The sequence below is a fragment of the Solanum verrucosum genome, unplaced genomic scaffold (genome assembly GCF_900185275.1).
Source record: "Solanum verrucosum unplaced genomic scaffold, falcon-dt-bn FXZP01000165.1, whole genome shotgun sequence".
NCBI lineage: Eukaryota > Viridiplantae > Streptophyta > Magnoliopsida > Solanales > Solanaceae > Solanum > Solanum verrucosum.
The window spans coordinates 1,184,577-1,468,114 of NW_026020340.1; the positions used below are offsets into that span (position 1 = coordinate 1,184,577).

The 283,538-nt window shown below is 32.9% G+C and overlaps 28 protein-coding genes, 1 non-coding gene and 2 pseudogenes across 41 annotated transcripts in view; 14 read left to right on the forward strand and 17 right to left on the reverse strand.

The window, feature by feature from the left end:
* The window catches only part of LOC125837025 (probable pectate lyase 13), a 7,238-nt gene extending 6,593 nt beyond the window's left edge, over positions 1-645 (forward strand). The window contains exon 5 of the mRNA XM_049516161.1: positions 402-645. Coding sequence (XP_049372118.1) covers positions 402-627 — 226 coding nt within the window. The 3' untranslated portion in view covers positions 628-645. The remainder of the gene's footprint in view (positions 1-401) is intronic.
* Positions 646-2,210: 1,565 nt separating this feature from the next.
* LOC125837011 (protein RNA-directed DNA methylation 3) lies at positions 2,211-14,322 on the reverse strand. Its single transcript, XM_049516144.1, has 16 exons — positions 14,017-14,322; positions 11,630-11,880; positions 11,340-11,495; positions 11,023-11,181; positions 10,763-10,846; positions 9,217-9,284; positions 8,791-9,138; positions 8,651-8,702; positions 8,415-8,573; positions 7,984-8,127; positions 7,806-7,908; positions 7,548-7,697; positions 7,420-7,474; positions 7,267-7,325; positions 2,820-5,683; positions 2,211-2,473 (listed from the first exon to the last, which is right to left on the reverse strand). Exons 1-15 carry the CDS (start codon positions 14,255-14,257, stop codon positions 2,832-2,834), a joined length of 4,881 nt encoding a protein of 1,626 aa, XP_049372101.1. The 5' UTR covers positions 14,258-14,322; the 3' UTR covers positions 2,211-2,473; positions 2,820-2,831.
* On the forward strand, positions 10,388-152,479 carry LOC125837043 (uncharacterized). 6 transcript variants are annotated; one of them, XM_049516180.1, is made up of 3 exons: positions 10,388-10,399; positions 148,373-148,426; positions 151,248-152,479. In XM_049516180.1, the coding sequence occupies exons 2-3, from the start codon at positions 148,419-148,421 to the stop codon at positions 152,041-152,043; spliced, it is 804 nt and encodes a 267-aa protein (XP_049372137.1). In that variant the 5' UTR covers positions 10,388-10,399; positions 148,373-148,418; the 3' UTR covers positions 152,044-152,479. The 6 variants fall into 6 exon arrangements, with proteins under 6 accessions (XP_049372137.1, XP_049372140.1, XP_049372138.1 ...); XM_049516183.1 differs by having other exon boundaries at positions 151,251-152,479; XM_049516181.1 differs by lacking the exon at positions 10,388-10,399 and adding an exon at positions 130,908-130,919.
* Positions 19,919-21,652, reverse strand: LOC125836973 (protein NUCLEAR FUSION DEFECTIVE 4-like). Its single transcript, XM_049516115.1, has one exon. The coding sequence runs from the start codon at positions 21,650-21,652 to the stop codon at positions 19,919-19,921; it is 1,734 nt and encodes a 577-aa protein (XP_049372072.1).
* Positions 24,454-26,333, reverse strand: LOC125837015 (protein NUCLEAR FUSION DEFECTIVE 4-like). The gene has a single exon (XM_049516153.1). The coding sequence runs from the start codon at positions 26,313-26,315 to the stop codon at positions 24,516-24,518; it is 1,800 nt and encodes a 599-aa protein (XP_049372110.1). The 5' UTR covers positions 26,316-26,333; the 3' UTR covers positions 24,454-24,515.
* Positions 34,562-40,064, reverse strand: LOC125837038 (glycine-rich RNA-binding protein RZ1C). Of its 2 annotated transcripts, none has more exons than XM_049516173.1 (3): positions 39,878-40,064; positions 35,067-35,680; positions 34,562-34,979 (listed from the first exon to the last, which is right to left on the reverse strand). In XM_049516173.1, exons 1-3 carry the CDS (start codon positions 39,989-39,991, stop codon positions 34,739-34,741), a joined length of 969 nt encoding a protein of 322 aa, XP_049372130.1. In that variant the 5' UTR covers positions 39,992-40,064; the 3' UTR covers positions 34,562-34,738. The 2 variants fall into 2 exon arrangements, with proteins under 2 accessions (XP_049372130.1, XP_049372131.1); XM_049516174.1 differs by lacking the exon at positions 39,878-40,064 and adding an exon at positions 36,842-37,072.
* LOC125837045 (SKP1-like protein 11) lies at positions 48,468-48,944 on the forward strand. Its single transcript, XM_049516185.1, has one exon. The coding sequence runs from the start codon at positions 48,468-48,470 to the stop codon at positions 48,942-48,944; it is 477 nt and encodes a 158-aa protein (XP_049372142.1).
* LOC125836974 (uncharacterized) lies at positions 57,445-58,275 on the forward strand. The gene has a single exon (XM_049516116.1). The coding sequence runs from the start codon at positions 57,445-57,447 to the stop codon at positions 58,273-58,275; it is 831 nt and encodes a 276-aa protein (XP_049372073.1).
* LOC125837047 (SKP1-like protein 12) lies at positions 61,085-61,561 on the forward strand. The gene has a single exon (XM_049516187.1). The coding sequence runs from the start codon at positions 61,085-61,087 to the stop codon at positions 61,559-61,561; it is 477 nt and encodes a 158-aa protein (XP_049372144.1).
* Positions 62,367-62,843, forward strand: LOC125837046 (SKP1-like protein 11). Its single transcript, XM_049516186.1, has one exon. The coding sequence runs from the start codon at positions 62,367-62,369 to the stop codon at positions 62,841-62,843; it is 477 nt and encodes a 158-aa protein (XP_049372143.1).
* Positions 72,195-77,185, reverse strand: LOC125837014 (protein SEEDLING PLASTID DEVELOPMENT 1). The gene is made up of 9 exons (XM_049516152.1): positions 76,455-77,185; positions 75,689-75,903; positions 75,053-75,203; positions 74,765-74,956; positions 74,423-74,585; positions 73,862-74,307; positions 73,362-73,538; positions 73,016-73,171; positions 72,195-72,762 (listed from the first exon to the last, which is right to left on the reverse strand). Exons 1-9 carry the CDS (start codon positions 76,941-76,943, stop codon positions 72,463-72,465), a joined length of 2,289 nt encoding a protein of 762 aa, XP_049372109.1. The 5' UTR covers positions 76,944-77,185; the 3' UTR covers positions 72,195-72,462.
* On the forward strand, positions 90,270-93,045 carry LOC125837031 (probable cysteine protease RD19D). Its single transcript, XM_049516165.1, has 4 exons — positions 90,270-90,798; positions 92,099-92,218; positions 92,325-92,568; positions 92,654-93,045. The coding sequence occupies exons 1-4, from the start codon at positions 90,274-90,276 to the stop codon at positions 92,923-92,925; spliced, it is 1,161 nt and encodes a 386-aa protein (XP_049372122.1). The 5' UTR covers positions 90,270-90,273; the 3' UTR covers positions 92,926-93,045.
* LOC125837049 (uncharacterized) lies at positions 97,142-102,010 on the forward strand. 2 transcript variants are annotated; one of them, XM_049516188.1, is made up of 6 exons: positions 97,155-97,186; positions 98,079-98,150; positions 99,009-99,187; positions 99,869-99,956; positions 101,465-101,531; positions 101,645-102,010. In XM_049516188.1, the coding sequence occupies exons 3-6, from the start codon at positions 99,064-99,066 to the stop codon at positions 101,696-101,698; spliced, it is 333 nt and encodes a 110-aa protein (XP_049372145.1). In that variant the 5' UTR covers positions 97,155-97,186; positions 98,079-98,150; positions 99,009-99,063; the 3' UTR covers positions 101,699-102,010. The 2 variants fall into 2 exon arrangements, with proteins under 2 accessions (XP_049372146.1, XP_049372145.1); XM_049516189.1 differs by lacking the exon at positions 98,079-98,150 and having other exon boundaries at positions 97,142-97,186.
* Positions 102,168-102,270, forward strand: LOC125837297 (U6 spliceosomal RNA). Its single transcript, XR_007443516.1, has one exon. It is a non-coding gene; the product is annotated as a U6 spliceosomal RNA (small nuclear RNA).
* On the forward strand, positions 106,109-112,547 carry LOC125837022 (serine carboxypeptidase-like). Its single transcript, XM_049516159.1, has 9 exons — positions 106,109-106,539; positions 107,796-107,964; positions 108,933-109,052; positions 110,626-110,769; positions 110,846-110,996; positions 111,188-111,279; positions 111,695-111,953; positions 112,061-112,194; positions 112,299-112,547. Exons 1-9 carry the CDS (start codon positions 106,223-106,225, stop codon positions 112,425-112,427), a joined length of 1,515 nt encoding a protein of 504 aa, XP_049372116.1. The 5' UTR covers positions 106,109-106,222; the 3' UTR covers positions 112,428-112,547.
* On the forward strand, positions 113,306-114,187 carry LOC125837042 (U11/U12 small nuclear ribonucleoprotein 31 kDa protein). The gene has a single exon (XM_049516178.1). The coding sequence runs from the start codon at positions 113,335-113,337 to the stop codon at positions 114,157-114,159; it is 825 nt and encodes a 274-aa protein (XP_049372135.1). The 5' UTR covers positions 113,306-113,334; the 3' UTR covers positions 114,160-114,187.
* Positions 123,477-124,476, reverse strand: LOC125837048 (putative F-box protein At1g47790; annotated as a pseudogene).
* A 400-nt stretch (positions 152,480-152,879) lies between the features above and the next one.
* LOC125837063 (protein FLOWERING LOCUS D) lies at positions 152,880-158,344 on the reverse strand. 2 transcript variants are annotated; one of them, XM_049516205.1, is made up of 6 exons: positions 158,018-158,344; positions 156,462-157,956; positions 154,444-155,193; positions 154,189-154,234; positions 153,674-154,083; positions 152,880-153,410 (listed from the first exon to the last, which is right to left on the reverse strand). In XM_049516205.1, the coding sequence occupies exons 1-6, from the start codon at positions 158,282-158,284 to the stop codon at positions 153,361-153,363; spliced, it is 3,018 nt and encodes a 1,005-aa protein (XP_049372162.1). In that variant the 5' UTR covers positions 158,285-158,344; the 3' UTR covers positions 152,880-153,360. The 2 variants fall into 2 exon arrangements, with proteins under 2 accessions (XP_049372162.1, XP_049372163.1); XM_049516206.1 differs by having other exon boundaries at positions 153,084-153,410; positions 156,462-157,941; positions 158,018-158,343.
* Positions 158,345-161,936: 3,592 nt separating this feature from the next.
* LOC125837252 (uncharacterized) lies at positions 161,937-163,593 on the forward strand. The gene is made up of 5 exons (XM_049516415.1): positions 161,937-162,058; positions 162,269-162,382; positions 163,042-163,121; positions 163,275-163,399; positions 163,522-163,593. The coding sequence occupies exons 1-5, from the start codon at positions 162,006-162,008 to the stop codon at positions 163,591-163,593; spliced, it is 444 nt and encodes a 147-aa protein (XP_049372372.1). The 5' UTR covers positions 161,937-162,005.
* A 1,830-nt stretch (positions 163,594-165,423) lies between these two features.
* LOC125837007 (exocyst complex component SEC8) lies at positions 165,424-188,369 on the forward strand. 2 transcript variants are annotated; one of them, XM_049516141.1, is made up of 27 exons: positions 165,424-165,558; positions 165,680-165,735; positions 166,531-166,743; positions 169,393-169,566; positions 171,672-171,776; positions 172,134-172,243; positions 172,700-172,879; positions 173,528-173,690; positions 173,837-173,943; positions 174,525-174,823; positions 174,960-175,123; positions 175,272-175,387; positions 181,324-181,394; positions 181,588-181,718; positions 181,795-181,844; positions 183,018-183,118; positions 183,417-183,529; positions 183,875-183,982; positions 184,353-184,550; positions 184,907-184,992; positions 185,718-185,913; positions 186,002-186,079; positions 187,118-187,219; positions 187,312-187,386; positions 187,598-187,693; positions 187,792-187,841; positions 187,932-188,369. In XM_049516141.1, the coding sequence occupies exons 2-27, from the start codon at positions 165,694-165,696 to the stop codon at positions 188,017-188,019; spliced, it is 3,216 nt and encodes a 1,071-aa protein (XP_049372098.1). In that variant the 5' UTR covers positions 165,424-165,558; positions 165,680-165,693; the 3' UTR covers positions 188,020-188,369. The 2 variants fall into 2 exon arrangements, 1 of the variants encoding a protein (XP_049372098.1); XR_007443495.1 differs by lacking the exons at positions 187,312-187,386; positions 187,598-187,693; positions 187,792-187,841; positions 187,932-188,369 and having other exon boundaries at positions 165,457-165,558; positions 185,982-186,079; positions 187,118-187,220.
* A 496-nt stretch (positions 188,370-188,865) lies between these two features.
* On the reverse strand, positions 188,866-206,784 carry LOC125837163 (kinesin-like protein KIN-UC). 2 transcript variants are annotated; one of them, XM_049516305.1, is made up of 22 exons: positions 206,482-206,784; positions 204,488-204,585; positions 204,256-204,378; positions 202,784-202,969; positions 200,421-200,642; positions 199,242-199,401; positions 198,899-199,048; positions 197,657-197,745; positions 196,726-196,938; positions 196,395-196,529; positions 196,128-196,262; positions 195,055-195,234; positions 194,584-194,763; positions 192,231-192,356; positions 191,864-191,992; positions 191,675-191,795; positions 191,456-191,548; positions 190,598-190,723; positions 190,093-190,218; positions 189,705-189,848; positions 189,500-189,628; positions 188,866-189,219 (listed from the first exon to the last, which is right to left on the reverse strand). In XM_049516305.1, the coding sequence occupies exons 1-22, from the start codon at positions 206,723-206,725 to the stop codon at positions 189,074-189,076; spliced, it is 3,255 nt and encodes a 1,084-aa protein (XP_049372262.1). In that variant the 5' UTR covers positions 206,726-206,784; the 3' UTR covers positions 188,866-189,073. The 2 variants fall into 2 exon arrangements, with proteins under 2 accessions (XP_049372262.1, XP_049372263.1); XM_049516306.1 differs by lacking the exons at positions 204,488-204,585; positions 206,482-206,784 and having other exon boundaries at positions 202,784-202,920; positions 204,256-204,376.
* A 2,887-nt stretch (positions 206,785-209,671) lies between these two features.
* Positions 209,672-214,775, reverse strand: LOC125837160 (putative ribosomal large subunit pseudouridine synthase SVR1, chloroplastic). 2 transcript variants are annotated; one of them, XM_049516301.1, is made up of 10 exons: positions 214,177-214,775; positions 213,343-213,422; positions 213,132-213,232; positions 212,958-213,030; positions 212,639-212,732; positions 212,452-212,500; positions 212,069-212,219; positions 211,198-211,254; positions 210,745-210,800; positions 209,672-210,068 (listed from the first exon to the last, which is right to left on the reverse strand). In XM_049516301.1, the coding sequence occupies exons 1-10, from the start codon at positions 214,688-214,690 to the stop codon at positions 210,008-210,010; spliced, it is 1,236 nt and encodes a 411-aa protein (XP_049372258.1). In that variant the 5' UTR covers positions 214,691-214,775; the 3' UTR covers positions 209,672-210,007. The 2 variants fall into 2 exon arrangements, with proteins under 2 accessions (XP_049372258.1, XP_049372259.1); XM_049516302.1 differs by lacking the exon at positions 211,198-211,254 and having other exon boundaries at positions 214,177-214,751.
* A 5,497-nt stretch (positions 214,776-220,272) lies between these two features.
* LOC125836975 (F-box protein CPR1-like) lies at positions 220,273-221,564 on the reverse strand. The gene is made up of 2 exons (XM_049516117.1): positions 221,556-221,564; positions 220,273-221,373 (listed from the first exon to the last, which is right to left on the reverse strand). Exons 1-2 carry the CDS (start codon positions 221,562-221,564, stop codon positions 220,273-220,275), a joined length of 1,110 nt encoding a protein of 369 aa, XP_049372074.1.
* Positions 221,565-224,778: 3,214 nt separating this feature from the next.
* LOC125836977 (F-box/kelch-repeat protein At3g23880-like) lies at positions 224,779-226,328 on the reverse strand. Its single transcript, XM_049516118.1, has 3 exons — positions 226,274-226,328; positions 226,126-226,187; positions 224,779-225,873 (listed from the first exon to the last, which is right to left on the reverse strand). The coding sequence occupies exons 1-3, from the start codon at positions 226,326-226,328 to the stop codon at positions 224,779-224,781; spliced, it is 1,212 nt and encodes a 403-aa protein (XP_049372075.1).
* Positions 226,329-231,832: 5,504 nt separating this feature from the next.
* Positions 231,833-241,919, reverse strand: LOC125837228 (glycerol-3-phosphate dehydrogenase SDP6, mitochondrial). 2 transcript variants are annotated; one of them, XM_049516383.1, is made up of 7 exons: positions 241,498-241,919; positions 237,638-238,111; positions 236,369-236,700; positions 234,626-234,786; positions 233,665-233,923; positions 232,221-232,516; positions 231,833-232,138 (listed from the first exon to the last, which is right to left on the reverse strand). In XM_049516383.1, coding segments are annotated over exons 1-7 (1,887 nt in total). In that variant the 5' UTR covers positions 241,862-241,919; the 3' UTR covers positions 231,833-232,137. The 2 variants fall into 2 exon arrangements, with proteins under 2 accessions (XP_049372340.1, XP_049372339.1); XM_049516382.1 differs by having other exon boundaries at positions 232,105-232,516.
* Positions 241,920-245,019: 3,100 nt separating this feature from the next.
* Positions 245,020-248,418, reverse strand: LOC125837113 (U-box domain-containing protein 14). The gene is made up of 4 exons (XM_049516257.1): positions 247,773-248,418; positions 247,071-247,187; positions 246,570-246,983; positions 245,020-246,463 (listed from the first exon to the last, which is right to left on the reverse strand). Exons 1-4 carry the CDS (start codon positions 248,043-248,045, stop codon positions 245,384-245,386), a joined length of 1,884 nt encoding a protein of 627 aa, XP_049372214.1. The 5' UTR covers positions 248,046-248,418; the 3' UTR covers positions 245,020-245,383.
* Positions 248,419-259,150: 10,732 nt separating this feature from the next.
* LOC125837167 (SKP1-like protein 1) lies at positions 259,151-260,624 on the forward strand. Its single transcript, XM_049516309.1, has 2 exons — positions 259,151-259,420; positions 260,291-260,624. Exons 1-2 carry the CDS (start codon positions 259,156-259,158, stop codon positions 260,566-260,568), a joined length of 543 nt encoding a protein of 180 aa, XP_049372266.1. The 5' UTR covers positions 259,151-259,155; the 3' UTR covers positions 260,569-260,624.
* Positions 260,625-261,968: 1,344 nt separating this feature from the next.
* LOC125836978 (heat stress transcription factor A-6b-like) lies at positions 261,969-262,805 on the reverse strand. The gene is made up of 2 exons (XM_049516119.1): positions 262,539-262,805; positions 261,969-262,442 (listed from the first exon to the last, which is right to left on the reverse strand). Exons 1-2 carry the CDS (start codon positions 262,803-262,805, stop codon positions 261,969-261,971), a joined length of 741 nt encoding a protein of 246 aa, XP_049372076.1.
* A 2,241-nt stretch (positions 262,806-265,046) lies between these two features.
* LOC125837168 (SKP1-like protein 11) lies at positions 265,047-265,755 on the reverse strand. Its single transcript, XM_049516311.1, has one exon. It carries the CDS (start codon positions 265,727-265,729, stop codon positions 265,160-265,162), a length of 570 nt encoding a protein of 189 aa, XP_049372268.1. The 5' UTR covers positions 265,730-265,755; the 3' UTR covers positions 265,047-265,159.
* A 1,763-nt stretch (positions 265,756-267,518) lies between these two features.
* On the reverse strand, positions 267,519-268,003 carry LOC125836979 (SKP1-like protein 11; annotated as a pseudogene).
* A 1,519-nt stretch (positions 268,004-269,522) lies between these two features.
* Positions 269,523-276,578, reverse strand: LOC125837060 (ras-related protein RABF1). The gene is made up of 8 exons (XM_049516200.1): positions 276,381-276,578; positions 275,585-275,661; positions 273,363-273,446; positions 273,076-273,170; positions 272,785-272,890; positions 270,570-270,659; positions 270,396-270,482; positions 269,523-269,789 (listed from the first exon to the last, which is right to left on the reverse strand). Exons 1-8 carry the CDS (start codon positions 276,403-276,405, stop codon positions 269,751-269,753), a joined length of 603 nt encoding a protein of 200 aa, XP_049372157.1. The 5' UTR covers positions 276,406-276,578; the 3' UTR covers positions 269,523-269,750.
* Between the last annotated feature and the right edge of the window lie 6,960 nt (positions 276,579-283,538).

Here is a 283,538-nt window from a genome sequence, read left to right on the forward strand (position 1 = left end):
AAATAATGATTCGACCTCAGAAGAGATTGGAAAATTTGATTAAAAAATCTAAATAATTGTAGAAAAGAACTAGAGATACTTTATTATATACGAGAAACTCATGAAAAATGAAGAGACGTTATTATCTGTGAATTTCGAAGGGTGCATTTGATCCTTAGGATTGGCCAGACAAATTTTAGCAATAACACACGCACATATACAAAGTTTTCAAACGATGTATTTGTTATAATAATTTTTATTAATAGATACAAAATGGTCCAATCTTAAATTCATTTATATGTATATATGTTATATCATTACTCATTAGTAACTCATTCTTTCACATCTATATATATTTCATATCGAAAATATTAGGATTCAATCTCTAATAATATATTTTATTATTTTAAAAAAAAAAACAGGGATAAAAGTATTAGTATATCATATGGAGGAGGGACCACCACCGGAGCTAGCGGGAGCGGTGGTGGCGGGTCCACTGGCGCCGGCGATGATGGTGACTTTTTTGGAATGATGTTTGGGAGCGGCGCACCACAAAAATTATCATCAACCACTTATTATACTATCTTATTATCTCTTTTAATTATTTTATTTTTGTACACCAACCAATTATTTTTAATCTTACTATAGCATTTACTTATATTGTTATATTTATTCAAGAAAGAATCAAAAGATATAAGAAAATATATTGCAACTTGATAATCTCAAGGGTCCCAATTTTTCTTTGTATATAATAATTGATTGATAGGAATGTGAAAGAGAGGAATTTATGGGTTGTTAGATATTGTGTCACACTCTTAGGTTTCACTTTTTTTTTATGTCTTGTTCCAATTTATTTAAAAAGAATAATGGTGTTCTATTTTTAAAAATAGTTTAAAATTTAAATCTCAATCCATCACTCAACAATATGATCTAGATATATTATTGTCACCTATTCTTACTTAAAAACTTAAAAAGAAGCTATAAAAATAGAGAAATGGTGGATAGTAAAGAAAGTAAAGTAGAAATAGAATCTGCTTACGAAATGAAGTAGTCTAAATAAGAACGAGAAGTATCCACCAAAAAAAGCTGGCTTTTTGAGAAGTCCATTGTCACCGTGCTTACATTCATGGAAATTCTCCTCTTTTTTTTATCAAAGACTTGATTGAATACAAAATCTATTTCACAAGAATTACATAAAGATCTAAAATTGTTTGAGAAATGCATAATTGATTGATAAGAATGTCAAAGAGGTATTTATGGGTTGTTAACTATTGGACGTCACCACTTTGTTTTCCCTTATTTTTTTAAAAAACATTTTCTTCTTGTGGGGTGCTTGAGTATGACTTAGAATTGGTGGCTAATGGAATTTTTTGACTTTTTGCGATAAATGATGATGAATTAAAGTGTTGAAAATTGTATAATTATTAAATTTTAGAAAGATAAGAGTATGATTGGCCAAGGGTCCTTTTTCGGATCATACATCAATTTCAGAGCCTATTATGACTTTTTAGCCTTTTTCAACTAAACCAAACACTTTGATACAATGTGTTCTTTTGTTTTCTACGCATAATAATCTCCATGTGCGAGTGATTTGAGGAATTCTAAACATCCTTTTCACTTAATAATAATAATTCAACATTTCAAGTTTAATAATGCAAAATAGCATTTTACTAGTGGCTCCACGATCAACAACATACTCAATGTATTCCCATATAATGCAACTGGAAAAGATAGAATGTACACAAACCTTACCTGTTAGAGGTGAGGTAACGAGACTATTTCCGAAAAACCCTCAACTCAAGACACAAACAGATTAAAAAAGAAGTAATGAAAGTACAAGAGACGATAGATAGTAAACAAAGCAGCAGATAATAAGTAGCATAGCAGTACTAGAACCAACTAATACTACCATCAAACTATAATTCACTGACCATATTATTATCTTGCGAGTTTTCTTCGTGAACTTTAGATTCCAAGACACAGTTATTCTTCATTTATAAGAACACAGTGACATAACCTATTGAAGAGGCAAAGATACAAGAGGTAATACTTCCCTTACCAATAAGTAAACCACCTCAAAACATCAACACGATGTCTCATCTAAAGACTCCAAATTTACGTAGACATATCACATCCAAGGAACTCCCATTCATGAAGACACCCCAAGAATAAGTATCAAACAGAAGTAAATAACACAACTGGAGGAGAAAGTAATTTGGCCAAACACAATCCATGCCAAAGGCTACATGTTAAAGTCATCGCGAAAGCAAGCACCGCGATAATTATCAGTCTCGAAATTGAAAATGAAGAGTCTTATCGAACATCCAACATTCCAAAAGTTTTATGTCCGGCAATTCAAGAGTAATAACTTACGCTACATCTAAAGCATCTAAAGTCCCAATCCATGCGTCCCCCAAGACCTAGTCCGTCATTTGTTCTTTTTACAAACCATAATTACATGGATGGCCCAATCGACCCTCCATAGCAAAATAACCTGCATAAATTAAGGACAAAATTATTACTACAATGTTCAACAAGGAAACTGGCAAATACAAAATGACCTGTACATCAAACATTTTAGCCAGTTCCAAATTAAACAGATCAATTTGGAAGAGCATCAAAATATTTACACAACAATCTCAACCGAGCAAGTATATTAAGCATTGTATAGCGACAGCTAATGAAGTTTCAAATAGTTCATCTTTTAATGGTAAAAAAAACGTTGAGATTATCATCCCAAATATCTGCAAGTAGAATCTGTGCATCATATGGGGCAAAGATTTAGATTATAAAGACCTAAATAAGAAGAATATAAACCAAGTTTATGTACATATAATTACCGTCCAAAGTTGTCACCAGCCTCCCTGACCGCCAGAGCTGTTTCCTTTGCCCCAAGAGCTGGTTGATTTACCCCATGCATCACTCGGTCCGTCGCTTGTTTCTTTTGGTTTGTTCACATTGTCCGTGTTGGATTTGTTTGCAGTCCAAGCTGTGCTCGCGTTTCCTGAACCAGTTCCCTGGTTCCAACTTGTTCCCTTGTCATTCTGAACCTCCTTTTCACCAACAGTTGTCTGCTGACCCCACCCTGACGAAGTACCTCCTGTAGTAGCAGTAGATGTTTTCCAACTATTTCCTTCAGTCTTCCAACTGCCACCACTTCCACTCGCATTCTTTTCGGAGTCGAATCCTTTCTTCCATCCACCATCATCAGCATTACCTCCTGTAGTAGTAGTTGATGCTTTCCAACTATTTCCTTGACTATTCCAACTGGTAGTACTAGCACCACTTCCACTCACATTCTTTTCAGAGTCGAATCCTTTCTTCCATCCACCATCATCAGCATTACCTGTACTATCAGCACTCTTCCAGCTGCCTTTGTTATTGTTATCTTGGCTCCAACTGCCCTTATTAGATTTCCATCCCTCAGCATCACTTCCAGAGCCTTTGCTCCAACTGTAGGGTTTATCTTCCTGCGAATCATTTCTATTCTGCCATTCACCACTTTCATCCCTCCTTCCACGCCCTCTACCACGAAATCCTCCCCCATCTGATCCTCTACCTCTAAAACTTCCTCTGTCCCCTCTACCTCGAAAACCTCCCCGACCTCCAAAGCCGCCACCATCTGAATCACCCCTACCTCCAAAGCCACCACCATCTGAACCACCCCTACCTCCATATCCACCCCTATCTGATCTACCACGGCCTCCCCTCCAACTACCACCTCTTCCCCTGTCACTGTAAGAATCAGATTGCTGGTTGTTGCCACCGAAGCCACTTCCAGAATTCCAGTTACTTTTGCTGCTCCAAGAATCTTGAGTTCCACCCGCATCATTAGTTCCACTCTTCCACGAATTACTTTGACCCCATCCGGTAGATGAACCTCCATCAGAAGTCTTTTTCCATGTATCATTTTGATTTTTTCCATTTCCATCTTGTTCGACTGCAGATTTGCTATTCCATGCAGAGTTGTTACCTTCTGACGCTTTCTGGGTAATCTTGTTGTCCCAACCAGCAGCTCCACCCACTTCACCAGATTTTTTGTCCCAATCAGACTGGTTTCCACCAGAACCTCCTACCTCCGTTGTGGCTGAATTTTTATTCCAACCAGAAGACCATCCATCGTTTGATGGTTTGGAAGCAGTCCAACCACCAGTGCTCTGGAAATCAGACGTTTGATTATTAGGACCACTGGCGTCTTCATTAAGATTTTTACCATGTTCCTGTGAATTACTCCAACTAGACTGGTTACCCTTAAATGCTACATTATTAGAATTATTATTATTATCTTCACCATCAGTAGTCCGGCTACTAGACCGTCCTTGATTAAAGGATCCTCCTCTACCACTTTGATCTCGACCTCCTCGCCAACCACCTCGTCCTCTCCTACCACCTGATCCACGACCTCCATCAAATTCTCTTGGCCTTCCCCAGCTTCCTCCTTCTTGGTCCGTACCACCACTATTCCCACTCTCACCTTCTTTCCAACCCCCTGCAGCTTCTTTACCCCAAGAAGATCCACCATCCTGTTTGCCCCAAGTAGATCTGGTATCTTCTCCCCCACCAGATCCAGCTTCCTTCTTATTCCAAGTAGATCCACCACTTCCTTTGTCCCAAGAAGTACCTCCAGCTGGCTTGGAGAAAGATCCATCGTCCTTTTTGTTCCAAGAAGAACCATCATCCTGCTTGCTCCAAGAGGTTTTGCTGTCATCAGCCTTGCTCCAACTAGATCCACCATCTTGTTTTTCCCCGACAGTCTCTGCATTTGCATCAGATTGCTTACCCCAAGAAGATCCACCGTTGCTTTTATTCCAAGAAGATCCAGAACCCTGCTGGTTAAAAGAGGTTTTGCTGTCTGGCTTACTCCAGCTAGATCCACCATCTTGCTTTTTCCAGTCATTATCTGCCTTTGCATCAGATTGCTTACCCCCCCAAGAGGATCCACCTTCACCTTCACTCTTCTTCCAAGAAGATCCAGCATCCTGCTGGCTCCACGAGGTTTTGCTATCTGGCTTATTTGATCCACCATCTTGCTTTTTCCATCCAGTTTCAGCATTTACATCCGATTGCTGACCCCAAGAAGATCCACCCGCTTGCTTACTTGAAGACGATCCACCATCACTTTTATTCCAAGAAGATCCGGCACCCTGCTGACTCCACGAGGTTTTGCTATCTGGCTTATTTGATCCACCATCTTGCTTTTTCCATCCAGTTTCAGCATTTGCATCCGATTGCTGACCCCAAGAAGATCCACCCACTTGCTTACTTGAAGGCGATCCACCATCACTTTTATTCCAAGAAGATCCGGCACCCTGCTGACTCCACGAGGTTTTGCTATCTGTCTTGTCCAATCCACCATCTTGTTTTTTCCAGTCAGTCTCTGCATTTGCATCAGATTGCTTACCCCAAGAAGATCCACCGTCCTGCTTGCCCCATGAGGTTTTGCCAGAATCATCATTATTCCCTTGTTTTTGCACAGAACTTCCCCAGGAATTATCTGTAATCTTCTCAGTGCTCTCTTGATGTGATTCAACCTTTTTGCCCCAGCCATCAGACGCACCACTAGTGGCACCAACAGCAGAAGTAGCTTTCGCCCAACCATCATCTTTCCCGGCGTCAGCAACAGTTCTATCACTACCTCCAGATGCACCCCATGATGCATTCCCGGTGTTACCCTCGGTGGCTGTAGCCCCTTGAGCCATCCAATCTGCCAGAAAGATAAAAGAAATAGGTGGTAAGTTCATACACAATTAAGTTAGAAACCTCAATAAATTTGTTAACTATGCTGAATCTCATCAACTGCACTACTCGACGCTAACCATTCAATAGTGCAGTAGATAGGTACTCTGTCTTCTAAATACAGAGTAAGTGCAACAAAGTGAAGAAAAGGATAAAAGTACAGACTCTACTTGTCAAAGGAAAAGTACAGATCTACAGAAAATTTGACATTAACTAACAATAGAGAAGAAAACTGAAAGCTAAACAAAATATAAGGCAAAAGAAGCCTCTGCAGTCGGATACATCCATGTAGAAGGGTATGTTCAAAAGCAGTAATAAATTTTGCATGCAGAAGAAGGTTATAATTGCCAGACATGGGTAGAACAGTTTGTCCTGTAAACCTGTCACAGGACCTCATGGAGTGGACTTGTTGAAGAGCATCTGAAAACTCAGAGACGATTACTTCAAAATATACACTTCTTAATGGGTAGTGGCATGCACAGATAAATTTGGGCAGGAGATACCCATCCCAATATAATTTGGAAGTAAATGCTAAAGCAAGGCACAACGTCACAAAGATGACAGGGATTATCTTTTAGGAGAAACTGTGAAGACTGGGAAATTAGGGGAGTCGCTAAGCTGCTGGAAAATCAGGAGGGAACAGAACATAAAAAAGATAGGAAGTACACTGTCAAGTATGGGTACAAAACTTTGTGCAACATGCAGAGTACTGTTACACAGTGACCTTGGAAGATACTCTGGAAGCCAAAGCACTAGTTAAGGTGAGTAGTTCTTGTTGGATAACTGCAAATGAAGCGTGTTTGACACAAACAGAACAACAAAGGGTGGGAATGGTGTTGTGCAGCAGAGGTTCCATGTGTGAGGAAAAGGCAAACTGCCAGAAAACTGTGGTGCATGATTTTCAGCTTATACAACCTAAAATGGGTAATGCAATCGATATGTGACGAACTGCTATGTCGCAGGAAGGAAGAGAATGCATAACAGAATAGGAAGACATGGATGACCATCCCTGCATGCATTTTTTTGGACTAGTTGGGTGGAAAAGGAACAGAAGATGCTTTGAAGGCTTAGTTAACTCAACACACAAACTTAGTCATGCTTATATCTTTTGGCTTTTGGTATAGAATGACAGATGTATGATGTTCCAACTCTTTACTTGAATTCGTCTGTGCTCACTAGGCTTTTGTTTTTGTATGTAACTGCACCTATTTGGTGCTTTTACTCTGAAATAAAAAGTACTACTCTCTATGCCCCAACGTATGTGGCACACTTTCCTTTTTAGTCCATCCCAGGAAAAATGTCACCTTTCTTTATTTGGCAATTATTTAATGGCACCATCCTTGCCTTTATTGGGTCCCACTTAACACTTTATTGTGAAGAAAAGTCAAAATTAAAAGTAAGCACTAAAGTGACTTTACGAAGGGAAATCTGGTAAATATAACAAAGTCTTCCCTTATTGTTTAAACTTCATGCCCGGTCAAACGGCGCCACATAAATTGGGATGGAGGGAGTACTACTCATTCAAGAAATGGAGCAAAATGCTCTTCTTACCGTCAGAACCATCCTGTGTTCCAAGCAGGTCAAAAGGTTTTGATGAATCACCATCAACCCTATAGTAATAAGTAACGAGTGTTAAAAGAAATCAAAATGTCAAAAAGTAATTGAAAGTTTCTCCTCGAATTTGTCCAGGTAAAGAAATTGTACCCAAGAGATACGACGGAACTCTTTGCATGAACTTCCGCAAGATGTTCAGATTTGACTACAAAGACAGACTCTTTTTAGTGACAATTTCCCATATAACATTAGAAGTCAAAGCAAGGAAATGTATGAACCTGTAAGAATTTTTTGCTGGGAATCAAGCTTTACTGTAACATCAGAACGTCGTATGGCTATTACACGACAAAGATATCCCTTCAAAGGCCCCACACGGATTCTCAGTGACTGCCCAACTGAAAACATTTCATTGTCATCCCCGCGCTTGACTGTGGAGAGAATAAAAACAGAAGTTAAAGGAATCAATATTTTAATTGTACGCAGTGTCTTGATCCGAGGCATCAATTAGAAAAAGAGCAGACTCCTAAAAAACATACAGCTGCTATTATCATCCTTCACTCTCCAAGATTTCTCAGGCGAAAGAGGGGATTTAGGTGATGATGAGAAATCTGCTAAACCTGAGGGACCAGGTTCACTTCCCTGGTTAAATAAAATATGCACAAAAATATTAGCGCAACAAATATGATTAGTTTAAAAAAAAACAAAAGTACAGACCTTCCCGTTCGATACACCACCACTGCTTGCAATTCTTTCACACATCTGACCTTTGACACAGAGATAACCATTATTATCCTGTTCACTTTGGTCATATAGGAAGACGACACCTCTGTAAATCTGCTTCACAGTTCCTTGTTTATCCTGCATTTATTAATCCCCCATTACATCATTTCAGAAGACTAATGAAAAATAAAATGATGTTACTCCATCCCTGAATAACAGTCCACCTTCCCAGGGGATAACCTAGTGGGGAAACAACCTTGGGAATCAAGGTTTGGGCCAGGAGAAGCATTAGTGAATTATTCTCATCTACCTAACCTTTGGTGGGCAGTGGTGGGAGATAGCAAGTCACTGGTGGATTAGATAAGTTGCGTGCGCACAAGTTGACTACACAACCATAATCATCCCAAAATAAAAAAAGGTCGAACCTTCAAGGAACCATCCAAAACTCTAACCACATCACCGATTGAAATGACATTAGTTAGCTGGTCTTTCACAGTGAATAGCTTCTTATCAAAAGATGCACGCTTCAATTCACGCAGTTGAATGCTCACTACCACAGGTCTCTCTGATCCATATTTCATGATCTGAGAAATAATCACTTTAAAATAAGATATCATTCACCCAAAGCAAAATAAAGCCGATAGATACGAATCGAATATACCTTAAAGCTATCATCTTTCTCCTTGCCAATAATAATGCCAAAATCATTCCTACTGTAAAAGCACATAAGAACTTTTAAGCAAAAACGGCAAATACCGGGGGGGGATTCCAAATTGGTGAACAGTAAGAGACGAAACCTACCCAAAAAATACAAGATCATCTACTTCAAAATTGTTTTCCATACTAGAGCTTGAAGAACTCTCCCCTTTCTCACCTCCTTTCTGACCAACCTTAAAATCATTTGTATTTCTCTTTTTCTTCCGATCACCATAAAGCTGGGTAAGCCAGTCTACATCCTGGGGTTCATCATTACTAGAAGGTTCAAACTTCAGGAGTTCAGCTTCAGTAGGCATTACACCCCAATAGCTCAATGAATCAGTCCCCACTTTTTTGTATAAATAACCATCCTTCAGCATCTTTCCATCAAGAATTTCAAACATTAGGTTTGTATCCCGATCTTTACGGTACTGGATTAGAGGCCGAAAGTCTCTGCAGTTAAATTACGGCAAAACATCAATACTTGCAACCTATTATATTGGAATAGTAACAAATGGAGTATGGTATTACTCGAGCTCTGTAGAGCTAATTAGTCTTGGTGCTGGAATAACTCCCTTCTTGGCAGCAACTCCTCCACCCTATAAATTTTAAAAACTCAGCTATCTGAGTAAGCTGAAAGTAAAAAATGAAAAGGTATGGAAACATAAATATGCTACATACTTTGAACAGTCTCAAACAAAACAAATGTACAATATTAGAAGTCTATGAATACTAAAGTATAGAGATGTTTTACGATCAACTTAAACCGTGACTTAAAATTAGGAATTAAAATCTCCACCAGTCAAATAAAAACCATAAACCCAGGTGAAAATGTACTTATAACAATTCCCAGTTAGAGAAAACAACAGTGATAACAACCAATAATTCCCTGCATTTTTGCACTCTCATTTGAGACCTTCACATGGACAGCTCTCAGAAGAGCCTGTCTAACTCAAGACAACCTTTCTACAAGGAAATTCCAGCTAGTATAGATGTTACATGTGCCAGCACAGCTCAAAACCATTCAATCACCAGTCCTTCACTACCCAGTAGCTGCGGGCATGATATGCCTGCATGCATCTTTTGGTGTCTTTGGCAAGAGAGGAATCACAATGTTTTGATGACATTTCAACCCTTACCCACTTTTTGAAGTCAAAAGCATACTATACCTCTTTAGTTGGAGAAATCTCACCCCTGTACATAATCTTGGCTCCTACCTTAAGATTTTTATCAGTTTACTAACTTTAGCTCAACCCCATATGTTTTAGGTTTTTTTCTTTAGCTCCCTGTCCTTAGAAACGCACTGTACAGAAGCTAACATATGCTTCTTCTGTAATTTTGCATCTCCTTGATGCAACTAATGAAATACCTTACTTCCATCAAAAAGATGTTCAGCTCTTGCAAAGAGGAAATCCAAAGCCCTTAAAAATGTATTCTAAGAAGACTAGTCAAATTATAATTTATAGGTGTATTGATGATAACCAGCATTTTTTTATCAGCGAGGATGATAACCAGCTTTTATGTAGCGGACTGCAGACGATATATATAAGCCTAAGCTAAATGAAAGTAGATTAATAAGATGTAAATCTGGATTGCTAAGTGCATAATTAGCTAAAAACTTATAAGTGCTTAGTCAAAATCAAGCATATATACTAATAGAGCATAGGAGCAAACATTAAAACAAAGAGAAGAGGAAGTACATTACTTTGATCTAAAATCGTAATATAATACAAAAAAATTAGAAGTATCTTCATCGTGCAGTGCAGGAAATACTCAAATCAGAACCACCAATTAAGTACAAATGCACAAGACTAACAGCTCCAACAAGATGTGCATTTCTTAGAAAGTTGAGGTCAAATAACCAAAGCACAATTACCCAGAATACACGGGCAGCACCGTCCCTCCCTCCCCAGGTTTTTTCTCTTCCTTTTACTTCTGTTTCTTTTTGGGATGGGTAAGTGAAGAGAAGAAGGGAGTAGCATGTTATGGGAAGTAGCATGTTATGCATCATATTGAAAGAGTTATTAACATTAACAAAAACATAAAATAATTCTGAAAATCGAATATAAATTATTACAAATTTGTCAGCAATGGCTTGTAAGTCTACTCTTGGAATCAGCTTCACTGTCACTTTCTTCCGCGAATCATTCACTGCCACAACCTACAGACCACGATGAAACAGTTAGCAAGCACATAAAAGAAGGTGATTCATTATTGTTGCACTTGCATAACTTCTTAGACAAGTAAACTGAGGCCAATAAGCAGCATACATCATATTGCATTTACATGTACAATAAGAGAGATTAAATAGCAGCCAGCAGATGAAATTAATAGTACCTGTGCTAGATCACCCTTGTATATTCCACTTTTGACACGTGCCCACATGCCCTCAGAAATCCCACTAGACTTCTTCCGGACAGCAATCAAATGAGAAACTTCATTCAGTGGAACAGGTGCCACTCTAGTTGAATATATACTACAAAGGCCTTTACATGCCTATACAAGCAGCTCGGTTTAGTCAGTTTAGAATGTCATTAAAGAATACTTTATCAAAAAGAACAAAAAATCAGTAACGAATGATCAGACTTCCACAGAAGCATCAAGGCCAGTTCAAGACCTAAGAATGTCATGATAAAGAAAAAAAAAAGTAGGACCTCGTAAATGTCACATTGTTTGTCAGACTCGATATAAATATATCCCTTCACATGATCAAGTGCAAAAGCGGATATTATCTGCAGCTTTGTTCCTAAAGCAAGCAAGTCTATATACTTCTGCATAAGACAGAAAGCTGAGTGCCTCTCTCTTCCAACCTATTGAACAACGCAAATACAAAAAATAAAGTAACATAAGCTGTAAAACTAGAATGACAGTAGGAAAGAACTAAATGACAACAATCTGACAAATATGTATGACTGGCTTTTCACTTCGATGTCAATTACTATACCGTGCATTTAACTTTCCATATAGTTGGATCCTTGAGAGAAGGCACAAGTGTCTCCTGCTCAGACTGTCTCTTCCTCTCATCAGTATCTTCTGCATAGGTAACAAAACTAGAACCTGGTTTATAACGCTCCCTTAACATCCGCTCTAGCTCTTCTCCATCCATCTCCTCCTCTTTGATCACTGGGGGTTGGGGTGTTCTCACAGGTTCATTCTTGATTTCAACATTACTTCCAAATTCTTCTTCAAGCAAATCTGTTTTTTACACCAAAGGGAGAACCACATTGATAAGATAAACAAACTCAAAATAGTTCTGGCACAGTGTACCTACCAAAAATAATAGTAACTCACTCCCCCCTTCCCTGATCACCCTGTGCAAATAAAAAAATGTTAAGCTCAGGTGCCGTGCTTATCTTGCCGCATTTATTAGGCCTAAACTGCTTATAGTTTAATCTAGAAGGAAGGTACGTTGGCTTATAAGCTCTCTTATTCTTCTTTTTTGCAACTTAGGCAATGCTGTTATTGTTAGAACAAGAAGCACATGATTCTATCATGTTTTGATTACACTTCTTTTGAGCAGAGGGTCTATTGGAAACAAGACTCTCTACCCCCACATCCACAAAGGTAGGGGTAAGGTCTGCATACATCCTACTCTCCCCAGACCCTACTTGTGGGATTACATCGGGCACGTTGTTGTTGTTGATCAGTAAGAGTTGAATCTATAGAGATAATATAAAAAATAAAAAATAAAAAGTAAAAAGTAAAAATCGAGAGGCAGCATTGACCAGCGTACAATTTGAAAATGGATAATCAGAGAGGTAATACACAACAAGCACCTGTACAGAGAAGATTGAGATAAATCAAGCTAGCAGCAATGAATATGAGCTGCTTATAAGTATGAAGCTTAATATAAGAAAGAATAATATATTAATTGTTCTAGGCCAAGAGAATTATGGTATTGGGGAGCTGTTGCTTAAAATACGCTCCTGTTTCCCTTTTATATAAATAATACACACAAAAGATGTCAATCAAAAGAAAACAGATAATCAACCACGCCTTGGACCGTGCATCTTCAAGGAATGTAAAATATAAATAGATTTGTCAAATATAATTTTTTTCCTTGTACGTACTATGTAGGGTACTGTCTAAACAACAGTCACTGAGAAACATAAAATGATTTACAATCAAAAATACAAATTAAAAAGGAAAAAAACCAGAATCAGTACAAGACTGTGGTTTTGCTTAACATCGGCTTTTAGAACCCAAGTTTACTACAGAAAAGTGAATCCCGTTCAAACAAATAACTTCCAAGATCGCATAATGAAACCTACATATATTCCTTTTCTCTTTGTTCATTTGCTATAAGGCAACAAAATCAGTAAATTTTAAACAAGACCTCCATGCTAAGTTAATTGGTGAAACCAAACAAAGAATGAACAAAAATATTACACCAATGGGTGCAATTTCAGAATAATTTTTCAACAGCAAATTTTAGCTTTAAAAGCCTAAGTTCTCAAAAAGCTCATAAGAACCTCAAACATGCAAAAAAAACACAAGTACGTGAAAACACATACTAGCATAGCCTATTACACAAACAGATTCACCAAAATCCCTAATTTCTCAGTCATTTTTCTGAATTATCCAAAACACAAACATACAGAACAAAGCAAAAAAGGAATTAGGTTACTGATATGCTGTCTCGTATACCTTCAAGCAACTTTTTACAGCTAATCCTTCAAAATGCTCAAATCCTAAAACCTTTGTCTTACCTCAAACATGCATAAGAAAACCACAAGTGTGTAAACATGCATACGAAGCCTACTACATAAATAGATTCGCCAAAATCCCTAATTTCTCATCAGATTTTTGTGTTATCCAAGACGCGATTACATAGAACAAATCAAAGAGGAACAAGGTCACTGCTATGCTATCTCGTATACTTACAAACAACTTTTTACAGGTAATCCTTCAAAAGCTTAAAGTCTTAAAACCTTTATTTAAACCTCAAACATGCAAATGAGCAGTCAAAAAAATCTATGACAATGCAGACCGGTTACACAAACAGATTTACCAAAAATCCCTAATTTCTCAGACAGTTGTCTGAATTATCCAATACGCGAATATACAGAACAAAGCAAAAAGGAACTAGATCACTGCTATGCCGTCTTATATACCTTCAAACAATATTTTACAGCTAATCCTTCAAAATCCTCGACTCTGAAAACCTTTATCTAACCACAAACATGCAAACAAATAGTCAAAAAAATCTACAGCAATGCAGACCAGTATAGCTTTAAACCAACCGATTTACTGAAAATCCCTAATTTCTCAGTCATTTCCGCTAGACATTCAAAATCTGAAAAGGAGTTGAGTGTCAGCTGTAACGTATACCTTCGTCGAAGAAATCAGAGTCACTGAAATCAAAATCAGAGTCGTCGTCGTCGTCGTCATCGACCTCGTAAGCAACGTCGTCGACGAACTGAAGAACACTGCGATCTTTTCTTTTCCGGCCACCGGTTTTATCGTCATCGAAGTCGTCGCTGGAGTTACGCTTTCGTTTTCCGGCCGACGACGAGGCTTTGCCGTCGGTGACTTTTTCCTTACCCTTTTGTAAGACCGATTTTCTCCCCATTTTTGCTTCTACAGCATCACAGAGAGAGTGTGAGAAAGAAAGTGAAACGATGAAATCACTGAAATGACACGTCTAATATTTCCCAAAACACTTTTATATTAGGGGTTAATTTTTTGATAAATTATGAATTATTTTTATTTTGTATTTGGCAATAAAAAAAACGACAGTCCGATATACTAATTTCTTGTTTGTAAAGGGATCGGATGCCAAGGATTTGTTGTCTGACAGCTCGATGTATTAGGGTTTTGTTATATGCGGTGGATTTGAAAAACAATCAAATTGTAAAGGTTTATTGTTTGACAGCTCGATGCACTAAGTTTTGTCATAGAACGGATTTGAAAAAGAATCGAACTGCAAAGATTTATTGTGTTACAACCCATGCGGCCCGTGTGAATCAAATATTGTATTGATGATTCACACGGTTTTCTACCATATATAGTTCAATTTCATTGTTTTTACTTAATTCTTAAGTTAAGAGAAGATCAGAAATTGTTGAAAAAACAACAAAAACTTGATAATTACGTATTTATAAAATACCGTCTCTAATGCACAATTCAATACTAAGTTATTGTTATGGATTGAATTTGAAAAAGGACCGAACTATAAAAATTTATTGAATAACGGCCCGATGCACTAAGTTCTTATTATGCGTTAAATTTGAGAAAGGACAACAAGAATTTATTGTATTTGCATTTCAGCAAACTTAGCTTAAGATTTTTTATTTGAAATTAATCTATATCTAAAAAATACATATTATATTGTATTACATGTGGGATAATAATATAGAGATTAGTAAGTATGAGATAAGAATAAGAAAAATATTTTTTTCTCTTTACCTAAAGTTTTTAGGGAATAATATTATTAGCATTCAAAAATAAGAGTTTATTCTAATTTTGTTCTGTTTAATTCAAATGTGTAGTTCTTATTACTTATACATTCATTTTTAGTTCAATGAATCGTAAAAATCTATCCATTAAATAACCTCGTCATTATTTAATATTAGTGAAATAGACCGCGCTTCGCGCGGTCATAAAATATCTTATTAGATACATAAATTTTTTTAATACCTAAATATAGAAAAAGGTTTGATAAATTAAAAATCATGATTCTATGTTTGATAAAATAAAAATCATGATTCTATGTCTTTATTTAAGCATATTTAATGTTTTAAATGCTAATAAAGACTATTATAAAAAATAAAAATAAAAACTTGTAAAAGTCACTACAAAGAAATTATCAGAAATTTTAGATATTGTTTCCAACTTGAACTTTCACACTTAAGTGACAATTTTCTTTCATCACATGCAACAAAATTTATCTTATTCTCTTCAATATATATAGTGGAGGAATATTGTCTAGCATTTCTAAAAAAAATTGGGGTTCACATTCTCTTAATTTCAAAAAATATAACTCAATTTACATTTAAAAATTTAAACCTTTGAATTCTCACCCAAATGCATTATGCATATTTATGTGTAGAGTTGTAACTACTAATGGACGAAAACACATTAAATCAACAAACATTACTTCCATAGCTCCATGTCACTTCTCAATAAACATTCGCTTCCTAATAATATATGTAATATCAACAACATAAATCATTGATAATCGTCATAAGTAAGTTAACATCTAATTTAACGTGTGTGATAATTTTTTTTAAAAATAAAATGTAAATCTTGATCCTATATATATATATATATATAGATTGATATTGTAATCTCATTATTAACTTATTACCAAATTATTTGAATTTTGATTTGGCAAGCCAAATTTCAGACACAAGCTTTTAATTTAAAGCAACTAAACTTGCACAAGAAATAATAAATTAGGGGAACTTTCACAAATAGTCATTAAAATAATTTTAATTATAATGACTATAGTTATAGTTTGCTAATTACAATTTGTAACTACATGTTAGAGGGAGGAGAGAGACGAGCGAGAGAGTGGAGAGAAGTGAGTTGTATATGTATATATGTCGAATTGTATATGTATATTTGCCAGATAATTGTATATATGTAACTGGTATACATATATATTTATATAACTGGCGAGCGATATTGGGAGAGGAAGGAGAGAGGCGAGCGAGATAGGGAGAGAGTAGAGAGAGGGGAGAGAATGGAGAGAGGCAATTGCATATTTATATATGTCATATAATTGTATATGTATAATTTGTTTTTGTATATGTATAAGCGGGGAGAGAGGCGAGAGGCGCGCATAATTACAAAAATTGAGTTGCGAGCCGTAATTATTTCAAACTATAACTATGTTAGCTAATTAACTAATATATATTTACTTATCCACGTAATTTTCCCTAAATTATTTGACTATGATTTAAACAAGAGTTTTGAAATAGGCTATACGCGCACTTTACCCTTATTCCCAAGAATTAAATAAACAACACTAAATAATTGGGTATGAAAAAGGGGCAATGGATAAATAGTAGGATCATTATTTTAAGAAGTTAAAGTTACTATAAGTTACTTAAAATTTAGCCATTTTTAGAATCAACATTAAATATACGGGATTGGAGTTTAAAATTATAGGCATGAACTTTCAAGTTCAGCCCTTCGTGTCTAAAGTTAAAATTAGGGATCACAATGGGGCAGGACGGATGCAGGGCGGAGTGGATTTAAGGCTATGCGAGGCGGGGCTGATTTAAGGTTGTGTGGGGCGGGTGAGATGTGGAGCGGATTGAGGTGGATTTTTTAAAACTAATGCAAGGCGGGGCATGTTGTGGGTATATGTGACTTTATGTGGGTTCAAACTTAATTTTAACTTTTTTATATGTTATAAGAGTGATAAAATATTATTTATTAAGATAATCTCTTTTAAAGCTACTAAAATATTCAAGATAGTAAATTAAAATGGTTCAATAAAAAATAATGCAATTTCTTACATGTTTCCCAATTGACCTCTAAAAAATAAAATTTTAAGTCACTATCTTATTAAACTAATACAACTTAATGAAAAAAGAACTATTTTATGAATTTTATTTTTAATATCAAATTTAACTAGAAAAAAAATATTTAAAAAATTATGCAGGGTGGGGGGGGGGAGGTTGAAGATGAAAAAAGTTGTTATGTGGGCGGGGCAAATTAAAAATTTTGTGGGTTAAGCTCAATCCTCCCCGCCCCCACCCCGCACCGCCTCATTGCCATCCTTGGTTAAAATTGTCAAAGTTAGATCAAAATCTAGTTGAAATTATCTAAGTCAAAATCAAAATTCAGTTAAAATTGTCAAACTTTAGATCTGATAACTTGACAACTGAAGTTAAGTATTTGAAAATTTCATTTTAGATGAAAAATTGAAGTTCGAAACTTCTAAATCAAAACTTTGATATTAAAAATTTACAATTCTAAACTGAAATTTCTGAGTATAAATTATTTCATATCAATCACTATTCATATCTTACGAAATTCAAATATATTTTTTCCCAAACTAAAGTTCGTTTTTCTTTGCATTTTTTTTAAAAACTTTCTTCATCTATAATTGCTAGTAGGCTAAGCTTATATATGTTGTACATAAAAAAGGGAGACAAATAGAATTGTTTGTCACATTGCTAGTTCTTAAGCACATCACCATTCACCATTTCACCAAGGAAGACAAGAGCAACAAAAGGTTTTGTATCAAATTGACCTCTTTAGGCTATAATTTAAATACTTTCTGAAAATTGACTAGACTTTAAATAATACATACATGAGTACAATTCATAAATAGTTATTTTTCAGATAATGTAATTAAAAGATAATAATTATGAACAAATATAATTGAAACATCAATTCTATTAAAATTGACCCACATTTTAGAATGCTACCAAAATTATCTATATTGACAACTCGTTTTTCCTAAGCGTTTTGAAAAGAAAAACGTTAAAGATTTTAGGGAAAATTTTGCATTAAACTATTAGTTCAAAATAAATGTCATAGCAATAGTTTCAATTAATTCTAATTCATAGCAAACACTTTGCCATTCAGAGAATCTCGCTCGCCATGCTGAAATCTCGCTCGCCTCTCTAACTTTATACAAACACAAATGTATAAAATGTGTTTGTGTTTGTATAAAGCAAGAGAGAATTGTATATACAAATACAAATACATATCTTTTCGTCCTATACACTTATAATTATACAAATACAGATCTTCTCCTGCCCAGTTCTCTTTTGTCTTTCTTTCTTTCTCGTTTTATACAACACAATGTATAATTTGTGTTGTCTAAAACGAGAGAGATTTGGTATACAAATACTTTATTCGATTCAATTGTATACAAATTTAAATTTTATGCAAATGTACAAACATAATCATTGATACATATACATAGTAGTTACATATATACAATTATCTAACTAATATACATATACAATGTTGTGCTTTTATACAAACGAGATGTCTGCCTGCGATTTTACAAATCAGATACTCCATAACAAACTATGTTTGCTATGGAGCACAAATAACAACATTGTAGCTATAGACCACTAATATGATTTTTATGCTTGCTATTCCTAAAATTTTGCACAAGATTTTATCATGAACATTGCCGTTGGTGTTGGGCTGTTGTTGTAGCCCATACTAGTCCAATGAGATTGTCCACAACATGTTACAAGGTTTAGAAGAGTTCAAAAACTTAAACGTGAAGTAAATTGGAGTTAAATTTCAAATCATGAATTTTCGATATTATTAGCTATTTGGATTGAATGATTACTACTCATTCACATTGAATGTTTACGCTAAATACGTAGTCAGAAATTAAATGAGATACATATTACAAATTAATCAAATTAAGTGAATAATATATGTATACACATTATATATATCGTGTATTCATTGATTTTATATAAACTTTAAATGTGTATAAATTAATGTTTACAGTGTAATATCGAATACCATGAGAAATTTCAACAGTCTCTATTAATGAAACGATTGATAAAAACTTCACAAATTATTGAAATCAAGATTAAAACATTGGTAGTGATAGTTTAAAGTTAAAAAGGAAAAGAAAAAGAAAGTATACGTATGAAGAAAATCCAAATAATTTGGACTCTTCAAAATTAAGTAATATATTGACAGAAGCTATTTTGAGGTATTTCCAGAAAAAGAAAATAACCCAATAACACTTTTTATCAAAAAGATTATTTTTGACCTACTCCATTTTCTTTTGAAACTTTTCATCTTTACACAAATTTGCCAATCGGATTCACCGCTTACTTTTTCATAGTTTGTATACATAATTTATATATTGATTATATATGGATATACACATAATATATATAGAGATTATACATTTGATTGTAAAAGCAAAACAAAAATTTGAAGCTTATGAGTTCATGATCCTAAGCTAATAATTCCTACTAAATAAATTTCTGAAAATATATATAATGTTTGAACCACACAATTATTGTAATTTAATCAAGTAGTTATATGAACGATTATCAAGATTAATAATTAATTATAAAATACAATATAAGAAAGAGTAAGAGTTGCACTAGGAGAAGGTAAATTCCAATGGGTCAATAAAATATGCACCAATAAATATTTCACATATAGTTTTACCATATGAAATCATACAAAATAAAACTAAAAATTAAGTTGAGAAAAAAAACTAGTTTTTTTTTTTTTTGGAATAATTTCCAAACTATAACTCAGTTTTTGAATTCACAATATATACTTATTTTTCAGCAGGAGAAATCATCTTCATCTCCTTTTCATTTGCTTCCATTTGATCTCTAAACCTTTTATAAATATCACTCTTGTAATACTCCATAGTTCTCTTAACCAAAATCAAAGAAACAAGAGCTCCAAATAAATTAACACAAGCTAATATGATAAAAGAATTTCTGTAACATTGTTTACCAATGCAAGTCAATTCTTTCACCATTAATCTTGTCAACCCTTTACTTTGTAGTTGCTTCAATGCTTCTTTATCATATAGTCTCCCTACAACTTGCACATTCAATATGTACGATCCAAGTGGACTAGCCAATTGACCACAATTGAACAACGTTGAGTAATACTTCAGTCCAAAGAGCTCTGATATTATGATGAAAAGAAGAGTCAATTGGACACCAAAAGAGAAGCCTATAAGTAATGATGCCACGTAGACTGAACCGGAGAATGGGAATGCAATGATGAGATCGCCTATAGTGGGCAAGATGAGAGCTAAGGTCATCATTAGTGTGCGAGGGACTTTCCACTTTAAGAGAAGTTTTTCTGAGATGAATCCTGAGCAAACCCTACCAAAATAGTTCCATATACTCATTAGGGACACAAATGTGCTAATGGTATGTTGTGGATACCCTAAGGACTCACCAATTTGTCCTAAATTATCTATTGATGTTAAACTACACCCTAGTCCACAAAAAGTTGCCACAAATAAAATCAACATGTCTATACTCAATAAGGCTTGTAATATGGTATAATCCTCACCCCTTTTTGGCTTCTTGAATATGTCACTAAAACATCCAACCTCCTCCTTCTCTTGTATTTTCACCATGGAAGAATATTCCGGCAACTCGATTTCCGACACCGGCAAAGGAGGTTCTTCAACAATAACCCTAGAAGGTACACTTTCCAATTCTTTCTTTTTCAACTTCCAACTTGTATACTCCTCCCTTATTGCAACAAAAAATGGACAAAATAACACCACACAAACTATAGTGGCACATGCAACATAACCAATGTGTGAGAAATCAATGTACTTTTGTGCAATTGTCATCCCCATCAATAACAAAGCCAATATAATTGATATTACAAGAGTCACATTAAATACTTTCACCTCATTAGGATGTCTAGAAAATTTCTTCTCCCTAATACTAAATATGAAAATCATCGATAAGAGTGCAGGTAGCCAAGCAATTAAAAGTATCAACGACTTCGAATCATTACCATAAATAGCCAAATAAAGTTGTGTAAATATTGCACCACTTAACCCTACAAAACCCTTCATTAATCCCAACATCATCCCTCGACTATGTGGGAAATTTTTAACACATGTAACAAGTGAACCAGTATTAGCAAAATTTTGTGAATTTGCACCTATACATATGTACATACACATATGCCATATTTTAGGTGTTGCAATTTTTTTGGTCACGGCTAGCCATATTAAAAAATATCCACTTAAATTCATTAGTGATCCGATTAAAAGAACGAACCAAGTAGGCGTTACCTCGGCTAAAAGACCAGAAAGGACACCAACATTAGCACCCAAATCTTTGAATGTACTAAGAAGATTGAGGGTAGTTTGGTCATATCCAAGGGTCGATTTTATAGTTTTCGAATAAACACCAAATAAATATGTTGCACCTGCACCAGCCATGATCAAGTATGAAGCAAACATCATGAACCATCGTCCACGAAGAAATTGCAAAGTAAAATTGCATAATTTAAAATCATGAGACATATTTTTGATAATTTTTTATTTTTTTTGAAGTGTTTAAACTATGGTGTTATGAGTTATATAGAGGTTTTATTTATGGGAATTTTGTGTATATAGGATGTTACTTGTTAGTTCTATTAAGGATAAAATACTTATAAGCGTTATGTAGTGTAATTTGGTTAGAAGAGGGAAATAATTAAAGAGTCATTATATATTTATGTTAATTCTATTATTGGATAAAAGGTTAAAGTTGATATAGTTTTTGAGTTTATGGAGTCTTTGGTATAAATAAGATATTATTTGATTTGGAAAAGATATCAATTATTCATGTTTGACATGAAGTGTTATTGGATATTTACGTAAAATAATCATAATTATATTAATTTGTTGATTTTACGTCGAATTATATTAATTATTAATTTAAGTCTATTAAAAATTAACAGTCGATTTCCTACAAAACCTTATAAATATAAGAATAAGGTCTGATATATTATACTTTGTCGATAAGTATTTACATATTCATGAAGTATATGTATATAAATATTTTAATATGGTTAAATAATTTATCTTTTTATTTTATTTCTTAATTAGTAAATTAAATTACTTGATTTGGTATTTAATTAACGGGGGTAAATAAATATTTTTTCTATGAATAGTGTCGTACACATGCACAAATTGCTTAGAAGGACTAATTATTCATGGAGTATAACTCCTTTTTTCCTCTAAAAATTAGGGATTGCTATAGTTTTGGACCAGTATCCTTTAAATTAGGGAATTTAATATTCAACAAATTTACTACCATGAAAGAATAAGAAGTGTGCCATAAGAATTTAAAATTTATGAGTTCAATATATTTTAATTTATTTTTTAAAAATTATATGTGATGCTTATCATAAATTTTTTATTGATAATTATCTTACAAGTGATAAAATACTATACATATAGTCATAAATTAAAAATATATCGCTTAATCATATGATTAAATGATAAAAAATTCATTTGCTACATCACAAAGAATGAAGATAAACAAATCAGGGCCGGATGAGCCCAGGATTCATCTAAATCTATAATTTTTGATACATAATATAATTAAATATTTTATATAAAATTTAATAAATATTAAATATGAATCCATAATTTTAACGGTACAAGAAGTTCTACTGTTTTTTTTTTAAAGATCAAATAGATGGAATAAGGCTACGCTATAACAAAAAAGACATTAAGTGGTAATAGAGATTAATATTTATTATCGCAAAAATATTTAGCGGTAATTGAGTTAATATCATTGCAGTCAGAGTCGCTAAAATTTTAAGCGGCAATTATATATAGAAAGTGTTAATATCGTTCCATTCAGAGTCGCTAAAATTTTTAGCAATATTTATATATAAAGTGATAGTTATAAATTGCACATTATATTATTGTCACAAAATATATAATAACGACAATTATATTATTGTCCTTAATTAAGTTATAGTGGTACCTAATGAAATGCAAAGTTATTGGTGATCCTCTTGAAGGGAGGGGACCTCGTTCCTAAAAAAGAAACTTCCTACTTGCCCCCGCTCCCTTAATAAAGACGGATAAGAAAAAGTTCGAATTAGGGCTACTTCAAAAAAAAAAATACTTAGAAGGGTTGTATTAAAAAAAATTATTTAAAAAAAAAATTAAATTTAAAACTTCTGATTACGACGAAAAACAGAATATTCATCACCTATCAAAGTTGATTAGTTATTTATGAGTCACATTTATTGCACCTGAAAGTTGGCATGCCTAAATGCTACGTACTCATAATTAATTATACTTGTCCAGCACTTGAAAGTGAGAGCCTCCAAAAATGAATGGTGAAATATCAAAATTGATATATCAATACAATACATTGAATTTGATTTCTTTGTCATACAACTCAAGTTTTCAGAGCTTGAAATTGAGATAGATCCGCCTTTCATAATATAAAAAAAAAATAGAACGAAGGGCGAATTTCTCAATTTGACTGAATTTAATTTCTTTATCATACCATTCAAGTTTTCAGAGCTTGAAATTGAGATCTTTTCATCTGTCTCACTGTATTTCTTTAGTAATAGACACAATTTTAATATGTGTGCTTCATGTAAAGATCAATATATTATTATGGGGCACACTTGATCTCCATTATTATTGGATTCTCATTTTTTTTAAAATTAAATTATTAATTACTAGATCAAACAAATAATTGCTTTAAAAAAATACCACTTGCTACTGTTTTCGAATATTTCAACACCACATATTTTGGTCAAACAAAACAGCTATCCTTTCCACACAAATTTCAACAAGTCAAACTATAATACTCCAATTATTAAGGATTATAACTAGTTACGATATTTATCACTGATCTCATGAAATAATAGCTCGTAAATAATAAATCATTATTTATAATTCGTTACTAAATAAAATTGGCAATGAAATAAAGGGGTTAGCTTGCACTTCACTTTCATTTTATTTATATATATACTGTCTTTTCTTTTTAATTGGACCCTACTTACAAATTTTACTTTATTTTTCTTTATTTCGCTCGCTAACAATATCTTCAAATTCTGAATTGTCAACCTTTCTTTTTTCTTGGAAAAAAAAAGGTAAAGAATAGATGTTGTTTGAAATAGTTTTTAACTTAAACTAACTCCGTATGTCTATAATAATAACAATGATATTATTGAAACATGTTTGAACGTGAGACTCCATAACAATATAACATACACAAAATTAAGTAAAGGAAAGTACATGTGAGAGAAAATATAAAAAATATAGTTCATACATGTACTATATTACAAAAAGATACCAAAAACTATCTAAAAAACTTTAATTTCTTTTTCTTCTATTCAACATTTTTGTCTTCTTACAATTCATTCCTAATCTACCCCTTACTAGTACCATTTTGTGCCAATGTCATTTCCATCTCATCATTCTTAGCTTCTTCTCTAAATTTCTTATAAATATCACTCTTATAAAACTTCCTAGTCCTAATCACTAAAATAATTGAAACAAAAGCCCCAAAAATAGTAACTAATGTTATAATAATAAAAGCTAATTTGAAACACTCAACTCCATCACAATTCAAATCTTCACCGTCCCCTCTTCTCCTTCCCAATACCTTCAATTGTTTTTCTGCCTCTCTATCATATAAATAACCAGCCACTCTTACATTAAGCACATATGAACCAATTGGACTTGCTACTGACCCAAAATTATATAATGTTGAGTAGTATTTTAGTCCAAAAAGTTCAGAAATTATTGCAAAAAGTAATGGCCATTGTGCACCAAAACAAAATCCAATAATTATGGATGCAATGTATAGTCCACTAGGCACATTAAATGCAATTAAAATGTGGCCTATGCAAGAGACTACTAGTGTTATGGTTAGGGCTAAAGGTCTTGGAAATTTGTATTTTTTCAAAAAATATTCTGATAAGAAACCAGCCACTACCCTTCCTAAATAATTCCATATACTTACTAAGGACACAAATGTACTAATACTTTTTTTAGGGTACCCTAGTGATGTCCCAATTTGTCCTAAGTTGTCTATAGCTGTTAATGTCCCACCAACTCCACAAATTGTAGCAACAAATAGTATCAACATGTCTGGACTGAATAGAGCTTGGAGTATAGTAAAGTCTTCACCCCGGGCGGGCGGTTGAAAAACTGTCTTCCAACAAGAAACTGAAACCTCTGGATCTTTTAAGTCAACATCACTATTTTTTGACTTTTCTTGAACAATACCATCCAAACTTTTTTTCTCGAAAGTAGTATCAGTGGTCACAACTGCTGATGATGGTGGTGATGGTAATTGAGGAGCCTCACTTTTAGGGTTTTCAGTTACAACTTTGACCTTGGAAATACTATCCAAGGCGAGTTTCTTTGCATTCCATGAATTGATTTCCTCCTTTATAACCAAACCAAGTGGTAAGAAAAGCAAGCATACTACAAGAGCTGCACTCAGACCATACTCCACCCTCGTGAAATCGAATTTCTTTTGAAGTATGATAATCACCATGAGATATCCAGCCAGAATAAGTGACATGTACAAAAACTTATAGAACACTTTAAGTTCATGTGCGATTCTAACAACTTGTATAATCCTAATTGTACGTAAAAAAACAAAAGAAATAGCAGCTGGTAACCAGCCAATAAGTAAAATTAAAGACTTAGAATCATTACCATAAAGTGCATGAAAAATTTGTGTTAAAATTGCACCACTTAAACCAACAAAACCTTTGAGTAATCCAAGAACAGCACCACGTGACTCTGGAAAATTTTTAACACATGTCACAAGTGCACCAGTATTAGCAAAAGATTGTGAATTTCCACCAATACAAATATATAAACACATTAACCAAACTTTTGTTGGCATTTTTTTGGTCACGGCCATCCATATCATAAAATAACCAAAAAAATTTAATATAGCTCCAATTGAAAGAACAACCCATGGTGGTGAAATTTCATTGATTAGACCTGATAAAATACCAACATTTGACCCTAAATCTTTGAAAAAACTTAGTAGATTGAGGGTAGTTTGGTCATATCCTAAGGAAGATTTTATGTCACTAGAATATAAACCGAACATGTAGGTGGCACCCGCGGCTGATAGGATCAACATGGTTCCAAACACCATGAACCATCGGCTCACGAGGACTCGGATAGGTAGGTTCATCGTCATGTTGTAATATGATCGATGATCGATTGAGGTGATAAATATCTTATCGAATTGATTTAAGTGAAGAAAAAGTTGTTAGGATGATATTTCATTTGTAGTTGTATACATGAAATGTGCATATTTATATAGACCTCATCTTAACACACCTACCATAGTCATGCAACCCCCCCCCCCCCCAACCTAAAAAAAATAAAAATCCAACACTACCTTATTAAGGGTGGGGGTGGGGGTAGGGGGTAGTCTAAAACATAGAGTTTATAGTTGACTTGAGCAAGTTTCTTGGAAAGAAGGGTGGACAAAGAAAGATATATTTTAGAAAAAATCTATCAAATTGAAGACTAAAATTGTAGTAATATTTTATTGGTCTGAAAAAATAATTGAAGCAATCATATTTTATACGAGATATTTGATATTGTAATTCATTACAAGTATAATTTTATCTATATTATAGGATCTTTTGCCATATATGGAAGATCAACACAATAACTAATTTTTTATATCGTTATTTTTACTGATCATTGTAAGTTAGTACAAGATTTCATTTTCTAATAGTATATTTTTATTTGAATTGAGTATTACAAAATCGTTATCTTTTATTGTTCAAATTGTAAATTATTAGCACGAGATTTTATTTTCTAATAGTATATTTTTATTTGAATGAGTATATTACAAAATATTTTAGCTATATTATAGGAACTTTTTTTATATATGGAAGATCAACACAATAAATAACTTTTTATATCGTTATTTTTTACTGTTCAAATTATAAGTTGACAGGGATCTCATTTTATATATATTTTTATTTGGATGAGTCATGAAATACGTGACATTAATAGTGTGGGGTAATTAATTATACTCATCGACCAATGAATACTATATATGCCCTACAAGTGCAACTTGTAGTTCGAGTCATTATTATAAATCTTGAATTTAATATGACAAAATAAATTGTTTTCTGATTAATTTACCTTTCATTTTCCTTATTTATATTCTTAAAAGAAAGTATGAAAAATTAGAATTTATTAATAGTTCGAGGAATTAGAAGTGTTAATTTTTACGATTTTACCCTCATGAAAGCAAATGTAAAACAATTTTTTTATGAGGGGTATATTGTTAATTTGTTGCAGCAAACTTACAACGTGGAATATTTTTTTCTTTAAAAAGATTGATTTCTTTTCAATTTAATTTTATCTGTTATATACAACATTTTATTATATAATGTCCATTATTGATCGAGCATGTGGCCATAAAAAAACAATAAAAAATATCTAAGGGTCAGTCAACTTGATACGTTTTCTCATTTAATTTACACGTCGAAAATTAACCTCTAAAAAAGGTGAAGAAAACGACTAATTATTAGTACCTCATTTGCACGCAATGTGTTTTCCAGCTATAACAAAAATAATTTTTAGTGACGATAAATATGTATTTAACAAATAGAGTTAGAACTTTACTGGATTAGTTAATTGATATTAGATCCAATGTTGTTATAAGTTTTAGAGTATTAAAATGTATTTGACACCAGTGGCGAAGCCAGAAATTTTAATAAGGGGATTCAAAATCTGAGAAGTAAACACATGAACTAGTGGAAGGGGGTTCGACATCTATTATACATACCTAAAAAATAATTTTAACCATGTATAAATAGTAATATTTTTTGCCGAGGGAACCCCCTCATTATATGCTGCCTCCGCCCCTATTTGTCACCAGTATTGCTTCTAAAAATATATATATTTAGTAGCAATTAAGCTATTGTCATTAATTAATTATCGCTAAAATTTATTTTTGGTACAATGTCTACAAATAAACAAATAAATGATACATATAAAGTATGAGATCAAATAATTATTAGGAAGCACTTTATTTGTTAGTATGAATTCAAATTTAATCAACTTTAGTATAAATATCAAATACGAAATAAAAAGAGAAAAATAATAATAAAATTAATCAAACCTTAGTCGGTAGCTAATGTCCAATTTTAGACAACTTGGATGAAGTGGTACAAAGTACAAAATAACTCATAATTACAATTTGATAAAAGACGTTATCACTTTTTTGTATTTTATATTATCGATCTCTTATGTTTGTCTTAATATAAAGATCCTTTTTTAAAATTCCGTACATATTATCTTCTTTATATATCACTCGGACAATTACATTAGTATATTGTTATTATGCTATTTTTTTTCTTTATTTGATTTATTCATTTAAAATCTCTAAGTTACGTTTGACATATTAGAATCCATATTCTACTTTTGTTATTGTGAAAGTGTATATAGTTAAACCAAATATACATATATAAAAAGTAATAGTAGGGGACGATATATCGTATAATCAACTGACTTAACTAATTATATCATTTTTAGATTTTAACACAAAGTAGGATATATATGTGGAAATCATTAAAATTAATTTTAAAAATTTATCGTGAACCTATATTTGTTTAGGCAAAAAAAGTTAACAATAAGAATCTAAAAGTTAAATTATGAAAGTTTTAAAATTGCCTTTTTATAATAATATCCATTCTTTTAAAATTGTGAATCCGCCTCTGCACCTAACACGTCCTCCTCTAGACTTCGATTGACAAGTAAAACACATATTCAATACGTATCATTACTTATATTTTTTGTGGTGTAGAGTTCTTATCAATAATTCAAGATTTGTATTATTTGACTAAGTAAAGATTAAGTTTATGAACCATACACGTGATTTTGAATTGGTCCTTGCAATAACCAATCATAAAATAGTCAATAATTAGGAAACAATTTTAGACTTAAAATACCCTAATAAAGTAGATATTTTCAAATTATTTTTGATATGATAAACGATAGTAACTAAAAACATAAAAGAATTATCACTGGCGTATTGAAAATGACCTACATTTATCTTATTTACATATTGGACCTCGATTATCCTTAACAATAAGTTTCGGATAAGAATATCTATTTGTAACCTATTAAACACCAATCGTCCTTTACCATTAAAAATGTCACTATTAAGGTGGTTTTCTAAGAATTCATCATTATTAAAGGATAAAGAAATTGCGCTAAATCCAGATTTTATTTTCATTTTTATTGGCTCTTTTTCGATTTTTTTAAAATCCATGCTATTAGCTATATTCTTGCAAACTTTTAACATATTTTAAAAGTTCTGATTTATTTTATTTGTCTAATTCAAATTTTGATGTGATGTTTTTAATGACTATACAAACTATTAATGTATGATTTTTTCCAAAAAAATTATATGACTGTATTGTTAATTGAATGATACTCATAATTATCCCAAAAAATCTGGGATACGGCACTTAGATAAAGACATAATATTAATTCTCTGTGTAATTGGTTGGCATAATCACACCTAATTAATTAAATTGATTAGAATATGATTATTTTTATACATTTAATTTGATCTTAATTATGAGTTTATGACTGTTGGTCACGTTCATATATGTTGTCATGTGAATCCTTCTTCAAATTAGGTTGTAATATTCATACCATAATTATATAATACCACAATTATATCGTACCTAATACCTCCATAAATAAGTTATTTTTCACTATTTAATTATTGATTCCGTTTACATAAGTCGTGTTAAAATAATTTTGAAATCATAGGTGAGAGTTCAATTTTTGACAGATCGTCTAAGACTTGCCTTTGTCTCCACTCATGAATGATAATTAGTAGTAATTTTTATGAATGAACTTGCCACAAATTCTGCTTGATTATTAGGATTTTCGTATAAATTATTTCGTAAATATGAATTAAATTGTCCACAAATTTTGACAGATTATTAAGTGTTTTAAAAAAATTTCACAGATCAAATTGATCTAAATCAACTTCAAATTTGATATTTATATCTATGATGAATCACGTTATGTTTCATTAATTTATAGCCACTTATTTAAAATTCTACTATGACCTACATGTAGACTATTATTAGCAAGGAATCAAAATATTAAATTCTATAATTGGTTAGAATCTCTAATAAATATAATACCACGTATAATTTTTTTTCCTATACATATTGTCAATGCCCTAATAGTTACGTAATAGTAGTCAAAGGAAGTAAAAGAACAAACACAAAGATGACGTATGTAATAATAATTGAGATTTAAATTTCATATTTATAGATATTTAATTTTTTAAAACATAAATATGTTATATTTAGCTCTAATAAATATGCACATTAAGAAAGATGTGCTAAAGCCTTACCGGTATTAATTAATTGTTATTATATTTAATGTCGCTATAAGCTTTATGGACATTTATAAAAAGTGTTAATTGCTCTTTAAAAAATAACAATTAAGCTATTATTATGAATTAGTTACGATTAAAAATTATTTTTAATATAATGCTAATTCAATTGAACTCATATTCAAACTTGTCCACCTGACCTTCATAGCTTTCTTGATAATCTCAATGGTTTATGTTATATTTAAGATAAAAAATTTTTTGTAATGTACCCTCTATGTAATTGTATTAATACAGTCATGCTATGTGATACACTTGAAGATTATTGTTTATTTATTTATTTATTATAGTAATAAAATTTAAAACTAAAGGGTGTATATTAAATGGGTTCCATAATTTTGATAAAAAATGTAATTTTTTTTTAAAAAATACTCTTGTTAAAGCAGATACGTGAAAGTGTCTGCTTCAGTCTCAAACTCTCTCTTGTATAATAGGAGAAATTTAGTTTCTTGACCTTTCAATATTTCTACTATTTTAATATAATTTTACAACATTTCTTTTATTTTTCCATTAAATTCCCCTTTTTTTAATTAAGTTGCTACATTGCTGGAAAACAGTTGTCAATTTGTCATTTAGCTTCGATACCCAATGGTCGGTCAAGTAAATTAATTATTTAACATTTTTCCTATTTTGTTGGGGGAAAACAAATTTCTATTTTAAAATACAATCATTTAATTAATTAATTAATTTCTCTTGGAGAAGTTAACTACTTTTCCTAATCAAGTTGTTTAGTTTACTAATTCCAATTGTTGGGTCAAATTGATCTTATCCTATGTCTACATGTGACTATAATTAGTGACGTTTTAATAAGTTGAAAACACATAGGGTGTGTTTGGCGAGGAAAATATTTTTCAATTTTTCAATATTTGATTTATCAGAATATTTTTATAAAATATTTTTTCTAAATAAGTTCTTTAAAATTAAGGAGATTGACTTTTCTAACAAAAGTATGGAAAATAAGTTTCATAACCACGTTGATATTATCCTCCACCATCAAACAAATGTGACTTCACCTTCACATCGATAACCAATAAATCGAATCGATAAACTTTAAAATCAATTCGAACCGAATCGATACATAGCCCTATTTTGGCAGTTTGGCCCAATATAATATAGAACCTGCCCAACTCAATACTGACACCCCGCTTATGAAAAATCATGCGTACACCACTGCTCATACCGCTTCCTCCACCCTTAATTGATCAGTAATTACTATAATTAATCAAGTTAAGGATTAGGTTACATCTGTTCAAACCTTGAGTAGTAGTTTCGTTATGTTTAATTAAAATTAGCAGCCACATATTTTAAATTCCACTATATGACCTATATGTTGTAGACTATTAGTTAGTAGCAAGGAATCCAAATTTTTAAATATTTTATTGAATTAGTTTATTTGAGCAATTACTTAGAATCTCTAAAAAAAACAAAAATACTATAATGTATGTATAATTTTTCTTCTACATTAGTCAATGCCCTAGTAGTTACGCAATTATATATATAGTAGTCCAAGGAAGTGAAAGAACATACAAAAAGATGATGTTATTATAGCATCATCATATCAATAAAAATAAAAATAACAAATAAGATAATTAAAAAGAATAATTTATTTAGTAAATGATTTTTAAAAAAAATCATGAACCTTTTAAATTTTACATCTCTTTTGAGCCGATTGGAAATTTTACACTTGAAAAAACGTTAGACTTCACTCTAAATTTTTGCAAGTTACGTTATAGCAAAGCTTAAATGTTAAGTCTAATATTTTATCTGTAAAATTGAGTAATATATGAACAAACTTTAGACTTGAGTTTAACGTAGTCCGAATGAGTATATTTTAAAAATATATATTTGCATAACATTTAAAAATAGAGCTATATGACCCTAATTACCACCCCATCCGGAAAAATCGAGCACACTGCATTTCATGTGAACCATCCTACTAAGGTTTTTTGAAGTCAACGCATATACGTTCACAACTAGCTAGGGATCATGTTCAGTCCATGCCAATAAAAATATAACAAAAAATCGCGATCTATCTTGAAAGGCTACACAATGGCGATGGAATCACCCACCACACTAACATATAAAGGACACTAGGATAAATACAAGGAATATAAGGATAAATACAAAAAAAGAGTGGCAATGTCTCATTATCCAATGTAGAAGCAAAAAAAAGGAACAAATATGATTTGGTGGGGGTGGGGTGGGGGGCGGGGGGGGATATAAAGACAAAGAAAGAAAGTAAACAATAAATTGAGTCAAAACATATATACAATTGGAAGTGCAAATATGTCAACAAGCTGAAAATATTGTAGAAAATAAAGTGGTACTAGTGATATCCTTTTTGAATTTGATATATACACACTACTTTTGCAGCAATTTTAGAAAATATTCCTAGCTTTTTATTCATATATTTTCCATTTTTGAAAGAGAAAATGATGTGCTCCAAGAATAATAATGTGGTACTAGTTGTATCCTTTTTGAATTTGACATTTCAAAAGTGGTAGGAACTAAGAACTTATAAGCTTTTATATAGATCAAAAGCAAATATATATGTTAGGAATATATTGCCTACTTGCATCAACAATCAGTGATGGAGCTAGCATTTCGATTACGAAATCTGCATGATCCAGTAATTTTGATGTTTGTTAAAAAATCCACGTTTCGATTACAAAATTTACATAATTCAGTAATTATGATGTTTGTTAAAAAAAATCATGTAATAAATATAAATAATTAATCAAGAACCAAATAATTATCTTTTTTTTGCTCCGCCTCTCTCCCTCTATTTATCTATCACTATATATATATATATATATATATAGACTTGTCAACTTGTTCAGACTTTGAGAGTGACTAGTTCACACTTTAATACATAGTTTACTAGGCATCCATGTGCATCATACTTCTATTTTTTTATATTAAACATTTTTTTGTTCCTCATCTCACTCGGTGTTATTACCTATTTTGAAGTCCAATTAATTTAAATTTATGCTGAAAATTTTACCCAAGAGATAAATATTTTAAAAAAAATCAAAGACCTCTGGTTAAACATGATCAAAGGCTCTTAAAAAAAATTTGGAACTCTTTATGTAAGTGGTACTTAGGTCAAATTACAACTCCAATCTTGATGTATCAGTCAAATGTTAAGTATTAAAAGTCTTCTAATATTTATTTTTTCTTTCACGTAATCTTTTACTGCACGTAACACCTAATTTTTATCTAATCAAATTTTATTCAATAAGAAATACAAGTATTTAATAGACTAAGCAAAATGTCTAGAAGTGACTACTAAATACACTAATATTTAGTAGTTTCTAATCAATTTACCCAAGATTAAATAGTGATAATATAGTATCTATATGTTCCTGAACACTAGTATGCATTTGAACATTATTTGGTTGAAGTTTACAACAATTATATATCTAGTAAAATTCTACGAATGAAATTTGCGGAGGATAAAGTGTATGGAGATCTTATCAACTTATCCCTATCTCGTGGAGTAGTTATTGAAGTCTCTCAACTATCTCATAGCTATCCAATATTTTGCATTCAACGGAAAGAGTGCTCTCTAAACCGAATGTGATAGTAATTTTCCATCAGACGAACAAGAAAAAAGGCATACCAATGTAATCCCACAAGTGGAGAGTTAATATATCAAATAGTCACTCAACTATGCACTCTTTCCTCAGAAAGTCACACAACTTTCAATTTTAACTCAAAAATCACTCAACTCTACATTTTTCTCTAAAAAAGTTACTCAACTTTGAATTTTAACTCAAAAGTCACTCAACTATCTACTCTTTTCTCAGAAAGTCACTAAATAGTCAAGTGAGTTCCGAGTTAAAATTGAAAGTTGAGTGACTTTCTGAGAGAAGAATGCATAGTTGAGTGACCATCTGAGACGATAAAACATACACAGACCTTACCCCTACTTTTGTGATATAGAGAGGCTGTTTTCGATAGACAATGAAAGAGCTATTTTTGTTAACAGTAAAAACTAAAATGCAGAAGGTTTTTCTAGCAATATAAAACCAAGATATAGTTTTCCCCTACAACAGTTTATACAATTCAACATCTTTACATCTTAAGAGATTACTTAACCAAAAGTGCAAGATACTAAAAAGGACGGCTAAAATTCAAACATGGATAGTCTAACACATCACAGATTTAGCACTTCAATAACGGTCAAAGGCAGCGGCAGGTGGACGTCCTCCCCTACGAGGACGATCATATGGTCCTGCTCTGTCTCTGACGCTTTTCCCCTCGTAACGTGCTGGTCCTCCACTGGAGTACCTGTCACCATCTCGTGGACCTACATCCCTGTCGAAACCCCTCTCTTTGCCTGAACCGTTCTGACCATATCGGTCAGAAACCCCATACTTGTTGTCCGCAAAACGATCACCGCCCGCAGGGTGCCTAAATATCATAAGAAGTCATTTTTGGTAAGATAGGGGAAAAAAATTAGATCTGTAACACCAAGCAAGAATAGGGAAAATATCACACCTGTCATTGGCAAATCGATCACGGCTTCCATATCTATCATCTTTGCTATCATAGCGCTCCTTGTCAGCATAATGGCCTCTGTCGTATTGATCATCCGTATACCGACGGTCACTGCCATAACGATCCTCACGTGCACTACCTCCACCAAACCTTGATCGAGGAGGGGGGGATAATGCATGTGAACCACGGCCACCACCTTCTTGTTGGCAGTCTCTAGCCCAATGGCCTGGGCGGCCACACTTGAAGCAATTGTCTTGCCCTGCTGACCTATCACCACCACCGTAGCTTCCACGGCCACCACCACCATAGCTACCCCTGTCACTGCCACCATAGCTACCCCTGTCACCGCCACCATAGCTACCCCTGTCACCGCCACCATAGCTACCCCTGTCACTGCCTCTGTAGCTACCCCTGCCACCGCCTCCGTAGCCACCGCCATAGCCATGGTCAGAATCCTCACCACCCATCTTTGGTTGGGCCTTGTTCACAGAGATCACCTTATCACCAATCTCCCTACCATGCATTTCTCTGATTGCATCTTCCATGGAGCGACGGTCTGCAAACGTTAAAAACCCAAATCCACGAGGACGGCCTGTATCCCTTTCCAGCATAACCTACAGTGCTAACAGTTTAGAAACTAGCACAAGACAAACACATCAAGCTAAAGATTTACTCTCTTAGAAGCCTGTAATAATATATCAGGAACAAAATCAAATTGATAACGAGGACAAGACCTTCAGATATAACACACAATAAAGGAGGAGTTGCATTTACCTTTACTCTTTCACATGCAAATTCTGAAGAATTAAACAGTGAAAACTACATGACCAGAATTATTGATGATTTCTCAATTAGCAAAATAATAGCAAATCAAAGTAGCATTCTTTGACATGATCTAACCCTTGCTAGAGCAATAGTTTAAATTGAGTAGCCAATAATTCAACTCAAAATTAAGTCCAAAACACGCAAAAATACACATAAAACTCCAAAAGTCATAGAAAGGTTCAATCTGGAGCTCCTCAAAACAGTATCAAAAGTCGATTCTGAAAACAAAATGGAAGGTACATTCCTTTCCTTAATGCTTAAGACCATTTCAAGGGCACTCTCTTAAAACCCTTCACTTTCAACTTGATGATCTACATTTAATGCAGTGAAGTGCGAATGGAGAAAGTGGTTGGTTTTGGTCATGCATGACAAGGTAGGCTAGAACTTCAAAGTAACAAACTATCATCATTGCTACATAAATATATCATCTAGAGGTAGTTTCATATCAATACATTATCACAATATCATGACATTCTAGCGATTCACATGGCATCATCAAATTATGTCGTTTTTTATATTTTTAACCAAAAAAGAATGTCATCATATTGTGATGTAGTGTTGAAATTATCACATGAAATCTTCCTCTAGATGATATATTTATCGTGTATATATATAAGGAACACCACACATCTTATTAATGCATCATTCTGCCCACTTAGTGGCTAGAGTGACGTCATTAGACAACACTTCCAGTTCTTGGTTTCTTGTGAACTCGGCATTCAACTTCGAATATTTTACTTTACTCAATATATACTTCAATTCCCCAGTTAATCCCAACTATACAACTATGCATGCAACTGCGCAAAGCATAGGTAAGTAAATGAAAAGTAGTAAACCTGGACTGCTGTAAGTTTCTTAATCACTTCATTAGTATGAAAAGGAGAGAAGTTAAATCATATTTTTAAACAAGATCTAGGAATATAAAGTTACTTTGACGGAGGAAGTCTTACTTGGGCAGCAGAAATCTGCAGGTCTGCAGATTATTTGACTCAGACCACATGTATCCAGTGTAATCAATACCATTAACAGCTAAAACAACAAAACCAAACAAGAAGGCTTCCTAACCTCTTGGATAAATCTTAACTATGCCAATTGGAACTTATGTTGGATCCATAAACTTCTTTCATATACTTCAACCAGACTAACGAGTAACGAGCAAAAGTATCGCAGACGTATGTCTAAGAACATGTGGTTAACCATACAAACACAGCTTACCACTCGAAGAGTTGACCATACTGACAAAGCATACTGCGATAGTTTCCTGGTAAAACTTCTCATGAACATCATTTGGTTTTTTGTTCAGTAACTGTTCAAAATACTGATCTTCATTCAGCTATCTTTTCCAACACAAGCTTCAACTAATCCTGATTAACGGAAACCCCAACTAGAAACTTTTCAACTTACCACTTACGCCATCTGCTAGCAAGGCATCAAAGCAGATAAAGTTAACTCAAAAGAACTAATCGACTTTGAGCCTTTGAAATGCAATTCAGAGGTAACAGGGCAAAATCTCAATAAACTAATCTATAGCAATAATCCATGAAACTTAACACTCTGAAGCTGCTAACTTGGCTGAGCAACGCAACTCCTGAGTCTACAGAGGCATCTCATTATCTGGTGGTCCACGATATGGAAGACAATGCAATTGCTCAAGAGAAGAACATCTCACAAGAGCGAAACGATCATTCAACAACCAAGTAAAACAACAGAATGATCTATCTAAATGGAGAATGAAACAAAAGTGCATCCAGACTCTGCACGCAACAGCACAGCTTCTAAAGTCTTCAAGAAGGTTAAGAAATCAAGAATCACATTCAATCTTGACAGTGGCAAACCACCAATTGAAACGGAATGAGTGACCAAGAGGGAGAATGAGAGAGAAGTGCATCAAGATTCTGTGTACACCAGCTTCTAAAGGTCTTCAAAAGGTCAGAGAATCAAGTTCAATCTTGAAAGTGGCCCGCGTGAAGGCAGGAGATCAGCTAAGTACCACATAGCTCTCAACCTCTTTCCCTGAAACTTCTTTAGAGCAAAGAACAGGTACCGCCAGATGTCGTCTCATACCAATCCATCATAGTTATAAATGGTAAAGTAAAAGTTTAACATCCCCGTAATTTTACAGGAAACGCAAGAAAGTTGTTATGTTTCTCTCATAAGTTCCAGTACCCAAGCTCTTACCTCATGTGTGCCACTGACCATTCAAAAGAACTTCTCTCACTGTTACACATACACCTTACAGATCACGAATTAGAAACAATGTAGCAAACCGTAGTTGGCACTTGGCAGATTGACTAAAAAAAATAGTGATGCAACCATGCAAAGGCACTTAGGGACTCATATATCTGGTGTACACTCCACATAACAATAACACCCAAATTCTAGTAAGAGAAATGTCAATAACCTTCAATCAGATTGGTCCTGCTAGCTTTAAAGAACAACATGCACCATTCACAGAAACTGTCAACCAATTTAACTTGAAGAATTATGGAAACTAGACTCTGAGCTAAATTGCGTATTCAAAATTCATCTCTTAGTTGAACCTCTTATTAGCAGGAATTCCACCATTGCTTGCAACTGATATGTGTCAAGAGCTAACTTACCTCTTATAATTTAAGCACCTTACATCAAGAGCTAACTTACCTCCTCTATTCCCCCATTTGACATGTGTCACAAAATTAAACATATTTACGGGATAGTTACTGCCACTTGACTGCTATGCCTTTATGTTTAACTTTGATTGAGGAAAAAGTCTTAAAATTAATGGCGATTCCACCAAACAGACCACCTATGATGCACTCAGTCCACATATTCCAATCATTTTCCATTAAGTCCAAAGTCCAAACACAAATGCCCCTTGAAATTACTACACCATACTATTAGCTAATGGTCGAACCAGAGCAGAATTGTGAATCAGCTGCAATCAACATAGAGATGCATTTCTGAGCAAATCGCTGCTGCAATAGAAACCGATAGTGCTTCACATTGTTAACATGCAGCTGATCTAAGCTTTTTCAGATAGTCTAGCAAGTGAAACCTCAAAATCAAGCTGCTGAAGGAATCAAGTATTTATGTCCAGCAACTTCACATTCCAATGAACAAAAATCCTTCCTCATACAATTCCATCTAAGGCACCTCAAATCCATTAACTGGCATAACCAGATCCAGAAATATTAAAGGAAAAAACTAATTAATAAATGATTAAAATGAAATGAAAAGTTGGAAATAGACATGAGCTAAACATCAACTTGAAGCAATACAATTGATTTGCAAAGTTGAAGATTAACCCAACAAACTCCCCCATAAAGCATAGCACCACAAAGCATATGAAGAGAGAAAAACACAAAACTATTTCCAGTGCTTAAGTTCATGTATACATCAGAGTTCAGACAAACAAAGTTTGCAATCATTCCACAAATACCTGTTCAGGACTCCTAAAATATTGCATACAAATTATTTTCTTTTAGATAAACTAGTAAGATTTTATTATCTTAACATCATTCGGTCCAAGCTTTACGAAAAAGGAGTTCTTTTCCGGAAAAATTATGTTTGAAGTTCTTTTTAAGGAAAAATAACCCCTGCATACTTGGACCAAAAGGTCATAAGCTTCATAGAAAAACCCAAAGGTAATTTATTTTCCCAAACTTGCTCAAAATGCATAAAAATGTTCAACATCAACATAACCAATGAAATTAAACAACGTTGTGCCTAGGGAAGGACGTGTGTACACAAACTTACCCCAACTTATAAAGGTAGAAAGGCCGTTTCCGACAGAAATGATTTTTTTTTTTAAAATGCAGGAAACAGTACTAAAATAATTTGAAAAAAATGTGTAGACATAAAAATCATTCTCCAAAAACATCATCAAATGATCTAAATCAGTATAAGAACACACAGCACACACACATACATACACTAAAAATCCTTAAAAATTGCATTTTTTTCCGCATAAATTACAACGAAAACTGAATCTTACGAAAACTACGAACCTGACAATCGATGATTTTACCGTAACGGCCAAAAGCTCCTTCGAGTTGACGGTCTGTGACATCCCAAGCTAAACCTCCAACAAATATACGATAATCATGGTCCTTTCCTGACATTTTTCTGAAATTGAACAAAAAATACCATTTTTTAACAGAAAAATTAAAACCCTAGAAATCAATTGAGCTGAAATTGAACTAAAATCGAACTTCGGTTGAGCACGAAGAGATATATATATATACCTGGGTTCCGTACTGCGAATGAACTGCTTGAATTTTTTCGCTGTGGGGTTCTTCACAAAACCCTATTCTCACTTTGTTTTTTCCCTTTTAACCTTTTTGAGGGTCCGATGCGGGTACCGCATACCGGATACCGGTTGGAAAATTAAAATATATGTATATATTAGATACAACCTAACATGTTATTACGAGCTCAATATATGTTAGTATTTTTTCGTTCTAATTTATATGATACATTTTGAATTTCAAGATTTAAGCAAGTCTATATTTGATCATAAAATTTTTATATAATTTTGGAAAAGGATCTGAAAAATACTTCAACTTTGGCCGAAATTGTTGTTACGATACCAAACTTTATGGAGGACCTTTTACCCCCTGCACTATTTAATAGTGTATTTTAAAAGTATATATCTGCCCACGTGGACATGTTATTATTTATAATGTCCACGTGGACACATATATACCTTTAAAATACACTATTAAATAGTGCAGGGGGTAAAAGGTTCTTTCCAAAGTTTGGTATCGTTACAACAATTGCAGTCAAAGTTCGGATATATTTCAGACATTTTTCCCTATAATTTTCATTAAAAAAAAAAGAGATTTCTTGCGCAAATTCTGGTCAAACTTAAACTATTTGACTCTTGAAAAATGAAATGTGTCGCATAAATTGGGACAAAGAGAGTACTTATTACTTTGTTTATTTTAATTTATGTGACACGAATAAAATTTTGTAAGTTATCTAAATATTTATATAATTTTTTTAAATATTTTAAATTATTAATTATTGTGATTTTATAGGACTCTTTACATAGTTTTCAAAAAATATGTTGTTTGTTTGTTTCAATTTATGTGGTGCTAATAGAATTTCGAGAGTCAATCGTATTTCTTTTGTTTGTGATTTATAGAATATAGTTTTTTACGTAATTTTCAAATAATATGTGTTTTTTTTTTCAATTTATGTGACATTTGATTGATTTTCGAGAGACACTTATTATTTTTATATGTCTTTTAAATATCTTAAGTTGTTCATTGTAGTGACTTATGGTACTTTTAGCGTTATTTTGAAATAATCTATGTTATTTTTTCTGTCCCAATTTATATGATACCGATATAACTTGAGAGTCAATCATATTATTTATATGTCTTTAAATATTTTAAATTGTTGATTATTATTGTGATTTATGACATTTTTTATGTAACTTAAATATATAATAAAAATAAAAAGTAAATTGATAAACAAATTAAAAATAAAAAAAGTACAGAAATTTCGTAAATTTTCCTTAGCTAGAAGCAGCTACATCGACAAAGTAATATGCTAGAGCCATCGAAATAGATTTGATTAGACTCAATTTAACCCCTACTTATCAAAAAAAATTCGAGTCTATTTTAAAATATAAAGAATTTTACTTAGGTATATGATTGTGAAAGCTTAATTATCACAATTATAAATATTTATATACCTAATTACCTTACATAGTGTCACACCTTAAATTTATGTTATTGGCACCCAAAGCTCTAATCCAATTTGAGCACATTAATCCATATAATAAAACTCATCTATCTATATGCCTAATGTATACATGTTGAAGTTTTTCTAAATAACATATCATTATTTCAAAATAATCGTACGTCACCACAAATTGGTTCTAGTAATATACCAATAAAATTCTTGCTCAATATTTTTTAATACATTTTTTCAAATACCTATCGTAGAAAGATTAATCAGTTATTTTTTTCATTGTTCCCAACATGCCAATATTAACACTAATGATACGTAAATGTAACTCGTTATTCGAACAACTATTTAGAATTCCTAAAACTCCTCATAAGGCTGGTTAGAAAACTCGTTAACGAACTTGATTAATCGCCCTTTTCTGTTCAAACTGAATCAATATAAATACAAAATCTCCTTATAAAAAATTAATGAATATTGAAAACTACATCCACTAATAAATAAGAAGACAACAATAGCATGATGATACCTAGTTGTAAATTAAATAATAATAGAGTCATTTTGACCATAGAACATCAACCTTATAATATGATAAGTTTAATAACATTTTGTTGAATTAATTTACTTCAAAGTAACTTTTAACATTTATAGGCACAAATACAAACAGAACCACCTCCCATACAAGATCTAGGATATAATGCATCATGAAAATTCTTGTTGCAAATAGGCACACAATCATTGGTGTTCTTGCATCTTATCTTAAAAACTGGAGCAACACATTCTCTAGCTTCTTTCTGAACTTGGCCAATAGTAGGGTTGACAACTACAAAATAAAAAAAGTCATAATACAAAAATATATCGTTTAACTTCGTATGATATTTATAATTTTCAATTCTGGGTGTGCATAACAAACACTTAAACATGCAGAAAGTTGAATAAGTAGACATACATCTTATCTATGACATCCAGCTTTAGTTTTTTCAAAAAGCTATCAATTTATATAAGCTCGTTTGGCTACGGATAGTTTTTACCTTTTTCCAATTTTTTGTTCTGAAAAATTGTTTGGATATAGAATTGTAAGTTTTCAAATTTTTTTGAAAGGTTGAAAAACTCCAAAGAATTTGTTTCCACGATCCAAATCACTCGCTAAAATTCAAAAGTAATTTCAATTTGTATTCATGTTCAAAACACTACTCTAATTTTTCAATATCATTTTCAACTTGAAAACAAATATATCGGGGTACTTTTTTCTTCAGATTTTACAATTTTTATATCCAAACGCCCATTAAATTGTGATTGTATTACATAAGTAGTATTACAAATAAAATTTATCAAATAAGATATTCTAAAATCACATTAATAATAAAATAGATAAAATATAAACATACAGTAATTTAAATTTAAAACTTATAGAAAGGAGATTTTTGATGAACAAACCAGAGAAGTATGTGATGATAAGAAGGAGACAGTAGTATATTGAAACTTTTGCCATTTCTACTTGATTATTATTATTTAGAGAAAATGTTGTGTGAATTGTCTAGCCATGGTTGCAATATATATATATATATATATATATATATATATATATATATATATATATATATAGGAGTAAAAAAATTATTATGATAATCCAGTCAATATTACATTATTTTATGAGATAAGAAAACAAACTTCTATTAAATAAGAAAATATCTAGTAAATTTCTAATTAAATGGGTGTTAATTACATATATATGACCGGTAGACATTGAAATTTTATTGGATAAATCTACATTAAATTATGAATTTATGACATATCCATCAAGTCAAATTATTGGTGTTTGAATTAATATTTAAATTAAAATTATATGACTTAAATTAAGTTTAATTACGTTTGGATCAATTTGTTTAGTTGATAAGATGAGTCCAACCCATTTTTTTCAAATCCAAGATTTCTAGAATTACTTGGAGATCAAAATACCCTAAAATCATATATATAACGTGCTTATATAAAAGGATATTCACAAGATAAAAAAAGAAGAAGAGAGAAATACATAAAGAAGCTCTATTTTTTCATTTATAACTTTATGTCATAGAAAAATGAAAGTCTCTGTCTCCTTATTGATTTCTTAGTTAACTTGTCATATCATATTAATTAAAAATTAAATTGATATATAGCCCGAATTAATTCATATTTTTTATGATCCGTTTTTTAACTCTTTCTGTATAACTTGAAAGAACTAGTGACATGAACATACATCTCTCATTTAGAATTGGCATATTTTTAATCCAATATTTTATTTAACTTAAAAATAAAGGCAGTCTTTAACCATATTTGTATCCAAAGTATGAAAATAAAAAAATGATAACAATAATAGGGGAGTCCCCACTCCCCTTCCCTCCATCCTAAAATCACATCTATTTGACATTATTAAATATATTAACATATCATTAACAAAGTAATATTAAAAATAGACAAATAGTTTGTTCAAAGAAGAAGTGTACACCCTCAAATTAAATTATGCTATTACACCATTATGATTAAGTATATTTATTTTCTCTCATTTGCAGTGGTTATATTGTATCAACATTTTACTTTTTTGGATATGTATCTAATGCAAACCTCGCTCACCTATTTCCCTATTTTAATATATCTAGTAGCATAATATATATATATATATATATATATATATATAGATGTATTTGACTATTGAAAGCTGTTATAAAATTATTAATTAGTGAGATAAAATGTAATTATTTCAAACTATAGGGAGAATTATTAAATATGATAAAAATATTTGTGTGATTAGATAATATCTCCTAATTTCTAAGATGAGACAATGACTGGCCAATTATTAATAACTCAATATATTTTGATAATACCAAGACCATTTGCAAATTAGTAATGTACTTCATTTTGACCCTCAAACAAATGACAAGTCTTAACATTTTGATGAAAGAAACTTTTATTACATTTATGGTTCTTTCATATACCTTTCCTTTAATTGAATGAACATTTTGATTCTTAATTTCTCAAAAGACTTCAACAATAGTAGCCACAAAGACAAATACGATCAGGTTTATCTGGACTTAGTATACAACCTGCACTAATTAATCTATCTTTATATTTATCCTTGCAACTAGGCGTACAATCTTCATCCACCTTGCATTTTATGTTGTAAATTGGAGCAGCACATTGCAAATCTTTAACTTGATGGTCTTGAGCAATCGTCGCATCAAGGACTATAACAAAACAAAATATTTATTAAAATCAATTAAAGAATACAATAACAACAAGAAATCTAATTTTGAAATATTCGACTTAAAATAGCTAAAATGTAAATAATAAAATATTTATTTTTAAAAAAAAATGAGAGAGTTAATGAACAAACCTAACAAAAACATGATGATAAGAAGAAGAGAGTAGTAGACTGAAACTTTTGCCATATTTTATGCTTTGATTAATTGTGTTTTTGCTTTTGAGAGAATGTTATGAATTATTTGGCCATGGTTCTAATATAAACTATTTATATAGTGAAAAATTAGTCAAATTGTTATAATCCAGTCAATGTCACATTGTTTTACTAGATATCAAACTTTAACTGTTTAAGACAATATTGAAGTTTTTCTTTAATTGTGCAAAAATATTGAAGTTTTTCTTTAATTGTGCAATAAATATTGAAGTTTTTCTTTAATTGTAAAAGAGAATATTGAAGTTTTTCTAATTGTGCCAAAAAATTTTTTGAAGTTTTTCTTTAATTGTGCAAGAAAATATAGAAGTTTTTCCACGGATTGACCCAATATTGGGTGGTGTTTAATATTTTTCCTTAAATATCATATTCTTTAATTTTTGTATCTATTGCTTATTTTATAAATATTTGTGAACTAAAATATTTTTATCTATGACTCTAATTTGCTCAGCACAAGTTTAGGTAGTTTTAACATTGCTCATTATAATTTTAGAGAACTTTATAAGTTCTATAGTTAAGTTATGTCTCTTATAATGATAAAACTTCTTAGTTCTACAAGAATTAAATTATTGCATAATTTGTTGTGCTTTATATATACACAAATATAACATTTAATACATATGTTATGACACAAAAATATAAATTCGTGTCAAAGTGTCTTTTTTTTTCTAGGACCTATTGAGAACATAATCTCTTACCCATAAAGATAAAAATAAAATATACATATATCTTGTCCTTTATAAACTCATCATGTTGAATCATTTTGAATATTTTAATATTGTTGTCTAATAACAATAAAATTGAGAGGCTTAAATTAATTAAGCAAAGTAGTATAGTACTAAAGGGTAAGTAAGAGCAAATATAATTATTTACATTAACAATAAATAAATTAAAAGATTTTTTTTTGTTTTTTCTTTAATTTCCATTAAATTTAGTAAATAGAGTTTCTTTAATTGTTAATGGAAAATATATTTTATGATTTCTTAATATAAATACAAAATCTACTAAAAAATTACTGAATTCCCAAAAATTCGCACCCAATACACCACATCCATTAATTAATAAGAAGATAACAATAGTATGATAACTTGTTGTAAATTAAATAATAATGAACTCATTGTGATCATAAAACATTAACCTTATAATTTATTAAATCAAATAAATGATAAGTCTTGTAACATTTTGATAAATTCATCCACTTCAAATAAGCCTTTTAACAATTATAGGCACAAATACAAACAGAACCACCCCCCATACAAGACTTGGGAAACAAAGCATTAGGAAATTTCTCATTGCAAATAGGCACACAATCATAGGTGTCCTTGCATTGTATGTTAGAAATTGCAGCATCACATTCCTTAGCAATTGTAGGGTTGAAAACTACAAAAACAAAAAAAAAGTCAAAATACATAAATATATCATTTAACGTCGTCTGAAATTTATGACCTTTAGTTTTGGGCGTGAATAAATAGCGGGGACACATGCATTCTATCTATGAAGACAATAAATCTATACTAAATTGTGATTGTATTACACAAGTAGTATTACCAATAAAATTTATCAAATAAGATATTCTAACATCACATAAATAATAAAATAAATAGGGGAGTTTTGATGAACAAACCAGAGAAATATGTGATGATAAGAAGAAAACAGCAGTAGACTGAAACTTTTGCCATATTTTTTACTTTGATTAATTGTGCTTTTGAATGTTATGAATTATTTAATTAGCCATGGTTCTAATATGTACTTATTTATATAGTGAAAAATTAATCAAATTGTTATAATCCAGTCAATGTCACATTGTTTTACTAGATATCAAACTTTAATTGTGCAAGAAAATATTGAAGTTTTTCCATGGGTTGACCAAATTTTGGAGTGGTCTTTAATATTTTTCCTTAAATATCATGATTTTTAATTATTGTATTTACTGTTTATTTAATAAAAATTGTAAAATAAAATATTGTTTATCTTTGACCCCAATTTGCTCGGTATAAGTTTAGAGAACTTTAGTCTTGATTGGCATAAGTTCTGTAAATTTATATGCAACATGAGTTGTGTGGTATTTCTATACAACTTAATTCACTTGACATAAGTTTAGAGCACTTTATAAGTTTTGTAATGATTATGTTATGCCTCTTACGATATAATTTGTGAATTTTAAAATTAAGCGTTTGCCTCTTGTGGCATAAGTTTTATAGGAATCGAATTATTTCATAACTTCTTGTGCGTTATACAATGTCACATATGGTATGTTATGACACAAAAATATAAATTTATGTTGATAAAAAATTATTTGATTTTTGGTATTAAAGATATTTTTATCACTTGTTAGACACTTACTTAGACATTGTAAGTGTCTTTTCTAGGTAAGGGTCTATTAAAAACATGATCTCTATCTCATAAAAATAAAAATAAAAATAAAGTCCTTGTAAAATCATTCTGGACATATTAATCTTGTTATCTAAGAATAATAAAATGAGAGACTTAAATTAGTTTTTCTATTAGTAGTAATGGGTAAACAAGTGGAAATATAATAATTTACATAAATATGCTAATTTCTTAGTGTCTGTCATCGATGTGGTACAAAAAGTACCAAAAAAAAAATTACACTAATTTTGGTGATCTTCTCCGATTTGAGTGCGTCCAATCGGATTGTAACCATGTATTGGTCTGGCGCGTTCAGATACGTCCATTTCAGATACATGGAGTCAAAATACATTGTATTCATGTAAATGCGCATGCATATGATTGTCTCACCCTCCTCTCTCCTATCTCACTCGTCACTCTCCTCTCATACCCACCTCTCTCCCCGTATCTCGTATTTCTATTTAGTGTGATTTCATATATTAGGAGATGATTCACATGTATCTAGAGATCTCGTTCGCCTCCCACTATAACAAAAACAACTTTTAGTGGCAATATATAAACTCATTAACAAAGAGTACTAAAACATTAACATTAGTTAATTGTCATTTAATCCAATGTCACTATAAGCTTTAGAGACATTTCCAACGAGTGTTAATTGCCTCTAAAAGTCAATTCTGATGTTGTGTCCCTCCTATCTCACTCGTCTTTCTCCCTATTTTACTGTGTCCGGTTGCAAAAATATATGTTCCTAAATGTATCTGACTTGAAATTTGGTATAAAATTATTAATTAATGAGATGATATGTAATTATTTCAACCTATAAGGAAAATTAATAAATATGATAAATATATAATTAGGTAGTTTTTCCTAAACCAAATTGAATAACTACCCGTAAAATTTTACTCTACCGCCTAAGTTTAACTAATACCAATTCTATAAGGATTCCTTTTTTATAAACCAATTAAAAAAAGGAAAGTGGTAAACCAAAAAAAATAAAATTGCCCCTATAAATACACTACTTTTCTTAACACATTCTATTATTCTCTTCTACACAATTTAATTTATATTTATTCTCCAAAATATCAATGGCTTCAAAAAAGTTGATCTTGAAATCATCTGATGGTGATGAATTTGAGATTGAAGAATCGATTGCGGTTCAGTCTGGAACGATAAAAAATATGGTTGATGACGATTATACCCTCATCCCATTGCCTAATGTGAATACTCAAAAACTAATTCTAATTATTGAGTACATGAATAAGCATGCGGAGAAGACGGATTCAAACGAAGAAGAAATTAAGGAATTTGATAAGGAATTTTTGAAGGATAAGAACTATCAAAACATGTTTGAACTTGTAGTTGCGGCAAATTATCTTCACATTAGCGATTTGATCAATTTGTTGTGTCAGACGATAGCTGATAGAATTAAGAACAAGTCTGTGAAGGCTATTAGGGAGATATTTGGTGTTATTAATGATTATACGCCAGAAGAAGAAGAAAGGGTTCGTGAAGAACATAAGTGGGCTCATGAAGGAGAAGAAATTGATGAATCTCTTGATTAGATTTTTTAGGTTTGATTTAATTTAGTGGTTTTAATTTATTTTTATTTTTTTGGTCTAGGGTTTTGAGTTTTAAGCAATTGTTGATTTTTATTAATTATTTTGTGTTTAAATTTAGAGTTTTATATACGTAATTTCTGATTTGAAAATAAAAAAAGTTATATGATACTGTCCCATTAACAATTTAAAAAAATATATCAACTTTGCTCATGCTTCGTTAATTAATGATATTCTTGTTTTATGGATATTGATTAATCACTTCCTTGTTTTATATGTGCATGTTTTATACGTGCATAAATATGTGAGTTGGAATGCAATTAAGCACCTAAATTAAGGTAGACATTGCAAATCATTAAGAATTTAATTCAAGTACATACGTTTTAAAAATTCAATTCAAGAATATTAAGTTAAAAATTCAACTCAAGAATATACATACGTTTAAGAATTTAACGTAGGGGTATGTACTATTCGGATTAAATCAAAAAATAAAATCAAATTTTTATTTGGATTAGTTTTTTAATTTGATTTTGAATTAATAATTTACCTTGTTTGGTTTGGTTTCGGATTTTAAAAAATAAAAACCGAAAAAATCGAATTATATATATGTGGGTGTAAAATGTTTAGATTCGAAATTAAGTTGGAGTTAATCATTTTTGTCTCTTTTATGTTTGGACATCTATAATTGGTATACTTATAAGTATTGTGTTTTAAGTTTTACTTATGATTTATATTAGGAAGTATATTTAAGAGATTCATAGCTATAATTTGCTAATTACGTTCTATAGCTATAGCTTGCTAATTATATTACGATTCTTAGTTACATGTTAGAGAGAGGAGAGAGGCGAGCGAGAGAGGGCAAAGAGTGAAGAGAGGTGAATTTAATATGTATATCTGTCAAAATAATTGTATATATGTAATTAATATACATATATTCATTGTTCTTAATAATGATAATAATAAGAAGAATAATAAGTTGATTAGATTTCCTTTTCTAACATTATGATATTGTTGTTTTTAGCGATTACACATATCTTTTTTTTTCGAAAGATTATTAGGTGGCTGAGTGCATTGACAGTGCCGGATCTAGCTAATTAGTAGCCTAATACCAAAGTTTTTTTAAAAAAAATGCAAAGTTATTTATGAAAAAAAAAACTTATTTTTATGGTCTTCAACACACACACTCTCTCTATATATATATATAGCCACTAAAAAATAACTTAATTATGCTCCATAGCTATAATTTGCTAATTATGATTCGTATCTACATGTTAGAGAGAGGAGAGAGGCGAGCGAGATTGGGAGAGGGAGGAGAGAGACGAGCGAGAGAGGTTAATTGTATATGTATGTATGTCGAATTGTATATGTATATCTTTCAAATAATTGTATATATATAACTGATATACATAGGTATTCTATATCTGACAAGCGAGATTGGGAGAGGGAGGAGAGAGGCGCACGAGATTGGGAGAGAGAGAGGAAAGAGGCGAGCGAGAGAGGGTAAAGAGTGGGGAGAGGCGAATTATATATGTATATCTGTTAGATAATTGTATATATGTAACAAATATACATATGTATTTTCATTCAAGAATTTTATCTTTTTATTTTTATATAATAAAATTTTGATTTTATTTATGTTTTATATTGTTATTTATATATTATATTGTATATATTACTTTACGTATTATATTACAGAATTAGAAATAAAAGTAACAACAATATTTTTGTAGGATTAAAGAAAAAGTAACATTTAAAGATTTAGACCCTTCCAAAAAGGTAAGAAATAAGATTTTTTTTTCTTAATTTACGATTTATTTATTTATTTTTATTTTTTAAAAACTTTAGAGAATTATAACAAAAAAAGAAAGATTAGCTAAGATTGAATCCAAAAAAATAGGAAACAAATAACAAATAGATTCTTCTTTTTAATAATTTTCAACAATATTAATCTATGTACAATATTGATTGAAAATCTGAATATGTACATTTTAAATAATTAAATTAAAAATGTAATTAAAGTTTTTGTATTAGATGTTTAAAATAGTTTCTCTCTATAAAAATAATCTTAATATTAAAAGCACATTGATACTTGTCATTTTTCGTAATTTGACTCTCAAAAGTTTTTTTTTTAAAAAAAATTAGTCAAATACACATTGCATATCAATAACACTTTTCAAATGAATTTGCCAAACACAAATTGCTTTTTTTGAAAATCACTTTTCTGAAAAGCTATTTTATAAAAGCGCTTCTGAAAAATAAGCAGTTTTTAGCAGCAATGTCAAAAGTTTTTTTTTTTTAAAAATAAAATATTTTAGTCAAACACACATTGCTTATCAAAAGCACTTTTCAAATGAATTTGCCAAACACAAATTATTTTTTTTGAAAATCACTTTTCTGAAAAGCTATTTTATAAAAGCACTTTTAAAAATAAGTAGTTTTAATTTTAGGTGCAACGTCAAACATGCTCTTAATTTAGAAATTCAACTATTGGTATCAATTGTGAAAATATTCATTGTTAAGTTGTAAATCATCATTCATTAAGCAAGATAGAGGTGTTTTCTGGTTTCTCTCGGCGCATAAGTCACGTGCGTCGTCCATGGGGAAGAGAGCAAAGATTCCCTCGGAGAAGGCTCACATGGCACAACAAAGTGACCTACAGACTTTGAAGCAACTGAAACAACAGGGTGGACAGGGGAAAGAAGTTTCGGCAGCAGATCTGGTAGAGAAAACAACTGAAATAGAGGAAATAGTAGAGAACTCAGGTGTGGCGGCAACAGTGTCGATGAAATCAACCAGTGCGAGCAGACCTACGGGATCTAATGCTACTGTTTTATTTAAAGTATATTTTTGACTGATTTTAAGAGTCGCCACTTAATTTTTAAGAAAAATCAAGAAAACTGATTTTCAATAGATTAAAACAGAGAATCAATTGAAAATACTTAGGGTGGGGGGGGGGGGGTTCGGGGGTTCTTATTAGCATTTCGGAAAGGGTTTGAAAGCACCCGAAATGCCCGCTAATATGCGATTATCCGACAATTAATTATTTGGCTAAAATATTTTAACTTATCTTAAATTGCAAAAGTGAACTACTTTATAGTTGAGACCTATTTTAATAGAAAAATAATGAAATATTATCTAAGTGAAGCATTCATAAACTTATTTATTTATTATTTATTTAAGTCAAGTGAAAGATGAGTAATTTAGTAAAGTAATTAATTCAAAATGGGTATCTTTCGGGGATTTGAAGTTTCGGAACCTTAATATTATTTTTTAACAAATAAGCACGTAATAGCAGTTAAATAGATGGGAAAAGAGAATTTGGGCCCAAGTCTGGATCTGTCCGCCTGGGCCACTACTTAGGCCTATTTTTATTTTTGGGCCTTCGGCTCAATTCTTGCTCATTCTTTGCACCTGGCCTAGACTAACAAAGAAAATATATTATTTCCTTTGGGCCTCAGGCCCAATTTTCTCACCTGTCCTAAATTCTAACAAGAATATTAATAAATAAAATGACAAGGGCTTAGGCCCAAAATAACAAAATACATCTCTTTGGAAATAAGAGTGGGCCTTTGGCCCAATCCCCTTAACTCTCGAAATGCTTCGTATTTTTTTAACTCCGAGACTTGTTCGTTGATTTTTAGATGGCTGACTCGGAAGGAAGTTTGAGCCTTTAAGGCTCTCCCGAAATGCAAAAAAAGGGGAGTTCACGGTGAACTCAGGCGGATTTCACATGCAAACACAGAATAGAAATTAGTAAGTAAGAATCAAATAAAACAAAATTTATATGCTACCATATTCTAAAATTTATCTACTATCATATTCTAATATTTATCCACTACCATATTCTAATAGTTATCTACTACCATATTTTAATATTTATCTACTACCATATTTTAATATTTATACGATAAAAGATAATGTGTCACCAAGTGCCTTAAATCCAGACACGAATGACACTTCGACGTCTTTAAACTACTACAAGCTATGGCTTAAATTGAGCAATCTTAAAATTCCAGTAATAATTAAATCAGTATCTTATCTAGAGTTTCCAAACTACAGTGACTAGACTATAATCCACTGGTGATCACACGCTTTGGACAATCAGTCATGCAAAATAGTGAGGCAATGATAAGCATTAACAAGCAAACATATTCTAGCAGGGATGAGTAACAGAGGGCAAGTGGGTCAAGACATGCTTTTTTTTTTTTATGAGAATCAATATGGCCAAGTCTTTGATGTCAAGAAAGAAAAGAGTAAACAAATATTAATTTGACTAAATGACAAGCATAAATAAACTAATATTTTCCCCTCTCTTTAAACCAACAATGACTCCAAACAAAATAGAAAAATACGTATCATAATATCATACGATTAAACAAAGTTTGACTAAATGACAAGCATAAATAAACTAATATTTTCCCCTCTCTTTAAACCAACAATGACTCCAAAAAAAATAGAAAAATACGTATCATTATATCATACGATTAAACAAAGTAAGAGAAGGCCCATGCGATCCTAGAATGAAGTCAAAATTTTACACATGCTCAAATCTGCAAAATAGTATGATTAAAGCAATACGTAAATGACATAGATAAACGAAGGGACTTCAACATTTTTACAGCTTCAAGTAGAGAAATGGGGGGAAGAAATAGTGTGCTTCAACAATACGATCAAATTACAACAAATAACTAGCTGAAACAAATTGTCCAATCCAAACACTCTAAATCCACACTTTTGAGACAAAATAGACAAACTTTATACCCAAAATGGACCACAGTAAGCGACACCTCAATGTAAATCTGGAAAATTAAATAAACACACACGAAGCAAGGAATTTGCCAAGGATATTTCAAAGAACAAGATCATTTCGTCTAAAAAAATCCATCAAATAATGCCACTGGTTCGGTCAAATGTGCTAACATGCTAACACAATTTATTTTATTTAAAAAGGAAACTGAATAGAGCTATAGATGGCTTCTTATGAAATGAAAATAATGACTAAACACATTGATAATCAAGAGTTTAACTTATCTATATGCTTATTTCTGTTTTGGCAGGCAAGAAGACACCTCTTACATACACTAATATATAATGCAACAAAAACTATCAACTTATATTACCAATTCACACGTATACAAAACTCTTTGGTTATTTTTAATATTGAGTCAAATTCAAGACTATATAAAACTAAAGAAAAATAAAATAAACTAAAACGAAGTCGACGTAACTATATATTTATGCTGGTGTAGAGCAGAAGGAAAAATAAATAAATAACAACAATATTCATAATTGAGGCAGCAAGACGCCAAACATATGAACCCGAGTTCACAATTTCAATAGAAAAACACAAGCCAATCGCAAATTGGTGGCATATTCAATAAACCGGATGTAGAAACGAAGCATGCTTCTCGTGACAGCAAGAATAACATAACAGAACAATACACTAGATTGAAGATAGCATTATAAAGGAGCTACACCAAAAACAGAAAGAAAAGCTCCTAAAAGAAACAACCTTTAAGTAGAGCAATCAGACTAGGAATTGAAATGAATAAAGACTAGAAAGGATTTTTACCTTCTTTGGAGCAGCGACGGGGACGACACGAGCAGAACTCCTACCACCACAAACGACGACTCCGATGAACTCACGTGAATAGAGAAACGAGCAAAGACTCGATCAACGCCGGAACTCTCACTCTCTCTGCTTCTGGAATTTATTTCCTGACATTTGTATGTGAAGTTTAAGCTAGTGGTTCACTGTATTTCCCCTCAGATTTCAGCTAGTCCCTCTCAATATTTTCTCCAACTATCTTCTCTAGCACTAAATTTCCAACTAAAAAATATCTCCTTTCAAGATTTTTCCCTTCCGAAAAAAAATCCCCCCCTTCAAGAACATAATGGCAGCCTTTATAGAATGGGAACTAGGGTAGAAATTGGGGGGAATTCGGGTGAAATGCTTACCGTTCAAAATTCGAAATCCAAAATTCTTTCACCAAATGGGGACGACACACTTTACCTGCAAATTCAACCCCTTCCGGAAGAGGAAAGGGCGAGACGAACGCCTAGGATTAATTCATCGTCCTTGTGGCGCAACGTGTCTCCATCTCGAAGCCCCCAAGAACGGAAGCGCGTGCTTGGTTGCTGGAACCGTACTGCTGGACAGTACTGAGTTGCTGCTGCTTGATCCATCGCTGGGAGCTGCTGTCGTTGAGCATTAATGGCTCTGTCTTCTGCTAGCGTGAAGATGTTATTGTTGCTGTACAATTTCTGGAATCATTAACGTTGCTGGGATCTTTTTTAGCAGGAAACGGGCCGAGTCGGGGTCATTTTGGTGGGCTGCTGGAGGGAAAACAAGAGGGAATGGGTTGGAGAAATAAAGGGAGTTGGGTTTGAATGTGGGTTGCTGAAATTATTCAAATCGGCCCAAAATTGGTTTAAGAGAAAATTAAAGGTAAGATTATCAAGTGAATAAATTTGCAATTTGAGAAAAGACCGTATGAATTAAAATCATGGCCAAATCGGAGTCTCGACCATAGCCGAATTGGACTAATGTGAATTCGACTAAAGATCAAAATAAGATGAATTAATGTGATTAATTTATGAGCTTCTCATCTTAACAAAATAAAATAATTAATTCAATTATAAACCAATTGATTTTTAAAATTAACCACAATCTAAACTAAACTAATTTTGATATAATATTTAAAATAAAATCTTTTTGAGATGTTTTTTCAAATATTCACGAAACATACCGATTATATCTATAAACCATATGAAATATATCCACTTATTTATAAATTATGAGAATCGACTAAGATCACTTAAAATGACTTTGAAAAGTATTTGAATTTTATAAAATTAAGTATTCTAAATTGTTTGGGAGTTAAGAAGCTCGTGAATTAATATATATTGTGAAGGTCCAAAATTGGGTGTCAACACAACGCAAGAATGGGAAGAAGCAATTCAGAACACACCAAAATCGCAATCATGGGCTGATGAAGCGGAGGAATCCCCTAAACTAAATCGAAAGGGGTCAGTCTGGGATAATTTTGACCTAACAAAGATAGCGAAGGCGGGATTTAAACTTGAATTCGTTACTCCGGAGAAACAAGGTGAATCCTCAATCTGTGAGATAGACATTAAGGATATAAGCACTGAGATTGCATACTGGTAACATGTTGTAGTCTGCTACGTTTTGGGGGCACATCCCCCTTTCTCTGTGATGAATGGTTACATACAACGATTGTGGGGGAAGTATGGTATAAACAAAGTCTCGATGTTGAAAATTGGTATAGTGCTGGTACGATTTGATTCTGGAATGGGGAAGGAGGAGGTGTTGCAAGGTGGGATATACCATTTTGACAATAAACCCTTGATAGTTAAAGCTTGGAGTCCAGACATGGAGGTTACTTGAGAAGAGTTGTATACTGTTCCTATATGGGTGAAATTACCAGGATTAGATTTCAAATACTGTAGTCCCAAAGGACTGAGTAAAATTGGAAGTTTAATTGGGAAGCCATTATTGGTGGACCAAAATACAGAGAGGAAATCGGGACTGAGTTTTGCCAGGTTGTTGATAGAAGTGGAAATGAAAGTGAAATTACCGGATAAAGTTTTCTTCAAAAATGAGAGAGGAGAGTTGATTGAACAAAAAGTGCAGTATGATTGGAAACCCACACTGTATAATTTTTGTAAAAAGTATGGACATGATGAAGGGATTTGCAGGAAGAAAAACCCAACTCCTGATCAAAGGAGAGGGGAAAAGCAACAACCAAACATAGTGAGAGACAAAGGGAAACAAAAGGAAACAGGGGAAGACAATCAATACAGAGGAAGACAAACTGGAATGATAAACCAGAGGGTCATTGATGGAGTGGGGAAAAACGGAACAACTACTACCATGCAAGGAAGAAGGAAAGCAGGGTAGACCACTCCAGTGAATAAGTCACTGAGTCCAAATAGACAGAGGAAGCAAGTTCATCAGGGAGAGGTGGCTCATAAGAACACATTTCAGGTTCTACACACAGAAGAAGCCAGAGAACAACCTTCAATGACCACAGCTGTAAATGGGGAAGGGAATGCGACTCCCAGCGTGAATGGATAACAGATGTGTTGGAATATTAGGGGCTTAAACGACCCTAACAAACAAAAGGAGATCAAACTCCTTTGTAGTAAAGAAAGTACTGGATTTGTGGGTTTAGTAGAGACTAAGATCAAAATAAGTAATATTTACAGGGTGGCTAGAAGCTTGTTTGAAGGATGGGATTACATTACTAATCTTGTCGACCATTATAATGGTAAGGTATGGATAACTTGGAGGCCAGATTACTTTCAGGTGCAAATAGTCGCAAGTTGTGCCCAGGCGATAACCTGTAAAGTAAGAAATCAAAGCCTCAATTTGAAGTACATGGTAACTATGGTATATGCTTTCAATACAAGAGAGAAAATGAAAGAGTTGTGGAAATATTTAGATGATATGAACGCATGAAACATGCTTCCATGGATAATAATGGGGGACTTCAATTCTGTCCTAAATGTTGAGGATATGATAAGGGGAAATCCAGTGAGTATGGTGGAAATAACTGGCTTTCATGCTTGTATTGAGAGTTGTGAATTGCTGGAACTACCTAGAAAATGTAACAGATATACATGGAATGATAAAAGGGATGCTAGTGTGTTCTCAAAGTTAGACTGGGTGTTTATTAATCCAGAATGGTTAGTGAATATGTCGGCTTATAATGCAAATTTATTACCAGAAGGAGTGAGTGATCATTGTCCTGTTGTAATTTCACTGCTTGATGGACCAAGAAGAGTGAAACCAGCTTTTAAATATTGCAATGTGTGGGCTAGTCATACTTCATTTTTGAACATTGTGAAAGAGACATGGGACCACAATATTGAAGGCCACCAGATGTTTAGAGTTGTGAAGAGACTTAAGTATTTAAAGAGAAGACTGAGAAATCTAAATAGCCAGCATTTCAGAAATATCATCACAGAAGCTGATGAGGACAGAATTGAACTTGCAAAAGCACAAGAAGAGCTACATCTCCAACCAACGGATAAGACTTTGCAGGAGCAGGAGAAGAGATTGTACCAGAAGTTTATGAGATCCTCGTACATGGCTGAGATCTACTTACAACAGAGGAATAAAGCAACTTGGATCAAACTTGGAGATGACAACACAAGATATTTCTTCTCAATTATAAAACACAGGAAGCTAAAACAAACTAGTTTTCAGTTGAAGGGTAATAATGAATCAATGCAAACAAACCAGAAGGCAATTGCAGATGTCTTTGTGGAGTATTATGAGGACCTTCTAGGCACAAAGGAAAAGAAATGACAAATAGAAAGTGGCTTATTTTTTAGAAATGGAGATGTATTAGATACTGAACAACAATTGTTATTGGTGAAACCATATACAACACAAGAAGTGAAGAGTGCTATGTTTGGTATTGACATCAATAAAAGCCCGAGGCCTTATGGATATGAGAGTGGATTCTTTAGAGCAGCATGGACTGTGATTGGTCAAGATGTGACACACGTAATTCTGGAATTTATGGAGACGGGAGAGCTCCTAACACAGTTAAACTCCACAGTAATCTCTCTCATTCCAAAAATAGACGCACCAGTGATGGCAATTCAATTCAGACCCATCGCATGTTGCAATGTTCTGTACAAGAGCATTTCAAAAATGATCTGTCAGAGACTGAAGGAAGCCATAAAAGTGGTAGTGGCAAGTAATCAAGCAACGTTTGTTGAAAGAAGATCATTAATTCATAATGTATTAATCTGTCATGACTTGCTGAGGCATTATAATAGAAAAACTACTCCAAGATGTATGATGAAGATTGATCTACGGAAGGCATATGATATGGTAAGTTGGGACTTTATAGAGGAAGATTTAAAGGGCTATAATTTTCCACGAACCTTTGTGCAGTTGGTAATGACATGTGTTACCACTACGAGGTTCACAGTTAAAGTGAATGGAGAAGGATATGGATATTTTGAGGGCAAGAGGGGGCTTCGACAAGGGGACCCTATTTCCCCTCTGTTATTTATATTAGTTATGGATTATCTTACGAGAATTATGAGGAAGATGAGTGATCTGGCTAATTTCAAATACCATCCAATGTGCAAAACAGCGAAACTTACACACTTAATATTTGCAGATGATTTTAATGGTGTTTTGCAAAGGCGACACAAATTCTATTAAGAGGGTGATGGAAGCTCTGAAACATTTTAGTGTTGTGACTAGCTTGGAAGCAAATTTGCAGAAATCTAACATATTTCTTGTTGGAATGACTGAGGAAGCAAAGCTGAGAATTTTGAATAGTATTGGGTTCTCAATGGGTGTACTATACGGTACCTGGGATTGCCGTTATCTTCAAAAAAATGGAACAAGGTGGACTGTTACCAATTGGTGGAGAAGATTACAAAGAGAATTACCTCAGGTTATTCAGGGAAGCTGTCCTATGCAGGGAGGCTACAGATAGTTAATGTTGTTTTGTTCTCGATATATAATTTTTGGGGACATTGTTTATCCTCCCACAGAGTGTGTTGCAGGAAGTAGATAAAATATGCAGAGAATTTCTATGGGGAAGCTCAGAAGGGCACAAAAAAATAGCATTGGTGGCATGGGATAAGGTATGTGTACCAAAAAAGTATGGAGGATTAAATATCAAGAGCTGCAAAATATGGAATGTAGTTGCTGTTGGGAAGCTCTTATGGCAGTTGGCAAACAAGAAAGATGTATTATGGGTCAAGTTGGTACATGAGATATACATGAAGGATACAGATAACATTTGGGAGCACATACCACCCCAAGATTGTAGTTGGTATTGGAAGAAACTGAATGTTTTGAAGACGGAAATGCTCCAATGGTACCAAAGGGGACAATATGTTTTGACACCAAATGACACATACTTCATGACCAGTAGCTACGGCAGACTTACTTTGGAGCTCTATAATGCAGCCTAGAGAAAGATTTATCTTATGGCTTGCATACCAAGGAAGACTGCTCACTAAAGATAGACTACAGAATATGCATATACAAGTTGAAAATGCAACATGTGGCTTGTGTGAGCAAGAGAGTGCTGAAACACACCAACATTTGTTTACTGAATGTCATTGGGGGAATACAGTGAGGAAGGATTTGGCTAACTGGATGGGTGTGATACTGCTAAGAGGCACAATTCAACAAATTTTGGCGTGGATTAAAAGAAGACGTTGGAAGCAATTGAAGAAGGAAGCAGCAGCTGCTATGTATGGAGCAACAATTTATTATACCTGGCAAGCGAGGAATTGGAGGCAGTTTAGACAGAAACATGTAAATACAAATTTCATCATTGCACAAATAAAGGAGTTACAAGTTAGACTAGAAAGAGTTACGGAATCTAGAAAAGCAAGAAATTGTCAAGATTTAATACATAGGATTTGTGGTAGATAGTAAGTAGCTAGATGCTATAGTTTTTTCTTTCCTAAATTGTAATACTTTGTTTTGGTATGGTAATAGTCACAGTTTTATTGCCAAAAAAATAAGAGTTGTAAATCATTCATCATCTAAGATTTAATTTGCTTCTTGCTATCACTGAATGACACTAATTTATTAGAATCTAAATTTGCAAGTAGTAAAAATTAAAATTAAAAATTCATCTCATTATTATATGAAGTTCAATCCATAATTTATCTTTTGTAGAAATTTTCTAAGTATATAATTATAATTACATGACATATCAATTATCTTATTCTTCTTCTTTTTATTTTATTTCTTGTTCTTCTGCTGCTTTTTAATTTTATTATCTAAGTCACGAATGTTTTTAGATAAATGCAGAACCAATAAATTCAGTTTTAACTACACGTGATTAGAGGTGACAAAATAGGTAATTTATATTGATAAATACAATTAGGTAGTTTTTCCTAAACCAAATTGAATAACTATCAGTAAAATTTTACTCTACCGCCTAAGTTTAATTAATACCAATTCTATAAGGATTCCTTTTTTTATTTTATAAACCAATTAAAAAAAGGAAAGTGGTAAACCAAAATAATTAAAATCACCCCTATAAATACACTAATTCACATAGCTTTTTCTTAACACATTCTATTATTCATCTTCACGATTTAATTAATTTCTATTCTCCAAAAAATCAATGGCTTCAAAAAAGTTGATCTTGAAATCATCGGATGGTGATGAATTTAAGATTGAAGAATCGATTGCGGTTCAATCTGGAACGATAAAAAATATGATTGAGGACGATTATACCCTCATCCCATTGCCTAATGTGAATACTCAAAAACTAATTCTAATTATTGAGTACATGAAGAAGCATGCGGAGAAGACAAATTCAAACGAAGAAGATATTAAGAAATTTGATAAGGAATTTTTGAAGGATAAGAGCTATCAAAACATGTTTGAACTTCTAGTTGCGGCAAATTACCTTCACATTAGCGATTTGATGAATTTGTTGTACCAGACAATAGCTGGTAAAATCAAGAACAAGTCTGTGAATGTTGTTCGTCAGATATTTGGTCTCGTTAATGATTATACGCCAGAGGAAGAAGAAAGGGTTCGTGAAGAACATAAGTGGGCTCATGAAGGAGAAGAAATTGATGAATCTCTTGATTAGATTTTTTAGGATTGATTTAATTTAGTGGTTTTAATTTATTTATTTTTAGTCTAGAGTTTTGAGTTTTATTGTTGAGTCTAGCTATTGTTTTTTTTTATGTAATTATTTTGTCTTTAAACTTAGTGTTTTAATTTATATACGTAATTTTTGCTTTTGTATATATACCAATTTTTTTTTTGTAATTTTGTGGTCTAAACATATCCATGTGGAAATTAAATTTAAAAATTGACCAAAAAAAAATACTTTAATATATCAAAACGAACAAAAAAAAATGACACAATATAATTTATTTTTCATTAAACAAAACTTATAATAATAATTACCAAAAATAAGGCCCTCAAACCATCATCTTCTCCTTATTAGTAATGATATATTTAGTAATAACGTAATTTCATATCAAATCTTCAGTATGTCTCTACTATATATTGCATCATCTCATTTTTGTCTTAAATATTTTATTGTTATTTTTTTCTTGCAATCTTTTTTCTAATTAACCTCTCTTTTGAATATTAATCCAATTTTGTCAGAGTTACTTTTATAAAAAATAAAATATTTTTTATGTAACAAAACAAATAATAACAACTTTTACGTAATAAACACAAAGTTGAATAATAATACCAATTCTATAAGGAATCCTTTTTTTTTTTTTTTCATAAACCAATTAAAACAAGGAAAGTGGAAAACGCAAAAAAAATAATAAAAAAATCGACCCTATAAATACACTAATTCACATAGCCTTCTCTTAACACATTCTATTATTCTTCTGATTCACAATTTAATTAATTTTTATTCTCCAAAAAAATCAATGGCTTCAAAAAAGTTGATTTTGAAATCATCAGATGGTGATGAATTTGAGATTGAAGAATCGGTTGCGGTTCAGTCTGGAACGATAAAAAATATGGTTGAGGACGATTATACCCTTATCCCATTGCCTAATGTGAATACTCAAAACCTAATTGTAATTATTGAGTACATGAAAAAGCATGGGGAGAAGACGGATTCAAACGAAGAAGAAATTAAGGAATTTGATAAGGAATTTATGAAGGATAAGAGCTATGAAAACATGTTTGAACTTGTAATTGCGGCAAATTATCTTCACATTAGCAATTTGATCAATTTGTTGTGTCAGACAATTGCAGATAGAATTAAGAACAAGTCTGTGAAAGCTGTTCGTCAGATATTTGATATTATTAATGATTATACTCCAGAGGAAGAAGAAAAGGTTCGTGAAGAACATACGTGGGCTCATGAAGGCGATGAAATTGATGAATCTCTTGATTAGATTTCTTAGGTTTGATTTAATTTAGTGGTTTTAATTTATTTTTTTGGTCTAGGGTTTGAGTTTAGCTATTGTGGATTCGTATTAATTGTTCCGTGTTTAAATTTAGAGTTTGATTCATATTAAAATTCTAATTTATATACCTTGTTTTTGCTTTTGAAAATCAAGTAGTTATATTGTCCATTATCAATTAAAAAAAATATCTCAAATGGTGTAACACCCTTCTCGTTCTTTTGACTAGCATATCCTTAAATCTTTATGATTTTGTATCGAATATGTTCTCTCCATCTTCGAATTTCTCGTTCGATCATAAATTTTGTCGTTTCCGTTTTCAAGGTCAAAGCATCAATTAACTCTTTAAATTTGTCAATACAATAATAATGAATTCGGTGAAATCTCATAAGTAAACTTGTCAATAAATTTTATTGAGTAGACACTCAAATTTTTTTAAATTCTAATTAAGCACCTAATATATATTATATTGAAGTGTTCGTATTAAGCTGATCAAACATGGTTGTATTGGGTCATAATTACTCTACTAGAGATGAAATGAAAGAATATAATTGCATTGGATCATACAAATACGTAGTTATTAATTAAATATATAAATAAACACTTTGCGTTAATATTAATTATAAAAATAAATAATTTAACAACATATATTGTAATCGTGAAACTCAATGAATAGAAACGGATCAGATATACCTCTTTATTATGTTATATTGTTTAAACTGATTCCCCATTATATTATTTTGGCTATATGAATCCTTACTATTTGATCACATTTAACAATAATAGCCACAAAGACAAATACGATCAAGTTTATCTGGACTTAATATACAACTTGCACTAATAAATTTATCTTTATATTTATCCTTGCAACTAGGCATACAATCTTCATCCACCTTGCATGTTATGTTGAAAATTGGAGTAGCACATTGCAAATCTTTAACTTGATGGTCTTGAGCAATTGTCAAGTTAAGAACTATAACAAAAAAAATAAATTCAATTAAAGAATTCAACTCAAGAAAATAATATACACAAACAAATCTCCAAAAGAAGATCCAAAAGATAGTACTAACTTTTCAATTTATATAATATTAATAATTAAATAGATAAAATGCAAAACAAAAATATATATTTTTTCTTTTAAAAAAATGAGTGTAAATGCACAAACCTGACAAAAATATGATAATATGAAGAAAACAGTAGTAAATTGAAACTTTTGCCATATTTTATACTTTGATTATATATTGAGTCTGTGTTTTTGAGAAAATGTTATGAATTGTCTAGCCATGGTTATAATATTTATATATAAACGAAAATATTCGGATAGTTTCCTAATTAAATTGGGATTAAGATAGAGTTATTCCATTTAGTCCATTTTATTATTCCTATAAATGTTCAGGAAAGAAACATTAAATGTCTTTTGTCAAAATATGTAATTTTTTTTTGTAAGATTTATGTTTTAATAATGTAAATTTTAATTATTTTTTATTTTATTTTATTCAAGCGTCATTCAAACTATGTGAACTATAATGATAGAAAGTTTGACTCAAAGAAAATACATTTTTTTATCATTTTGATTCGATTATAATCAAATCATATATGATGAAAAGAAATGTCAAGTTTTACTATCTTTAATGAAAATTCTTATATCAACTATTAACACATATTTTTGCCTTTTAAATCACAACTCAAATGTGTCTAATAACAAAACTATTTTGATAACATAATATGTATAAAAAAAAAAAAAACTAAAAAGATCACTATTTTAAAAGTACTACTAAAATAATCATTCGATACTAAAAATTATAACTAGTAACAGTTCATCTCCTCAATCATCTCGATACTGAAATAACTCGTACAAATTACCCCATACATTAAATACTTTTTTTTTTAATCATAGAACATCAAAGTACCTTCTAATATAATTTGATCAAACAAATGTTAGGTCTAAGAAGAGAATTTAACATTTTTAACCTTTTAACAATAATAGCCACAAAGACAAAAACTATGTGGATAATATGGGCTTTTTATACAAGATACACCATATAATTTATCTTGATATTTTCTATGGCAAATCATCAAACAATCTTCCTTCTCCCTGCATTTTACATTGGTCATTGGATCAACACATTGCAAATCATTAACTTGTTGATCTTGGGCAATTGTCTTGCTAAAGACTAACAAAAAAATATTATTAAAATCAGTAAAAGAATTCAACTCAAAAAGATAATACTATATGGTTAATTGATTTATGATGTCTTCTCATGGATCTATCATCTATATAACAATAATAATATATTCAGTATAACTTAATAATTACAATTTACAAATGAGGTCTGAAGAGGATATCTCATTACCCTAATCTTTGTAAGATATGGAGATTATTTCTAATAGATATCGAATTAAGAAAATTCTAAATAACTTATTAATAAAAAAATTATGTACTAAAATGTTTTTTTAGAAGCATTCTTGATTGAAGAAAAAGATAATACTCATTCGTTTTCAATTTGTTTGTTCTTCTTTTCTTTTTAATCTATTTTTTTAAAAAAATCTTTTTTTACAGTTCTTTAATTTTAATTCTCCACATGATATGTTAGTGACCACAAGATTAAAAGACATTTTGGTACATTCTAGTACAACAACAACAACAACAACAACAATTTACTAGTACTGAAATTTCACAATTTGGGTATGGGAATGGTAAAACGTATACAAATCTTACCACTATTTCGTAGAAGTAGCGAGACTATTTTCTAAAGATTCGCAATAGCAAATCCAGGTTTTGATATATTCTGATACATATATATCTTTAATCTAAAACTACAAGATTCAAAATGATTGATTAAGTTAAAACAGATTAATCAAATTAAAGTTGAGGAAGTACTAACTTTTCAACTAAAATAATATTAGTAGTAATAAAACAGCTAATTAAAATGAAAACAGAAAATGATTTATTTTTTTAAAGAAAATGAGAGTGTTAATGCACAAACCTGACAAAAACATGATGATGATAAGAAGAAGACAGTAGTAGACTGAAACTTTAGCCATTTATACTTTGATTAATTATGTCTATGTTATTAATTATTTAATTTAGTCATGGTTCTAATATATAGTACTATTTATATAGTGAAAAATGAATCAGATTGTGATAATATTATTGTTTTAATCCAGTCAAAAATCGAGTATTAAGATTGATTTAATGACATTTAATCCATATTTGTTATTAAGCCTATTAATGTCTAGGGAGTCTACATCAAATAATTTTGGTCAAACTATGTATTTTCTGGTCAGATTTATATTTTAGTTACTTAGAGTTAATTAAATTTAGAGATGGAAGAGTATTTATCAGATAAAATTACATGATATATATATATATTTTGAATCCCAAAACACAAAATTAGAGGTTGTCATAGGCACTACACTTTTATGTATCAAAAGCCCTTCATAAAATCTTGAATCCATCAGTACTTATAACTTGATCGAAAAAAATGACATATCTTATAATATTTTAGATAAAATCTAAAGAAAACAAAGAACGAAGAACGAATAATATGTCGATGCAGAAAACATTCCGCGTATTTAACAATAGTACCAACAAGTACAAGTATGAATATGAGCAGGTGTCTTCATCACACAAGCTGAATAATATAAATTTTCTTTATATGTTCCTTGGCAAAGAGGGGTGCAATCTTCATTCACAGCACATGTTACATTGTCAAAATCCTTACTACATTCCTTACGTTGAGCCATCGTTTGGTCAAGAACTACAACAATTAAAAAAAAAAAAATCAAATTCAAGAAAACAAATAAATTTGTAGATTTTTTTTTTTGAGAAATTATGCAGATAAGCAAACATATACTACTCAGTTAATTAGAAAACATAGATATAGTTTCCATAAATTACCACTCGCAACGTTATAATTACGTCGCCTCTCTCCTCTTTTATACATATACATATTATACATATACAGATATATACAATTATATGACAACTATACAAACACAATTAGCCTCTCTCCACTCTTTGTCGCCGTCCTCTCTTGCTCGCCTCTCTCCTCCCTCTCCCATTCTTGTTCGCTAGATATACAAATGCATATGTATACCAGTTACATATATACAATTATTTGACAAATATACATATTAAATTCACCTCTCTCTCCATTCTCTGCCCTCTCTCCTCCCTCTCTCAATCTCGGTCACCTCCCTCCTACCTTTAACATGTAGCTAAGAATCGTAATTAGCAAACTATAGCTATAAATAAAAAAAAATAATGTGAAAATAAAATAGGAAAGTTTTAATGCACAAACCAGACAGATACAGAATGATAATTAGGAGGAGACATGAATAGTAGTAGACTGAAATTTTTGCCATTTATAAATACTTTGAATAATAAATATGCTTTTATTTTTTAGAGAATATTGTAAATTGTTCTGCCATGGTTTGCAATATATAAAGGAGAAAAAAATGTTATATAATCCAGTGAATTAAATGAGTCAAAGATTGTGTAGTTAATTCAGTGAATATAATTATAGCTTTCTTTTTAAAAAAATTATACTTGCAAGTAATTTAGCTATTGACTAGTCAACAGACAAATTCTTTCATTTCTTTTTAGTTGTTATATTACGTCTGTAATAGTCAAATAAAATTCAAATATCAAATATTTTTATACATTTATACAACATAGCTATAAAGTGAACACAATATCTTAACAAACGGTGCTATTGTGGAGATGCTAGATTATTTACATTAGAGGTTGCGTGATATAAACACAATTTTTTTTTGGGTGGGGGGAGGGGGGTAACCATGGTGTTATAGTTTAAAATTGTTTTGTTATGCGTTACTTGAACCGAGGGTCTTTCAAAAATAACTTCTCTATCTTCACGAGATAGAGATAAAATTTGTGTATATTGTATCTTCACTAGTCTCCACCTACGGGATATATTGGTGTTGTAGTGGTGATATTTGGACCAACTTACCTCGATTAATTCATATATATACCGATTAAAAATAAATAAACAGTAAATTTATCTAACTATTTATATAAATATCCCTTTTTGGAATGATAAATCTTGTTATGTTTAGATAAAATCTAAAGAGAGCATTCATCATTATTCATTGTCACTTCAATTGAAACGAAGAACGAATAATATACAGAATTCAAATCATAGGCACTACACTTTTATGTATCAAAAGTCCTTTATAAAATCTTTAATCCATCAATACTTATATAACTCGATCAAGAAAACTGACAAGTCTTATAATATTTTTAGATGAAATTCAAAGAAAATTACAAAGAACAAATAATCTGTCGATGCAGAAAGCATTCCGCGTATTTAACAATAGTACCAACAAACACAATGACCAATACGAGCAGGTCTCTTTATTATACAATCTGAATAATATAAATTTCTTTTATATTTTCTCAGGCAAATAAGGGTGCAATATTCTTTCAGAGTACATTTTACCATGTGATAATCGTTACGGCATTCCTTACGTTGAGCCATCGTTGGGTCAACAACTACAACAATTTAAAAAAAAATATTATTAAAAAAAAATTAATGAAGAAATCAAATTCAAGAAAACAAATATATTTGTAGTTTTTTTTTTGGGAAATTATACAGGTAAGCAAACATATACTAGTTAATTAGCTAACATACCTATCATTAATTATCATTCACAGCTTAATTTTAGTTATAATTACGTCGTTTTTCTCTTCTCTTCCTCTCTTTTGTTTTATACATATACAAATATAAATAATACATACATATATATATATATGACAGATATACAAATACAATTAGCCTCTCTCCACTCTTTGCCCTCTCTCGCTCACCTCTCTCCTCCCTCTCCCAATCTCGCTCGCTCATTAGATATACAAATACATAGGTATATCAATTACATATATACAATTATTTGACAGATATACATATTAAATTCACCTCTCTCCATTCTCTGCCCTCTCTCGCTCGCCTCTCTCCTCCCTCTCCCAATCTCGCTCACCTCTCTCCTCCCTCTAACATGTAGCTAAGAATCATAATTAGCAAATTATAGCTATAGAACGTAATTAAGTTTATTTTAGTGCCTATTTTGACTCTATTAGCTTGTAACATTCATGATTGAACAAATACATATATAGTACTTTAAGTTCAAACGAGAATCACAAGAATAATAAAATAAATAGATAACCTATAAATGAAAAAATAATAATTTTAAAATAAAATAGGAGAGTTTTAATGCACAAACCAGACAGATACAGAATGATAATTAGGAGGAGACATGAATAGTAGGCTGAAATTTTTGTCATTTATAAATTCTTTGAATTTGAATTATTAATATGCTTGTATTTTTGAGAATTGTAAAAAAAAAATTCCATGATTTGCAATATATAAAGGAGAAAAAAATGTTATGTAATCCAGTGAATTAAATGAGTCAAAGATTATGTTAATTCAGTGAATGGAGTAATAATTTTTGGTCAACAAACTAATTTTTTCGTTTCATTTTAGTTGTTATATTACGTTTCTTAATAGTCAATTTGACTCATTTTTAAAATAAACTATGTACTCTCCATTTAGCATGTTTATATATACGGTCAAACTATTTTATAATGACCATCTTTTATAATTGTATTCTATTTCTATAATAGCCAAATAAAATTTAAATATCAAATGTTGTTATACATGTATATAACAAATAGCTATAAAAGTGAACATAATATCTTAACAAACGAGGCTAGATTATATCTACATTAACTGTTGCATGGTATAAATACAATTATTATTTTCCTAGATAACCATGGTGTTATAGTCAAATTTTTTTTTAATGTTTTGTTATGCGTTACTTGAGCCGAGGATCTTTCATAAAGAACCTCTCTATTTTCATGAGATAAAAGTAAGATTTATGTTTACTCTATTTTCCCTAGTCTCCATTTGTGGGATATGTTGGTATTGTAGTGGTGATCGTGTTTGAACCAATTTACCTCGACTGATTCATATATATCGATAAAAGAAAGTAAACAGTAAATTTATCTGACTATTTATATAAATATCCCTTTTTGGAATGATAAATCTTGTTATATTTAGATAAAATCTAAAGAGAGACATTTATCATTGTCACTTCAATAATACGATGAACGAATAATTTTTTGATGCACAAAGCATTACACGTTTTAACAATAATATGAGCAAACACAAATATAATGAAGATCAGGTGGCTTCTGCAAACAAGCTGCAAAATATAATTGCTCTTTATATGCTGCTAGACAGACAGGTCCACAATCATCATTCTTCACACATGTTGCACTGTCAATTTGGGCACTGCATTCCTTGGCCATGACTTGGTGATTTTGGCCCATTTTGGGGTTGAGGACTACAATAATAAAATAAAAATTATTAGTACTAAAATAATCTAATTTAAGTAAGTAAATAAATTTATGTTCGCTAATTATAGTGGAGATGGTTTGTAGTGGTGGAGGCGGTGATGGTTGATGTTGGTATGTAGTGAGTAACGATGATAATGATAGTTGTGACGATGAATGTGGTTGATGTTGTAGAAACTGGTGTGATGATGGAGTGATTGTGATGGTAGAATTAGTTGATGTTAGTAGTTGATGATGGTGGTGGATGACGATATTGTATATTGGTGGTAGCTGACAGTGGTGTTAGTGGTTGATAGTGATGGCAGAGGTAACAACAGTACTAGTAATGAAAGTGGATATAATTATAATTATGAAAGCGGTAAGTGTGGTAGCAACTGACAGTCAGTGATGATTATGATGGACAAAGGTGGTTGGGGACTATGGCGGTGACTGAAAGTGGTGGTGATGATGACATAGGTAATTAGTGGTGATGGCTGGTGATTGTGGCGTACACTAGTGCTGTAAATTATTTACATAAAATACTTCTTAATTATATTATCTTAATGAATAAAACCTCTTCGGACCAAATAAGTATATAAAATCTAAATATAAACAGATGCATTTAATGGTCTAAGATCTGAATTATTCAGATCTCCATTAAGTACACACAAATAATTTTAAAATAAAATAGGAGAGCCTTAATGCACAAACCAGATAGATACACAATGACAAGGAGGACACATGAATAGTAGACAGAAATTTTTACCATTTATAAATACTTGAACTAATTATTCTTGTACTAATTTTGAGAGAATATTGTAAATTGCCTTGCCATGATTTGCAATATATAAAGGAGTAAAAAAGTGTTACATAATTCAGTGAATTAAATGAGTCAAAGATTATGATAATTCAGTGGATATAATAATATTTCTCCTCTTTTTAAAAATGATATTAGCAGTAATTTGGCTATAGTCTGTTCAACTAACTATTAAATAAAAAATAAATAAAGAAGTGATGGAATTTAATGAGAAGACTCTAAAATTATATAATGAGAAGAACTATTAACTCTTATTAATTGCATGAAAATTTATTTAAAAATTCCATAAAATGAGCTGGATTGGTACTCTATTAAACTTGGTAGCATCGATATTGATGCTAGCAAACAAGAAAGAAAAATAGAATATAAATCATATATTCTTTTGTTTCAAAAAAAATAAAAAAATCAGCCTTAATAACCGTCCATCAAACTGATTAAACTAAAAATAACCGACAGATTTATATATAATTCATGTATAATATGTGTATAATGTGTAAATAATTTTTATAATGATACTTTTCGTAAAACAAGTTACTTTTCTATAATAGACGTATGCAAATATCTAAATATTATTGAAAGATAAAGTTGGAGACTCTTTGCATTGTTATACACATTCCACCTTATAGATACAAGTTTGTCTTTTATTACTTTATGATGTGTTACTTGAATTAAGAGTCTTTCGGAAATAACTTCGCTATCTCTACGAGGTAGAGGTAAGGTCTATATGTACTCTACCTTCCTCAGTCAATCTCCACTTGTGGGAATACACATGAGTATGGTGGTAGTGGACTAGTGGTGATGCTTTGACTAAGTTATACACACCTCGACTAAGTCCACGGGATATTTATACTAAACGGTATACACATTAACTGAATTTATTGAACAAATTGAAGAGAATAGTAATCTTACTAATGCACAAATTCATCAAATAAAATACATGAGAGTTTCCAGAGAAGGAATTACAAGGTGCTGAAATATCACCAGCTTCACCATCACAATACAATGGACCATAGATTTCGGAATGGAAGAGCGTTAAAGTTCCACATTGGTTGAGGGTTCGAGTTACAGTCTCTTTTGTATAATCATGAACAATTCTCACCTCATGAGCGGCTCAAGGTCCATTTTCATAACATGATAGAAGACACAAGCACACATACTTCAATGGACATATAGTAGAATGGGACTCCTATATTTTGCTTCAAATGTTGTTTTATTTCTATGGAATAAGTGTTACTAAATTTCATTCCTTTGGAGGATTTACATCAATGTACAGTGTATTGAAAGTGCTTTTAGCAAGGAATACATGAGAAGACAACACTGCGACGAAAAGAATTACACCAAACAATGGAATCTACAGGGGTTTAAATACAGATATACATCACTGTACATTTCCTTTAACATGTTCAACCAAGGTTGAAAAGGCGGTAAAGGAACTTATCTGATTATTCAGGCAAGAAAGGCAGTCGAGCAACACCAGTGCCTCCGTTCTTACCAATCCATGAGTCGGAACCTGTACTGTTCTGACTTGAACTGGATCTCAAGGTCTTTACAGAAGTCTTCCTGTATAGTTTCTGTGGAAGGATTTGCAGTCTCGGGTTTGATTCGGTACCTGAATTTTCTGCAGCCAACTGATAACTCTCGACCAGCTTGAGTTGTTGGGCAACTATCTCAGAGCGCCTTGGGAGAAGTTCAACAGCCTCACCACCAGGTATGACGATGTACTCAATTGCAAGGCGGACCTCCTATCACGAGACAGAGAAATGTACATTCCATCAATTGAATTGAGTTTCTAATGTGAGGAGCCAACTTCTTTGGTTTATCATCATGCATATTTTGATCAAGTAAAATTTTTGTTATGATGATCATCCACCAATTATATTACTATTACCCTCTTATAGAAGTCAGATAAAACAAAATATAAACGGGATAATATCTCCCTTAGAAATGCTACTGATTTAATAACAAACATATATCCTGGGAGTTGAAGAGGCAAACCTCTAAGGCATCGATCTCCTCCAATGTAGGTCTCCTTTTTGGTGCATCATCTTGAATTTCAATATCGGATGAATCTTTCAATGGTTGTTTTGAGTGAATAGAATCCATTCCAAGAATCATACGGATAGCCTTCACCATCTGTGCCATGGTATTTGACTGCATAATAAGCAAAGAAATGGTAATTTCAAAACTGCAGCTCATCTCGAGTAAGAAAAAAGAATAATCTTGGGCGTCTTTCCCTAGCCAAAGAGATAAAAATGGAGGTCTCTTGATTCACAACAATCTAGAAGGTCAGGTGATTGACCTGAAACAAACAAATATGTAAGTAAAGGGCATTTGAAGATACCTTTACCACAAAGACAGGCACTTGATGAAATTTGGCAACGCTACGAATCCAAGGATTCTGCTTCATTTCAGCACTAGATGCTAGAATAGCATCTGCAATACCAATATCATCTGTTACTTCAATTTCTTCCTCTAGCCCCATAACAGTTGCAACTTGCAATAGATCAGCTTCTTGAATCTACAATAAGCCAGAAATAGATTAGGCTTGAATCTACACATCAATGTCAAGTACGCCCAGTATGAGGAGGTTTTGTGCATCCATGAGCCCCAATAATGCATCATATTTTCATGAAGATTCATATCCTTTGCATAATAAACACATCTTTGAATTTCATTTCATTAACAGATAATATCTATCCAAGTTATCAAAACACATACTACAAAGAAATTTCTCCAGTATCCCCTTGCAAAGTATGTGCTGGAGGCAGAAAACCAAATGGAAATATGGCAGTGTATGTAGCTCTCCAAATGATAATAGCCTAAACGGAATCACAAACTTACCTTATAAGTATAAACATACACAGGAGAGGTCCTTTTGCTGGCATATCCACTGGTGCCCGATTTCTTGGAATTGGGATGATCATTGTCTTCCTCATCTGACTCAAATTTTATCTTTTTGTCTTCGTTACTGGATTGCATGCTATAACTTACATACTCTACTTTATCTTTCTTTTTTACGTACTCCCTATCAGACTCTACTTTAACTTTCTTTTTTACATACTCCATATCAAACTCCACTTTATCTTTCTTTTTTACATACTCCATATCAGACTCCACTTTAGGTTTCTTTTTTACATATTCCCTATCAGACTCCATTTTATCCTTCTTTTCCACTTTATCAATTAGCTCAAAGTCATTAACATTGTCCTCTTGAGTGAATGGAGAAGACTCGATCAAATTTTCGGCTTCACTCTCCAATCCCCGTATCTCAAACAAAGGAGATTTTCCTGCATCCACAAAAAGATCAAATATAGAAACCTAATATCAGCTGCTGAACATAATCCACAGATTTCGCAAATGTAAGAAAATTCTGAAAGGGTAGGAAAGCAAACTCTAATGTACCTGCTAATAAAGCATCTACTGTTAAATCTAGTCTATGGTGAACACGACACTGAGTTCTTGATATCATCTCAACAGCACATGTGAAGGTTGGAGGACCTTTCCTCTCGAGAATTGTTTTTTGTACTTTCCTTTTCCTTGCTTCCTCATCACCAAGAGTAACACTCTGATTCAAAGTGAAAAAAACATAATATATTAGGACTAGATGAAAAATGTTCCCTGTGAAAATCTGACTAAACATTGTTCTGAGAAAAGTTAAAGAAAGTTGAAACTTAACAAACTGTTCACATGTATTACAAATTATTGTGACATATAATCAGAATGAAGAGGGACAGGGTTCAACACCTCTATGCCACCAACAAGCATCTGTAAGGATGGATTTTTTACTATACTCTCAATAGTACTTCCATGAGCAGTCCCAACAAGCTGTACTCCTCTCTGAGCAATTGTACTAGCAGCCAATGCTTCAAGCTCTGTACCTATTTCATCTATGATGATGGTTTGGGGCATATGGTTTTCAACTGCTTCGATCATTACCTGCTCGAAGTAAGAGAGAGAGTGAGAAATTAGATTGTGGTTCAGAGGTTATAAGAAATGCAGGAAACCAAAATCAAATTTTAGTTCACTGCTCACATTATGCTGCAGGTTAACATTTGGGACTTGCATCCTTCTTGCACAACCAATACCTGAATGAGGAACATCTCCATCGCCTCCAATCTCATTAGATGTATCAACAATAACGACTCGTTTCTTCTGGTCATCTGCCAGCATTCTGGCTATTTCTCTGCACAGAAAGAGCTTCACATTCATTGATAGGTACCAGCCATTCTTCATTCAGATTAATCAACAACAACAACATATCCAATGTAATCCCAGAAGTGGGGTCTGGGAAGGGTAGTGTGAACGCAGACCTTATCCTACCTTGGGACTTGGGAGATAGAGAGGTTGTTCCAATAGAACCTCGGCTCACGTAAAAGCAGTTCGGATAAAAAAAACGAGAGAGAAGAAGCCAAGACACAATGCTAAAGAAAGCATGATAAAATGTACTTAAAGAAAAGGAACAGTCACTACAGCAAAGTAATATGACAGTTGAAGTGCAAGAAACACTAAATAGTAACAACAATGGAATAACAAGAAACTCCCACAGTAATACTACAACTACTAATATGAAGGAAACTCATGGGTAAACAACTTAGTAACAAGTAGCACTAAACAATGACAAGCAATCACTTTTGGGAGGTTAATACAAAGCAAACAGAAATTTGATACCTGATTAAGGTAGTTTTACCAACCCCTGGAGGACCTATCACCAATATGGAACCACCTCCTTCAACCAAGTCACGTATGATCTCAGCACTTCCAGATACAGCTCGACCAACCCGGCAGGTAAGGCCAATAATTTGCATTTTACGGTTTCTAATTGCACTAATACGATGTAGGGAACTGTCAATACCTGAACGGTTGTCATCTGAGAAATCCCCCACCTATAAATAATGAAGCAAATTTATCAACTTTAACCAACAAATTTCATAACCATACAGTCATACTATTTAGAAGTACTTCTATCTTATTTTATTACCATAAGTCGCATTCAGATCAATGAATTTTGACTCCCACTAATCAAATACAATAAAATAAAGGTAAAGCACAATCTTTAGTTTTAATTTTTGAACTTCTATTCTACAAAGGTGATCTCACAATCAGATCCACAATTTTCTATCCTGCTACATGACAATACTGCTAACTATTATACTACTACATATGAAAAGTCAATCCTACAATTTTCAGTTAAATTAGACACATCACACTTGCAATACTTCCTACGTTTCAATTTGTTTGTCTAGTTTTGATTTTGTCACAGAGCTTAAGAAAGTAAAGTACGACTTTTCAATCTTGTGATATTAAACTAAAGATACTTAGATTATACTAAAATGTTATTTAATCTTGTGGTCGAGTTGCCAATAAAGGAAAGATGCATTCTTTTTAAAACAAACCAATTGAAACGAAGCTAGTAATATTTATTTACTCATACAACCTTTGAAATGGCATGGTGAAGATCCTCAAGCATTACAGGCTGCTCCGAAATGATCCAATCACCGGAAGGAAATCGCGCGAGGGGCTTTCTACCTAAATCCATAACTACCTCAACTAACTTCCCAATCTCCTGATGCATAAATAGCTCATTCCTCATCCTCAGTGGCACTAACTCCAAGAACAAGTCCAAATCCGACACAACCTCATCCCCGGAACTCGAAGTAGAAGGCGAATTAGGAGAAAACAACGACAACCCATTTCCGGCACCGGAACGTTCCCTCGGTCTCCTGATTCCCGGTGACTGAATCGACGATGAAGCCGCCGGAAATCTACCCCGCCCACCACGTGTTCGACGAAATGCCGCTGACAACGTGGAAGAAGGAAATTGAGACTGGTTTAAATAACAAAAAGTGGAATTGGGTATCTGTTTAGCTGAGTACCAAGAACTCTGAAGATCAATCAAGATAAAAGTGGAATACAAAGCACTCATTCTGTATCTCTTCACCTCAGCTCACAAAAAACCCCACTTTCTATACACTGTTTTTCTTCTTTTTTGAACTGTACAAGATGTTGTGTTAATGGATTTTGCTGAAATGTGAAGAGAAATAGATGATGAGGAGAAGAAAGAGAAGAAGATTCGAAAGGATCTCCTACAATGGAGGGCAAGTAGGGTCCATTAGGAAGAAGAAAACCATTACAATGACCATGGAGAAGGAACCACGTGGGTAGCTTTGTTTTCGGACCACACAAAATTGAGACACTTCTTACTAGCTTGCCAGAAAAATAAAAAATTGTTCAAAAGTTTGAATGGTCTCGAATTTGAGAATGCGACTCCGTACGTAAAAATACTCAAATTTAAAACTTCTGATTAAGAATAAAGAAGTACTAATTACTATATCATAATCATTTATCCTTGTTGGTCCTATTTTGTGTGTTAGTCTTTAGCTTAGCATATTTCAATTTGTTTGCATGTTTTTGACAAGAGGAAGTTGCTCGAATGACAAGAGAGAGTTGTTTAAAAGTTTGAATGGTCTCAAACTTGAGAATGCGATTTCATACTGTTGAAATCTAGAGACAAAACTCCATTAACAATCTGTGATGAACCTCCATAGAAGCTTGAAGAAGAAAGAAGAAGAAGAGAGAAACTCTTCTGTGTATTGAAAAACTTGAGAATACAAAATACATGTTCAAGCTAATTTATACAACAATGTAAAATCAACCAGCTAACTACTAAAACAACTTAGCTAACTAATTATGTTTAACACTAACAACTGCACTAACTGACTCTAACTACTTTTTCTGTTAATTAGTCTAATCAATCTCAACACCCCTCCTCAAGTTGGAGGGGAGGAATCCACTGCCAACTTGCGCAATATTGCAGTGTGCTTGATCCCTGTTAAAGCCTTAGTAAACACATCAGCCAATTGTTCATGTGTTGAGACATAATGAAGGGTGATGGTTCCATTATGTATGCTGTTTCTCACGAAATGGCAATCCACCTCTATATGTTTTGTACGTTCATGGAAGACAGGATTCTTGGCTATATGGACTGCTGCCTGACTGTCACAATATACATGAGTAGGACCAGTGCAAGACACATCAAACTCTGTCAGGATTCTTCTCAACCAAATTAATTCTCCAACTACCATCCTGATAGACCTGTATTCTGCCTCAGCAGAAGAAAGAGACACTGTAGCCTGTTTCTTTGACTTCCAACTAATTGGACAAGCCCCAAACATTACAATGTATCCACTAACTGACTTTCTAGAGTCAGGGCAAGAGGCCCAATCTGAGTCGCAAAATGCTTTTAAAGTAAATGTGGGGTTTCTTGACATGAAAATTCCTAGGGCAGGATCATTCTTCAAGTACCTGAGGACATGTATTGCAGCCTTGAGATGAGGCTCTCTGGGAGCTTGCATGTATTGACTCAAATGTTGTACACTATATGCTATATCCAGCCTAGTGTTAGTAAGGAAGTTAAGTTTCCCCACTAATTTTCTGTAATAAGTAGGGTCACTGAGTAGAGGTCCCTCATCTGCCAGTAGCTTAACATTACACTCTAATGGAGCAGTCACTGTTGAATATGACATGCAATCAAACTCTTTTAATAACTCTGTAGTGAACTTCCTTTGAGATATGATGACACCATCTTTTCTATAAAACAGTTCAAAGCCAAGAAAATAGTGTAATTGACCCAAATCCTTGATCCTGAAAGAGTCATGCAGAAAAGACTTTAAGTTATTGATCTCTATCAAGTCTGTCCCTGTAAGCACTATATCATCTACATACACTGCCACAAACACTGATGAAGTGGATGATTTTTTGTAGAAGAGTGAATAATCCTCAGCTGAATGGACAAATCCTTTTGAATATAATGCTTCTGTGAGTTTGGCATACCACTGTCTGCTTGCTTGCTTTAAACCATACAAGGATTTCTTTAATTTGCACACCAACTGTGGAGTATCCATGTCCAATCCTTGAGGAGCTTCCATGTAAACTTCTTCATGCAAGTCCCCATGTAGAAATGCATTGTTTACATCCAATTAATAAAGCCTACAGCCCTTCTTAATAGCTACACTAATTAGGGTCCTGACAGTGGTCATTTTCACCACTGGTGAAAAGGTTTCAGTGTAGTCAACTCCAGCCTGTTGAGTGTATCCCTTCACCACTAATCTTGCCTTGAATCTTTCTACAGATCCATCAGCCTTGTGCTTGATTTTATAGACCCATCTGCACCCTATAGTCTTCTTTCCTGCAGGCAAGGAAACTAAATCCCAAGTTCGATTAGCATGTAAAGCCTCAAACTCCTGTGTCATGGCTGCTTGCCATGCAGGATTCATGGCTGCCTCTTCATAGGAGTCAGGTTCTCTATCATGAAAAGTATTAATCATGGTCTGCTGACTGTCTGGATCTAAGGAAGAAAAGGAGAATTGGTTTGTGTTGGTGAGAAGAGCATTCAGAGATGTGGGTTGATTTTTAAGTGAAGGTAGGGAGTAAACAAATTCTTTCAAGTGAGATGGTGTGGTGAGAGTTCTAGAGGATCTCCTAGGTGCTGGTACAGGTGTTGGTACAGTCATATGATTATCAGTGGTAGATGCATGTTCAGGACTTTGTTCGGCATTATGGTTGTGGGAAGTATTTTGGTTAGGGTCAACACGGAAGTTAGGTGATTCATTAGTGATGGTATGTGATGAGGATGGTGAGGTGTTAGGTGCTGCATCATTAGATGAATGTATGTCCCCAGTCTGTGATTTCCATGTAGTTAAAGTGTTGTCCTCAGGAAACAAGAAAAGAGACTCAGAATTTACATGCTGCAATACAGTGGGAAAAGATGAATGAACTGGCAAGAGAGCAAAAGGGAAAACATTCTCATGAAAAATAACATCCCTAGATATGTGTATCCTCTTGGTGGCCAGGTCAAGAACCTTGTATCCTTTTGTACCAAAGGGGTATCCTATAAAAATGTGAGGTTGTGTTCTAGGTTCAAATTTATCTTTGTGAGGTTTGAGGGTGGTAGGATAACACAAACATCCAAAACACCTGAGATGAGAATAATTGGGTTTCTTTTGGTGAAGGAGCTCATATGGACACTTATTCTTTAGGGAAACAGATGGTAGTCTGTTGATTAGGTAAGTGGCAGTCAAAAGACATTCTCCCCAATATCTTATGAGAAGTTTTGATTGGTATAGGAGTGCCCTGATGTTTCTAAAAGGTATTTGTGTTTTCTTTCCACTACACCATTTTGTTGTGGTGTATATGGGCATGATTTTTTGTGTATAATTCCTTTTGACTGATAAAAAGCAATGGCTTCATTACTGGTGAACTCCAAACCATTGTCTGATCTAATGATTTTAATAGAGGTCTGAAACTGAGTCTCTACCATTTGAACAAAAGCTTTTAGAATTTGTAAAGTGTTGCCTTTGCAACTCATCAAGTGTGTCCAAGTGGACCTAGTATAATCATCTACCATGGTTACAAAATATCTATAATTGTTGTGTGTGTTTACATGATATGGTCCCCAAATATCTATGTGTAGAAGGTCAAAAGGTTTGTTGGTGGAGGAGAGTGACTTTTGTGGAAATGGTGATCTGGTTTGTCTTGCCATTGGGCAGACTTGGCATAGAAAAGGTTGCTTAGAAGCAAATTGAGCTGGTATGGAGGATATCCCTCTCATTTTAACAAAAGGAACATGTCCTAACCTATTATGCCACAAAGAATCCACACATTTTCCAGTAGATGAACAAGTAGTAGGAGTGGTAGAGAAAAAATTCATGAGAGAACAGACTTCTTTATTTGCTGAATGACAACTATTTACAGAAAGAGGGATATGGGATGGGGAACAAGTCTGTTGAGTATTACACAAAGTAACAGTATCAGGAGTAGGAATATCACACACAACTTTTGACTTGCAGTTGTTCACAACAGAAGGAGATAAAGCAGTAAATGAAACATGAGGAGAAAACTGAGTAGACTCAAGAGATTGACACTCTGCACACAAGAAATATAAGCCATTCTTTGCTCTACCAATCTCCAGAGGCCTCTTCATTGAAGGGGCCTGCAAGACACATGAAACGGCAGAAAAACTAACATTAGATTTGAAAAGGTGTATAGTTAGGGAATGTATAGAAATAAGATTGAATTTGAAATTAGGAACAAACAACACTTTATACAATGTTAGAATTGGACTAAGGACAACATCACCTATTTCAGTCACCTTCACCTTGTATCCATTTGGTAAGGTAACTAAGAAAGGGTAAGATAAGGTCCTAATGTTGGTAAAGAGTTCCTTATTATGTGACATGTGGTTAGATACTCCCGAGTCTAGGATCCAGAACTTAGCAGGTGAATGACAACACTTATATGAAAGATTAGCCATAACTTCACTGTGAGTAGAGCAGGCAAGAATACCTGCAAAGTTTGCCGCTCCACTGGTGATATTGCCTAAGTTCTCACAAACTTGTCCACTCTGAAAGCTTCCAAGCAGATGCATCAGCTGGGACTGTTGTTCCTTGGTCAGGGTAAGACTACCAGTATCATCAACTTTCATGTTGTTAAGGCCCTCAAGATGGTTATCTAACATGTCACTAGATCCTCCTTGTACAGCTGCAGCAGCAGCATTTTTACCTTTTGTGAATTTGAAGTTTGGAGGGAATCCATGAAGCCTATAGCATTTTTCCTTGATATGTCCTGGCCTCTTGCAATAATCACAAAACAATCGAAGACCTGAAGAGTTGCCTCTATTGAACTGTTGGTTGTATTTGTTTCCTGTGGTATTGTAATTTGTTCTAAATTGAGTGTTCCCATGTGCATTCAGAGCTGTGCTCTCTGTGGTTAGATGATTTCGTGGTCTGACATCCCGTTGTTTCTCTTCCTGAATCAGGATAGAAAAGATTTGAGCAATGGTAGGGAGAGGATTCATCATCAGTATGCTTCCCCGTACAACTGTATACACTTCGTTTAGTCCCATTAGGAATTGAATAAGCCTCCTATCCTGCTCAACTTTGTGCATAATGAGTTTAGCACCACAGTTACACACACAACTGCACTGATTGTTGCTATCCAATGTTCCCAACTCCTCCCACAATCGCTTTATCTTAGTGTAGTAAGTAGTAACATCCATGGATCCTTGAGTTAAGTCGCTGATTTCCTTTTGCAGTTGGTACATCTTAGCACCGTTAGTTTGATCATACCTGTCCTCTAGCTCCTGCCAGAGCTCAGCAGCATTGTTAACATACTGTAAGCTATCAGCAATATCTCTTGAAAGTGAATGCAATATCCATGAAGTGACCATATCGTCACAACGTTCCCATTGATTGAGAAGAGGATCTTTTGGATCTGGCTTTTTGCACTTCCCATTGACGAATCCCATTTTGTTCTTCACTGACAAAGCACGTAGCATACCGCACCGCCATGACCTGTATCCAGCTCCATCAAAAATACCAGGAGTGATTCCGGAACCAACACTTTCAGAGGGATGCATGTACAAAGGATCAGTCGAATCTATGGTCTCCTTGTCTCCCGCCATATGATCAATCGAATTAACAATCCAACAAAAGAAGATGAAATTGAAGGCTTAACAAGTAAAATTGAAGCACTACGATAGAAAAATATACGAGAATTGATGAGACAGAGATCGAGAATTTGCAGGAAAATTGGGGAAATTGGGAAAAGATGAAATAGGTTCAATTGAAATTTATCAGATGATGACAAACGAGTGGATGATTGAGAAGTAGATAAATGGAGGAACCGAGCTCTGATACCATGTTGAAATCTAGAGACAAAACTCCATTAACAATCTGTGATGAACCTCCATAGAAGCTTGAAGAAGAAAGAAGAAGAAGAGAGAAACTCTTCTGTGTATTGAAAAACTTGAGAATACAAAATACATGTTCAAGCTAATTTATACAACAATGTAAAATCAACCAGCTAACTACTAAAACAACTTAGCTAACTAATTATGTTTAACACTAACAACTGCACTAACTGACTCTAACTACTTTTTCTGTTAATTAGTCTAATCAATCTCAACACATACCTAGAGAGACTCAAATTGTAAGCCTTTAATTAAAGATGAAGGAGTACTAACAACTTTATCATAATCATTGTTAATCCTATTTTGTGTGTTAGTCTTTAGCTTCGAATGACAAAAGGGAGTTGTTCAAAAGTTTAAACGGTCTCGAATCCGAAAACGTGACTCCGTATCCACAGAGACTCAAACTCAGAATCTCTAATTAAGAATGAAAGAGTACTTACCACTCAACTACAATTTTTATTGGTCCTATTTTGTGTGTTAGCTTTTAGAATAGTGCATTTCAATTTGTTTGTCCGAATTTTATTCTGAAATTTAAGAAAGTAAGAAATACTTTTGAATTTTATGGTTTTGAATTAAAAATATATATAATAAATCAAATTATTTTTAAATTTTATGATTTGAAACATACCACATAGAATGTTAGAATTAAAGAGTTGTCAAAAAATAACTTTTTTTTTGCATGGGATATAAATTTATATTTTTACATCAAAATATAACACAAATAATATCTCACATGATGCCTCTCTTTGAAAAGTTTATATTCGGTTGAACGAAAATTCGATTGCTAAACAACAAAAAGTTAAATATGTGCCAATTTGAAAGGCAATTTCGTCAAGTTTGAAGTGTTCTCATTTGGCATGTGAATAAGGCGTGCACGATTATCAAATGAAAGGAGAAAAAACGGATTCTTCTTTGACAAACAAAAATGGGAAGATATCTATGGGGGAAGATTATGACGTTGGAAATTATTTTTCTACGTAAATTTAACATTAATTTAAATAGTTCATTTTTATAAAATAGGCCAAATAAATAAAGTTAGGAGTCGTTTGATAGTTGGATAGAAATACAAAGATATTAGTAATATATGAATTAGTTATGAGGAAAATTATATAGGGAAAATTATGCAGTAAAGCAAACATATACTAGTTAATTAGCTAATATAGCTATGGTTTGAATTAATTACGGCACACAACTTAATTTTAGTTTTAATTACGTCTTTTGTCCTTTGTTATACATATACAAATACAAATTATACACGTATATATACAATTACAATTAGCCTCTCTCCTTTCTCTGACCTTTCTCGCTCGCCTCTGTAACATCTGGCAATTTGAAATAACTATGAAAAAGCTTGAAATTGGAAATAGTCATTTTTGGAAGAAAATTCAAAATCTGGAAATTTGGTTTAGTGTGGGAAATCAGTGAGTTTTGGCCAACTTTGATCAGTCACAACTCCTAGCTCAGAATGAGTTAGGAGTAGTTCCAGTTATGATTGCGAAGCTTGTGGAATGATCTTTCCAACGCCACCGAGTTTGCTCGATTCCGAGTTCGTATGAGCGAGTTATGCCCTTTGAAAGTTGGGCAGTTGGCAGGGAATCCGTCCGGAAATTTTAAGGGCATTTTGGTCTTTCCCTAGCTATTTCTTTTGGGGTTATATTGTGGTGTTAGGCTGATTTTTGGATCATTTTGGTCCCATTCTAGAGAGTGAGAGCTAGGGCTTGTGAGTGAAGAGGAGAAGAAGATAAGAAAGAGGAGATCAAACAAGTTTCCGTCAAAGATCGTCGTGGATATCGTCGGGGGTGATCCCTACTAGGTATGTGAGTTCATAGTGTTGGGGTTGGTCCTTTCCCCCACACGCCAAACTCGTTTTATTTTCAAGAAAAGATTGGTTGTATTGTTGAAGTTATTGGTTGTGTTGTTGATTGTGTTATTGATGTTGTTGATTGTGTTGTTGAAGTTCTTGTTGATTTGGGCATGTTTCCAGTTGTGTTTTGGGTTGAAATCTATTGTATGTTGATGGATTTATGATTCTAAATGTTTCGGGTTGGAAACCTTGGAGTTTAGAAGGTTTAGAGTTGGAGAAAAGAAGGAGAAAAGTCGAAGTTGTCGGGGAAAAGGGGTGACGCGTCGCGCCTTGCATCGCGCCCCAAGAAGTGTTCTGAACTTCACCCCTTGGGGCGCCGCGCCCTACAGAGCGCCTCAGCTGGCCTTCTGAGCTTCAAGGGCTGGCGCTCCGCGCCTTGCAGAGCACCAAGGACGTCAAGTTCCCCCATTCTTTTCACACTTTCTCATGCATGTTCCTTGGTATTGTACCTATGTTTCCTAGTTGTTTCCAACACTCCAAGGTACGTTTAAACGTCAAGAACTCGTCCATAACATGTGGTCAAACACCTTGAATTTCATAATTCCAATTCAAGGAGAGTTAGTTTCCAAGTCAAGTGAAATTAAGAGTTAAGTCTAGAAGTTAAAAAAAATGAGTCAAAGCAAGTCTTTAAAGTTGTTCAAGAGTCTTTATTGAACGTTTTAACTTTATTCTAAGGCTCAAGTTGCAAGGCAAGCAAAGAGTATAGAGTTTCAAGTTAAATCAAGAACATAAAGTTGAGTTCATTTCTCAAAGTTATTAGGGAACTATGTATTCCCAAAAAAGTTTTAAAGAAATGTTTTTACATTTAAACAAGGTTGGAAACTGAGATTTCCAAAGAGCCTTCGGGCTAGTTTTTGAGTAATTATCTCAAATCAGCAAGAAGACATATGTTTTAAAAACATAAGAGCCAGTACATTTTTGGGAGTAGTATCGAGCACCGAATTGGGGGAGCGTTCAAAGAACCCACAGCCCCCAGAGAACCATGTTAGCCACCATGGGTAGAAAATGATCATACTTTTTAGATGAATCATTTTCCAGATAGACTAATGGATCCATTAGGCAGTTCAGGTCTTGTACCTTTGGCCGGGTATAGAATGCTCTGGCAGCGTGAGGTCGATCACTGTATCATCATTATAGCTCTTATGTGATGGTTGTCGGTTAGAGAAACTCCCACAGCAGTTATTGTATTTTCATACACATAAAGTATTATATTTTTATATACATCAGTTAATTTGTATTTCTATATACATCTCAGGCTTATTATATCTTTGTATACACACAGAGTTTATAACATGTTTTAAACAGTCTTTCTTTATATCGCACTTGTTTTAAAATTGCCTTATATTGAAAGAAGTCAGTCAGGTTGAGTTGAGTTAAGCCAGGTAAGTTATTCAGTTTCTTCCAGATTTCCTTCTAGACTATGTTGCTTAGTTTTCCAGCTCGCATACTCGTACATTCAATGTACTGATGCCAGTTGGCCTGCATCTTATGACGATACAGATACAGGTACCCCGAATCAGCATCCTGCACGTCGTTGATCCAGCTGAGCACTCCAGAGTCAGTGGTGAGCCTTCTTGCATTCCGGAGGACTCAATTATTTTGTATTCTTAGTTTTGTTTTATTAGGGTGTTGCGGGGTCTGTCCCAACATCCATCTCAGTATTTTAGAGGCTTCATAAACAGTCAGTCAGTTAGTTTTTGAGTCTCTCATCTATGTATATATGTAAATATCCTATTTTGAGATTCGAGTTGCCCTTATGGCCAGATTTTTATAAGTTAAGTTGTTGTGTAACTTGGCATTTGCATTGAATTATTCTGTTGAGTTAGGTTTCGCTGAGTTAAGAAAGTCAGGCCAAGGGTTCGCTTGGGGCCAAAAATAGTCTCCGGGTGTTGGTCCTGCCCAGGGTGTAGGCTCGGGGCGTGACAGTCTCTCTCTTCTCTCTCCGAATCTCACTCGCATCTCTCTTCACTTTGCCAATCTCTCTGGCCAGATATACAAAACATATGTAGATCAATTACATATATACAATTATCTGACAGATATACAGATACAATTCACCTCTCTCCACTCTATGCCCGCCTCTCCCAATCTCGCTAGCCTATCTCTTTCCTCTCCCAATCTTGCTCAACAGATATACAAATACATATTATGTATACCAGTTACATAAATAGAATTATTTGATTGATATACATATACAATTCACCTCTCTCCAGTCTTTGCCCTCTCTCGCTCGCCTCTTTCCTCCCTCTCCGAATCTTGCTCGTCACTCTCCTCCCTATAACATGTAACTATGAATCGTAATTAGCAAACTATAGCTATGAAGCGTAATTAAGCTATTTTTGAGTGGTTGTGTAAAAGGTCCCCATAGATATATTAGTTTATGAACGAATTAGTTATTCATGTATTACTTATTTGTATTCGTTATTTCATCTTATATTCTGCATAAAATTGTACATAGATTCTTTCACATGTATTAGTTATACACTTTTCTAAATTGCAAATCAAATATCGTATTGATTTTATACATGCATAGTCTTAATCAACTATCAAACATGATGTTATTCATACAGAATGTAATACATATATAATATTTCTCCCATCAGCTATCAAACCACCCTAACCCCTTAGTGGATATGACTTGGGTCTGTTATCTATTTAATTTTATGTTGAGCACAAATTACTTCATGTATTCATATAGGGTAATGAATTATTTGCGTGATTGGCATAAATAAATTGATTTTGTGACACTACTTAAATTTTGACATTGTTAAAATATGTTTTGCAAATTATTTTATTAGTCGAACTCGAAGTTTGCCACAAGTTATAATAAATGTGCATGCTAGTCTTGCCATATTTGTTGTGTGATTGTTATGACTTTAATAAGAATTGTGTCGTAACTTTGAAATAAATTATGAACTTGTCTTAACAAATCACTATAAGTTATAATGGATAAACAAGACTCATATTATCAAAAGTAACAAATCCTTAAAATTGTATTACATAAACTGTTTAGTAATTTTGATATAGTTTTTCACAAAACTTAACAGATCGTCAAAACTTGCATCTTTGTATAGATATTACTACAGGATTTTGCTTCGAAATTAGTCCAATGACTAGAGCATAAATAATATTGTAAGAAGTGATTGCCCCGCATAAATATCCATGAAAAAAAGAAAAAATACGCGGTTAAGCAAATTTATACTACTTAATTACTCATTATAGCTATAGTTTACTATAATTATCACTCGCGACTAACATTAACCATTAATTACGCGGGCTGACTTCGAGTTTGTATATTAGCCACGTTTGTATGTGTATAATTCGCTACATTTGTATAATTCGCAACTAACAATTCTTTGTTTGATTTATATTTGTATATTCTTTGGTTTTTCAGTTTTGTCATCATATACATTCAATTTTTTTGTGTATAACTTTTTAAAGTTTGTATAAACGAGTAGTTTTCGAAATTTGTATGATATAATTTATATAATGTAATTGTATAAAATATTTTGTATAATTGTTTAAAGTTCATATGTTTATGTTTGCATCAATTCGTTATTTCGAGTTTTATTATATTTATATAATTCCAGACTTTATATTACTCAATTATACAAAAACACGCAAATTATACAAATGTACCGGCGAATTATACAAACAAGATGCGAATTATACAAATTATTGTCCTCTATCCTCCCTCTCCCAATCTCGTTCGCCTCTCTCCTCTCTCTCCCAATCTTTCTCGCCAGAATATACAAATACATATGTATAATATAGAATTATCTAATCGATATACATATACAATTCACCTCTCTCTCACTCTTTGCCCTCTCTAGCTCGCCTCTCTCCTCCATCTCCCAGTCTCGCTCGCCACTCTCCTCCCTATAACATGTAGATATGAATCGTAATTAGCAAACTATAGCTATGAAACGTAATTAGGTTATTTTTGAGTGGCTATATGCGAAAATTCCTAAAAAAATGTTTTAATAAAATCGGGTTGCCTTCAATTTGATTTTGAAATCCAAATGGGTTCATAGGTGGGTTCTATATCCTTGATAAATGGGCCTCCAGCTTTTCCAATCCATTTTTGGGCCACTTATCCTTTTACTTCAGCCCAATTTTTTTCTTTTGGAGCCCTTTCTTTTTCCGTCTCGTCCCGCTTTGATCCTTCGGAAGAACTTACAAAAATCTTAAAATTAAAAGTGAAGGGTGTTTTACCACCTGAACAACCCTTTTGTCTATTTCACTAAGATTTGTGTCTCGATCCATTCACTTTTTAATTTAAAAAAAAACACTCGAAAGCTTTTTCAGTTGTTCCTAATATCGAATTAGTTCATTATTACATTCTATACGGTTTCTAACTATGTAGATCTTATTCAATCAAAAAATTAACAAACCAATGCGTAAATAATTTATATAAAAATCAAATTTGATTGTTCTGTTGCAAGAGTGAAACAGAGCTTTTTTTCACACAAGACGTTTTTATATGCCACATTTAAAAAATAATAATATATGTTTATTAGTGGTTCAATTTGAGATTATGTTACGGCATATTTTTGAAGTCATAAAATACTTTTAAGCAGTATGCTATGACATGTCTTAAATTACATAATTTTTTAAAAGGCTTAATACATACTTCAAAATATTCTATTTAAATATTCGAACTTATAAGCTCTTATTTCATTCATCTTTAACTCCTAATTTTAATGAGACACTTTCTATTTAAATCTTTTAGCAAGTTGATTGTGTTTTGATTAGTCTATGCATAAAATATGTCATTTATTTAGTTATATGTATTCGCTTTAATTACTCGTAAAACATTATATATTTTCTACTTAAAATTGATGTATAACTAAAAAAATAACATATTTTATTTAATTAATTTTTAAATAACAATTAATTAAATCAAAAATATTTAACTGAAATTTCGTAATTTATGATTACATAAATATTTATAATTTATTTTATATTATAATTTTTTAAAACTTTGTTAACTACTAAATTTTGTGTTGAAGCAAATAATATCATACAAAATAAGACGGTCAATTTGTAAATAGAAACTTATTAAGTGGACAAAATTGTGAACGTGGCGAACGAATAGAAGCTTGCCGTTTCAAACTCCCACTACGTGTCTTATAACAAAGTGAATAATTTTGCATGCAACATTTAAGACTACATTCCCCAAATTGCCCCTCCACACCCATTCCTTCACTCGATAAATTAGAGCTCGACTATTTCAGATTCGTGCCACATAGTATTCATTCGAAGTGAAGCACTCTCTATCATGTATTTTTTTTTATACCTAATGTTTGAATCTGAGACATCTGATTAAAGGAAGAACAATCTCATCCCCTACACCATATTCGTTGGTGGTCACAAATTCTTTCATGTTACCTCCATTTCAACTTATTCACTATAATTTTTCAAACTTGAAATATTATTTTCGATAGACTCTCGACTCAAGTGAATATCAAATTATTATTTTTATTAAATCTAACTTTATTTATTGTTCAAATTATTTTTAATATTGTCAAATGACCAAAATGGTAATTCTACCACCTTGTCACATGAAACCATTTGCCTATCTCTTCTTCACTAAAGCTCCAAAGCAAAAACTTCAACCATTAGCAAAAGCACAAAAAAAAAATGGCAAAAGGAGGTGGTCTAACCTACGCTTTAGCCGTTACAATTCTAACATGCGCATTTTCTCTACTTCCCTTTCACCATACATTAGTTGCAGCAGCAATTCCAGAAGAATTCAAAATCCGGCAAGTCACTGACGATCAAAGTCCAACAACCACCGCGCACGGCGGAAGCAACCACCACCTCCTCGGTACTCCCGCCGAGCACCGATTCAAGTCATTCATACAGGAATACAATAAAGAGTACAGTACTCGCGAGGAGTACATACACCGCCTCGGAGTTTTCGTTAAAAATCTCCTGAAGGCGGCGGAGCACCAGGCTTTGGATCCTACGGCTGTTCACGGAGTTACGCAGTTTTCCGATCTGACGTCGGAGGAATTTGAGAGGATGTATATGGGTGTTAAAGGTGGTGATCGGAGCTCCTTGTTGGGAGAGGTTGGGTCTCACGCGCCGCCGATGGAAGTGAAGGATTTGCCGAAGAGTTTTGATTGGAGAGAGAAAGGTGCGGTTACTGACGTGAAGATGCAGGTGAGAATTGTACAGTATTCCGTTATCGTATTATTTGTTGTTGTTCTCTTGTTCATTATTTTCAGCAGCATGACTTGTTCGCTATTAAATTTGGTTAACTTGAGAACTAGCTCGGGATTTCACAGTTGAAACTCCGAGCTAGTTCCAGGTAAGACCGAGTACACACTACCCTTCCGACTCTCACTTGTGAGATTACATTCACGGGTATGTTGGTGTTGTCGAACAAAAATAAGTTGTGTGAGCAAAAGTTACCGAGTTCGGGCTTCTACTAATGTGATAGTAGTTCAGTTTCATTTTTATCGGGCTATTAGTTTAGGCGACATTTGATAGCGGGTTTGGAGGTAAGTTATGCAGGGTTATGCCTGTATTAAATCCTGCATAACTAATACCACGTTTCCTAACTGGGATCATTTGATAGCGGGTTTGGAGGTAAGTTATGCATGTATTAAATTTTGAATAACTAATACTCCCTCTGTTCAACAATATTTGTCTACTATCGACTTTGCACAATTCTTAAGAAACTATAAATGGAAGAGTTAATATAATAAATACAATGTCTTGAAAAATATAATAGAAAATAATTATAATTAATGATAAGGTAAATTAGGAGCTAATGTAAAAATTTATTTATTCATTTCATAAAGTAAACAATGGATATCCTTCGGGGTGACCTGGTGGTTTGGGCTTGAAACTTTCATGTTGGAGGTCTCAAGTTCGAACTCTTTGCCAGTGAAAGCAAGGGGTTTGTCTTCTGGGTTGAGCTCGTCGTGCCGGGCTTGCTTAGTGCGTGTTACCTCTCCTATGTGGTTTGCGAGCTATTGCATAGCTAGGAGCTTTTACCCTGTGCACACCCAAAATAAGTAGATTTCTTATAATATATCCATACGTTATTAATATCTATCTGTATTACTCTATAGATGACCTGATTGCATGTGGTATAAAAAATCAAAACAATTACTACAATGAACTACTATATGAAAATATTACCACTAAACTCGGAAAATTAAGGATACACTTCATTAAGCAACTCCAATAAATTGACAGCCTATTCGACAGTACTCGCACTACTACTAAATGATTATAAGGAATGTAGTTTAGATAGGCAATATTTGTACTATTTCAGTATTGAACAAATGACTTGAAGCTTATACTTTGAACAATTCTGTTTTGGTAGTTAACAGAACACATTTGTTCGGCGGTAGTATTGATTAACAAACATCACTGTGGCTTTTAATGATACATAAACGTTCATACTTCATACCAACGCTCATACTTCATACCATTTGGATGATCAATGCAGGGGTCTTGCGGCTCATGCTGGGCGTTTAGTACGACTGGATCCATTGAAGGAGCCAACTTCATTGCCACTGGCAAGCTTCTAAATCTTAGTGAGCAACAGCTTGTAGATTGTGATAACACGGTTAGCTCTTCTCGGGTTTTTTGTATAACAAACGTGCTGCTTTGTGCCTTTGTTTAGTACTTGATATATGCATGACTGATCGCCTCTCTTTTTTTCCCTTCTGAAGTGTGATAAAAAGGACAAAAAGGCTTGTGATTCCGGGTGCAGGGGAGGCCTAATGACAAATGCATACAAGTACTTAATCGAAGCAGGAGGAATAGAAGAGGAAGATTCATATCCATATACCGGTAAACGTGGCGAATGCAAGTTTTGCCCAGACAAAGTCGCGGTAAAAGTCTCCAATTTCACCAATATTCCCATCGACGAACAACAAATCGCTGCTTATTTAGTCAATCACGGACCTCTCGCAGGTAACCACCAAACCATCTCTCAATATGATATGTGCATGAAGATCTCCTTTAGTCTAAAAGGTGCTTGAAACTTTGTTGTGTGTAGTCGGGTTGAATGCGGTGTTTATGCAAACGTACATAGGAGGTGTCTCCTGCCCGTTAATATGCGGAAAGAGGTGGGTTAACCATGGCGTATTGCTAGTCGGTTATGGCTCAAAGGGGTTCTCGATTCTGCGTTTGAGCAACCAGCCATACTGGGTAATAAAGAACTCGTGGGGGAAGCGATGGGGCGAAAACGGGTACTACAAGCTTTGTAGAGGACATGGGATGTGTGGAATGAACACAATGGTTTCTGCTGTTATGACCCAAACCTCCTAAGAAGATAAATTAAGCTAGCTTAGTCTATAGTCTCTCTACTCCTAAACTCTTTCAAGTTAAAATAAATTTGTATTAAAGTTCTTAAAACTTTAGGTACATGTATTATGAAGCCCTTTTTTTCTCTAAGACTTGAAAGTTAGCTTGGCCCAATACAACTATGGATGCTATTTTGTGTTTTTTATTGTTTAATGTTGTGAAAATGTCTTTGTAATCTGTTTGATTTATTGCTCATGTTACTTCTTGACCTATTTTAGTAGGTATTTTGGTGAAGGTTAGAGGATTTATCGAAAACACTAATTTTTTTTAATTATGATTCCAAATTGCAGATTAGTTTTAGCCTTTTAGGTTCTCAATAGATGGGCTAAGGCCCATTAGCAATTTTGAGAGGATGTACTCCTGAACTAGTTGGGCCATCATAGATGAGAACTATGGGCTGAAATATATTGAAAAAGAAAGGTAAAATTATACGTATAAGTAATCATATATTAGTTAATTAGTTAATATAGTTATAGTTTGAATTAATTACAATTTACGGCTCGCAGTTGCATTTACGTGCGCCTCTCTCCTCTCTCCTCTCTCCTCTCTCCCTTGTCCCCTTTCTCCTCTCTCCTCTCTCCCTTGTCCCCTTTCTCCTCGCTTATACAATACAAATACAAAGTATATAAATATAAATTATACATATATAATTATATGATATATATACAAATGAAATCGCTCTCCATTCTCTCGCTTGTCTCTCTCCTCCCTCTTTCAATTTTGCTCGTCAGATATACAAATATATATGTATATTAGTTACATATATACAATTATCTGGCAGATATACATATACAACTCGACAGATATACATCCACAACTCGCTCTCGCCCTCGCTCGCCTCTCTCCTTAATCTCACAATATCACTCACCTCTCTCCTTCCTCCGCCCTCTAACATGTAACTATAAATCGTAATTAACTAACTATAGTTATGGAGCCCAATTAAAATTATTTTAGTGGTTATTTGTGAAAACTTAACTCATAACTTTTTATCTTTTCACCCGAGTCTGATATGGTATCTATTAGAGTTTGATTATTTCAAAATTGTGTTGCATAGGGCTCTATTTGAAAATTCCTCTTTATCAAGGAAACAACTTCTGCTTTTACCGGAAAAAATAACTTTTTCATTCTTCTAAAATTTGGCCAAATACATATATTTTTTAAAATATATTTTAAAATATGCACTTTTGACTTTAGAAAAGATTAGGATTGTTTATTGATGTGTGATTCCACGAGGTTCTAGAAAATGTACCAAAAAGAAATAAGCTACTAGAAGAAGAGTTGGTCAATTAACTAACTACTAGAAAAGATAACTAGAGTTGGTCAATTAACTAATCCATTTTTGGCTTTGAATCTAAATTAATCGAGTTTTAATGAAAATGCTTTAATATCAAATAGAAAAGAAAAAAAAATAGAGATTATTTCTCATAAAATGCCACACAATAAATTTACTACTATATATAGTATCAACTTTCAACAACCAACCATTAACTATTGTTTGTTGAAACTCTTTTTATTATTAATTAATTGACTAACTAAGTAAAGCTAATTGACAACTTTTGCCAAACTATGTAATAAAGTGGAGACACCTCTATATTTCAAAGTTATCCATTTTATATTTTTGGTAAGAAAATTTAATATTTTTTCGCCATTTTTTATTAAATAATTTTGTATTTTTTGTCATCATATCCACTTTATATAAATTTTATATTATTATCTTTTACTGATGGTGACAGGTTATCATATGCAGCATGATTTGTCAATGATAAATTCCTTTAAAAAATTGTTTGAAAAAGAAACTCTATTTTATTTTAGAAAAAAAACAACATACCTCGTGTTGCACGCAATCAATCATTTACGTTAATGTAAAATAAAATAATATATATAGAATTAGGGAAAATAAATAATTATAAAATAAAGAAATCAGATATACCTAAAAAAATGTAGCAAAGATTAATATTTTCTTGATTTTCTAAAAGCGACACGTATTTTGCACTAAATTTGTTTAGTTAAATTTACAAACGAAATGGATTAAAAAGAAAACTATGCCTCAATCTCAAGCTAGAATAGGTAACTTATATTAATACTATTCATATTCACTTATTTAAATTTATCTCAATTAAAAAATTTACGCATTTTCAAATTTCAAGCTATATTGTTTTTTTCTTATTTATGTTGATGGAATATATCAAATATTTTATAAAATTAGTTAAAATTCACATAAATTGATCTGAATACTATATTAAAAATTTTTATTAAATATTTCATCTTTTTAATATTATTTGTCTACACTTTTTGTAACAAAAACAAAAACAAAAAAGAAATGACTCGTATCAATTAAAAACCAAAAAATATTTTTCCATGCCCCCACCATAGATTCAATTAGATTCTATTTTACTTTTAATTCCAAAAAAGTCCAAATCACAACAAAAAGGAAAAGACAAAAACACCCTTGTCAATATAGTTGGTGCAGGGTGTTTTTAGTCAATTCACACAACACATCGCTTTATCCTCTTACAAAGACAAAAAAAACCACGTCAGATAGAAAATGATAGAATAAATCTGAGAAAACCAAACTGTTACAGCTGAGAAAAACATGATGCTACCAAACACCACAACATTCGGTATCCGATACTCATTTTAGAGTTCAATTATTTCAAATTCATACTGAAAAATTTCGTTTCAGATATTAAAGTTTAAAAACAACTTCATTCACCCAATACTTTTGATTAAGAGTCATGTTTGAATTAATTTATTTCAGATAATTTTAAGTAATTTGTATCTATTTGAATAACACCAAATATATATATATATATAAACACTTAATCCCTCCGTCCTTGTTTGCTTCTGAAATATTTTTTAATTTGATTTTTATTTTTACTTGTCATTTTTGACAAATCAAGGAAGGACATTTTTTTTCTTCCTATTATACACTCGATTTATTAATATTGAGTTAATGCCTTTGAAAAATATAGTGAGTAAATATGTTTAATATTGTATCAACTAATAGGGGTAAAATGGTAAATTCACTATACAAAATTATTTTCTTAATAGGTGTACCAAGTCAAAATTTGACAAGTAAATAGGAACGAAGGAAGTATTTTTTAGGGAAAAATTGTATATAATAGCAAACTATTAATTCAAATTAAATGCTATAAACATAGTTTGATTTAATTGTACCTTATAGCAAACTATTGCTATTTTCGCCTCTCTCCCTGGTGGAATCTCGCTCGCCACTCTCGTTTTGGTAGCAGTCTCGCTCGCCTCTCTCGCTTTTATACAAACACAAATGTATAAAATGTGTTTGTGTTTGTATAAAGCGAGAGAAAATTATATATATACATATATTTTTATTCCCCTCTTCCAGATCTCGCTCGCCACTCTCACTTTATACAAACACAAATGTATACATTGCATTTGTGTTTGTATAAAGCGAGAGAAAATTGTATATACAAATATAAATGCATATAGTTTCATCCTATACACTTATGATTATACAAATACAATCTTCCCCTGCCCAGTTTTCTTTTGTTTTTCTCTCTTTCTTGTTTTATACAAACACGGATTATACAATTGATTTTTTGTATATGTATATCAAAACAGATTATACATTGCTTTCTTTTGTATATGCATATCGAATTATACAACTGCTTTCTTTGTATATGTATAGCGAATTATACAATTGCTTTCTTTGTATATGTATAGCGAAATATACATATTTATGTTTGCTATGGAGCGCAATTATGTAAATTATAACTATAACATACAAATATGATTTTTATGTTTGCTATATGTGAAAATTGCTCTATTTTTTAAGCCAAAATCATAAAAACAAGTTAAAAGTCAATTCAAACATGTTCTAGAAAAATAAATAACATTTAGAATTAATGAGTTGCCAAAAAATAATTAAAATATATATAATTTTGAAATGAATTAAAAAGGAAAGCTAATCAAACAAACTAAAATGGATAAAATACTATTATATTAATTGAGTTTACAGATAGATATTTATAAATATTACTAGTAGATTTTTAATATTTATACGAAATCTAAATAAAAGTTACTAGATTCACGTAAACAAAATTATGCAAAAAGTCAATAAATTGATATTTTAATTCTCTTGTGGGTACCCTTTAAAGAAGTTTATCTATAAATACCCACTCAGACTCTTCACCTCTCTCTTTCTTTTCCTCTCTTTTCTCTTGGGTGTCTTCATAGCAAAAAAAAGGTACTTATCATTCTCTATTTTTCCTTTTTTTTCTTGTCTTTTTAATAGTTTTTTTTAAAAATAATTATTTTTATGTTTTTTTTTTTGTTATGTTTTGGTGATTTTTGCATGCACTTGGTGTGGTACATTGATGTATGATTGTTCAGGTGATATTATTTGCTTTTAAATGTTTGGGAATACAGGGGCGGAGTTACGTATCGAGTGGTTCCTTCCATGAAAATTACTATGGTTAATTGTTTATTTTTTTTTATGTATATATATAGTAGATGTTAGAATGATTTTGACTTCTTTATGTTTACTTTTAGTGAAAATTCTGTCTATGTCACACACAGAGTTATGGGTTTAACTGGGTTTTTGTGTTTTGATTGAAATTGTTGTAGGATTTCTGATTTTTTTTATGTTTTATATATTCAAAATGTTCAATTAGATTTTTCAAGCTAAGAAGTAAATTTTTGTTTTTGGCAGCTGAAATGGGAAGTACAATTGTATTTAGCTGTATAATTTTTGTGAATGGGGGAGGGGGAGGGGGAGGGGGAGGAGGAGGAGGAGGAGGAGGAGAAGGAGAAGGAGAAGGAGAAGGAGAAGGGGGTAGGGGTACGGGTAGGGGTAGGGCAGGTAAGGGTAAGGGTAAAGGTAAAGGGGGAGGGGATTACGAGGTGGGAAATCAAACACTCACCAGTGAAAATTCAGGTAGTTAGCCAATTAACTGAGCTACTAAGATTAACCTATTTTTGTGAAGATTGATGTAATTTGGCTTTATAAAAAGGATTGACATGAGTTGACTTGGATGCAACATATTGTAGCTAGTGAATAATGGACAATTTGATTGTTTCTATTATATGTTAAGTTATGTATGTAAAGAATTAAAAGTTTGTTCACTTGTTTGGTTTAGATGAATGCCTTTTGCAGTGCAGCAGAGCTTTTGAGCTAGGGCATTTGTGAAGTTCCGTTCTATATCAAAAAGGTAACAATTGTAGATCATTAAAGTATATCAATGTGATCCTTCTATATCAAAGAAGGTAACAATTGTAAATCATTTAAGGATGTCAATGTCTCTAGTTTAGAAGCTCAAACTGACTGGATAGTCTCTAACTCATGATTCGTCTATGGAACATCGAATCTGACATCTACATAGTCTAGCTATTACTTGTCTTTAGTGCTGGAAACATTATCTAGCTGCCTGTGGCAGTGCTAAGACTGTTTTTTCTATGCATGGTGATCGATGGTGGTAGTAGTGGCAATGGTGATAGTTGTGCAATGTTTGCTAGTGGTGGTTGCTAGTTGTGGTGATGAATGGTGGTAGTAGTTGTTTGGTGGAAGCTGGAAGGTTACATTCACAGAAATCTTTAAGTGAAGAGCAAATAAGTGGTTGTAAAAGGGGAAAAAAAGAAGACATGTTCTGATGTGGCGGGATATGAACGGTTCAGATAAAAGACTTCCTATAAGTTGAAACAAACAGGTTTAAATCCTGCCAGGCTTTAAGTGTTAATTGATCCTTCTTTTGTGTAACAAAATGGCGAGCAAAATAAAAATATAAAATCCGGGTTGGGTTTTCAACCGAAGCAATTGATATTCCATTGCAATTCAATATGCAATAGCATGTAAAAGTGTATAATGTTTTTACATGGTTTCTTAACATTTCATAATACACCTTTTTGTGCTTTTACTTGGTATAATCTATATTTCTCTTCCGCAATAAGATTTTTTTTTTTGTATTTACAATATGATTTATTCAGAATATGATTCTATGCACGACTTATCAGCAATTCATTTCTAGTACCTTCTGATGCGATCTCAAAGAGACCTTTTAATAAATGAGCAGGTCGGCAATTACTTTTTCATCTCCGGAAGGGAATGATTTTTCAGTTCCGAGGGCCATGGAAGTAGATACTGGAAATTCGTGTTTTATTGAGAAGCTGCCTGTAGAAAGATACACATCTACAAGAGAGACAAAGAAGCCCCCAGAAACTAACAAAAGCCCTGCTGCATTTGTCAATCACGGTTTGTTTTCTGATCCTTTTGAGAATTTAGAAACAAGTCTCTTCAACTGATCGAGGCAAAACTGTTTTGTTTTAGTTAAGATGTTTCACTTGTTGGGGAACATGGTCTGTTTATGCTATGGCTCAGGATGACTTAAAGGAAATAATCTTGACTAAATTCATTTTTTTGTTGTGTTGAACCTGTTTTAATGCCCCTCTCAGTGCTCTCAATCAGTCAGTCGGTTATGTCTCTTCCCTCAAACCTCAAAAGGTTCACAAGAGCTAGACTGTTGTTGTCCATTTGTCATAAATTAAGCAACTAATAACTATTAACAGACACTGAAAGGAAGAGATCCACGAAACAGGGTGTCCTCTTCGTCTCCGCATGTATTTTTACAGAACATAGCTCTCCCGAGTCTATTTTCTTTAAACAAAATCTTCAATTTGACAGTGGCTTGAGGTCACCAGTAAACTTCCGACTTCTTGTTCTTTACATTGAAAGAAATAATTCTGCACTTTAATACACTTCAGCACAAAAACTCCACTCGTTAGAGCAGTTATTGTCCTTTGTACCTTAATAGAAATGAACAACCTGAAAGCTCAGATTGGCGGCTTCAAGGAAAAATTATATCAAACTGTATGAGGCTAGACTTTGTGTTTCTTCTTGTGTTACTTATATAGTATAGTTTTGTTTGTGGTGCAGCTGCTATTGCATGGCATGAGAACAGAAGAAAATGGGTTGGAGAAGTATCAAGGAAGTCAGAAAGGATGCCGAAGGATCCAATTATAAGGTAACCTTAGAAAGAGGCTACAAATCCTTTTTTTGTGTGCTTAACTGATCTATCCTTGTAAAGCTTGCATCTTCTTGATGCCTTGAAATGAATCTACTTGCTTCATCAAAAAAAAAAATTATAAGGTAACACTTTGCACCCACAGTATACAAAAATCAACTTCAGAAGAGTCCCCATTTATGTTTCATGTTTTAGATTAGAGCTGAAGTTCTCAGTGCTCTTGGTAGTGCCTCAGAGAAATCCTCGATTGTCAGAGATACGGTGATGAGTGGAAGTTTTTATCTTTACTGCACATAGAAGGATAACTTATACTGTCTGAATCTGAACTTTGTCATATACAACCAAAAATACCGGAAGAATGTCAAGTTAGTTGCTGCTCTATGGTGTTCAGTTAACAGTTAGGAATTCATATTGAGGTGGTTCAGTGGCTATGCACTTAGAGAACAGTAATGAACATATAAATGGCTGTCCGACAAAAGAGTAAGGAAAATATATGGTAAGAAACTATAGGTTTCAACTTCATATGTTCCAAGTGGCATTGAGCTTTTTACCATTTATCAAATTTGATCCTTATTTTAGTCTAATATGGGCTGTAATGCATCAGCAAACGTCAACAAACTAGGGAGATAGTGATTTAATGTACTTGATGTTGCATAGCTCCTGTTATTGCCACATCCATATGATTTAATGCAGTAGACATTATCAATCTCAACTGCTTTCCTATGTTTATCTAGAGGAAGTAAGTTCGTGTGCAGGGCATGATATTGATATTGCAATGCACACATTTCTCTATCTCAAGAACATGCTCTATTTATTCTAGAGTGAACAAGTGGTGAGCTTTTGCACTTTTCCCACTGTGCATGTCCATCTTGAAATGCATATATTCCTATTGCACCACATACCAGGCATGACATATATCTCAAGTGTGGTATGTTAGTGCAAAATATGTGCCCGATTAACAAGAAGTAATCTTTGTAGCGTGAACTAGTTTATCATGGCCAGTGATCCAAAAGTATTCTGAAGTGTCTTCTAAGAGATAAAGTAACTAATGATAAAGGGATGATCCAAGGACAGGAAACTTGAGTTTATAGTTCAAGAGCCTTTAACGTCAAGGTTTAGATAGAGAGTGATTGAGACTGGATGAGGGTAAATACCGTGTCAATCTTGAAAAGTTTTACTAAGCTTTTTAGACTTGCTTAATTATGTTCCAAGTACATGATATAGGCATATTGTGGCAATAAAAGCTAGAGGGGCGGACCCATTATTCCCCGAGTTCTGAATGCTGTGGTTGGGCTTAAGGATTGGCCTATCTCAGTCATAAAAAAAGGGAAGTGTTGTGCACTTAGGTCCCGCTATGCGCGGGATCCAGGGAAGGCCGAACCAGTTTGGGTTTATTGTATGCAAATGAATTAAGTAAACATGTTCTGCCTTTGACTCGGCTCAAAACCTTCCATTACTGTTCTTATTTCTTACCACTAGACTGAAATGTCTACGAATTTCTCATGCAGTTGGACAACGACCTATGAAGAGTTGCTCTCTACAACTGACCCTTTCTCTGAGCGAATTCCTTTAACAGTAAGCAATCCTGAAATTTATAGTATTATTTTATCAGAAGTCTGCTCCATTGCTGTTTCATAAGAATGATGATCATTTGGCTAGTGCTAGTATTAATTTCTGTATTTTCACAGGAAATGGTTGACTTTCTAGTAGATATCTGGCACGATGAGGGGCTTTTCGACTAGATATTTATGAAGACAAACTTCATCTATGTATCTTGTGCAGATTATATTGCAGACATTTGGAAATCTTGTGCATCTTAGACAGTCTTTGACCCGTAAGATATTTAGCTTGACATTCAACTTCTTCTTGCCATTGATCTTTATAGGACCTTCCATTTTATGTGGTACCATTCGTAGTCATTGCCTAGTATCGTTAACAGGCGAAACGAAGGAGAGAGTCCTCTATCTGAATCATGTTGTATCAAATATTATTATGTTTGAGTACTGAATTTTTCAAGCAGATTCTTAATAATCCCTAAGTAGCTTTGTTTTCAATTATTTGTGCAATGTTTATAAGTTATGGCCATTAGCTATTTCTGGGCCAACTTATCAAGTATGTTTGCTGTTATATAAGATATGGTTCAGGAAATTACATTCAATGATCTTGGAAATGGGCGGACTTGAACTTTTGATCCTAGCTTGGGCGTTGATGGTCTTGCACTTCTGGGGACATCCAGTTTATTGGAACGATATAGAGAAGATTAACAAGGTCTCTGCTCTTGACATGCACAAATCGTGAAATGGTTCAATTTTTTCTTATAAATCTTTTGGCAACTCCCAACATTATCTCAACTTTAGTCTTTAGTCATTCTATCGTTGATCGATGATTTTAGGCACAATATATATATATTAACTCGGGATTTCAGTTCAATCTTTAATGCGTGAGAAATTCTTGTTAAGGAGAGTTTCCCTATATATGGGACTAGTGGTAGAGTAGAGTATGGGAGTTCATCAAATTCAATGGGTGAAGGGAAACCCGCAGCCGCTACCCTTTGGGTGCACACATGGTAAAACTTCTGCTCCTATGCAATAGCTCGCAAACCACTGTTAGAAAATAACATTCACAGCGGAAGCATTCCAGAATCATACATCTTGCATGAGTATAGACAATAATCACAAATACGTATCACATACAAGGTATGCTGAAAATTAACTCAGGATTACCTCTTGAAGCGTGTGCAGATATCTTGAAGCAAATCCAACTCCAGCTCTATAGTCTTCTACAATGATCCCAAATAACAATTGAACTCTCTCAATACTTGGGTGGGCAAGTATCGTATAGAATACTGAATCTTTTTTTTCTAGGTTAGAAGAATCCCTACTTATAGAGATGTCTTCCTAGTCCAAAAAGGAGAAGAAAGTATAAATCCTTATTCTTCAAGAAAACCCCTGAAACTCACGTTTCTTTCTTGGATGAAATATACACGTTACTTTTCCTTCTTCTCCTAGAAAATAGGATTCTGAGTTCTAGTTAAATTGGACACTGGAGGGACCACATAATTTATTACTGAGGCTTCCTATTATGGAAATAATTCCAAATAATTAATTTGAATTATTCTTACCATAATAAATTACAAATCATTCCACTAAAAATTCGTAATTGCACTCCTCTATATATATTTCGAAATTCACCATTAAACACTTATGTAATTCCCCATGTTAAGATTCCATATACTAATCAATAAATTAAATTACTGACGAATTTAATTCAATGATTAATTTCCTTTAGAGCAACACTTAACTTATTTCATGTGCCAGATTCATAAATCTACCGGCCGGGTTTACACATGAAAACTTATAAGTTTCTCATAAAAGGTGTATCATCAATCTCTATACTGAGACATGGATTCCATCAACTAACTAATTATTTCACCAATATATATTATTATCATCCAATCTACCAGACATATTGACCCATCTCAGAATCTCACCTTTTAATAAATCAAAACAATAATTAATATATACGGATCATAATCGTTATATCAAGATTAAGAATATAAGTACATTTAACAGTTTAGAGAATATGCTTTTATCAGTCAGTCTAAAACATCTATCTCTGCTTGGTCCCGTTCAATACATACAAAATGCACTAGCACGAGAAGTTAGAACTATACCATTCTCATAATCAAGATAAATTACATTTAATCTCGTGCTACAATCTTTCTGATGGTTTTGTCCAAAATTTCCATCTACGATTGTGAACTATAACTTTTAACTTATAAGAACCGATGATTTAATCTTCTGTGTATAAGCTTAAACTCTATACACCAAATCATCTACTATATAAGTTAAGGACACATATATGACAATTGATCTATTTAATGTAACACTTTATTGAATTGAATAAATGAATAAACAATTGTTCAATAATAATACTATATCAAAACGCATGGTTAATAGTATATCCTAACAAACCACATAGGAGAGGTAACTCGCACTAAGAAAGCCCGGTGCGACGAGCTCGACCCAGAAGGCAAACTCCTTGCTTTCGTTGGCAAAGGGTTTCGAACTTGAGACCTCCAACATGGAAGTCCCTAGCCCAAACCACTGGGCCACCCCAAAGGGTGGGTTTTGTGCGAATATTATAAGAAATTTATTAAATATTTGACTGTGAACCAAGTTATTATATATTAACTTGAGGGATTCATAAACGTCCAAACCTAAATTCATCTCTATAAATCAAGATTAATCATATCAAAAAATTTCGAATATGAAATAATTAGTAAAAAAAATATACTATGATGTGTGATTATTAAGAAATATAGAAAATAAGTAGCACATAAACTTATTTTTACTATACGGTCATTTCACAACTTGTTTTTGTTCAAACACAATACAAAGTGGTACTATGGTAGTCTTTATTTTTTTAAAGCCAAACAAGTAAATATATAATTACATTATTCATCAACAAAAGTTTTTTCTCGGAGTCTACTAACACGAGATATTTTATACATCGAATTGTTCGCTTTTTCATCAACAAAAGATGCAATAACACTTATAGCTCTCACATTCTCCACGCAAAGCTCCTTCTAATTTGGTGCACTTGTCTTGACACTCACCAAATCTAATCATAAAACAAGCCCCTCCAAATGTACCACTATACCTTTTGCACTCTTGACCTTCCACACTTGTTATCTCTGCACAAAAAATAATAATCAAGATTTCACATATTCGTGACTTGTGTGAGGTTGTTCATATTATCGATATAGCAGAAATTAGGGATTTGTAGTTTATCGATTTTGAATTGATATAGAACATGTAGCTCGTCTTAGTTACTGGATTCAGAATTAAATAATTTTAAGATAAATACAGAATCTAAGCAAAAGTTACTGATCAATTCATTCGAATCCTAAGTAATACTCTACCTTCGCACATGTGGGGCGTGGGCGTGTTGAAGATATAATTAAGTAAAAAAATGTGTTCTCCCTAACATTTTAAGGTTTTATATGAGACGGTCACAAACTTCAGTAGATTGATAATTATGCTTAACATCCTCAATTAGAATCTTAATGCTTTCATATTGATCTATCTCCTCTATAATAATACAAATAAATTATTGAATTTTTTTTTTACTCACCCTTTGATGCAATGAGGAGTAAGCAGAAAAACATCAAGGAGAAAATGTGAGATTTAGCCATCTGAAAAATTTATCAATTAGAGTAATTAAGTGTGGATTATGGTAATCATTGTTTAGCACATTTATAGGAACTGATAATAGTTGTTAATTGGTCCATTTTGTTAATTATGTGCTAAATTCCAAAATATTAATTTTAAACAACTAATAAATTGAAGACTACTAAGAGAAATTGTATATATGCACTTGTCATTTGGTTGAGTTGTCCGGATGACAATTTATTTTGCATTTTCATTTCAAATTTTGGTTGTTATTTTCTTCTTTTTTTCTATTAAATTTTTAGTTTATAGAATTTAAAATGAGACATCGTTAATGATGTCATACATCGCTTTGGGGTGACTTGGATAAAATGGAGTCTTGTCTTTAGATCTTATGTGATAAAAGATACCATTTAAATTTAAGGTAAGTTTTATATGGTGATGGTTAGACGGGATTATCCTTGTTGTATGAGGTAGAGTGTTGGTCAGTCAAAAACTCATATGTTCAAAAGATACATGTTGCGGAGATAAGGATGTTGAGATGTATGTGTAAGTCGGACATACTAGGAGGGACAAAATTAAAATGCGGCTATCTGGGAGAAGGTGAGAGTAATCTCTGTGGGAGCCAAGATGAGGGAAGCAAGACTAAGACAGTCTAGGCATGCATTCCAGTGAAAGAGGTGCGAGAGACTAGCTGTTGAGGGTACATGGAGGGATAGAGGTAGAATGAAAAAATATTAAGGAGAGCTGATTACGCAGTTTCATATCATAAGAGCATGACTCTAGATAGAAAAGACTCGAGGTCGCGTATTAAGATAAAATATTGTCTTATATTCCTTCAGTATATTTTTCTTCTTTTACTTGAATTTAATGCACTTAAATCGCGAGAGTTTTCCAAAAATAACCAAATAAAATTGACGTACACCTTCGAAAATAACAGCCCTTTTTTTGTAATTTTGTCTAAAATAGAGTGTGTAGCAGTTTCTTGGAAAGTGTGCACTCTACGTGGACCGTTAGCTCACTCTCTTCTCTCGCACGCAAATTCACAAATATTTATCTCTCTCACACAAAACACTTTCCCTTCAAACCCCAAGCATGGCGCAAATGAAGCTTCCTCATCATCTTCTTCTTCTTCTCCTTGTTGTTTTTCCTTCATTTTCATTCGCGAAGATTTCAGTATTTCCTTCGAGGTTCGCATCGAAGCAAGCGGAGAAATTGATTCGGGAGCTCAATTTGTTTCCTAAGGAATCAGATAACATTGTCGATCGGGATCCGTTTCAGACCGACGATGAAGGTTCTAGAATCGTTGAGAAGCGATTCTCATTCCCTAATTTGGCGAATTCTAGTGTTTCATTTGAAGATTTGGGGCATCATGCTGGTTATTATAAGATTAAGCATTCTCATGCTGCTAGGTAACTTTTGGAACCCTAGGGTGATTTCTATTATGTTATTGTGTGATTTAATATGGAGTTTAAGAAAGTAATTGCGTTGTTTTGTTATGTTATGTTATGTTAGGAATAAGATAATGGTGTAAAAGGTGATTTGATATATATATATAAAACATCACATTAAAACCTGATTATCATGAATAGATAAATGGATTTGAATAATTTGTTGATTGTGACAGTTATATTGAGATGATAACAGTCATTTTCAAATATCACAAAATTAAAAATTGTCATGCAAGTTGGAAAATGTTAGGTGGGTTAAAGCCCCACAATAGACGGACGGTCGGCTAATATGGATTTGGATAATCCTTTCCTCATGAGCTAACTTTTGAAGTTGACTTAGGCATCTTTACATGGTATCAGAGTCAGGTTGGGCTTTTGATCCACTCTCCAGTTGGGCCTGAGCGCGAAGGGGGTGTTAGAGTATAGTGCGGTTATATGGATTTGGGTAATTCTCCCTATTAATGAGCTAAATTTTGGGGCTGAGTTAGACCTAGGCGTCATATCCTTACAGGAGAAAAGGAGTACAGTTCTGGTAGCCTAATTCATTTCTTGATGAAGGTGAAATTTGCTTGGATTTCCATGGTTTAGGCATTCAATAAAGGTCTAGTTTTGGGTTTTTTAGGGGTGGGTGGAGGGGGTTACTTTCTCATATGCCCTGCATCGACATGTGTTGGATTGCATTTTGGTGTGTTAGGACTGTAGCAAGTTCTGTGTAGTCTTATGTCCCACACCCTTGTATGAACTCCTTTATTTACCTACTCATTCACTTCACGTTTTGGAAACTCAAATGCAACAGTTGAAAAGGGATCCAAGTAGAGTGAATTGGTATAGACAAATGTATACAACCAAATGCAATTAGTTTGGGATTGAGATTTAGTAGATTAATTGTTTAATGTAGAAATATTTTGCTGTGCTCATATATTTATCTTCAAGTATCAGTGTTAGTAACTTTTGTGGAGAAATGTGTTTACTGTTAGATTGCTAAATAACTACGACTTATTTTTATTAAGACAATTATATTTTAAGACCTTCAGTGTGCTTAGAGATGTACATCAGCTTGTTTCATTGTAATATTTCTCCTTCGGGATTAATTGTTAAAATGTACATCTCCTGGGAAATCCTGCTTTATATCGTCATGTTCTGGTCTATCTTATCAACCAGCTACTTGTTGTTGTGTGGTCTCTTATTTATTGAACTGTGTCATCTTCCATTTGTAGGTTGTTCTATTTCTTCTTTGAATCACGCGGAAGTAAGGATGACCCTGTTGTCATCTGGTTGAGTGGAGGGCCTGGTTGCAGTAGTGAATTGGCCCTTTTCTATGAAAATGGACCTTTTTCTATTTCAAAAAATTTGTCACTTGTGCCGAATGAATATGGGTGGGACAAGGTATTGACTATCTTTGAAAGTAGCTTTTCAGTCTTAGTAGTTTCTTGTCAGTTAACCACTGTATCTTGTGGTGCGTAAAGAAAAAAGCTTGTGCTCAAGCAATAGTTGCAGTTTACCATCAAACTAATAGTTGCAGTTTACCTTCATGCGCTTTACTCAATGGTTCAGCTTGATTGCAATAAGACTTTCTCTTGTTTCCTCTCTGTGATATATGAAAGTTAAGAGTAGTACATAAATCTCCCATGGACGAATGGATTTTGCTCTGCCAATATTGGTGCACTTGCTTTCTCCAGTCACCTTAATAATTTGTTCATTGTGGAAGTTTCTGTGTGATAGTATCATTTTCTTTTAAACAAAAAGAATAATTGGAAAAGGCAATTAAGAAACTGTTTTGTGGGAAAAAATATTCATAATTTCCATTTTCTTTTTTCCCTGAATAAAAAATGAAATGGCAATTATGAATATGTTGTGAAACAGAACAGTTAATAACATGTCCTTCTCTGGTTCAATATTTTGCATAAACAGATGAATCATCAATATAAAGACATCAGTTCTTGATTCCGCTTACCAAAGCTTCAATAATCTAAGCTTCTGCATATCCTTCTCCAAGAGGGAACCGTGTACATGAAACTAGATCAATGTTGACAAACGTTTTCCTTCTCAAAAAAAAATTACATTTCCCTGATGACATACTTCTGTCTGCTTTCTTCCTTCTACTCTTTGAAATTAAATTGCCTGCATGGCAGTTTGTTACTGCAGATAGGAATGTATTTCAGGTTCCACAGGAACTTCAGTTTTGGTGCTGGTGGTTTGAGTTTTGATTGAAACTTGGAATTTGATTGCCAAGTCTTACAGGATGAAATTTTCTGCATGTTTCTTAGATTAAAGTAGTTGGTTCATTTTCGTTATTAGAATTTCCTTTTTGTCCTTTAAGGACACTAATTTATGTCTACATGTTAATTCTGCAGGTATCAAACCTTATCTATGTAGACCAACCTACAGGTACTGGCTTCAGTTACAGTTCTGACAGGCGTGACCTCTGTCACACTGAAACATGTGTTAGCGACGACTTGTATGACTTTATTCAGGTTTGAAAATAAACCCTCAAGACAACTTGGAACCTTTTATTTATATATGCACACACTCCTGTGGAATTCCTCCGTTCAGATCATAGTCTTATGATGACACTATGGCTTCCAAATGTTTTCTTACCTATCAATTCCTGGTTTCATAGATGTTATTATAAGGTTTGCTACATGGGGTAATATATGCTGCTTCTAAAGGATGATAAACATTCCACCTATTCAAAAAAGGGTGATAAACTTTTCTATATTATGGAGAAACTGTACTTGGGGGTAAAATCACAACTTCAGTATCCTGATCACAATCAAACTACCGGGATACAAAGTCACTTGTGACCTTTTTTTGTTAATAAAATTGTTGTCTTAGATAGTGTGCAGACAGAATGATAAACAATTACCAAACACCTGTGATCTTCTTTCAAGAATCCGTTTATGAAACGTTTTCTATCTCACTGAAGTTGTGATATTGACAAATAGACATGAGTCATGATGCTTATTATGGGCAACTATGGGAAGAGTTGGAGAAAAGACTGAAATTAGTAGGAGAATTCTTTAACGATGATATATTTACCATCACCTAGTATGGTCTAATGATGGGTTGCTATGGTGATGTAAGATACCTCTATCTCGCTGCTGACCTGTCTAGAATTGGTTCCGGGTGAAAAATTTAATTACTGGTGATAGTAAGGGTTTTATTGATGTGTCTGAGATCCCTTTTAGATAGCTGCTTGGACTCTTCGAGTGTGCTGTACTTGTTAGTTCTCTTGTCTGTGTGTTGATCACCAGTCTACGTGTGAGATGCAAAAAGGGGTTACACTGGTGTACACGGGTTTCTCAAAGAGCTCAAAAGGCTCAGTTTCTGAACACTAGTACCCAAGCCTTAAAGAACTAATGACCTCATACATATATAGATTATAGGAGAGATGTTATACCCTAGGACTCGAGCCTTACACTGTGCTGATGAGTGAGCCTTATAGGTGTTTGATGCATGTGTTCTGGTCCCAGGCAAAAAAGAGGCAGTATCATAATTTGGAGTTCTTTTATCTTCCAAATGTTTAATGGCAAGAATGTGGTCACCTGCCAGCACATCCTGTCCCTCAACCTTTTTGCAGTATTCAGGAACCTTCTTCATGGAATGGGTTCCATGTTTTTTACTGGAACTTGCAGCTGATTGCTTAATTTTCTTTTAGAAGACTTGTTGGTTAGTTATTTCCCTCTTGCATGCTTTTAGTTAGCATGTATTACAGCTTTTAACCCGGAAGTTTTACCAGAACTTGGCCTAACCACCTTTAAGACACTACACAATTACCTATTCGGCCCTTACTCACTGTATTCAGATGAATTCCATGTCGAATATTTTCGTCATTTAATCAGTTGACAACATAGGTTTACAGATTTTAGTGTTTTTTCCTCTACTTGTCTGCTTCTTCAAGTTTTGAATGATTGTTGTGGTTTGATTATTAGTTTCTTCCTTCTTGGTGGAGACAGTCAGACAGTACATTTTTCTAATTTGATGTGCAACAAAGATAATTACAATCCTGACTTTTTTGTGTTGATATGATCATTAATAATGATATAGGCATTCTTTGAGGAGCATCCAGAGCTTGTAAAGAACGATTTCTACATAACTGGAGAATCATATGCTGGGCACTACATTCCTGCTTTTGCTGCAAGAGTACACAAAGGAAATAAGGGTAAAGAAGGAACACATATAAACTTAAAGGTACCACGTTTCACCAGCTGTTGTATTTTTATTTCCTTAATCACGTCTCTTGACTTCATTGGATGTATTTGACTAGGGATTTGCCATTGGGAATGGGCTTACAGATCCCAAAATACAATACCCTGCATACACTGACTATGCATTGGACATGGGATTAATTTCGAAGTCTACTCATGATCGTATCAACAAACTAATTCCAGTTTGTGAAGTCGTAGTAAACCTTTGTGGTACATCCTGTTTACTTTCTTTCTTTCCTCCATATCATTTGACTCATTTTGGATTTCCCTGGGATGAAAAAGGGTATAAAGGGGGCTGGGGTATTGTCCCGACATAAATGGATGTTCTTGCACTCACAGCAAATCAATTCTCTGTACTCTGTTTTGCTTCTCAGTTTCTATGTCTGTTTTCCGTCTTTTAGGCACTGATGGGAAAGTCTCTTGCTTGGCGGCTTATTTTGTTTGCAATTCTATATTCACTGCTGTCCGCGCAAGTGCCGGGGTTGACATCAATGTAAGTTCTTATCCATTTCTGCCATTCATTTTCTACTAATTGTCGTGCTTGTTACACATATTCTGTACTTTGTAGAGAAATAGGTGTGTCAGCAGCCTCACAAAGAGTAGAAATGATCCTAGAAATTTATCTTTTATAAATTGTTGTGAGAGATTTTTATTCCAATAAATAATATAAAGAACTTCTATTGTAATGTTGGCCAAAGATGAATTTAAGTGGAGAAACATGGTCAATATTCAATTATTCATACAGCCGACCCCAACTTGTTTGGGATACCGGCATAGTTAACCTTTCACTTCAAGGTGATGTTTTTAATTATTCAGAGGGTTACATTATCCCGCAGACATGCCTTCCAAAGTTGTGAACAAATGACTGGTTAACTATGTTTCTGATAAATTAAGTTTTTGGTCTGCAGCACTATGACATCAGAAAGAAGTGTGTGGGACGACTCTGCTACGACTTCTCAGACATGGAGAAAATGCTGAATCTGCGCTCTGTTAAAAAGGCTCTTGGCGTTGAGGATATAGAGTTTGTCTCGTGTAGTACTACTGTGTACCAGGCAATGCTTATTGACTGGATGAGGAACTCCGAAGTAGGAATTCCAACCTTGCTCGAGGATGGAATAAAGCTGCTTGTGTATGCTGGAGAATATGATCTCATTTGCAACTGGCTTGGTAAGGCATCAGCTTATCCATTAGCTCGATAATGGAAATTTGTTCAGAAAGTTACAGTTTCAAAAATAAATAAATGTTCGGATGTCATAAAATCGTTTCTTTACCAGGTAACTCAAGATGGGTTCAGGCCATGGAATGGAAAGGTCAGAAAGAGTTTGTAGCATCTACCGAAGTCCCCTTTGAAGTTAACGGTTCTGAAGCAGGATTGTTGAGAAGCCACGGGCCTCTAAGTTTCCTCAAGGTGCCTTTCTTTATCGACCCTGCATCCATCTATTAACGACCCTATTGTTCATTTTATAATGATAAATGTTTGAGCTAAATGTCTTTTGGTCAAATGCATAATAGGTTCATGATGCTGGACACATGGTTCCAATGGATCAGCCTCAAGCTGCCTTAGAGATGCTAAAGAGGTGGACTAGAGGCACCCTTTCTCAGCAGACGACTGAACCTGAAAACTTGGTTGCTTCAATATGATCTCTGATTACGCGTTTCATGATTCTCAGATATCTGTAAATGTTGCTCTATCCTGATATTAGGTGGCCTCTTTGGCAACGACTAAGAATTTCGTGACGTTTGTCCAAACTTTCTTTACCCAGTGTATGTTTGAACCAAGCAATGATGAAAACTTTCTGAATCGCATTTGAGACATGATAAACATTTGAAGTCAGAAAGGCATTTTGAAGGCACATTACATGTCTTTTGAGCTAATGTTGTGAATAAATTAATTGTTCATCTACGTTAAATTCACAAATTAAGTTGGATTCCACTATATGAATGATCTAATATTCATTCAATTTGATTCGAGTTTATCGTGTCCTAAGCAAACTTGGGTAGACATTCTTAAATATGTTTTCGTGTGCTCGATAGTTAAAAAGTAGTTCAGATGTGTTTTTTATGCTTAAGTCTTATTTTTAATCTTTTTACTAGTGTTTGCTGTTGTTATTAAGGTTTGAATTGTTTCAACTTTCATGTAATTTTAATATAGTTAACTTTAATACCAATTTAATATTTTTAATTTGGAAGGCTAATCCCACCCATTTTTTCCTACTTGGTGTTTGGTAGCATGTATTTGGATTCGCTTGGGGTAGAGCGATATTAACATGTAAGTTCGACTAAATACACCTAACAAAGGTACTCGAATTTAGGATCTTTTAGTGGATGAAGAAGACTTTGTATATAGAGATTTGAATTTGAGATCTGTGATTTCATGCCTAGGAAGACTCGAACCAAGACCTCTTAGTGAAAAAAGAAAACTTTCGTATATAGGGATTCGAATCCGAGACCTCTAATTAAATGAAAGAGTACTTATTAGTCATGGATTCGTCCACCCCTTTTATTATGGATTAACTGAAGCTCCTCAGTGGAAAAAAAATATTGTAAAATGTCGAGGAAGAGAAAGTACAGCGAAGATGACGACGAAGACGACACCTTTTACTACCGATACTCCTCCGCACCATCACCGGCGCCGTCGTCTTCCGCCACATCCAAAAACGTTTCCACTTCAAAATCCTCTCACGGCGGCGGCGGCGGCGGAAGCAGCGGGAGCGGTGGACTAGCTCCATCAAAGTCAACAGTTTACGTGAGTAATCTCGATTATACCCTGACAAATTCCGACCTCCATACAATCTTCTCCACTTTCGGCAAGGTTGCAAAGGTAACTGTAGTTAAAGATCGGGTCACTCGAAAGAGCCGTGGGGTAGCGTTCATCCTTTTTGTTTCTAGAGAAGATGCAATTAAAGCTGTGAAAGGAATTGACAAAAAAGTCCTGAATGGACGAACCCTAACTGCGTCAATTGCTTCTGATAATGGCCGTGCTGCTGAGTTTATAAGGAAGAAGGTTTATAAGGATAAGAGTAGGTGTTATGAATGTGGGGAAGAAGGGCATTTATCGTACGAGTGTCCGAAGAATTTGCTTGGACCTAGGGAGAGGCCTGAGCCACCGAAGAAAGGGCGGAGGGGTGGTGGTGGTGGAGGAGGAGGAAAGGCGGGTGATGAGGGTAGGGTTGGGGAATGGGAGGATGACGAGGAAGAGGAGGAGGCGGATGATGAAGGGGGAGCGCGTTTTGATGACGATAATTGGGCTTCTGTAGTGGATAGAGGAGCAGAGGAGAGGTTATTGAAAGGAGATAATGACGAATTCAAGAAGGAAGCAAGGACGGAGAAGAGAAAAGGTTATTTTAGTGATGAGAGTGATGAGGAGGATTGACATTTTTTTCTTTTTTCGCGGAATTAGATGAGGAAAAATTCGAGCTTTTAAGCTTGTTTCTGAAGTTGAGGAATGATTTTCAATGGTGTTAAATGAAGGTATTTTAAAAAAACTCATTCCCTCCTGTCTAGTGTTTTGGTAATTGTTGAATGTTATTCGATTTCATTGGTGAATATCAATATGATGTGTGATATCGATTGTGGAACTAGATAGTAGTTTGTGTAGAAGAAATATAGAACTTATATAGCTTTAAGTTGGCACAATGTTATTCTTGGTAAAAGTTCCAATTTTTATGAACAATGTAGTTCTTTCGTTGTTGTTTTCCTTATCCCAACTGCTGAGAGTCCTGCTCCAACTAGATGGAATTATGCTATATGTAGGTTTAACTAAATTGTGGTAGCATTATAGAAGTACTCATATGTGGTTTCGGAAAAAGGAGATTACAAGCCAAGTTAGATTTAAATCTCTTTTCTTTTTGCAATCAAAATTGTAACCATGATTCGTTGGATCTATTTGTAAGTTTATAACTGCATTTACTTCGGAGGTCTTCACACTTTGAACTCTCCTGAAACTGAATTGCAAGAATTCTTCTTTTTGCTATAGTGCAGACTTCCTTTGATATGTCTTATTGAATACATCCAGTGTTCTTCTCTAGAGACTTGATCGGAACTGAAACGTTTGAGAATTTCCAAGTCCATTCGGTATGGCGGTGTATATGAATACTCCATTATTTCTTATGTACTTCTCTTGGAAACCGTTGTTGACACTGGAATGTCTTTATATAAAGTTTATCCCGTTAATGCTTCATTTTAAGAGAGTGTTTTCCTCTTAAAAGTGAAATAGTCTATCAAGGTGGCCTCTTTTTTGGCTGTTGTGTCATAGTGGGGTTCCTAACCTCGCCAGTATTAGCATGCCCCTGACGTTCCGATGTCCGCCCTCAGCCTTTCTTTGTTAGATAGTGAGAGATAGGTCTATATAAAGATAGAAAAGGAACCACCATCAACTACAGTAACAATTGCGCCTCAATCCCTAAGTAGGCGTGTTTGGCTATATGAATCCTCTATATCCATTTGAAACCAACGTTCGTTTAACTTTGAAGAATAGTTGCTTTTTCTGCAGCTTGGTAATGCTATAATATAACTATAAGCAGTGGAATTGTGCTCTAAAGTTATGTATTTGAATCAACTTACATTGTCACCCAACAAGACAAGTAAGTGGGAACTAACCAAGAAATAAGTTTGTTTTAGTCTGCTTGCTCTTTCTGCATAAGAGTGTGCCTCGTGACACCAATCTTACGAGAAACAAATTTTGCAGAATGTAGTTACTCTCTTGCATTTATAACCAGGCGTTACTTTAATCTAACAGCTCCAATTCTGCAGCAGCATGCTTAGTGTTGGTATCTTATCTAAACACTCTATCCAGAGTTTGCCCCTCATCCTCTTTGCAAATACATGAGCTTAACATACTTCATTTTGCATTCACTGTTAGTGTACTGTTATTCATACATAGTGTCTTTTCTTCTCAAGTTGTTCGTTTCTCTTTTTGCTCGTAAACATGTCTGTTGTCAGTCTTATCTCCCTCGTTCTTCATCATTTTTGGTCAGGGAATTGGAGCTTGCTAAGATCTTTTGATGTCCTTGTTATATTTCAGAATCACTTCAAAGTTTACTTCATTGGAATAGATCAACACTCACCGAGAGCACCATATTCAGGTACTTCAAGCATGTCAATGCAAGCCATTGTATGGCACTCCTGTTTCTCGGTGGATCAATAGGTTGACTCGTTAGTTAGGTTGTTCTTTACTTGAGGAGGAAAGTTATCGAACGTTACCTGTAATATCGAACTTACCTGAAAACAAAATGCAAAATTTCATATGCATTGAAGATGTTATATTACCAATTTCATTGTATTATTAGCTTGTCCAGCTTGATTTCCTTTCTGTAAGGAAATAGATGAAATTGATATGTCTGACTGAAGCAAGACAGCTTCTGAAACTTGTGTTCGCGGATAAGATTTGTGTATATCCTATTCTTTTCAGATTCTACTTATAAAATTACATCGAGAGTATTGTTATGGCAACTAACAAAAGAGACTAATGTCAGCAAAATACACGAAGACTTTATCTAATTAACTGGAGTACAATTCTTCAACCTAGTCCAAATTTCAATTAAATGGTACCTTCAAAAAAGGGCTATTAAATAATTGGAATGTTTGAATCATTTTTTTATGTTGAGTGATTTTCAAATCTTATGATCTTAAATTAAACATATGTTTACTAAAATGTCTTTAAAACAAACAAATTGAAAGGGAGAAACAATCATCATGTTGCAATTATCAAGAAATTTGAGTAATATATATCAAAGTACATTGCGCTCATAATTATCAAGAAATTTGAGTAATATATATCAAAGTACATTACGCTTTTCAAGTTGTAGGCTCTAACTCCTACCTCGACGAGGACTATCAACTCGTTTGTTGTACCTCTCATTTCGTTCGAATTGAATTACATTCATCCTCTCAGGGTGAAAAAAGTGGTTAACTATCTCGAAAAAATCCATATCCTCCATCAGAATTGTCTCAATTATAGCCAACTCCCCCTCCTTTGTCTCTTTCCCTATCGAAAAACTACTTCATAATGTATTGAATCATATTAATTTGTATTATATTATATTATTTTAATGAATATAATATTATAATATAGATTGATCCGAAATCTGATTTATCATTTTCCTTCGAAACACACAATCAAACATTAATAATCTAAATAATAAACGTAAAAAAAATATCAATTGCGCGATTGCAGAGATTAATGGAGGAGTTGCCCTCTGGGATTGAGCACTTGAGCAAGCTTAAGTATCTTTCACGGGAACAAATGCCTGAAAAGTTGTTAATGAATGTGAATAGCTGGAAAATTGCTCAGATTCCGGGACACCATTATTCTTGGACACCCTTAATAAAATTTCTAGCTCTGCCACTGACTTGAAGATTCAAAAGGAAATCGTTTATCCAATTACAATTCCATCACTTTTGTATCCTTCATAACTATCGTTTGTCCAACAACAATTCCATCACTTTTGTATCCTTCATGACTCACCTCGCTTACTCAAAAGTTCGACAAAAGATTTTGAATCAAATCTGAAAGATTTCTTAGTTGAACGGGGGAGCAATTTGAAATTTTGAATTTCTTTGTTCGTTCTATATATAGGATTTATCTTTGTATGATTGAGACTTGAGAGTAAGAAGAAACACAAGCATAATTTATGGGATTTAATTATTTTTCAGATTTTATTCCCTTTTTAGCGCAACAGAATTTTTTTTCTTGTATTAGAATTAATGTATCCAGATGGTGACTTATGTATCCAGAAGGTACAAATTTTGAAGGATTATTGTAATTAGAAAAAAAAGAAGAAGGTGTAATTTACTCTTTAGTTATACTATAATAATTTGTCTCTCTCTTAACTTGGATGGAAAAAATGTGCATTATATAACTTTTCATGATTATATTTTAAAACTTAGGGAAAATGCACAAGTACCCCTCTGCCTATGCCCAAAATTTATGAGACACACCTAACCTTTTCTAAGGTCCTATTACCCTCCCGAACTTATTTTATATATAGTTTTCTACCCCTTTTCGGCCTACGTGACACTATCCTTGAAAAAATGCACAAGTACCCCTCAACCTATGCCCAAAATTTATGAGACACACCTAACCTTTTCTAAGGTCCTATTACCCTCCCGAACTTATTTTATATATAGTTTTCTACCCCTTTTCGGCCTACGTGGCACTATCTTGTGGGCCCAGCGCAGGGGCGGCTCAACATAATTTGTGGCATAAAGCGAAATTTTTATTAGAGGCCTAAAATCTATATAAATTTTATCTATATCTATTTATTTTTTAAAATTTTAGACGTAAATTACTACTTAATATCTTTTATATAAATGATTTTTCAAACACTTTTTTTTTAATTATTAGTTTTAAGTAAGATTTTATCAATTCAACATTGAAAAACATCCTTTTATTGAGACAATTATTATATCAATTATTAACACAATTTTATAAGTAATAAGTTGATAAACTTTAAATATAAGAGTTAGAATCATAGAATTTGATTCAAAAAGTTGATAGCTTGGTATACCTACTTTAATATGAAAATTAACAAATAAATTTTTTAAAAATAATTTGTAATGCACTTTGTTCAACACTTTTCGACTATTGATTCATATTTTTGAGAGTGTATTACTCTAACTATCAAAGATTTGAAGAAATAGAGTGCAAAAAGAGCTACAAAGGATAAATAATGTAAGTGTTAACGAAGAAAATGTAAGAATCCAAAACAATGTTTCCTTAATTTCTTCTATTTGAATGGGGTTAAGATACATAATTTTTTATTTATAAAAATTTGAGGAAGGCCAATGCCTAAAATTTTATAGGCAAGAGCCGGCCCTGGCCCAACGCATGTTGACAATTTTTTCAAGGATAGTGCCACGTAGACAGAAAAGGGGTAGAAAATTATATATAAAATAAGTTCGAGGGGGTAATAGGACCTTAGTAAAGGTTAGGTGTGTCTCAGAGATTTTGGGTATAGGTTGGGGGTACTTATGCATTTTCCCTAAAACTTATTCAGTACACTTACATTTCTGCACAATATAAAAAAAAAAAAAAAAAAAAAAAGGTAAGAAAACTTCTACAATCTCTAAAGTAATCCTAAAAACATGCACCCTCCAAGGAAGAGAGTTTTGGAAAATATTTTTCTTAATATTTGAAGGGAAGTCATTTTCCTTAAATTTGAGGAAAATGAGTTGATTTAAAAAATATTTTTCAAAATGTTTAACCCAACCAAATATGAGAAAATTGGATTCATACCAAACACACCCATAAATTAAATCACAAATTTGAAAATTTATCATTATCTATCCCTACTGCACATTAAAAAATAATTTTTAAAAATTCAAAACAATTCTAACTACACATGAACTCTTCACGTTAAAGTAGTCCTAAAACATGCACCCTTAAATTAATGCATGTTTAGAACTCTTTTTTTTTTTTTTTAAATATATATATTTGAAGTTATGAGATTTTTATATTACCTATTAAATCATACGCGCACACAACTCACAAGTCTCTCCACTTTACTTGAAAAAAGAAAATAAAATATGCAACATTGAAATTCTGAATTTAATATATAAAATCACATAAACATGCACGATTTTTTTTAAAAAAAATATTACTTTATGAAGTCCAATATCTTAAAGTTAATTTCATTTTCATATTACTAAATGAATACTTTATCTAGAAACATGCTATAAGAATGATTTTGTTATCAGAAAAAAATTTCGAGGGTGGATGAAAATCTTTGAGATAAATGTGTGTTTGGTATGAATGAAACGTTTTCTATGGACAATGTTTTCCTAAAAAAAAAAAGTAGACTTTTGACTTATTTTCTTATGTTTGGTTGGTGAGTAGAAAATATTTTTCGAAAAAGATATTTTAGTGTTTGATTTATGAATGAAAAATATTTTTGAGAAAATATCTTTTATTTTTACTAGAGAGTAGAAAATAATTTTAGAAATTGAAATTCAAAAAAGTTTGGTGTAGAATTTGAATTTTTAAAAGTTCCCAACTAACAAGACTTGACGCAAATACTAGTTTTTTTCTAGTATTTAAAAATTTGGGTTATTTGTCAAATTTCCCAAAAATTTTAATTTTAAACATCTAAGTGTCATGACCCGCCACTTTGCCCTTAAAATTTTGCACTGGAAAAAGGGAGAAGAATCTAGAGTTCTATAGAGGTTAATAGAATACTCTAGAACTCCCTAGATATGTGTACAAAATTTTAGAGAGGGACCATTGTGTAAATAGTTTAGGGACTTGTAAAGTAATTTTAAATTACACTTTAGTCCTTAGGTGGTAGTATAAATAGAGGTGTCATTCATTTGTAAGGCATCCAAGCTTAAAACAACCAACCAAGAAAGTTGTAAAGCATTCTCCAAGTAATACAAAACCTTCTTCCAAATATTTCCAAATCTCTCTAAGTCTTTCTTTGCATTCTCTTAGCGATCTAGCTTCAAAGGGCTTACTTGAGCTTACAAGATCATAAAAGATTTGTGATGCATTCTCTTAGCGATCTATCTTCAAAGGGCTTACTTGAACTTACAAGATCATAAAAGATCTTCAAAGGGCTTACTTGAACTTACAAGATCATAAAAGATTCGTGAGTAAGTTGTCAAGTGCCGCACGAAACATTAGTCAGAACTCTAAGTCCGTGACATAAGTACCTGCACCAACATTGCCATCATATATATATATATTAGTAATTCTCGTTCATAATCGCGTGTATTGGAAAAAATAAAATATACTCTCTCTTTCAGTTCTCACACGTAGAAGCTTGCATTCGTTATGGCGCATTGCTGGGGGTGCTTGAGGTATCAACCATCTTCTCTGTGCCAAGACGGTATTGTTTCGAATGCCTTCGACACTCTCAACAATCCACCGAACGTTCTGAATCAATGTATGGATAACCTGGGTACTAGATCTACTGTTACATTGATGTTAAGAACAACTTTAATGGAGTTGGACGAAGCAAATAGGGCTGAGTACATACACAACTTGCTTCAAAATCCTCCAGGAAAAGGTATTGTCTTCTTCTCCATTTCAATTGCTTTATTATCAATTTTTTTCAATTTGTTTATTATCAACTTTTTCGATCGTTTGAAACCCTAATATCTTGATTATATTCGATTTTGTTAGAATTTGATGTTGTATTACGAATATATAAAATCAATCCTTATAGTTCGGAACCCTAATTTCTTGACTGCATTGTTGTATTCAGTTCGATTTTGTTAGAATTTGATGTTGTATTACGAATATCTAGAATCAATTATTCTAGTTCGGAACCCTAATTTCTTGACTGCATTGTTGTATTCAGTTCTTTCTTCTAGTTCGGAACCCTAACTTTATTCATTGCATTTCAGTTCTTAGATAGTCCTCCACGACGTATCTACGACGTATCTGTATTACAATCAGAAAGCCACATTTCAGATTACAGTGCACCTAGAATTTCGTACTTACTATTATCATAATTGTTGAATTTTCAATTTGGTATGCTAGAATGTATGAAATCTGAAAGTCTGAAACCGAAAGTGTTACATGAGTTTTTCACTATTGTACTAATTTGATTATGTAGAGATTCTATTCCATTTGTTTAGTTCGTTCAGAACCGTACTTTATTGTATTCATTTTTCTTGACTGGATTTGGTATAATAACTAACTTCGAGTTCTTTTGTTAGGTTTGCTTAGTTGCTTGAGTGGAGCCATGACATGGTTCATCTGCACATCTGTTCAAGTTGTAAGACGACTTTTCAATCACATTTGTTCAAGTTGTAAGACGACTTTTCAATCACATTTGTTCAAGTTGTAAGAGGACTTTTCAATCAGGCTGCGAATGTAATGCCTAGCAATGGTACTTCATCACAGGCTGTCTCAATTATTGAGATTCCCTCAACTAGCCATGGATTTGATCCCACTTACCTACCCAGTCACACTCACACACCATCATCATCAGATGGATCTGATCCCGACTACCTGGGCTCAAACTGATGTAACCCCATACTCTGGCTCATTCATAGTCAGACTTCACTCAATCATATTCTGATTATTGTATAAACGTAGTACACGGAAAAAACATATTGTTCAATGTGTATACTTTCAAAACATTAGTTTACAATTGTTACTGAACAAAGCTGGATAGACAGAGTGACATTTTTTTTTTGATTACTAGAGAAAGCCTAGTGGAAGGCGATTTATTTTGTGAAAATTTGTCTATCATAGTTTACAATTGTGTAGGACAGAGTGACATTTTTTTGAATACTATAGGAAGCCTCGTGAAAGGCGATTTTTGTTGTGAAAAATTGTCTATGTTTTTTGTCTTGTTTTCTTTTCTTTCTTTTCCATCTTCATGTCCTTCTTTTCTGCTTTAGCTACCTCCCTCTCCTTTTGGAGCTTTAGAGCACCAGGATAAAACGTTGAGAATAGAGGGAGATAGAAGACTAATACAGCACGACCTGAAGGATAATGAACAATTAAGATCCCTGAACTTTTATCACATGATGTAGGCACCAAACATGTGTTTGGGTTCACAACATATACATATACTTGTATCAATCAGAATGCAGAATCTCAGTCACCTAGTTCTATTTATCGCAACAACCTGGCCCTGGTCTTAAATCCAATAAAGGGATATGGAGAGTGATGCAAACACCCAATGATAGAAAAGAACACTTCACATTGTGGACTAATCCTGAAAACAAGTAATTAATTTCACAGACAGAAAGACAAAGCAGGAAAGAAGCATGGATCAAACAATTGCTCATGATGTCCAAGACATTCCATGTCTGCAAAAATTTTCAAGAAAAAAGATCATGGCCATCATTCATTGATGTCTGAAAAGTTATTTAAAGCTCAAAATGATAATCTTTTAATGATGTTGGAAGGTGTCAAGGCTCGAAGAAGTAGTTCTTGATGATGATGCAGAGCTTGTAGGCATTGAGAATTATGAATCATGCTTGTTGATTGGTTACTTCCCGATGGAAATTGCATTGTGTTGTTGGAACAAGAGGTGTAGGGAAAACCACCTTAGTCAAGAAAACTTTTCGTGATCCAGTAGTGAGCAAGAAATTTGATCATACTATATGGTTTAATGTTCCGCGGTTTATAAATCTTAAGGAGCTAATGATGAGTTTTATTGGTCTACAAAATGACAATACTCGTTGAGCATGGATGATAACATGTTGGCAAAGTTGGTCCAATGATTCTTTGACACATAACAGAATCTGCATTTCTTTTTTCAGTCCATCTATCCTATCCTTATGCACTAACAGAATCGATGGACCTGTAGACTACTTATAGGTTACAATAGTGAGGTACTAGCCAATAGAAACGCTCGATCCAACAGAGCCCGGGGAACTTGGGAAAGTTAACGAGACTACGAATGTTAAACCTCGTGAAACTTAGTAATAAGTAAAAGAGAAGACCACACAATGAAGTAGATACTCTGAAAAACTGAAATAAACAAAAGCTAACAGTTTTAGTAATAAATATTGAAACTGGTGAATGAGCAATAGCTAAACTAATAAGAGTAAAGGTTATAACATTTTTTTTTTAAAAAAAGTTCTTCCACCATACATTAAGAAACTAATAAGTAAGTGATTTTGGGGATATCAAACTTTCTGTAAAAGCATGTCCACCTTGAATGGTAATACATCGAGGCCATGATCTAAATGGTCTACTGACCATCCTAAATGTGTGCCCTCTAGTTACCCATCGAGGCCATGATCTAAATGGTCTACTGACCGTCCTAAATGCGTGCCCTCTAGTTTCAATATTCAGGCACCAGAATAGCACTTCACCATCCGCAAACCTATGTCTCGGCGCGGCATAAACATACGGAGTATCTTTTACTATAGTTAACAATGGCATCCAAGATTCCTTGACACCATACTCTTTTAATACCCATACCTTAAAATTACCATTTCCCGTAAAAAAGAGATTAGAATGAACACAAAGCATTCCTTCCAACACAGAAACGCCAATAGTGTCAAGGCCTGGCATCAAGCTTAATATTTCCTCTGCCAAAGGTATATCTCCGTACACTTCATTTGAAATATTAAACGAAATCACCATAAAATAATTTCTTGAAACCTGGATCCAATGAAATGCCGCATGTATAAATGGCAAAGAATCTGTGGCATAAAACCAACAGCGATTGGCACGAGGATGTTCATCAATGATTCTCCAAGAGCCATCTTTCAATGCGAGAATTTCATTAGGATAATTGGGACCATCTAGGTTCTGGTGCATATGAAGGATCTTATACTCACCACTGCTTGAGTCATAACCCAAACCAAAATGAGAATGTCTATCCCCGGGACATCCCAGAGGGGGAAGTACTATTGATTCTCTTATGGAGGGGTTCCACAACAAAATTTTGACACAATATTTAGCACGAATCTCGATAATAACTAAGCCATTGTAACAACAATGGATCAGGCAATTCCTTGGTTTAAGGGTTGAAGGGCAATGTTGAACCGGCGATAAAGGACAACAATATAGGGAGAAGGTAGAATCCTTAGGGCCCCATTGGTAGATAAGAAGCTTTTGGGAATCTTGGTCATTCCTAGCACGATTGAGATGCTTCTTTGTAAAATAAGGATCAGATATCAATGTTGTCCAAAATTTGGAAACACATTTGAATCGAACAAGAGACCGCACATGTAACCTGCTGAGGATGTTGACAAGTATTTCCTCAGGAAACTGAACCATGACCTAGATAGAACAAGAAAGACAATTTTTATAAAGTATTCAACATTTCAACGAAAAGACAAAACGAGTATTCACTAACAAATACTAATAGAATTGAATATGAGAATACAGAGCAATGTACTCAAAAAGAATATAAAAATTACGGAGATAGCATGCATTATTCCTATTTACCAGAAAACACGCACCTATGGTTCATCGGGGCGGATTTAGGTGGTGTCCACTCGAACCTCCTCAACAAAAAAATTATACGTAATTTTTTTATTGACACATAGAAATTTTGAATCCATGAACACAAGTTCAAGAGTAGAGCTTGAGTTTCCTAATTCAAATTTAAAGACTATATTCTTATTTTTTAAATCAAATATAAAACAATAATACCCTGATCCAGAGACTTTTGATGAATTTACCGAATCATCAACGCCCAGGTTATGAATTGAGGGCGGGGTCTTCTTCCCTAATTTAAGTAAAAAATTGTTGTTGGTTATAAAGGACAATAGAGCAGAAAAGATAAAATTAGCCTTTCCCTTCGTAGACCAACTTTCTGCTAAGTTTCCATCATTCTTCCTTTTCTGCGCCATCGCAACACTCGATTTCGATTTTCTAGGGTTTCTATGGATATATGTTAGTAGTAATTCACTGCTGGCGCTTATATTCCTATTTTTATTTCGGTCGGGTCGGGTTGGATTCTTTAACATTCCCAATTTGATTTGATTTCATACTTTCTTCTTTTTTTTTTTTTTGTAAAATATCAATGCCATATTTCTTACTTTATGGACGAACCCTCAATTGCTTCTGATACTGGCCGTGCAGCTGAGTTTATTAGGAAGAAGGTTTATAGGATAAGAGTAGGTGTTATGCATGTGGGGAAGAAGGGCATTTATCGTATGAGTGTCCGAAGAATCTGCTTGTACCTAGGGAAAAACCTGAGCCACCGAAGAAAGGGCGGGGGCTGATGAGGGTAGGGGTGGGGAGTGGGAGGATGACGAGGAGGAGGAGCGCGTTTTGATGACGATAATTGGGTTTCTGTAGTGGATAAGGAGCAGAGGAGAGGTCATTGAAAGGAGATAATGACGAATTCAAGAAGGAGGAAAGGAAGGAGAAGAGAAAAGGTTATTTTAGTGATGAGAGTGATGAGGAGGATTGACATTTTTTTTCTTTTTTAGCGGAATGGTGTTAAGTGAAGGTATTTAAAAAAAATCATTCCTTTTAGAATCTTTTGGTAATTGTTGAGTGTTATTTTGATCTCAATTATAAATATTAATGTGATGTTGTAGAACTAGATAGTAGTTTGTGTAGAAATATAAAACTTATATAGCTTTAAGTTGTGTCTTGTTGACACAATGTTGTTCTTGGTAAAAGTTCCATTTTATGAACAATGTGGTTCTTTTGTTAAGTGTGGAGAGTCCTGCTCTAACTAGATGGAATTATGCTATATATAGGTTTAACTAAATTATGGTAGTATTATAGAAGTACTCATATGCGGTTTTGGAAAGTAGAGATTACAAGCCAAATTAGATTTAAATCTCTTTCCTTTTTTGCAATCAAAATTGTAACCGTTGGATCTGTTTGTAAGTTTTATAACTGCATTTATTTCGGAGGTCTTCACACTTCGAACTCTCCTGAAACTGAATTGCAAGAATTCATCTTTTTGCTATAAGGCAGTCTTCCTTTGATATGTCTTTTTGAATACATCCAGTGTTCTTCTCTAGAGACTTGATCGGAACTGAAACCTTTGAGAATTTCCAAGTCCATTAGGTATGTCGGTATATCTGAATACACCGTTATTTCTTATGTACCTCTCTTGGAAACCATTGTTGACACCAGAATGTCTTTATATAAAGTTTATTCCGTTAATGCTTCTTTTAAGAGAGTGTTTCCTCTTAAAAGTGAAATAGTCTATCAAGGTGGCCTCTTTTTCGGCTGTCGTGTCATAGTGGGGTTCCTAAATTCGCCAGTATTAGCATGCCCCTGATGTTTCGATGTCCGCCCTCAGCCTTTCTTTGTTAGATAGTGAGAGATAGGTCTATATAAAGATAGAAAAGGAACCACCATCAACTACAGTAACAATTGTGCCTCAATCCCTAAGTAGGTGTGTTTGGCTATATGAATCCTCTATATCCATTTGAAACCAACGTTCGTTTAGCTTTGAAGAGTAGTTACTTTTTCTGCAGCTTGGTAATGCTATAATATAACTATAAGCAGTGGAATTGTGCTCTAAAGTAACGTATTTGAATCAACTTACATTGTCACCATTTCTTCATAATTGCAATCCAACAAGACAAGTGGGAACTAACCAAGAAATAAGTTTGTTTTAGTCTGATTGCTCTTTCTGCATTAAGAGTGTGCCTCGTGACACCAATCTTAAGAGAATCAAATTTTGCAGAATGTAGTTACTCTCTTGCATTTATAACCAGGTGTTACTTTAATCTAACAGCTCCAATTCTGCAGCAGCATGCTTAGTGTTGATGTCTTATCTCAACACTCTATCCATAGTTTGCCCCTCATCCTCTTTGCAAATACATGAGCTTAACATACTTCATTTTGCATTCACTGTTAGTTCTGTGTTATCCAGAGTTTGCCCCTCATCCTCGTTTCTCTTTTTTGCTAGTAAAAGAGAAGGTAACTTGTTTGTTGTTAGTCTTATCTCCCTCGTTCTTCGTCATTTTTGGTCAGGGCATTGGTGGTTGCGATGATTTTTGATGTCCTTGTTATATTTCAGAATCGCTTCATTGGAATAGATCAACACTCACTGAGAGCACCATATTCAGGCACTTCAAGCATGTCAATGCAAGCCGATGTATGGCACTCCTGTTTTTCGGTGGATCAACAGGTTGACTAGTTAGTTAGGTTGTTCTTTACTCGAGGAGGAAAGTTATCGAACGTTGCCTGTAATATCGAACTTACCTGAAAACAAAATGCAAAATTTCATATGCATTGAAGATGTTATATTACCAATTTCATTGTATTATTAGCTTGTCCAGCTTGATTTCCTTTCTGTAAGGAAATAGATGAAATTGATATGTCTGACTGAAGCAAGACAGCTTCTTAAACTTGTGTTCGCGGGTAAGATTTGTGTATATTCTATTCTTTTCAGATTCTACTTGTGAAATTACACTGAGAATATTGTTGTGGCATCTAACAAAAGAGACTATTGTCAGCAAAATATACGAAGACTTTATCTAATTAACTGGAGTACAATTCTTCTCCCTAGTCCAAATTTCAATGAAATAGTACCTTCAAAAAAGCGCTATTAAATAATTGGAATGTTTGCATCGTTTTTTATGTTGAGTGATTTTCAAATCTTATGATCTTTAATTAAATATACGTGTACCAAAATGTCTTAAAACAAACAAATTGAAAGGGAGAAACAATCATCAGGTCGCAAGTATCAAGATATTTGAGTAACATATATCAAAGTACATTACTCTGGCAATTATCAAGAAATTTGAGTAATATATATCAAAGTACCTTACACTTTTCAAGTTTTAGGCTCTAACTCCTACCTCGACGAGGACTATCAACTCGTTTGTACCTCTCATTTCGTTCGAGTTGAATTATATTTATCCTCTCAGGGTGAAAAAAGTAGTTAACTATCTCGAAAAAATCCATATCCTCCATCCGAATTGTCTCAATTATAGCCAACTCCCCCTCCTTTGTCTCTTTCCCTATCGAAAAACTATTTCATAATGTATTGAATCATATTAATTTATATTATATTATATTATTTTAATGAATATAGTATTTTAATAAATAGTATCATTTTCCTTCGAAACACACAATCAAACATGAATAATCTAAATAATAAACCTAAAAAAAAATATCAATTGCGCGATTGCAGAGATTAATGGAGGAGTTGCCCTCTGGGATTGAGCACTTGAGCAAGCTCAAGTATCTTTCATGGGAACAAATGCCTGAAAAGTTGTTAATGACTGTGAATAGCTGGAAAATTGCTCATATTCCGGGATACCATTATTCTTGGACACCCTTAATAAAATTTCTAGTTCCGCCACTGGCATGAAGATTCAAAAGGAAATCGTTTGTCCAACAGCAATTCCATCACTTTTGTATCCTTCATAACTATCGTTTGTCCAACAACAATTCCATCACTTTTGTATACTTCATAACTCACGTTGCTTACTCAAAATTTCGACAAAAGTTTTTGAATCAAATCTGAAAGATTTCTTAGTTGAACGGGGGAGCAATTTGAAATTTTGAATTTTTTTGTTCGTTCTATATATTGGTATTTGTCTTTGTATGATTGAGAATTGATAGTAAGAAGAAACACAAGCATAATTTATGGGATTTAATTAATTTTCAGATTTTATTCCCTTTTTAGCGCAACAGAAAAATCTTTTCTTGTATTAGAATTAAGGTATCCGGATGGTGACTTATGTATCCAGAAAGTACAAATTTTAAGAGATTATGGGATAAGATGTAATTTACTATTTAGTTATACTATAATAATTCGTCTCTCTCTTAACTTGGATGGAAAAAATGTGCATTATATAACTTTTCATGATTATATTTTAAAAAACTTATTCGGTACACTTTCAATTCTGCACAATATCAAAAAAAAAAAGGTAAGAAAAACTTCTACAATCTCTAAAGTAATCCTAAAAACATGCACCCTTTAAGGAAGAGAGTTTTGGAAAATATTTTCCTTAATATTTGAAGGGAAGTCATTTTCCTTAAATTTAAGGAAAATGAGTTGATTTGAAAAACATTTTCCAAAACATTTAACCCAACCAAATATGAAAAAATTGGATTCATACCAAACACACCCTTAAATTAAACCACAAATTTGAAAATTAATCATTATCTATCCCTACTGCACATTAAAAAATAATTTATTAAAATTCAAAACAATTCTAACTACACATGAACTCTTCACGTTAAAGTAGTTAGAGCCGTCAATATGGGCTAGGCCCGTTGAGCCGGTGTGGCCTAACCTGTGATTTGATAGGGGCTGGGCTACAATTTTAGAAGCCATTTAAGAAAATGACTTTTTAGCTCGGCCTAAATAAGTTTGCCGATTTGTGGGACTTTAGAAATATGGATAGGGCCGGCCCGTGGGCCAAATAAAAATAAAATAGAATATTAAAAAGGGTCTGAAAAATCTCTCTAAACTCAAAATCTATTTAAAGTTTGAAATAGGAAAAATGGTCTGAAAAATACTCCAACTTTGGTCGAAATTGTTGTTATGATACCAAACTTTATAGAGGACCTTTTACCCCTTGTACTATTTAATCGTGTATTTTAAAGGTATATATGTACCCACGTGGACACGTTACTATTTATGATGTTGCAATATTTATGATGTCCACGTGTGCACATATATACCTTTAAAATACACTATTAAATAGTGCAGGGGGTAAAAGGTCCTTTCAGAAGTTCAGTATTGTTACAACAATTTTGGTCAAAGTTCGAATATATTTCAGACCTTTTTCCCTTTGAAATATTATAATTTAAATACAAATTATGGTTATAAAATATGTATTACATAACATAAAAATTTCCTAAAATTTCTAGGGAATCACTACATAGGCCATAGGGAATATTGTCATAATTTTTGTGTTTTATTATGATCATTGGAAAACAATTTGATTAATATTTCTATGTAGTTATTTATGCTTTTACTTGAAATCAAACTTAATAAATATTATAAAGATAATTTTATTTGTGTATTTGATTAACAAGTAGATCGGGCAGGGATAATCATTCCGGTCCTGGTAGAAGTGGCGACCATTCTCAAGAACGAAAAAGACTGCTGAGGGAAGCCCTATGAGTCACTGAAACGACGGTAGGAGTGCGCAAACTCTCCAAATTTATGACCAACCTTTCCTTCAGTAGTCTTACAACGAACATGAGTTTTTCCAACACTAACACCATGTAATATTGTCTTGTCGATATTTATGATAATATTTTTAGATTATAATTTAATTTAAAAAATTATAAAAAAATATACTTTTAAGAAAAAAGGGCTAACCCGGCAAGCCTGTAGCCCACATACTTGTGGGCTGGGCCAACCATTTTTTGCCCCTCACAAAAAGTGGGCTAGCCCGATTTGACCCGTCAAATTTCAAAGCATGTATGAATTAGCCCGGATGGGATGGGCTAGCCCATATTGACAGATCTAAAAGTAGTCCTAAAACATGCACCTTTAAATTAATGCATGTTTAGAACTCTTTCTTTTTATTTTATTTTTATATTTAAAGTTATGAGACTTTTATATTACTTATTAAATCATACGCGCACACAACTCACAAGTCTCTCCACTTTACTTGTAACAAGAAAATAAAATATGCAACATTTAAATTCTGAATTTAATATATAAAATCACATAAACATGCAGGATTTTTTTTAAAAAAAAAATTACTTTATGAAGTCCAATATCTTAAAGTTAATTTCATTTTCATATATTACTAAATGAATACTTTGATCTAGAAACATGCTATAAGAATGATTTTGTTATTAGAAAAAAAATTCGAGGGTGGATGAAATTCTTTGAGATAAATGTGTGTTTGGTATGAATGACACGTTTTTCATGACAATGTTTTCCTAAAAAAAAGTAGACTTTTGACTTATTTTCTCATGTTTGATTGGTGAGTAGAAAATATTTTTCGGAAAAGATATTTTAGTGTTTGATTTATGAATGAAAAATATTTTTTAGAAAATATCTTTTATTTTTACTAGAGAGTAGAAAATAATTTTAGAAATTGAAATTCAAAAAAGTTTGGTGTAGAATTTGAATTTTTAAAAGTTCCCAAATAATGAGACTTGACGCAAATACTAGTTTTCTAGTATTGTGAAGGTTCGGTTGGGGTGTAAGGAGTACTTGTATTCTATCCCCTTAGCTCGTGTTTAGAGGTTTACTTGCTGAGTACCGTGTGGTTTGGTACTCACCCCTTGCTACTACATTTTTTTTTCCTTTAACTACGAACAACACAGGGATCAATTCAATAATGACATTTTGATGATACTCTTTCTCCAACCAATAATAATAATATAATAATAACAACATGGCTATCCCTTAATTAGAAATGAAGTAATCGTATACAACAATATCTAATCTAAAATTATTACCTCAATGAATCGTTCTTATGTGACGGCGCCAGGAGGTATTCCGCTGACCTAATTCTTTTTCATTCGAAAATAATTTTGTGCTAAAAGTGACAAACCCTATTAATTTATTTTAATATGGGTTAAGTAGTATAAGTATTAAATAAATTATGGCATTGTCTATTAACCACCAACTAATTCACTCTAGTTAAACAAATATTTTAAATTTCCAAAAATGACATTCCGGGTCATTACAAGTACATACACAACTTGCTTCAGAATCCTCCAAGAAGAGGTATTGTCTTCTTCCCCATTTCAATTGCTTTATTATCAACTTTTTTCAATTTGTTTATTATCAACTTTTTCAATCGTTTGAACCCTTAATATCTTGATTGTATTCGATTTTGTTAGAATTTGATGTTGTATTACGAATATCTAAAATCAATTCTTCTAGTTCGTAACCCTAATTTCTTGACTGCATTGTTGTATTCAGTTCTTTCTTCTAGTTCGGAACCCTAACTTTATTCACTGCATTTCAGATCTTATCTTATTCTAGTTCAAAACCCTAATTTATTGATTGCATTGTTGTATTCAGTTCTTTCTTCTAGTTCGAAACCCTAACTTTATTAATTGCATTTCAGTTCTTAGATAGTCCTCCATGACGTATCTGTATTACAATCAGAAAGTCACATTTCAGATTATGGTGCACCTAGAATTTCATACTCATTATTATCATAATTGTTGAATTTTCAATTTGGTATGCTAGAATGTATGAAATCTAAGTTTGAAATCGGAAATGTTACATGAGTTTTTCACTATTGTACTAATTTGATTATGTAGAGATTCTATTCCATTTGTTTAGTTCGTTCAGAATCGTACTTTATTGTATTCATTTTTTGATTGGATTTGGTATGATAACTAACTTCGAGTTCTTTTATTAGGTTTGCTTAGTTGCTTGAGTGGAGCCATGACATGGTTCATCCGCACATCTGTTCAAGTTATAAGAGGACTTTTCAATCAGGCTATGGATGTAATGCCTAGCAATGGTACTTCATCATAGGCATCCAACTCTGTCTTAATCATTAAGATTCCTTCCACTAAGCATGAATTTGATCCCACCTACCTACCCAGTCATACTCACACACCATCATCATCAGATGGATCCGATCCCACCTGCCTACTGAATCACACTCACACACCATCATCATTAGATAGATCTGATCCCGACTACCTGAGCTCAAACTGATGTAACCCCATACTCCGGCTCATTCATAGTCAGACTTCACTCATTTATATTCTGATTACTGTATAAACATTGTTGACACCCAATTTTGGCCTTCCACAATATAAATTAATCATCGAGCTTCTTAAATTTCAAACGATTTGAAATAGTTGACTTCATAAAATCAAAATATTTTTCAAGTTATTTTAAATAGTTTTGTCACTTTTTACAAATTTTAAGTAATATATATGTTTTAGATAATTATGTATATAATTAGTATATTTTATAAATATTCCAAAATCGTCTCAAAAAATATTTTAATTTTACTTAATTAGTTGGTTACTTGGTGTAGTAATTAATACTTACATTTTTGAGTTATAAGTTCCTAATTAAGTTAATTATTTTTATTTTTGTTAAAACTAAGAAGCTCGTTCATTAATTTGTATTAATTTGTCTTGTTTAAGTTTTGACCAAATTTATCGATTGAATTCGATTTGGTCACAATCGAAATTTATTTAGGCTATTACTCCTAATCAATTTTGTTCAACCCTTTGCAAGGACCAATTTTGGGCCAACAAACCCAACTCTTTTTTCAACCGATCCAATTCCCAATTCTTAGCAGACCCAACTTTTTCCCTTTACTTCCTGCCCACCCTTTAGCCCAAAATTCCCGAAAAACCAATTCTATTAGCAGCAACTTCCAACGCTAACAACAATTCAGCAGCGACGTCTTCACAGTGTCTCAGCAAGACGACAATGATAACAGATATATACAATAGACGGAGCAGTTCACGATTCCAAACGGGGAATTCACGGAAAGCAGCAACATTATGCGTACAATAGTACGTAACTTTTCCATGTCATCTTCTCCGATTCCCTCGATAAACAGTACGCATAGTACTGTTCCAGCCATGAGGCAGCCGCACTTTTCGTCCTTGTGGCTGCTAGATCGCTCCACGTATCGCCTCAAGGACAGTCGATTCATCAAGTTCGACCACCTTGCCTTCCTCCCGTTGGAATTTGTTGTGATTTAGCATCGAATCAGCATATTCCCTCAGCTTTGGGAGGATTTTGAAATTCAAAAATTCCAGCCTATTTCCCCCTTAAACATGCCCTAATTCTCTCTATAAATACCTTTTTCCTTCAGTGTTAAAATGTTGGGGGAAAAAATAAAGGAGGAAGGTCAAAATTTAGGTTGAGAACATTGTTACTTATAACATCGAATCCGCAGAAACTTTGAGTCTTAGTTTTGTATTTTCTTTTTTGTTCATCGGAGCTCATCGGAGTTCATCTGTTGGTGGTGGAATTGTCTCCAGCAGCTCGAGTTTTTCAGTTCATTGCAACATCGAATCCGCAGAAAATTTGAGTCTTAGTTTTTTATTTTTATTTTGTTCATCGGAGCTCACCGGAGTTCATCTGTTGGTGGTGGAATTGTCTCCAGCAGTTCGAGTTTTTCAGTTCGTTGCACCGGAAAAGGTAATTACCTTAGTCTTATGTTTCGTTTCCTCTCCATTGATATGTGGTCGACTCTGTTTCCGTTCTATTAGTCCTTTTTTCTCTTTAGGATTTCATGTGTTGATTAATAAATTGTTGTGTCTCTTGATATGGTTGGAATGCTAAGAATGTTGTATTCTATATTTGTTGTTGATTTATTGTTATTCGAGTTGTATTTTCATCGAGTATTTCTTAGTTTCTTTCTATGGTAGTCTCATTTTTGTCAAAGTCCTTAGCTACTGCTTAGCTTGTTTCTTCTCTAATGTTGCTATCTCTTTCATGACATTTCATGACATTGTTGAACACAGTTGATGGTCTGTCCCTTTGAGTTCACTTTGAATCTTGCTGATGTAATAGTTCGATTTTCTTTGAATCAAGTCGCTTGTGTTGATAATATTTTCGTTTGAGTTTGGTTAGCTATTTTAGTTCAATTGGCTATTGCTTGTGTGATGTTAAGCAACAACTCTCAAGTTTAAATAATTTTGGGTATTTTACAATAATGTGTTGGCTTGCCGTGTTATTTGTTCGTCCTAAAACTCCGGTTTAGCTTGTTATAAATAAAATCTGAAAATTGTTATCTTGTTGTTTTAATTTTTTCCTTGTTATCCTAGAAATCTAAGCATTGTGTTCGCAGTTTAGCTTGAGACAGTAATATTGGAACTTTTAGTACAATCCTCCTTGTGATTTATCACTAGTTTATGTGTTTCTTCATCTTACTGAATCGTTGGTCCCTCAATCTAGTAGTTGCTCATCTTGTTTTAGATTATACATATTCTAGTCTAGGAAAATTTGGCATTTTGTGATGATATTCCTTTATTTAATACGGCTTTAGTTTAATTTTGGATAATATCTTAATTTAATTGGAATTCATTCTCTATGCTAAGTATGGTGTACCGATTAACTATTGTCAATTCATTGTTAAGTGTGTTTATTAAAACATAGATAATATGTGATATTTCCTAATCCTTCATGTCTAGAATAGTTAATGATGCAGTTAGTCATAAATTGTTAAGGATATATGAATGTGGTTGGAAATTAATTTAATAATGCTTGTATCTACTTCTATGTTTGTTTGATTAGCTTGTTAAATTTTCCTTGTGAGTGACACCTCCTATGAGTACCAAATTTAAGATTTTTCTCATCATTATGTTAAGTCCTAAATAATATATTTTGCTATAATGACTTATCGTTTGTAGCAGTAGCACATAAATTTTGTTTTGATATTTTGATGTCATTCTTTCTATGCTTCTTGTATCGATTTAATGTATCGGCTCTCATATGTAATTTTATTGTTGATGCATGTGACTCCAATCCGAGTCCTTTTGGACTCCCCTCTTAGCATATCTTCGAGTTGAATCTCTTTGAGTCAAGCCTTGACTATCGTTGGGAAGTTGGAAGCTGAAATACATGTTAAAAGAAGTTGAGACAGGCCTCAGATAGTTTTAAAATAGGCTGTATACATGCTGTATACAGCAGTATACAGCTGATATACAGGTCTGAGATGCAGGATGCAGGTGCTGGAGTTTGAAGTAGGCTGTATACGTTTGGTATACACTCCAATATACACAAAATTGGCCGAGATACAGCCTATATACAGCAGTATACATCTAATGTATACCAGATTTTTTAGAGTTAGGACATGTGGGACAAAGCCCAATTCATTTGGATTTGGGCAAAAAGACCCAAGTCCAATTGTTCCTTCTTTCTTTATTATTATGGAAAAATCACCCCATATACACATTTAAGAGTCAATATTACAGGTTTTAAATCTACTTTTAATTTTTTTTTGCTTATAACAGTTTAATTACGGGTTATAACATATCACTAATTATTTATAAATTAATTAAATTTTACTTTATTAAATAAGTAATTTTTTGTAATTTTATATTATTATTAAATTATTTAAATAAAGAATACCCCATAATTATCTCTTACACAATTATAAGGATTTACATCGATTACACTTCCTTATTTAATGTTATACTCATAACTTCCCATTAGTCAATCCCACCACCCTTCCCCCACACATATCCAACTATACATGTTATTACCCCACTTTCACCTTCTTCTCTCCCATTTTTCTCACCAGCCAACTACACCAACATTCAATCTTTCGTCCAAATTTTTTTCCCAACAAAATTATGTCTAAGAAACCCATTGAAACGCCTCAAAAGAGTCCCAGATTGGGTGAAATTGTTGAAAATCTGTCAAATATTCAAAATTCGGCGACGGATGGTTCATCTAAGTTGAAGGAGCGACAAAGAGAGAAAAAATGAAAAAAAAAAAAAGGTCACCCCTGCAAATCAAAAGGGGAAGAAGATAAAGGGGAAAATAGTTGAAACCCCTTCTGATTCCAATTTTGATTTTGTTATTGAAATCAAAAAGAAAAAAAGAAAAAAAAATGTAGAAGTTGGAGCATCTTCAAAACCATCAACAAGAAGAACAACAAAAAGTTATTTTTTTTTAATTTTTGGACAATTTTTTTGTGTTTAAGTATTTGATGATATATAATATCATATGTTTTCTTTCGGCAGATACCGTTTACATATGAATTACTAATGGCCTATTACAATTTCAAGATACTATTTTGAAAATATTAGTGTGTTTCCAAACTGTACATTTATTGGATGAAATATGTATGAAATCTGATTAATATGTGTATGACTACGCTTAAATGTTTTGATTTTGAAAATTTTATGAATTGTAATATAATAATGGTATACAAATGGTATGAATTGCGTTTTAACATTGGTGTGATTGTCTATTGACTATGTTTATGGTATAAATTATTAAATTGGTATGAAAATGGTATGATTTGTCAAACTATTGATTTTTTCTTAAAAAAATCACATTATGCTTACTTTATATTCTAAACATGTTTTTGGATGAAACATGTATGAAATTTGATTAATACGTGTATGCCTATGAGTTTAATATTTTATTGTTGGATATTGTATGAATTGTGATATAATATTGATATACAAATGGTATAAATTGTGTGATTATATGAATTTATCAATTTTTATACATGTTGTTTGGATAAAACGTGTATGAAATTTTGATTAATATGTGTATAACACTAATTGAAGTTAGTGTGGGAATGAAACACTAACTGCAATTTGTTTTAAATTTATTTATAGTAGGACACCAGTAGAAAACTAAATTAATATTTATGTAAACTTACATTAAATTAAATACTCAGGATACCATAATTACCTTTTATAATTATCACTAATATTTACACTATCTTATGTATTAAGCTGAAATAAATTTTATTTTTAACAGTATGCAATATGTATGATTAATGAATGAACAATGTATAAAGAATGAACGGTATATTAAACACTAAGTTTATAATGCACTTCAAATCAATTATGTATCATATCAAAACAAAACATTAATCTAAACGATAAAATAAAATAAAAATTATATATAGTCTAAACAAATAAACAATCATTAGTTTTGCACAGGATAATTTGAACATGCTTCATGTTGTGGCCAACTAGACAACATCTACTGCAAGTAACTTTGGACCTTTTGAATTTCACATCAGCAACCCTCTTTTATATATAATTCATTTCATTTGAAAATCAACATAATTCTCTTTTTCATTAAAAAAAAACAATTAGTCTAACATTATACAAATCAATTAGAAATATCTTAAATAATATTAACTTTTCATTTCAAAGACAATACAAATTTCATCCATAAAAATCATTATAATAACAACAAATTATACACACTTGTCATTATTTTTTCATCCAAATATCATTCAGACAGTACATTACAAAACAAATTTTATACAAAACATAATATTTCACATTTAATATTCACTTAATACACATTTCATACAACAATCATCATCATATCAAATTTATACATTTTCATACTCATTTAATACACATTTCATACAAAACAATTATTCATTCAAACTATATACATTTCTCGTCCCAAATAATTAATTACTGTCACCCAACTTTATACATAAATAACAAAACTAATATAAACTTAACAATTTCACATTTAATACCAATTTAAAACACTGGTAATACACTTCGTCAAGAATTCCAAAATTTTTTTTTACATATTTCTTAACACACTTTTCATACATAATTCATTCGACTTATACTATCAAATTCATTATCAAATAAAATAATTTTTCATAAATCCGTCAACATTATAATTAAATTATTTTTACAGAATAATTAGCACACTTTCATACAAATTTCATTTAATTTATTCTACCAAATTTATTCATAAAATCACATTAAATTTATAATTTCACAAAACAATAACCGTATACAAAATAAACAAATAAACAAAAAAAACACTAATTTTTTTTACATTTCACAACAGTAAACATAATATGATATCAACAGTTAACAAAATATGACTCCACCTTCAATTAATCGACAATTTGATCATTTTTGTTTCATTTTGCTATCACTCTAAAACAAAGGTTAAACAATAATAAATACTAACCCGAAGGATCCCATCTTTCACCATGTTTGATTAAAACTGATACGTAGTTGTCCATCACAACAAAATCAAGAATTTTCAAAGATGAAAAAAACTTCAATTACTCGAATGTGGGATTTTTTTTTGTTGAAAATTGAAGAGAGAAACGTTAAATTTTTTTTGTTGCAAATTGAAGAGAGAGAAACGTTGGAAAAAGAAAAAGATAAAATCTGAATTTTTATTTGATTTTAACTGATTTGAGTGAATTAAGGATACTAAATAATCTTAATTAGTTTAAATCCTTTAATTCGTGCTATTTATTAATTATCTACAAAAGAATGATATGATCTGATTTTTTAATTTATCTTAACTGATTTTGAGTGAATTAAGGATAAAAAATATTGTTAATTTGTTTGAATCCCTTATTTCATGCTAATCATTAATTACCTACAATAAATTCAAATTAAATTACAGGCCACACTTTTAGTTTTTTACTTTATTATCTATATTCCGTTTTTTTTAAAAAAAAATTCATTTTTTTTAAAACTTTTTTCGAATTAATAAAAATATTTCTTTTATTTGTGAATTTGTTATAACCTGAAATTTTTAATGTTATAGCTTGAAAGTCTAAATCTACTGCTATAGCCTGAAAATAGTACTATAATATATGTCATATATGAAATTTACACTATTATTATTCATGTTATTGATTAACTAACTTTTTTTTTATTATGGTTAAAATTAATTAAGTTCCCCAAGATTGCCTTTCTTATTTATGAAATATCTATTATTTACTCATTTATATATTTAACTACATATGATTCTTTTGTCCTAATAGAAATTATGCGGAATTTGTTTCCTTAAAAGTAACAACTTAAAATTTTATTTCTTTCTTAAACTTAGTTAAAATTTTAAAAGTTAATTGAAAAGTCATTTTAATTAAATCGTCGGTCGATCGCAAGTTAGCGGACATTCCGAGAGTCTAACATCTTCTCGGAATGTACATTGAACTCGAATCCTTTTTTTTATTTTCAATTGATTTTGTCTATTTAAATCTTTTGAAAAAACCTCAAAGTTTTCTTAATTTCTTAAAAGATTAAGTGGCCACTCTATTTTGGAAAATCGATTTTTTTTCAAGTTATAAGTTTGGCTGTCTCTGATGCAAATCTCAAAAGACATCATAGAAAAATATGCAATGGTTTGCCAATGGCGATTTTGATGATTGCTGGTGCACTGGCTACCAAAGGGAATGAAATAGAGGTGTGGGAGTTGTTCCGTGGCAGACTTGTTAACAAGGTAATTATATCGAACTCAAGCACATGAAAAGGTTACTCACTATAGGTTATCAAGACTTGCCTTTCTATCTCAAGTCCTGTTTGAGCATAATCCCGAAAAATCATCATGTTTCAACCAGTGGCGGATCCAGGATTTAGAGTCCGTGGGTGCCAAATAGACTTATCGATTAAATTAATTTTATATTTGATTGAATTATTCGTCTTTTTGATATATATCATAAATCAATCAATAAAATATAAATAAATAATAAGATATTACACTTTTATTGAGTATTTAATCAAATAAAAGAAAAGTCAAAGGAGTAATAATGTAATTAATTTAATTTAAGTCAATAACAATTATAAAAAAAATAAAAAATTGTGTCAGCTGTTTTTCCTTAAAAAACGTGCTTGGAGCCTTTTTTTTTTCTTCTTAAAAAACGTATGCAACAAATTTCTCAAAAAAATAGATACAAATGGAATTCGAACCCGCAACATTAGCCTTCTAAAGTTGCCCTCCTACCATGGCATCACAAACCAATTTTGTTCTGTGAGTGGCACGCTTTATATTTATATAAATATTATATATATATACCTATGTATATATAGAGTTTCCGTCGAAGTTCGGGGGTGGCGTGACACCCCCACAACCCTTCATAGATCCACCACTAGTTTCAACACTGGGCAGCAGAAGGACTCGTACTCGAAAGAGAAGGAAAGGCAATTGCACAAGTTGCTGAAAGCTATATATGATCTCAATGAATTTCCAAACAGAAAGTTGATCCAAGTTTACACTGATGGAAAGTTAGAATAGATAACTTGTATTTTGAGTTTTCTAGTTCAAATTTCAGGACTATATTTTTATTTTTCGAACCCCTTAGAGTGATTTTGGAGATATCAAACTTTCTGTAAAAGCATGTCCACCTTGAATGGTATCACATCGAGGCCATGATCTAAATGGTCTACTGACCATCCTAAATGTGTTCCCTCTAGTTACCCATCGAGGCCATGATCTAAATGGTCTACTGACCGTCCTAAATGCGTGCCCTCTAGTTTCAATATTCAGGCACCAAAATAGCACTTCACCATCCGCAAACCTATGTCTCGGCGCGGCATAAACATACAGAGTATCTTTTACTATAGTTAACAATGGCATCCAAGATTCCTTGACACCATACTCTTTTAATACCCATACCTTAAAAGTACCATTTCCCGTAAAAAAGATATTAGAATGAACACAAAGCATTCCTTCCAACACAGAAACGCCAACAGTGTCAGGGCCTGCCTTCAAGCTTAATAATTCCTCTGACAAAGGTATCTTTATGTACACTTCAGTTGAAATATTAAACGAAATCACCACAAAATAATTTCTTGAAACCTGGATCCAATGAAATGCCGCATGTATAAATGGCAAAGAATCTGTGGCATAAAACCAACAGCGATTGGCACGAGGATGTTCATCAATGCTTCTCCAAGAGCCATCTTTCAACGCGAGAATTTCATTAGGATAATTGGGACCTTCTAGGTTCTGGTGCATATGCATGATCTTATACTCACCACTGCTTGAGTCATAACCTAAACCAAAACGAGAACGTCCATCCCCGGGACATCCCAGAGGGGGAAGTACTATTGATTCTCTTATGGAAGGGTTCCACAGCAAAAATTTGACGCGATCCTTATCACGAATCTCGATAATAGCTAAGCCATTGTAACAACAATGGATCAGGCAACTCCTTGGTTTAAGGGTTGAAGGGCGATCAAGTTTAAGTTTTTGTACATCCTTAACCTGTTGAACCGGCGATAAAGGACAACAATATAGGGAGAACGTAGAATCCTTAGGGCCCCATTGGTAGATAAGAAGCTTTTGGGAATCATGGTCATTCCTGGCACGATTGAGATGCTTCTTTGTAAAATAAGGATCAGATATCAATGTTGTCGAAAATTTGGAAACACATTTGAATCGAACAAGAGACCGCACAGGTAACCTGCTGAGGATGTTAGCAAGTATTTCCTCAGGAAACTGAACCGTGACCTAGATAGAACAAGAAAGACAATTTTTATAAAGTATTCAACATTTGACAAAACGGGTATTCACTAACAAATAATAGAATTGAATATGAGAATACAGAGCAATGTACTCAAAAAGGATATAAAAATTACGGAGATAGCATGCATTATTCCTATTTACCAAAAAACACGCACCTACGGGGGATCTAGGTGGTGTCCACCCGAACCTCCTCAACAAAAAATTATACGTAATTTTTTTATTGACACATACAAATTTTGAATCCATGAACACAAGTTCAAGAGTAGAGCTTGAGTTTCCTAATTCAAATTTAAAGACTATATTTTTATTTTTTGAATCAGAATATAAAAACAATAAATAATACCCTGATCCAGAGATTTTTGAATCACAAATAGTATGTTTAATCAACAACAAATAAGATGAATTTACCGAATCATCAACGTCCAGGTGATCAATTGAGGGGGGGTTCTTCTTCCCTAATTTAAGTAAAAAATTGTTGTTGGTTATAAAGGACAATAGAGCAGAAAAGATAAAATTAGCCTTTCCCTTCGTCTTCTGTTTCTTACAACACGAACTCTCTGCTAATTTTCCATCATTCTTCCTTTTCTGCGCCATCGCAACACTTGATTTCGATTTTCTAGGGTATCTATGGATATATATTATATATATATGTTAGTAGTAATTCACCGCTGGCGCTTATATTCCTACTAGATAATGAAAGGCCCGTTACGGGCCCAATATTACAATTTAATAGAAATTTATAATAGAAATTTAATTAGTTTTCGGGGAAAAAAATTATTATGATATTTTCAAATAAACAGGATAGGAAAGAATAATAAAATATCACACGATTCAGTGATTTTTTAACATCATGTCAAACATATATATTTGAATTAAATAATTAAATTAATGATATTTTTCTATTTTATATAAAAATTATTCAAGAGAAAAGATTAAAATTATGAGTGTCAATATATTAACAATTTTCATAAACTATATAAAGCAATAAAGTCTGATGATCCATCTATAGATTAATTTTAAATATACTTAAAATTTGTTTTATAGGTGTTTAACAAACAAAAATAATGACCTACTTGATGAAAATTAGAATGAATTATCTCATTCTTTACAAAGTGATAAAGGATGAAAAAAAAGTTTTGACTTTATGTCTTGTCTTTATGTTCATTTAAATTAGGAGAACAATTTAGTGTAGTAGACAAATAATTTTACCTTATGAATGAATATTTTACCTCAAATAAAAAGGATTGAAGAATATTAACAAAAGTTAACTTCAAAACAAAAAGGGCACATCCGATTGACCATTTAGGGAATTAGTTTGGGTTGGTCATTTTTAGATAATTAATTTAGTTTTAAGGTCTATTTGTGTATTTTTTTTTCAAAATTTAAATCATACTGTGGATCATTCTCACGAATACCCTTATTTAGGGTGGTTTAATTCTTGTTTCTCAATATTTTATTTAAGTGAAAAGAGTCGTTGGTAAAAATTTTCCTAACATTAAATTATAGGAAGTTCTATGGATAGTTTTTTTTTTTTGGTGAAGTCTATGGATAGTTTATCTTAATGGATAATAGAAATTTTAACATTTATTTATTTTTATTGGTAAAATGAATATATAGTTATAATATAATATGTATTGTTTTATTATTTGTATTAATTTAATGAAAAGATGGCATATAGTTTCAAATTATGCAATTTTCCGTATTATAATTATGCATTTTTTATTGTCAATTTTTTCCTAGATTTTAATTAATTTATCTTTCTGATCACCAATAAGTTATATGATCAAAACATGATTAATGTATTAATTTGTATTTTTCTATTCTTATTAGAGATAAAAGAATAATAATATTAAGTGTTAATTGATAACTTGAAAAATAAAATAGGTCATATACTATAATAATTAAATTTTGATTTGATTAATCTTAAAGAGGAAAACATTCTATTGTAAATGAGATTCAAAGAATATATATTTTTTTCAATTTTAATTAGGAGGATTTTAAAATTATACTTGAGGAATTATTATTTCAAAATTTTGTGAGCATTCTGAGTTTACTTTATTACTTCATTTGTACATTTTATTTATCATACTGATTTTTTTACAATCTTTAAAACAATTTATTCAAAATTATTTTTATTTATTATTTAATTTTAATTTATTACTAATTTGTTTTTTTACCATGCATTATTTTTTTTAGCAAAATACATCAATTAGATTAAACTTTATTCTAATTTTAGGAAAGATAAAAAATAATAATAATAATAAAAAAAGAATGGTCTTGATTGTACTCTACTTTTACAAGAGATGGGTCCCACTTTTTAGAGGTAATAGATTCTTCTAGTAAGTTGCCTGGTTTTTTGGAAAATTCAAGAACTCCTCTGCATTATGTACAACTGCTTTAAGCTGAGATTTTTATTAAATTGATGAAATTGCCCTTGGTCGTCCTCCTCATCACATTTCTATATAATAGAAATTTTTATTTCGATCGGATCGGGTCGGGTCGGATTCTTCCCAATTTGATTTGGTAAAAAATATTGCAATATTAAAGTAACATCAACATATTTAATGCTACAAATATTATTGAAATATAATACAGTTAATTGATAAATTAATATAGAATTTGAAGTTTGACAATAACAAATTCCGATGCTACAAAATATTTTCTTACACCCTCATTCATATTAAACAACACAATTATTTTTGAAAATTTCCTGAAAATAATTATTCTCTTACTTTATAAACTTTCTTTTTCCTTTGAAAAGAAAGAAAAAAAAAAAGTAACACGTTACGTTGATTTTCAAATGGACAATTGGCGCATCAAACATAAAACTTAGGAATTCATGGACAATAATTAGTAATTATTTTTAGTTATTTTCTTTTTCTTTTCTTGACTTTTTCTATTATTATATATAGAAAAGTCTTGAATGGAATGATCAAGGGCAAACATGTCTTTTTCATCTAATTTACATCTAGAGTACGGAATCTATTTGAGCCATACAGAGATAAACTTGATTCAAATAAATCGCAATTCTAGAAAGTAACTAAAATAACAACGGTCATTAATTTGTTAACGTCTATATTTAAACATAAAACGAAATTGCTTTGATCATTTTATAAAATGTAATTTTTTCTTACACTCACTGAGAGCGCCATATTCAGGTACTTCAAGCATGTCAATGCAAGCCATTGTATGGAACTCTTGTTTCTCAGTGGATCAACAGGTTGACTAGTGTTAGTTAGGTTGTTCTTTACTCGAGGAGGAAAGTTATCGAACGTTGCCTGTAATATCGAACTTACCTAAAAAACAAAATGCAAAATTTCTTATGCATTGAAGATGTTATGTTACCAATTTCATTGTATTATTTGCTGGTCCAGCTTGATTTCCTTTCTGTAAGGAAATAGATGATATTGATTTGTCTGACTGAAGGAAGACAGCTCCTGAAACTTGTGTTCGCGGATAAGATTAGTGTATATCATATTCTTTTCAGATTCTACTTATGAAATTACATCGAGAATATTTTTGTGACAACTAACAAAAGAGACTAATGTCAGTTAACTGGAGTACAATTCTTCTCCCTAGTCCAAATTTCAATTAAATGGTACCTTCAAAAAAGGGCTATTAAATAATTGAAATGTTTGAATCATTTTTTATGTCGAGTGATTTTCAAATTTTATGATCTTAAACTAAACATACGTGTATCAAAATGTCTTTAAAACAACCAAATTGAAAAGGAGAAACAATACATCAGGTCGCAATTATTAAGAAATTTGAGTAATATATATCAAACTACATTACCCTTTTCAAGTTGTACTCTATACCTCTTAAGGCTCTAACTCCTACTCAACGAGGACTATTAACTCGTTTGTCGTACCTCTTATTTCGTTCGAGTTGAATTACATTCTTCCTCTGAGGGGTGTAAAAATTGGTTACTATCTCGAAAAAATCCATATCGTCCATCCAAATTATCTCAATTATAGCCAACTCCCCCTCCCTTGTCTTTTTCCCTATCGAAAAACTGCTTCATAATGTATTGAATCATATTATATTATTTTAATGAATATAATATTATAATGAATTGTATCGTTTTCCTTTGATACACACAATCAAACATCAATAATCTAAATAATAAACCTAAAAAATAATAATTAGAGTACGAAAGTAAAATTACTATTAAAAGGTGGATTAAAGAATAAAATATAATACTAATAAATAAAAACAAAATTTAAAAAATGACACGATTACACCAAATCTTTCCTAACATAATATGAATTTTTTCGTTATTTACGTAATGATAAATTTAGTAAATTGAATCCGAGGCGGATTCGGGATTTCGAAAAAATTAAAGGAACAGTAATCAAAATAACGACGAAAAAAAGGAAAGAAGGAAAAGTATTTTTTCCTTTTCTATCTTGGTTTGGTTTCAACATCTAAAATATAGTACAGACAAAAACCTAATTCTCTTGCCTATAATACTACATTAAATAGCCTTATACAATTGTTGTTGAAACCTATCAACGGGCCGAAGGAAGCTTCAAATTTTCTACTTTGATCTGTAAGTTATTCGATTTTGCATTTGTTCTTTTTTATGATATAGTACTCACTATGGGTGTTTAAAGGAAGAGATGAACTTTTTTTCTTGTGGGGTGTTCTTTAATTTGCTAATTGATGAAGAATTTAAGCTAAAAATTGGTTTGTGAGAAATGGGTTTTTTGTTATATCTTGGTGGGTATTGGTTGATAATTGATAGAGAATTTGAGGTCAAAATTGGTTTTTGAGAAGTGGCTATTGGTTGATTGTTAGCAAATGATAGAGAATTTGAGCTAAAAATGGTTTTTGAGAAGTGCTTTTGTTATATCTTGGTGGGAATTGGTTGATTGTTAGATAAATGATTGAGAATTTGAGCTAAAAATTGGTTTTTGTTATATATTGGTGGGTATTGGTTGATTGTTAGATAATTGATTGAGAATGTGAGCTAAAAATTGGGTTTTGAGAAGTGGGGTTTTGTTATATCTTGGTGTGCCTTGGTTGATTGTTAGCTAATTGATGGTGAATTTGAACTAAAAAGTGGTTTTTGAGAAGTGGGATTCGGTTATATCTAGGTGGATATTGGTTATCGATTGAACACTTGATTTTTTGGTTATCTAGGTGGATATTGATTTCTCGAGGTCAAATAGAATCTTGGTTGGGGAATCTTAGTAGCTCAGTTGGTTGGTTTACCGAACTTTCACCTTGTCGCCTATCGGTGAGGGTTCGATTCCCCATCTGCTAATCCTCTACCTTAATTATTTTTTAAAAAGTTCGAATCTTGGTTTTTCTATTCCTCTTTCAATTTTACAGGCTCTAGATTTGCATTGATAGGAAAAAGAATTTCAAGAATGTAATGTAAAATGATACTCCCTGCAATTCAATTTGTGGTTGGTTTTGACTTTGACATGGAGTTTAAGAAAATAAAGATTTTTTTTGAATTGTGTGGTCTTAAACTAAAGATATGTAGGATGTACTAAAATCCCCTTTCATCTTGTGATTTTAAATGTGTCATGTGGAAAGCTAGAATTAAAGTGTTGCTAAAAAAAGGAAAGAGACTTTTTTTTGGAACCGTCTAAAAAGGAAAGTAGGACAAAAAGTGAAACCGAGGGAGTACTATTTTAGAATCAGTAGTGGTTTCCTGAATTTGGAATGTCTTTGTTGTTTAATTAGGTAATGTATATTATTGGGAGAAAGGGAAAACCTTGTATTTAAGGTGTAAACAAAATAGAAAGCCTCTTTTTGGGTTACTTTGCCCTCAGAAAGTTCTCGAAATCGAGAACGATTCTCAGTGTATTACTGTTTTTTTCCAGTGTAGCAGCTTGTAGGCAAAGGCGGATGCAGAGTGCAGATACTGGGCTCATATAAATCTAGTACTTCTCACACAAAGTATAAATTTATATGTGAATATCCACTAAAATTGCAATGAATAGTGGATATGAACCCATATCTTTAAAAATATAATGAGTATTCAATTCTAAGAACTTAAATTTTGAACCCATAAAGCTTAAATCCTGGATATGCCCCTGCTTATAGGTGAATCTTGAAAACGCTGGAACAATAGAATTAACATTGCTGAATCCTATGTTGGTCAGACTCTTCATAAATGGCAGTGCTTGTCGGACCCTTCAAAAGAAGTGCATTTGGATCTGACATGGGTGCGGTAACATTTTTGGAGAGTCCGAGCAACTTAGGCTGAATCAGTGTCCTTGTTGCGTGACGCCTGCAGTATATTTTATCTGCATAGTTTTTGCAAATTTACAAAATGGAGTAAGAATTAAGGATGTTAATTGATGGTTACCTACTTCATTCTGCAGGTTGCATAAATCTCAACTTCAAATTGGCTTATTAGTGGACATGATCTATGTTCAAGTAAGATATTTATATACAGGAAAATTATAAACTATATTCCCTTTTTTTTTTCTTTTTTCTTAGGGAAGTATTTAATTACATTGAAATTTCTTTCTCTGACCATAACTTGCATCTTATTGGCTACCTGTTATTTCTAATTGTTGTGTCAAGAATGATATGTTCTGAGAAGATAATAAAATAAAATGAAGCTGCAAATCAAATTTATGAAAATCTAAAGAAAAATGTAATGATAACAAACGGAATCATGTCAATTGCTACTCTAGTGGAGTTTCTTACTGGTGATGTATGGAGACTAATTTATGCTCAAAAGGAATGAGCAAGACTGATTACTATTTCTCGGACTGTTAACCGGTTAAACAGTTTTTATCTACACTTCCATTTTTTGGGGATTCATCCATATTGCTGACATGGTAGTTTACTTCAAAAGGATGTGGCAGGCACTTGTTGTTTCTGAATTTACTGTGTCCAGTTTGATTTTCCAAAGTATGCTATAAACATACTCCTCTCGAGCTATAGAAAAGACAACTGCTTCGGTCTGGTTTGAGGTTATACTTGATCAGGCCTTTTATGGAGTCTAATGCTTTGATGGATTGAAACCTGAAATCCTTTGTATGTTGTGGTAGACTGATGATTTCAACTATATATTTTTCTTCTATATGGTGAGGTTGGGGGCCTTTTTTATCTACTTTGAATTGTTCTCCTTCGAGCCGAAGGTCTATTAAAAACATCCTCTCTACCCCAAGTACCCTACCCTCCCCAGACACCACTTTGTGTAATATGTTCTTGTTGTTATATGGTGGGGTTGGGAAGAGCCGAAGAGGCTAATGTTGGGTCTCACTGTAGTTTCTGTTTTCTTTTGTATCTTTGATAAGTTGATTTTAGTTCATAATCCCTTCTGGTTCCCGTCATCAGCTTGTTGGGTATGTGATAATCAGAGTCTATTTTCACGTCTTATTAGCAATATCCTTGCGGAAGTGTCTTTACATCAAGTGTAATTCATGTTACGTTAATCTGCTAAAGTGGAAACAGAAAAACCCATCTGAGGGTACTTAGCTGATATAACCAAACCATATCTATTGAAGGGGGCATATAAATGCAGCAACTAAAAAGTTGTAAAAACCATGCCTCAGTTAGCATGACTTTTTGTGAAATATGAACAATTGTGAGCTTTCTTTGTGAATTTATTATAATGTCTATGCAAGCAGTTCATTCCTTATTTTCAAATCTGTCACTGCCTGTGGTTTTGCCTCGGTATCTTATTATCTTGCTGTTGTTTCTGTTTGTTGCTATTGCCTCTTTTTCACTGTTTGGTCAGCTGAGGGTCTTTTGGAAACAACCTTTTTACCTTCTCAAAGGTAGGGGTAAGGTTTGGATACACGCTACCCTCCTCATATCCCACATGTAGGATTACACTGGATTTGTTGTTGCAAGCTGTTCATTTCTGTTGCTGACCTCTGAGAATCTGTGCCTCATAAATTTCCATTTAGTTCGAGGATTCCTTCCATATCACAACTCCACCGTCAACCTTAGTAGGAAAGAACTTACGGCACTTGACAGACAGCTTGTAATTCAACCCACTACACATTCCATTGGGTTGCTTGGAAGGATGAAGAAGTGGTTACAAATTTACATACACTTATCAATTCTAAGTTGCTCGGACTCGAGCGCAGGTGTCCGATATGGTTGTGAATCTAGAGGACAGATTCTTCATGATCTGAATTTTAAAGTTTGGGGATATGGATCTAGTTATGGATACAAATTCGGGGATTTGGCTAAAACTAATTCAAAAATCTAAAAATAGAGTTATAAAACCTAAATTTAAGAAATATTTCGCGGACAACTTGAGGAGAAAATAGTGATAGGTGGAAAATCTTGAAATGATACTGTTAGAATAGGAATAGGAACAAGAATAATATATACAAATCCTACTTAGAAAATTTTTTATTTTTTTTTATAACCGAGAAATCCGTCTGTGACCCGCCCATTGGACCAATAATAGCCTTCTAAACTCGGTGGATAATGGGCCCGCCCCTCTACCCTTCTCCACTTAAATACCGGGCTTCGCTTTGCATGGTGTGGGGCTTGAACCTGCGACCCGAGCCACAAGTCCTCCACCTTTTGCCACTTCAGCTAAGCCTTGGGGGTGAATAGGAATATAATTAGGAATAGTAAATAGAATTCTACTTGAAAAAGGATTGTATTGTAGTGTCCTAGTTGGAAAAGGAATCTAATGTAGGGTCTATGAATAGGGTAATAATGTAGATACACAATTCAATAGTATTTTTCTCTTCTACAAGGTTAGTAGGTAGTCGAGCGCTTTGCTTTCCCATTCCCAGATTATTAGTATTAGTCTTTTATTTTCGTAGTCTTAGATTTCTATTTGTTTCTATTGATTCTTTAACATCGATTATTGTACTTTCTTGTTGTTGTTCCTGCTTGTTGCTATTGTCGTCTTTTTCATCTGTTTTGGGCCGAGGGTCAATCAAAAACAGGCTCTCTACCTTTTCAAGATAGGGTAAGATCTGTATACACACTACCCTCCCCAGACCTCACTTGTTGTTGTAGTTGTTACTACAACTGTTTTTGACTATGATTATTGACCTTTTCTGGCACAAGCTAGATCCAGAAGCATTTCCTAGCTTTTTACCCGTTGAATTGTTGCCCCTCACGTAGTATATAATTATTAAACCACTAATATTTATCGAAGTGGATGAACCGTCCCTAGAAATCTGGTTAACTTACTCATCATATAGAATACACTCCCCAATTTCTGACTCCTGATTATTTATCTGAACAAACTCTCATTGTTTTCTTGCCCCAGCAGTGATGATGAACCGTTGGCTTTCAAAAAAATGCATGAATTTTCCACAGTGGACGGCTTTGTAGAGATAACTGAATCCTTGGCGGACATGATAAAGTTCATTGCAAATGAGCCCTCTGTTGGGCTTTTCTATATTCAACAGCATTCCCAGAAAGCAGCGCCCAACCTTGTAAATCTCAAAAACAGTATTGAGGAAAAATCCCGTGAAATGGCACTTCACACGGAAGATTCAGATGATTCCATCACCGTGATCAGGTCGATGAAAGAGTGTGGACTTCCAATTGCTAATGGTATGATCAAAGATCTCAGGCATACCCTGGCTGTCATTTCAAAGAAACAACCAAAGAAGGGATTAATTAGCGGACCCAGTTCAAGTTTCCCAGTTGGTATAGCTACCTCTTGGAGTCCTTCCACCTGGGTTCGCAATACTGTTTCAGAAGAGGATGATAAGAGGACAGCTGGATATCTCTCGAATGTTTTTCAGTCCGCAAAACAAAAGGCTAGTAACTTCAAATGGCCTCAGTTAGAGACCGAAGAAACTCAGCCAGCCAAGAGTGAACCATCTTCATCAGACAAGGATGAACCATCTGTGACTCGTACTAATGACGCGCTATTAGCTGCCGATGTGAGCTCTTCGTCCTCACTTGGACGGGCCAATAGTGAAGACCAACAAGAACAGGTAAACAAAAGCATGTCCTATGATCAACTGCTGTCTTTAACTGAAAACTTTGATGAATTCAAAGCTGATAAAGAAGCGAAACTAGAAGAGTGGTTGGGAGGGACATTGAAATCATAATGCCGGTCCAGAGAATAAGGAAAGCTGAAGTCCTTTAGCTCGATTGAACTCTTAAACATCGACGATACTTTTCTTATGAAGGAAACTCTCTTCCTGTATCATGATTTATGTACTTTATTATACTAGATGAAAAATGTACAAGTGAGAGTTCATTGTATAAGTGGAGTGTGTAAAGTTGTCTCCGTGTGACCTATAGGTTGCTCTGGATAAGCTGTCTACAGCACACCCTTTAGAGGTGCTGCCCTTTCCCCCAGACCCTGCGTGAATACAGGGTACTCAATGCATCGGACTGCCTTTTTTTTGTCCTAGTTGTGTTTGTACATTGAGGAATTTATTGACTGTAAACTGCTTTAGCTTATTATTATTGTGTTCTGAATAATCAGTTTCATGGTCCAAATATGAAACCAAATAATACTAAGGGGTCATTTGGTTCGTATTCTAGTTATTTGAATATTTGAGTTAGCGCGTTAGAGTACTTCCTCCGTCTTTATTTACTTGTCCACAATTGACTAATTAATCACTATCGCATTTAACGATCACTTAACCTTTTAATTGAGAAGAAAAAATTACTATCTCATTTTGTGCTCTTTGACGAATTTGTAAATACTATTTTCAAACCTATTAAGTTAATAAAAACTTCATATTTTTTTCTTTCAACATGACATTAGAAATCATAAAACTTCTTTTCAATTTTTCTGTGAGGAGGAGAGAGGGGACATCACTATGGATATTTTGGTAGCTAGTTAGAGTTATGCAATCCACATTTTACTTACAACCGACAACCATATTTGTTAGAAAAATGCTCAATACAACTCTGTAAATAAGAAATTTCATTCACTCTAAAACTATCATCAAGCCAAGTAAATAATTTTCATGATCAAACGAGCCTATTTTATTCTTCAGTAAATCTTTACTGCTTTTAGATACAAAAAAAAAATAGCAACTAAAACTACTAAGGTTAGTGAACTCCTAAAAATTGCACTATATATATACAATGGGATTGAAATCCCAAGAGGATGCATGCCTTTAAGTTACCCAGCAGTATAACTTGCACACTAGACAGAACAACTGCAGACGGCAGTATTATAAGATGGAGAATCAAGAGAGCTTTTTCTTGGCTTAGTCGTTCAACCTCCGGTTCTCAGTTGTAACATATGCATAGCGCTTGAAGACGAGGAGTAAGGAGAAAGATGTCAAGACGACAATCACATCCTAGATTCCCTGTTGAGCACCATTGTTGTGAAAGGTGTCAAGCTGAAAATCACATCCTAGATCCTCCGTCAAGCACCATAGTTGCGAAAGGCGTCAAGCTGTCAATCACATTCTATATTCCCCATCAAGCATCATACTTTCCATATCCCCATCACCTGCAAACCGGCGTATAAAGGTCAACAATCAGTGAATCAGATAGATGGTAAATTGCAGTGTTTCGTCCTCAAGGCAGCTATATTTACAAGAACTACAATGAAATTTAGGTAGGTTCTTGATAGTCCAGTAATACATTCTACGTATGCTAGTTTGCTATACGAAAAATGCCATAACAAATCTAAGGAGCATAGTAGGAGAATGGCATGAAGATAAATTATGTATAACAGGCAAGTAAAGAAAAGTGTCTGCTACCATAATATACCTGATGTATGCTGACTAGCCAAATTTCCAGTAGTAGGCGGAGCACATGTATCCGTGCTATCATCATATGTACTTCTGGGATATATAGGCCCATCACTATTGCTTCCTGTGTTCCCTCCAACATTTAAAAGCGGAGCGGTAGAACTACCAAAATTACCCTCAAACTTGTCACCAATGCTTGCATTGTGAAGCAAGTGTACAGAACTGCCCACTGATTTTGACCCCATGTCGTCATTTACTCTAATATTCAAACTTGGAGAAGCTACAGATCCAATAGCGCAAATTGGTTTAGGTTCCAAGTCAACATTTGTCAGATGTATCGTGGTAGTGCTGCTGCCAACTGCTTTAATCCTGCTGCTAGAAGCAGGGGAAGAAGTGGTTCTATTGCTTCCGCTTACAACTTTAGCCTTCCTGAAACAATTCAAAAACAGCATCCAGAGAAAGCTGAGATTCACTCCCAACAAGAAAAGAAACGAACAAACTAGAGATAAAGAGAAAGAGGGTGGGTGCTCATACCTAACTATTTTTCGCTTGAGAGTGGTGTCTTTTGACTTCATGACACCTATTTAAGGAAGATTCTTTAGGCTTAAATTGATACGTGCCACAGTTTCTAAAAAGGAACAAATGAAGCTACTTGCTCTTTCCTCTATATTGAGAGAGGGAGGGAGAACGAAATAAATAAATAGACAAATAAATTTATTTATATATAAATATTATATATATATATATATATATATATAGAGAGAGAGAGAGAGAGAAAGGATGACATACCAGATTTAAGTGTACCCGGTTTGCGCCTTCCTCTCTCAGCCTTAACTGAAGCAATTATAGAATCAACAGATGGACCCAAACCTTTTCTACCAACCAGTTTCACCCCAAGCTTCTCAGAAAGGAAATTCAGCCTCATCTCATCACCACCTCTGACCTCTCTAAGGTCAAGGGCTTGTTGCTTGGATAACAAAGTATAAACATGAAGCTCATGCTGGTTATTAAATTGGGACTGAAGCTGCTGAAAGAGTAATTTATTAGAAAGATGTCGACCAGGTCTTATTCCATCATGATTCCGTGTTTGGGGCCCACAGAAAGTCACTCGCAAAATTGCTGGTGACTCGAGATCAGAACTCTTTCTAGCAAAAATTATAGAGAAACTACCAAATTCCAAGTCTGGCTCCCTAAATAAGTCATCCAAAACAGAAGCATAATAATGAGTGCTCTTTGATGGTTTTTTCTCAATCTTCAGACTCATGGTTCTAGCCTTAGCATGGTGGGCAATGTTCGCAGCTTCTCTAAGCCCACTAAGAAAAGCTCCGTGCATAGTGGCTGGATAGCGCCTATTTGTGGCCTCACCAGCAAAGAAAAGTCTACCATCACCCACACTTTCTGCTAATATATCATAGTCATCTCCTGATGCCCCCACTGCAACATTAGAGTAAGAACCCAAGCTGAAAGGATCACTTCCCCATCTCGTACATACAGTTTGGATTGGCTCTGGCACTTCAATTCCTTGTGGTTCATATATACCTGAAGCAATGTCCAAAATTCCCATTACTACATCAGAAGCAAGAACCTTAACAGCAAGCTCCATGTAACAAGAATGCCTTTTGAAAAGGGCACAATGTTTTATCTTTTACTGAGATAGAGAGATACGTAACCACATATTTCTATAAAATGCAAAATACTGAAAACGATTGATGAACTCAAGCATAGAGTCTAAGAAGAAAAGAAGATTCTTTTTTCAAGGTGGTAAAAAAGTAAGTGGCAGTATGGCAGAAAAGACGCATGTTCTGCAACATATTATGAGAGTTAAGTGGGTTATACACTTTGAGGGATATGTCATTAAAAAATTACATTTTAAAGGACACTTTATTGGTTGGAGCAAGGAGAAAGAGGAAAGGCAGCTTAGAACACTTCGGAACACTGTCCTTGTATGCATATTCAGATAGCTTGTGAAGAGGGGATCACTGGAAGTTTTGTAGAAAAAAGAAGACACACTACATTGTACGAAGTATCCCGCATTAGTAGGGTCGGGGAAGGCAAGGGAGTATTGAAGTTTATTAAAGAGCTAGCTCACAATCAATATGTTTGTCCCCCGGGTGCTGAAGTACAAAGTGCAATGGAACTCCATCTGAACCCTAGATTAGAATCACAAGTAAGAAATTTAAAGGTAAGTTAGCTCAAGCTTTAATGATCAGGACATTTGACAAACTTTATCATTCTCGGAAGTCAGTCTTCAAGTAACCATACAATGTGAAAGTGCATCTTTTCACATACCAGCAATTACACCCAGGATAAGGAGGAATCATCATTTATATAACTAATTGATTTATATGAAACAATATCATATCTATAACATTTTTAGAAATTTATCTTTTTGGTTTGATAATGAAGAGAGTTCAGATCATATTGTTTATTTTTTGTAATGAATTGATTGCTCTTTTTCATGTGAACTACTTTTGTTTTTACATGTTTTCTTTTAATTTAAGCCATTGAGCCCACAAACAGTAGGATTATTCGACAATTCTTCATAGTCCACCTTTTATGAAGTATCAGCCTAGTGAAAAACTGACTCAAAATTGAGAGCATTGACCATAAAACAGCCACATCACTGTTACTCAGTATCTCTTCTTACCAAGTGAAAATGGCATTATCTCCATTAAAAATTGTTTTTTCTGCTTACCAAATTAGTGTTCTTTTCTTCTTGTTATATGCTGATTGGTATCTTATACAACAGACTCAGAAATTAAGCTTCAGGATTAAGTCAGTCAGTAGCAACAAAAAATGCATTTTACCTTTTAGAATTTGAAGAACTTTTGTCACTGCATCAGTCGGAGGCATGGTCTCAAACTTGTGTGCAGCTTCTCCAGCAACTAGAGCTAACAATAAGGGACCGCCGGCAACAGTTGCATAACTGTAGAACAAAAAGAATTCACCCCTGCTACTAGAATTATCAGTAAGATGCCCAAAGGTATCGAGATCAGTGCCCCAGAATACATATGGGAAAAGCATTGCAACCTTATTTAATAATCCAAATCCCAATCTTTTTATTCCATCAAGCTTCCGTTGAGGCAATTCTGGCATGAATTTAATAGAACCACCTTTCAGAACTCCAAGAGGAACAGTGCACAGCACCATATCTCCCTCAAATACTTGGGCCCCAGCGCCAACCTGTACTCCATCGGTACCATAACGAATGGTATGCACAATTTTTTCATAAAGAATAGGTACATTTTCAGTCAATGCATGAACTAGTTTTCCATTTCCTCCGGGCAGGAAGCAATGATCCCCTCCCATGTCAAAGGGGTCATCTTGGTCCCAAAATGCTAAGGAAAGTTTAGAAATCAGACCTGCGTTTGCATATTCCAAATTTGCTAGATGCCAATTAAACAAACTCATCTCCTCTTCATTCACGGCATCTTCATAATCCTGACGGAAAGTCTCCAATGCTGCTCCAAGAGAAACATCCTGAGAAACTTCTCCCATTAACTGCCTAAGCTTGCTTGCCTTCTCCAAAAGTAAATTATAAGCAGTCTCCACCTTGTGATCTAAATCTTGATCAACTGGCTTCCCATCCACACGATAAAGAGGGCATTTGTCTCTGACCTTGTGAAGTGTGCAAGACAGCTGCCGTGCCAAAATACCTAGTGGGTTCCCTAGCGTACCCGTCAACACACTCCCTCCTAAATCAGCAGCAGCTACCTTATTTCCACCTTCCATTTTTTTTGAGTACACCCTTCCACCAGCACGTTTTCTTCCCTCCAAAACTGTAACCTTAAACCCAAACAACATCAACTGCCGCGCTGCAGCTAACCCTGCAAGTCCTGCCCCAATAATGATAACACTAGGCTTACTCGGCTCAGCTGGAATCCTATCCTTAATAGCCGGCACAACTCCAAAATTAATATACCCACGCGATACCAAATAATTATGAGCAGAATCCAGCAAAGCATTACAATGCTTAGGTATAACATCAAAAAACATCTCTTTCGTTATCCAAGTCGACACATTTACACGCCATTTCATAAGTATATGGTTTCTAATAAGAATATAATTAACCTGTTCAATACCACCCACTACAGAAACAACCTCAGCTTCAATTTCCTCATCAGTTAAAGAATCAGCTGGAAACCCCGCAGTTAAAGCAATTAATGCCTCCGTCGTTGCCTCTTTGTTAATTACAATAATCTCATCCGAAGCATCAAAAGAAGCAGTATTTTTTCTAGCAGTCAAATTACGCACAAGATTCGAATTTTCCACAAGGGTTTTGCTAAACTGAACAAAAGAAGGCTACTATAAATTACCATTAGCATTAAAACGAATTAAGGGAAATTGTCATACATATATATACCTGGTCCAACGACGACGTCGTCGTACTCCGAGGTCTACCTCGTCTCCGTTTCGTCGGAATGGAGAGGGACAGAAGCTGGTCTGAAATTGAATCGGAATGAGGATTCGGGTTCGGGTTTGGGTTCGGGTCATGGCTAGGGTTTGAATTTGGAATTGAAGTGAAATTGGGAGTAGAATTGGGCAAATGAATGGTGAATTGAAGGGGATTGTTACTAGTAATATAAGGTAAAGATTGTTGAGAAGAAGGATTGTTATCTGAAGGATCCATGGCTGTTTTTTCTTCACTTTTTTCTGCAACTGTTACAGTAATCTGGAGAAGTGGGGAAGATGAAGAAAAAGAACTATCGCTGCAAATTAAGAATTCAAACCCGAAATCTCTAGGCCAAGTTCGGAATTCAAACCCAAAATTTCTAAGACAATTTCGTACTTAAAAAACTCGAACTCGATATTTCTATTATGTCTTTAATTTTTTTTTCAATATTATAATACCGTTTATTGTGAGATGAATCAAAATATGATTTTTTTATTTTTATAGGCGAGATTAATTATACTTTATAATTGACAATTCTTGCTAAATAAGAAATTATTAAATTGATTTAGATTCGTTAGTAGTGTGTTGACGATCGTTTTTTCCAAGAAATAAGGTTTCCTCCAAATTTATTATTTTTTGGATAAATTTGCTAATCGATTGTTTTTTAACACTCTATTATTAATTGAGCGATTAATTTTCAAGTTCTCGCTTCTAACTTAAAAGAACACATGATCAAGTTAAATTTTGTTATTGTATTTGCTAATGCTAAATTTTAAATTTCATCAAAAAATTTAACTTACCAATACTGCAATACATAGTGTGGACAAGCAAAAGCATATGAAATTAATTTGGATGTCCGAAAATCATATGATAGTGTTGTATGTATATCGATAGTATTCATTGATCGATGCCATGAATTATGTTATAAATTTGTTTTTGATGTAAAGAAATATGTAAATCTCCTAAATTAATATTTACATAATTCAAATACAACAGTATTGATGAAAATATCTAATAATGTTTAGAATGATTCATAGTTGTCAGATTATAATTTCGGATAACGTAAAATTGAATTATTTAAGAGTGAATTTAAATGAATCTTCAAAATTATAAATGAGATTTGTAAATTCTGATTGCTCCATCTAACCTATTGTATGCCCAAGCTGAACTTACTATTCTTGTTCCTTATTACGAAACAAAATGACTTTATATGACAGTAATTAAATATAGTGTTTAGATAGATTAGATGAATTTTCGCCGTTACAAAATGTTACATATTCATAATTTGAATGATAAATCTATAAGAAAAGTAAGAGAGTTATTATGAAAAGGTAGGATAAAAGATGAAATATGATTATTAAATACAAACAAAATATTAAGGTAACGACGCGATCACACCAAATTGATCATTACATAAAATGAGTTTTTTTGTCGTTATCGAACGATAAATTTAAACTATACGATACAACAAAATTTAAATAACAATCAAAACAAATATTTTATTTAAACTAATAATATAATACAATACAATACAATGGATAACAACCATCCAAACAAGGTGCTAGTCTCCTTGTTTAAATAATCAACAAATCGAATTGAAATTTCAAGATTTAAACACAGTTACAAAAAAGTTGGTCTTTTTGCAATAATTCAATTTTTATTTAAAAAAAAAAAACTTTTTTAGACAACGAAACAAAAAAAAAAAAGAATCCTACATGTGAAAAAAATAATCTCCATAACGTAGAATCTTAGTTGGTTTTGGATTCTTAAATATTTTAAAAAATTATGAATAAGGAAATATTTAATAATTAAAAAAATTAGTTGATTTTTACGTCCTAAATAAATATTAAAAAATACTAATTAGCAATTTTATCTATGGTAGATTCCGTTAACAAATTAGTTCATCTATATATATATTTGAGCCTTTATAATGTATATTGGGGGTCTTTCATTATCTAGTAATAAATAACTAAAATTATAAATTATAATGTTGTTTTTTAATAGTATATTTTTGTTATTTCAATTAACCCTATTTTTCTTTTACCTTTCCCAATTAGTTTCAGGATGCTAAGTTAAGTTGGTCTAGGATTTGCTTCTCAACTATATAACAAGACCACTAGGTTGACATCTTTCTACCTTAATTTATCTCGTTGGCAAAAATAGATCATGAATTAGTATTTTATGGTTTATTATTGCTTTTATCTATTTAGTTTGAAGCCTTAATAGGGTTTTTTATATTTATCATTGTTTTCAATAATCTATCCTAGTATGTCGTTAATTATATATGTTTCGATTGTTGTTGATGTTTCATGTTGTTCTTTGTTAAGTCCTTCTGTTAAAACCCATGATAAACCATGCACCCCACAAAAACGCGAATGTACTGGGACTCAAGTCTCATACCTTGCAATGAATTGGATCATAACAAGTTCACATACTCCTATATTAGGTGGAAAAGTCAAGATTACACCTATCATACAAGAAATATAAAATATCATAAGCAGCTAACTCCATAATACCAGAAGTTAGTTAATGAACCAGTAAGCCGTTAACTTGGCTTCAACAGACATTTATTATGTCCTTCAACTTTGGATACATATTAACAGATAGTTAAACTTGTATAAAATTATTATTTATTTATTTTAATCAAAGACCCCAGTGCCATTTTATTAAAACAAATGAATATATATGTACAATTAGTGGCCCAACTTATATAAAATTAAATAAGTAAGCCGGACAATATTTTAATAGTTAATTTCTCTATTGAAATTAGAAATGTACGGACTACAATTAGAAACATACAGCTAATACTAATGACAGGATTATAAATTTACACCAATGATAAACATATACCAAAGAAAAAAGTAAAAACTAAAGAATCCTATACAAAGCTAATAGGTTGATAAATAAATTAACCAAAAGTATCCCACTTTTAACTTATTTCTACGCCACTTTTAGACTTTTAGTAGTCCTAAACCAAAAGTGTTTCCAGATATAAAGAAATTTCAATTTAAAATGATTTTAGTTTAAAGCAGAATCTTTTAATGAAGAGTTCTCAACTATATAATAAGACCACTAGCTTGACCTCTTTCTACCTTTGTTTGATCACTACGTTGAGATTTTTCTACCTTTAATTTGTTTCGTTTGTCATGCCCAACGCCAAGTATGCTAATTTGAGATACAATAACAATAACGACAAATAGAACAAGAATGTCTATTCTGTAGTCAATTGTCTATTTTGCGATTCTTGTTACACTCATCGTCAATAATTTCATGTACTTTTTCAATCATATCATGAATGACAACGTGACGATAATTCTTTACAAACTCTTCACCCCAGTTTTCATAGACATTATCTTCCATGACACGATAAAACTTATCATATGACATATATATCGAATCGAAAAGTTTGAGACTGAGTGATTTGTTATATATAAGATTGATCTTCAAGTTCAAATTTAATGTCTAATGTGGATATTGAAACTAAATCCAAATTAAGTGTTGGTCCTCACTAAAGTATTTAATTTTTTAAAATTGTGGTTTAATGTTCATATCAGAACATATAATTTAATTTTAATTAGCAATTAAAATTATAATAAATATATATATACGTTAAGTAACTGATAAATGTGTATAAAAAAGACGCATGTCTAAAAAACTATAATAAATATACATATTACGTAACTAATAAATGTGTATAAAAAAGACACGTGTCTTATATTTATTGATATGACGTAAACACATTTGTCAAGATAGATAACCACCTTTTCCCCTATTTTTTGGTGATGACTTGGTCTAATTCTTTTGATATAAAAATAATCGATCCGAAATAAATGTTTCAATAAAAATCACAAGATCTTTGTCACATTTTTTACTTTATCATTATGATTGTTATTAGTATTAGTATTAATTATGTCACTAATAATTCTCTAATACATGAGTGATTATCAAGAAAAACAACATGTTGCTTGCTGTGTTGATAGCCAATTCTGAGGGAAATATACTTGTTGAACGGTAACTTATTCAATAATAATTCTTTAATTAGCCTCAATATCTTATTAATTTTCTAGCTTGTTGTTCTTTCAGCTTGTTATTGTTATCTTTTTTTCATCGTTCGTTCAGTTGAATGTCTATATGAAAACAATCTCTCTATCTTTTCAACATAAGAGTAAGATCAATCTGTGTACACTCTATCCTCCTCAAACTCGTGTTTTTTTCATGCAGTTTAAATGGAGTTCCAATAGAGGAAACTCTACATTGGAGATCTTTTTTAGTTAGATTGGGAGCAGAAAATCTTAGAGGAGTAAAAAATGAGGAGCTCCTTGTAGCTTGTCACAAGTATGTATATTTTGAATTATTTTAATCTATTACCTAAGTTTATAATATAATTTAATAGATTGTTGGATTATTTATTGCTATTAACTTGTGAATTTGTTGTTCCTTCGTCTCAAAATACTTGTCGTGTTTCGCATCTCTAAAGATAATTTGATTAACTTTTGAAGTTAAATTAGATTAGATTAATTTAATATTTTAAAATTAAAACTTAGATATTCAAAAACTACACGAAAGGTACTATAAGATGCAGCTTTTCTTATATCAATATGATGGAAAATTACATTTTAAAACGTTAGTCAGAGATTATATAGTTTGACTCTCGGAAAAAAATGTGACAAGTAATTTAAGAGAAATGAAGTGTTTCATATAACGTTATTTACTCGATTTAACCAACAACATCAAGATTTAGCAATATAATACGGAGATTTGAGAACGATCGAGTGTTATAGTGGGATGAATAAAAATTCTTCATCTTTAATCATAGGTCTCGGATTTGCCCTTCAGAATGACAATGATTCTAGTAAGGAGCACTCCCCTTTTAATACCTTATACAGTGCGAATTCGAATTAGTTAGAGTTCTAAATTAAGTATCGAATATCAGATGAGAAATTAATATTAATATTTATGTTTTCACACTTCAATTTTACCTTCTTTTATTTCAGATCAGTGTATATGGTATACACTGTATTAGGAGGTGTCAGCATTTATGTGGTTGGCAAAGAAGAATATGATGAACTTGTTTGTAAGTCTATATGTTATATTATATACTTTGTACTAATTAATTTTTTGTTTTACACAAAATCAGTAGACCAAAATTCTTTTTATTTCATGTTTTTTTTTAATTATAAAGTTTATATGATAATTATTTATTTAAATATTGTGATTTTTCTTGAAGTATCTGAAGTAATATATGCTATTACTTCAATTGTGAGGGATGCATGTGGAAAGGCTCCAAGTGAACGCCTTTTTTTAGACAAGTATGGAAAAATTTGCTTGTGTTTAGATGAAATTGTTTGGAAGGTAAGTTTTCAAATCATTATATTTTGAAAAATATTGTACAAAATTTGTAGTTTGGTTTTGTTATTTTATTTATTATGATATATTGTTTTTTCGATTAATATGTTTGTTGTCAATATTTGAAGGGTTTACTTGAAAATACAGAGAAAGACAGAATCAAAAGACTTATAAGATTGAAACCACCGTCAGAGTTTTGAGTGACAACACTTTAATTTGTCTCAATTGATTACGTCTTACATGATCTCCTGTTGCTTTAGCATATGTATTTTGGATAAATGTAACACTTGAAAGTGTAATTATTAAACTTATTTCCTCCTATATATAGTTTTAGCTCAGTTATTTACATCTTGTATCTTCTAGCGCTTTAGATTTCATGTACACATTATTGACAACTCTAAATATATTTTTGTATAATGTGATTGTTATTTATCTACAAACACAAGTTACACATAAAGTGTGCATAAAAGATTATATGAGGATTTCACCAATCAAATATTTCTTAGTTTGTCTAGCTACATTATATTTAATCATCAATCTAAAAATGTGATAAAATATAAACGATATATCTCGTCTCAAACAACTATATGATTATAAAAAAATATTATGTGATTTTGTCAATTGAACAAATGCTCGTTTTTTGGATCAAATATATCGTTTATTTATGAAGAAAATAATTAAGAACTTTCTTTGAGAGAAATTAATTCGTTTGTTTAGCAGCTAATGTTGAGTTACAATTCTTGATCTTGTATGACTATCTCTAAGTTTTTTATTTAAAATTTTCATATACATTACATTGAGCTCTCTGTTAGATTGAATTTCGACATTAATAACGTTTTGTGAGTTTATTATGACCAAATTGTGTTGATTGTTGTGACCATTACGAATCGATTCACTAATAAGTGTTAAATAATTCATATTAATATCGAAACGACAACATATCTTCTAATGTCATCTCATTAAATTATATTTATCATATTAAGTTTATAAAATATTATATAACGATTTTTTGAAGAGAAATAGATAAATAAGATAATATTATGTCATCCTAAAAAAAATAAGAACAAATAAACATAAATTGCTAACACTAAACAAAATAGAGATGTTAAAACACGAATTGCAAATTCCAACTATTGATGAACTATATATATGTTCATCTATATTGGTTGATGAGAAAATCTATGTTATGTCTCACATAATCGGCAAATCGCATAAGTTTTTTGAGATAATTTTTATTATTTTGCAAGTAAGCTTTTACGTCATTTGTTTATTTAAAGAAAAAAATATACCTAAAGTTAAGCAAAATTTAATTAGGCGTCTTCATTATGACAATAACCAAATATACATTTTTATTTGACATAAATATGTCTCGTGAATACCAAAGTCTAACAATCCTCATGTGTGAGTTACAAGACCTATTTGACAATGACACTTTCAAAAAGATTTTCTCCATATTCAAGGCTCGAATCCGAAACCTTTGATTAAAAATGACGCAATTCCACCACTGTTCCGCAACCCATGTTGGTGGAATTGGAGTAGTTTAATACTTTTAGCATTTACTGAAAAATATCCTACAACTCGCTAGTTAAGCACTAAAAAATATCATTTTTACTAACGATCACTCCAAAATAAGAATTTTTTTTTAATATACTCTTAAACTATTCGAAATGAAACAATTTTATCCTAGCATTTACTTAAAAGTTTATGTTTGATTAAAAATGATTTTTCTTAATATAAACATAATTTCAATACTTGACCAATTTGGCCCTACCCATAAGAATTTCTAGACAAGCTTTTCTTTTCTTAACAGTTAACACCATCATTTAACAAGGTCAATATAAAATAAAAATCTCCTATGGAAGAGTTGTCTGTGCCTAGAAAATTATTTTGGTTGATTTTATTATAATTAAAATTAATAAATAATTAAATAATTTTACTAAGGCAGTCCTTAATTAATTTTTAATTTCATCATCATCATCTCCATCTTCCATCTACATCTCCATTTCCATTCTCCAGCTCTTCTCCTCTCTGGAGCTCCTCACCCCACCCCACCCCACCCCACTCCACCCACCCACCTACCCAGCACACCGTATCAGTCGTTTCACTGTTATTTGATCAATTTAGTTCTCGTACTGTTTCTTAGATCCGAACAATATCCTTCTCTGGTACTAATTTTTCTCTTTCAAATGCGAAATTTACACAATTTAGATTCATATTGTGAGCTATTTGAATTATCTGTATAACCCCCTTTATGCAATTTTTGCTTTTTTTGGTGATTTCGTACAGTGGAGCATATTGAGATGGGGAAATTTGATCTACTACCCATTCCTATAGACAAATCGGTGAGTTCAGTTTCTCATGTTTACCTTGAATTTTCACTGGAATTGGAGATTTCCCAGTTGGGTTTTGGGATTTTGATGAATTTAACTGGAAATTTTTAGTCTTTATGACATGCTGCAGCTTACAATTCCTTAATTAGATTAGAATATTTCTATTTTGGTAACTTGTATTGAAAGTTAGAGTACATTGGATTCATCTCTTATTTCAGTGATCATATACTCTAGAGTATTTAGCTTATATGGGGTTTTTCTTTTCTTTTATTTGAAATTTGGGTAATTTCTGCAACATTTCTTTGATCATATGCACTGTGCAGTGGCGGAGTCAGAAATTTTATTAAGGGTGGTCAAGAATAGTGGTGCGTGGCCGTCAAAATAATAAAAAAAAATATTGTTCTATTTGGGATTCAAACCCGGAACTCCCTCATTCAAATGGACACCTATTACCACTACGCCAAAGACATAACTTTAGTTAAGGGTGTCTAACTTTAATGTAGAATTTGACATATATATACAATGTAATTTTTCAACGACCTGTGGTAGCTGTAGCTACGTCCCTGGCTATGTGGACTGTAGTGAATTCTTCCTAATTTGGTAACTTTTAATGAAACTTATAGTAATTGTGGTTTATATGTTATGATACTCTTGGGATATTTCTGTGGCGTGCTTTTTAGTAAGTAGCTTATGGTCTTCCTATTAGTAATTTATTCTGAAATATATATTAATTGGGTTGTATCTATTACTAAATCTTGGGTTATTTCTGTAGCATTTGTTTGATCATATGTTTTGCGGTAATTGCAGTACTTAAGGGAGGAACTTGCTAGAGTAGATGAAGACTGGGCTGCCGCTCGGTTTGATTCACTGCCTCACGTTGTTCGTATATTAACCTCGAAAGATCGTGAAGGTGATGTCCATGTCTTAAAGGAGCAGAGTGAAATTATTGAGGAAGTTGTGGATGAAGTCGTGCATGCCTACCATGGTGGCTTCAATAAAGCTATTCAAAATTATTCTCAGGTGTCTTTTTACATTGTCCCTTATTTGTTGATTTTGTTCAGTAGTGAATTTCCTAGATATGCAAATTTCTAGTTTCAAGCAAATGTTTATTTATGTGAACTGTCCTAGAAAGAGATACGCGCACTCGTTTCTGATTTTTGCTTTGGTATCTTTTCATGGATCTATACATTGAGGTATCGAAAAAGATATGAACAGGGAAAGAAAGCTAACTAGTGCAGATACATAAGATCCCGTCATCTTTACTTTCCTCATATTTATGGTGCAGTCAATGACACGTATAGATAATGTAATTGATTTTGTCGATTAGGACTCCTGCCCAGTGCTTGAATCCTGCATACAGGGTTTCTTTTATCACTTTTCTTTTTGTCAATAGAAATTACTTTTGTTTCTAGAAAACAATCGTAAAGAAGAAAAAATTGAAGCAGTGAGTTTGACATTAGCCCTTCCTTGGGCCAAAAAAGGAAAGAAAATTAAAGAATACAATAACCAAAAAAATTGTTTTCTGTGATAAAGTAGTAATTTATTGATATACTAAAATGAAAGATATAGAAGAATTCCAAAAACACTAACCATATATCCATTACTTATGAAACTTGAAGATAATTTTTCCTCAATATGTCTATTAAAAAGTAAAATTCATTGGTTTGCTGTTCTCATCTCTAACCAATGCTGGCTGCCAACATACTTTTGAGCTTGGAACAAGGAGTAACTGTTCCTAATAAAAAGAAAAGAGAAACAAGAAAATGTTTGTAGAACCATATGCTAGAATAGTTCATTACAATTTTTTCATTCTTGCCCTCACCATGGTGAGAGACTGAGAGTTATATATATTTTGACTAGCATTGTTCTTGGAGAATATAGGTAAAAGGACACTCTTAATTATTTTATAAGGTTTAGTTATCAGTCTTTGAATGTCAGCATACCTTTTTATGCGTTATCGCATTGTCAGGGAACTGTTCTCCGGTTTGCCGCCAGGGTAAAAATTGCAATGGGTGATGCAGCTTTATCTATTTAAGCAGTTACAGGACACAAGACTGCTTGGCCCAGAACATGTTTATTCATTGACCATCCTTTAACATTTATTATTTTGAGATTCACTTTGAAGAACCTTGAACTCTGATTCTCTAATGTACAGTGACTTACTCTTTTCTTGAACAGAAAAACCCTTGTGCTCTGATTTAGCTGTTAGGCTATATAAAACAGTAACCTCTTTTTGTATTCTATATACCTTTGATCGATATGTAAATCATGTTAGGCTATATAAAACAGTAACCTCTTTTTGTATTCTATATACCTTTGATCGATATGTTTTCTCTTGGCATAGAGTTGCACTTTCAACTCAGTTAACAACCTAATGCTAGTTGGAGAGGTCTCTGTTTTAGATCCTAGACAAAAAATCAGGTGCTTAGTGATAGATGTCGTCTCTTCTATTTGTTACTTAATTTGGTGAGTCTTTTTTTTTTTGGATGAAGTAAGAAGAAAAATGCAAAAGTTAAACCAACCTAAATATGTTGTTAAGTTCACAAAGTCTGAAACCAATTGAATTGGGTTACCTCTTCTATGTGGTTTGCGAGCTATTGCATAGGAACGGGGGTTTTACCCTGTGCGCACCCAAAGAGTAGCGGCTGCAGGTTTCCCTTGTCATAAAAAAAGAAGAAGTCTGAAACCAATTGAATTTAAGCTGGTCTTTCTGAAATTCAAAGGTCTTATTACAGTTCCACTATAGCTGTTATGTGAAATAAAAAATGACTTAGAGCGTTTGAGTTAGCTGATTGTAAATGACCGATTTTCAAGTGCCGAAAGTGCCCGAAACTTATTTTATAATAAACAGTTACGTGTTTGGATAGAAGTGTTGAAACTGATAATAAGCAGTTGTTGCGTTTGGTATAAGTTGCCGATAAGGTATATTTTGTTAAGATGACTAAAATACCCTTAACATTTCCACAAAAATCATAAATTTGGAAGTCCCTTTATAAAGAAAAAGAGAAATTCCCCTATCGATGCAAAAGCCATCCTAAAAGTATTAGAATCATGCTAGACTTGCTGTTTTTGTTCTTACATTTTCATTACTTTTTTGTATAGGGGTTTTCAGTACTATCTAAGTACCGGTTTATACTACAAATTGTTACCTTCTCAAAAAAATAAAAAGAGAGAAAAGGAGGAACAATGATATGGGATAGTGAGGAAGTTAGGAGTTTTGTTTTGGAAAAGGTATTTTGGGAATTAGTTAAAATATTAAAGACAAAAAATAGTAAATAACTTTGTCAAACCAAAAGAGCTTATAAGCTGAAAACCTAAGAGTTGGGGATGACAAGCTTATGGCTTTAGGCTGATTTTATCTTTTAAGCACTTTGAGTGTCTACCAAACGCATAAATAAGTGGAAAGGTTCCTTTAAATCTGTTTGACCAGCTTATAAGCTTAGCCAAACATTTCTTGTATCTGGTTAAGTTGATGCTACTTCTGGAGTAAGCACAGAAGCAGGCTTCTCTCAGCACGTTCTGAAACATGGCATGTTGTTTATGTATGTAATTAGTTTACGCCAGTGCTGAAGTCTAGTTTTATGTTTTTTTTTTGGCTTTTTAATATTCTTCTTATTCTTATATATCAAACAATATTCATCTTATTCTTTTAGTCTACCTTACCTTCAGATTTTGCGGTTATTCAGTGAATCCACCCAAAGTATTGGTGTTTTAAAAGGTGACTTGGCGGAGGCAAAGAAGCTTCTTGGTGCCCGTAACAAGCAGTTGCATCAGTTGTGGTATCGGTCTGTTACATTGCGACATATTATCTCCTTGTTAGATCAAATAGAAGGCATAGCTAAGGTCAGTTATCTTCGTTTATATTTTTTCTACCAGTGTTGTTGCTATTATTCTTGCTCCAGTCCCTGCTAATCAGGAAGGGATAGTGGTAGGTGGTCCTGCGGAGCTTTCGGAAAAGGGTAGCTTTGTGTGTGCTGCATTTCTTGCAATGCACTCTGTCTATGTAAAGAATGAATAGGTGCATACTAGCATTGAAATTAATGGTTAAACTTCTTGTTACCAAGAAAAATGTCTAAACTGCTCTGTTTGGAAGATAATATGGTCTTTTATCTGTAAGTCGTCTCAGAAACAGAAAATTTTATATATTTATTGAAGTAGGTAAGAATTTTATAAATAACAGCCAAGCACTAAGACAGTGCTTGCGCTGACATGTTTTAGGATCCCCTTATGCAAAACAAAAAGATGGGTTCCTATCCGTACAAAAAAACCCTAATCCTGTCCTGAATTGATGCAATCTAGCACAATGTCATCATCCTTTACATCTTGAAAATCGCACCAAAAAGCCAAAAACCATTGACATCTGAAGTTGGATTGTACTTCTAAGCAATTGAAGGATTCAAAACATAGAATTGCAATATCCCATAAAGAGTAAATATAGTTTTAGTTTGTCGATAAAGTAAACTACCAAATAGCTTGATCTGTGTCTCTGCCACTCCGTGCTATAAATGTGAAGCTATAAGAGGACCTTTTCAGCGTATCCAAGGGTGAGACTTGGAGGTCTATGAAGTTGCAATAAAGACCATGAGTGACCGGGGTTTGAATTCCTCAGGAGAGAGAAAAAAATTAGGTGATTTCTTTCCATCCGCCCAAGTTTTGGTGGACAAAATTACCTGGTATTTGAATCAATATGAGGATGTTATACCCGGTGGGATAGTCTAGTTGCGCCCAAAAGTTGACTTTGTAGGTGTGCGAGTAAGAGGGTAATAGGTGAAATTACATGAATTGAACTTCACCATTATAAAAAAAGAAAAAAAGAAAATAGGACCTTTGTAGTAGGTATTAACATGGTTAAATGCTCGTCTTGTTAAACTGTTCATTCTAATATCCATGCAGTTGTGGTCTGGATCAATGTTTGGTTGTAAAAGCATAGTGGAAGATAATCACCATGTGTTTTGGTGGCCGTGTTTAAGTAATTAATCCAATAGAAACAGTAGAGCATGTATATAGAATACGACAATCATATAAACTCATCTAAAAAAGAAAAAAATAAATAAATACATAGAGGTCAGTGCACAAGATTCAATATGATAAGTAGCCATCACAGTTGGAAGTCGTGATACAATCTATCCTCGCTTTGACATGAATATTTCAACGGAATTTCCCCCTTTCCTTTTCTATCTTTTGCTCTCTTCTTCTGCATCAGAGTAATGTAATCTACCTCTTAATTTTTTGTTGACCTGATGCTTCTTACACCTGTGAAAAGATGTTTGACCAGAATCATGTTCTCCTTCTAATCAAATAAAAGGAAAGGCTAGCTCTAGGATTGCTTGGTGGGTATCAGTTAAAAGATGAGGCCCTACGGATATTATTGATTGGTCTAGGTGAGCTTGACAGGATAGTATACGGGTCGTCTGTCTGCTCTTTTACCGTATTTTCTGTTGTCATTAGGGCTCACAGAGCTGAAAGAATTCTCTATTCAGAGTATCAGGGTGGGAGAGGCTAGGTTGATGATAAAAATGTTGAACCTGTCCTTGTGGGGAGCTCGAGTGGGTTCTCAGTTCTCAATAATGAAAATGTTGTGCAAATTTTTTCGTAACAACTTGTATTCTATTCCAAAACAAAAAACCAGAACCTGCCACAACAAGTTACAGGTTCCTAATTACCTAGTTCAACTTTTAATAAACTTCATCTGAACACTGGTTCTTCCAGTTGTGGTATGAATTTTTCATCTTAGACTTGCCTTATATTTATATTATGTTCTTGGCCTTGCAAATGTTTATGATGTTGTGGTCCTCCCAAAGATAGCCTGTTCAAGTAATTTTAATGAAGAAGAGCCTGCACATGTTGATGATGCTATGCAGATTCGCAGATCCCTTCAGCCCTTTTATTTTATCATCACTGTCCATCTTCATTCTTGTTGATACATTACCTTGTCTTTTCAACCTCAGGTTCCTGCTCGTATTGAAAAGCTGATCAATGAAAAGCAATTCTATGCTGCCGTGCAGTTGCATGTTCAATCAGCTCTTATGCTTGAACGAGAGGGCCTTCAAACGGTGGGTTAATTAAAACATTCATAACTGATTCTACCTTCACACTTTACCTGTGGCTGCTTGAAAGAAACTGTGGACACAATTTCAGCATACTGAGTTTTTTTCTGTCTTGCGGTAGTCAATATTTTGTATGTTAAAACTGATTTTGTTAAAAGAGGCAGCTTCTTGTTCTATGGTCGACACAGCAACACCAATTACTATTACAAATGCTGCAGCTCCTGTTGTCGACACAGCAACACCAATTTCAAGTTGATAAACAAGTTTTTAGCACTAATCTTTTGTAACATTTTTTGTTGGCAATTCTTACTCAATGCAAAGGATGGCTTAATGTACTTACTGTATATTGTTGGCATCACATAGGTTGGTGCTTTACAAGATGTCAGATCTGAGTTGACAAAACTACGAGGAGTTCTCTTCTATAAAGTCTTGGAGGATCTGCATGCCCATCTTTATAATAAGGGTGAATACAGGTACAAATTAGTTAGCCTTGGTCTATAAAAACCTTCTTGCTGTTTGAGGTTGTATACACGTCAAGTCTTTCATTGGAGACGTTTTTTACACGTCAAGTCTTTCATTGGAGACGTTTTTTTCTATCAATGAATCTGAAGTTTGATATATATATATATATATATATATATACATACATACATACATACATACCTACATACATACCATGCTGTCCTTATCCACTTAAAATATTGAAGCTGAGGCTACCTCTAGCAATGCAACTCGATATTCTGTTTGTTGAGATACATAATTGGGTGATTAATTAATCTGTTTGTGCTTGCAATTAATGAAGCATGGTTTTGGAGGTGATTCTTTTTGTACTTTGTTATCCTTAACTTTCTGTTGGGAGGAGCCACATATCTTTCATTTAGATTTTAATTTCAGATGTTGCTTTATATTTGCTCAACATCCTTTTGCAGTTCAACTCTCTTTAGTATCAGTGAAAGGGATGATGAAGTACCAACCACTGTAGCTATACCATTGTCCATGAACAACTCACAGCCTCTTTCTCGAAGAACTAGGTTGCTAAAAGGTGACAATCAGTTTGGTTCATTTGGAGCTGGGGATGGATCTCATAAAACTAGCTCTATTGATGGCAGGTAAGACAAAAAAGAAAATTTTAAGTGATGTGGTTCAATTGGTAATATCATCCTCAATATTGTTGCAGATGACCACATGTGAATCTAGACTAACCTCTTCATAGGTCTCATCTTTAAGCGAACCCGATAGCGTCCGACATAAGCGCCTTTCAGTGATAGTTTAACTTTATCAATCTTTTGGTAGATTTCTGCATCCATTCCTCTTTCTGGTACAAGTGATCAGTGTTATCCAAGGCACGCTTTAAGCGTGCTTAAGCCCTGAAGCGAGGCTCAAAATGTGTTGAGCGCTTCGCCTCGCTTTATGTGCAATTCAGTGTTGTCATCAAGGTTCTAAGGCAAACATTTTCTTGCCAATGAACCTCTTATGAAGAAGTGACACTAAATAATTGATATTTCACTTTATCATAAATTTTTTTCAAAATCTTTGGTCATATATTTGTCATTCATATTTATAATTATTAGTCTTGAACTAAACATATATATATTTGTGTTCTTTTCTCCCTTTGCGCCTTTTTTCATTAAAGCCCATGCTTTATTTGCGCTTTACGCTTAAAGCCCCCACGGACCTTAGAGCTTTTTTGCGCTTTTCGCCTTTGATAACACTGCAAGTGATAGCAACTGAGTTCCTTTCTTCTGCTTTATTTGCAGCTCCCTAGTAGAAGGTCATGACGAGGATGGTGAAGATACTGTGTCAGATGGCAATCCTACCTCTTCAAGGATTAATGGCACCGATGGTGCTTCGAAGGATGTAAAAGTTATCTCTCATCAAGTTCCGACATGGCTTTCAGATTCTACACCAGATGAATTTGTTGTAAGAAAGATGCCAAACCCAGCTAGTTTGGGGTTGTGGCATAGTTGATTGATTGATATAAAGTTGCCTTCTGCGTGCTTGTCAATATCAAACTTTTGATAGTTATTCACAAGAGTTTAATGTGCTCCAATATATTTCAAATGTAGGAAGCAATCAGGAAAACTGATGCTCCCTTGCATGTGAAGTACTTGCAGACCATGGTTGAGTGTCTTTGCATGCTTGGGAAAGTTGCAGCAGCAGGCGCCATAATATGGTTAGTTCTCATCTTTCATGCTTTTGGGCCAATTGGAAGCAAAGCTCTGATTTGATTTCTGCATACTTCTCATCTTTTTCGGGCAGAGCTATGTTTTAGAATAACCTCGTAGGCTGTGGGATGCAAATAGATGCTACCCAAAAGGATGATCTGTAATTGGAGAGGTGAATTTTCCATCAGAAATGATCAAGGGAAGTTCGTAAATCTCTGCTGGACACTTGAGACAGAGGAGCTCTTTTAAAACTAGTACACAAGCTGGCTAAGATCCAATTTTTCAATACAGGAACATGACAACTATAGGATGCCACTCATGGTCTTAAGCCAAATTTGCACTTTTGCCCGTCGTATTAGCAAATAAACATATTCCGTTAATGTTTGCATACAGTGCTAATGGGAACTATGATTCGATCCTTGCTCTAAATTGTGATGTTTTCTCTTGTATACTTTTCATGATTGAATTGGCTGAGTCTTATATTTGTTTCTATCTTTCTGTATAGAGGTTATCTTCGTCATGTTTCATTTGTGGTATTTGAATATGTAGTCTCTAATTACTTTTATCTTCATTGTATTTGTTTCAACAGCCAAAGATTACGACCTACTATTCATGAGATAATCACAACAAAAATCAAAGCTCATGCAGAAAATGCTTCACGACCTCGCATTGGCCAGGCTGCTCAAGCAGCCATTACAGGTCTTCACTATCTTAAAGGGCAATTGGAGAGTTTTCAGTCTTCAAAACAGAAGCATCACAATGAGATATATCTCTCAGTGCTACTAGCAGTCAGCCCTGTTTCACCTGTCATGGCTCCTACAGGAACAGCACAGGCTGCTGCAAAGGAACTCCTTGATTCAACTCTTGATGCTGTTGTTCATATATTTGGTAAGTGATAAGGTCTTGCAAATTTCTTTTGTCATTTTTTCTTTTTCTTTCCCTTATTGATTTTGCTTCAAGTACTCTGGATTCAGTTCAACAATCTTTTACTTTTGGTTTGTGATTGCAACCGAACAATTTCCAGAGAACCATGTTATTGTTGGAGAACTTCTTGAGTCAAAGTGCTCTCAACAAATTGACTTGAACACGCCTAAGTCCATGCCTACAGACATCAGTTGGAACCCTGATTCAGATGCATCTCATGCCACTGGAGGGTATAACATTGGCTTTTCATTGACCGTCTTACAGGTCAGTTTCTTCCATGTCAATCATTTGCATTCTGATGCCCAAGATCCCTCTAGTTGGTTAGAGTACAGATAAATGGTGTAGTAACAAAGCAGTGCCTATTCGATTATGGATGATAGAAATATATTCACTAACGTTATTGTGCAAATAGAGTGAATGCCAACAACTCATATGTGAGATCCTGCGAGCTACTCCAGAAGCTGCATCCGCAGATGCTGCTGTCCAAACAGCAAGACTTGCAAGCAAGGCCCCTTCAAAGGAAAAGAGGCAAGTTACTGGACTGCTTATCACTGTTGTCCTTAAGCTTGTGATCTCTATATTTTATGTTATTTTACTTCCCTGTCTTCTTTTATTTCAATTTAACTCAATTTATATTTAACTGGAAAATCTGTTTACTTTTGCTCCCTTTTCCCGTTTTCTTTTTTTATAGGTTGTTCTCTTCTTGTTCTTTTGTTTGGGGTGTTTTCTATGTTAAGGGAAGGAATTGGTTGAATTCATGTGCGCTCATTCAGTCAACTTGACTTCAACTAGTCAAGTCCCGTTTTAACTTATCTCTTGATACTTGTAACCAAATTGGAAAGGCCTAGATGCTATTGATGTAGCCCAATTCTCTTAGTGGGGTAGAGTATCTGGAAAGTGGCAACTACTCATAAACTCAAATCATTCATCTTTTTGTATTTGTTGCAAATTATTATTTGGTTGGGCTAGCTGCTAGTGAGCTAGTGGATTCCAGATTAAAACAGAAAGGACCAGGAATCCTATGTAAATTGGGTATGAGAAAGCCTTTGGCCATGTCAACTGAGGCTATCTGTTGAAGATCCTAAATGACTTGGGTTTTGGGCATAAATGTATAAGCTAGATCAAATTTTGCATCTCTAGTGTCAGATCTGTTCTTATAAATGGTTGTCCAGCAAGATTCTTTTAATCACAAGGGGGCCTTCGACAAGGACCCAATGTCACCCTTCTTATTTTTGATTGCTATGGAAGGTCTCAATCACTTGATTAGGACAATAAATACTAATGAATGGATCAGGGGTTTTGACTCTCAGTCCACTATTGGTCTAGAAATCACTCACCATCGTGTCTGCTGATGACTCACTAGTTTTATGTGATTCTGATGTGGAGTGGATCAGACATCTCAGAGCAATTTGGACCATCTTTAAGTCTTGTCTGGCCTTTCATTTTAATTGGAGCAGAAGTTCGGTTAATCAGGTCAATGATCTTCAGAATCTAGCATGGAACCTAGGCTGTCAATTGGGCTCCTTCCCTCTAAATACTTAGGGCTGCCTCTAGGTGCCAAAAACAAGTACAAGAGATCTGGAATGAAGTCTTGGAGAGATGTGACAAAAAGTTGGCTAGGTGGAAAACCCAATGCCTCTCCTTTGGTGGCAGTGTTACACTCATTAATTCGTTCTTGGATGCTCTTCCCACTATGTCTCTCCTCCCAATTCCCAGAGGAGTAGAGGAAAAGATTGACAGACTAAGAAGATATTTTAATAAGGAAAAGAGATGCTTCAACCTGGTCAAATGGGACTCACTCACTTTGAACAAGAAGCAGGGTGGACTGGAGATTTAGAATTTGAGGTTGCACAACAAAAGTATGTTGCAGAAATGGCTATGGAGGTTCAACTCAGAGGACACAATGCATTATGGAGAGGATTCAACTCTCAGAAATATGGGATGTATAGTCAATGGATCACAGGGTCCATATGGTACCGGTGTTTGGAGATCTGTTAGAAACTAATGGCATGAATTCTGGGCTAATGTAGATCATAGTTTGTGATGGAAAAAAGACTACCTTTTGGGAGGATCACGCCATAACAACCTAATAGCCAATATCCCTGACTTATATTCAAACACATGTTGATCAAGTTTGGATTCCTCAAGGCTGGGATCTTCATTTCAGAAGCGAAGACCTCTTAATGACTGGGAAATGGAAAGCCTAACCAACATGTTCCTACTGATAGGTTCCTTTGGAGGAACTTCTGCTTATTCTGACAGACTCAAATGGAGATTGAACAACAAAGGAACTTTCTCTGTTAAGTCTGTTGTTACTGAACGCTCTCCCCCTCGACTGAGTCTTGGCCCTGGAGGCCCATTTGGTAAGTAAAAATACCTTCCAAGATATCTTTTTTTTGTTGGTTGGTGGCAAGGAAACTTGCTTGACCGAAGAGAAATTTTAAAGAAGAGGTCTTCAAATTTGTGGCACATGTTTTTGTGTTTTTGGCATAGACTCGACTATGCCTAGTTCTACTATGGAACTTCTCAGATGCTGGAAGAGTGTAGGAAAGAAAAGTGGTGGTGGATCATCCCGACTTGTGTATGGTGAAAAATATGAAAGGAAAGGAATTCTAGATATTTTGAGGATACCAGCAGTCCTACTCAGAAAATTAGGATGAATTGTCTTAGCCTTTTCTATTTTTGGTGTAACCAAAATATGTGGGGGGAGATAGGTGACCTGGTAGATTTAGTAAGAAAAGTGTAAACGTTTGTTCGTTGCCCCTTTATACTTTTGTAAAGATCACAGCTCAGCTCCTTTTGTAGCCCAGTTTTACTGTTAATACAAGTTGTTACCAATTTCAAAAAAGAAAATATTTCATTTCTGATGCTTCGGTTATCACATTATTTTGTTGTTGTTACCGTTCCTTTTTTGTTGTTGATAAATGTTGTGTAAGGCTTTCCCTAGTATGTCACGACCCGAGTCTACACCCTGGACGTGGCCGGCACTCAAGAACCATTGCTGGTCCCCAAGCGAACTCTCATCCTGGCTGACTACAAGTGGAAGACTAACTTAAGCATGCAAAAGCTTAAAACTGAAATAAAATTCAATAAACTCAACATTGCATAAAAATAAATTATTCAACTCGCCATAAAATAGGCAACTTAAGTCTTTCAAACATTTAATAAAATAAATAATACGCTATACTGACTATCTATGAAGCCTCTAACTGATAAAGATGGAAGTCGGGACAAGACCCATGACATCCTGACTAAACTGAAAAGTAAATGAAATCCTCCGGAAAAAAGGAGGCTCACCATAGCTAACTCGAACTCCCGGATGTATCAACGAATCTCCTGTTGATGATCCTGAATACCTGTGTCTGCATCATGAAAAGATGCAGGCCAAATGGCTCAGTACGTACGAGCATGTAAGGGGAATTCTAAAACATAAACATAAGCATAAGCTTGAAACTTGATAAAAAAGAAACATACTTGCCTCTTTTCAAACTTACTCATCTCAAGGAATACTCAAGGATAAGATACTCAACTCAGAAGTACTCAAAGATAAGATACTCAACTCTGTAAAACTCAACAATAAGGTACTCGACACAATGAAGCACAAATCAACTCTGGATACTCAACTCAATATAAAGCAACAATAAGAGATGCAATTTATGGAAAGCTTTTTAAAACAATAGAAAGCAACTTCAATGTATTAAAGAATACAATATACTCAGTTTGGATATATAAAAATACAATATAACTTTGTGGGAGTTTCTCTAACCGACAACCACCACTCTAAGCCTAAGTGATGATACATCGTCTTGCCACGCTGCCAGAACTGTCCTATACTTTGCCGTCATATAGGACGCCTTAATTAAGTGGATCCACTAGCTTATGTTAAAAGCATCTTAATGAGTCATCTAAAAAGTATGATCCTTTACTACCCATGATGGCTACATGGTTTATGGAGACGTGAGTTATTTGAACTCAAACTCGTCCCCATATTGGTGCTCAATACTACTTCCAAAATATCTTAGCTCATATATTTGTAAAAACAAAACTTCTTTCTTTGGTTTGAGATAATTGCTCAAACTACCCTCTTAAAAGAGGTAACTGCTCTTGAAAACTCTTTCTCAAAACATAACAAAATCATATTTTAATATGATCATTGGTGACTCGGGAAGTCATACTGCATAAACATTAATGGTATATCTAGATACCATACTGCTTAAACATTGATGACATACTCGATTGTCATACTAATCATGCTTTAGAAATTCTTCTCAAAACTCATCTTTTTCTTAAAAGAGGTAGTACTCAAACGGCTCAAAACTCTTTTGGAAACCTCAGTTTCCTCTCGTCTTAAATGTAAAAACATTTACTCTTGGGAATACTTAGTTCCCATATATCATTTTAAAGAAAATGAACTCAACTCTACTCTTTCTCAACTCAGTGCTCAAGTCTTTAAAACAAGTTTTAAAACAATTTGTAAAAAGACTTCTTAAAATAGGGTTCATGCCGAATTATGGACGTGAACGACTCAATTCAAGGTTTTCAATAACTATGCATAGAACTCAATACTCAAGACTTAGAACTTGAAGATACTACTCTCAAAGGTACTCAACTGATGGAGTTTATGCGGAAGTTATGGGCATGAACGACTCGACTCAAGGGTCAAAATATCAACAAGGAACTCATGTATACGACTCTTCTCATTCTCTTACTTACTTCCTCAAAACTTAGTTCGAATTAATAGTTGATCTCAAAGGATTCACAATTGAACTCAAAGACTTTCTTGAACTCTACTTTAACTCTCTCTTGAATGTGAATTATGAATTCAAGAGTTATGGTTACGGATATGAAGGATATTGTGATGACAAAATAGACTCATGAATATATTCTCCTCACTCTCATACTCACTTGCTCGAGTCTTGAAACAAGTTATTAGAAGTTGTAGAAGACTCCTCAAAGGACTCAAAGGGACTTTCTCAAAAAAGGTTTGAAAGAACTCTCAAACTTGACTCTCAACTCTACCTTGAATTTGATTTATGTATTCAAGGTTGTGCTCTGTGATAGGAAAGATCTCGAGATGCTTAGGAGTGTTTTCAGATAGCTAAACGTGAGAAACGATCAAGAAATCATTATTTGGAAGCAAGTCTGCGACACGGAGGTGACTTTTAATATTTGGTCGCGAAATAACTTTTGAGGCAGAGAGGTCCGTGGCCTCTCCGCGACGCGAAGAAAATTTTATGAAATGGGGAGGCAGGTCCGCGACGCGGACTGGGTTGCCAGATTCACCGGACTTTTTCCTTCTTTGTTTCTAACCCCAATTCGCCTAAATTCGATTCTTTTGCTCAATCTCTCTTTAGATTCAGATACCCAGCACATGTACACTAGAATCTAACTCTAACAACTCTATAAATCGACACAATAATCTCAATAACTCCTCAATCTCAGCCCAATTCATGAACGAAAGCAAATTCAAGAATACATATCAAGAACATCAAAGCTTCAACTTTTAGAATGAATTTAAAGCTGAAATTAACATGATTGGCGTGTGGGTGAACAAACCCAACACTATGGAAGCTTACATACCTGAAAGAATTATCTTCTTGAAGCAACTTGAAGAAAAGTCTTTGAAGAAGAACCCTAGCCTTAGCTTTTCTTGAGTTTCGTGAGCGTAGAATCTTTGGAGTGGAAGATAGGGTTTTGATTTAAGAAAACTGATTTTCTACACGTTTAGGGTAATTTAGATGACCTCCTAAGGGTTTTTAGGACTAAAATACCTCTAAATAAATAAATAAAACGAGCTGGGAGTCGGAATGATTTTTCACCAGGCAGTGAGGTCCGTATTGGCTCCGCGTCGCGGAGCTGCTGCCAGGTTTGCACGTCGTTAGCAAATCAGTCATAACTTTTTACTCAGAGCTCGGAATTGAGCAAACTAGGTAGCGCTGGAAAGAGAACTCGAAGAGATTTAAGTAAATATCTTATGGGCTTCCTAACTCATTCTATACTAAAGTTATGGTCATTTGAAGTTGACCCAAACTTAAGAAAACTTAGGATGACTTGAATGTTTTTCTCTTTGATTCTTCTTGGAACTTAAGGTGCTACATATAGTGACCTTACCACTCAAGAAATTTTAAATTCCTTGCAAAAATCTCACTCACTACGAAGAACGGTTCGAGTCTTAGTTCGAAAAATTTTCTGGGGTGTTACATAGTATTTGCTATGTCTTCTTTACTTGTGTATTTTCTTTTCATACTGCTTTGATATGTGACCTGAGTCGAGGGTCTTTCGGAAATAGCCTCTCTACCTCCATGAGGTAAGGGTACGGATTTCACTGGGTATGTTGTTGTATGGAAAAGGCACTACTTTTTGTTCTGTTAGATATCATGTGTCAATTTTCTCTCTAGTTGATATCGTGTGTCAACTTTCACTCTTGTTGATCATGGACCATCTTTGATTTGTATTTGTTTCAGGGATGGGTCAGAAGATGGTCTAACATTTGCATTTCGTTTCACAGATGCTACTGTATCCATTTCAAATCAAGGTATGTCAGGAGAATTACCAAAACAACAAAGTATACTGAGTTCTAGATTCGGTTTTTTTGGGGTTCTGTTACATGTCTATTTTCCTACCGATCTTGCTACTTAACTAATGGGCAGGCGAGAAAGATTCTTACTGCACCTTCATCTCTTTCTGGTTTAGCTGAATGATTTGACTCTATAACAATTTAAACTCAGGGGTTGACCTCATTAGGCAAGGATGGGGTAAGAGAGGCTCCAATGTACTGCAAGAAGGTTATGGTACATCAGCTATTTTACCTGAGCAGGGAATTTATTTAGCAGCCTCTATATACCGACCTGTTCTTCAGGTTTGATCTAATCATAATGCTATAATCAGTCCAAGAGTACTGGAAGTCTCTTTACTAACCAAGATTCTATCAACAGTTTACAGATAAAGTCGCTTCCATGCTGCCACAGAAGTACTCGCAACTTGGGTAAGCTGGATTATTTTGTACCTTATCTTGTTTGATGGGTTTGTGTTCTTAATTTTTATGTGAAATGTAATGGTCATTGATGATAAGTAGCCTTCTTTTCACATTGATCGCACCTTGAAATGATTTGTCTACTAACCAGCAGAACCAGCTCCCCTCCAAAGTTAAAAAAGGAAACAAGGATAAATTTCATCCCGCCTTGTTAATTCTACTGCTTTGGTAGAGAGAAATCTAATTGCTGAAGAAACGGTTAATGATTTCTCATATTTTTGTTTGGTGATTACTGTTCGCATTTCCATGTTTCCCTTATAGTATTAAAAGAAATTTCCCAGTGTTATGGAGGAATTTCTTTGTCTCTGTATGTTATTTGGGACCTGTGTGATTTTCCTTAAAATTTTGATGGATTCGTTATATTCACCGAGAGAACATTTGGTCTAGAAGCAAGTTATGTGGGGATTAGTAACATAGGAATTATAATGCAAGAGATGTAATATAAGGAGTAATAATGCAAGGATTGTAATGTTGGGATTAGTAATGTAGGGATTGTTATGCAAGATAGTAATGCAGGGATTGTTATGCAAGAGATGTAATACAAGGAGTAATAATGCAAGGATTATAATGACGGGCTAAGAATTGTAGGGATTGTTTATTATTGGATGTTGGTTTATTATGTCAAAAAATATTATACATTGTATATTTTAAATTACTATACATTGTATATAGAGGTTGAGATTAGGGTAGAAGGTTAGCAGGTAGTTGAGCGTTGTCTCATTTCCTAGAAGGATAGATTGGTGCATTGTATCTGTTCCCTGATTTTTATTTTTTACCAGTAGTAGTGGTAGCATTTGTCTCGAAGTTGGCCTATCTTACGACTTCTGTTATTCCATTTTTTTTAACTATGCTTCAGTTATCACATTAGTTGGTTATGGTTGTTGCCCCTCTTTGGTATGTTAGGTTATGTTTTACTCATTATTTTCTATGTCCTCTTTACTTCTGTATTATTCTGTTAGCTGCTTTGATGTTTGTTACTCGAGCCGAGGGTCTTTTGGAAACAGCATCTCTACCTCCTCGAGGTAGTGGTAAGGTTTGTGTACACTATAGCCTCCCTAGACCCCGCTTTTGGGACTATACTGGGTTGTCGTACTCTTCCTTCACTTTTACGTATAATTATTGCAGGAATGATGGACTTCTGGCCTTTGTGGAGAACTTTGTGAAGGATCACTTCTTACCTGCAATGTTTGTTGATTATCGGAAAGCTGTACAGCAGGCAATATCAAGCAAGTCTCTTTACATGTTACATTCTATGCTAGCTAATGAGATTTATAGAAGTTGCAATGTACAATATCTGTTGGTAAAAACTCAAGTTTTGAGCGTGTGTGACTGCTCCCTAGGGATTTCTCATTTATCAAATACAAAAAAAATCAGCTAGACCATATTTAGAGATGGAATTAATGGTGATGCTTAAAATTCACAATTTTCCTCAAATGCACTCAAAATATAAAATCTGCATACATTGTTGAATTATGTAAATCGATGCTAGGCTATGAAGTTGTGATGCTTAAAGTTCTTTTATAGGCCCAGCGGCATTTCGTCCACGCTCGCATGCTGTAACATCTTATACCCCATTAATTGAGAAAGGTCGGCCAATCCTGCAAGGACTTTTGGCAATAGATTTCTTAGCAAAAGAGGTACAATATGTTCATTACTTTTTCTGATAAATCTTGTATGTTTATCATTTCATTATTTTTGAACAGTCAAGTGCTTTAGTTGATCTGTTCTATGCTGTTAGTAAGTATGAGCGATGTTAACACCATAAATTGTTGTATACAAGTGAAGACATTGTTTCTGTGCTGTTAGTATGTAGGAGCGATGTTAACACCATAAATTACTGTATACAAGTGAAGACATTGTTGTGTTCCAATTTGATTTGCTTTCCGTCTTTTCTCTCCTTGGGTTGCATCAGCCTGGTTAATATCTTTTCCAGTTTCTTACTTGAATCAGTCTCCAGCATTTAAATGTTTACATTCATACAGGTGCTTGGATGGGCACAAGCAATGCCAAAGTTTGCTGTTGCTCTTGTGAACTATGTTCAAACTTTTCTGGAAAGAACATATGAAAGATGTCGCACTTCATACATGGAGGTTTGAACAATCCTTCTCATTTGATGGTTGTTTGTGTATAGTAGAGGTAGCGGGTGGTGCTTATCAATATTTATTGTTATCTGGAAGATAGCCTATGGAATGGAAGTTCTCTATTGTTCTTTAATCAGAATGACTCTATATATCCAGATGAGAAAAGTTCTCTACGAGAAGATTTTTTACAGCTAATGTCTAAACGAAAAGCTTCCAAACAACCACCAAACCAGAGAGTTTCCTTAGAAGGGGAAACTATCACTTTGTGGGGGCACAGTTAGAAAATGGAGTAGAGTACATAAGTAAAATATTATTAGGTTGCCTCAATTTCCTCATCCCCCCTTTATGCACTTGACAATCCTATATCTTATTTATTCAGGCAGTTCTTGAGAAGCAAAGTTATATGCTCATAGGCAGACATGACATTGAAAATCTGATGCGGCGTGATCCAGCTAGTGCATGTTTACCCTGCTCAACTGGTGAGCTTAACGCAGAAAATGGTGCTGCCAATGGTGAAAGTTCAGAGGTTGAAATGGAAATCAGTGACGCATTATTGAATTTGCGACCAATCAGACAGGTTTCTTTTTGACCTTTTTTTTTGGCGGGTGGGGTGGAGTGTCTGTGGCTACGTAGACAATAGCTAAAGAGGGTTAATATTTGTGTCAGGATGATCAGTATCATCAGAAATGCAATATTTTAAATTCTAATTGTAAATGATTAAGAAGAGGAAGATGAATACTAATGTGAAAAGAGGTAGAATTATGACTTGGTGCATTGCCACATAAATGAGATGAATCTGAAAATAATGGAGTGACTGATGATAAGCATAGAATTGACATTGATTCAGCAAACATGGCAAGTGAAATATAATGTATATAATTTTCGGTGTCAAATATTTTGATATGCTAAGCTAGTTTCAATACATATTTGCAGGAAAACTTGATTCGTGATGATAACAAGCTAATTTTACTGGCATCTTTAAGTGATTCATTGGAATATATTGCTGATTCAATTGAAAGGCAAGTTCTTAAATCTTTTTGCAGTATTGTTCTTCGTTTCGAATGTTTGCTTCAGTCGGCAGACCAGAGTTTTATATGGGTTCTCACATAGTTTGCGAGAGCACTGCTGTGCAGACAAGCATTTTTGAGTAACTGCACTCATAACAAGGATTGGCAAAAATATGTGTGTTCATTTAGTTATTGGGGCACTAAATTAGTCAGAGCACACAGTAGATGCCACATATTTACCTATCATTCGTCATTACAATCAGCAATTAACTAATGTTGGGTGTCTTACCTTGCTACTCCTAACAGACGACTCACGCTCACCTGCTTTCAAGTTTATTATAATATTTTTAACAATTTGAACCCATTATTTAAGAGTTTTAATACAACGTTCTAAATTTTAATTTGACCACATGTCTTCTATGGGAAACAAAAGGAAGGAGTTGTCTTTTACTGAAAGGAAGAAAAAGGTTTCCTAGAGAAAAGGAGAAGGAAAAGTTGTTTTGAAAACACAGACACCTGGGAGGCTGGGACCCATAAAATTTCTGCATCTGCCTCCTCTCTTCCTCACAAGCTCTTTCCTCTCCCCACGGTGGCTAAGTGTATCATTTGTTATTTAGGGGAAGCTTTGACGATTATTGTTTGTATATAGTGAAATTTTTGGTACAACTGAACAGGTTCTATTTGAACTTTGAATACCTTTTTATGGCTTGTCAGCTTTTTTCTGATGCAAATTACAGGCTTGGGAAGATTTGCCATAGCACATCTAATCAGGTAGAAGATAATGGAGGGCAGAAAGCTCCAAAGCATTCTAGAACGAGCAGTATGCCTCCTAAGGATTTGGCATCTTTTGCTGAAGAATATAGGAAACTTGCAATTGATTGCCTCAAGGTTCTTCGTGTGGAGATGCAATTGGAGACTATTTTCCATCTGCAGGTTTGTGGGCATGAGTGGTGATGTTGATTAACTTTGTTGTAGAAGAGGGTAGTATTTACGACCAACAGTGTGAGCAACTCTTTTACAGGAAATGACTAGTAAGGAATTCCTGGATGATCAAGATGCAGAGGAGCCGGATGATTATATAATTTCAATAACTTCCCTGGTAAATTTTTCTGCAGTGTTTAGTGTATAATATCTTTTCTTATCATTTTCTGGTAAAGATCTCTTTTCTCACCCTTACAAAGTTTCCTTATGGTAGTAACGATGTGTGGATGTTGTGATCTACCACATGATCTCTTTCTATCTTCTCCTTTGAGATTCAAATTTTTACTTTGTGTATGTGTTTAATTCAAATGCTGACTGTTCTCTTGGGTGGGTAGTATGATGATATCGTGTTTCATCTATTTTTATTTTTGAATCCCGACTTCATTCTAAGGTCTCATACCTCCTCAGTGCCCCAACTGTGATATTAATTCTAAAGAAATACTCCTTATGTTTCAATTTGTTTGTCTGGTTTCGACTTGAAACGGAGTTTAAGAAAGTGAAGAGGACTTTTGAATCTTGTAGTCTTATGCTAAAGATATGTGGAATGTACCAAAATGCCCTTTAAACTTGTGGTTTAAACATGTGGAAAGTTATAATAAAAGAGTTGCCTAAAAAAGAAAGAGGCAAGACGAGCAAACTGAAACGGAGGAAGTAGTAGAAAATTCACTTAGAAGATATAAGTTTTATACAGTGAAAAAATTCTACACAATTGAAGAGTAACTTAAGCACTGGGGACCAGCTTATTTGGTGTGAGCAATGTGAGTATATAAAAATGGTACTGCCATTTGACCAATTGACTAATAGTGTTTCCTTCTGCAATGGCCTCATGTGGTCTTTAAAACAAGAAAAAGTCATTCAGAGATGTGAATAGCATGGACTGCAGAGGAGTAAAATCATCCCACAATGTTTTGTTGTATAGCTTTTCAGTAGATTTGAGAAATCATTGAAACCAGATGACAACACTTTCATTTTTGCTTTTAGCATATTACTCGTTCAGAATCAATTCATGGGCTTGCTTTCTTCCAATTGCTTCTTTTTTAATTTGGTTATCAACTGATTGAAGATTAGTGCCCATTTCGATTTAGTTCTTCATTCTATTAGAACAGAGTTAAAGAACCAAATTACATATTGTTTTTCTCTGGTTTCTGTAATCCAGATAACACGCCGAGATGAGGAAATGGCACCCTTCATTGCAGGATCAAGGCGGAACTATATATTCGGTGGTATATGTAGTGTTGCTTCAAATGGATCAATCAAGGTCTGCATAGAGCGGTTCTGTTGATTAAATTCTGATATTCAATTGAATTTCCAACCACCTGCCATCTTATTCTTCTCTTTATCGCTTCCTAGGCTTTGGCTGATTTGAAATCTATCAACCTGTTTGGAGTTCAGCAAATATGCCGTAATTCCATTGCACTGGAACAGGTGGTGTCTCTTTCCTTGAAATCTTTACGGTGGTTCCATTTAGAGAGCTAAATGCTATTCAATTAGTTTGATCTCTAAATTAACATCTCAAGGGAACCAATCTGTCTACTCATTGATTCGATGTAATTTTCAATTTTACTTTCTAGCTTGGATGCTTGCGTTGTTATTTTCTCACACAGCATAACAAATAGTTTTCTTCCAAGTTGTTTAGGCTTTGGCTGCTATCCCCTCAATCGACGGTGAAGCTGTGCAATTGAGATTAGACCATGTTAGGACGTACTATGAGCTGTTGAACATGCCATTTGAGGTAATTAAGTCTGCAAGTTCACGACGTTGAACTTTCTGTTGTTGTGCTTCTGGTTCTTAGTTACAACATCTGTGTAATCATTGGGTTCCTTTTCTCAGGCCCTACTTGCATTTATCGCAGAGCATGAGAACCTGTTTTCATTTGCAGAGTAAGTATTTTTTATGTTAGTGCAGTTAATAGATGTGACAATTGGGCTACAAGTGGTAATGAAAACAAACATTCAATGTCTTCTCTTCAGGTACTCTCATCTTCTGAAGGTTCAGGTTCCGGGAAGGGAAATTCCAGCTGATGCACATGATCGTGTAGCTGAAGTATTGCCCCGCTAATTCAAACTGAAGTGCAGTACACTGCCTTTCATTGGAACTTGCTGGACAAGAGTGTTTGCAGATTGATTCTTTTTATGTTGCAGAGCTTTGTGAAGTGCAGGCATATGTATAGATGGTTGGAAGTAATTACATGGAAAAAGCTTAACCAGAATGTTCATAAATGTTCATGGTTTTTGGTCAGGACTGTTAGACTTATTATTGTTATTCTTTTTGTAGTCAATATTCTTTAGTGTCCTGCATCATTTTTTGGCAACCTTTAATTTTCATCTTGTTCATATGAAGGGGTTTTCTTTAGTTTGGATGAAATGAATCATGTCTGTAAAATTCTGTATCGAGTAATAAAAGATCTTCACTTTGAACGCGGAGTGTAAGTGGTTCGTCAACACACTGGCTAAGAAAAAGTACGTAAGTGATATGCCTCACCATCTGGAATGAAATATTTTCGGATATTTATCTTTAATTGTTCCACGTGATCTTTCTTGCCAGCATGAGAACTAGTAGTTGTGAGTTATATTGATCTTTTAAAAATATATTTTTTGGAAGATTCAACGCGCACCTAAAGGCATTTTTAAAGAGTTTTGAGTGGAACTAATACAGAAGATTCAACTGAAGGACGATCTTTTCTATTAGTCAGTATGAATCATGGGGAGATGTAGATCATAACTTATTGATTCATTCCAACAAATTTGTTTTTGCTACGATCTTGCATATATTGAAAGTTCACTAAGAAAATAATACATTTTATACTCTGCAAATCAAATGGATTGTGAAAACTAGGCCTCAGATTCATAATGTTCAAATCCTGGATCAACGAATATTTCTTTTTTCCATCGACGTACTAGTTATTGAAATGCTGATAAATTACGATGCATATGTATAAGAATGGTATATAATTTATAAAAACATTTATCATAAAGCATCTTAGTTACATTTTGTTGGGCTACTTACAGGATTGTTGTAAATACATGTTAGTAAAAGAGGCTACTTCATAATGCCCTACTTCTGTAGACACAAAAAACTGGGATTTCCTTATATTGGTGAAGTATTGCATTTACTATGCTCTTATTTGAGCTTGAAATGTAGAGCTCAACTTTAATGTCTTCTTAGCCAAATTGCGAATATCCTCTCGTGAAGATTCATTTGATATTCGTACAATTTCATCCAACGCTCCACTTGACACGAAATCTCTAGCATTACCCTCTGCCATAGCCATAAGAAGATGCATCACAATTAATAGATATATCTTTACTTTGATCTATTATTGTGAAGAATTTCATATATAGATTTTTGAGTCGGGGGGCATTAGATCCCCAGAGTAGACTAGCACTTGCCAAGGCCAAGGTATACGACTACGCCAGAAGGTTTAGCTGTTTTTAGCTATATCATAAAAACTGTATATACATGTGCATAATACTCTAATAGGTTTCCTAAAATCACAAGAACAGCTATAACAAGAAATAGGTTTGGACAAGTAGCTAACCATTTTGTGCCAAATGACAGAGAGCAAGTTCAATGTGGCGCCTAGTGGAAGAAGAAGCACTGTTAGAGTTGGTTGTCAACCATCTAAGTACACCATCTTCCATAAGAGTAGAACGGCCTTTCCGATGTCCTGGAAAAAGTAATACTAGTCAAGTTTTTGCTCACAGGAAAAACAGTAATTACATCCATGTCTGAACCACACAAACCTTGAATTGTTCCGCGCGATTCACACTTAGCAAAGTTAGCCAATCCTCTGGCAACCTGTGCAATGACTTCAATATTTCCAGATCTAGCCATTTCTAACAATGCTTTGACAGCTCCATCTTCCCTCAATGTAGCATGCAACTTTTCTGCCATGACATAGAACCTTATCAATTTTCAACATAAAAGAATAAACCATCCAGCCTCAGAGGATCAGTGAAACATAATGTTCCTTAAATTTTGTAAAATACAAAAGGCAATGTCAACATGGAGTTGAAGAAGATAATGCGTAGCAAACAATTCACACTAGTCAATTCAACAATGCACATGAAAGTAGAAAGCGTAGGAAACATAATGCAATCAACTGCCATCCAGATAATGACCTAAACTTACCATTTCCACACAAATTTGCAATTGCTCCTGCTACCATTCGAAGAGTTTGGGCGTCTTCAGTTTTGACAGCTGTATTGGCTAAAAGTTGAGCACCTCCTTTACTTGATATTAATCCTTGATTCATTTCTGAACAGGTTAAAATTTGAAAAATTTCAGTAAAACGCAAGTGAATTTGATAGATCAGCCCTTAATAACAGATTCATGTGAACGAGAAAGAAATTTTAGAGGGTTAAAACATCGAGCTGACTGGATAATAGCCAAACTTTGCTTTTGCAATTATTCTGATGTTTACACCTTTAATCTGAAAAATTATATTCATAATATGGATGATTATACAGTCTTTGTATAACCTTTATTTGTATATATAATATATGTTACCTATTTCAAAAAATCTGAAATATTATAAACAGATTGATGCACAAGATTACTATCACTTGAATGTTCTACCATATATGCACAAGATTTCAAAAACTGAGAATGTAATGAAGAAAAGATTCACAAGTACCATTCATTGCCAAATTGGCAATAGCTCCAGAAGCCACTCTGAGTATAGTTGCATTTTGGGATGATTGTAGCAGCATAAGAAGTGCATCTAAACCACCTTCTTGCACAATCTTTTCCTGATTGCTGTCTGAAATAAGAAAAAAAAAAGACTCAGGTTTTTCCTCTGAATATTACCTGTTGATTTTTTTTCATAACTGAAATGACAATAACTTGTCCATGTCAGTCTTGTGGAGTTGAATCAGATTATGGACCTAGTGGGAATGGAAGAGTACATAGAGATATAATGGTGGACTAAAAAATCTCTCATGCACCTCTCTTCAATCTCAATTCTAATTGATTAGCTTCTCTTTTGCGCACAGTTTGCATAAAAGATATGTTGAAATTAGAAGGTCTTGACGATTAAAACCAAACAGATCTGACTGGTTTATGAATGATCAATTAAGAAGCTAAGAGCCCAAGAAAGCAAAGCAAGCACAGATTTTCCTAAATTTCTCCAAGTAGCAAAAAGAAGAGACTATTACTAGCCTATTCACAGTTGTCGCATAACATTAAGCACAAAAATCCTACCTAAGGAAGTAACCTAATGTCATTCACCTCAAATGAGCACATATCATTTAATATGTTTTAAGGTTTAGGAAAGATATTTTACTTTGCAACATAAACTTTATGCCTTAACTCTAATGTCATGGCTTTTTGCAAGTCCAAATAGGTAATTCAGTTTATCTGGGTAGCTAAAGAACCATCATTTTCAGTTACCATTCCAAATAAAGATTTCTATCAAGCTATTCTGTTTAGTGCTATTGACAAACATACCATTGTTTTGACACTTATATATCACTCAACAGTTAGTTATACAGACCTTCAGCTGCAAGATTGGCTACCACCTTCACAGCATGAATCTGGACGTCCAAATCAACTGATGACAACAAAGAGATTATCTTCTGGACACCAACTGAATTGCAAAGTCATTGAACCTAGTTAATTTAAAGAATCCAAAAGATAAATTGAAAGAAATAGCTCTGATTATGCTATTATATAACAAGACTGTGACCTGACTTAAGCATTTGAAGAGTTTTACCTTCTTCAATTATCTTTGACATGGTGTTCTGATGGGCAAAAATCCTTTCTCTTGATTCAGTTGATCTGTGCATATTGAATGATCTACTGGGTGTATATTGCTTCATATATGACTTCTTCTCCTGTAAGTATCAGATGTTAACTCTAATCCGGGATATAGTAGACAAAAGAACCCCAAGACAGGACTTACCTCAAAGCCATCTTCACTCTCAGGCACAAGCTTCTTTATATTAAACAGCTCATTTTCAGCAGCTTTCCTTTGCTTTTCCTCAATTAGAAGTGTTTGCCTCACATTGTGAAGCTCGTCATGCAATTCTCTCTAAGGGATCATGTTGAGGAAGCAAAGATTATTATCAGTAAATTTTCCACTAACATAAATTATGTTTTTTGGCTTATGAGTAGAATGCACATTTTTCCTATTTTTGCTGTTTTCTTTTTCACCTTTTCTTTTCTTTTGCAGGAGGGTTGGTAAGGAACATGGGCATGGCAAGATAATTTAAGTGAATTTAACAATAATGATAACCTTGAGGGGACAAACGTTAAAGTGCTTTACATACCTTTTCTGATAGTAGAACCTGATATTCTGTTTTTAATGCTTGAAGTTCCTTCACAGTTGGCTCATACAGGTGATGCATTTCTTCCAATTTGGATCTAAGTGCATCTGACTCTTTTTCCCTCTGAATCTACAATCAGGAAAAGAAATAACAATTGAGGCTGAAAAGAACTTTAACCTAGACGATTAAAGCCAAAACTGTTATAACAACAACTACTCCTCAGCGTCAACTATATGAATTGTCAATAACCATATTCCCCATTTATATTCATCTCAAGCCAACACTATACAAAATGAAAATAAAATGAAAGTTCAAGAAGTTCTCCTATATTTCCTATTGACATAAGAATCTCTAATAGGGCTAAAAACCTCCTAGAAAGCATGTCACCCATACTCTAATTGCCATGCCTGGGAGTGCTGGGAGGGGGGGAGTGGGGTGTTAGTGTCCCACATTAATTGAAGGATATGTTGTTTGTCTCCTTATATGGTATTGTACAATCCTTATGTCCAAAGCTAGATTTTGTGGTTTAGTTAAGCCCAAGGTCTATTTCTTTACAAACACCATTACTCTCATCTACAAACCGGAGCATCTAAAAGTCGACATAAGACATGATCAAACCATCTCAAGCGACCTCTCATCTTATCCTCACTCTGTGTTACTTGCATCAAGCTTATTTTTAATCTTGTCTAGACTTGTATGGTTGCACATCCATCTTAGCATTTGCATCTTTGGGACACTCATCTTGTGGACATGTTGTACTTACTACTTTAGAAGCCCAACATTCGCTCTCATGTATATTAATCGTCATATAACTATTTCATAGAACTTACATTTCACTTTGGTAGGTATCATTCTATCACATAACACCACGGCAACTCTTCTCTGTTTCAACCATTCAACTTTGGTTCCATGTATAGCATCTTTATCTATCATTCCATTCTCCTAGTACAATGGACCTAGATATCTGAATTGTTTGCAGTTAGGCACCACAATCTCATCTAATTTCACCTCAACTTCACTATTCGTATGCTGTCAAAACTCATATTGCATATATTCACTCCTAGTTCTACTTATCCTAAAACGGTGGACCTCATCTAGCATTGTGTTGGCTAGCTCATCCATAACTGGGGTAAATAAGTAGTCAATGCTGATCCTTGGGGTAACCCACAGTTACAGTTAACTCCTTTGTATCTCCTACTGTTTGTACGCTAGTGAAGGTTCCTTCATACATGTCCTTTATGACATTTATATATATTTAACATAAATTCCTTACTTCTCCAACATCCACCAAAGGACCTTTCTTGGTATTTTATCATATGCCTTCTCTAGATCAATGAACATCATGTGTATAACTTTCTTCCTCTCGCAATAAATTTCCATTTATCTTCTTAGAAAAATAAAGCTTCCACTGTAAATGTATCAGGCATAAATTCAAACAGAAGACTGATAAAGCATGCAACCTACCAGACTGATTATGGGTTCACAGAATATCTCTCTAAGAACTCACACTTCCTTAGGTGAAGTAGGAGGCTCCTAATACCTAAATCTCCCTGGCACAAGCACCACTGGTAACGGATTAGACAGATTTCTGCAACCAGATCTGGCATCATTGAAAGTTTAGCTGTTGTCCATAACATTCAATCCCAACAGCTATAGTGACCTTTTCTCCATCAACTGCCATACCATTTTGGCATTTTTCAATTTCATCTTCCATCCTATTAACACGGACAGTCAAAATGATGTATCCGACACTGATACAAACACACAGGAATGACACTTGTGCCACGACATATTACATGATCTGGAATATATACATGAATATGCATTCTCAGTAGTGATTACTAGTGGAACATATGCATTGCCTAATATAAGTAATAGATGTCCAATCCTTCTTTTGTTCTTCTTTTGCCTCCTCAATTAAAACCATAAGTTCTTGTTCATTTTAGTATGCCTTCAACATTCTCTTGTTAGATTTATCCTGACTAGCTTGTAAAGTGTTGATGAAGGGTGACACCGTGACGGTGTGAAAGAACACAGTTTTGTCTACTTAATACCATGTCAAGTTATATTGATCCCCTTTAGATATTTATTTATACATTGAGATGTTGAGAACAAGCTGTCTTAATTACAGTTAGCAGTTTCAATTTTATTTTATTTTTAAAAAGAGCACACAGTCTTAATTATTTATTGTTCAAATCCTAGATGCGATATCTTAATATAGATGTGTATTTAGAGCAAACATCTTAATCATTATAAAACCAAATGGGCTTAGTCAACTACGTCAACTGAATAAGAGTGCAAATCATCATCCTATATAAAATCATAGTACAGAGGTTGGATGGTTATTCAGCTTTACCTTCGTTGAGGTTTCATGATCTGTAAATTGTTCTTCAATTGCATGTAGTTGTTCCTTTGCATTTTCAACACGAGCATGCTCATCTTTTAGCTGTTGTTCTAATTGTGCTATTTTCTCTTCATACATCAGAGTAGTATCTGCAAGTTCCTTCTGATATGAAGATGCTTCCTTCTGATGGTGCTTTTAGGGACAGAAAAAAACAAAATTAGATACTTTCCCATAGCAACCTAGAACAAATAGAAACTAAATTGGGCTCTTGATTAATTTCAGCATGACAAGAACAGAAAATTAGATTAACTTCATTCCACAGATTAATTATAGGCTTTTAACAACTTTAGTACATTGTAAGTTGTATTTTCTGGCTAAGATAACCTGTCAAATTAAACATAGTAGGAGCTATGAATTCAGAAATGACAAGTGCAAGTTGAAGTCTTAAAAAGAAAATAGAGCATTCCGGCATAAAAGATCAACCTCCATTAATTCCTGAAGGACAGTTGACTGCTCCTTCATCAGTTCTAATTGTTGTTCAGCACTTTCAGAGCGAGCATGCTCATCTTGTAATTGCTTCATCAGATCAGTTATCTTCTTCTCATACATTTGGGTGTTCTCGGCAAGTACTTTCTGATATGATGAATTCTCAGTTTGTTGTTGCTACAAACACCAAAACAACAAGATTAGTGCCACAGCTGGCCCAATGAAAAGATGTCCAGTTTATGACAGAAAACTAGATGCAGAGCTACTAAATAAGCTCAAAATCATAACCACAAAGCATATTAAAGGTTCAAATTGCCAACTTCTTCAAAACATCACATCAAGAAATACTTACAATTTCCACAAGCACATATCAAAGAACCTAACTCATCTTAAGTTAAGAAAAATGAACCATTTAACCTTTTAACCGGTTCATGCTAAGTAGTGGCAATAATAATCTGAACTTTACAAAATTTGAACCAGAACTTGAATAGGAAAACAAGTGGACACATCTGCAAGGAAACCCATCTCGAAACGAGTGAGTTGCCTAAAACCTCCCTTGTTGCTTGCATGATTTCAGATAAAAAAGACTAATCATTTTAACCTACCTCTTAAGGATTGTCTTTCTTTCAGAACCTTGTTACTTTTAAGCTGTCTTTTAGCCTGAGGCTTTCAGAAAAGACACATTTCTTACAGGTGACTTATTTATAACAACTCTGTACAATGTAAAGTTGTAAACATTACATTTATCCAATGTTGAACAGTAATACATACACTATCATTTAGGTACATATGTAACTTAATTGCTAAGTCCAACAATTTAGTAGAAGAATAGGGAGACGAGGATACATAAAAGGATAAAGAAATAGCTCTATATAACTTTCAATAGCTAGACCTCTGGACATCAGAAAATCACCAAGCAGTCTCAGTTCTTCTTTACTGAGATGAGTCTACACAGGACTTAGTATATCTATCATAAATGCATCTGAAAATACATAGCTCAACTCACTACCACAGCTTTAAATCTAATTTCAGAAGTATGTTAATGAACATAATTGATCAACCCTAGATACCTTGCAATGCTTTAAGCTCATTTGTAGGCGTGCAACCTCATCCTGCAACAAATTGTTATGATTTTTGTCTTGGTTGAAATCTTTCAGTACGTTTTCCAACTCCAATTTCAAACGACCATTCTCCTTTTCAAGAAGCTGAAATTACACGAGACATATTTAGGAGCTTTAGCCACTGATTTGAGAAAGTTCAAAGTTTGTAGAGATTAGGACTAGATGCTCATTATTAGTAAAACATTTTTTAAAAGAGAAGTCATTCTGCCCATGTACCTTGTTACTCTTCAAATCTGATTCTAGTTTCAAATTATCATTCTTCATCGAATTGATCAGTTGCTTCTGGCGACTCAACTCCTTCAACAGATTTTCCATATCTGACTCCAGGCGACTATTTTCTTTCTCTAGAAACTGCAGATGAAATAACCCATGCAGGGAAATTCAAAGCATGGAAGTAAATATATCAGTTCACTGCCCCACCAGAATGAGATGAAATATGGAAGGACAAGATGCTATAAGGATTCCTTTGTTTAGTAAGCTCAACCTCAGAGAACAAAGATGATAGAAATTCTATCCCAAAAGATAGAAAAAGAGGCCAAAAAGTTACCTCAGACCTGGCAACTATACTTCTTTCTGCTTCAGTAAATGACTTTTGACACTCTCTTAGTTTTTTTTCCATAGCCATTCGGTCATTTGCCCTAAACTTTTGTTGCCTATCAACCTCCACGGTGAGGTGCTCCAGTTGAGTCTCTAGCTTCCGGCACAAGTTCTCGTAATCAAATTCTTCTCTCAACTTCACCGTGTTAACTATTTTCATGGCCTGTATAAAACAATTAATTCTAGCTCATGTGGCATGAAAGCTTTAAAGTGTCTAACTATAAAACAGCACATATCCAGATATAATATACCAGCAGAAACGCACAATTTTTGGGTCATAAATTGGCAGAGATGTGGTCTGTCATGTCATGGTTAGCAAGGAATGAAAAAGCAGCCAATGATAATTTTTTGGCAAGAAAAGTTATTAAAAGATTATATTTCGCTTTCATAAGTGTTTAGCTTCTTATAGGAAAGCTCTCTGTAGATCAGTTCATATGATAAGCAGAAAAAGATATGTTGCACAGTAAATTATGTTTTCACTTATCAAAACTACTTCTTTCTCTGACATATGCGGCATGGTATAGATAAAAGAGAGCTTAAGCATTTAAAAGATAGACAAGAATCAAGTTGGCTGAATCTCTTGAGTCGGGATAAGAATTTTTATCCACCACTGGAAGTACTAATTATTTTTCTCTGGTTTTAAAAGTAAGTTAGACCAAATGGCAACACTCCTTAGATATGAGAGATACGGCTTATCGAAACTACTATTAGATAGAAAAAACAAAGGGAAGTCTAAATCATGAGTTTTTGCGGAATCAGATTAAAAGATATGACAGATTGCTAAAGTATAATTCAGTAGGAAAACTGAAGACAGTTGACACTTGAGAGGCTAAAGGACTACAAACAAACTGCCAGATGTAATAAAGGAATACAAATCTCACCCTTTGTCCAAACATTATTGTGCTTGTGGTCTCTGAATAATGACGAGAAGATGGTCCAACGGTTATTATGAGGGAAGTTCGTGCAGAACCTGTTTCATTACCTTATATTAATAAGAAAATACCAATAAAGACAAGAATTGCATTCACGTGATACAAACTTACACCCTACGGTGTCAAATATAACATAGATACACACCATGGAAATGATCACAACCGAACATGATGTGCAACGTGTTATGTATACAGAAGAGTCCATCCAGTAATGACATATTCAATAGTCAATTCATAATTAGACACGTGTCTAGAGAAATAGATTCAGATTATTTTAGTTTTGAGGAAAGGACGGAACAGATGTTAATCACAGCTTATCAGCAGTAGCTCCTAGAATCTTTTCACATACAACATACAACATACAATCTAAAAATCCCACAGCCCATTTCTCTACAAAGCTTTTCTGTTCCATAGCCACTACAATGAATTTCATTCAGCATAGAAGAATCATTCTTTCTCATATGCAACCCCACATAGATATTCATTTTACCGAGCTTTAGCTTGAAAGTTGAATCAACTTTATTATCATCTTTATGACTTCACAAGGACCATATATTGTTGCGAACATGGATGTTAACTGAAGAAATCAATAAGTGACAGGTAGTGGTGGATGTAGGGTTCTTTTTGTAATCGCAGTGTCTATCTCCCACCAACACAAGTACTGACTAACTCTACACACCAAGGCTTATGTAATTCTAAAGAAATTAATTAGTGTTTTTTTTTACTGTATTGCAAATTGAACCCTGGTCTCCCATGGTGGCTGTAGGGTAATATTTGAGGTCACAATAAAAGTCTCTATTTGGGAGGCTAAATAATAGATTTTTGAACAGAGTGTTCAGAGCAGAATCCTTGGGCCGGGATACTTCTCACTAATATCTATACTGCATGTAGCAAATGACAGTCAATTAAAGAGTTAAGAAATTGTATAGTAGTGAAAAGCCAGAAATAACTCCTTGGACTGAGAGGACAAGTAGTTCGTGTACAAAAAGTCACACATTAGAGTGAAAGAACAGGGCATAAGAACACACTTACTTCCAAAATCACACATAACAGGGAAAGTTCAAGGAATAAAAGCACACTTACTCTCAAACAACCTATGCAGGGTGATGGGCAAATTTTTGAGATCTAAATTAGCTAAATTAAGAACAATAAAAATATAGCTAAATTAAATGAGAGAAAACTTTGAATAACCTCCAAATGAATCACGAAGAAGTCGTGTTAGTTTAGAATCTCTTGTAGGTATATGAGGACTGTTCTCAGCCAATGCGTTTATACATTTTCCCAGAGAAGTAAGAGACAGATTAATAAACTTTGCCTCTTCCAACAAGCGACCTTCACTCCCTGCAAGACAGTCAAACATGTTTGTTTATTAATCTGGAGAATGAACCAAATAAAAGTAAGAGACATATGAACATGTATTGCATGCTTCCATCACCACATTACCACAATATCCCTCCCTCCCAGAAACAACCTATGTGTGAAGATGTCAAATAAGAAATCAAAAAGAACTGGTTAGTGTGAAATAATAACAAACCAGATTTGTCTATTCGCTCTGATCCTGCAAGATCAACTATTAGTAGCTTGCTTTTACGAACAATAGGCATCTGATTGCCATGTCTATCAGTTTTGCTGTCTTTCTCTTGTAAAGATGAGCCGGTTTCTTCATCATTTTTAACAGATTTACGGATGTTAACCTGTAAAAATAAGGAGAAATAAGAACAAATTAATAGACAAGCTACCTGCCTTGTATAGATTTCTCATCTTTTTAAAAGCATGCTACAGTTCAGTAAACTATGCCACGCACATTCCGTGACCAATATGGGACACTCTAACAACCTCCGAGATACCAAGACAAGATTGGAGTGTGGAAAAATAACACACGAGTCCAGCACTGGACAAACCAAGAACAAGAATGGGCTTGTCTCTAATACCATGTAAGGAAATCGAAACTAGTTCTAACTTGATCACAAAATTAGCTTATGAAGTAAAAGTTGCCCGAGACCATGTAACGGAGACAACATTGCATTCCTTCACCAATATCAGACACTATCACACCCTCCAACACAGCCAGGGCTAGACGCTCCCAGACACGGACAAAAGAATGTGTGAATCCAACATTGCATAAACCAAAAATAGGAATCGGTCTAACTCTTATACCATGTAAAGAAAATGGACATTGAACCTAACTCAACCCTACAGTTCTAGGTGTTTTTTGTGCAAGGAAACCAGTGAAACCAACAATCATCCTTTCCTGCATTGCAAATTTACAACTCAACTCTGAAACTTGTTCTTTAGTCTCACAGAGAACAAGTGGTCAATGCCTGAACATACTGATGAGCTGCTGGATTAGAAAAGGGGGTAGCAAGAATCAGAAAAAAGTGATGGAGGATAATACCTTCCTGCATTTGGTGGGCAGTACGGAAGGAGAAAAATGGTAGATGCTTTGAAGATAACATTAAGTCCATTCATGATGAGAAATGGAACTGCATTGTTTCTCTATATTGTTTTGGTGCAAAGAAAATTGTATAGAGGAAGTAGCTGAGCTTGTAGATTTTTTAGGTGGCTCCTAAATCTAGAACCTTCTATTATGAAGGACGCTTAACTCTTTAAGATCCTAAATGCATGAGTAGGAACAGGAGAACGTCCAAAATATAGTTGTGTATCCTCAACTTTTTTGCCATGAGAGAATAGCTTAGGAAATTTTAATTTATACCATAAGAATTGCATGGCTACGTGATGATTCGGTATTTAACTTAGTATTTGCTGCAAGACGGTTGGCTTCTCCAATTTGCAGTAGTTGCAAGAAATGGTCAAGATCCTGAATCTTAACCACTGTAGCACCAGGGACAGACACTTCTCCAGTCTTAGCATCTTCAACAATTGGAATGTTTATCTTTTCAGGAGCAAGCAAATCTTGGATAGACTCCATGTACAACTGTTGCATAAATTACAAATGTTAGTAACTAGCAGTGAAACTCAAATTAGACTATTCTGAAGAAACATATATATGGATAAATTTACACCACTATTGCTATAATTTTTCCTGATAGATTTAATTATGTGCTATTGAATTTAAAAAGTAAGTGGGTGGAAATATCCTAGGAGGCCAATAAGGTACAGTAATGTTGAAAAGTTGCTTTGACATATTTTTTTTTCTAATTGAGAAGTCTAACCATGTGACAGTATCACCATCTCTTAAGGTTCTTAATCACTATAACAGGACTGGTATCTCAGATCTTTACGAGTTTAATATAGTTATGATAGGTACTGGACATCTCTCTATACTAACAAGCGAAGCTTGACGAATCAATTCATTCAAAAGGTTACCTATGCATTCAATTTAATGGACCCTGAATGTCTGTAGAGTTCATAACCTAAAGATCAACATGAAAGTTATAGTGACCATTCTATCAAATATTGAACCTCAAAAGCTAGGATTGGTCATCAGTCATCAAGCTACACAGTTGAGAAGTGTAAGCATATGAACCTTGTGCCTAACTCAACCCAAAAGGTAGCTCCTAAAGGGAAGGTTGCTCAAGTCCATATAAATAGACCACTAGTCCATTCCCCAATCAATGTGGGACTCTAACACCCCCTTTCATGCCAAGGCCCAACTGGAGTGTGGACAATATAACATTGGGACCCAAACAAGGAAGGAACTGGCTCTAATATCATGTAAATGACCTTGAGACTAACTAAGCCCCAAAAGCTAGCTCGTGCTTCATGTGATATTTATTAGGATAAGGACTGACAAAATTACAACTTATTTCAGCCTGGACCATCATCAACAGGTCCAGCAACAAGAATGATACCTTTTAATCTTTAATTCCCAACAGAACTTAGCATGGACAACAATATAACCTGTGTAGTGGGGTCCGGCGAGGGTAGGATGTACACAAACCTTACCCCTACCTTGGGGGTAGAGAGATTGTTTCTGATAGACCTTCGACTCAAAGAGAAGTTTTTGAAAAAGAGAAATACGATAGAAAAATAGCAAAATACAAAGCAAATGAAACAATAGATAGTACCACGCATTGAAGAATAAGAAACTAAGCAATCACTAACTACTACTACTAATAGAAGGGGAGGGTATGAGGCTAGCCCCCTGCCTCTCCCACATAAAGTATGAAAACACTCGGCTAACTACTATCCGTCTACTTTAATCCTTGACCTTCATACCTTCCTATCTAGGGTCATGTCCTCAGTAAGTTGGAGTTGAGTAACCTACCCCTAGTTCTTCTTCGACCTACATCAACCTGTCCTAACTCCAGTTATATCAAACCTCTCACGCCTCCTTACGGGAGAAGTATCTGCTCAGTGAAGAATAATTTCAAGATAATGCTTTTTCTTGAGAATGGTAACAATATTATATACGAGTAGCAAAATTTCAAGATAATCCTATCACATGAACTTCTTTTGTAGATCTATGTGTAAGCCTTTACCGACTCAAAAGAATAAGAGGACTTTACACAAGCATTGTGTTGCTAAGGGAAATCCACATGTCGTCCACTTCCCCTACATATTTCCCTTTTCCTGATCAGATGCAATGGCTACATCCTAATGACAGAATTAGGAAGGACTAGATGACATTGCGCATGGAACATCCAATTGAACAATTGTAATGTAAGGTTGTAAATCTATCCATAACAGAGAAGTTTCTGGCCAAGGTCAGACCACCTTTCACTACAGTAGGGCAGTAGTAGGAGGATTTTGCCTCTAAGAGGAAATCGGGGATGTCAAGAAGCCAATAGAAACATCTGATGTTGGCTATCACTAATTCACCAACAGTTTTGAATGTATGAGATTAGCAGTTAAAACTTCAAGTTATTCAACAAAATTTATGCCAAATGAATAAGCATTGTGTTAAATTTTCTAAATGTGAACTGCTCAACAAAACCTGCAAACAGCATTAAAGTTCCACATTCTTGCATTTTTCTTTGCCTTTGCTCTCAGTGTGCATGGATACAACAATTTGCAAGTCTGTAGTTTCATAAGTTTAAATGTATGGTCTACTACATAAGACGCAAAATGGATACTTATACAAACAGATTTCATCATGTTAACCCATATGAATACCTGTAAAAAGGACATTTCCACACTATCAGATGAGGGGGTTGTATTGACAATAATGTCCTCCAAAGCTCTAACCATGATGCCACGCTCTGATACATCATCTTTACCCAATCTACCAACTGTATAAGTCTTGCCAGTACCTGTTTGACCATAAGCCATAACTGTCCCATTATACCCATTCAACACGCTCTGCAAAATCAATCAATTTTTTTTTTTTGCAGATTAAACAGATAAAAATAGTTAGCCACAAAATCCAACAACGATTTTGTTTCCTTAAAATGTAAATTGAAAAAAAAAGTAAGAGATCCATAGTTGTATTGCATAAATAAAGGTTCTGTAGGTTTTATTCAAATAGAGAGCCACATAAACCCTGCTAATATCATGTTTTACTGCTCCTTGATATTGGGATCGAGGAATGTAGCATATTTTTCACCAACATTAGTTCACAACATTAGTATCTAATACACCTTTAATTGATCACTTTGACATGTATTAAGATGACATAAACTTTAACAGATGCAAATCACTTCGACAATTAACTAAACTGAACAATCTTCAGAATTTTTCCACATTCTTTTCTAGCTGAACATAAATACCATTCAACTCTGACTATTATCAATCAACCTCAAGTAACTTCAAAATAGAGTCTATATAAGTTAATAATAGTGACAAAATACTAGTAAGCAAAAAGAAAGTAGCAAGAGCACTTCTCACAGAACAGGAGCATGATATTGATGTCTGACTTGGGGAAGGGATGTGTCTCATGGAAAGGCAGAGAAAGCAAGTGCTCTGTCTTGAGCTAAATGTTTACCGGAAATTTGGTTTCTGTTCTTTGGGGGCTTTTGGACCCCTCTCAATCTTTTTCGTGGTTAGAAAGAAGGAATCTCAAAAAGGCCAGGAATGACTATCACTTGGCAGGTTTCAATAAAATGCCTACATGAAAACCTGATGGCTTTCCAGGGCTATGAAGCTTGGCTTGCTTTAACAACCACGTGATGATTCAAGTTTGTGTTGCACGAAGCTGCACCTTGCTCTCTTTTTTCAATAAGTTTTTTTCTAACGCCTAGTTAATTAGTGGGGCATCGGTAGTGGAAATTCACAGATCTGATTAGAAACTGGAAGCTATTACAACAGATAATGTCCATCATGGTAAAACTTAATGCCCTAATTATTGAATACAAGAGTGAAGAGTAAACTGTGTCTTCCCAAGTCAAGTGAATTGTATGCATAACTAACTACATCTCATTGCCGATCTGTTATTACTCATCATCAACAAAACCAAATAACATAAATGCTCCAATAAAAATATATCACAACTCATAATCAAAAGCTACTAGCTTTCATGACAGAATTATTACCAAGAAATTTTATGGACATTAGTGCAAACAAATTCATGAAACTAGCTACTTTCTGTGATAGCATAATACACTTCTATATATAGTTCAACCCATTATAGTTGTCATTGTACCACTTACCTCAACTACAGGCTTTGCAACTGTCTCATATATGCGCTTTTGTGATGCACTTTCAGCAAAAACTTCATCAAACTTGTAAAACTCAGAATTCCAGTTGTTTTTTCTCAACTTTAACTTCTTGAGCTGCATAATTTAGGAAGTAGTTTGATTGATTTAGTAAGTTATTATGAATTACAAAGATAGAGGGAAAGACACATGGCCATGCAAATGCACTCTAAAGGTTAATCATCACCTCAGGCTGCAGTTCAACGCAATCCGCATAATCAGCATCTGAAAGCTCCTGGGCATTTCTTGGTCGAACTCTGATGGCAACTCTAACTCTTCCAGGTTCTAGGAAATTTTGTTACATTTGCTTAATATGTGTTGCATGATTTTGACAAATGACCAAATTTAATGATGGCATAAAGTAATATCCAACAAGTACATCATATCTGACAATTGCATACTTATTACAATCCCCACAAAAGACTTTGAATGAGATCATCATTGCATATAACTCTAAAATAGAAAAGTGACATGGTATAAAAGCGGGTTGTAATGTAGATAATTCTAAATATTCTAATGTGGGTGTTCAGAGGTGTGCAAAAGATGATTTTCTTCTGCACAGTACTTGAGTTTGTGGATCATCCATTGTTTTCCTACCAATCAGTTCTTGAAAATTCCTTTATTACTCACGCCAAAGTGGGCACAAGGTGAACCTTAGAAGCGGAAGATAAGCAAATATATATTGTCTGGAAGAAAAAAATTACGCAGCTAACAAGTACATTCCTGAGTAAAGTGTATCCTTTTTATTGAACCTGAAAACAACAAAATGATTCTTCTTTTGATAATTTAGAAGATGACTAAAACTTTGCCAATAAACTGACATCCTCCTATATGCTTTCCACTTCTAAAAATTACATTTAATAGTCTCCACATTAAATAGTCAACCTCGTATGTATTCGGGAGAGGAGGCCATATCTTGCTCCTATTATAATTTTTCGTGTGCAATAGAAGAGCCTAATCAGAGGTGTGATAAAATGACTACTCCCTCTCTCTCATTTAATGTGGCACCGTTTGACTTGGCACGGTGTTCAAGGAAAAAAGGAAAACTTTTGAAACTTGTGGTCTAAAACAATTTTTGAATATTTGTGTGGCGGTAAATCATTTCATTAAGGGTAAAAGGGGAATGTTAAAGTTAAATTGTTTCCAATTATAATAAGGTGACATTCTTTTTGGACAGACTAAAAAGGAAAGGGCGCCACATAAAATGGGATAAAGGGAGTACTTTTTGTCCTGAAATTACAATTTTTTTAGCATCCGCTGTAACATTTAACAGACAATAGTATTACCCTCAATAGAGAAGAACAGGAAAAGAGTATTCACATACTCGATACCAACTAGTTTGAGATTGAGGTACAGTTGGTTCATTGATCCCTAAATTTTCAGCACATTTACTTGCACCAATAAAGTGAGCAGAATTATGATGCTTCAAATGACTACTCCACTTTACAAAATTTGCCAACATTTGTTAATCAAAATACATATCATCACCCAAATCTAGCTGGAGAACAGCTATCTTCAAAAACTTCAAATCTAACGTGCAGATAAGACAAAAACAAAAAATCAACTCCACATCCCAAATTCAACTTAGCTTTTCTCCTTTCTGTTTTTTTTTTTTTCCTTTTTTCAGACATAAAAGACCCTTCTTTCAAAAAAAAAAAAATGTGATACAACTGTCACACCACCAACTTCATTTCTGAATATTCAAGAATATTACAACTCAATCCTGGGTCTATCGAAAATAACCACTCTACCTCCCAAGCAGAAGCGGAGCTAGCTTACTGATTGTGGGTCCAGCCAAACACAGTTGCTTTGGTCCAAATTCTGTATTGAATACAAATTATAAATTTAGAACCCATTAAGTTAACCAACTAGAATCTCGAACCCATAAATTCTGAATCTTGACTTCGCCTCTACTCTCAAAGCAGAGGTGACATTTGCGTACACTATACCTTCCCCGAACCAAACACCACTTATGAAATTACACCGGATATGTCGTTGTTTTTTATTACAACTCAATCCTCAATATCTATAAAACCAAACAAAATCCACAAAGTTCTATAAAGACAAAAAATGCTCAATCTTTCCATATAAGAAACAACAACAACAACAACAAAATTCAAAAATCACAAACACAATCTAACCAACAAAGCATCAAAGCATCAAAACAACTAAAATCAAAACCTGGATCATTCTCCTGAGGAGGAGACCGATTTCTCGAAGTGGGTGTAACAGAACGCCTTGAATTAGATGATACATTTTTCGAACGCAAATTTTGCGATTGCTGCTGCTGTTGTTGGCTATTAACACTAAAATTAGCAACCCCATTTCTTCCAGAACCATGATTATTAGAACCATGATTAGGAGGTAACCTTTCAGACCTATGTGAAGATGATGGTCTACCAGTAGTAGCACTAGAAGTCGCCATTTTTTTCAAGAAAAAAACAACACCCAGAAACCAAAAAATGATACAGAAATTGATGAAGAAGAATATAGAAAGAGGGATTCACGTTTGGAGAAGAGAAAAAAAATTATTATTAATGGAGAAATGGAGAAGGAAGAGGCCGGCACGTACAATTTGACAAAGTACTATAAAAGGAGTGTTGAGATAAAAATTGAATCTTTTTTTCCTTTTTACCTTTTCTTGAAATTCCCGCGTTGTGTTACGCTCTCCCTCTTTACTTCCACGGAGGGTCGTCGTGGAGTGGTAAATGGTTATTCAAGAGATTTCGGGTTCAATTTTTGTTAGGTATTAAATTGTGAGTCATCTTTGTTAGGGGATGTTTTATTTCGAATGTGAGAATTTTTTTTATTAGACTTAGATTTAGTCGAGTCTCAAGATTTGTTGTAGGGTGGTTAGTACTACAGATTTTAGGTTCGAATTATGCTAGATATAAGTCATGGGTTGTCTTTGTCAAGGAGTGTTTTTTTTTTTTAATGTGAGACATTTTCAATCAAACTCGAAAGTTTTTTCGTGAAATGGATAGTACTCTAGAGATTTCTGAGTGTAGAGTTATGAATTGTCTTTGTCAGGGTGTGTTTCATTTTTAATTTAACAAGTTTTTACGTAAATTTGAATAGTCGAGCTACGATACGAATATCTCAATTATTCGAACATCAAAATAAAAGTTTTTTTCCTATAATGCAGGTGTTTACATCAAATCGATGATAATTAAGTCATATTTGTAAGTATATTTTTTTTTTCACTTGATACTAGTTAATTATTAGTAATATATAATTATTAACTCATTAGATTATGTTAATATGACTTCATGTAAATATCCAATGCAAATAAATTTTTAGGTACTTTGTGTGGGGTACCTTAATTAAATGGAACCTAATCTTGCAAGGTGATGTTTTTCTTTTTCTTTCTATTTTGGTCCATGTACTAATCTACTTCAAAAGGATTAAGTGTTAGGTGAAAATCTTTAGATTTGATTGAAATTATGTACTTTGCTACCTTTTTTGTTTGGTATTACACCTTTATTATTTGATATAGTAGTAGACTAACCTTACACAATAATTAACTTTCCGAAAAAGATGTTTTGTTTGAATTCGTTCCAACAACAAATACCTTTCTAAGACGAGATATTTAGAATCCGTTTCAGGTCAGAGGAATAACTAGTTAAACTAACTCCTAAAAGTACTAGAATTATTTGTTCTTTACATAACAATTCAAAAAGATTTAAAAAAAAAGGTTGGAAAAGGAAAAAAGGATATTACTACTACCTTTTTACGATGAAATCTATACAAAATCTTTTTTCCAAAGATTTGACTATAGATTGAGGTAACCTTCTGAAAGTAAAACAATTATTACCAACTTTACATGACCACTTTTTAATAACCATACATAAATCATCAAGAAATTAAAAGCTAGTTTAATCATCCAACTAATAATATATACAATGTAATTTTTAAAGTGAGGTCTAAAAAAAATCTCATTTTTTTTTAAAAAAAAAAAACCTTATTCTTACTTTGTAAGAAGATATTTAAGTTATTTTCGATGGATCATCGAACCGACAAATAAGTATGAAATAAATGGTATTGCATGATAGAAGAATGTTTTGTCATTTTTTAATAAGTATTAATAATTAATGTAGAAAACATGTGAAATTTAACATGGGTTGCCGGCCTAAGCCAGCTTGTATAAGTAGTTAGCTCTACAAATATACATTAATATGTCACCATCCTTGCTATTTTCACCAATAATTCAAACTATTCTCCACTATTTTTTTTCTTTTTTATTTTGTCTTGTTTGATTTTTTTTTATTCAATGAAAAAGTAGAAGGGTAAATTTTTCCATCCGTCCTTTACTGTGAGTTCATTCACATTATCAATTTCACGCTCAGATAAAGAGAAGGATTGTCGAGAGTCAATCGAAAATATCATCTTTAGCCAGTACATGTAGGAGTAAGATTGTGTATATCTTACTCTACACTAAGTTTGTTGTTGTTGACTTGTTGTACTTTGGGATTGTTTAGTACGCGAGATATTATTTTGATAATTTGATAGTATAAAAATTAATTTGTTGTACCAATAATATATGTAATTTAAACCCTTCGAGTTATCCTTAAATAGACAGAAAAAGGACAAAAGAATAAAGAGTGAGATCCAAGAAGGTTCTATTTATGTTTTAATATTATTTTAATTTAATTAAACTGTTTTTAGAAAGTTTATGAAACTTTATGTTCCATGTTCTGTGGGCAATATTAAAAGAATGGCCATCAAGTCCATGTGGTTTCTTTAGTTTGGACATTCCTTCTTCCATGTTCAAGTCAACAGTATCTTTTACTAACATGATAGACTAATGGCAGAATCATAATTTTCACCGAGGGTATTCAAAACATAAGACAAAACCAGCGAGGTTCAACACCTACGGTATATATATTCCCGAACCATGACCAATCTCACTTGAATCAACAGTGTACAATCACCAAGGATACACAATATCATCTCAAGTTCGAATATGAAAAACAGAGTTGCTTTCTATCGGAAGCATTTTACCCTTCAAAGTATATTTTCCGACATGAATCCAAATTAGTTGGGCCCCACGTGTAGCGTCGGGTGAAAATGAACAAAAATATCAGTGTACAAATAAACCAAATCAAAGATTGAACTACAAGACAAGAAACATACATTGCTGGCAATAAACATAACCTGAATCATTTCCTTCAATCATGTAACTCTTTCAATAAAAACAACATAGCCTCATATCCAAACAAATTCAGTTTGGCCACACACACACACCAAAACAAAAAACAAAAGAGGAAAAAAAGAAGATGAGTTCCCTATGTTCATATGTTCCATTTGGCTCAACAATTCTTATATTTACTATTTGTAAATAAATCTCCGACAGGATTAAGAGTCGTAGAAAATAATTGGACATTTCATTCATCAGTAGCATTACTGTGCTATGTACAATCTTACAGGCCTGTTGCTTGTTAATTGGCATATAGGCAGAGAGATGTAATCAATGGAGGTAACTAAAGCACCCAATTTCGGGAATATTTACTGTTGACAGTCGACATATGGTGCATTCGTCTTGCAATGACTAAAACCTTATATACCTTATCAGATCTGCAAGATTTGAAATTGAACATGCAGAAGTGAATGCTACTAACCAGTCACTGTCTAATTTTTCTTCATAATCCCCGATTCTTATGCCCGTTCGATGCATGCATGCTGATCTTGGTTCTGATCTCATCCAACTTTAACTCTTCCAACCCAATGCCTTCAGATTAGCTTGATTTAATTCAACATGCTTGCCAAGCCTGCATAATTTTGAGAATTTAACATTGCCGTACTATTGCAATTTGCAAGTAAGGAACATTAAGAAATGCCGCCCAGAGGACAATTGATCAATGGAAACAAGTGAATAGTACAAATTCCCAACCACTAGGCCTATATATGTATCAGTTGTGGAACTTGGTAAGTTTTAGCCTAAATAGCATATAGGAGACAGGAGAGCTAATATTTAAATATTGGAGGCCTTATGGATGGACAGCAAATGAAAGCAAAAGCATTCTATGCAGCAGAGAACACAGACTATATCAGCTTCTAGAGGGTACACCCAACCACCCCTCTGTCTTCCTTGCTTCGTGCTTCAAACAGCAGCAGCAAGCTCAGCTCAAGATGAGTCCAAACACAAAATATTCAGTCAGTCTAGACTGCACAGACTCCCACACTTACTAATGACGAATACTGACTAACTAAATAACTCAAGACACAAGTTCTTCCTAGCCTTCGGGAAGACCTACAGGAGAGCACCCACTCTGTGTTAAGGTATGGCATACTTCACAATTAGAGAGCTTTAAATATGTGTTGTTAAACTAGACTGCACAAATCAGCTTTTATACAGATTGAAGTTGTAATACATTATAACATGACCTTCCTTATCATATTACTGCTTCACCAAAAAAAGTTCAGAAAGAACTACTGCAAACTTACGCAAGATCTGCGGGGAGCCTGAAACCACCTATACGTATACGCTTCAGTGCACGCAACTGAAATACATAAAAGAAGCAGAGTTGAGGTCAACACAAGTAACATCAGAAAATTAAGAACAAAATTGCACATAGCAAGCAAGTAGCAACAATTAATCTGGCGCAACACTGAAAGAAACAATGCTGGACAGAATGAAGAATGAAGTTGACCCATAATAATACATCCAGGGATCTTTTTGGAAGTGAAGCTAAAACAAGTGAGCATGTAAGCTTCCAAATACCAAAAGTTGAACATGTCTAATAGCTACACCACAGTATATAATAATATGAACTCAATTTTTCAGATATAGTGGTATCTTTGCACAAATAAATCAATTTCTTTAGCTCTCACTAAGATATGATCCATTATGTAAGAACAGGTATGTTGGCCAGAATAAACTCGTTAGAACCAAAATACCTGAAGTCCAGCATTTTTCACAAGTTCACGAACTTCATGATTCCGTCCTTCATGAACCTATATCATTAGGAAAAGGAGAAATTTAGGTCCACTCAAGCAATTTCTCATGTGGATAAAAAATCAACAGCATTATTAAACAGAGAGCAGGAACACTTCCATCAGGGTAGGTTTCCTACATCACACCCCTTAAGGTGTGGCCCTTCCTCGAATCCTGCGTGAATGCAGGATGCTTCGAGTGTCGGCTGTCCTTTCTATTTTACTAATAGTAAACAGCAGATTGGAGGAACTAGGATATACATCAGACAAGTATACTTGCATCAGTTCAGGCAAGACTGGTCTATCTTGTAGGACATTGTTTATATCAAAGTGAATATAGTAACTCTAACAGCTCAGTAGAACCCACTTAAAAGCAACTAAAATCAGAGAGAAGAAATGGAATCTGCAATTTTATCTATCCTTCTGTAAATTATGTAGCCTGATACTTTAGCCTATCCTAGACAGGTATGGCCCAACTTCTGCTCAAGAACTAAACATACATGCACAAGACAAGAACTGAACTAGCTACGAGTGCATTTACATGCATATTATTCAAGGAAAACTGTTATATTCCAATTATACAGCACAACGACAAACAGTACTGGGTAAAAAGAATAAGATTGTCAAATTTGTGTGACCAGTATCGCCACTAAAATAAGCATAATAAAACTTAGCTTCTACACATTTGCTCTAGAATCCTACTCAAATAAAAAATGTGTAGCAAAAAAAACAGATTTTTTTTTTCTTTTAGTTCACGATTTTAAGAAAACAACATGGAACTAGGTGTCTCTTCTAATAGACAAACAAAGATAAGTGACTGAACAGTAAACAGTACCACAATACGCAGACGAGGTCTTGATAAGTCAGGCTGCCCTGGTAGTAGTTCAACATTATCTGGGGTGCAATGGACACCGTCAATAACTGTTCCCTCACTAATGGCTATCAAGTGTCGCTTATGAACTTCACCGTCGATAGTTGCAATGTATCTAGAACAAAATCATTTGGTGAGTGACAATCATAGCAGAAAGACTGGTTGAATGCTTAAACTTTAACTATACACATATTTTGAAGAAAAGAAGAACAATTAATTGCAGATGACAAGTACATTAAATGTAAAAAAAAAAATATCATCACATTGTACAGACAATTGCGTATGTTACCCCAAAAAGCAAAGCAAAGCATATAAACTTAAAGAGGGAAATCATCATAAGACCATACTCCTTTGACAAATTAGACGAAGGATGTGAAATCTGGTGCGTGAACTCCCCTGAAAGAGAAACATAAACCAGATTACTATGTAGGTAGCTTTTGAAATGAACCTTATGGAGGTTATCTTTTCTTATAAGATCTCGGTGAGGTCACATTACATGTGTTTTGATATAATAAAAGAAAATGTCATCTGTACCATCATTGGTCACAATAATCAAGCCAGTCGTGGCAACATCAAGTCTGCCAACTGTAAAGAGCCGAGGTTTTGGTTGTCCAGGATGCCTTTTATCCTTTAAAAAACAAGGCACAGCAGATATAAAAAGTCAAGAGTATAGTACATGCACTGCTATTCAAAATCAAGAGATTCTCTTTGTGGACACAACTTTTAGAATTATCTTTGCAAGTAACATAATTCCTACAAATTAGCTCTACAAAACAGCTCATTATTCGCAAGACACAGTTTTCCCAAAAGACGAACATTTTAAGAAGACCCATACAAGCAGAAGACAACGTACCCAACTCTTTATAAAATCATCAAAAAGGGACATGACTGACTTAGTTTCTTTCTCCCCGGATGAGCATATGTACCTGTAATTTTGTTAAACCTGAATCAACTCGACTAACAGACATAACAAACAAAAGTCCAAACTCCTACATTGTCATGGATAAAGAGAGAAGGATAGACACACCCTTTTGGCTTGTTTAGTGCAAGATAGACCTTTGTAGGCAATTTCTTAGGAAGACGATTTCCGTTGACATAAATTACATCCCTAGCTGGATCAACTTTAGTCTGCCAACAAGCAGAATAGATGTCAACTGTCTATTCAAACCAAAAAAAATAAAATGCACTAGCTTCAAAACTTAACACTTTTGCGATATGGGAGCATTTCTGAACTTGACCTGTGGAGTCTTGCAAACAGAACCGTTCACAGTGACCCGCCCTTGAAAAATCAGCTCTTCACTGCTCCGTCTGGATGCCACTATAAAACGAATCCTCAATTTCAGATAATCTACTGGCATTGCCTTGTTCTTAATATGCTAACTCTCATAATTATAACATCTCATTAGTAGCACATACATAAACTACAGAGCAAGCCCTGTAAATAAAAAAAATACTTTCTATATCCTAGCACCAGTAACATCCAAATGAGTTCTAAATATTATTGCCACCACAACAACTTTTTCTTCTTTATGATAACCAAAATTCACCAAGGGCCAGTAGGTCACAGTTTGAAACTTAGTGAATAATGGGCCAACCCAACACAACTCACAACCTATGGCAGCAGCAACTATCTGTCAACACAACTTAAGATATTGATGATGCCACTTCAATTCTCTTTAAAAATATCGCATAACACAATCTGTGGCATAGCCAACCTACAAGATTCCAGATTGAGGCATAGTTGCTGTCATTGTCTCTGATTAAACAAAATGGTTAAAAGGGTATCTGAACCATCAGAAAAGGGTACCTTCTAGCTTGTTTGGACTTTGGATGGTTGTTACTTGATATATTGTATTATGTTGCTAGTTTAAATATAACGTCTTGAATTGATTGTTACTTAAATTATATCATATCTTAAATCCATCATTACATAACAACAAAAAATCTCATTTTTTGTAACAACTGATTTAGTGTGATTGTTACTTTTCGTATAAGTCTGTCCTCCAAATACGATACAATCTATCCAAACATTGTAATACATACAATCGTATTGTTAGAGATGCTAAAGTTACCTCCAGCAGCAGCAAGGACTTTACTGAGGCGTTGAGGAGGGTCTCTAAAGTTCTCATTATAGAACCGGCGAGCTGCCTTTGAATGCTTAGGCTCAGGTGTAGGAACCACCGTGGCAGCTTTGGAAGCAACCTCTTTTCCCTTCTTCTTTTTCTTACTAGTGCTAGCATTAGCCATCTCATGGAGTAGACGTGCAGGAGGTGTAGATTGGAGAGTGAGATTACCCTTTTCATCACGAACAATCCAAGGTATATAGAGCTGGTCACCGATTTCAGCCTCCAAGTTCGGGACCGAATTGGAGTCGGAGTCGGAGTTTATGGGAATTGCGGGTTCTGGTTTGGGTTTGGGTTTGGGTTTTGGTGGAGCAAAAGTGATGTTGAATTTAGTTGAGGAAGAGGAGAGTGATGAAGTTATGAAGGTACGAATGTGGAGGCGCGTGTAGGGAGTTGCGCGAGTGAGGTGGAATGAGGTGAAAGCGGAGGTCGCCGCCGCTACGGCGGCCGCAATCGCCGCCATCGCCGGTGGTTATTTTGATAAGGTTTTGTGAAGGTTTTTTTGAAGATGATAGGAAATGCACAAAAAGGAAATAGCTTATACTTCTACATTTTATTTTGAGATTATTACCTAAATATTTTTGGATGTATTTGTAATATTCATAATTTAGTTATACAGTGATTAATTATGAGACATAAAGTATAAAATAAGATTTTTTTTAAAAAAATTATGATAAATAAATTGTAAAAATCTTTCACTTCATCATGATAAATATATATTTTAAAATTGAATTGCCGTTAAATATATAATATCTTAGACGAAATACTTAACGTGTTAGCTACAACAATGCACATTTTTTAGAACTATTTTCTCGTAAAACTTTTTTCTTTCCTACCAAGTACCAAACACAACTAGGTTTAAAACATTTTTAACCAATAGAGTAAAATTAAATAAAGAAGAAGCACCTTTTAGCCGTAGCAACATATCATACATAAAATTTAAGTCCAACTAACAACCGACTTCAGTAAATGAACTCAATCGCTATACCATAAACTTAGTTGATTCTATTTAACAATCTTCATCGATTTTATTTTCTTCAACGACTTCATAATTCTTTATCCTACATATAAAAATTGTATAAAATCGGCTCAGCCATCGTTGTTATAGAAAATTAAAATACACATAGCAGAAAGAAACAAATACTTTTGAGAATTTGATTGAAAAGTACTGATTTCTTCTTCTATTGGTGATTTACCATCTATGAAGCTTCAATTTAAATACTTAAATCCTAGCTTTATTCCTAATCCGATTCTATTTATTTTTGGAAAAAATATAAATATGTACCAACAAAACAAATTTTATAATTTGCCCTAATTAGTACTGTCCAAAAAAATAACACTATATGTCATTTTCCTTAAAAATCCTCTTCGATATTGAAATTATAGTTTTCAATTTAAATACACAATATTCACTTTGAAACTACAATATTTAATTCAAGAGTATGATATAAATAGTACAACGTAGGATCCCAACTAGTCAATTACTATATTAACAATTCTACATTATAGCCTCATTGTGGAAAGGGAATCCATTTATGAATTGCCTCCCGTTCCATCGTGAATTTATTCTTTTATCGTTCAAGGACTCAAATACTTATGATTGAGACGATGCCTCAAAATTAGTCTCAATAGAAGTAGTACATACATGGTCCTTTAATTAGTGATTTCGTTATGACCTTCCATCTCATTAGCTATTGTAGTAACCTAATGTATGTTTTCTTGCAGCTATCCTTCCTCAAACTTCACTTGTGAGATTACATTGAATATATAACTGCACAAAGTCGATTTATTATCATTACAAAAGTCTTACACATTTTCTTCCTAAAATTAATTAGATGAAGGGCTTATGGAAGGGTAAAAGTAATAATGTTATATTAGATTCAGTAGTGATAACAATCAATGAAAAATTAAATGTGATTTATGTGTTATACGTGCGCTAGTAACCGGGGTTACGTCCTTCTTTTATATAGATATATAAATAGATAGATAATAGTCACATTTCTTTTTATGCCATCTCTCGTAATTGACCATATCAATAATTTAAGTTGAGAAACTATAGTTAGAAAATTTCCAATGCAGCTGAACCATGTGATACTACTTCAAAAATAAAATTGGCTTTAATTTTTACTTGATATAATAACGACAAGAGATTGTTTAAATAGAAAATTTTAGTTGGTAAATTATTATGTGTATATAATAATAAAAAGGGAAAAATATTAGAGACCTTCATTTCATTAATTTGCCTATAATATGATAAGACCGTTTATATAAAACCATTAGACTTAAGTAAATTAATAAAGTTTTGATAAATATACATTGAAACAAAAAGATATGCAAACGATAGATAAACTAATCAAAACAAGAGATTGTAATATGATAAACAAAAAAAAAAATGAAAAAGTGATTATACATAAGCAAATACTAAGTTATAAGAAATCTTGGAGAGATCAAATTAACTCTCTGTAAAAGCGAATTCATTCTGAAAGATACCTCGAGGCAATAATGTACTAAATTGTCCGCTCTGTGTCCTATATAATTTTTCCTCACCTTCAGAATGTTCACACCAAAATAACACTTCACCATCTACAAATTTATATTTCGGGGAGGCTATAACAATATCAGGATCTACTATAGATAATACTTCATTCCAAGAGTCCTTGAGACCATAATTTTTCAACACCCATAACTTAAAAGTGCGGTTCCGTTGATAATACCCGTTAGAATAAACAGAAAACATGCCTCCCAATTTCGAAACCCCAATATTAATGTTGCACGACCACATTTTCTCTAGCAATTGTATGATAGCTCCATACACTTCATGAGAAATATTAAATGAAACCAAAAAAAAAGTATTACGTGACATACCAACCCAATGAAATGCCCCGAGTATAATTGCCAAAGAATGGATACCATACAACATACTCAGAATGTAACGAGGATGTACATCTATTATTCGCCAAGAACCACTTTTTAGCATGAGAATTTCACCAAGTATTCTACAACATTCATTCCAATCCACGGGAATCCTAAGGATCTTATAATCATCATTAATTGAGTCAAAACCCATTCCATAACAAAAAAAATCCCTTCACTAAATTTTTTGAAGTGGGAAGTTCAATTGATTCTCTGTGGAAGGATTCCATAACAAAAGTGAGCAAGGTCCAGCAATATTTTCATAAATCTTGATAATAACCAAGCCATCACAGCAACAATAGACACGACAATATTGTGGTCTAAGATTTAAAGGGCAATTAATCCAGTTCTCGTACATCCCCAACCTGTTGATCCAACGATAAAGAACAACAAGATATGAAATATATATCATCCAGAGAGGGACATTTATAAAAGAGAAACTTTTGGAAATTTGGGTCATTCTTGGCACAATTGAGATGTTGCTTCCTAAATATCGGATCATTAATATTTCTAAATATTTTGAGACACATTTGAACCGAAGAAGAGACCGCACTAGTAACCTACTGAGAATGTATGTAAGTGTTTCTTCTTGAAAATGAACCTGCATGGCCAAGATAGGATAAGAATGTGCTCTCAAAAACTTGTTTTTCAAGAATTCAAATGTTAATACGATCAACCAAGAGTTTAGAAAAGATAAATTGATTTTTTTTTATTTCTTCTATATACTATTAGCAAACAAATGGAGTAACAAAATTTAGAAAATTACCCGTTCATATCAACAATGTTCATCAACTCTGCTTTTTTTGACAACTCCACAATTCTTTGTTTTGTATTTAAGATCGTATGAAACTGACTCAAGACACCATCATTGATAAGAAATTAATAAACTCAACTAAGAAAAAAATAGATACCTTCAAGAATTTAATTTGAAAGTATTGGTTTGTTCTTTTGTTGACTATTTGCTATCTTTAGAGTTTTAATTTGAATGCTAAAAATTTTCATTTTCTATATTGCTAGGATGAATATTGGGCTTATTTATAAGATGATTTTATTAATTTTGGGGAAAAACATAAATATTAATTTATTTATTTTGGGAAAAGCATAAAAATGAGTTTATTTAATTATCCAATTAATATCCATTGAATCAAAATCTTAATAGGACATGAGTTCTCTTGTCCTAAGATGTAAAAAGAGGTCCGGTTCAATGTCTCCTTCAAGTTGATTGTTTATAAGATGATTTCATTTATTTTTGGGAAAAACATTAATATGATTTTATATATTTTTCTTAAAATTCATCTTCGAAATTTAAAATTACAATCATTAATTTTATTTATTTTGGGAAAAACATAAATATGGTTTTACTTATTTTCCTTAAAATTCGTCTTCAAAATTTAAAAATACAGTCATCAATTTAATAATACATTATCCAAATCAAACTATAACAATTATAGAATTAAATTTAAAAATAATATCCAATTAAGAAGAATATTCAATGTAATTAAATTATAATATATATATATATATATATATATATATATATATATATATGATCTGCATTGCATACTTTTATGTCGTTTAATGCAATAGTTTTTTTTTGTTTTGTTTTAAAAAGATCATTGGATCAGAATCTTAATAGAACAACATTTCTCTTCACCAAGATGTAAAAGGAGGTCTGGTTCAATGCCCTCTTCCAGTTTATTGGTAAAAAGCTAATTAAAAAAATAAATTCAATAAGCAAAATATAATAAATTATTTAATTAAAAATAAAATATTCAAACCAAAACTATTATATATAACTTCTCCATTTGCAAGTATCGAAATCTGCTATGAAAAATATTGCATTCTAAGATACCTTGACACCATAATCCTTCATGACCCATAATTTAAAAGTGTGCTTCCTCTGATGATACACATTAGAATAAGCACAAAGCATTCCTTTCGATCGTGAAATGGCAATATCAATGTTTCTCAAGCATATATATTAGATCTAAGAGTGATATCTCTCCATACACTTCATGGAAAATATTAAATAAAATCACAAAATAATTTTTCGAAGTAACAAGCCAATGAAATGCCCCATGTATAAATGTCAAAGAATCACATTGTGATAGCCACAATGATGTTGATCAATATTTCTCCGGAAACCACTTTTCAATGCGAGAATTTTACAATATTTTTTAGATCTTTGTTTTTGTCGCGAAGAATTTTAAGGATCTAATTATAAATCAATAAGTCAAAACTCAATTCCAAATAAGAAAATTCCTTTTGTGAAAATTTTGGAGTGGGAAGAATAATTATTTCTCCCATGAAGGATTGGGTGACGTCATTCCTAAGGCTAAAACATTACACATTCAATAGAAAAAAAAACATAATTAGAAGAAGTAATTGTTTGATTTATGAAGAAGCCTAAATTAAATAAGAACATGAATAAGTGATAGAATATCAATAATGAAATGAAAAAAATTGGGATTCGGTACATGAGGTGAACTAAAATGAATTTAGTTTGATGGAACTTACCACTAATTTAATTATTAGAGGCGGAGTCATAATTTAAAGTGTATAAATGTTATTTTTTTAGACGAAATCCGCATTGGAAGGTGGCTTTATAAGGTTACATTATTTACTTTATATGGTATATATGTGGCATGCTTCGTTAAATCATCTACAAAAATGATATTCCTATTTGGAGAGATATTTTAAGAGAAGATTCAAGCAATTTAAGAAAAAGGAATCGGATAAAACTTTAAAGATATAAAATAGTTTTTACTTAGTTAGTAAATTATGTGTATCTAATAATAAAAAGGGAATAATATTAGAAGCTTTTGATTCGTTAATTGGCTTATAAATATATAATGAGACCATTTTTATTATAAAAGCATCAGACCTAGGTAAATTTACTATACATGATTAAAAGACACACTGCCACAACTAGTTGATAGTAATTGATCTTTTGAGTTGATTATAATTTGAAAATGAAATAATCTTTTCCTAGGAACATGAAATAAATAAACTTTTGATAAATATTATTTGAAACAAAAAGAAATGCAATCGATAAATAAACTAATGAAAACAAGAGATTGTAATATGATAATCGAAAAATGGGAAAATGTTTCAATCATACATAAGCAAATACTAGGTTATAAGTAACCTTGGAGAGATCAAGCTCTCTGTGAAAGCGAATCCATTCTGAAAGTTACCTCGAGGCAATAATGTAAAAGGTCCTCTTTGTGTCCTAAATGAATTTCCCTCGCCTTCCTCGCCTTCAAAATGTTCGCACCAGATTAACACTTCACCATCTGGAAATTTATATTTCGGGGAGGCTATAATAATATCAGGATCTACTATAGATATTACTTCATTCCAAGAGTCCTTGAGACCATAATCTTTCAACACCCATAACTTAAAAGTACGCTTCCTTTGATAATACCCGTTAGTATAAGCACAAAGCATGCCTCCCAATTCCGAAACGCCAATATGACCGTTGGCCAACCACATTTTCTCTGGCAATGGTATGATCTCTCCAAACACTTCATGGGAAATATTAAATGAAACCACAAAACAAGTATCACGTGACATAGCAACCCAATGAAATGCCCCGTGTATAATTGTCAAAGAATGGATACCATACAACCTACTGAGAATTTTATGAGGATATGCATCTATTTTTCTCCAATAACCACTTTTTAGCGAGAGAATTTCACCAGGTACATCTCTGCAATATTCGTTCCATCCTTTGGGAATCCTAAGGATCTTATAATCATCATTAGCCGAGTCAAAACTCATTCCATAACAAGTAGAATATTCCTCCACTGATGAAAATTTTGAAGTGGGAAGTTCAATTGATTCTCCAGTGGAGGGGTTCCATAGCAAAAATGAGTAACGTCCTGGATTATTTTCATAAACCTTGATAATTACCAAACCATCGCAACAACAATAGACATCACAATATTGTGGTTTAAGATTTGAAGGGAAATCCAGTTCCCGTACCCCAACCTGTTGATCCGACGATAGAGGATAACAAGATATGGAACATCTATCTTCCAAAAGGAGACATGTGTAAAAGAGAAACTTTTGGGAATTTTGGTCATTCTTTGCACGATTAAGATGTTGCTTCCTAAATATCGGGTCATCAATCAACGTTTTCAAATATTTTGATACACACTTGAATCGAAGAAGAGATCGCACTGGTAACCTGCTGAGAATGTCCGTTAGTGTTTCTTCTTGAAAATGAACCTGCATGGCAAAGATAGGACAAAAATGTGCTATCAAAAACTTGTTTTCCAAGAATTCAAATGTTATATGATCAACCAAGAGTTTAGAAAAGATTAACTAGATTTTTTATTTTATTTCTTCTATCTACTACTAGCAAACTAATGGAGTAACAATATTTAGAAAATTTCAAGTGGAGAACTTACCTGATTCATATCAATAATTTTCATTAATTTTGTTTTTTCTGACAACTCCACAACTCTTTGTCCTGCATCTAAGATCGTATGAAACTGACTCAAGAAATTATCGTTATTAAGAAATTAATACACTCAACAGAAAGAAATAGATATATATACCTTCAGAAATTTGATTAGAAAGAACTGATTTGTTCTTTTCTTGACAATTTGACATTTTTAGAGTTTTAATTTGAATGCTAGAGTTTTTCTTCTTGTATACTACTAGGATGAATGTTGGGCTTATTTATAAGATGATTTTATTAATTTTGGGGAAAAACATAAATATGATTTTATTTAGTTATCCAATTAATATCCAACTAAAATGTCTTAACAGGACATGATTTCTCTTGTCCTAAGATGTAAAAAGAGGCCAGGTTCAAAACCCCCTTTCAATTGGTTGTTTATAAGATGATTTTATTTATTTTTGTGAAAAACATAAATATGACTTTATTTATTTTCCTTAAAAAATTATCAATTTTATTTATTTTTGGAAAAAAAACATAAATATTGTTTGATTTACTTTCCATAAGGTTGGTCTTCAAAATTTAAAACTACAGTCATCAATTCAATAATACATTATCCAAATCAAACTACAACATTTATAGAATTAAATTTAAAAATAATATCCAACTAAGAAGAATATTCAATGTAAAATTTATAGTATATAAATAACGATCCACCTTGAATACTTTTCTGTAGTTTAAATGTAATATAGTTGTTTTGTTTTGAAAAAATAATTGGATCAAAATCTTAATAGGATAACATTTCTCTTGTTCCAAGATGTAAAAGGAGGTCAAGTTCAAATGTCCCCTTTCTGGTTGTTAAAAAACTAATTATAAAAAATAAACTTAATAAGCAGACTAAAATAAAATATTTAAATAAAAACTAGAATATTCAAATCCTAACACTTCTCTAATAAAATAAATGACTCATGTTCTTTCCTAGAGATATGAAATAAGAAAGCTATTGTAAATACAATTTGAATTAATCTAAAAGATAAATAAATTAATAACAATCAAATATTGTAATATTATACTTAGAAAATGAAAAAAAAAATGTCTCGATCATACATAAATAAATATCAAATAAGTAATTTTGGAGAGATTGAGCTTTCTGTAAAAGCGAATACATTCTGACTGAGACTCCGAGGCAATAAGGTAACGGGTCCTCTCTGTCTCCAATATGCATTGTCCATGTGTTGATGATGTATGCACTAGGATAACACTTTCCCATTTGCAAATAGTACGAGTGTAATAATATCGAGATATGCTATGAAAAATATAGCATCCTAAGATTCCTTGACACCATAATCTTTCATCACCCATAACTTAGAAGTGTGTTTCCCGTGATGATACACATTAGAATAAGAACAAAGCATTCCTTCCAATTTTGAAATACCAATATCAATGTTGCTCAAGCAAAAATATTTGATCCGACAATTGTATCTCTCCATACATTTTATAGGAAATATTAAATAAAACCACAAAATAGTTTCTTGAAGTAGCAAGCCAATGAAATGCCCCATGTATAAATGTCAATGAATGCATAACAAGCACCATATTGTGATAGCCACAGTGATGTTGATCAATATTTCTCCGAGAACCACTTTTCAACATGAGAATTTCACTAGATACGTATTAGAGTGGGTAAAAGTACTATATTGGTTGAGGAATGGACCGATGGTATGCTTATATGGATTTGGACAATCCTTTCCTCATGAATTAGCTTTTGGGGTTGAGTTAGATTCGGGTGCCGTATTCTTTCTATGATATTAGAACTAGGTTTATTTTCGTTTGGGCTCCTGGTCCACACTCCAGTTGGCCTGGGCGTGATGGGGGTGTTAGAGTGGGTAAAAGTTCCACATTAATTGGGAAATAGACTGGTGGTCTACTCATATGTACTTGAACAATTCTCCCCTCATGAGCTAACTTTTGAGGTAGAGTTAGGCTCAGATGCCATATCGTTACAATACGTACTTTGGGACCTTTATTTCTGTCCTGGGGAATCTTGAGGATCTTATAATCACCACTACTTGAATCAAAACTCATTCTCAAATTAAAAAAAATATATTATCTCTTCACTGAAAATTTTGGAATGGGAAGTACAATTAATTTTCCCGTGCAGTTATTCCATTGTAAAAGTGAGTTTGGTTCAAAAAATCAACATAAACCCTAATAATACCCAGTCCATCACAATAATAATAGACATTGCAATATCGTGGTTCAAACTTAAAAGGCAATCTGGTTTCTGTACAATATCCTCAACCAGTTGATCCAACGATAAATGATAAATAGATATGGAAAATATACCATCTCGAGGGCTGAATATTAATTAACCAATGGCCGTAATGACTTTAACACTCTTTGTTAATATTCATATTTATTACCGCCAAAAATTATTTTTGTTATAATATCTTTTAACACTTTTTTTAAGAGATATATAAAAGAATTGACAGAAAATTCTGCATTTGGCCTATCACATGCTTTATCTAACTACACAAAGTCGATTTTATTATCATTACAAAATTCTTTACATATTTTTTTTCCTAAAGTTAGATTAAACAGTGATGACAATCAATGAAAAATTAAATGTGTATTTCTATGTTATATGTGTGAAAGTAGCCAGGGCTATTTATTTCTTTTATATAGATAGATAGATAATAAAAATATTTACGTGAGATCTCATTCAAAGTCACATTTTTTTTATATCATTTCTCGTGATTGACCATATTAATAATTTAATTGAGAAACTACAATTAGAAAAATTTCAATGAAGCTGAACTAAGTGATACTATACTTCGAAAAAGAAAATTGGCTTTAATTTTTACTTGATATAATAGTGATAAGAGATTGTTAAAATAGAAAATTTTAGTTAGTGAATTTTGTGTATATAATAATAAAAAGGGAATAATATTAGAAGCTTTCGATTCGTTAATTGGCCTATAAATATATGATGAGACCATTTTATTATAAAAGCATCAGACCTAAGTAAATTTAGTATACATCAAATATTTTGAGTTGATTATAATTTGAAAATGAAATGAACTTTACCTAGGAAAATGAAATAAATAAACTTTTGATAAATATTATTTGAAACAAAAAGATATGCAATCGATAGATAAACTAATAAAAACAAGAGATTGTAATATGATAACCGAAAAATGGGAAATGTTTCAATCATACATAAGCAAATACTAAGTTATAAGTAACCTTGGAGAGATCAAGCTCTCTGTGAAAGTGAATCCATTCCGAATGTAACCTCGAGGCAATAATGTAAAAGGTCCTTTTTGTGTCCTAAATGAATTTTCCTCACCTTCAAAATGTTTGCACCAGATTAACACTTCACCATCTGCAAATCTATATTTCGGGGAGGCTATAATAATATTAGGATCTACTATAGATATAACTTCATTCCAAGAGTCCTTGAGACCATAATCTTTCAATATCCATAACTTAAAAGTACGCTTCCGTTGATAATATTCGATAGTATAAGCACAAAGCATGTCTCCCAATTCCAAAACACCAATATTATAGTTGTACAACCACATTTTCTTTGGCAATGGTATGATCTCTCCAAACACTTCATGGGAAATATTAAATGAAACCACAAAACAAGCATTATATGACATAGCAACCCAATGAAATGCCCCGTGTATAATTGCCAAGGAATGGATACCATAAAACATATCGTGAATGTTATTAAGAGGACATGCATCTATTTTTCTCCAATAACCACTTTTTAGCGAGAGAATTTCACCAGGTACATCTCTGCAATGTTTACTCCAGGCACTGGGAATCCTAAGGATCTTATAATCATCATTAGTTGAATCAAAACTCATTCCATAACAACAAAATGCCTCCACTGAAAATTCTGAAGTGGGAAGTTCAATTGATTCTCCCGTGGAGGGATTCCATAGCAAAAGTGAGTAACGTCGTGGAATATGTCCATAAACCTTGACAATTACCAAGCCATCACAACAATAATAGATATCGCTATATTCTGGTTTAAGATTTGAAGGGAAATCCAGTTTCCTTACATCCCCAACCTGTTGATCCGACGATAAAGGACAACAAGATATGGAATATGTATCATCATCCAGAGAGGGACCTTTGTAAAAGATAAAGTTTTGGGAATTTTGGTCATTCTTGGCACGATTTAGATGTTGCTTCTTAAATATCGGGTCATCGATCAATGTTTTCAAATATTTTGATACACATTTAAATCGAAGAAGAGACCGCACAGGTAACCTACAGAGAATGTCCGTAAGTGTTTCTTCTTGAAAATGAACCTGCATGGCCAAGATAGGACAAGAATGTGCTATCAGAAATTTGTTTTTCAAGAATTCAAAATGTTATACAATCAACCAAGAGTTTAGAAAAGATAAGTTGGATTTTTAAAATTTATTTCTTCTATCTACTATTAGCAAACAAATGGAGTAACAATATTTAGAACATTTCAAGTGGAGAAAAATTCCTAGCCCTTGGAGTTGTAACAAGAGAGAGCAACATATAATCAACAAATATCCACTAAATGAACTTACCTGATTCATATTAACAATATTCATCAACTCTTCTTTTTCTGACAACTCCACAATTCTTTGTCCTGCATCTAAGATCGTATGAAACTGACTCAACATACTATCGTTGTTAAGAAATTAATACACGCAACATAAAGAAATAGATATATACCTTCAGGAACTTGTTTAGAAAGACTTGATTTGTTCTTTTGTTGACAATTTGCCATTTTTAGAGTTTTAATTTGAATGCTAGAGTTTTTCTTCTTGTATTCTACTAGGATGAATGTTGGGCTTATTTATAAGATGATTTTATTAATTTTGGGGAAAAACATAAATATGATTTTATTTATTTTGGAAAAAACATAAATATGATTTTATTTAGTAATCCAATTAATATCCAACTAATATATATATATATATATATATATATATATATATATATATATATATATATATATATATAGGACATGATTTCTCTTGTCCTAAGATGTAAAAAGAGGCCAGGTTCAATGTCCCCTTTTAATTGATTGTTTATAAGATGATTTTATTTATTTTTGGGAAAACCATAAATATGATTTTATTTATTTTCCTTAAAAAATTATCAATTTTATTAAATTTTGGGAAAAAATATAAATATGGTTTGATTTACTTTCCATAAGGTTTGTCTTCAAAATTTAAAACTACTGTCGTCAATTTAATAATACATTATCCAAATCAAACTACTACATTTATAGAACTAAATTTAAAAATAATATCCAATTAAGAAGAATATTCAATATAAAATTATAGTATATAAACAACAATCCACCTTAAATATTTTTTTGTAGTTTAAATGTAATAGTATAGTTATTTTGTTTCGAAAAGATAATTGGATCAGAATCTTAATAGGACAACATTTCTCTTGTCCCAAGATGTAAAAGGAGGCAAGGCGCCTTTCAATTGGTTGTCAAAAAATTAAATAAAATATATAAACTCAATAAGTAAAATAAAATAAAATAAAATAAAATATTTAATTAAAAACTACAATATTCAAACCAAAAGTACTATAATATTTAAGTAAAAACTAGAATATTCAAATCCTAACACTTCTCTAATAATAATAAAAGAAATGACTCATGTTCTTTCCCAGAGAACATGAATGGTAAATACAATTTGAATTAATCTAAAAGATAGATAAATTAATAACAATCAAATATTGTAATATTTTACTCAGTAAATGAAAAAAATATCTCGATCATATATAAATAAATATCAAATAAATAATTTTGAAGAGATTGAGTTTTCTATAAAAGCGAATTCATTCTGACTGAGACCCCGAGACAATAAGGTAAAGGGTCCTCTCTGTCTCCAATATGCATTGTCCATGTGTCGATGATGTATGCACCAGGATAACACTTTCTCATTTGCCAATAGTATGAGTGTAATAATATCGAGATCTGTTATGAAAAATATTACATTCCAAGATACAAGACACCATAATCTTTCATCACCAATAACTTAAAAGTACACTTCTCCTGATGATACACATTAGAATAAGCACAAAACATTTCTTCCAATTCTGAAATGTCAATATCAATGTTCCACAAGTAAATATATTTGATCCGACAATTTTATCTCTCCAAACATTTTACAGAAAATAGTAAATAAAACCACAAAATAGTTTCTTGAAGTAGCATGCCAATGAAATGCCCCATGTATAAATGTCAATGAATGCATAACAAGCAGCATATTGTGATAGCCACAATGATGTTGATCATGAGAACTAATTTTCAATGTGAGAATTTCACTAGATATATATTAGAGTGAGTAAAAGTTCTATATTGTTTGGGAAATTGACTAATGGTATGCTTATATGGACTTGGACAATTTTTTCCTCATGAACTAGCTTTTGGGGTTGAATTGAGCTTAGGTGTCATATCTTTACGTGATATCAGAGCCAAGTTCATTCCCGTTTGGGCTCTTGATCCACACTCCAGTTGGCCTAGGTGTGAAGGGGGTGTTAGAGTGGGTAAAAGTTCCACATTGGTTGAGAAATGGACTGGTGGTCTGCTTATATGGAATTGAACAATCTTCCCCTCATGAGCTAGTTTATGGGGTAGAGTTAGGCTCAGGTGTCATATCTTTACAATACATACTTTGTGATCTTTATTTCTGTCCCGGGGAATCTTGAAGATCTTATAATCACCACTAGTTGAATCAAAACTCATTTCAAATTAAACTGAAAAAAAAAATCTCTTCACTGAAAGTTTTGGAAAGGGAAGTACAATTAATTTTTCCGTGCGATTATTCCATAGTAATAGTGAGTTCGATTCAACAAATCTCCATAAACCCTGATAATAGCTAGTCCATCACAATAATAATAGACATTGCAATATTGTGGTTCAAGACTTAGGCCTCATTTGTTTGCACTTAATGGAGGTCTGAATCTTAATCATTCAGATTCAGCCCATTAAGTGCGTTTGATTTTTAGGTTTGAATCTGAATGATTCAGATTTAACTCATTAAGTCAATTTGTTTCTTTTTTCAAAATGCCTGTTAGTGGACCTAAAAAGATCTGAACGAATCAGATCTGCAAGAGATTCTTTACACCATTCGGACTTATTTAATAAGTTATAAAATAATATTGTATCGCCTCTCTCGGTCTATGTGACTTTTGCTCTCTCAACTACAAACTTTCTTCCTCTCTTTTTCTCAATCAAACACCATTTTTTCCCTCTTGAACTGGTAAGTTTTCATAATCTTTACAAGTATTTTTTTTTATATTAATAATTTTCTTAGGGTGTATTGATGTTTGTCAAGAACACTTCTTGCAATAATATTTTTAGTGTATTGATGTTCTCAAGGTTTTTGAGTGAAAAAGTACTATTCATAATTAAAAATAATAACTATGTATACATATTTGAGGTCTCTTGTTAGAATTTTGTCTTAGGCCAATAATTTTATTGAGACTCTTTGATATATTATTGTAGTTGAACTAGTTGGTGACAAAAATAATGAAGCTCCTAATAATTCTACATCCCAATCTCCAATTTCAACTGGAAAAAAAAAGTTTTGGGGAAGAAAAAAAAACTTATTCGTCTGAATTGAAAATTGATGAAAAGATGATTACTGCCCTGGAGTTATTGATTAAAAAAATAGTGCACCTACATTTGAAGAATATATGGAAAAATTAGATGAACTTGGATGGGAAGAATCATTATACAGTACATGTGTTAGTATATTTTGTGAAAGTGTCCGCTACAAAAAAGCATGAATGACGTTAGAGGTTCACAAGTTAAAGAATTGGATTAAGGTTATTGAAAAAAAGATAAGAATTCTTTAGTTTTTCTAATTAGCCAAAATATATGTTAGGCGTTGATAATGTAATACCTTATTTATTATTTTTCGACTAGTATCTATCATACTTATTGAACTTTTTGATATTATATTGTGCCTATAAAATATTTTTTATTCGTGATTTTTTTTTATGTTATGCTTGATGATTATGATTTTTTTTTTAGTCAAAAAGTAATATTTTTTGTTGAAATGAATTTTTATAACAATTTATTAATATAATGTTTGATTTCATATGCACATTCAGATATTAAAAACAAACAATAATCATTCAGTGTTCAGATTTGGAGACCACAGCTTAATATATAGATGTGTATTCAGATCTAGATACCTAGCTCTTAATGCATATCTTAATATTCAGACTTGTATTCAGATTTAGAGGTCTTAATCTTAATGAAAACAAATGAGGCCTTAAAAGACAATCTAGTTTCCGTATATCCTCAATCAGTTGATCCAACGATGAATGATAAATAGATATGGAAAATTTACCATCCCGAAAGCTAAATATTAATTAACTAATGACCGTAAAGATTTTAATACTCTTTGTTAATATTCATAATTATTACCGCTAAATGTTCTTTCTGTTATAATATCTTTACACTTTTTTTTGAAGAGACATATAAAAAGAAGGAAAAATTACTTAAATACACAACACTTCTTTGCCTATTCTCAATATTTCCCTACTCTTTTACTAAAATACAAAAATCCCTTATTTCCCCCAATTCAACTTAACCGGATACTTTATTAGTTTAAGTATCCGCCCGTTATTAATTAAAGTATCCGCGCTGCTATATTATGCATCCGCCCATTAATTAAGTATCCGTGCTACTAACAACTTAATAATTTAAGTATCCGCCCGTTATTAATTAAAGTATCCGCGCTGCTGTATTATGCATCCGCCCATTAATTAAGTATCCGCGTTGCTAACAACTTAATAATTTAAGTATCCGCCTGTTATTAATTAAAGTATCCGCGCTGCTATATTAAGTATCCACACTGCAATATTATGTATCCGAAAAACACTAAAAAAAGGAATTTTTGGTAATTAATGAAAGAGTAGGGAAAGGAAGTAATTTCTTTCTTATACTATGTCATTTACCTAATTTTTACTAAAAAGAATTGAGAGGAAATTCTGCGTTGGGCCTAAGATGTTAAAAAAGGTCAAGTTCAATGTCTCCTTCGAGTTGATTGTTTATAAGATGATTTCATTTATTTTTGGGAAAAAAACATTAATATGATTTTATATATTTTCCTTAAAATTCATTTTCGAAATTTAAAATTACAATCATCAATTTTATTTATTTTGGGAAAAACATAAATATGATTTTATTTATTTTCCTTAAAATTCGTCTTACAAATTTAAAAATACAGTCGTCAATTTAATAATACATTATCCAAATCAAACTACAACAATTATAGAACTAAATTTTAAAATAATATCCAATTAAGAAGAATATTCAATGTAAAATAGTATATGAATAACGATCCACCCTGAATACTTTTTTGTAGTTTAAATGCGATAGTATAATTGTTTTGTTTTGAAAAGATCATTGGATCAGAATCTTAATAAGACAACATTTCTCTTGTCCCAAGATGTAAAAGGATGTCAGATTCAAATGTCGTCTTCCGTTAAAAAATCAATTAAAAAAAAACTCAATAAGCAAAATAAAATAAAATATTTAATTAAAAAAATACAATATTCAAACCATAACTATCACAATTAAGTAAAAAATTACAACCATATTTTTTAGTGACTGAAAACTCTTTTTTTATTTACAATATCTTTTATTGTAGTTCTAAACACCAACTCTTCCTTTCCAAGTATTTTTACATTTCTATAACAAGCCAATTTTCTCAGCGTCGTCTAATTGATTTCAAAGTGTGTTTCTTTGTCTTCTTCGTCAAATCTGTCAAATAACACTTGATAGTTTATCACTTCTTGGATTTATTGAATCTTTTTGAAGTTGTTGACATAGTCATATGATTCTGCTTCGCCAGTCGCATCAATAGATTCCTTGAAACAAACTACTCAGTCACCTTACCATCCTAACTATGCTTTCTTCCATACTTCTTTTTGTTGTTGCGTTGCGTTATTGCATCGAAGAAATATCTGCATTCCTAGCTGCATTTGCAAAATAATAATCCAACATATCCTGTTACTCACCTTCCTCAAAGATATCATCATCTAAGTTAGTAAATTTATTTGGGGACAAAATACTACTACCATCAACTTGTAGTTGCAGTATAGAAAAAGAAAAATAATTCCATCTTCTTTGTTTTTTTATTGCTGAGTTTCCTCCTTATGCATGAAACTTGAAGACCATAGAGTAACAAAGTAGAGGAAGAACAACTATGCCTCAACGGCGGCTCAGTCCCAAACAAGTTGAGGTTACAAAAATAACATTAATCTATACTTGAATTAAATTAATAATTATTACATCAGAGGGGCCAAATTTCAAGCCCTAGACATAATCCAATAACTATAAGATGATCAAGAGAAATGATCTTCGCAATGGATGAAAAGAAAAAATGAACTGTTCCTAAGAAACTTAAAAGCTTTGACAAAATAAGTCATTCTGCAGCTTTAATCCATATGAAATGCATACATGAAAAAGGTATGTGTGGTAATTTCGTCACTCTTTAACGTAGAAGAATGTAAAAGCAGAACTCCGCGCCTTGAAGATTGATATACAACGTTAAGAACCTAGAACAACGAGCGGGTAAATGTCAGAAACGGGAAATCTGACTCTAGAAGAACATGTTTCGTATTGGATTGAATAACTTACTAGTGCTTCCCATCATGGAATTGTGCATTTTTTGATGACTTGAAAGTTTCTAAAAATTCTTTTCCCTTATGCAGTTCTTGTTTCTGCCTAGACTTGTCCCATTTGTGCTCTGCAGCCAGTATCTCTATTATTCGTGGCAGTGCACGTTGTGCAGCATCAGTGTCAAGGAAGGCAAGACGACATCTTCTAGCTACAAAATCTACAGCGGATTCACAGTATTCTTCCCGAGCACAGTATGCAACCTCAGCTTCCAAGAAAGGGTATCCATGAGCCAGTCGTTTTCCCAGATTTTCGTTCTGCAATTCAGATCAATCAAATTAAGCTTGGAAACTCATAGTAGACATGAAAATGCCCGAAAATAACTACCTCACTAAATGAGTTTGAAGTGAAGATTAAAGAGCTAATTGAACAACTTTGAGATAAACTACTTAGAAAAAACTTCTTTTGGCAAAAAAATATGAAATAGAAAACTGTGTTTGAAGATTTCTGAGCATTGTGAGTGTAGAGAAGAAACTTTTCTTTGGGACACAAACCACAGATTTTTTAGAAAGGTAAGCATTCAAAGCACATTATCATAAAACAGTTTTGTTTCAATTTTTTTTGCAATAACTTTTTGGAACAACTTAAATGAACAAGTTCTCAGGAATTTATTTTTTCAAGGTTATAAATATCTTCCATGATACACCTTGGAAAGATCCTGAAATCATATTGAGGGACTGAGACTTCGTGTACATTTTCGTAAAGTATTTTCAAAATGTGCTAGACAAATTATTGAGAAGGGTTTTTAAGCCAGCATGTTCAATCTATCTTTGCATTTATCATGCATCCTATTCAACAAGTTCTGATTCATATTGACAGTACAGGCTTCTCAAGTAGTAAAAGTTCTTACTCCAGAGTGTTACTCTTTCATAACATAGGAAGCTTTTATCAAAAATCAAAATCTACTCCTCATGCAAGTGTTAATGAGAATGAATGTTGATTCAAAGTTAAGATGCTCCTCTAAAATAATGAATTTCAAGTTCAGAGTGACTCAGATATTCCTCCTCAAATCCACATTCATGAATAGACACATCCCTGATTCTATTCTAGGAGACCCGTACATATCAGTCAATGACAATAGAAATACTTGCTTCTTTATTGATTCCCAGAAACTGGCATTTCATGCAATCTACAATAACTAAGCAAAAAAAGATAGAAGAAGTTTGCAGATACCAGAAATTGCAAAAACTACTTTAAACAAGTGTCTAAATCAGCAAGCATGTTCTGCAGAACGCATTTCTATGTTTGTTTTTGTTCTGTTCATGCATTATTATAGAGTAGATTGTATTAACAATGAGCTACCTTAAGAAGCACTTGACATAAAATGCATTAAGGTTAAGTATAAAGACATCTAGCCAAAGAACCAGAAGAAAAAGGAACAATTGTAACTAAGAAGGAAGCAAACCTGAGCAATAGCAGCCACTCGTTCAGCCAATGCACCATATGCATGAGATAGATGTTTAGCGGCAGCTGTGTCCATCGCTCCTGGAACAACCTTCCCTGCATGAGACCTTTTCATGCGGACATATTGTTGAGCAAGTACCGTAAAAGATGCAGGATCCCATCCATCTGCACCTACGAGTTGTAGGTTGTATGTCAAGCATTTATTTGCTGGGTTCAATTTTCCAGATTTTATAGCCACATCAACCGCATCTTCTGCCATGCTGAAATGAGACAAAACTTTAAAATGTTAATAAAGGAGACCAAAAAACTTTGGAGATGTTCCATTTTAAATTGTGTTTGGATTTAGAACCTTTTTTTTTTTTTTGTCTTCGCAATAAATGCATTTATTTGCATTTTTTCAGAAAACACTTGTGTTTCAGATTCAGTTTTTTGGAAAATGCTTTTGGTTGTCTTTTAGAAGTATAATTATACTCGCAAAACTTTTTATGAGGCTTTCATATGGGTGGATATTTTTTATATAAAAAACAAATTGATATCATGGATTTTACAATTCACACCAATGTGTGAAAAACCATCATATTCAATAAAAAGTTTATTAAACCTACTAAACATCTTTCAATGTTACAAATTATATCTCCTAGTAGTGTCTTTTATTGAAGAAAAGAAACAAGTTTCCGAATTTAAAGGAGAAAAGACTATGGTTCAAATTGCAATTCACAAAAGCTGAAAAGAGGGCACCCAAAGGAAAAAAGGTTGACCCACTGTTTCTGAAACAAAAAGCACCCTCTCTGGTTCTTTTATATAAAGTAGCCCAAGCTTCTTTCCATATTCAACAGAATTGCACCTCTAAAAAACAACTTGGGGCTGCTTTCTGAACAAACAGGCCTCTTTTCCATATAGAAACACCTCCTCGTCTCACAAGACAACTAGCATTACCCATTAGTTCAGATATTATAAGTTACCTTCTATACGTAGTCCATTTTCCACCAGTAATTGTTACCAAACCAGGATGATCTTCAGTGACAACATGATCTCTGGAGATGCTCGCCGTACTATTTGCCTTGGGATCAATTGCTAGAGGGCGGATACCACTCCAAGCAGATAGGACATCAGTACGCCGTACCTAAATTTGAAATCTAACATCATTCTCCATAGGCAAGAAGGACACTATAGGTGACATATAAAACAAGAAAAGCTGTTTAAACTGGTTTGGTTGCCTTCATGGAAGTAGGGAAATTAAACAGTCAAATACAGGATGTCACGATCTTACAAATACTGAATGAAAAAATAAGTAAACTGTTATAGCAATAACTGTGTATGACAAGCATGCTCATTGTATAGACAACTTCGATGCTGTTCACTAAACAAGAAATAAATCCATAAGCCACTGAGATATTTAGATTCATGTATCGAGCATGCCTGTGTACGTAGGAATTGTATCCCCCTCATCATAGAGAGTGTCACCACAGACATATCTACTAACAAGCAAAGCTCCTATGACTCACGAACAAAAGGATGGAGCTTTCTAATTGTCAAGAAGTTCATGATATGCCTCTTAAATTCATGTTATTCATAAAGGCCTTTTTCTTCTCTCTTTTTTTGCTTTGACCTTTCTCTGCCCCATCTCTCTCAAATTTTCCTAGGGTCAAACATTCTCCTCGTAAGATTTCTGGGTTCTCACACAATTTGTTGGCAACTTTATCACTGGAGTTGTTGATATTAGTCACTAAGTTTTCCTCATTTCGTCAATACAATCTTTTAACACAAAAAAGTATGAATAACAAGCCTACACATTACTCCAAGGGACTTAAAGCTCAGCTTCGAGGAAGAAGTTTAGGAATCAAACAATAAAATCAAGGGACACCATCATCCACTGTTGTAAGTTGAAATGCTTCACCGCATAAGTACAGTTTGACCACAGCAGTAGTACTAATACCATCTCACAGTAGTTCTGCAATCTACTTGTGAGATTAACAATTTGCCTCACATAAGAAAGAGCACATATATTTGTTTTATCAAATATGAATTTGGCACGTAATTCTTTATGCAAATATAGTTTAGATAACAAGAAGATTTTTCAACACTATTACATAATATACAACAAACATGTACAGTAAAAAAAGTCTACTTATGGAACATGTTGGATAGCAGTGATGCAATACTAGACCCCTTATGGGAAATGGTCTGATCTATTTATGCACTTGATACAATATACATCAAACTCTTGACTTTTTTTATAAGAACAATTTACATCGAACTCTGACTTAACTGATTGTTTAGTCAATAATCCAATATATAACCTGGAAGCCACTAATGGCTAAAAGACAGTATACTGAATATCTCCTACACATTTACTGGAATAGCTTAATAAATTTCACCTTAATCCAAAAACTTAAGAAATTTCAGCTTCTTTACATCGACTCCGTTCAATGAAAAAGCATAAAAACCAATTATGGGATAATAGTTAGCTCAGCTTAAAGTGATAGAGAAATATGCTATTGATCAGGATAGTAACATTTGAATTCGATATCAAGCCAAAACAGAGATCAAGAGGCAAAAAGTGGTCACAATGTAGACCTTTTTTCCAGATGCCTAATGAGGAATAATGATTATATAAATATTTGACTTACAGGGATTTATATTAGAGGCACTCTATGATATTAAGAGAAAAGAATAAAAATCAGGATTGTTAGTAATCAACACACCTTAATATTAAGATAATCAGAGATGGCATCCAAAATGAATTCGATCTCATTCTCATGAGGTTCTGGCAGCATCGTTATGCTGGTGTTTGAATCAGTGGTACCAGCTACTGTTCTGCCCAACCATGGAAGCATAAAGACCACTCGACCATCCTTAGTTTTAGGGACAATCAAGCCCATTCCGTCTGGAGAATAGTAATCAGGAAGTACAATATGTACACCACTACTGGGACAAATCATGGGTTTTGCATCTTTATCAGCTAACACCCGTACAGAATCACAAAAAGGCCCAGCAGCATTAACAACAACTTTTGCATATGCATCAAACTCCTTCCCTGTCAGAAAAGGAGAGAGAACTTAGAGGCAGATGAGTGAACATGAACAAAAGGAGCAAACCATTAAAGGAGAAATTAATACATAGTACTAAAAGCATTTTCTAATCGCCTAAAAGTTGAACAGAGATTCATGCCAGAGTGACTTGCCTTTGTTGGATCAAATGCTTGTTTAAAATTGATATTCCCACCCAACTCGAAAAGATTTATGCCAATTTTGGAAATGTTTGTCAATAACACCTCTACACAAATATTTTGACTCCACAAAAATAGGGCAAGAAAATTCACATATGACCAGATATATATTTTGAAACATGATAACTCTAAGCCAAGCAACTTGTAAAAATTATGTCCGAAGCATCTGCTTATGTGATTGGTAATTAATTACCAATCTTTGATACTAGAACAGCCTCTTCACTCATGAGTCCAGCTGTGGACCACAACAAAAATATTTTAAGAGAAAGTTCAAAATTCTCAAAACCTCAGAAATCACTACACTTAAACCACAGGAGAAAGAAGAGATCAATAGCATCACGATGATCCCGCATGACAAATATTTCGAAGAAATGACAAAGGTTCAAAGACAAGCATAATAGATAATTGTACATACATGGAGATATAAAATGGGACTTCTAGGAGCAAGTGATACAACACACGATATCTTTTATGGTCACCCGTCCCCTTTTTGTCGTCTTGAGTAACTTTCTGCCATGTTTAACTACAACTCTAGTCTAGGTCCAAGGAAATGGGAAGCTGAAGTGTCAGCACCTAATCTGTTCAAATGTTTATTGCTTTATGCACAGTGAAACTATAATTTTTTCACAAATCAAGATATTGGAACTCTATTTATCAACCTTAATCCTTCCACTAGGATTACAAGCTAATTTTAACCACGGAACTGAGTAGGAACACAAATTCTACAATAAAATTCATGAAGTACCTGACAAGTTATTCCGAATACGTGCACCAATTATTCTACCATCACCCTCATCTTTGAGAAGGGATACAACTTCTGCATGGTTAAGCACAGCTGCACCAGCCAAAGCAGCAGAGCATGCTAATGCAACATTGAGGCGTGAGTCATTCATTTGTCCATCGTAATATACCACAGTTCCCTTCAGAGTTTTATCTTTACCATTTCGTGCGAGGGTAGGAAACAATTCAACAGACTCTTGTGCAGAATAATACCTAGACAAATGCAGTAGGTGTCGCCCTGCGACCAAATCATACATTTTCAGGCCGGCCCAGTAGTAGATCGCGTCAAACCAATCAAAGCACGGAGTCATGCAAGGTAAAGCACGACAAAGGTGTGGAGCATTGTCAATGACCTGTTTACGCTCCTCAAGGGCATGGAAAACTAGCTTTAACTGCCCGTAATCCAAGTTGAAAACTGCTTTCTCCAAATAGCGAACTCCTGAAACAAGAATCTTAGTATAAGCAGTTTGCACGTCTTAGATAAAAGAAGATAACTGTGACAAATGAAGGAAAGCTTCAAGCAAATATCTAACTACTCCCTCCATTTCAATTTGATTGTCTGTTTTGACTTGACCCACAGTTTAAGAAAGTAAAGAAGACTTTCGAATCTTGTGGTCTTAAATGAAAGATATGTAGAATGTACCAAAAATTCCCTTTAATCCTGTGGTCTTAAACATGCAATATGTAAAATTAGAATTAAAGAGTTACTAAAAATGGAAAGAGGCATTCTTTTTTAAAGGAATAAAAAGGGAAGTAAGATAAATAAATTGAAATGGAGGGAATATTAATTAAGAGGTGTCTCAATGAAGAAATCAAAAGGGATCCTCTAAAATTTCCTAGTGCAGTTCTTCACATCATCTTAAGGGTCAAGTGAAGTCCAAAGTCCATTCTCAACCACTAAGCATTTAAGGTAGTAGTTAGTACAAAGAATAACAGTTTAGCCTGTCGAGCACTCACTGGATATAGCATTCAAATCTTAGGAGTGGTCTTATAGAAGACAAACAATATAATTTTATGTGAGAATCTTAACTTTCTTTTCTTTTTTTTTTTTGCCTTTCCCAAATTCCCTGGTCGAGATGCAGACCTATTATGTGTTAGGAGTTCTAAAGGGCTAATGGGTAATGACTAATGAAAATTGCGTGGAGACAAAGCGCCTATTGCAAAGGTTTTACAGACATTTTCCTGCGGCATCAATAAATGTTTGAAGCATCTTATACCAAGCAGTGTCATTTGAAAAGAGTCTTGACTGTTCTTTCATTGAACCTATCCCAAAGACAATCCAGAGCTAAGGATACATCGAGATTTTTCGCGTATTAGTTTGTTCTGGAGTACATACAAAGTAAAAGCAAATGTATTAGCAGGGAGACTTAAAGATGATGAATTATCCCATATTACATTTCAGAATGCCTTTGAAGAAAGAAGATGAATCCTTGATGCTATACTGATAGCAAAATTATTTTTTTTTGATGAAGTAAGTAGATTCATTTAAAGGCATCAAGAAGATGCAAGCTTTACAAGGATAGATCAGTTAAGGTCACAAAAAAGGATTTGTAGCCTCTTTCTAAACTATAGAGCTAACAAAATCCAAGAAGAGTTCTAAATTATTTACAGAGGTCAATTTGGACCAACTAAAAAGGCAAACTATACATCTGCCTCGCAAAAGATTTCTAGAAGTTGAAATTCCATCAAAACATCTTTTGTTCCTCTCTGTCCATAAACACCAAAAGATAGCACCAGGGATCATCATCGACATACTCTTGATGGCTTTGTCAACTTCCCGTGAACTCCAACTTTCAAGAGCATCCCTAACAGAGAAAGGCATGACCCAGGAAAGACCAAAAAAGCAACAAAACATATTTCAGAGGTCTGAGGCAGCTGGGCAGTGCAGTAGCAAGTGGTTGACACTTTCTGTGTGCTTGTGGCTGAAATAGCATCAGTTAGCAGGCTGGAATTTCTTTTTGGAGAGATTATCCTGTGTGAGGCATGAGTTATGCAGTGCAGTTGAGACAGTGGGTTTAAGATTAAGAAGCATAGAGTAAGGATTATCGTGCAACTTGGATACCTGGGAAGCTAACGGATCATTTATCTGGAAGTTTCTAATCTAGATATTTGTGAGAATGGAGCATCAACAAAGAGGGAGAGCATGGGAAAGGAACCATCATGGTGAAATATTTCATCCGGTACTATGAAATTTTCCATCTTATTGAATGCTACTCCATGAGGTTTCTTTAGTAGTTAAGCTCCTTCAAGGGGGATAACTGGAGACCCTTTGTCTTGTCACTGTTTCTTTTCATACGAGAGGCATTCAGTAGACTCATATAGAGGATAGTTAAAAGGAATTTTATCCAAGGATTTAAGGGTAGGTGAGAAGGAAATGAAAGAAAAACTATATCCCAATTATTTTTTGCTGTTTGCATTCTAAGTTTGGGCCATAGACTACGTAGATTTGGTATCTCTCTAAAGCTCTAATATGGTTCGCTATCTGCAGATTAGCAGAAATCACACCATTGTGCATTTATTGGGGTAAAAAGTTTGATCCAGAACAGCAAAAGATCTTTTTGTTTCACTCATCTACTTTTCTGTGCGGATCCAGATGATTGCTATAGTTGTCCCGAATTAGTTTGGGATTGCAACATATTTGATTTCTTAAAAGAGGAAATGCCCTTGTGTATAGATGGTTGGGATAGTTCTGTAGATGATTGTGTTGATCCAGTTGCATACTAAGAACATAATTTTGCCACCGCCATGGTATGATATTGTTAAATTATTGACTATAAAAATTGGTGATGACTTTGATTTTGATAATATCTATGCAAGGAGCCTGAAAACAACAAGATTGATTCCCTTAGGAATGAAACGGGAGGCTTAATCACTTCGATTAAATATTAAGAAATCATCGCAGCCAAGTAACTATTGAGCATACTAAATTGATGATTTTAGTTTTCCTTCTGCTAAAACTCTTGAGATTCTTAAATGATAAGAGAAACTTTCTAATTCCTTCTTATGTACCCTGTTGATGAGAGATGCATGTGTATCCAAGATCCAAAATCAACATTACAAAACAAATTCAGTTGGATAATACTTTAATAATTCTCTCACAAGGCCTTTCTCTTCAATCCGAATTTGCTGTGACATTGCCAACTCAGTCACACACAAAAATAGTGCCTTGAGTAACAATGTTCCTAACATCAAGATCCCTCCTCATCAAGGCTCGCTCCCAGAGTTTTTAGAAACATAGACAAAAAGATTTTTTTTAATGAGCAAGCAACAATAAACAAAAAGATTCTTAAGGAAAGTTTTCGTAAACCAGACTAAATCAATTTAAAGATTTCATTTTGAACTTGTCATTAGTGCCACAAACAAGCATATATAGGGTATGACACTGCATAAATACAGTGTCCCAAAACTAATGCTGCTACAAGATTCCCAATTTTAAAGTTCCATCTTGTATATTGTCCTGAAACAATGTCCACTTTCATAAAAGGGAAAATAATGCTCAACACACTCCTCAATCCCTTTTAAATATCTTTTTTGATGAACGTGGTGTCCTCGACTAATTCCACGGGATACCTGCCACCTCCCACCACAATCCCTTATCGAAAAAGACAATTTTTTTACCTTACTACTACTGCACCTCAATCACAATTCAGTTCCAATCAACTATATAAATCCTCCATATCCATAAAAAAAATTCCTCTAATTTGACTATTTTTCACAGCTGAATGTGATCATCCTCTTACTTCAACGCTTTAAATTAACATGAGGCCAGTATACCAAAACCACCTGTTATAACAAAACTGATGAAAAATTTAAATTATAACTAACCTCCATGAATTAGCTTAGTAGACCTTGAAGAAGTACCAGATGCAAAATCCTCGCGCTCAACCAATCCAACTCGGAGTCCTCGCGTCGCAGCATCAAGAGCAACACCGCAACCCGTAGCACCGCCTCCAACAACGAGTATATCAAGAGGATTAACCAAACTAGACCCGATCAGAGCCGCTTCCTGAGTATCCCGTGGTGGTACGACGGCGAAAGGATCAGCAATTTTCCGGCGAAAAGTATCGAGTGCGGTAGACTTGTCGCCGCGATCGTTTGAGGAGAATGAAGGCTGCCGCACAATTGTGTATGCTCCGCCGGCTATGGCGGCGATAGCGCCGAGACGACGGAGGCGAATTGAGGTGGCCATACGATGGTGTAGGTAGAAGAACCGAAGATGGAGGTAATAAGTTTTTTTGAAGATTGAATTGTTTTTGTTATTTTAAAAAAGTTGCATTGGGAATCGAAAAATAGTATATGTACCCTCTCAAATGACTAAAATACCCACATATGTAAAGTTATATATTTGTTAAATTTCACAATTTTTGGTAATGTTAAGATTCTTTCTATTTTAATATAAATAAAATATAAACATAGAGAAATCTTTTAAAAGATTTTTGTCAATATTAGATTAATAATCTTAGGGGTGTTCAAAATTCAACCGAACTCACTAATTCGAATCGACAAAATGTTGCTATAAATTATTAATTTTGACGGTTTGATAATTGTTTCAATTTTATTTTTTATCAAGTTATCAATTTTGTAATGATTTATAATTTTTTAAATGGATTGACCGATAATAGTTGAGGAAAATCTTGTAAGTTCATTATGTTTTACTATTCAAATTGAGCAAGTAATACAAAACTGAGTTGGTTCCTTTTGTATCATATGTTATGTTTTTGTAAGTGATTTTCAAACAAAGAAAATTTTTCATGCATAATCATAATGACGATCAATAATCTAATCGATGTCTTAAAGATTTCTTAACAATTTAACATATCTATCAATCCATAACTGAATAGTTAAATCAATAATTTTTAAATCTAATCAACTTGACCTGATCAAACTATCAAAATATATTTTAAAGGAGAAGGTACACTTTTCAACTTTCATACTACTCAATATAACAATTTCTTTTTAAAAAAAAAAAGTTTCCAAAAATTTGATCAAACTTACTTATTTTGAAATCCTTTCCATTCTTTTATTTTACTCTACATAAATATAGTTTTATATTGTTACATATGATAATGTTAAAATAGGAAAATCAACAAATATTGTCCATGATGGACCAATTTTGTCATTACATGGTATAATATAAGGACATAAAAGTAATTTAAAAATATCTTATTGGAAGAGGATGAAGCATTAGTGGGTCAACACTCTCCAAGGCTGCCGCGCAGACGAAGCATGGGCTCGTGACACGCACACCCACTACCTTTAGTAGGATGACGTTCGATATTCGATTCAGTTTTTTTATAAAAGAAATCTATTGAAAATATCTTTAAATTTGACATAAATTATTAGTTTCGTTTTTGAATTATTGAAAGTCTTATAACACGCATTTACATGATTAACTAAACTTATGTATACAATCCTGATCTATCATATGACAAAGTAAATGGTCTCAAACTCTTGTACCAGTATGAAGCTATTAATCGAAAGTCGGAGGAAGTGTTGAAAATATCACTATTGGTGAGAATTTAAGGGTGTATTTTAGTCATGTTGCAAGATTGAATGTGTATTTAAGTTCAATTAATCAAATAAATAAGTGTTTTTAAGGCTGTCAAATAATTCAGAGATGAAACTAATAATCCGCATCGAATTTAGAAATGTTTTCCATACCTTTTTCTTTTAAAATTTAACTTCGAATGATTTGATCTTCGAATTTAAAGATAGATAAATGATATTAAAATTTTAAATTTTGAATTGATATGATAAATTAAATTTTCATAAATATTTCGATTCTGTTCGATTTTCGATGATTTGTACTCACCTCTAATAACAAACGTCTTGCTAACTACTTCTCAAATACTTTAATACTTTTGAATTTTTCAACCTCGTAGTTTTCATTAATGCCTTTCCGCCCCCTTAACTCAAGTATCTTGTGATCCTTCAATCCCTTGTTTCAATCAAATTTGTACTTCTTTCAATTTATTTATTTGCTCATGATATATGTGTCTGATTTATTTAGATCTAGTATTAAAATCATTGGGATATAATTTCAACAAAGATGGTCTTTTACGATCACTCTATCTATTAAGTATGTTATTCATTGTTAATAACTATTACATAATCACTATTATAAGCAGTTATCACATAATTATTATAGTATAGTCATCTTCATACTTATAACTATCATGGACAAGGATTTTGACAGACTTTGAGACTACTTTTGTTTTTTTGATGATTTCTCAATCTATGTTTGATGTCTGTTTTAGAGGTTTGACTAAATTCAAAATCGCACATTAACGGCTCCATTAGAAAGGGGGTGCTCTGAGCAAGATTTTCTTCATTTTCAGAACTCAAATCCGAGAGGGAGTGCTCGCCAATACAACTACTATAATTAGCTTTTAGAGTGTATTTCATCCAACAAAAACAATTTCAGCATCATATTTATTTAGATTTTCTTAATATTTTTGGATATGATATTTAATTCTTAGTATATAGAGTACTCATATAAGAAAGTGATGATCTCAGAGGGACCAAAAATTTACTTGTTTGTTTCAAAATTCAAAGTCCAAATAGATGTTCAGCAGCTGGAGCTTTTTAATTTTAGGGTCCTACTCTTGTGACCATTAGCCACAAAACAATATTTAGTGGCAATAAATATATACAGTATTAAAAAGTGTTAAAGTCTTTGCCGGCATTAGTTAATTGTCATTAGATTCAACGTTGCTATATGCTTTAGAAAAACATTTACAAAGAGTACTAATTACCTCTAAAAATACATATTTAACAACAATTAAGTTATTTCTATTAATTAATTGTCGTTAAAGATCATTTTTGATGTAGTGTTTCTCTACCATTCATCTACTCTGGTGTACATTTACCTGTTGTTGTAAGTAATCTTAATCCGATAGTGTAGTGTGCAACTTGGTATTATTTGATAGGCTGTATAAGATTATTAATACTAAATAGGTTGTATTAGTAATGATAGCTTAATAATACATGAATTAGTTATACTGACATTATTTCTTATCGATAACTTGGTTTAATGTATTAAAAATTACATGCATGGCATAATTTCTAATTTTTTTAATTTATTTATAAAAACACCCTCTATATTCTTTACCTTTATACACTGTCAGAAGCAATTGTGTCTTTAATCATGCTAAAACATACATTAATAACCTTGATACTGCTAATACCATAATACATCAGATAATATCAAATATAGTTTATAACTTTTACTTGCATTAGTTATATATAAGTCGAAAAAGTGTACCAAACAAGAGATTAGTAATACCAAAACTAAATACATGCATTATTTTCTCGAATACCTTCTGCCAAACAACCCCTAAGAACAACAATTTTTTTTCTTCATTTCATCATCAAAAGTGGAAGTGACATTGCTTCCATAATCAAACACTAAGATGAAAGTATAAACAACAAACATTATACAGATTACAGCTATAAACACTAATTTGAAAAACAAGCCTTTGCTCCTGGACCAAGCTGTCAAAAAGAAGTGAAAAATATACATATAGAGAAAAACATTGCTGACTTTATAAGGGATCTTTCTCCGTTCGCGTGTCAGAATCGCGGAACAGTTAAGTTACTGGATTGTCTGACCTCCATGAAGTTCTCAGGTGGAAATAATTCTTCAAGATTCATACATTCTACTTCAATATAGATATTCTTCTTGATAGCTGCAAAAGAGTCTCAGCACAGATTAATCTAGTGTTGATTCAACTGGATCGACTCGTTGGAGAAGTTCCAAAACACTTCCGGCTTTTCTTTTAGCTCTATCTGTACCATTCTCCGATAGTTCCTTCAGTACCTCTCCTGCTCCAAGCTCCCTAACGATCTTTAAGCTCTGTACATCACCTGTACATAGAGACCACAAAATAGCTGCAGCATTCTCTCGGTTACGAGGAGAACCTGTCCTAATTACCTCAACTAAGACGGGGAGTGGCTCAGATTGAGCAATAGCTGCCTTACCCTCCTGATGACTTGCTAGTATTGCCAATATAGCAAGTGCTTCATCCATCATTCCACCCCCGGGATCCTTGAGTAATCTCACTAGTGGTGGTACAATTCCTGCCCGTACTGCCCTCACTTTGTTTCCTTGATAGATTGAGAGGTTGAATATAGCAGTGGCAGCGTCCTTTTTTCCCCTTGGGGTTCCATGACAGAGCAAATCGATAAGCGCTGGGATAGCACCAGCTGCTCCTATTGCCACTTTGTTTTCATCAACTACTGATAAACTGAAAAGGGTAGCGGCTGCATTTTCCCTTGCTTCCATGCTTCCATTTCTTAGTACATCTACTATATCAGGTATAGCACCAGCATTTACGATAGTTCCCTTGTTACCTTCATTTATGGATAGGTTAAGAAGTGCGGTGACAGCATGCTCCTGAGTACGAGAATCTGATGATGATAGTAGTTCAACAAGTAGAGGAATTGCCCCGGCTCCAGCAATGCAGACTCTGTTATCAGCATTTCTTTTTGCTAGCAAACGGAGCTCACCAGCAGCTGCTCTTTGCTGCTCCGGATTACCATTAGCAAGTTTTTGTAATAACGCATCAATAGCAGCACGATCACAGTCCGAACCACCAGCTCCAGATCTTTTATTCCTACAAGTTCCTTGTTTTTTAGGCAGCTCAACACCATTATTCTCACACCACAAGGCAATCAGGCTTTTCAAAACATAGTTTGGAGTCAATGCAGTATGCAACAGTGTCTGCTGAGTCTTAGGGCAGGTCTTGTGTCCTGCATCCAGCCATTTTTGGATGCACGACCTTTCATAGGTCTGCACATGAAAACAAATAGCAGACAGCAATTAATCTTAAGCCAGTAAGCAATTAATTTAATCCATCAAGGTAAAATGAACTATCAAGAAACCAAAGACAATCAACCTGTCCAGTAGATACAATAACAGGATCTTTCATCAACTCAAGTGATATTGGACAGCGGAAGTCATCCGGAATAACGGGAGATCTGTGCTTAATCAAACTCTTGTCACCCTCAAGGGCATCCAGTTCAGGATTCTCTGTCATTGCACAGTCCTTTAGCTTTCTTAGGAGGTATGCTATTGTTTCAAAACACTCTTCGGGATCTCCACCACTAGAAATGACCATGTCATGGATGGCAAGCGACTCCTTCTTTAGATCATTTATGGTCCTGAGATGCAGTTTCTCAGACAGCCGTTTGAAAATCATGGGGTCAGGATATTGTTCCCTGTGTGCCAAAGCTAAATCCTTTTCAAGTTGCTCATCAGGTGACTCCATCTTTCCTTTGGCTCTTTTGAATTGAGCATGCACAAGTTCAATCTAGAAAAAACCAAACAATGTGAAGATTTTTAGTAAAAGAGAATGGACATCAGGTATAACCATTAAAAGGACTGTTAGATGACGTACTTGTTCTCGAACTTCCTCAGATAAATCAAGCTTATTGTAAGGAATGTGGCTTAGTGCATCTTCAATTTGCTCTGTCACATTTAGGAACCTTGATGATATGTTCTTGATCTGTAAAGCCTGCAAGACGAAAAACACAGGTGACCCTTAGAAAAGATGAAGTAAGAGACAATGTCATTCATGATGATAATTTTCAGCACAGAGGCACAACGAGCTTGATGATACCGTACAAAAGTTATCCTCCATGCAGAATGTAAAGTTAAAGCAGAGAGCAGCCACATAAGATTCATTTGACCCCTTGAGTTGCGTCTAACTCAACCTCAAAAACTAGCTCAATAGGGAAGGATTGTCTTAAGTCCAAGTAAGCTAACCACCAATCCATTCCCGCAACCAATATAGGACTCAAACCCACTCTAACAACCCCCTCCACGCCAAAGGCCAACTGGAGCTTGGATCGAGAACCCAAACAGGGTTGGACTTAGCTATAACACCATATAAAGATATGACACATGAATCTAACTTAACCCCAAAATCCAGCTCGAGAGGAGAGAACTACCCAAGTCCATATAAGCAAACCACGAGTCCATTCCCCAAACCAATATGAGACTCTAACTACAACCAAGATTGATTACTCCTAAGCAATTGACATAAATCATTCAACAGTGACAAATATCAAATCAAAAGCCAAAACTAGCAAAACAATACCTGAAGAATCTTACTGCCTTCATTTACAGATTTGAGAAGCTCCAAACCTGAAATAAGAGCAATTCTCAACAACTCAAGCCCATGAACAACATCATCTCCAACCTCAACACCATCACTATCTTTCAAATCCTCAATTAAAGGGCTCAAAAGCTTCACCCTTCTCACCAAATTACTGTACATCCTCTTAGACACCGACCGGCACTCCGGCAAACCAGAAACCCCATCGATTAACTCCGTCAGCTCATTGATTAAATCCTCTTTCTGATGACCCATATGCACAAAAATCGATTCTTTAACCAAATTGAGCAAAACCCAATTGGAAAAATCTATTCTTTAACCAAATTGAGCAAAACCCAGTTGGGAAAGTGGAATTTTTTATCAAATTGAGAGACACCCAGATGGAAAAATGGAATCTTTAATCAAATTTGGAGAGACCCAGATGGAAAAACAGCAATGATTAGGCAAATCCTTGCTGGGTTGGCAGTTGGTTGATGAGTTGACTGAGAAAAAACATGAGTTTTTTGGGTTCTTGAGGTGATTTCAAGCTCAAACAATTGATGAATTTTGAGAATCAAAAGAGAGAAAATTCAAAGCTCTCTTGTATGTTCACACAAGGAAACTAAGCAGGTGAAGCAAAGATGAAATGGAAAAAATTGATTTGTTGAGCTTCTATTAGTCAATTGTCATAAGAGTTTGTCTTAATTTATTTATTTTTTGGTAGATTTGACAGGATTAATGATGATTAATAATGACAATAATAAGAACCTACTTTCACACCATATTTTGTGTTTCGATTATTTCATTACTATTTTTTTGCTCTTCGTCCTTTCTGGTAGGATTTGCACGGCTCTTTGTTAGTTGCTATGTTTTTTTACGATTTTTTTTTATACTTAAATTTGTTGCTCCTGAGTTGATGTCTTTCGAAAATAACTTTTCTACTTTCACGAGGTAATAATAAGGTCTACGTACACTGTACCCTCCCTAAAAGCACTGGATTTGTTGCACTTGAGTCGGTTTCTTTTGAAAACAACTTGTGAAATTTCACTTTGTTATTATCTACTAGTATTACTTATAGTATAGAAATAAATAATTGGTGTTGGTAAATATATTTATTGAATAATAATGTATTTTTAGTGAACATTTATAAAATATAGTGGATTTTACTGTTATGAGTGAACATGTAATTCAAGAAGTGGGGGTAGAAATTAGAGGGGTTTACTTGCATATTGTATGGGTCAATTTCAACATGAAATAAATTTCTAGCTGCCTTTTTTGGAAAATAATGTCCTTCTAATTTGGATTATATATATAGTCTTTTTTCATACTATATTTTTTGGGGTTATAAGAAGTTGAAGTTGCATTAGGAATATGTTAGAATAGGTCCACATCAAACTATATCAAATAAAAAAAAAATAGTAAGTAGATATTATGTTACTAATATATATTGTAACATACTATGGTTTTTAATAATTAATAAGTCCTAACTTTGTTACTTTTTATGTAATGTTCATGAATATTCTTTGATCTGTTTTTTTGTCCCAAAACTTAGAAAAGTTGATTTGATCATATAGGTAGACAATTTACTATAGGAATAGAGGATTCGTTAGTAAATACAATATGTTATCTGATATAAATAAGAAATGAAATTTAAATTTTATTTATATAAATTAATATTTTATTTTCTAACAAACGAACTATTAAAATTGATTGACTTGATTTTTATGTAACCTTAGAGTCAGTAGTTCAAACGCATGATTCAATCTAGACTACTATTGACATTTTCTTCTTCAAAGTTTCATAAATTATTTAACCATTAAGGATTTTAATAGGAGAGATTGATTTAGAGGCAGTAATAATTAAGGGACTAACTATTGTGTTTTAGTAGTATAGGATTTTTATATATATTTTGTTTTGTTTTTTCCCAAAAAAAATTATCCTTTTATGGTGAGTCGAAATATATTATGATAAGACAAGCAAACAACAAAAAAGCATTTTAGTCAATTTTTATAATTATCAAAATAGACCATGAATTTTTTAAAATAAAACAATATATTATGTACTATATTTGTTTGCAAGGAAAATATTGTACAAAAATTTGATAACGATTGTGATGCAATTAAGTATCAAAACATTAATTTCACTGGATTATGCTTAAAATTAAGAAAAATCTTACACATTAATAACACTAAGCATCATTTGTTGACTCTCTCAAAAAGATTATAATAATAAATAAAAAAAAATTAAATAATTATTAGAGCATAGAAGAAGTCTAATATAGTTACTCTCTAACTCACCATAATTTGGTAATCTATCTAAATTTTGACGTATTCAAAAGGATTTAATAAGTCATATATATAATCTTTCTATTCCGAATTAATATTTATATTATGATCTCGACTAATTTGATTGTGTGTCATATAACACACATTAAAGGGGAAGTTCAAAAGTGTCTAACATGATTTTATTTTTTTCATCCTTAAACTTGGATGAATGTTAAAAATAAATATTCGGTCAGATCCACCCATAAGAGGTGCTAATTAGCTCGTTAGATTGTCCTTCTCCTTAACCCTAACTCTTGATGTATAATTAATGCACCATTAAGAATGTAGAAGAAGTGTTTTTTTTGTAGGTTGTAGACAAAGGAAATTTATCGCTCCATTTCGTGAGAATTTTTTATGATCGATGACACAAGTTGTGCTAGCTACAGATCCATTTTTACTACGGAGAAATTCTCAAGTGTCCCAACAAGTATATTACTACTATATTAGAAAAATCTTAGTCATCCACCTCAACCCTCAGTAACAGGGAGGAGCTAGAACCTCAAATACGAATTCAATCGAATCTAGTAATTTTTGCTTGGATAATATAATTGTGTTAATTTTTTTTTTACTAAATATGTATAGATATTGATTTAAAACCTAGTTATTGTTAAATAAGCAACATATAAAATTTTGAAAAAAAAAAGAAACGTATAAAATTAAAATTTTGGCTTTGTCATGACTAATAATATAATCATAATGTATTTCTTCCTTTAACTCAAACTTAGTATTTTTTTTTGATAAATTCAAACTTAGTATTACTTCTAAAGAAAGTAGGGTCTATTGCATTTTATCAAACCAAGAAATTAAAGAAAACATAATGAATTGCACAAGGAAATGAACTATTTTGACTTTCAGCCACTTGATGAAATCTTTGATTGAGTTTTGATATATAATTTTTTTTTTGTTTGTTAAGAAAATGCAAAAAAATGCTCAAACTTTAATTTGTGAACAATAATCTTTTGTAACCTACAACACCAATAATAACATACATACTCATAGGTGAAGTCTGAAGATGGATCTTGTGTGTACACAGTCTTTTCAACTTTAATTTATATGTACCTTACAAACGTAAGATTGAGAAATTGTTTCCATATCTGTACCTTACGAACGTAAGATTGAGAAACTGTTTTCATTTTTGAGAAAGTCAAGTTCATCTAATTTGATTGAAAAGTTGGTCAATATTGTTAGAGATTCATCAAATTTGATTGAAAAATTAGTCAATATTGTTAGTTGAGTACCAAATTTAACATATTATGTTATTCAGTCAAATTTATTACAGTACTGTTAAAGATAGAAAATAAACTTTGAATTACTTAATATTATGTAGTATTATATATATTTGTACACAATATCTTCTCATAATTAGTATCCATGGAAAGCAAATTACCAACATCTAATTAACTTAGCAAAAGGTGAAATAATACAAATATTTCATGATTTATACTTTTAATGTCAAACTAATGAATACATGATATGTATCATATGTATATTTTTATTCTTTCGTCGTAACTTCTTTTCATACCACACATTGCCAGTACCGTCAAAACAAAAGAACTAGTAAATTATGTTCGTCAATTAAGTTTGTTCAATAGAAGTATAATTTGATTGAAATGTTCAATATTGGTGCGCACTAAAATTAACTATATGTACATACTTAAATTAATTAATTTACTATAATTACCTAATTTAGTAAAACAATTATATATAATTAAGTGATAGAAGCTTACGTGCAAATGTTTGTCATACATCAACTTGCTTTGTGTAACCAAGTAACTAAAGTGAGTTTATATCACAAAACTATTATGTTTTTCTTTAAGATAAATGAAAAAATGTCATCTCTTGGCCATATATATATTAAGATAAAAAATTATTTTTACCTTAATTTTCAACATAGTTCTACTAATCTATCTATATATAATAGGAGAGGAAAAAACGCATACGTGTCAACACCACAAAATTTATAGATATATTAAATAAAAAATAATTTTAAAAAATAAAACAGTTCAAAAATAAAACATAAATTTAAAACAATTTTTAAAATCTGTTTACGTTAACTACACCAATTCTAACAAACTAATGGTATAACTTCCTGCGCTATTCAAAAAGAAAAAAATATATACTAGGACAAAATCCAACTTTTACTACTTGGAAATTTTAAAGAGTTAAATTAAATTTAAAGTTTTTTTTTAAAAAAAAGATAATATAAAAAAAACAAGATTTATATGTATATATATATCTATATATCTATTTATAATAGGAGAGGAAAAAACGCATACGTGTCAACACCACAAAATTTATAGATATATTGAATAAAAAACAATTTAAAAACCAAAACAGTTCAAAAATAAAACATAAATTAAAAACAGTTTTAAAAATCTGTTTATGTTAACTACACCAATTCTAACAAACTAATTGTATAACTTCCTGCGTTATTCAAAAAGAAAAAAATATATACTAGGACAAAATCCAACTTTTACCACTTGGAAATTTTAAAGAGTTAAATTAAATTTAAAGTTATTTTTAAAAAAAAAAGATAATATCAAAAAATAAGATTTTTTAATATATATATATATATATATATATATATAGGAAAGGTGATAGCGCTTGCGTGTCAGCGTCACAATTAATCTCTACTTTTTAACTTTTAAATTATCAATTAATTCAATATAATTAATTTGTTTTTTTAATAAAGAAAATAAGTTACTATTTTTGAAGATAAGTTAGAGTTTTTCACTTAATAAAAAAAAAAAATTTAGAAAAACGTGTTATTCTTGAATTTTGAGTTTGAAAAAAATAATTAAATTGATTAATAAAAAGTATCTATTTAATAAATAACAATAATAATAATAATAATAATAATAATAATAATAGTATAATTTTTTTTTAAAAAAATCATCCAACTGAATAGTCTATTTTATAATAATAATCTGAATTTATAATTAAATTAACTAAGTTAATTTAAAATCCGAAAATAAAAATAAAAATGAAAAATTACAAACGAAAAAGGAAAAAAAATTGAAAACACGATTTTGAGTTTTTTTTTTTTTAAAAAAAAAAAAGTCTAACTTCCCACGTTTTCTAAAAATAAAAAAATACATATTATGGACAAAATCAAAATTTTACAACTTCTCAATTTTAAAGAATTAAACTTAAATTTATAATTAGTTTAACTAAATTAATTTAAAATCTTATTTAGTATAAAATTAGTGGGATCAGTTTAAACTTTAGATAAAATATTGTTATCTTTTAAATTTTGAGTTACAAACAGGGCAGTAGTGTAAAGGTAACTAATTAAAATTAGATAATTAATTTGAAAATAAATAACAGTTATGTGGTTTGAATTTTGAAAATTCCACTAAATCTATAACTGTTATGTGGTTTGAATTATAAATTTGATTTTAACTTCATTAAAAGATAATATATTTATGACAGTTTTAATAAGGCAGTTTTAATAGTGATTTATGACCGTTTTATTTTAAATTTTAAATGCTTATAAAATCAAAAAGATAGAGCAGCGTTGGAAACCACCACTCCTCCTACTTCCCCTGTTCCCCATTCCCTTCTATCACGGACATCTTTTTCTCACGTATTTTTTTTTTTTGCTTTTTATTTTGTGGTGATTGGTTGAATTTTTATGTAACTATCATCCAAATAATTGTTCATATAGCATAATTGATCATTATTTCTTATTGAATTATTTGTAGATAGTGTTATTTCTATGTGAAGATAAAATTTCAATTCTTATTTTTATTCATTAATTTAATTTGTATTTTATTTTATTGTTAAGTTCAAGAATTTGTGATTATTGATTAGTTTTGCATCAATTTTATCTGATATCCCCGAAGGGATGATTTAGTTTTATATCAGTACTAACCATTTGAATTTTGGATGGTTGTTTCCACATAAAAAACACAAGAATGAATGGTTAATCTCAAAATCAAGTGCTTAGCCGATAATTCTTGAGAATGATGAAGATCTTCTCAATTCTGGCATTGGATTTTCTTTTCGATTGTGATGGTAAATGCAAATTCATTTCCTATTACTCATTTTCATATATCAGGTAAAGAAGTGATCATGTGCAAATTTCTCTATTAAATAATTGTATCATTTTAAAAAAAAAAAAAAATATTCTCACGTTTAAAAAAATTACATATATAACTACCCCAATAATGTTCTGCTAAAGTTTAGGAATAACACATTTATGTTTACATTTAAATAAATTTTAAAAAACAAATCAATTTAGCCTATTGTTATGTAAATTATATTACGATAAAATATCTGGTAGATAATTGCATGTACAAGTAATGATGCTATAATTTAGGTTTTTAAAATATATTGCATGTACCCATATAAGAGTGCAATGATTTAGGAATTAAAATATATTTATATAAAATTAAATATTGAATATAAAATTAAATATGTTAGTAACACAAAAATTCTTAAATTTTCGAATTTAAAAAATATTAAATATTACATCTACTCATCTTTTTAATTATTGTTCTCCAATCTATTATTTTATATATTTATATTATATATAATAAAAGTCTAAAACAAATAATTTTGGAAACGTGGGTGATGAGTTGTGTAGGGAGAAAAATAAGCGAATATTTAAAAATTTTGTTTTGCTAATTATATAAAATATTATCAAAATTGTCTAAATAATTAATTTAAAATTTAAATTTTAAAACATAAGTAACTAATCTTATCTTTATCCTTGAAAGCACCTCTTTTTTAGAAACTAAAGCGTAGTTTTTTGCTCTTCTTTTTTCTTTATTTTCTATTTATATATTCCGTTAGAATTTTGAATTTAAAAACAATTAATTCAATTTTTCAATTTTTATTCTTAATTTAAATTAATTATGTTGATAATTATAATTTAAATAGGTAGTTTTAAAACCTCCACTACCTAGCTATTTCTGAACAGTTTTTTTAATCAATTTGTAAAAAGTGTAAATATTTTCACTAAATAATATATTATAAAATTTTGAATCCTACCATAAAATTTCGAATCCTAATTTTTTTTTTTTAAAAAACATAAATATTTAAATTAAATTTCAAAATAGAAATGCTAATTTTTTGTGGTTTTCAAGTTTAAAATAAAAAATTTAAACTTTGAAAATCTAAAAAATAAAAATAAAAAAACACGCGGAAGTTATGCATCTGAAATTTAGTTTTTGAGCCTAATTTTGTGGAACTATCAAGTATTATCCTTTGAAATAACTTAATTTAAATTATTAAATCTAATTACATTTAAAAATTAATTTAATTTTATCATTTAAAAATGACATCTAATTACTCATATTATAAACCCACGCCTGGATGTTTCATTTAAAATTCATCATTTAAATAATATATTTAATTTTGAAGTTTTATATCAATTTATTTTATTAACATTTTAAAATAAATATTTTAAAGAAAAATACAACTTATAATCTCTATGTTCTACCTTTTATTGATAAAAAAAAATTGAACTAATAATTAATAATAATCTATACTAATAATTATAATATATTATTTTATTTTTTAAAAAGCCAACCAAATATGTCGTTTTAATCTTTATTTTGAAAAAAAAAAATATTTACCCAACTAAATAGGGAGTTTTAAAACTTCCCATTACACTCCTACTTCTAACCAAATTGAAAAACTTTTATATTAAAATTATTTATTTAAAAAAAACCCCAAGGAAGTTTCTTTTAAAATTTATCATTTAAATATTATTTAATATTTTAAGTTTTATTTCAGATTTTTTTATTTGCTTTTAAAAATAAATATATTTTTAATAAGATATAACCTATAATCTAAAAAATAGAACTAATAATAATATTAATCCAAGTATAATGTTATGATAAACATAATTTAATGTCTTCTATGTTTATTATTATTATTATTATTATTATTATTATTATTATTATTATTATTATTATTATTTATTTATTTATTTATTTTTGCAGGTTTTCAACCTTAACACAAGATAAATGAGGAATTGTCATAGCAAAAATTATAAAATGATAATCTCTATCACTATCATAAACATAGAAGGCATCAAGTTATGTTTTCATAATATTACTTTTAAAGGACAATCAAATTTCAAAATTGGAAAATAATTTTATGAGAAATAAAATTTAACTTTTGAATTTAAGATAAATAATATTTATCCATATCTAGCTAGCGTTAAATTCTATCTTGAACAATATCACTATTATAAGTCATTTAGCAAATTTAAAACTATTCACAATTTTATATAACAACATTAAATTAAGTTGAAAATTGCGATTTTAAAATATACGATAAGTTTTTAATTTTCAATTTTTAACTTTTTAAATTTGAATTCAAAGATAACTATAATTACACATAATATGCTTTTATTGGATAAAATTCAAATAAACAACCTCTCCTTTATATCTATATGTTTTATGATATATTCAAATTAAAATTTAATATATCCTCTACATACATTGATTAAATCTAATATAGCGATTGTACTAATTAAGATTATTTTTACCTTTATATCAATTTTCTATTATATTTTACACAAACTAATACAATAAATAATATTTTGAATCTTTTAATTTTGAATAAAACATATATAAAATGTTTCAACATGTTATTTAGTCTTATGATATCAAATAGTTCATATGGAAGGTTAGAATTGATAAATTATTAACATAATTTATTTTTATTCAAACAACATAAAAAGAATAAACTATATATATATATATATATATATATATATATATATATAATATAAATTAGATTGTACTAATAATATTAATTTAATATTGCTCAAATACACAAGGTAATGATTTGTATTATTATTATTATTATTATTATTATTATTATTATTATTATTATTATTATTATTATTATAATAATAAATTAAATATATTATTAAGTGCATTGTACATTTTATTAGTTATTTTTAATTATATAATATTACATTTTAAATTATCCGCGCAACGCGCGGGCACGTATACTAGTAAATATAATACCAATAGAATCAAAAATTTCGTTAAGAAGATTCAACTTCTATTATATATACATAAAATGACATTAATTGTTATTTTGGATATACAATATAGTTTTTCATCAAAGAAGATTCAGAGATGGACTCGTTGCACCCACGTGTCTCCGCCCCGTCTTTTTGGATGACACAAGCTGGGAAAGGCTGACTTGGCATGGGAGAATTGGTCCAAAATGGGAGCATGAAAAATGATGTGTTTAAGACAGTTGGCATATATTTATATTGACATGTCTGCCGGCATGCATATTGCCTTTGATTACTCCTATTATTATATTGTTGTTATGTTATTGTCATTAATAATTATTATAGTCTTTTTAAAAAGATGAGGATTAGAGGAAATAATCCCTACCAACTATACTTTGAATATGGACATTATAAAGATTGTGTTAATTTGGAGATGGACCTTTGAATCTAAAAGTTTCAAAGTTAAACAACGTTGGAAGAGATTTAGTAGCTGAAGGGTAAGTTTAGTAACGACGTAACATATAAAGTGGAGATGAAAGTGAAGATCAATGCATGAGTCTTACCTAAGAGAGGAAGTTACAAATAGGCAGGTTGAATGAGTTATAATTTTATGGACTAATTTGCCACCTCTAATTCAAAGTACCTTTAGTTTGTGTCACCAAGGAGATTATGGGGAAACTGATCGATGATGATACCACACATCGTATTGGAGCGGAATCGGTGAGAGATGTTTGCCTATGTGGTATTGTGCTATAAGAACGTGTTACCAAGGCTTAAATGTAAGAACTAGAGAGTAGTGGTTAATTAGATCAACATTGTTGTATGCGGTAGACTGTTGGACATTCACGAACGCTCATGTTCAGTAGATTAAACTAACGAAGATGAGAATACTTAGATAGATGTGTGGATTTACTAATAAGAATTGGAATCTTTTAATAATACAAATTATGAGATTTTTATGTTTAAGAAATTCCTTTGTTTCAATAGATTTTATTTCCTTCATTTTATTTATAGAAATTGATCATTTGACTTACATTTCTGATTATTATTATTACTTTTTTGTGGTCAAAAGTAGAAAAAAGTCACGGCTGACACGTTTTTTCTGCTTGACCCACTCTTGACGTATTTTATTTTACGAATTAAATTATATAAATTTTGATCAATATTTTAGGATATACTTTTTTATTAGATTAATGATTTTAAAACTATTTAACATGTCTATAAATAGATAAGTCGAATCACTTCACTTTAAAATCGAACCAACCGATATATATCCCTAGCTCCGAGCTTACAAGATATAAAATCATCTTTGTTAAGAAGAGTTTACCCCTAACATGAAACTTTCCGTAGCAAATCTCAATTCAGAATTAGTCATACCCTCCAATGTACATAACATAAACATGAGTAGATCAAATAGATATTAAATTTTAATTTTCTTTCTTCATTTTACTTGTCACGTTTCACCTTACGAAAATCAAATTACATGGACTTTGATCAATATTTTAGGATATACTTTTTTATTAGATTAATAATTCTATAACATTGTAGTTATAGTCATGTCTATAAATTGATAAGTTGAACCACTTAACTTCAAAATCGAACCAAACTGACTGATACACATTCTAGCTTCGAGCCCTACACGATATAAATTTATCTTTGTTAAAAAAGAGTTTACCCCTAAAATCTCAATTCAGAGTTACTCATACCTTTCAATGTAGATAACGGACAACGGTGGTAAAAAAATAAAAAAAATCTTTCCTAATTAGTATACAAAAATAGAAAATAGAAAGAAAAAAAAAAGACCTCTTGTATCCGTTATTTACGATCCATTTTGACCCTAAAAAAACTAGAAAAAATGACAAATTATTTTATTTATTTATTTTCAGACCAAAAAAGAATTAGTCTTTAGGGAAATTCGTTATATTTTCAATCCCAAATTTTATCATTGATCCATTTTTATCGGACCATTTTAACCTCAATAAATACCCATAATTAAAAAAAATAACACAAATAAACTAAAACACTATTTCATTTTTATTTTTTATTTTTTGAAAAAAAAATCTTGAAATTTTCATCTATGGCAGATTCCGAAGACACGAAGAAAATGGTGACATTAAAATCAAACGACGATAAAGAATTTGAAGTTGAAGAAGCAGCAATTATTCAATCGGAAATGATTAAAAATATGATCGAAGATGGATGTGCTACGGGTGTAATTCCATTACCAAATATCGATAGTAAAACGTTAACTAAAGTAATTGAGTATCTAAATAAGCACATTACTAAGGACGAGGACGAGGATGAGGACGAAGCTGATGATAAAGGGAAGGCTGTGGAAACAGGTGAGTAATAAGAATGTGGGTAAATGGGTGAGTGGGGTCAAATTGGGAAGGGCAAAATGGGTAAAGTTCATGAATAGTCACTTTTCTGTCATATATTTGGAAAAAAAAAGTAATCATTAACTAATAATCATGTTATATAGAAAAACTAACTTATTTCAAGTACTAATAAAAGCATTCATTACAAACTCTTGTGCTCACTTATCTCAAGTATAGGATGTTTTCCCTGAGCATGTCTGTATTGAATACGTTTTTTTCGTGTAGAATAGAGATTCTCTCTAAGATTGATAGAAGATACGTTTTCTTTCTCTGATTAAAGGTTGTCCAAAGAGGACTAAGAGACAGATGTTGTGCTTGCAAGTAAGCTTTCTTTTCTGATGAATCGCATAATTATACGATTATATCGACTGGTGGAGTTTCAGATTCCACTAGTGAAGTTTCACAAGGTGGAAAAATGATAGTTATAACTTGCTTAAAATTTGCATGGACCAATAGTGGTTGGTTCAAATAATAGATCATAAATCAAGTCGCGCCACATGGCCAAATCTCTCTTGAGCTTTGGTTGGATTTTGACTTGTCGTATTATATGTTTTGACCTAATATTTTGATAGGTTCTTTTGTTGGAGTAATGTATGGAATGAGCCTATATAGGCTCATTACATTCGAGATTTGACCTTAAGTAATTGAGCATGAGAGGCAAACGTATCGAAGGATTCATGTTAAACTAAGTTTTATCAGATAATCGAAAATAGAGGATCTTGAAACATAAGTACTAACGAAAATTGAGATGAACTTAACTCGATATCTGTTAGATCAAGTCATAACTCAACTCGACTTACACATAAATGGATTAATTTCTACTACCTCTCGTAGGTGAGGAAGACGATCTCAAGGAGTTCGATGAACAATTCGTGAGTGTGGATTGGGAAGAGCTCTTCGATATCATAATGGCTGCGAATTATTTGAACATTCACGAGTTGATGGAGTTGTGTTGCCAATCTGCAGCTGATAGGTTGAAGAACAAGAGTGTTAGAGCTGTTCGCGAGATGTTAAAGATTACAAATGATCTTACTGAGGAAGAAGAGAAAGAGATTATCAACGATGCTCCGTGGGCATTTGAAGGTCCTGAGATTGATGATACCGTTAACTAGGTTATAGTAATCGTATAGTTTATTAATAAGTTAGATAGTCGAGGTGTGTCCAAGCTGATCCTGATACTATAGTTATCAAAGAAAAAGTAATAAGTAGTGGCTAAAGGGTCTATATGGACTTTTTAGATATAATGTTAGTTCTTTTACTTTGCTTGTTATTCATGGTGTTTTAGTGTATTTTGCACTGTTGAATAATTGAGTTATTTATTTTTATGATGCAATTTTAGCCTATGACATTGAGGATTATATGTATATATCCTCTAACAATGGCGGAATTATGATTTTCATTAAGAGGATTCAAAATATAAAGAAGTACACATATGAAGAAGCTAAAGAAATTTAACATCAACTAGACGTACATAAACATAATTTTGATCTTATATATACAATTTACCCCCTAACTCCGTCCATTTCATCAAAATTTTCTTCTTTCTTTCTGATTTTTATTTTTTTGATAAAGAATCTCATGAAATTGCTCATGTATTAGAAGTGATGTTGTTCAGACTAATCAAAAATGTTATTTTTTTTGTGTATTGAATCCTTCAAAAATAGTAAATTTTTTGAAGATCCAACACCGATGTGACGACAATTTTGAAAAATTCTAGCAATATTGATTAGAAGAACATTTATGTACTAACTATCAAGTTATTTCAAAGTCCAAAATGGAAAAAAGAATTAGCTTTAACTAACACAAATACACACACGTATAGATATAGAGTTGATAATAAAAGTTAAAGTAATTACATACATAAAATAAACATATAGCAAGATTAACTAAATACTAAACCTAACAACAACATGACAACAATAACATATCGGTGTAATCCCACAAGTGAAATCTGGAGAAAACCAAACAACAAAGGTGAAAAAAAGAAGTGACTCCCAAGAAAGGCAATATATATATATATATATATATATATATATATATATATATATGTTATAGCTTCAATTCTTCTCCCTGCTACACAAGAAAACAAATAACTTCAAACACAAAAGTTAGTTATTACTACTATAAATTAAAATGTTGATGATAAAACACACACATCTAAGTTACACTTTTCGCAAGTTTCATATCTCAATTATCCATTGTTATATTTACCTACCTAAACTCTCACTTTTTCGCGAGTTTCATACCTTAGTTGTCACTCCTTTGTGTTAAAACACACCTCAATGCTGAGTTGGCCTACATGCTCCTATTGTCAAATGACAATAAATATTTGGCCTACTCAACATCGAGGTGTGTTTTCATACAAAGGGAATGATAGTTTAGGTAGGTAAAGCGAAAAATGGATTGTTAGTTAGGATATGAAACTCGCAAAAAAGTGATAGTTTATTACAACAGAAGGACAAGAATACCTTTACCATGTAGATCATACATTTCCTCCCTCAATCTTAGGGTTCTACACGATATCATATACTCGTTTAATCGCTGAAAAATCAGTCATCTTCTTCTTCTCCGAGCTTTTACTACTCCCCGTTGCATCCTCTGCTCTACGTTTACTCGTAATTACATCTCTAACTTCCACATCACGTTTAGTTGCAACAACTTTTTTAACTGCTTTTGCTAAGAAACAGAGGAATTTCCTTGACTCTGCCTCTGATTTCTCCAAATATTCCTTTAAAGACGCGATTCCCTTAACCATATCATCTTGTCTCTCTTTCAACTTCTCGAATTCTGACTTCAACGTAACGTTGAGATCTCTCTGGCTCCTCATCTCTTCCTCTACTCCGTAAAAATAAGTTTCTTGATTAAAATCTCTATGAGCATTCAGATTTTTCATTCGCCTTTTTATGTTACATAACAAGTGTTTTTTCCCTGCTTGAAACCAATACTGTCCATACTCCCATTTCTGAAGTCCAATCTTCTTGAATCCCTAAAGAACCATGAATACGTATAAATAAGATTCGTGCATTGTTGTGTCGATGAAAATGTACATGATGATATCAAGAAAGTAAACGCGATAACTTACATAGTTATTGAGCTGATAAACGAAGCTTGACATATTAGTATGCTTGAAATATTTTGGTAGAACTTCGAAACTAAATCTGTTATGATCCCAAATAACGAAACTAGTACCAGATGAACTCCAACAGATTATAGAGTTCGTATTCGGATCCTCCACCATATCATATGTTTTTGTTACGAAAGGGGCAATGCCTGGTTCGCGTTTTGCACCATCACTAACACCGTGTTTGATTTCTCCAGAAGAAAATTGATTCATATTGTTCATTGCCATGTTTTCTTTTTTATGAAAACTTTGGAAATGTGTTATGTTTGTTCTTTGTACAAAGTTATAAGCAGAAAAAAAGTTGTAACTAACTTTATTTGTTGTTGTTGTACATTACCACAATATTAAATTTGGACCTTTGATGAATAGTCCTATTTGATTCTAATTGACTTGTCCTTAGTAACATGCAAATTGAAACTATTCCTTCTTGTACTAGTGTTACTTGTTTCTTTTAAGTCTAATTTATTTGTTTTCGGGTTTCACTCGATGTTCAATACTCCTATTGGGGCCCAATCAATTTGGATTTCGCCATAATAAGGACTATTAAAGGGGAAACGCTCTTTATCAACATTTTTTTCTTCAATATTTAGGTATGAACATTGATGGAGTCAGAAATTTCACGAAGGGTGTTCAGGAATCGGTCAAGTACATTTTTTGGGGACAAATGAGTGTACCTCCTCTTAAAATATGGAGGAAAAAAAAAATGAAGCTAGAAATTTCACAAATGAGTGTATCTCTTCTTAAAAAGTGAAAAAGGAGCTACTACTAGTGAGATTTGAATACATGAACACAAGTTTTGCGTGTCTTGGCTCTTTCAAGGCATCTTGGTTACAATTTACAACACGTTATTGTCTAAAGGATGTCCAGAATATGTTATTTAACCACTTAGTTTATCATTTTACTTGTATTTACAATATAATTTTCTGACAAAAGGTGTCTAAAGCTCCGCCCCCCTAGGTATGAACTTGAGATTTTTAGTTAATGATGGAAGGATTGATCATATCCATCTCGCCATGACCTACGGTGGTAAAGTACAATTTTGTTTCTAGTGAGAAGGAAAAAAACAAAGAAAAGGCAACTAGGACTAGAATTTACTTTTATTTCTTAATATTAACGTGGAGGTAATGGTCCTTTTCAACAAAAAATGAATAGATAAATAAATTATACTTCTTTTATTTTTGTGCTCTCTGTTAGAATTTCATTGGACTATTTTAAATACAATTGCACATTCTAATTAGATATTTGTGCGTTGCTAAAAAAAACTGATTACGTTGTGATCGAAATTCGAAGGTTACCTCAAATTAATTAATATTTTTTACTAACATTATATATATATTTTTGGTACATTGTAAAGATTAAAAAGGATTATAGTCTCGCAAAAACATCTGCTAAAATAAGAAACTTCATATTCTTGAGTGTATTTTTCCAAATTCTTAATCTTCAACATGTTTGTGCTAATGATCTCTCCAAATGTACTTAATAAAGGCTTTGTTGATATTCAACAAAAATCTACGGTCTTCCATGATAGCTTTAAGAAGATAGTGTAGTATTTCCTCATTCTTAATGACAACAGTCAGTTTCCACTTCTACTTCTTGGTATCCCATTAGTTTAGGTACCAAGACACTCTCTTTTTGTCGTAAATTTCACCTTACTTGACTATTTCAACAACCATTTTTCGTGGCATCTTTAAAGATTCATTCAATAACGATATCTCAAGACTATTTCTTGACACTATCATCCGTGTTCAGTTTTATCACATTCTTTAATCACTAAATTCACAAACACTTTACTTGCTAAGATTGTACATTCATTAACCACTAAACCAACCATCTAAAGAGGTGTAACCACTTCACTCGCTAGGGTTGTGCATTCATTAACTACTAAACCCACACTCTAAAGAGACGTAAACACTCCACTAGCTAGAATTACACATTTTCATTAATCACTAACCACATTCTCTAAAAAAGTAAAAAAATTTCACTCGCTAGGATTGTACATTCATTAACCACTAACTCCATAGTCTAGAGTGGCATAAACACTTCACTTGCTAGAATTGCACATTCATTAACTACTAAAACCCACACTTTATAAAGGCGAAAACACTTCACTCGGACACAACACATTTTCACTAACCCCACACTTCAAAAAGGCATAAAAACTTCACTCGCTAGGATTACACATTTTCATTAACCACTAATCCCACTCTAAAAGCGCATAAAGACTTTCCTCACTAAAATTACACATTCATTAACCACTAATCCCACACTCTAAAAATGCATAAAAACTTCACAGGCTAAGATTGCACATTCATAAAAACTTCATTAGCTAGGATTCCAATCACCAACTCACACGAAAGAGGTCACAGTCGATCACGAGTCATAACGCACTCTACCCGCTCCATAAGCAACAAAAAAGATTCAAAGATGAACAAATTCCAAATGAAAAAAAACAAAAGAAGCAAATCACAACAACCCAATCCATCAATGAAACAGAGTACCAGATTACGAGTTTCCAGAAACTAATCAAAAAACCCTAATTACTCCATTGATGAACACAAACTAAGTACTCAACAATGTCGTCATCAATTTTCACCTGTTTCTTCCTCTGATGTATCGTTGTCATCACTCTCTCCTTCATTTTCATCACGAACAACATCGTCCTCATCAGCAGTCTCATCAAGCTCTCCTTCATGTGCCCAGTCATGTTCAGCACGAACCTCTGCTTCTTCCTCCGGTGTATAATCACCAGTAATATCAAAAATCCTCCGAACAGCATTCACCGATTTGTTCTTAATTTTATCAGCAATCGCCTGGCATAACAGGCTCGTCAAATCAGCAATGTGAAGGAAATTAGCAGCGTATACAAACAGAGACATTTTTTTGATGCTCATCTTAACGAATTCATCATCGAATTCTTTCAGTTCGTCTTCGCTACAACCAGACTTCTCCGCGTGCTTCGTCAGGTAATCGATAATTTTGATAAGGACTTCGCTACTGATGTTCACCAGCGGAATGTCTGTGTAACCGTCCTCTACCATGTTTTTGATGGCTATAGATTGAACGGCGATGGATGCTTCGACCTGAAATTCGTCGTTGTCGGCGGATTTCAAGGTCAGAATCTTGTTCTCCGGCGACGATGATGACGACGCCATTGTTGATCAATTTGGGAGAAATGACAAAACCCTAAAAAGCTCCCCAAAAATGGAGATTTGTATTTATAGTGAGTGATTTTCTTTCACATTTCTAGAATCTTCTCATGAACTTGGAGAAAACAAATTTAGAAGAAAAAAGAATAATTAATAATATGATTAATATGGATATTCATATATTCGTTGAATTTATCCATTTTTTATTCAAATAAAAAATATGAATCGAGTCAAAAAGTTTATTCATTTTCGCCTAACTTATTTCTGACCAATTCATATTTTACTCAATTCACCGTTTGTCACCCCTATCTACACTTAAAAAGGAAAATTAGTTATTCTTCTAATATAAAAAATAAAAAATACACATTCTATATTAGTTTAAAATCCATATATTTTAGATTTAGAAGTCCTTATTAATTTAATTGATAACTACTTCCCATATATTAATAACTAGGTAAATTATTCGTGTTTCGTATGAGAATGAACTCTTTTATTAAGCTTATTACATATGATTATTCAGTAATAACTGTATTTCCAATACATACTCTACATTGTCAATACCATTTTATCTTAAGGCAAAACATTCCTCCGAAATCTTAAAATGTTATATTAGTAACATACGCATAAACTAATGACTATGAAAAAACATACCAGAATCTATAACAATATAATGAAACATAAAGGAAAAAATTGAGTCCACTGAATGCACAATGTCCCATTAAGGATATTATTCCACTCTAATACCCGAGGTTTAAAGGAATAGATCATCTCCGGATAGAACGATTATATTCACCAATGTATTGATACAAATACAATGGTGTAGTAAGTCACTCAACAGGAGCAAAGTACACCAATATTTATTTGTGCAAAAGAAGAAGAAGTTCACAATTTTCGTTGTTTTCAATAAGAGGAAATCCCTCTATTTATAGACAACAAAGTGTAGTGTCAACAAATGTTTATTGTGCTTTATCGGAAATGTCACAACTCTTTAGAAAAGTTACAACCCTTTGGAAAGGTAACAATCTTTCGTAAAAGTCACAACTTCTCATAAAAATAGCAATCCTTCATAAAAGTCACAACGTTTCATGAAAGTAGAAGGCTAGTTTTGAAAATAAATAAATTTAAAAAAGCAATCTTGGTTTATGATGACGCCACATAGGCGGGTCTATGATTCTCTTTTATATATATATGATTAATTCGAGGAAAATTATTTTAACGAAGAACAAAAAGTTTAATCTACATTTTTAAAGGACTTTAATATATGTTTGTATGCGCAGCTTGCGACAATCAATTAATATATATATATATATATATATATATATATATATATATATATATATATATATATATATATATATAGTTTGACGTTTTGATTTATTTATTATCATTGCAAATGACAAATATATTGAATTATGGTCGAGATTTTTTTTCCCTTTCATGTTTAATAATGAAATATCAAATCTTAATTATTTATCAAGATTTAAAATAAATAGTTTATGCGATAAAACGAAAATTAAACTCTATCCCATTGAAACACAATATATACCAAACTATTATCTCATATCAATGCAAAATATTTTTTGTGTAAGCCATTATGCATGCTACAAAAAAGTTATAATATATATAAATGTTAATCTTAATGGACAATATAACCTTTTGATTATCAAAAGAAAAAAATAGGTACTCTAAATTAAAACACGAAATGATTAATAAAAATCCAAAATAGCTAAACCCTACGTAAAACTAAAAACCAAATCATAAATTGTACTAAAACCTAAAAAAATCATAAATAAACTTAATCAAGAGATTCATCAATTTCTTCTCCTTCATGAGCCCACTTATGTTCTTCACGAATCTTTTCTTCTTCTTCTGGAGTATGATCATTCGTAATATTAAATATCTTCCTAATAGCACTCACAGACTTATTCTTAGTTCTATCAGCTATCGCCATACACAACAAATTCATCAAATCGCTAATGTGAAGATAATTTGCAGCCAATACAATTTCAAACATCTTTTGATAGTTCTTATCTTTCACAAAATTCTTATCGAATTCTTTAATTTCTTCTTCGTTTGAATCCGTCTTCTCCGCATGCTTCTTCATGTACTCAATAATTACAATTAGGTTTTCAGTATTCACATTAGGCAATGGGATGAGGGTATAATCGTCCTCAACTATGTTTTTTATCGTTTAGATTGAAATGCAATCGATTCTTCAATCTCAAATTCATCACCATCCGATGATTTTAAGATCAACATTTTTTTCGATGATGATGCCATTGATTTCGAGAGAAATATTAAAAACTTATGTTATCAGAGGTAGAGGTAGAGCGTTTCACTAAACCTTTTCAAACTAAACTTTGTTTTATAGTAATATTTTTTTCTGTTTTAGTTTGGTTAGGAATGAGTTATTTTTGAGTTACAATAGGAAAAATAAATAATGACAAATTGTTTGTTTTAATTAGGGGTGTTCATGGTTTGGATAAAAACCGATTCAAACCGAAAAACCAAATCAAATCGATAAAATAAAACCGAATTTATTTGGGTTTGGTTTGGTTTGGTTTTAGATTTTTGAAAACCGATAGTAATTGGTTTGGTTATGGTTTTATTAAAAAAAACCGAAGAAATAATCGAACCGAACCGATGAATTATATACATATATTTTATTAATATACATACTTAACATATTGTTTTTATAAACAATTTTAAAGATCTTATACATATTTTCATTAAAAATTCTTTATAATTTACTTATTGAAAAGGAAAATGTCCAAGATGAAACATTTATCTTATTGATTTCATGTATATGAGTGTCTATGACAATTTTTTGTGGGACTGAAATGTTAGTCTCTTCCTTCTAGGCCAATATAGTGAATTTTAAAGCTTTATTGATAGTAAATTTAGTGATCGAAAGTTCAGTAATTTAAGTCATTCTAACTATTTTTCGTTTTGAATGGATTGTTGTCACTTTTTTCACATTTTAAATGAATCGTTTCTTTTATTTTTGTGTATGGTTAATAACCGAACCAAACCAAACCGAAACCGATAAATGTATATTATATTTGGTTTGGTTTGGTTTTGATAATTTTAAAACCGATTAAGTTGGTTTGATTTTGGTTTTAACCAATAACCGATCCAAACCAACCCGTGAACACCCCTAGTTTTAATATTTAAGACTTTAAAATCAACTGAAAGTTTAGTTATTAAATATTTCCTTGTTGAACTAAAGTAGAAATTTTTATATTTAGGACTCTAAAACCTAATTTTTAAAAGATTTTATTTTATTTAGATCTTTTCCTATTTAGGACTTAAAAAGTTTTATTTGATTACGTGTCTTTCAAGAATGGGAGTTTTAATGAAATTTTATGTTTTTTGTTTTGTATCTACACTAAATATTTATATCGAATCAATGAATATAAGGCACATATTTTGTATACACACTTTTTATCACTTAATCGTGATTAAATTTGATTTATTAACTTTTAAAGCTACTTGTTTAATTAGATGTGGACACCCATGCAAACACGTGATATTTTTTTTTTATTTCTCACCCGATGTTCATTACCCATATTTCGGGAGCAACACTCTCTAACAAGGATTTTTCCATTACCTAAAATTCAAACTCGAAACCTCAAAGAAGCTGCGTCACACAAATATTTATAAACCAAAGTGTCATAAAGTAGTTGTTTTTTCAAATTTTTGGAACCTTAGCATACATACTAACACTTAGTTTTTTTCTGTTTAATAAGGTATCACATGTTAGTTACAGATAGCTAAACTTCACTGAACTGGAAACATGTATATATGTCACTGAATCATTCAAATATTTCAAACTTTCACAAGTTGAAGTGAGCTTTTGGTCTCCTCAATTCTCACAGTTATATATATCAGGATGCCTCGTTGAAGAGGATCGCGATCACAAGATCAGAAATCGTAACAAGAGTACTACAGAGAAAAAGAGACTGAGAATGACTTCATATACATAGTATTACAGGCAGTACATTAGCAATTAGCATATTCTTGATGGTCAAGCAGCAGTCGGGCGTGGCAATCTCTTTGCGATTTCCTGCAAGCAAAGTCATCAACAAGTGAATATTACCTAGTGTTCGAGTTCAAATGCAGGCCTAGAGAAACATAACGCATAATGGAAGATAAGGATCTATATATTCGACTATAAGTAGTATGCTATACTTTCCGTTCTACTGTTCTCTAGGAGTCGTTTAGTCATGTCAGAGAGTTATATGCCAGTAGGGAATATAAAGAACTACTTGTACTTTTTCTTTTTAGTTTGTATCATATTGATATGAGATTAGTGCTAAATTGAACAAAACTAATCTCCGGGAACTCAAGATCCTCAGAAAACTCTCTTGATCTGACTAAAACTACTTGTGTTGTTCCCTCACTTCACCAAACTCCGACAATAAACAAGGAGGGCAAGAAAAGCAAGAGAAAACTGAAAAGCCCGATGAAGATGACTAAAATGAACAAACGATAGTCTCCCCACAACTGGATTAAGTTCTATCACGCGAAATCCAAATTTAGACAGTTGCAGAACCAATGTAGGTTAATTGCATTGGAATTCTCTAAACTCACCTATATAAAGGTCCCAATTAAATTTACACACCTTAAAAAGTTGACGTTTCGCTTTTGAGAAATGACATGAGGAACATACCTCAAACAGCTGGTTGATATTATCAGCTGTCTTAGCAGATGTTTCTATAAAGAACATACCGTTCTTTTCAGCACAGTCAATTCCATCCTTCAAAAGTAAGTACCACAAAAAGATCAGTATGCCAGAAGTAAATTTCATGTCTAACAGTGCTGGTAAGACGTTGACGATACTCACTTGTGTCGTTACTTCTCTTTTTTCATCGAGATCAGCTTTGTTGCCAACCAGAGCCATGACTATATCAGGGCTCCCATGTTTTTGCAATTCCTACAAAATGGCTCTCATTTAGCAGCTATGATATAGAATATTCTACACAAGACTGAACTTCAAAAACCACAAATCATTTAGCACAAGCCTGTCCGACAGGATGACTAGTCACATGGAAACTGGACATTCATAAAGCATACCCACCTGCTCGGATTGAGATGTAATAGTTATTATTGTCGTGACAGACTGACTCATTTAGAAAATGAAGAAATACCAAATTAATTGGACACCAATCAACAAGAACCGGCAAACGTAATGTTATCCTTCATGCTGATCGACAAGTCTAAGATATGGATATCATGCATATTAATTCATGATAACAGTTGGTGAACTTAACCAACTTGTTGAGCACTGGGAATGGCAAAAATCCTGTTGGGAGCATCGCCCCCAGAAATGGGCCCTACAATGCGCGAATCCAGATTAGTCGGCTCCCATTCGGGTACTGGACACCAGATGGGAAACCAAAAAAAAGTAGGTAAACTTGAAATCCTGTCCCTAAATAAACCTTGAAAGGATCTTCTGGAGGTGTTTATCAATCAATTAGAGCAAGTTAGTTTGTGGCCCCCACCACTGTGGTTCTTGATTCATATCAAAAACACTTGACACACAGGATAATCTACATTGCACATGAACCCCCGGGGAAACTAGCTGGTGAAACTATTCTTTTAGGGGAAACAAATTTAACCGTTCTAGATACAGGGGTATTGACAATTACATTTTTGAGATTCTCATTGATCTTGTTTTAGCTTGTGAATATTCATTGCTTCCATTGAAACAATGAAAAGAGAATCTTAAATAAGTAATGAACTTGAGAAAGAACGATCTTTGACCAAGTTGTTTCATAAATTATGATGCTCTAATGAACTATTATCAACATCTTATTGCAATTTAAATTGCTTCAATGTAAGTATGTTCACAGATCCATCAAAAATCTCTGCTGCATCTGTGAGATACAGAAAGGATTTGGTCAATTTACCCAGGGTGCTTTGACTACAATTACGGCCGAGAAACATAAGCTGGGTGGATTTTCTCTTGCGGTTTTTTGCTTTGGATATACACACAAGTACTTTAGTATCTTTATTATTTCAACTGTCAATACTTTTCATTTCTTCAATATTTTCATCACAGATTTTTTACCCTTGTATTTTTCAAACATATTTTTGAAAAACGCTTTTCTTGAGCCGAGTGTCTATAGAAAACAGTCTCTCTACCCCACACACCCCATCCTCCCCAGCCCCCACTTGTGGGATCACAACAAGTATGTTGTTGTTGTTGTTACTAGTATACACACAAGTACTTGGAAACCTTTTTGATCAAGCACAGGTACTATAAAATTTTGCTATCATATAACTTATGTTTATGAACAAAATATTATATATTTCAAAAAATATTTACTAAGACTTGTTTTGGTTCAACGACTTCTCGTCATTCTTACTGTGGCATTTTTGTTGAAACAATTACTTGACATTTATTCCCCATGTCTTAACACCTGTTAACATCGCCCATCCATGTCCCTGAATCTTACGATTTAAGTGATGATAAATCTGACTTCTAGATCCTCACCCCTTATCAAGTACCCTCACGCGCATCCATGTAAAAGAAAAAAAAGATTACTTTTTGCTTTTAGTAAATGATGATGGAATGACTGAATGACCATATAAGGGGATTGGATTCTTTCATGGATAAACATTCGGCTCTACTCAAACAGAGAAAATCCCCTGCCATATCAAGTCACAAGAAAAGGAGCAATCTCTAAAGATATAAATAAAGCAATCCCCTGCTATGGACAAGTATTGAAAAGGAAGGCAGCAATGGGTAATCATTAACACATTCATAATTCAGCACAGCAGAAAAAACATCCCTTGTCCCCCCTACCCCCTCGAGAAGAGGGGAAGAGAAAGAAAAAAAGAAGTGGATAAATAGAGAATTAAAATGGAATTGTCACTTAACACAAGCCGGCAAGCAAATTATTTCCACAAAAGAAAAAGAAAAGATCGAGAAAAGACAAGAAGAAATGAAAATCAGATCAAATGGCAGACTGCTACATAGTTGCTATCATCTCATGCAAACACGAATATCAAACAAAAGGGACAGAAGACTCTATTCCATTCTTTAAGAGAAATACCTTGACCCAGTATTGTGCTTTGGCAAAAGACTCAGGACTAGTAATATCATACACAACCACTGCAACTGCAGCACCTCGGTAGTATAATGGTGCAAGAGCTGCATACCTGAAACCAAGGCAGACAGCACAACTTGAAGGTCTTCTTTACAATTATTTTTTGTCAACCATTAGGGACTTCTCATTTTTATTCCGAGCCAAGGGTTGGGTCAGCTAATTCACAGGGAATTTCTCGGTTATTGGAAAAAATTACTTAGAGTGAAGAGCAGAAGAAGGAAACTTGGTTTGCAATACCTCTCTTGACCAGCTGTGTCCCATATTTCAAATTTAACTGTAGTTGAGTCCTGCAAGGCTATTGTTTGAGACAGAAAAGAAGCTCCTACAGTCACCTAAAATCATCAAAGCAACAATTATAAATTATCTTTTGAAAAACATGATATACATAGCATACACCAACACAGTTCACTGAAACTGTGAAACACACACCAGAAGGGACAGAAAAAGGTGGGAGGTTGGAACCGAATACGATAGGCAAATGTCACACGATATGACACATTCATTTTACAATAACATACTCATACCTTAGATGTTGGATCAAATTGACCACGTACAAAACGCAGAACTATACAGCTTTTACCAACACCAGAATCACCCAAGAGTACCAGCTGCAAATGAAGTTTGGAGGAAAAGGCAATATCAGTATCACAAATAGGGTGCAAGACCCTTATAAGCACACTTTTGAATGCGTGAAAAAAAAAACATACAAAGCTGCAGGCCACACCTGTGCAGAAAAGTGCATTTAAGAAATCTCTGTAATTCAGGAGAACATATATACTCCAACCAAGAGACTGATTGAACATAAATAGTCATAATCTAAAAGTTCCAGAAGCACCAACCTTCATAAACACGACATACAATACTGGAAGTTTATTCCAGCAAGAACATAGTCGGCTAAAGCCTAGCAGTAGATCAAATTCACACTCTAACTTGACAGACTCTAATCTAGTAAACAATGACATGACCCAACAAATGCTCATTGAGACGTTCCCACCCAATTTCCATAACAGCCATTCAGGCCTATGTCTCCAAGCCACTACACTTTCTAAAGTTTGTCAATAAGACAGTCTGATCATCAAATTAACTTCAGATAGAGATTTAAAAGGTCACTGATGAACATGAAAGAGTATATTCCTATTTGTCGTTTTGATAAGTAAGATTATTATGAGGAATATATTCGCCATTTAGCTCAAACTATTATATTGACTCAAAAATTGACCTTCAACAATATCCAGTTAACCATCTAATTAAACTAGTATCCGTTCCTCATCAGAGATAAGGAATGACAAAAAGAATGAGTGGAAGTCATCATGATAATCAAGAACCTTCGTTCTTTGATGTATATCTATTAGACAGAGTGTGATATTAGAAGAAAATAAACTATGCTTCACATAGAACTGAGGTCCTCAAAGATTGACTATAATGTCTAAGCAAGAAACTGTGTACTAATCAGATTCGTGAGCCTATGAACCAAGAAACCTCACCACTGACAGTTCACTTCTAAATAAACAGTACGAACTGAAAAGGTCACACTCCCTCTCAGGTGCGGGCTTAATTCTTTTTTATGGAAAAGCAATTTGATTTTCTAATGAACAGTGGCAGTGTCTCTTGAACCCACAACTTCCCCATGCTCTAATACCATGGTTGAATTGTGTCAGCCGCCCTACTGAAAAGTTTAAACCGTTGGAGAGAACATATTTTTTTACTTAATCATGTCCTCAATATATGCAACTATAAAATGTGAAATTAAAATATCAAAATGAGAATAAATGTAATTTAAAGTGGAAAACGCAAAAGGCCTAATGAATCTTTTACCAATTGAGGAATTTGCCCTACAAACACTGTAGAAGATGCACAAAGACATGCAGGTTTTCTCCAAGTTCATTCAGGAAATGTCTCTTATTGACCTATCATTGCAGGAAGCCAGATTGACATAGGAAAGAGGAGACGATAGCATAAAAGCTTCTTGAATTGATAGATTCTCAATATCCACATAGCAGGACGAGGCTGTTAGAACAATTTAATTGATTGCGTTTTCTGATCATAAACCAATATTAGTAGAGTGTGGGTTGTGTGGTGAAAAGTGAGCGCTTTGCCGCTTAAAGCGGTGAAGCGAAGCGAAGTGAGGTATAGCGCTTCTTCAGCATGAAGCGAAGCAAGGTTGAAGAAGCGACCTCTTTAGTTGGAGAAGTGTGAAGAGACCAAACCCTGATCTTTTTGAAGTGACGAAGCGGGTGGAAGATGTAATAACTAATACAATGATTAGCAATTGTAGAAAGATCTTTCTGATTATATGGTAATATCTTCACATTAATTAAACTACTTACTTTATCAAAAGATCTATAGTATAAGCAATGTCATATGGACACTAATAGTCTACTACTATCATAATATTCTAGGTATTAGGATCGAAGAAACAACTCCCTCGTCCCAATTTAGGTGACACCATCTGTTGAGCATGGACTTTAAGATACTTAATTGACGAACATACAGTATAGGCAGCTGGAGAAACAACTACTAATGTTATAGTTATATAAACAGTTTGCTGAAACCCATCGCATCAAAATTAAAACTTGATTAGTTAAATGAATTTGAGAACTCTAGAAATTTGTACAAAGTAACATTTGCTAGAATGGTGTCAAACATATCAAATTGTCAAAAATAGAAAGAGTGACATAAATTGGAACATATGGACTAATACTCTGCCATAACATGAAAGGGCTCAGCACAAAGTCTCAAACTTTACCTTCACTTTAAGATTTTTAGGGTCAATTGCTCCACCATTATCAGGATTAAGTCCAGCAGCCCGTCCCGAATTCCTATCTGCATAGACAAAAAGGAAGCATTAAACACAACATTAGCTAGTATAACCTTCCCCATCCTACTCCAACCATAACTCAATAAACAACAACAATAAATACACCTCTATCCCAAACAAGTTACGGTCAGCTATATTCCCCATTTCTTCATTTAAATTCATCTCATATCATCATCATACTAACCACAACTCAGTATAGATACAAAACGATAAGAATAAACATAAATCACAGATACTCCCAACAGTGTGAACTAGTGGTCAATGAAGTAGATTGACAACCCTGAGGTCTCGGGTTCAAATCCCAGCATAGACAAAAAAAAAAAAAAAACACTAAGTGATTTCTTCCCATTTGTTCTCGTCTTAGTGTGAACAAAGTTATCTCGTACCTACCTGTTGCATAGATATCCGTGGAATTAGTCAAGGTGCTCCCAAACCATCCCAGACACCACAGTCAACATCAAAAACAAAATCATGTCCCCTAGTAGTCATGGCATGGTTAAGAACTACGAGGTCTCAGGTTCAAATACTAGTTAATTAATACACATAGTAACCCAATACCCATGTAATTAATCGAGGTACGTGCAAAGTGATCCAAACAGCAATATAATTTCAACAGTCAATAAGAATCAATTAATTCAATTTTTACTCAATTCATATCCAAAATCAAGCAAAAATTTAACAAACCCAGATAAAATAAAAGATTTTTGAACCTAAAAAAAAATACCTGCAGCTGAAGATGCGCAACCCATAACCTAACAAGATCAATCTGCTATATATATAGAAAAAAAATATTTGTAAAATTGTATCAAAATGGTCTGTTAAATCTTTCTGTATATTCTAAGCTTCGAGGGAGAGGAGAGAGAAAGAAGAGAGAGAAACAATTTTTAGAATTTCTATTTCTAAAATGACACGTTTATGTCTCTTTCTTTAACACATTTTTATTTCAATTTATTATCTCAAACTTATTTGAGCCGAGTGTCTATTAAAAATCGTCATTTTACCTCATAAAGATTTTAGAAGATTCGTGTATATTTTACTCTTGGAGAAAATATTACCAATATTGGTAGTGTGGAATGTTATTATTATTGTTATTCGATTGATTGGATATCGAATTTAATAAAAATAATATTTGTATAGCTATAGAAGTTTGAAATTTTAAATTTTAAATATACAATAACGTTTATGTAATAGATCTGAGCATTTCCTTGCTCTAGCCTCTGGGTCATTAGGGTAGAATTCATTTATTTTGACTTTCAACTCGTAAGGGAGTTACATTTTGGGTACTCAAAATTTCATTAGCTATTGTCAATTTTGGATATACTAAACAATGATCCAATTGAACTTTTATCACACTTTAATAAAATAGCGATGATGTGATCAACTCTGAATATGTGGCTCTTCGATAGGGGAAGGACCACGTTAGTCGTTTGAAAGCCCTCTAAAGCTAAAGTTAGGGATTGTTTGGAACTCTTTTATTTTTTTAAGTGAATTGATTTGCTTTAACATTAATGTCTTTAATCCACTAAAAGGATAGATGTTTATTTTTAATTATTTCTTCCGGTTATTTCTTTTTTACTTGTATGCTATACCTTAAAAATTGTATGCGAGTGAAAATAAGAAAATGAAAGAGGATTATTAGATCTCGCTCTCGAATTCAGAACTAGAGCAAAAGATAGTAACGTATATACGTAAATAGTATTAAAAAAATTACACTATTTTACATGTAACTTTCCATAAAATGAAACTAGATAACTTTAGATATATGTTTCATAAAAAGAAACTCATGTTGATACTATGGTATACACATTCGATATTCAATACTCATAGAGGGCTTGATTAATTCAAAAAATTGTCTATGTAAAATCTATTAAAGAGAAAAACGCTTCTTGATAGACAGATGTTTCCCAACACCAATGCTCTATGTGCCACCTTTTGGACCTGTGGTGTCCGTCTATTTTTACTTGTTCAATATACTAATTAAAAGAAATTTCGTAAAATTATTCCTCTATTTATTATTTCTTAAAGGTTCTATCAAATTAAACATTAACAGGTAAAAATGGACGAGGAGGAAAGTAATTGTTTACCAATTTTTGTTGGACCATATAAACCGTTATTTTGCTTTAGTTGTTTCACAGCCTAACCAAATTATTCAAATTCACGAGCTATACAAAATTAGAATTAAGCAGATTGATATATATATATATATATATATATATATATATATATATATATATATAAAGATATTTATATAGAAATAAGGGAAATTAACCTATCGATATGTATAATTTGGCCAAACTTATTTATCAATATGGTCAAAATATATAATATTCATATGTATTATATGTATAGTATGTATATTATATGTATAGTATAGGTATATTATACTTCAATATACATAACCTATATATTTTCTAGATATTGTGTAAGCCAATTCATCCAAACACATTGAACTGTAATTCTAACAATAACATTTTCAATTTAATCTCCCAAATTGAACTCGGAAAAGATAAAATTTACGCAAACTTTACGCCTAGCTTTATGAGGCCAACTTTTCTTCTTTCCCCCCCCCCCCCCCCCCTTACTCTTTAATATTTACTTCTTTTTTTTGCATTGTTCTTGCTCTTCAAATAGTGAAAAAAGTAAAAATTAAAGTGAAAGGAGATGCATTATTTACTTGAAAGGATATAACAAGCTAGTATATATATACTTAATAATATATTAATTTTTTTTTCATTTTGCAACATAAGTATTATACATAACACACTATATATATATATATTTAAAAAGTGAAAGAAATACATGTATATTACATATTTCTATTGTATATTTCATCTATAATTGAAGTAATTTGATCAAACATCATGGTTTATTCACCTTTTTGATTGATGAACAAATTGGTGTACCTAAAGTTTGATCGTTTATGTATCGACTAGGAGCAGACGATCGTCGTATACCCTTTGGTAAACAATCATCCACACCTTGATCACCATGAAAATTTCCTTCTTTTCTTCCATTGATTTTAGGTTTAAATCTTGTTGAAGCTTCATTATATTTGGTAGCAAGAATAGTTGTAGGAGAAAAGAAGATAAGAAAATAAATAATAATAACTAGTATTATGGAAACTGAATTAGGACTTGGCATTTTTTGAGAAGTAATTAATAATAATATAATGTTTGTTTGTTTGTTTGTTTTCTGAGAGGTGAGAAAATGAGAAGAGAAATGGCACTATATATAGAAGTTTTATAATATAATATTTGTTTGACCAATTAATTAGTTTTTTGAAGGTTGTTGAAACTTACTTTTTGGCCAATGGAAGTGAGGAAGCTCGTGTACTGGTACTTTCATTGCTAGTTGGCAAATTTAATTTCATTTTGGAAAAGTCAAATTCCTTAATTTTATGAGCTCATTAGGCAGATATTTTAAATTTGTATTCTGCGAAGTATGAAATTATTTTTAGGAGGCATTTTACTTCTCAAAATTTGAAATTATTCAATGAGATTCTGAATTTAATTGGATCTCAATATATAAGTACTAGACAGTGAACGAGAAACAAAAGAGAAATTAATGTTCTTTCTACCTATATAAACAACTTAGGTAATTAATACTTTCTTGACAGAGCCAACATTATATTGTAGGGACATAAAAATTAAAATTTAAAAACTGAAGTTAAAAAAAAGATAAAATTAAAAACTTGTAATTCAAAATAAGCCATACGTATTTAAGTTTAGTTTCTATATATTGACAATGCAAATAGAATGGTGGAACAAAACTTATAACTTAAGTGTATATCTAGTTTATAGTAAATGTACAATCAATGTATATTTAATATCCGTTATTTATACGATAGCTAATATATATTTTTATATATATTAAAAAAAAGGTACTATATTAGTTATTTCCTTTTTTATTTGTGTTGATGTTTTGATACACCAATTTATTTCAAACAACTCAGCTAAGTTGGAAAAGATGTGGATCACAATATTGCAAGTTTGTACGTCTTAAATTCATGGGATTTTAATAAATGCCCCTCCATTCTAGTGTTGTCTTTTTTTTTCTCTCCATATTTGATATTTGTTATGGAGTTTGATTAATCTAAATTTGTATCGAGAGAGACTGTTTTGAGAGTAAAATATTCCTCACTAAAGCTATTTCATATCCAAAATTCAAACTCAAATTTTTTAATTAAGAATAAAGAAATACTTAATACTTCACTCGTTTAGAATTAGAAGTAGAAAACGAGTTGCGTAAATAAGCTTATTCACATAAAATGCAAAATATAAATATCTTGTGGTATTTAGAGTATAGTTATAATGGTTTTGTTTTAATATTCTTGGGTATATATGAGATTATCCGTTGAAGGTATGTTGTGATGGCTTCTTAATTAAAGATTTCGACTTTTATGATGAAAGTTTTGTGAATGACGATAAAGTGATTTTTAATAGAAAATATTTTACCAAAAATAAAATTTCTTGACATTTGGAAATAAAAAGTCAAGGACATTAAAAATTTATCTTGTTCTTAAAATTGTTGTTTTAAAAGTAGAAATATATTCTTTACGTGGAAAAGAGTTAATAAAAAATATTTTTCATTCATAATTTCTTAAATGACATGTAAAAAAATAATATGATAACTAATATAAGTCGGAGGGAGTATAGGTAAGACCATGACCATCACAAAAGGGTAAAGAATTATTATTCTGTCAAATAAATGGAGTCTACCTCACCAATAATAAGTAGAAATTTGGATATGTGTAATTGGTGCCACATGTCATTTAGTAGCTTACCTATTTGCCAACATTATCGGCGCCACGTGTAATCTTTAAATTGTTGCCACGTAGTAAACCTGTCCAAGATTTGCCAAGTAGGATAGAATCCAAGTCATGCCCAAGGATATTGGAAGATCCCAACTACCATAAAATTAAAGAAAAATCTCCCTTTTTGGATAACTAACCACCTATGCAAATCTTGTGGATAATTGGCACATCAAAACATATAACAAAATAAATCAAAGAGAACATTAGAGAGGGGTGGGTGGGAGTGGGAGTGGGGTAGAACGACAGAGCTAGAAGCGCAAAGGGTTCCTGCTAACTCTCTTGACAATAAATTCTATTGTATATATATGATAAAAATATATTTTATGTTTATATATATAATAGACATGGATTCATTTGTTTATTCGAGTGTAAATTTTCTTGTTTTAAAAATTTGATTTCGCAAATGGTGTGGATTTTATCAAATAATTGTAACTTCTTTCCTCGTATAAGGATTACATTAAATCAAAAAGAATGAATTTAAATGAATCCCCAAAATTATAACTGAGATTTGCAAAATTTTTTTGCTTTATTTGACTTATTTTATGCCCAAGCTGAAGTTCCCATGCTTGTTCCTTATTTTGAATCTAAGGATAATTTTATATGACATTTGTATCATACTTATTGGTGGTTTACGAAGTTAAATCAAATTGTTGTAGTGGTTTGGTCAAAATTTAATTTTTATAAAATTGTCTAGTTGATGGGACAAGAACAACAATCTCGAGATAAAATAAAAAATTGTTTAGTTAGGAATATCAATTAATCTTAAGATTAACTCATGCTTGTGATGTCCTTGTGTTATCTCATTTGCACACCAAACTACCCCTATAGATTCTAAATTCTAGGTTGACCTCGTGTGTCACATTCATACCCTAAATATTTTTGAAATAGTAGAACATTGTTTCAGATGTCATTCATATCTTTTAATTTTTTTAAAAAAATTTAGTTAAAAGATATATAGTAGAACATTGTTTGATATTTAGAACTTTAAATTAGAGTACTTATTATCTAATAATGAGATTTTTAGAACAAAAACTAATGTATTGTATTATAACAAATGGCTAACATTTTATTAGTTTGAGACCTTCACTCTTCAAAGACTAAGATATATCTATGAAGAAAATAAAATTACCAAACTAATAATATATGCATAAGTAAAAGACCCATGACTATATAGAAGAAATTTATCAATCTACAAAGAAGGGATAAATAACTTTATTCAATAACCCTAAAAACTCTTGTATCTCTCTAATTAAAATATGTAATAAGTTTTCCCTATTTATAATACTAACCGTCACGTTCATCCCAATGTGTGTAATAGCAAAAAACAAAAGTTTGGAGAGCCCGTCGTGTTATATCCTTAGAATCCCTTTCAAGACCGATAAAAGTTGCCATCAATAAAATAAACCCAAACGAAGCATACATCCACCGTTGTTTTTCAAATATGAATAGAGATTTCTAGGTTAAGTCAAAAGGGTAAATGGTAAATTTGAAGGTTAATATAACGCTCTGTTTGAAAATGTGGATTGAATTATGTTTTAAATTCTTTTATCGTTAATATGAAGAGAGTAATTTAGTGTATAATATGTGTGTGATCAAGAAAATGCTTTTAAAAAGTCTTGCTAATTTGCTTGCATTGTTGTTTTATAGATGATATATATGATATGTCAATTTGGAAAATTTGAAAGGGATACTTAAGTGAGTTCGATATTAATTATATGTTTTTTTATAGCTCCTAATTTCACTTAGGGATGGATCTCGAGACTACTTAGATTTTTTGTGTTGCGGCTGTGGGTCGGGCCCTGCTGTTGTGGGCCCGATCCTACTGTTGTGGGTCTGGTCTTATTGTTGTGAGCCATGTTGCTACTGTTGCTGGTTCGGGTGCTATTGGGTCGGGTTCTACTGTTGTTGGCCTGAGTCCTGTTGTTGGTTCGGATGCTGCATGATGTTGTTGTTGCTGAGTTGTTCAATCATTCTCAAGGTGGAGTTCATTAAGAATCATTGGAATTAAGTCTACCTATTGTTGAAACTTTTTTTTTTTTTTTTTTTTTTTTTTTACCGTGGTTTCCGGGCGTCGCTTTGCGAACCCGACTAGCTGTACCCACCGGGTCCCGCTGTTTCAAGGCGGGTCCACCACGGTTAGTTCCACGGGGCCCTGGAGACGCGGCCGGTTTGTAATGCCTCCAGTGGCCCTGCTGGGGCTCGAACCGGCGACCTGAAGGACTTTGTCCCAGGCCTTTACCAGCTGAGCTACCCCTCAGGGTTATCCTATTGTTGAAACTCATCATAAATAATATAGAAAACTTGATGTAAAGCACATTGTTCATTGAAATTTAGTCTACCTACTTTTGAGACTCATCATAAACAATATAGATAATTTGATGTAAGAACACATTGAGACTCATCATAAACAATATAGAGAACTTAATGTAAGAACACATTGATTTTACTTGATGCATGTAAGAATATATTGATTTTACAATATATTGCATTTAAGAAATCTCTACAATCAGGAAAGTAAAGTTGACACACACTTGGCTAGCTTTAGACTTCTAACACACACTCAACTAACATAGACTTCTAACACACTTGGCTAACTTTAGCCTCAAACACAAACATATTTATGTCTCTTTCTTAACACGTTTTTATTTCAACTTACATGGAACTTATCTAAGTTTGTTTATCAGAAATTGTTATTTTACCTTTATAAAAATCTTATATAATTCATGTACATTTTATTTTGGTGAAAATATTTATATTGATAGTGTGGAATGTTATTGTTATTCGATTGATTGGATATTGAATTTAATAAAAATGATATTTGCATAGCTATAAAAGTTTAAAATTTGTAATTTTGGATATACAATAGTGTTTATGTGATAGACATGAACGTTTTCTTGCTCTCAACGTTTATGTGATAGACATGAATATTTTCTTGCTCTAGTCCATTAGGGTGGACTTGGCTTTCAACTTAAAAGGGAGTTGCGTTTTGGGAGATTCAAAATATCAACAACAATTTCTAAGTTTGGGAGATTCATAATATAAAGTTTAGTCAATTCAAGGGGATATTGG

Bases quoted from the DNA above. Each gene is read 5' to 3' on its own strand.
- LOC125837011 (XM_049516144.1), bottom strand. From the start codon at position 14,257: ATGGGGAGAAAATCGGTCTTACAAAAGGGTAAGGAAAAAGTCACCGAC. The intron at 11,496-11,629 runs GTATAGTAATTG...GTTGTTCAATAG, and splicing joins TATGGAAAGTTAAATGCACG to GTTGGAAGAGAGAGGCACTC. The intron at 7,698-7,805 runs GTATGTTTTTTA...TTCTCTCCACAG, and splicing joins GAAGGATGATAATAGCAGCT to TCAAGCGCGGGGATGACAAT.
- LOC125836973 (XM_049516115.1), bottom strand. From the start codon at position 21,652: ATGTCTCATGATTTTAAATTATGCAATTTTACTTTGCAATTTCTTCGT.
- LOC125837015 (XM_049516153.1), bottom strand. From the start codon at position 26,315: ATGACGATGAACCTACCTATCCGAGTCCTCGTGAGCCGATGGTTCATG.
- LOC125837038 (XM_049516173.1), bottom strand. From the start codon at position 39,991: ATGTCAGGAAAGGACCATGATTATCGTATATTTGTTGGAGGTTTAGCT. The intron at 35,681-39,877 runs GTTCGTAGTTTT...TTAGCACTGTAG, and splicing joins GTAAAATCATCGATTGTCAG to GTTATGCTGGAAAGGGATAC. The intron at 34,980-35,066 runs GTGTGATATTTT...TATGATATTTAG, and splicing joins GATCGATTTGCCAATGACAG to GCACCCTGCGGGCGGTGATC.
- LOC125837045 (XM_049516185.1), top strand. From the start codon at position 48,468: ATGGCTTCAAAAAAGTTGATCTTGAAATCATCTGATGGTGATGAATTT.
- LOC125836974 (XM_049516116.1), top strand. From the start codon at position 57,445: ATGGGGGACTTCAATTCTGTCCTAAATGTTGAGGATATGATAAGGGGA.
- LOC125837047 (XM_049516187.1), top strand. From the start codon at position 61,085: ATGGCTTCAAAAAAGTTGATCTTGAAATCATCGGATGGTGATGAATTT.
- LOC125837046 (XM_049516186.1), top strand. From the start codon at position 62,367: ATGGCTTCAAAAAAGTTGATTTTGAAATCATCAGATGGTGATGAATTT.
- LOC125837014 (XM_049516152.1), bottom strand. From the start codon at position 76,943: ATGAGTGCTTTGTATTCCACTTTTATCTTGATTGATCTTCAGAGTTCT. The intron at 75,904-76,454 runs GTTGTATGAGTA...CATTATTTATAG, and splicing joins TTCACCATGCCATTTCAAAG to GTGGGGGATTTCTCAGATGA. The intron at 74,586-74,764 runs GTGTTGAACCCT...ACTTTGAATCAG, and splicing joins TGCTTGTTGGTGGCATAGAG to AGTGTTACTCTTGGTGATGA.
- LOC125837031 (XM_049516165.1), top strand. From the start codon at position 90,274: ATGGCAAAAGGAGGTGGTCTAACCTACGCTTTAGCCGTTACAATTCTA. The intron at 90,799-92,098 runs GTGAGAATTGTA...TGATCAATGCAG, and splicing joins TTACTGACGTGAAGATGCAG to GGGTCTTGCGGCTCATGCTG. The intron at 92,569-92,653 runs GTAACCACCAAA...TGTTGTGTGTAG, and splicing joins CAATCACGGACCTCTCGCAG to TCGGGTTGAATGCGGTGTTT.
- LOC125837049 (XM_049516189.1), top strand. From the start codon at position 99,064: ATGGAAGTAGATACTGGAAATTCGTGTTTTATTGAGAAGCTGCCTGTA. The intron at 99,188-99,868 runs GTTTGTTTTCTG...TTTGTGGTGCAG, and splicing joins TGCTGCATTTGTCAATCACG to CTGCTATTGCATGGCATGAG. The intron at 101,532-101,644 runs GTAAGCAATCCT...GTATTTTCACAG, and splicing joins CTGAGCGAATTCCTTTAACA to GAAATGGTTGACTTTCTAGT.
- LOC125837022 (XM_049516159.1), top strand. From the start codon at position 106,223: ATGGCGCAAATGAAGCTTCCTCATCATCTTCTTCTTCTTCTCCTTGTT. The intron at 109,053-110,625 runs GTTTGAAAATAA...ATAATGATATAG, and splicing joins ACTTGTATGACTTTATTCAG to GCATTCTTTGAGGAGCATCC. The intron at 110,770-110,845 runs GTACCACGTTTC...GTATTTGACTAG, and splicing joins GAACACATATAAACTTAAAG to GGATTTGCCATTGGGAATGG.
- LOC125837042 (XM_049516178.1), top strand. From the start codon at position 113,335: ATGTCGAGGAAGAGAAAGTACAGCGAAGATGACGACGAAGACGACACC.
- LOC125837063 (XM_049516205.1), bottom strand. From the start codon at position 158,284: ATGGATCCTTCAGATAACAATCCTTCTTCTCAACAATCTTTACCTTAT. The intron at 154,235-154,443 runs GTATGTCATCCT...TTCCTTAAATAG, and splicing joins ACCGGGTACACTTAAATCTG to GTGTCATGAAGTCAAAAGAC. The intron at 153,411-153,673 runs GTATATTATGGT...GCCGGTTTGCAG, and splicing joins GGCTAGTCAGCATACATCAG to GTGATGGGGATATGGAAAGT.
- LOC125837252 (XM_049516415.1), top strand. From the start codon at position 162,006: ATGTTGCTTGCTGTGTTGATAGCCAATTCTGAGGGAAATATACTTGTT. The intron at 162,383-163,041 runs GTATGTATATTT...CTTTTATTTCAG, and splicing joins CTCCTTGTAGCTTGTCACAA to ATCAGTGTATATGGTATACA. The intron at 163,400-163,521 runs GTAAGTTTTCAA...CAATATTTGAAG, and splicing joins TAGATGAAATTGTTTGGAAG to GGTTTACTTGAAAATACAGA.
- LOC125837007 (XM_049516141.1), top strand. From the start codon at position 165,694: ATGGGGAAATTTGATCTACTACCCATTCCTATAGACAAATCG. The intron at 175,124-175,271 runs GTCAGTTTCTTC...TTGTGCAAATAG, and splicing joins TTTCATTGACCGTCTTACAG to AGTGAATGCCAACAACTCAT. The intron at 183,530-183,874 runs GTACAATATGTT...ACATTCATACAG, and splicing joins TAGATTTCTTAGCAAAAGAG to GTGCTTGGATGGGCACAAGC.
- LOC125837163 (XM_049516305.1), bottom strand. From the start codon at position 206,725: ATGGCGACTTCTAGTGCTACTACTGGTAGACCATCATCTTCACATAGG. The intron at 202,970-204,255 runs GTAAGTGGTACA...TTGATTTTGCAG, and splicing joins TTGCAAAGCCTGTAGTTGAG to AGCGTGTTGAATGGGTATAA. The intron at 196,263-196,394 runs GTACATGGGCAG...GTGTAATTTCAG, and splicing joins CAGATTTGAAGAGTAACAAG to CTTCTTGAAAAGGAGAATGG.
- LOC125837160 (XM_049516301.1), bottom strand. From the start codon at position 214,690: ATGGCGGCGATTGCGGCCGCCGTAGCGGCGGCGACCTCCGCTTTCACC. The intron at 212,501-212,638 runs GTACAGATGACA...TTTCTCTTTCAG, and splicing joins GATTATTGTGACCAATGATG to GGGAGTTCACGCACCAGATT. The intron at 211,255-212,068 runs GTACTGTTTACT...CTAATGATATAG, and splicing joins GACCTCGTCTGCGTATTGTG to GTTCATGAAGGACGGAATCA.
- LOC125836977 (XM_049516118.1), bottom strand. From the start codon at position 226,328: ATGGCAAATTGTCAACAAAAGAACAAATCAAGTCTTTCTAAACAAGTT. The intron at 226,188-226,273 runs GTATATATCTAT...TCTTAGATGCAG, and splicing joins TTCTAAACAAGTTCCTGAAG to GACAAAGAATTGTGGAGTTG. The intron at 225,874-226,125 runs GTAAGTTCATTT...TTGGCCATGCAG, and splicing joins ATATTGTTAATATGAATCAG to GTTCATTTTCAAGAAGAAAC.
- LOC125837228 (XM_049516383.1), bottom strand. From the start codon at position 241,861: ATGGCCACCTCAATTCGCCTCCGTCGTCTCGGCGCTATCGCCGCCATA. The intron at 238,112-241,497 runs GTTAGTTATAAT...TTCTTGTTTCAG, and splicing joins TACTAAGCTAATTCATGGAG to GAGTTCGCTATTTGGAGAAA. The intron at 236,701-237,637 runs GTACTTCATGAA...CTTTTCTGACAG, and splicing joins TATTCGGAATAACTTGTCAG to GGAAGGAGTTTGATGCATAT.
- LOC125837113 (XM_049516257.1), bottom strand. From the start codon at position 248,045: ATGGGTCATCAGAAAGAGGATTTAATCAATGAGCTGACGGAGTTAATC. The intron at 247,188-247,772 runs GTATTGTTTTGC...TTCGTCTTGCAG, and splicing joins AAGGCAGTAAGATTCTTCAG to GCTTTACAGATCAAGAACAT. The intron at 246,464-246,569 runs GTTGATTGTCTT...TTTCATGTGCAG, and splicing joins TTATTGTATCTACTGGACAG to ACCTATGAAAGGTCGTGCAT.
- LOC125837167 (XM_049516309.1), top strand. From the start codon at position 259,156: ATGGCAGATTCCGAAGACACGAAGAAAATGGTGACATTAAAATCAAAC. The intron at 259,421-260,290 runs GTGAGTAATAAG...TACCTCTCGTAG, and splicing joins AGGGAAGGCTGTGGAAACAG to GTGAGGAAGACGATCTCAAG.
- LOC125836978 (XM_049516119.1), bottom strand. From the start codon at position 262,805: ATGGCAATGAACAATATGAATCAATTTTCTTCTGGAGAAATCAAACAC. The intron at 262,443-262,538 runs GTAAGTTATCGC...ATGGTTCTTTAG, and splicing joins TTTATCAGCTCAATAACTAT to GGATTCAAGAAGATTGGACT.
- LOC125837168 (XM_049516311.1), bottom strand. From the start codon at position 265,729: ATGGCGTCGTCATCATCGTCGCCGGAGAACAAGATTCTGACCTTGAAA.
- LOC125837060 (XM_049516200.1), bottom strand. From the start codon at position 276,405: ATGGGTTGCGCATCTTCAGCTGCAG. The intron at 273,447-275,584 runs GTAAAGTTTGAG...CTTCATTTGCAG, and splicing joins CTAAAAATCTTAAAGTGAAG to CTGGTACTCTTGGGTGATTC. The intron at 270,660-272,784 runs GTATTTCTCTTA...GCCATTTTGTAG, and splicing joins AAGCACAATACTGGGTCAAG to GAATTGCAAAAACATGGGAG.